A 288,358-nucleotide genomic window follows, 5' to 3' on the forward strand; every position below is an offset into this window, starting at 1 on the left:
TTGTGTCTCCTGCATTGGCAGGAGTTGACCAACTTTGCCACCTGAGAAACCCTGGTCTGGATAGGGGGAAATCACCTATTGCGAGCTGAGCAGTCGAGGCTTTGCAGGAAACTGAAGCGGCCAGTGTTCTTCCTAACTCGAGATAGACCAGTGCTGGAGCTTCTAGTACAGATTGCAAGGTCTATGAAGCCAGATTCCGAATTCAGTCAGAGAAGCCACACAGAGCAGGAGACTGAAAGCTCCATGCTTGGGTTTTGCATCAGTCCAGATGCCTTCTTGCCAGGACAGGCAAAGATAGGAACGGGCAACAGAGCCCACAGGCTAGACCTGGGAGTTCACGGTGTCAGGAAGCTGGTACAGCCACAAGGTGAGTGGCAAGTCCTCTTTCACTGTAGACTGTGGATGTTGGACTATGATTCCCTAAGGCTGTCCAGCCCAAAGATGAATAAAAACGGCATGCACCCATGCATAGATAAATGTGTGTACACGTGTGCACATGCACACGCACTCACACCGCTTCTGAAAGTGACAGTGAGGGGCAGCCACGAGGCAAATTACATCTGGCAGGAGTGGCGGTAGTGGCAGCTGGCTTTTGAAACCCAGAGTCATGGTGTCTGTGGCTCCGTTTCTTCTTTTCACAGGGTTTTGGGAAAGAATGGATCCCTCACAAGAGAGAAAGGCATGAAAATATATACCAGAGGCCTCTTCCTGTGTGCAAAGGGACACCATCACTGTGTTCTTCTGGGTGCTTTTCTCATTAGATATATTTGCCTGACCCCTTCTCTTTTGTCTGTCTTTCTTTCCTTTATAGAAGGGTTGCAAAATTCACATGCAACAATTCATACACCCCCTAAAATAGAGTTCTCTGTTTAGCTGGGTAAATCCTCATCTCAAGCTGTCACCTCTTTTGATAAAGCTGAGGTGAGAACCCCTCTCTGGCCAGTAGTATACATTCTTTCGTTGCTTTTAATGATTTAACTTGATCTTTTCTATGTAAGTATTGTATCTTTTAGATTTTATTCTCAATCCTTGGTCTTCCCAAGGCAGAAACTACTGCCATGTATGGATATGATTTTGTAGAGGGGGAAGAGGATCTCGGGCTCAGAGACAGAGAGACCTCAGGGGCCTTCTGGACTTCATCAGATCCTCCAGGTGTCCTCCTGGTCACTGGGGCTCTACCAGTACCTGCACTGAAGCCTGAGGCTGGTGATCTGAGGCCTGTTCTCTTGGCGGAAGCCTGAGGGCCTGGTCGTCCTCCCTTGCAGACCAGTCCTCTCCTCTGCTCTCACAGGTATGGCCTCTATGTCTCAGCCAAGTTCTGCAGTTGACCTTTGGCTTAAGTTGTCCATGCCGTGGCCTCTGCACAGATATGCCTCTGTGACCATCATGGCAGCTACCATTCAGATGCCTGATAGTTACCAAAGGGGCTTCAGGAATGTTGGAATCCCCTGACACCACAGAGGAGGGGGTCTTAGGCCTCCTCGAGGTGTGTGTGCCTGCTGTGTGCATGGGGCCACCCTGTGTGTTTTTGCTTTGGCTCCATCCCTTCATTCTTTCTGGAGTTATTTCTCCACTGATCTCTAGTAGCATATTGGGCACCTACTGACCTGGGGAGTTCCTCTTTCAGTATCCTATCATTTTGCCTTTTCATTACTGGAGATCAGTGGAGAAATAACTCCAGAAAGAATGAAGGGATGGAGCCAAAGCAAAAACAATACCCAGCTGTGGATGTGACTGGTGATAGAAGCAAGGTCTGATGCTGTAAAGAGCAATATTGCATAGGAACCTGGAATGTCAGGTCCATGAATCAAGGCAAATTGGAAGTGGTCAAACAAGAGATGGCAAGAGTGAATGTCGACATTCTAGGAATCAGCGAATGGGTGAATTTAACTCAGATGACCATTATATCTACTACTGCAGGCAGGAATCCCTCAGAAGAAATGGAGTAGCCATCATGGTCAATAAGAGAGTCTGAAATGCAGGACTTGGATGCAATCTCAAAAACGACAGAATTATCTCTGTTCGTTTCCAAGGCAAACCATTCAATATCACAGTAATCCAAGTCTATGCCCCAACCAGTAATGCTGAAGAAGCTGAAGTTGAACGGTTCTATGAAGACCTACAAGACCTTTTAGAACTAACACCCAAAAAAGATGTCCTTTTCATTATAGGGGACTGGAATGCAAAAGTAGGAAGTCAAGAAACACCTGGAGTAACAGACAAATTTGGCCTTGGAATACGGAATGAAGCAGGGCAAAGACTAATAGAGTTTGGCCAAGAAAATGCACTGGGCATAACAAACACCCTCTTCCAACAACACATGAGAAGATTCTACACATGGACATCACCAGATGGTCAAACCAAAATCAGATTGATTATGTTCTTTGCAGCCAAAGATGGAGAAGCTGTATACAGTCAACAAAAACAAGACTGGGAGCTGACTGTGGCTCAGATCATGAACTCCTTATTGCCAAATTCAGACTTAAATTGAAGAAAGTAGGGAAAACCATTAGACCATTCAGGTATGACCCAAATCAAATCCCTTATGATTATACAGTGGAAGTGAGAAATAGATTTAAGGGCCTAGATCTGATAGATAGAGTGCCTGATGAACTATGGAATGAGGTTTGTGACATTGTACAGGAGACAGGGATCAAGACCATCCCCATGGAAAAGAAATGCAGAAAAGCAAAATGGCTGTCTGGGGAGGGCTTACAAATAGCTATGAAAAGAAGAGAAGCGAAAAGCAAAGGAGAAAAGGAAAAGTATACACATCTGAATGCAGAGTTCCAAAGAATGACAAGAAGAGATAGGAAAGCCTTCCTCAGTGATCAATGCAAAGAAATAGAGGAAAACAACAAAATGGGGAAGACTAGAGATCTCTTCAAGAAAATCAGAGATATCAAGGGAACATTTCATGCAAAGATGGGCTTGATAAAGGACAGAAATGGTATGGACCTAACAGAAGCAGAAGATATTAAGAAGAGGTGGCAAGAATACACAGAACTGTACAAAAAAGATCTTCATGACCCAGATAATCACAATGGTGTGATCGCTGACCTAGAGCCAGACATCCTGGAATGTGAAGTCAAGTGGGCCTTAGAAAGCATCACTACGAACAAAGCTAGTGGAGGTGATGGAATTCCAGTTGAGCTATTTCAAATCCTGAAAGATGATGCTGTGAAAGTGCTGTACTCAATATGCCAGCAAATTTGGAAAACTCAGCAGTGGCCACAGGACTGGAAAAGGTCAGTTTTCACTCCAATCCCAAAGAAAGGCAATGCCAAAGAATGTTCAATCTACCACACAATTGCACTCATCTCACACGCTAGTAAAGTAATGCTCAAAATTCTCCAAGCCAGGCTTCAGCAATACATGAACCGTGAACTTCCTGATGTTCAAGCTGGTTTTAGAAAAGGCAGAGGAACCAGAGACCAAATTGCCAACATCCGCTGGATCATGGAAAAAGCAAGAGAGTTCCAGAAAAACATCTATTTCTGCTTTATTGACTATGCTAAAGCCTTTGACTGTGTGGATCACAATCAACTGTGGAAAATTCTGAAAGAGATGGGAATACCAGACCACCTGACCTGCCTCTTGAGAAATTTGTATGCAGGTCAGGAAGCAACAGTTAGAACTGAACATGGAACAACAGACTGGTTCCAAATAGGAAAAGGAGTACATCAAGGCTGGATATTGTCACCCTGTTTATTTAACTTATATGCAGAGTACATCATGAGAAACGCTGGACTGGAAGAAACACAAGCTGGAATAAAGATTGCCGGGAGAAATACCAATAACCTCAGATATGCAGATGACACCACCCTTATGGCAGAAAGTGAAGAGGAACTAAAAAGCCTCTTGATGAAAGTGAAAGTGGAGAGTGAAAAAGTTGGCTTAAAGCTCAACATTCAGAAAACGAAGATCATGGCATCCGGTCCCACCACTTCATGGGAAATAGATGGGTAAACAGTGGAAACAGTGTCAGACTTTACTTTTGGGGGCTCCAAAATCACTACAGATGGTGACTGCAGCCATGAAATTAAAAGACGCTTACTCCTTGGAAGGAAAGTTATTGCCAACCTAGATAGCATATTGAAAAGCAGAGACATTACTTTGCCAACAAAGGTTCGTCTAGTCAAGGCTATGGTTTTTCCTGTGGTCATGTATGGATGTGAGAGTTGGACCGTGAAGAAGGCTGAGCGCCGAAGAATTGATGCTTTTGAAACGTGGTGTTGGAGAAGACTCTTGAGAGTCCCTTGGACTGCAAGGAGATCCAACCAGTCCATTCTGAAGGAGATCAGCCCTGGGATTTCTTTGGAGGGAATGATGCTGAAGCTGAAACTCCAGTACTTTGGCCACCTCATGCGAAGTGCTGACTCACTGGAAAAGACTCTGATGCTGGGAGGGATTGAGGGCAGGATGAGAAGGGGACGCCAGAGGATGAGATGGCTGGATGGCATCACTGACTCGATGGACTTGAGTCTGGGTGAACACCGGGAGTTTATGATGGACAGGGAGGCCTGGCGTGGTGCGATTCATGGGGTCGCAAAGAGTTGGACACGACTCAGCGACTGAACTGAACTGAACTGAACTGAACCCTGTGTGTCTCCTTCCAGAATTCTAACCCAGGAGTGGGGCACAAGATCCCTCTGCTTTCGCTTTCCTCTCAACTAGCAGCAGCCGCTTCTTTGGCATCTCATTTGAGAAGAGGCCAGAACGTCTTGGCCTAAGTGTGTGTGTTTCCCCGCCCTCCATCTTTTTTTCTCCTTCCCTCTCTCTTGGAGTGAATGGGATGGGCCTTCCATCTCCTCGTAGTGTGTGGTTGGAACTTCTCTTGTGTTAACTGTAGAAGGGACTCCACCTTCTGAACCAGCCAGACTTAACACAGCCATGCAACAACCAAGGGTAATGTACATCAATTAACATCTCAAAAATGTCTCCCTGTATTCAAGCATTTAATCATCAGAATACCCTGGGCACCTACACATGACAGGCATGGCGGACATCAGAGACACAAAGAGGAGAAAGACTCAGTTCCTGCCCTCAGGAGACCTGCATGCTAGTTGAGGAGACGTGCGTGCTAAGCCAGTTCAGTCGAGTCCGACTCTTCTGTGACCCCATGTACCATAGCCAGCCAGGCTCCTCTGTCCATGAGATTCTACAGGCAAGAATACTGGAGTGGGTTGCCATTTCCTTCTCTAGTTAAGGAGGCATACATGAAAATAAATCATTACAATTCAATACAGGTGGTTCCAGAATGCAGGATAAGAAGGGGCAACAGGAGACCCGGGAAGATGTGAGTAACTTTGGTGGCCTGAGTGGTTCTGGGAAAGCTGCTCAGAGGGGAAGATAGGTTAGAGGAACTAACCATCCAGAGAAAGAGAAAGGCCATCCTCACAAGAGCAGTGAATGGAGACTGGACCAGAAGTGATGAGCTTGGAGAACAGAGAGTGGTTGAGGGGGCAGGGGACAGAAGGAGGTGATGAGGTAGGGGGTCTGGCACACAGCTTATGAGTCTGAGGCTGAAGAATTTGGACTTAATTATGTAAGCAGCGGGGTCTACTGGAGAGACTTGTCCATACGTGGTGTGGAACCAGATCTCAGCTCCCTTGAAAGTACCCGGGGGAAGGAGCATCATGTCACACCTACACTGAGCCTGACCCCCGCTGCAGTTGCTTCTCTCATTCCTCCTGGGGCTGCCAGTGATCTTGCCGCTGGTCACTGTCTGGAGCCCATGGACAGCTATGCTACTTGTCATGCGGATGCTGCCTCTGCATCATCAGCAGAGAGAGAAGTGTGGGGGCCATGGACTGTGTATTCCCCCAGCACTGTCACACACACTGTGAAGACACAGCAAGCTCAGGAGGGGCTGGGGGAATAGACAAGGTTGACATTACAGCAAGAATCTACCTGGAGCTGTACACGTGTCCAAGTCCCATGATCTGTAGTTCTTAAAGCCAGAAATCTCTGGAAACTGATTTAAAATGTGTGTTCTCACCCATAAAGACTCCACTCTGTGATATCACTATTGGGTTGTATTTGCTGGAACTACTTCTGGCTTCAGGACAGACCATGATCTCAGAGTTTAATGTCAGTGCTAGGAGCTCACATCAATGGGAATGACTGTAGCCTAACTTGGCTATATGACTATGAATGAAGCAGTAACATGGTAACAACAAAACAGTTTTTTGGAAACAACAACCCTGATAACCTACTGCCAAGAAAAGTTAAAGAACAAGAGCCTTTCTCTAGGTGCCTGAGAAATGAGGGCCTTTGTGCCATAATATTTTAACTTAAAGCAGACTCTGTTTTCCCCACCAGATAGCCTTCTGCTGGCAGAGGTTGAGGTGTTTATTTCAACCAGCTGTCTCTTACAATCATAGTGAATCTTGGCAACAGAAGGTCACACTGGGGATTAGTCAAAGATAAGGCTAAAGTTGGGCATAAAGTATATGCCCTGAATGGCAAGTTTAGGAATATAAACTTTGCAATAAAGAAGAGTTTTTAAAGATTTTAAACAGAGCATACAAATACAGTCAATCTTCACTATTTTCAGTAGTAATGTTCTATAGAGTCATGGTAACACTTAAATAGTGAAGACTGATCCATTCCTCCTGGGAAAATACAGGGTTAATAAAAATTAATTTAAAAATTAATGTGTAAGAATCCAAATGCTTAATATGATATATAAGTGTGGCAGGGTAATGGATATGTTTTCATTTTTACATAAAATATGTATTAAAGATAAGCTTGATAATAAAAATATGAATTGACTAAAAAATAAAGGAAAAATGTTCATATATTATAAATGAAATCACCAGTCAGTAGGTATAAGGAGAAAAAAATCAAGAGTTAGTAAATGTAGTTTGCCTCTGAGCTTTAAAATACTCTTAGTATTCCACTGGCGTACGCTATCACCGTGCCTTTGCATTCTTAGAGCGGGAGCGTGGATGGCTGGGTAGTGTACCATATCCTGTTGTGATAAACAAAGGGAACAACACGGAAATTGACTTTCTATCCTCTGCTGCATTTTTCCTATCTGGATTAATTCTAGATATCTTTTTCATCAAAGTGACACTAGTGGTAAAGAACCCACCTGCCAATCGCCAGAGACATAAGAGACGCGGATTCAATCCCTGAGTGGGGAAGATTCCCTGAAGGAGGGCATGGCAACCTGCTCCAGTGTTCTTGCCTGGAGAATTTCATGGACAGGGAAGTCTGACAGGCTCCAGTCCATAGGTTCTCGAAGAGTTGGACATGACTGAAACAACTTAGCATGCACACATGATGGCAAAATTACTCTATGATTTTACTTAAAAAAAAAAAAAAAACTCCATTACTTGCAGTATAATCTATTTTTTTAAAAGGTTCTTTTACTGAGAATACCCACATGGCTTTAAAAAGAAAAAAAAACTGTACAGTAACAATAAATTGATGTCAATTGTTCAGTTCATTGTTTCAACTCAGGTTACTCAAGTCAGTTGAGAACTCTATGGATTTTTTTTTTTCTCTTTTAAGAGGAAAATGAATGAGCAAATGAATGTGGGGAGCTTGCCAACCCTGCTTTCTTCAAAGGAAATACTTCACCACAAGGAAAGTGAAGACGGCAGACCACAGTTGCTCCAGCTGTGGCAAGATAAAAATGAATATTAATGATTGATGTCAAATCAGCCAGCACTTTTTCCTTTGCCTGCAGCTGATGCTGTAAGGGATATTGAGTCTCAAGAGATTATTGGAATTTAGGTGGCAGTAATTCATCCAATCACCATTTTAAAAAAGAAAAAAAGCCCTTGTTCTGTTCAGCTTCATAAGACTTCATGTTTTTCGCATTTTAATTGTGTTTGTTCACTCCAGTGATGAAACAGATTTTTTCCCCAGATTGCTTTCCATCTGGTTGTTTTTGTAATCATAAACAAACCACGTTAGAAGTAATTTTTTTAAAGCCCAAACTCCCATTTGCTAGTCTGTGTTATGTCGGTAAGCATTTATTTTCTGTCTGTCTTGGTGCACATTTATTATTTAGGGTGTGTCTGTGTGTGTGTTTAAATATATAAATGTATCATATATATATCTGATATACTGATATACACACATATTGATATTTATGTGTGTATATATACATAATGCTGATATATGCAGATACATACATACACAAACCTCTAGCTGTTTTCTTTTATTTGCTTTTTAAAGATGTTCTGTCATGTTCTTTTAGGCTGTGATAGTTTAGGACTTGGACTGTGACCTCAGGTGTATGGCTGGAGGCTGACATCACCAACCCGGGGAGATAGGATTTGTTTTGACTACTGTATCAGGAAGGAAGGAGCTATGTAGATGTGTCCTGGAGAACTCAGGGCGCTCGTCTGAGGCCCTGAAAATGCCTGATCCATGGTTAGTTGGTCCCGGGGAAGCCAGGAAGGACGGCGTCCTCCGCACCGTCTCTGTCCTTTGGGCTAAGGCAGAGAGAACCTCGGGGTGGCCTCCCTGCTGGGTCTGCCCTGAGTCATATCAGAGCGATTCCCTACAATCAGTCCTGTCTTCATTTAGAGAGATGCTGTGGGGCTGGGCAGGGGAGCTGGGGTGGAGGATTAGCCTGCAGCTCTCTCTCTGCTCTTTATAAATCTGCATACTCAGCCTGAAAGCTCTGCTTTGGGGAAGGATCCTAGAGGCTGGGGACGGTCTTGTGTCTGTCTGTGAGCAGTGGAGGTCAGTGCTCCACGCTGCCGGCTGGGGGACCCGTAAAGATGTGCACCCGCTTCTGCTCTCAGTGGTTGCCAGGCGCTGCCTGGTCCCCTGCAGCTGCAAGCGGGGGCCCTGGAGAACCCCAAACACCGCTGCTGCCTGGAGCATTTTGCACTTTAGTGCCCCTAGATAAGGACCTGATGAGGTGGACAGCTGTGGCAGCAGGACTCTGAACAGGCCGGAAGGCCAGTCTGGGTTCTGTTTGTGTCCATATGTAGCCACATATGAGTATGTTATGAGGGGTGCGAGAGGACAAGGAAGTGTGCCAAAGGGGTGCAGGAGGAGGAAAGAAAGAAGACATCTCATTCCCTCTTACATAACACACTCTGTGAGACATATATGCTACCCTATGCCTCTTTTGAAATTTAGATGCTATTTTAGTGATCACTAGAAAAAAGAAGAGGGAAAGAAAAGCTCACTCCTAAATGAATACTTGAGCAGTCCTTAATTTGCAAAGACTCTGCAGTGACTATAGGAGGAGTCTCTTCTGCTGGCCTCAGAAGTGGACTCCATCACATACCGTCTCTTCAAATCTTCTGCTTCCTCACATTTCCAGGCTCCTTTTCTGTGGCAGCTAGCCTACACATACTTGCAAGAATGCATGCAAGAATCTATCAGGCAAAGGAAAACAAGCACTCATTTGAACCGTGCTATCTATCAAGTGCCCCTTGGCTCCTGCCTTTTTATATGACTTCTCAAAAGAAAAGGGTACACGCACCATCTCTACTCCTTCACATCAGGTTTGTTCTCAGAGCATTGGAATCTGTCTTCTGAGCTTATTGTTGTTGGAAAGCGCTCATTGTTCACCAAAGCCAATCTAACTTTCAATCCATCAGACTCTATTTATTCTTTATCTCTCTGGACCTCTTTACCACACTGACATCAGAGTGTCATTCTTATCTGGGTGGGGATTTTGTTGTTTTCTCTCTGCTGTATCCAGAGGGTCTGGAATGGTGCCTGGCGTGGAGACTGTGTGCAATAAGTATTGGCTGAAGGAATAAACTGGTGAGTTCTTTCCCAGGACTCACTGAAGGGTCCACATCTGGGCTTCAGTGGCCCTCTTGGCTCTTCTCTCTGACCATCTTTTTTGCCTCCTTCATGGACACCCTTTCTGCATGGACACCCTTTTATGAACATCCTGCGTGTTGCTCTTCCCCAGGGTTTTTTGCTGGTCTGCATCTCTTCTCATTCTATTACTCATTACTCTGAGTAATCTGGTCGACTTTATGTTTTAGTTACTCGGGTATACTGAGGAGTCCCAAATAATATCTTCAGCCATGACCTTTCTTTTGAATTTCAGGTTCAAATATCCAAACATCTGTTGGTCACCTTTCCTTTGCATCCTATGTGATCAGTTGCTTCAGTGGTGCCCGACTCATTGAGACCCGATGGACTGTAACCAGGCTTCTCTGACCATGGGATTCTCTAGACAAGAATACTGGAGTAGGTTGCCATGTCCTCCTCCAGGGGATCTTTCTACTCAGGGATTGAACTTGTGTCTCTTATGTCTCTGGCATTGGCTGGTGGGTTCTCTACCACTAATTCTATCTGGGAAGCCCATCCTATGAAGTGCCTCAAAAATCAACATTTCCAAAACCAAATCCTCAGTCTCATCTACCGATCTGCTTCTCCTCTTGAGAAGGTAGCACCCCAGCCAGCTTATCACTGAAGCTCAGCACGAACTTTATTATGAGTCCCTGTTTGAAGTTAGACATGTCTTGTTTGTATTTGCTGCTGCTACTGCTGCTAAGTCGCTTCAGTAGTGTCCAACTCTGTGTGACCCCATAGACGGCAGCCCACTAGGCAAGAACACTGGAGTGGGTTGCCATTTCCTTCTCCAATGCATGAAAGTGAAAAGTGAAAGTGAAGTCCCTCAGTCATGTCTGACTCTTAGCGACCCCATGGACTGCAGCCAACCAGGCTCCTTGGTCCATGGGATTTTCCAGGCAAGAGTACTGGAGTGGGGTGCCATTGCCTTCTCCTTGTTTGTATCTAGCCAACTGGAAAGACGCGTCTGCCTCGGAAACCTATTTACGTAAGGGATTACAAATTCTCTTCGGAAAGGGCACATCCTAAGAGAGGGAGAGATGGACAGAACAGGGTGGCTTGAAACTGCTGAGTCTGGGAAATCGGATGGTCATCTGCAACCTTATCCCACCAGGATAAAGAAAGGAGAAACAGCAGGGGTGCTGGGTTGGAGGCTGAAACTTTCCAGGAAAGGCTTGAAAAAGTCGATTGTTAAAACTTCATGCTTCCTTCTGAAGGATCTTTCTGGATCTTCTTCTTAGCTTTGATTCTTCCTTTAGGTGGTTGTTGATGCTCTTGAGCTCTGGGGCTGGTGGAATATGAGAAGCCAGATCCTTCCTTATTTTCCCTCCACTTAAAGCAGGGCTGCTAACTCAAATGCATGGTCCCATACAGCTCAGGAGCTTCAGATAACAGAGTAGCCGCTGGTACTGATAAAGTGGGCTTGCTCCGTCTATGCTCTGTCTGTGGCTCTTGCTTGGAGCCTGCGGTGGAAGCCAATGAAAGACGGGATTCAGGGTTTCAGAGGTGTCAATCCTGCTGATGCAGAGGCACAACTACGGCACGCCACGCTGAATCTTAGCCCTGGGCCTCTTTTCCTAAGCCCTCTGCCTACCTCCTTTTCTTCCCTCTCCTTGATGACTCTACTCGTTCTGAAAGACACATTTTTTTTTTTAAATTTACATAATTGTATTAGTTTTGCCAAATATCAAAATGAATCCATCACAGGTATACATGTGCTCCCCATCCTGAACCCTCCTCCCTCCTCCCTCCCCATACCATCCCTCTGGGTCGTCCCAGTGCACTAGCCCCAAGCATCCAGTATCGTGCGTTGAACCTGGACTGGCATCTCGTTTCATACATGATATTTTACATGTTTCAATGCCATTCTCCCAAATCTTCCCACCCTCTCCCTCTCCCACAGAGTCCATAAGACTGTTCCATACATCAGTGTCTCTTTTGAAAGACACATTTTGGATGTTCTTCTGGGCATGCTTTCCTGACCCCTGCCTGTGACACCAATGTTGGGTTTATCGTATCTTCTTTTACTGATGTATTAATATGTCTCTCTCCCTCATGGGACTGTGTGTCTTAAGAGCAGCAACATTATCTTGTTCATCTTAGATTCCACTGCCTGCTCATAGCAGGTGATCAGTTAATATTACATGAATAAATGGGTGGATGGATGAGTATGCGAATGATGGATGCTTTTCTGAGGTTCCCCACAGTACCTGATACAATGTGTTATTCATATTTTTGGATCAATAAATATTACCATCTGATTGACTGGAAACCGGGTTTCAAGATAGTCTCATTAAACTAAGCTACAGAACCAAAATAAAAACCAGACCGCTGGTCTTGCTGCCAGTACTTTTGTGTGTCAGGAATATCCCCAGATTTGGATTAAGTTTGGGCCAGTTTAGAGGTAGACCCAGACGAAGATGGAAGAGGCAGATTGGTAGAGTGAGTGGCTGCCAGTGCTCCAGCAGAACAAACAGCTCATCAGCCAAGAACTCTCTCAGATGTCCATTTATGCATTTCTCAATTAAAGATTAAATTCATTACTATCATGTAAAAAATTGTTTAGTCTGGGTTTATTTTAAACTTTGTAAAATGGGTATTATTATGGTTGAAATCTTCCAAGACTTTTAACTTTTTGAAAATTGCATTGCTAAAATTCATTCATATGACTTCATGTGCCATAATTTGTTATTCCATTTCATGGCTATATTACAGTTTATTTATCTATTTCTTGATGATGGACATTGGAGGATTTTTCCCCAATTTTTGCTGTTAAAAGCTACATTGCTTAGACCTGATTGTGTGCCTCTCTACATACACAGGTACAAAAGTTCATCTTGGATATGCCTAGAAAAAGAGTTGCTAGGTTGTAGGGAAATATGATGGTCAACTTATAAGGTGCTGCCAAACTGTTTTCGAAGGTGCTTGTATAAAGTTACTTTCCCATCGGCAACAGATTAAGAATTGCTTGGTCCCTTTTTCCAGCATTTAGTGTTTTCAGAGTTTTTTTTTTTTTTTTTTTTTTTTTCTTGCTATCATCTCTTTGCTGTATGTATGCATTTCTATGATCACGAATGAGGTTTGAGACTTTTATGATTTGGGACCAAATAGTTTTTCTCTTGTACAAAATGCCTTTTCATGTGTTTTGCCCACTTCACTTTTTCATTACTATCATATTTATCCAGAATTTAATTCTAGTGTACTTGAAGGTATATTGACTTGAGAGTAGAAAACCTGGGTCATGGTTAACATCTGACGATTACTTGCCAAGTTTTCTTGAGCAAGTCATTTTCTCTCTCTGAATCTCTATGTTCATCAGAAAAGTGGAAAAAATAATACTTGTTCTGCCTATTTCACCATCTTGGGGTGATAACTGAATTAGATTAGGTATGTCAAAAGCCTCATAAACTATAAGTTGTTATACAAGTGTTGAGTGTTGTAGTTGTATTGCACATCATTCATTAAATCCATGGGATTTGGGAGGAATGCATGCATGCAGTGAAGTAAGAACTTTACTTGATAGAAACATTTGCAGATTCAGTTATGTCTTATCTCAAGCTAATCCGTCCAAATAGTTCTTTTACCTATATTAACCTTAGATACCATTTTTATTGAAACTTTAAAAAATATTTTAGTTATAAACAAGTCTCTTTGTACATAGAATTCCATCTTCTTTTTGTCATGTTGGCAGTCTCAATTAAATACCTGACGTCTTTTAATTCTTTTTTTAAGTAAATAAGACACTGGTCCATAGTGAAGCTAAAGATGGAACAGGAAATACTTTTGCTAACACAGAAACTCATATATGTGTGGGTATATGCCTGCATGTATGTATGTGTGTGTGTGTAGAGTGGTCATTACTTTATTGAGAACTTTTCTTTCCTTCTAATTCACCATTGTCTTTTTCCATTGCTTTTATATTTACTTAATTGAATTTTAAGAATATGGTTTAAATTATAACTTAAAGTAGGCTAAATAATGGCCCCTAATAATAGCACACACTAATCCCTGGAACCTGTAAATGTAACCTTAAACAGAAAAAGGATCTTTGCAGATATAAGTAAATTAAGGGGTTTGACATGGGGAAATTATGCTGGATTATCCAGGAAGATCCCAAATGCAAACATAAGTGTCCTTATAGAAGACAGACAGAGGTAGATGTGACAAGCAGAAGAGAAGATCATGTGACCATGGAGGCAGAGATTGACGTGGTGTGGCCACAAGCCAAGGAATGCTGGCAGCCACCAGCAGCTGAGAGCAGCAAGGAATGAAGTCTCCCCGGAACCTCCAGAGGAAATGGCTCTGCTGACACCTGATTTTGGCCCAGTGAAACTTGTTTTGGATTTCTGACTTCTAGAACTTTGAGAGAATAAATTTCTGCTGTTTGCAGCCACCAAGTGTGTGGCCAGTTGCTTCCATAGCATTAGGAAACCAACACTAACCCTTCATATGTGTCAGGCAGAAGGGCACTCAGTTATAAGGACTAGTTACAAATCAGTGATTCCTAACTTCTTCTCCAAGATTTAATAACAATGTGTTCATTGAGCCTTGTAAGGTGCCTGAATGGCAGTAGGTGCCGCAAGGAACATAAAAGGAATAAGAGACATTCTTATTTAGAATGTCATCCAGTTGAAAAACCTAGATGAATTGTCATCTAGTTGAAGAAACATCTAGTCGAAGAATCAAAATGAATAGATGCAAAAACATTTAGCATACAATTCAAGACAGTGCCTAAATCAAGCACTCTTGCCTGGAAAATCCCATGGATGGAGGAGCCTGGTAGGCTGCAGTCCATGGGGTTGCTAAGAGTAGGACACGACTGAGCGACTTCACTTTCACTTTTCACTTTCATGCATTGGAGAAGGAAATGGCAGCCCGCTCCAGTGTTCTTTCCTGGAGAATCCCAGGGACGGGGGAGCCTGGTGGGCTGCGACCCCATCACTCTGTGATGGGGTCGCACAGAGTCAGACACGACTGAAGCGACTTAGCAGCAGCAGCAACCTAAATCAAGGGATAAATTCCTCTGGTCATGTGAACAAAATGAGCAAAGCTAAAGGCCAGGATAAACAAAGTAAATAATAGGCAGGGAGTCTGTCAAACCCTTGGGATGGAAAGCTCATAATAGGAATAAATTTAGCTGCTAGGAGGACTCCCTCGCAAAGGGAAAATTAGCAGCAGGATGTCATCTTAATATTAGAGGAAGCAAGGAGCCATTAGTTATTTGGGGCAGAAGAATCGAATGATGGAAACCATGTCTAAGGAAGGCTCATTTGTTTCTGATGGAGCAGGTGGTACACTCTGGTTTGCTTGTCAGTCTCTTTTCTCCTAATAGGCAGTATGACATTATATTTTAGAATAATTTTTTTCTGAAAAATACCTGGGACAGCTATGATGCTCCTTAGGATAAATATAAACACTCTGGGATGTCAGAAACAAGAAATATAAATCCTTCTCTCAGTATTCCCAATCAGATGTAATTGATATTTCTCCATATCTCACCAACTAAAAAACCAAGAACATTCTTCTTTAATATCCACATTGCAATAGAACCCTCTTCATGGGCTGCAGGAAGCCCATTTTTCTTCTGAATTTACTTCTCAAGTGGTTTCTGAACATCCTGGAAGAAGGTGTGCAAACTGTTGAATCTTGGCTCTCTGGAGTTCCTCAAAACTTCCAGGGTGTGTTTGACTTCCGCAGGCTGCTCTGGTTCCACTGTGCCTGTTGCTCTGAGCAAGGACTCCAGTTGCTCTCTCCATCCTCATGGCCAAGCAAAGTCTGGGCTGTGGTGGGGATAAACAGACATTTAGAATAAAGAGTAACAGGCACTGCTGCTACATGGGTACTGCTAAGGGCCAAGTACCCAGAGGAACCTCAGAGCATGGGGTATTAAGGGAAACTTCTATCAGACTTCAACATGGAGGGGCCAAACCAACCCCAACCAAAGAGCATGCCTAGATGTCTTCCCACCTGGGAGTCCAGCCTCAGGAAGAGAAGTTCCTTCCCTCCTCCATCCTGGGCCAGCTCATTCCCACATCATGATGACTGTCAGTGGGAATAGCCATTTTCTTCATTAAGGCTTAATGCACACACCACTAGGCTTTCTCCATGGACCAGACAAGACACTTGACTAGTCAGTTACATATCAGAACATCAGTGATGGAGCCTGGAGAGCCCTGGTCTGTGCCATCCACTCCTGTCATGGTCCTCCTCAGCTTTCAGCTTAAGGTGAAAGGAAGATCAGGCTGCCTCTCCCTCCCTCTGGGGCTCAGGCTCACAACCTCTTATGGGTACATATTTGGGCTTGACGACACAAAAGGAACTTCAAGAAACAACAAGAATTTTTGAGGACAAACCAATCTCAACCCCAAATTTCCTAGTGCTTTACTTTAACTCAGCGAAGTCTCAGGAAATGTGCACTTATTTTTTTATTACTATGCAGAACATTCAACATCTCAAGTTGCAATATCCTTAGTTTAACAATGTGCTAAGTCACTTCAGTCATGCCCAACTCTTTGCGACCCCATGGACCATAGCCCACCAGGCTCCTCTGTCCATGAGATTCTCTAAGCAAGAATACTGGAGTGGGTTGCCATTTCTTACTCCAGGGGATCTTCCTGATTCAGGGATCGAATCCATGCCTCTTACATCTCCTACATTGGCAGGCAAGTTCTTTATCACTAGCACCACCTGGAAAGCTTAACAATAATTCCACATTTCCCCCATAACAATTTGTGGTAATTTTGTTTTTATGTGTCAGCTTGATTGGGCTAAGAATGCCCAAATAGCTATCAAACATGATTTCTGGGTGTGTCCTTTGAGGGTGTCTGTTAGCATCTGGATCAGTAGACTGAGCAAAGATCACCCTCATCAATGTGGGTGGGCATCAAGCAATCTGATGAGGACCTGAACAGAACAAAAAGTCTGAGGAAGGGTGAATTTTCTGTCTCGTTGCTTGAGCTGAAATATTCATCTTCTCCTGCCCTCGGATCTGGGACGTCAGTGCTCCTGGTTTTTAGCCTTTAGACTCAGACCAGGAAATTCACCATTGGTGTCTGGATTCTCAAGCTTTTGGATTCAGACTGAATTATACCACTGGTTTTCCAGTTGCAGATGGCAGAGAGGTTGTGTGACTTCTTGTCTTCCATAAAACTGTGAGCCAATTCTGATAATACATCTGCTATCTAGATCTATCCTATTTGTTCCATTTCTCTGGAGAACCCTGACTAATACACTCCACATTTATAAATAAAGAAATAAATTGCCTATTCTACTCATTATTTTCCGTGACAGAAATGTGTTACAGAAAAATTGCTAGCAGCTTTAATTGGTATTCCTCCAGTTTTCAAGAGTAAATTAAAAACTTATCACCACCGTATTCCATTCCATATTTATTGAACTATAAATGTGATTCAACAGCTATTCATTTATTCATTCATTCAACACATACTTTTTAAATGCCTACTATGTGCCCAGTGCTGTTCTAGACACTGGAATACAGCAGTGAACAAAGAAAAATCCCTGCCTTCAGGGTATCTGGTATTTCATTCTGATGCGGGAAAGTGGTGAATAAACAAATAAAACTGGAATATATTAGCTGATATTATTTGCTGAAAAGGAATAAAAACTTAGGATAAAGGGATATACAGTGACTGGGTGAGGCCATTTTCAGAAGGGTTAAAAGGAGAGATTTTTCTGACCAGGATATATTTGACTGATATACTTGATATATCAAATATTTGACGTATTTAATATATACCCATCATTCTGTATTCTTTTATTGCCTTTAGTCAGAGCGCCTCAGAGTTTTCGCAAAGTGAATGGATGACATCTGTACTGACTACATTTCCCAGCTTTCCTTGCAACCCTGTGTGCCACAGACTAATGGAGGGGGGCTTCCCAGGTGGCTCAGTGAGTAAAGAATCTGCCTGTAATGCAGGAGAAACAGGTACAGTTCCTGAGTCGGGAAGATCCTCTGGAGAAGGAAATGGTAACCCACCCCAGTATTCTTGCCTGGGGAATCCCATGGACAGAGGAGCCTGGGGTGGGCTTCAGTCCATGGGGTCGCAGAGTTGGACAGGACTGAAGTGACTGAGCAGGCACGTATGCATGCACATACAGTTGCTGCTGCTGCTAAGTCACTTCAGTTGTGTCCAACTCTGTGCGACCCCATAGACGGCAGCCCACCAGGCTCCCCCGTCCCTGGGATTCTCCAGGCAAGAACACTGGAGTGGGTTGCCATTTCCTTCTCCAATGCATGAAAGTGAAAAGTGAAAGGGAAGTCGCTCAGTCATGTCCGACTCTTTGCAACCCCATGAACTGCAGCCTACCAGGCTCCTCCGTCCATTGGATTTTCCAGGCAAGAGTACTGGAGTGGGGTGCCATTGCCTTCTCCAACACATGCAGTAGGTACTTACTAAGAATGTTGGAGGAACAGCAAAGAGGTTTGTGAGGTTGTGGTAGAGTAGGAGGAGACAAAATCAGACTTGTATCAGAGGACAGCTCATCTTATGCCTTGGAACCCTCATTAGCGGTTGGGGTTTTATTCTTATGAGCTGTGGACATACTGTTGGAGCAAAGGAATGACATTATGTGATTTCTGTTTTAAAAAGACCATCCTGGCTGTTGTGCTGAGAATAGAGCAGAAAGGCAAGTGTGGGAGCCCAAAGAGACTGCTTTAGAGGTTATGACAGTAATCCAGGCAAGATAGTACAGCAGCTGGGACTAGGGTGCTAGTGGTGGGTGCACTTACAGAGCATTTCTAAAATAGAGATGCTCGGTGTGCCGATGGATTGTAAATGAAAGAAGTAAGGGCGATGAGCATAGAGGGAAAAGGGATTGACATGAGAATTAGAAAATCACATGAGGAGGTCTAGGGGTGGAGCAGGCAGTGACTTATATTTTTTTTGATCAGGAGCTTCATATGACCACTTTTTTTTTGGATAATTGTAATTAATTTTATCTCAGTCTCCACCAATCAAGTGTCCCTTGTGGCTCAGCTGGTAAAGAATCTGCCTTCAATGTGGGACATCTAGGTTTGATCCCTGGGTTGGGAAGATCCCCTGGAGAAGGGAAAGGCTACCCACTCCAGTATTCTGGTCTGGAGAATTCCATGGACTGTATAGTCCAGGGGTGGCAAAGAGTAGGACACGACTGAGCGACTTTCACTTCACTTCACTTCCACCAATCAGACTTTACATAGGGAGTTCTGCGGATGCGCTTTCTCTGTCTGTCTGTCTGTCTGTCTCTCTCTCTCTCTCTCTGTCTCCTCGTTTGACCTCTGCCATGTCTTTCTGTCCTTAGCCTAAGCATTGCTTAACCCAGTCATCTCTCTGGGGAGATGTTCAGTGCCAGCAGAAGATAGTGATCTCTGAGTGACATAACTTAATTATCTTCTCTCTCAAAAGCACTTAGGGAAAGAGAAAATGAGAGCAGGGATATTGAATCAATGTTGAAGATATGCACTGTTATTGGAGAAACGATGGGAGGTTGAAATACCGATGAAGGTCAGGAGGGAAGAGAAATCCCAAGCCTGAGACTGTGAGAACAAGTGAGAGTTGAGCAGTGGGAGACAAAGATCAGGCATCAGTGGTCTCCATGACCACGAGGTGAACCAGAGGTGAGGGGGGAAGTGATAAGGATGAGCAAACGGGAGGATTGACCTCGTTTCTCCTTCACTTGTAACTGATGCAGTCTTTAGGTGCCCCGTAAATTGATGGGATTAAGTAAACTTGAGGAAGAGGCCCCAAGACAATTGTCATACTTTTTAAGATCTGATTATAAATTAGATTTGAGCTCAGTTGTTCTTATAAGAAAACAAGGCAAAAGTTACCCTAACCCTCTGTCCGAGGTGTACAAATGACTTAAGATGGGAAGTCCTTCTTCACTTCCAGGGGGGAATTACCCATGGCAGTGTCAAGCCATCTAGGGACACCCAAAGACAAACTCCAGGGACGGCTTTTTTTTTTTTTTCCCCATTTGCTAAGTGGATGTTTCCAGAATGGACAGTCATTGCAACTGGAATAGGACAGCCTTGAAGCCACTTCGGAAACTGCAAAATATCCAGCAACTATACCAGGCATTATGAATCCAACATGGAGGGAAATATGTTTTAAACCAGTGAATGACGGGTTGAGAGTAAGAGGTACCTTCTCAATCTCTCACTATGGTTTATAGCTAACAGTCAAATTTAGCATGAAAAGCAATATGACTAGAATCTCAGCATTGCTTATATATGCTTTTATTTGACCAGGCTTTTAAAAAATTAATCAATTAATGGCTGCGCTGGGTCTTTGTTGCTGCATGTGGACTTTCTCTAGTTGTGGAGAGCAAGGGCTATGCTCCGTTGCGGTGCCTGGGTTTCTCATTGCAGTGGCTTCTCTTATTGCACAGCATAGGCTCTAGGACGCTCAAGCTTCAGTAGCTGTGGCATGGGGGCTTAGTTGTTCCACGGCATATAGAAATTTCCCAGACCAGGGGTTGAACCTGTGTCCCCTGCATTGACAGGTGGATTCTTATCCACTGTGCCACCAGGCAAGTCCCTGACCAGGCTTTTTAACATGCCTTTATTCCTTGAGATATTTGGTATTGGGATAATTTGAGTAATGATTATTGTGAATAATCATGACTGCTCCCACATCTCTAAAGACTTAGTTATTCCTTAAAGACCCTCAGAAACCTTAAAACTTTTAAGTTTTTTGCATACCTACAGAATATGTCATCACCTTTGAAAGTAAATTTATTAGGTTTCTGAAAAAGGGCAAAGTAAAAACAAACTTATAGCTACTTTTATGTACATAAAATCATGAAAACAAATAAAATAAAATATTCATATTAAGATCTTTAGTTCATTTTTTACTTAAGAACTGTTGATGATGAGGCCCTTGCTAAACTTTAGACTCGGGTAGATGAAAATCATTGTTATTAAAAATACAATTAGGCTACAGATTAGTGACGGCCAAGAGGTGATGTCATTTAACTTGAACAATATTAATCTGTGGGGAGAGGCATGTAAATATTTTCAGAGGATGAAAACTTACAGATGACTTATGAAAAAACAAAAAGATGCTACCTCAAATATTTTAGGGTGGTTACTATCATAAAAAGAAAAATACCAAGTATTGGAGAAACGAACTCATGCTCTGTTGGTGCTAATATAAAATGGTGCAACAACCATGGAAATGGTGTGACAGTTTCTCAAAAAAGATTAAAGGGCTTCCCTGGTGGCTCAGTGGTAAAGAATCCACCTGCCAACGCAGGAGGCAAGGGTTCGATCCCTAGTCTGGGAAGATCCCACATGACTTGGAGCAACTAAGCTTGTGCTGTGGAGCCCAGGACCCACAATTGCTGAGCCTGCATGAGCCCTAGAGCCCATTCTCTGCAACAAAAGAAGCCACTGCAATGACAAGCCTGCGCTCTGCAACTAGAGAGCAGCCCCCACTCACCACAGCTAGAGGAAAAAGACCCAGCACAGCCAAAAAATAAAGAAATAGTATTACCACAGGATCCAGAAATTCCATCTTGGAGTATAGACCCAAAATAATGGAAAATAGGGACTCAGAAACTATTCGTGCATCCATGTTCTCAGCAGCATTGGTCATAATAGCCAAGTGGCAGGTCGAAGCAAGCCAAGTGTCCACTGACAGGTAAGTAGATAAATAAAGTGTGAGATACACAGACAACGGACTTAAAAAGGAAGGAAATTCTGACACACGCTAAAACATGGATGAACCTGGAGGACATTATGCTGAGTGCAATAAGCCCATCACAGAAGGACAAATGCTACAAGATTCCACTTATATGAGGTAACGAGTGTAGTCCAATTCACAGAGACGGAAAGCAGAGCGTGCTTGCCAGAGCCTGGAGAGGGGATGGGGAAGAAGAGTTTGTAATTTAATGCTCACAGAGTTTGCAAGATGAGAGGAGTTCTAGAGATGGATGGTTGCACACCAGTGTGCTTGGGCTTGTTGCCACTGAACTCTGCACTTCAGAATGGTTCAGGTGGTACATTTTACGTCATGGGTATTTTACCACAATTAAAAATAATTTTTTTTAAGTTAAAAAAAACACTGAAAACAAGAAGAAAGTTTAAAACTGTGTTGTAAAATCAGCAATCATGTATTTTTTCTTCAGTTTGAGGCATCTCCTTCTGTGTTTTGCTCAGAGAGTAATTCCCTGATGTGATGCTTACACATTCCCCACTGTCCAAACCTTGTTCGCCCTGCCTGCTGCTACATTCCAAGAGTTCCTGTCCTAATTAACATTTCAGTCTAATAAGATTTTCTGGCTCTTAAAGTGTGATCTATCAATTGTTGACATATCTTGGGGTATGGCCAGGCATAACCCAGCTGACTACAGCTGCCCATGGGACGGGCAGGCTGGGAGGGGCTGGGCAAACAAGCACCAGGGAACAGGTGCCAAGAAAAAAATGCAGTAGGCAGGGTAGGTAGCAGGGCAGGAATGAGTACAGGGATGGTCCATGGGCACAAGGTTGCAGTAAGTCCCAGTGGAATTCTGGCAGGTGGTGACCTTCTGGGATATAGCAAGAACTTAGATCGGCTGAAGATATTGCGGAAGGTTGTCAGAAGCTCACAGTTAGGATTGTTCCAAGAATGGAGATTGACAAAAGCATGGCAGAGCCTCGAGCCTCAAATGACTAGAGAATTCTAGCAGGTTGAAAAGGCAAGATTCTCAACATTCAGATTCCTAGGTACCAGATATTGAATAGCAGATGGTTCAGGAAGGGTGACTGAGCCTAACGCCTAGAATGTGGAGCTAAATTTTAGGTATCCCAGGCCCCTTATAAAAAGTCAGGATTGGCCAGACACTGAGCAGGGCATAATTTAAGGACCTGAGCACCATGGGACAGCCAACTAGTCGACCATAACTCGTGATTAAAATAAAGTTGAATTACTGCTGGACTGGAAGAAACACAAACTGGAATCAAGATTGCCGGGAGAAATATCAATAACCTCAGACATGCAGATGACACCACCCTTATGGCAGAAAGTGAAGAGGAACTCAAAAGCCTCTTGATGAAAGTGAAAGTGGAGAGTGAAAAAGTTGGCTTAAAGCTCAACATTCAGAAAACAAAGATCATGGCATCCGGTCCCACCACTTCATGGGAAATAGATGGGGAAACAGTGGAAACAGTGTCAGACTTTATTTTTCTGGGCTCCCAAATCACTGCAGATGGTGACTGCAGCCATGAAATTCAAAGACACTTACTCCTTGGAAGGAAAGTTATGACCAATCTAGATAGCATATTGAAAAGCAGAGACATTACTTTGCCAACAAAGGTTCGTCTAGTCAAGGCTATGGTTTTTCCTGTGGTCATGTATGGATGTGAGAGTTGGACTGTGAAGAAGGCTGAGCGCCGAAGAATTGATGCTTTTGAACTGTGGTGTTGGAGAAGACTCTTGAGAGTCCCTTGGACTGCAAGGAAATCCAACCAGTCCATTCTGAAGATCAGCCCTGGGATTTCTTTGGAAGGAATGATACTAAAGCTGAGACTCCAGTACTTTGGCCACCTCATGTGACGAGTTGACTCATTGGAAAAGACTCTGATGCTGGGAGGGGTTGGGGGCAGGAGGAGAAGGGGACGACAGAGGATAAGATGGCTGGATGGCATCACTGACTCGATGGACGTGAGTCTGAGTGAACTCCGGGAGTTGGTGATGGACAGGGAGGCCTGGCGTGCTGTGATTCATGGCGTCGTGAAGAGTCGGACACGACTGAGCGACTGACCTGATCTGACCCATTCTAAAGACATGGAGCTTTGAGAGTTGTTAGCACTCTAGGCATCTTCTAATATAAGGAAACTATTGGTGAAGAATCTAGCTTTCTGAAGATCACAAAGCATGGCAGAATTTGTAAATCCAGGACGCAAAGAACACTTTGAGATAGAAGCAGACTAAGCTTTGTTTCTTGGCTGGAAGGAAAAGTCTTGGCAAAACATCCATTCTCTAATATTCCGCTGGTGTAATTGGCGAATGCCGTGTACTCTTCTCTGACCTCATATAGACAAGGAGGGTAACTTCTGAACCTAACAAGCAGACCCACAGCCAGAAACAATTCTGTATATTTAATATATATATTATATAATTTTATAAACACACACAGGGGATGACAGAGAATGAGATGGTTGGATGGCATCACTGACTTGATGGACATGAGTTTGAGTGAACTCCGGGAGTTTGTGATGGACAGGGAGGCCTGGTATGCTGCAGTCCATGGGGTTGCAAAGAATCGGACTTGACTGAGCGACTGAACTGAACTGAACTGAACTGAACGGATAAACACCCACAATCCATTTCGAGTTCAGATGGGAATGTACACGAAACCTTGGGCCTCACAGCAGAGAGAAAGCAGCTATAAACCAGGGAAGAAATCCTCCTGTTGTCCTTCCAGGGCTTGATTAAGTGCCTGCATGGGCGGTGTAGTCAGAGTCTCTGAACAGGGCGGCACTGGCATTCTGTTGAGGAGGAAACTAAGTCTGGGAGCTTAACTTATTTTCTCAAGATGTCTTGTTCAGGCAACAGCAGCCCTGAGGTATTATAGAATCTAACAGCAAGGAGGGTGAAGGAGAGTTAGAAGGTGAAGGAGAGCTCCAGATGGATAGGTGCTCAAACAGAACTTGTCATTGTGTCATGAGAAGCCCTCCTCGTCAACGTCTGCTCTAGGAAATCTCTGGTCTGGAAATATAGTTAGGGGGTCCCCCAGCTTAACCAGTTTAGACCTTGAAGCACAGTGACTGCCTTTATTCTTAAAAAAAAAAAAAAAAATCAGATAGGGAATTCCCTGGTGGTCCAGCGGTTAGGACTTGGCAATTTCACTGCTAAGGGCGTGAGTTCAATCTCTGGTCGGGGAACTAATATCTCACAAGCAGCACAATGTGGCAAAAAAAAAAAAAAAAATCAAGTAAAATTACAGTTTGCAGAGTGACAGTCTTGTGATTTCTTGCTGGGAAGTAGGAGGAAGGATCGACCCTCCAGGGAACCCCCTCTCTTCAGCATCACAGTTACCCACCCTATCCTCCAGCATCCTGACCTCAGTGGCTTGGCAGGTCGTCAGGCCAGACCTCACTTCATTCTTCCTTTCTCAGACTGGGGACAATGCCGAGTGCCAGGGCCAGCCATGGAAGAAAAAAAGGGGGTATTCTTAATAAACCCTGAACTCAGAAATGCTCCAACTCATAGTATGCTGTGCTTGACCAAAAATATACTGGTATTCATTTTTTGTTGCTGCTTTAATATCACAAACTTAGTGGCTTAAAATACACACATCTATTCTCTTTGAGTTCTGGAGGTCTGAAGTCTGAAATGCATCTCATTGGGATAAAATCAAGGTGCTGCAAGGATTGTTCTCCTTTCTGGAGCATCTAGGGGAGAATCTGTTTTCTTGCTCTTTCCAGCTTCTAGAGGATGTCTATATCCCTCGGCTTACACACATTTCTACCTTCTAAGCCAACCGTGGCTGGTGGAGTCTTTCTTGCTAGTTGTTTATTTTATCCATTAGAGCATGTTAATCAAAGTTGTTTTAAATTTTCAGTCTGGGAATTCCAACATCTCAGCCACGTCTGGGTCTGACAATTGTTCTGTCTCTTCAATTCTGTCTTTTGTCTTTCAGTATGCCTTGTCATTTTTTCTTAATAGCTGGACATGATGTATGAGGTAAAAGGAGCTTCTGTGAACAGTATGTAATGGTGAGGTGTTGGGAGTGGTCCCATGATTAGGTCTCAATCTTTTAGTGAGCCTGTGCCTCTGGGTTGGGATCTCCTAAGTGTTTCTCAGGTTTTCCCTCCTGTTTAGGTGGAATAGGATGGCTAAGTGGGCTGGAGTTGGATATTTCCTTTCCCTCGGTCAGTTAGTCAGAGAATACCTAGCCGGTTAGGCTCAGTTAAAGAGTTTCTGCAGAGGGCATGCCTTGCTAAGAACAAAATGTTCTGGCATATTTTAAAATTGTTCCTTTTCCCCTTCCCTTCTCATACTGGAAGTCTGAGACCAGTTTTTCCCTCCAATATTTACTGTGGGGACCTGGTTAAGCCCCTGGAGAGAGCTTATCTCACAATATTGTGCGGACCCCCTCTGAGAGCGTCCCCCCGGAGTATTTAACTCTCAGCATTGTCTGCATTGAGCCTCTAGCAACTCAACAGTAATAATTCATGATAACCCTGGCATTGGTTCCTGTGGTAACTTCCCCTCTTGAGTTTCTGTTCAGTTCAGTTCAGTCACTCAGACGTGTCCGACTCTTTGCGACCCCATGAATTGCAGCACGCCAGGCCTCCCTGTCCATCACAAACTCCTGGAGTTCACTCAGACTCACGTCCATCGAGTCAGTGATGCCATCCAGCCATCTCATCCTCTGTCATCCCCTTCTCCTCCTGCCCCCAATCCCTCCCAGCATCAGAGTCTTTTCCAATGAGTCAACTCTTCACATGAGGTGGCCAAAGTACTGGAGTTTCAGCTTTAGCATCATCCCTTCCAAAGAACACCCAGGGCTGCTGTCCTTCAGAATGGACTGGTTGGATCTCCTTGCAGTCCAAGGGACTCTCAAGAGTCTTCTCCAACACCACAGTTCAAAAGCATCAATTCTTCGGCGCTCAGCTTCCTTCACAGTCCAACTCTCACATCCATACATGACCACAGGAAAAACCATAGCCTTGACTAGACGGACCTTTGTTGGCAAAGTAATGTCTCTGCTTTTTAATATGCTATCTAGGTTGAGTTTCTGTTAGAGAGGCAGAAATGCCATGTATTTGCCTATCTGTCTGTCTTTCTAGTCTTGTGGGCAGTGGCTTGCCCTCGGTCTTCCTTGCTGTTATGCATCCTAGAAGAGCTGTTGATTTTTCAATCTGTTTACCTTTTTACCTGTTGTTAATATGGAGAAACAACCTCCAAGCTCCTTATGGCAGTACCAGAAACCAGAGTTGTGGCGTCTTTCTGTTTGGCATCCCACTTAGACTCCCCCACCTCCACTTTTAAGGACCCTTGTCATTACACTGGTCTCAGCCAGACAGTCTAGCATATTCTTCCCATTACAAGATCAGCTGATTCACAATCCTAGTTTCATCTGCAATTTTTTGGGAAGTTCTTTTAATTTATATATTTATTTTTAACTGAAGGATGATTGCTCTACAGTATTGCATTGGTTTCAACCAAACATCAGCATGAATTGGCCATAGGTTTACCCACGTTGCCTCCCGCGTGAACATCCCTCACTCTTCCTCCCCATCCCACCCGCCTAGGTTGTTATGGAGCCTTGATTTGAGTTCCCTGAGTCATAGAGCAAATTCCCATTGGCTATCTATTTTACATATGGTAATGTATGTTTCCCTGTTACTCTCTCCATACCTCCCAACCTCTCCTTCTTCCTTCCCCAGCTGTGTCCCTAAGTCTGTTCTCAATATCTGTGTCTCCACTGCTGCTCTGCAGGTAGTTTCATCAGTACCATCTTTCTAGATTCTGTATATATGCATTAGTATACAAGCATTGTTTTTTTTCTCTTTCTGACTAACTTCACTCTGCGTAATAGGCTCCAGGTTCACCTACCTCACTGTGGCTGACTCAAATGCGTTCCTTCTTATGCTGAGTAGTATTCCATTGTGTGTATGTGCCACAGCTGCTTTACCCATTCATCTGTCAAAGGATGCTAGGTTGTTTCCATGTTCAAACTATCGTGAATAGAGCTGCAATGGACATTGGGTTACAAGTGTCTTTTTCAATTTTGGTTTCCTCAGGGTACATGCCTAGTAGTGGGATTGCTGGGTCACATGGTGGTTTTATTCCTAATGTTTTAAAGAATCTCCATACTATTCTCCATAGTGGTTGTATCAATTTGTCCATCTGCAATTTTAATCTCCCCTCGCCACATAATATAACATAGTCTCAAGTGCCAGGGACAGGACCAGGACATGCACATTTTTGAGGGACCATTATTCTGACCAATGCAAGATCCTTCCTCAGAATTTTTTGGGGGGAGGAAGGAGGCAGAAGATACTGGGAATCATGACGAGAGGAACAAGGGTGCTTTGTCCTCAAAGCACCGGGACAGTGATCTCCATTTCCTAAACCCCAAGATGGCTCTTCCATATACCTTAGAGACCTGCTATTCTCCCTGTCTCTGAGTTTATTTTAGGAGAATTTTTAAAATTTCATCTGTTTGGGGAGGAATGGCTTTCTCATTCGGTACAGATACTACGTGTTTCAAAAAGTGAAGCTGAGGATCTCCTCCCTAGGGCCAGGGCTCCCAAGTCTCAATCCATGAACGAGAGTAATGACAGTAATGAGTCCTGAGTATCAGTTTAAGGGGTGAGGAATAGTGTGGGGAGGGGAGACGGAGTGAAGGAGGAAAGGGAAAATGAAGACAAAAGTTAAAAAGACTGGGATAGAAAAGATCAGGGTGCCTCACATGTTCTAAGGATGAAAGTTATTTCAGTCATGTCTAGACACAGGCACTGGCTTGCCATGTGAGTGCATTTCACAGCACGGCAGTCTGAGCCTAGGGGCTCCCAGGCAGCTCCAGATGTTTGCAGGGAGAGGTTCCCCCAGTCCCTATTGTGAAAGTGCAGAAGCTTCAAAAGGATATTAGGAGACCCAGGAACAAAAAGGATGGGAGTGTGGAGAAAGGAGATCAGAACAGAAGAGGTAGAGATGGTAGTTCAAAGGGGAAAAGAGAAAGTTGAAATGCAGTTAAGAACGTTCATCTTGTTGGATTAGGAACCAAAAGAGTAGACTCAGGTAAGAAATCAACCGGAAAGATAAGCGTGGATTCAAGCGGTTCCTGGGTGAAAGAGAAAACCCTCAAACCAAAACCAAAACCCAGCCCCCACTGTGCTCAGTGTCCTGTCTTCTTGCAGCTGCTAAGCCCAACCTCCAGCAGCCCTCTCTGCATGGCAGGCGCACATGGCCGACGCTGGTACTCGCGGCTGAATGTCTGGGCTTGCTGGTGTCTCGGCGCTGTGACCTCCAGCTGTCCCTGTAGCTGGCAATCCTAGCAAGAGAAAGTGAAAATGACAGGGGACCTGGTCTGAGTGATGGGCAAGGAGGTGGAATGAAAGCGCTGCTGCAGTCAGCACGCAGCCCCCAAGGGCGGTTTCTGTTTAATGCTTGCTAAGGACCCGATGCCCTTGTCTCATCACAGACTCAGGGGAGTTGAGCACTATTGAGCCCTATTAAATGCCCTATTAAATTTGTTTTTGTTTGTTCAGTTGCTAAATCGCGTCTGACTTTTTGTGACCCCATGAACTGCAGCATGCCTGCTTCCCTGTCCTTCAGTATCTCCGGGAATTTGCTTAAACTCGGGTCCATTGAGTCAGTGATACCAACCAACCATCTCATCCTCTGTCGCCCTCTTCTCTTCTCCTCCTCTTCCTATTGAGCACTGTCAAATGCAGACCAGGTACCATGAGGGCTTCCCTGATACCTCAGCTGATAAAGAATCCACCTGTAATGCGGGAGACCCTGGTTTTATTCCTGGGTTGAGAAGATCCCCCAGAAGAGGGCATGGCAACCCATCCCAGTATTCTTGCCTGGAGAATCCCCATGGACAGAGGAGCCTGGCAGGCTGCAGTCCTTGGGGTCATAAAGAGTTGGACCTGACCGAGCGACTAAGCACACACACATGCAGGTACCATGAATCCTATTACACAGAGAGGAAACTGGGTCTCAGAGAGGTATAAGAAATCATGCAAGATCAGTTAAGTGGGAAAGCTTGACTCCAGCCACTCTCTGAACTCTGCACAGGGCTCTTTTCAACACAACTGCCCTTCAAGAACAAACCTTTGAAAGAGGCTGCCCCTGCCTATCACATCTGGAAACCATGTGAGCCATTGCAGCCTCAGGCCCATGTGTCCTCTGCCCCACCAGGTCCCTACTCTGAAGTTTAGATCAGTGGATCTTTGGGGGTGGGTGGGACGGTTACTTTTTGAGGGGAGTGGAAGCCTTACAGCATGCCTTCTTCTCCCATCAGGGTTCTTGGACAGGTGCGGTGAACGGATGAAGGCAGCCTTCTCTTCCCAAGTTTAGAGTGGAGTTTCAGGTCTCCTAAAAATCAAATGCTTAAAAATAAAGAAAATACAATTGTCAGTTCATTCTTACACAAAAATTTACAAACACCTGGTTAAGGATAATATCCACATCTGTTGTATGCTCCCCTGATGTAGAGACAAAGTCAGTCTGCCAGTCACCGTTGTCCTTCCTGGTTATCTTTTCCACTTCTTTTTCTCTTTATGTCTTCAAGCACAAAGTCCTGTCAGCAAGTTCAGGCAGCGCTCGGACAATTCTAACTGGGAGGGGCAGGGCACCTGACATGAAAACTCTGGAAAAGACAGCCACTTACACGGAAGGTCTGAGGAGCTGAAGTGGGGACTCTGGAGTCCTGCTCACCTACCCCTTTAGGGAAAGAATGTCTGGAGACATGGGGACTGCAAAGAGGCATGCAGACCTCCAGAGGGGTCCAGCTGACATGAGGACTGCTGCAAACTCTCTCACCTGTCATCTCTCTCCCTGGGGCAGGCTGGCCCCTAGGTAAGGGAGGTGTCATACCCACTTGAGGAAACATTGTTGTCAGTTGCTCAGTCGTGTCCAACCCTTTGCGATCCCATGGACTGCACCACGCCAGACTTGCCTGTCCTTCACCATCTCCCAGAGCTTTCTCAAACTCATGTCAGTTGAGTTGGTGATGCCATTCAACCATCTCATCCTCTGTCGCCCCGCTTTCCTCCTGCCCTCAATCTTTCCCAGCATCAGTCTTTTCCAATGAGTCAGCTCTTCACATCAGGTGACCAAAGTATTGGAGCTTCAGTTTCAACATCCGTCTTTCCATTGAATATTCAGGGTTTATTTCCTTTAGGTTTGACTGATTTGACCTCCTTGCTGTCCAAGGGACTCTCAAGAGTCTTATCCAGCATCACAGTTTGAAAGCATCAGTTCTTCAATGCTCAGACTTCTTTATGGCTCAACTCTCACATCTGTACATGACTACTGGAAAAATCATAGCTTTGACTAGATGGACCTTTGTTGGCAAAGTGATGTCTCTGCTTTTTAATATGCTGCCTGCTACTGCTGCTGCTAAATCACTTCAGTCGTGTCCGACTCTATGCAACCCCATAGACGGAAGCCCACCAAGCTCCCCCGTCCCTGGGATTCTCTAGGCAAGAACACTGGAGTGGGCTGCCATTTCCTTCTCCAATGCATGAAAGTGAAAAGTGAAAGGGAAGTTGCTCAGTCGTGTCTGACCCTTAGCGACCCCATGGACTGCAGCCCACCAGGCTCCTCCATCCATGGGATTTTCCAGGCAAGAGTACTGGAGTGGGGTGCCATTGCCTTCTCTGAATACACTGTCTAGGTTTGTCAGACTTTATTTTCTTGGTCTCCAAAATCACTGCAGATGGTGACTGTAGCCATGAAATTAAAAGTCACTTGCTCCTTGGAAGAAAAGTTATGACAAACCTAGACAGTGTATTCATAACTTTTCTTCCAAGAAGCAAGTGACTTTTAATTTCATGGCTAGTCACCATCTGCAGTGATTTTGGAGACCAAGAAAATAAAGTCTGTCACTTTAGATTAAGTAAAATTAAGCAGAAGCCTTTCCTTCAGGAATTGATGAGCTTAATAAACTAACAGTTTTTATGAGTCTCCCAAAGAAGAGTATGGTAGGAAGTCAGGAGTGCGATCCAGATTGGTGGGATCCTGAAGCTCTTTCTGGCAGCTGTTTTAAGGAATCACTAGATGTGGGGGAGATATTATTAATCTTGTTACACAGAAGAGGGAAGTGGGTCTTGGAGCAGTCCAGGGAACTATGGTCCACACAACACAAAATCATGAATGTGAGTTAGGTGTAGCTATGGTTTTGGATGGAACCCACACAAATAAGCTTTATGCTTCCTTAGTTCACGGTCAACCCATATTTTCTGAATATTTTTATCACCTTGAGGAGGGTGCAGGGAACACTCTTCGGGAACTCTGAGTCTAAATGTCAAGTGTTCAGGGTCTTGGGCGGCTCGCCTGTTTCTGCAAGGAAGGCACCCAGGCAGATGTTGTTGTCCAGCTTGAGTGTTCTTTTGTTGTGGTTGTTTAGCCACTCAGTTGTGTCCAACTCTCTGTGATTCCATGGACTGTAGCCCACCAAGCTCCTCTGTCCAGGGGATTCTCCAGGCAAGAATACTCAAGTGGGTTGCCATTTCCTTCTCCAGGGGAGCTTCCCGACTCAGGGATCAAGCCCAGGTCTCTGTGTGTCCGGCTTGGCAGGTGGACTCTTTACCACTGTGCCGCCTGGGAAGTCCCTGGAGCCCCCCTTTAGCACTGCTTTCCTAATCCACTGAGCAAAGCAGTGGCCCCCAGGCTGGAACTTCTCTGACAATTAAAGGTACACCCTAATGCTGGCTTCAGGGGGTTGTTGTTTTTGTGGCTGTTAGATTAATCCTGGACACAGTGCAAAAGGCTGAGGCCTCTCAGAAGGTGGGTGGGAAGGGGCAGCTTCTAGAGAGTGAACCAATGCCCTGGGGTGCAGTACACTCGGCAGACACAATTCGGAGGACAGTTCCTTTCATTTGGGGATTCTTTTAAATGCTGCTCACTCTGATTCATGTCACATGAGTCTGTGTGTGATAACTGTCGAGGAGGAACTTGGGCTGTGACTTTAAGCAAACACTGCTGGAGTGTTTCTAATCACGTTCATGGTGCAGCAGTCTTCTGCATGTTAACTCATCGTGCTTGATAAGGCTGACACTGAATGCTCATGTTAGCACATATGTATATATTTCTAGCTGTCACTTGGTTCAATACCAATATGATTATCAGTAATATCTGAGTTAAATGTGAGATGATCAGACTAAAACTAGAGCACAAAGGATTTAGGTGAATTCTGAAGATTTACCAAGGGAAACAGTGGCTAAACACTAAAACAGGTTATTGAGGGAAGTTATGGAATCTGTTTCCCTGGAGATTCTTAAAACAATGTCTATTCTATAGAAGGTTCCACAATCCTGACAGAAGGAAGAGAGCTTAATTTACTGGTGAGATCTTCTAACTAAAATCGTAGCTACTCTGCTCAAGGTAAATACTGAGGGGTCATATAACCTCAGATACGCAGATGACATCACCCTTATGGCAGAAAGTGAAGAGGAACTAAAAAGCCTCTTGATGAAGGTGAAGAGGAGAGTGAAAAAGCTGGCTTAAAACTCAACATTCAAAAAATGAAGATCCAGTCCCATCACTTCATGACAAATAGCTGGAGAAACAGGAAACAGTGACAGACTTTATTTTGGGGGGGCTCCAAAATCACCGCAGATGGCGACTGCAGCCATGAAATTAAAAGACGCTTACTCCTTGGAAGAAAAACTATGACAAACCTAGACGGTGTATTAAAAAGAAGAGACAAAGGTCCATCTAGTCAAAGCTATGGTTTTACCAGTAGTCATGTATGGATGTAAGAGTTGGACCATAAGAAGACTAAGCATTGAAGAATTGATCTTTTTGAGCCATGGTGTTGGAGAAGACTCTTGAGTGTCCCTTGGACTGCAAGGAGATCAAACCAGTCAATCCTAAAGGAAATCAGTCCTGAATATTCATTGGAAGGACTGATGCTGAAGCTGAAGCTCCAATACTTTGGCCACCTGATGTGAAAAGCTGACTCATTGGGAAAAACCCTGATGCTGGGACAGATTGAAGGCAGGAGGAGAACGAGGGGTGACAGAAGATGAGATGGTTGCATGGCATCACTGACTCAATAGACATGAGTTTGAGCAAGCTCTGGGAGATGGTGAAGGACAGGGAGGTCTGGCGTGCTGCAGTCCATGGGGTGGTAAAGAACTGGACATGACTGAGGGACTGAACAACAACATACCCTGGGTGGCATTTTGATTCCTTAACTCTTTGCCTGCTGGAGAGCTAGAAATGCTATTTCAGGTCAAACTAGACAAAGGTGAACTTATTACCAACAGGCTGCTTTCTTAATTACTGTATAAAGTATGGTGATTATACTCTATAAAGTAAGGTAATTATTATTGTTGTCACTACTATAATAACAATTATTAGTACATATTAATTATTATTATTACCTACCATTTTTGAGCACTCACTATACATTAGGTACTGTTCTAGCTGTTCATACACATTGCCTCATTTTCCTCCTGTAACAACATTTCAAGAACAGTGTTATATCCATTTCATAGATATTTAAGCAGAGTCTTGAGGCTAATAACCTGTTGATGATACAGCAGGATTCAGACCCAGGTCTGTCTGAGCCCAAGGCCTGCGCTTCTGTGTATTACGAGGTGTGCTCCTACATCTAAAGGCACACCGGATCACACATGGTGCTCACTCGTGCAGTCCCACTGGGCGGCCACACTCTTCCGCTGGCGCTCAGCAGAGGTGGGTTCTCTTTTGGACTGGCTTTCATCTCCACGGACACCCCAGAGGTTCATAAAGAATGACGTATTTCCCATTAATTGCTGAAATATTAAATGGGATGAGAGAGACCTTCAATATTAAATGGGATGAGAGAGACCTTCATAACAATCACCTATTTCCTGTGTAGGTTCTCATTAGGATAAGTAAAGTTCTGTTGTTTAAAATGTTTGCAAATATATTCTTTTAAAAATTCTCAAATGAGAACTTGTCTTGGGGTGAGGGAACAGCTGAAGATTATTCAAAATCAAACCTGGTGAGTTGCAAGAATAATCAATCCAGCTATCATAAAACAAGGTATGAATGATGAAATAATGATGTCAGTTTTCTTATGTAATGTTGTGACACACACTGACAGTAAACAGCCTGGATCTCCATCAGAGCCAGCTCTGGCCCCAACACTGACATTCATGTCAGAGTCCACACGGTGACCTAGAAACATCTCACCTACTTATTGACCAGTGTCCCACAGAGGACCAAAATGATGACTTATAGGAAATGCGTTAATCTAGCAGCTGGTGAACTTGGGAGCAAGACAGATGGTGGAGGTGATGATGTTGCGTGAATTGTTTCCTCTCTCAGCGAGATTGCCAAAAACATGTTCCTCTGCAATTTTTTCTACCGAGGAGGGAGTGGGAGGAAAGACTCTTTTATTGGTATCTGTAACAGATACATTTTCCTTAGACAAGATATAGGTCAGCGATAGTCATGACTTTTTGTGCATGTATAATAGGGAACAAAACATTTAGCCCCATGATGAAAAAACAGCACAATATTCTTCTGCTAAGAATTCTGAAATTTTTATATTTAGAGTTTTGACTTCTTTTTCTGATTCAGGTCACTTGTTGGTTGAATGCCACCTACACTTAACACAATTAAAATCAGCTTATTTCCCTCCCTGTTCTCCTTAAGAGCCTTCATCCGATCAGAAGCTCCCCAGTATTGTCAGTGGCTCCATTCTCCTGCCAGCTTTCTATGTTCCTAACTTGGTCAAATTTTTCCCTTTCTATCATTTTGTCCAGGCAATCACCAGTTATAAGCATCCTTGCTCTACAGGGCTTTTTGAAGCCATGCGCTGTCTCCATTCCCATGGGCACAGGCTAGGTTGGACCGAAGCATTGCATCTAGACATGGGGAATAGTTTTTAATCTCCCACTTTTAGTTCCTTTCTTATACACACCATCCTGTCCAGAAACAAGCAGTTTCATCATTTGCCTGACCAAATTACATTACAGTTCTGCCGCAAGTGTTCTATCACCTCAGGACTCAACGTACTGTCTTAAAAGGCCCTTACTGTGCTCTTCAGACCCCTTACTGTCCTTCCCTTCAACCCCGTCCACCTCGGATGGACCCATAGACCGTTCAGCCTGGCACTTCCCACCAAGGGATGCCACTTGGTCCCTTTCAAACAGTGTTCAAGACTAGAGAATACGTGGTTTCCATGTTTTCATCCCCACAACTTTCTTCATTATCTTCTTATCACTTGGCACTGATACACAATACAATGAAAAGCTGAATTAAAATTTTATGTGCCATTGTGTTTGTATTTCTACCTTCTACATAAATTGTTCCAGCTTCTTGTGTAAAGGGACTGGGCGTTGGGCAGTCCCTACACACAAGTCAGGTTTCCACTGGTCCCATCTTAGTAAAGGAACATTTTGGAAAATTCCATCCTTTCCTTACAAACTTTGAAATCAAATTGTCCTTGCATGTGCTATGTAACAAAATTTCTTTGACTGGAGTGAATTGACCCGTTGAAAAATATATCTCCTTTGTAAAGAATTTTTTCTGTAAGGAAATCATTGAGTCTAAAGATAATTCTTTCTTTATTCAAAACTGATTTATTTAATGTTGTGTAGCAAAGAGAGATTTGAGATTTTTAGAAAGCAATTTCTGTCCACAGACAGACAAGTTGTTAAACAATCAACCCAGAGTTAAGGTGCGTACTAAGCTATTCAACTAGGATATTTTCATTTTTTTCAGTACCAGAATTTGTTAGGTAGATTCATATGTATCAGTTTATTTTACCCTCACAATGATTCTTTGATATAGATTTTGTTATTTTTCGCATTATTGACAATGAAACCAAAGCCCAGTGCACTTAAGTTCCAAATTCAAGTTCATCAAACCACAAGCGGTAGAACAGAATGGTTACTCGGCTTCTTACCATCTAAATCCTGCACTCTTTCCTAATCCTGAGCCGTTCTGTGCCAGGGGCTTCTGGTTAGCACTGGGCCTCTTACTAATGAGAAAGAGGCACAGGACCAGCAGTGTGGCTGACAACGGTGGTGAGGCAGGCAGAGCCCTGAGGAATGAGCCGTGTTGATTAGACACTGCCTTCCCATATGCATTTGGAACTCTTTCTGGGCATTCTTTCAGTTCCATTGTTCTGTCTGTGTACTTATGAATTAGTACTGTAGTCTTAGTTATTGAAGCTTTGTATTTCACTATTTTATAGGGCTTACCATTCCCCGCAACCCAGATTTTTCCTCTTACTTGAGAATCAGCTTATCTAGTTCAAAACATCATTATGAAGTTTGGGGGATCTGATGTCAGATTTCTAGATTGTCAGGGAGCGTTGATATTTTGTATCTTCAAAACACAAAGAAGAGCAGGTCCCCCCATCTGTTCCAGTGTCCCTTTGGGTCTCTTTTTGTTTCTCAGTATTACTGTCTTTTATGTTTTCACTAGATCATAAAAGTAAACCTATTACTTAAAAAAAAAATAGTTCTGTCTTGGTTTATTCTGTGTTTCAGTGTTGGTCTCTTTTCTTGTTTCTTTTCTTCTCTCTTTCACACAGCACACATGGACACATATACTAACTTCTTCATCCACAGGGTCATCAATGGCATTTGAAAGACATTGAACTAAAAGTTCCAGAATCTTCTATGACAGGGACACAGCAAGATGTTCTTTCTCTCTAGAACATGGCAATAAACTGTCACAGCTTCATGATGGAAGAACTTTTATCTCATTTGTTCATTGCAGTTTTCCACGTGTTTAGAACAGTGTTCATTAACTCTCAATTGCTGTTTGTTGACTGAATGAAAAATCCAGTATATGCCTCTCCAAACTGCACTGGAACAAAGCCCTTGGTTCATATTTTCTGCCAGGTGAAGCTGACTGTTGGGTATTTTGCTGTAGAAAATCTGTTGAGAAAAGCAGCAGTGTGTGGAGGATAATTACCTTCCTGTGTATGCTCTACTGACCTATTTCTCCATTAGAGTATTAATAATAAATGCCCAAGGCTCTACTGAAAATAAATAACCTTATTCCTTTTTGCTTATTAGACAAAGCCTTGAAATTCACATTTGCACAATGAGGGCTCTAAAATGCATCCTGGCAGATGGATACTTCTTGAGCTGTCATAAGGAGACGAAGAAAATTCAGTCAAATGTGTGGGTTAAGGCGGCAATGAACACTTGTCATTCTGAACCGTGTTAGAAACCAAGGCCCTTGGTCTCTTCCGCGTTACAGCGTTTCCTGGCAGTGTGGGCTGTGAAGTGTGTGCAGGAAGCACGGTTGCGCTGTGGTTTCACACCGGAGCTCAGGTTGCCGCTCATGAATATGTATGATGAGGCTGTCACTTGAGTGTTCTTGAGCAGAACTGAACCCCTGCACATACCCATTTCCTGCCTACCGTTTGAAGAGGTTCCTTGAGGAGGTTTGAAAAAGTGAGTTGCATCTCCAATTGTGGAGCGTTTTACCTTATTTCTCTTCGAGATGGCAAATTGCACCCTGATTTATTTTTACTCACTGTGAGTCATTTGCTAGTCTTATTTTATAAGTAATATTTTCTACATCTTACCCAGAGGCAGATGGGAAAGTTCAAGGAAACACCCTCTTGGAAAGAGGAAAAGTACTCTGGTCTGGGTTTGCATGTTGGTGCCTTTCCTGGAGTCCCTGATATAAGCAGAGGAATAAACAGATGGTGAATGGGTCTAGCAGAGCCACATTTAGAGTGGGTTTTCTTTGTTTTAGAGGCTGTTATTCTGCTCTTACTGTGGACTCTGTGTACTCCTGAGAATGCAAAAAAAATAATAAAACTGGAAGCTCTTTCCTGATATTCATAACACAGGTCACCAGATCCAAAGGTACTTGGCCAGTTGGGAACTCTCTCTCACACACACACATACACATATGCTAAGGGTTATTGTGTGTTGTCTTTGTGAGAGGAAATGGGGGAGGAGAGGGGGACTCTAGTGCTTCTGAAGCCGAGAGGCAGTGCTCCAGAAACCCACGTGGTGAACAGCATGTGCTGGGAAATGCCAGCCTGTGTCGCTCTCAACTTGGCGTATAGACTCGACTCCTGTTTGACAAAATTTATGGAGCAGACAGCGAATAGTAGGGGTGTTTTCCCTAGACAAGCAGTAAGGGTGAGAGATGGGCATATGTGGGTTGCTATGCAGTTGTTTCACTGTTGATATGGGAGCCTTGCCAAGCAGGACTTGGATCCTGGAAATGTTTGCATGATTCCATGGAGGTCCTGGCTTTCCAGCTGAACCCATGTACGTGTCTTTTCCTTTAATGACAGTCATGAGGGAGAAAATGTACCTGCTTTCTGGATGTGTTGCTTCTATTTCTCCACAGTCTGGAGGCTCCTTCTTGAAGTCGTGACTGGCATTATCTTGGTTGTCATAATGAGCTTCTAATGAACTGTCTGTCTAGATTGTTCGTTCCTCATGTTAGATGTTCTTTTCCTATGGAAAAAAAACTTATCCTTTAGAAATTGCTCAACATGGTTTTGGCATTGAAGTTTCGTGATTTAAGAGCTGATGATTTTATCTCATTGTTAGATGGTGAAATAACAGGGTCAAACTGAGGTTAACAGGATTTAGAATTTCAATTTGGCTGGAGTCTTTCCTTCTGAAAAATGGTGAAAGAATGGAAGGATGGAAGGAAAGAGAGGAGGAAGGGAGAGAGAGAAGAAGGAAAATCTATTTAAGGAAAAGTCTGATTAATAAATAGGTGAAATCATTGACTAAATCTAAGTTTATCTGAGCTAAACATTTTTCAGTTCAGTTCAGTTGACTTTGATCTCTTTAACCCTCTTATGTATTCATTTATTTTTATTTTTGGCTGTGCTGGGTCTTCGTTGCTGTGAAGGCTTTTCTCTGGTTGTGATGAGCGGGGAGCTACTCTCCAGTTGGGGTGATGGGCTTCTCATTGGAGAGGCTGCCCTTGTTCTGGAGCATGGACTGTAGGGTGCACAGACTTCAGTGGTGGCTTCCAGGCTCTAGTGCACAGGCTGAGTAGCTGAGGTGCACAGGCTTAGTTACTCTGCCACATGTGGGATCCTCCCAGATCAGGGATCAAACCCACTGTCTCCTGCATTGGCAGTGGATTCTTTACCACTGAGCCACCAAGGGAAGCCCCGAGCTAAACCCTTTTATGTATATTTGTTAAATTAAAGAGGGTAAAATAATTACATTTTCATTTTAAACACTTACTCTAATATCTCACTTTTTTCTTCCAGTTTTATTGAGATATAATTGACACACAGCACTGTATGAGTTTTAGGTATACAATGTGATGATTTGATCTACATACATCATGAAATGATAATTCAAATTTAGTGAACATCAGTTATCTCATACAGATTCAATAAAAGAAAAAAAATCCTTATGATGAGAACTCAGGATTTACTCTCTTCAGGACTTTTGTATATATCTTTCAGCAGTGTTAATTATATTTACCATGTGGCACATTGCATCTCTAGTACTTACTTATCTTATAGCTGGAGGTTGTACCCTTTGACCACCTTCATCCAATTTCCCATCCCCTTCCTCCTTTCCCCCCAGCTCTGGTAATCACCAATCTGGTCTCTTTTTCTTTGAGTTTGTTTGTTTGGTTTTGAAGTATAACTGACTCACAACATCATCTTACTTTCTAATATACAACATAGATTCGATATTCTGTACATTCCAAAATGATCACCACTGAGCTAAACATTTTTACATTCTCTTCCCATCTTCGTTGGGTCAACAAATACCTTTCAAGAGTGTACTCTGTACCAGGCATAGAACAATACAATGTTTCTGGCTACCATTTAACCATAGACTCTTTTGATTCTATCACAACAAGGAAGTCCTTTTTCCACTGTGTACCTCATATTCTGTCTCCCCTGCCATTAGAAAAATTAGATTACCTGTGACTTTTGTTTCATGTCCAATTTAGGGTTATGTTTCCCCATGTCCAGTTATCTTTATCCTTTTCAGCTCTCCTGGATCATGCAACTTAATCCAAGGCCTTAGGAACAGGCTATATTTTACCAAGTTATGTGAGTGCACTTTTCAGTGAAGTTTTTGCAGCCCTCCATCTCAGGCCTGAATTGCTTCCTCAGCACCTCTCTTGTGAACTCCAACTGCTTGGGTACTTAGCTGTCTTGGCTATGAATACCTTGAGGGCAGGGCCTGTGTCTTATTCATTTCTGAAGTGATGGCAACATAGCACTTGGCAAGTATTTGTAGAAAAAAATGAATATTGCCCAAAGCATCTTTGTTTATATATTCTAACCTTTTGGTCTTTTCTTTTTATGGGTTGGATTCTAAGAATGAGTTTGTTGGTCTAACTCTATATATAATTTTAGTTTTAATAGATGTTGCTAGATTGCTTTCCAAGAAAAGCTAAGGCAATTTACTCCCATATTGCCCTCAGTAATAGGTTTTATTGTTTTTTAATGTTTGACAGTTCAATAGCTATAAAGTAATATCCCATTGTTTAATTTTTCTTTTCCTGCTAGTAAAAGTTTGAGTATCTTTATGTGTTTTTTGGTCATTTATTGCTGTTTTGTGAATTAACTTTTTATATACTTTGTCCATCTCGACACATAAAAGTTTATATTTATTTCAAGATATATAAAACAACAATATAAAGCCCTTTCCCCCTGAAATTCCAATTCTAGGTCTGTGTCCTTGGAAACACCTCGTGCGTGTGTGCTTAGCCACCCCGAGAGTGGGTGGCTCACATCCGACTCTCTGTGGCCACACGGACCATAGTTCTCCAGGCTTCTCTGTCCATGGGGTTCCCCAGGCAAGAGTACTGGAGTATCCATTCCCTTCTCCAGGGGAGCTCCCTGAACCAGGAATCAAACCCGCATCTCCTGCAAGATATGTACACAAAAATATACGCAATGCATCTTATTGGAGTATTGTTTGTCGTAATTAAAAATCAAGTTTAATGAAAAGGAGTAGTTTTATGTCTTATGGTGTTTCCTTATTAAAATAAAGAGAATGAGGAATTAAAAGATATGAGGTATTACTCAACTATAAAAAGGAATGAAATTGTGTCATTTACAGAGACATGGAATGGACCTAGAGACTCATACAGAGTGAAGTAAGTCAGAAAGAGAAAAACAAATATTGTATATTAACACATATATATGGAATCTGGAAAACTGGCACAAATCATCTTACTTGCAAAGCGAAAATAGAGACACAGGTGTAAAGAACAAATATATGGACACCAAGGGGGAAGGCAGGCTGGTGGGATGAATTGGAAGGTTGAGATTGACATATATACACTAACCGTGTACAAAATAGACAACTAGTGAGAACCTACTGTAGAGCACAGGGAACTCTACTCTGTGCTCTGTGGTGACGTAAATGGGAAGAAAATCCAAAAAAGAGGTGATATATGTATACACGTGGCTGATTCGCTTTGCTGTACAGCAGAAACTAACTGTACAGTAACTGTACAGAAACTAACTTTACAACACCGTAAAGCAACTATACTACAATGATATATATATATTTTAAAGTGAACTCTCTCAACATCCTTCTTCTCCTTTCCCATTCCCTGTCCTTGTACATGGGGACAGAGCACCAGTGTTCAGTCACAGGAGATACTGTGGGATGATAGATAACAGTGATGAAGTGGAGCAGAAGGGGATAAAGGAATTAAACATGTGGAGATGTGAAGAAAAGAAATTAATATGACATGCGGTGTTGACTGCTACCTCAAGTTGGATAGAAGAGGGTTAAAAGAGAGAATATTGAAAAGTAGTAAAAATTATGTGTAATTTTCAGTTGTTTAAGCAGTATATAAATAAATCAAAAATTCCAGGATGTTCAAATATATATATATTTCATGAGTTGAGATTACCCTAAAATAAAAACTAAAATCATGTTAAAATTTTCTGAACCTTTCAGAAGATATAGTATCCCAAAGGGGCTTCATTCTAGAAGGAAAATCATAGTAGCTTGCCAATTCCAGTTCTGGTCAGGCATTCTTAGAATATCTTGGAGTGGATTTTAGGCTCGTGGGGATTCTACTCTATCAACCAACGAGCCAAAACAAGGCTCTTGAAAATTTTCTCTACTGAAATGCTCAGTCTGCAAATCTGGATAGTGATGCAAATATATAAGTTTCATTGCTGGTACTTTGAGTGCTGATAAATTTGGGCTTTAATACAAAGAAAATGATCGCTCTTTCTCTTCTCTAGAAAATAAAACTAAGAAAACAACTCCCTTAACAGAGTACCTGTGTTCTACGACTAAACATAAGGCAACTGATCAAGTATACATTACACACAGGCTCTGAGTTCATCCCTCACAGAGAGCTGTACCTGAGGAGTAAGGACACACAGCGAGTGAAAGGCTGTGGTGCTTACAGACAAAGCACCCCGAATACCCCCCAGTTAGCTCAGTGGTGACAGTGGGCAAAGGACCGAGAGCAACAACGTGGGGCAGGGTTATCAGGGAAGGCTTCCCAGGCATTACATCAATGCACAAGGAGAGAGAAGGAATTCACACCAGGGAGGGAAATTATTTATGGCATTGCAAGGGGGAAAAGAGGATTTTTTTTCAAGGTCCTGGTGTCTCTGTTACTTGGTCCTAGTGTTTGGACATATGGAGGTACCATTGCCATTAAAGTATTAAAATGTGCCAGAAGACTTGGAATGTCTTAAGAGCATGCTGTGAAGGGCTGCTGACACAATTCCAGTTATGCCTTGGTACAAATGTCATGTCAGATTGATGTTTGGAAAAGGACTGAGATTTGAAAAACTGCCTAATGAGCTCTTGTGTTCTTTTCATCTTTTATTTTGTGCAAACCAGACTCAACATGCCATTGGTAACTTCCTCAAAACTCAACAAGATAAAGGTCTGTAAAAGGGACTTGCTGGCTATCTTGATCCCTAATGGAAAGTTCTTAAAACCTGGATTTGATGAGCCCAGGCCATGCCATGTAACATTTAGTTACATGTTTAGTCTAAATATTTTCTATTTTGTGCTCCCTTTAGCAGGCACTATATCCCTTCTCCCATCTATAAATTGTCTTAGCTTAAAGGGATGGTTTTTGCTGTGTTATGTTATCTCACAGCCTGGGGCAAATTAACAGATAAAGTGAAAGTGAAAATCGCTCAGTCGTGTCTGACTCTTTGTGACCCCCACAGACTATACAGTCCATGGAATTCTCCAGGCCAGGATACTGGAGTGGGTAGCCTTTCCCTTCTTCAGGGAATCTTCCCAACCCAGGATCAAACCCAGGTCTCCCGCATTGCAGGCAGATTCTTTACCAGCTGAGCCACAAGGGAAGCCCTAGAATACTGGAGTGGGTAACCTATCTCTTCTCCAGCGGATCTTCCCAACCCAGGAATCCAACGGATAACAGATAAAACAAGAAGCCAAAATCTAGTAAGAGGAGGCCAGTGCGGACGGGTGTGCATGCCCTGGGTATGAAGAGAAGAACGAAGCACCTTCATGTTCTTTGAGAGCCCCTTTGACCCATGCACTTTTAAAAGCAGCAGAAGAAATGAGCTGAGAGTGGAAAAGAGTGTGTGGGGGTGAGGTTGTTACTTAGCAACAGGGAAGCTTCTGGCCAATGTTCTGAACTGAACAAAGGAAAGCAGCTGGGATGGCGTGGAATAAATGAATGTGGAAAAAATGAAAGGGAGGAAAGCAGATGTGGCAGCGAGGGAGGGCTTAGAGGAGAATGAAACATAACACAGCAAAGGAAAAGCATGAAAATGGATGTGGTAGGTACTTAAACACCAGAAGACTATGAATAAAAATCATTTGGGAATAAAGAGATCTGAAAGAAAGGTGAAAATAACCAAAGGGTAAAGAAACATCTGCAGTGGAAGCAGCCGGCAACTGGAAGGATAAAATCCCCCAGTGCAGGGAACTCTTGGCTCAAAATCTGACTCTTCCCTGGTGTTACAGGTCACACCAGGGTGGATTGGCTGCATGGTTCCTGGAACAGAGTTCAAACCACCTGAGCCTGATTCTATTCGAAAGATGAGCTGGGAGGTAGGGTGGCTCTAGGAATATTTTTTGTTACATTTTATAATAGGTATGAATCCTTATGTGTTAGTTCAGATGGTAAAGAATCTGCCTGCAATGTGGGAGACCTGGGTGCAATCCCTGGGTTGGGAAGATCCCCTGCAGATGGGAATGGTGACCCATTCCCTTGTGTTCTTGTCTGGAGACTCCCATGGACACAAGAGCCTGGAGAGCTACAGTCCACTGGGTGGCAAAGAGTTGGACATGACTGAGCGACTAACAATTTCACTTTCATGAATCCTTCAGTTCAGTTCAGTTCAGTCACTCAGTCGTGTCCGACTCTTTGCGACCCCATGAATCGCAGCACGCCAGGCCTCCCTGTCCATCACCAACTCCCAGAGTTCACTCAGACTCACATCCATTGAGTCAGTGATGCCATCCAGCCATCTCATCCTCTGTAGAATGACCCAAAAATAACTTTTTGGCTTTTGGACCACTACATCAGGACCAACCAACCAAGAGAATTGGATATATACTTTAAACCAGGCTAGAAAACTTCTAATTCTGTCTTTGATTCCTCTAATAGTGCATTAGTTTCTACTGTACAGCAAAGTGAATCAGCCATACATATACTTTGTTGGTGTTGTTCAGTTGCTAAGTCATGTCCAACTCTTTGCATCCCCATGAAATGCAGCATGCCGGTCTTCCCTGTCCTTCACTATCTCCTGGAGTTTGCTCAAACTCATGTCCATTGGGTTGGTGATGCCATCCAACCATCTCATCCTCTGTCACTGTATACTTTTATCTCCTCTTTTTTAGATTTCCTTTCCATTTAGGTCACCACAGAGCACTGAGTAGAGTTCCCGGTGCTACAGAGTAGGTTCTCATTAGTTATCTATTTTATTATATAGTATCAGTTAAGTTCAGTTCAGTCGCTCAGTCGTGTCCAACTCTTTGCGACCCTATGAATTGCAGCAGGCCAGGCCTCCCTGGACGGAGGAGCCTGGTAGGCTGCAGTCCATGGGGTCGCTGAGGGTCGGACATGACTGAGCAACTTCACTTTCACTTTTCACTTTCATGCATTGGAGAAAGAAATGGCAACCCACTCCAGTGTTCTTGCCTGGAGAATCCCAGGGACTGGGGAGCCTGGTGGGCTGCAGTCTATGGGGTCGCACAGAGTCGGACACGACTGAAGTGACTTAGCAGCAGCAGCAGCAGGCCTCCCTGTCCATCACCAACTCCCAGAGTTCACCCAAACTCTTGTCCATCAAGTCGGTGATGCCATCCAGCCATCTCATCCTCTGTCATCCCCTTCTCCTCCTGCCCCCAATCCCTCCCAGCATCAGAGTCTTTTCCAATGAGTCAACTCTTCACATGAGGTGGCCAAAGTACTGGAGTTTCAGCTTTAGCATCATTCCTTCCAAAGAACACCCAGGACTGATCTCCTTTAGAATGTATATATGTCAACCCCAATCTCCCAATTCATCCCATTTCCTCCTTTCCCCTTGGTATCTATACATTTGTTCTCTATGTCTGTGTCTCTATTTCTGCTTTGTAAATAAGATTATCTATACCCTTTTTTTTTTTAGATTCTTCATATATGTGTTAATATATGGTATTTGTTTAAATGGCATTTTCTCAGTCCCTGTGCAGGGTTATCATATCCTGTTTTACAGGGCTGCATGGATTTACTTATATTATCAACAACTACATTGGTTGATATGTTATTTCTCTTTGTCTATATATACAATAGGACTAAGTATTAGTTATTCCTCTTTAAAAAAACTTTTCTTATCTATAATATATAATTGTCCTAAGTAGCATCAGTCATGTCCAACTCTTTGCAATCCCATGTACTGTAGCCCACCAGGCTTCTCTGGCCATGGGATTCTCCAGGCAAGAAAACTGGAGTGGATTGCCATGCCCTCCTCCAAGAACTTATTACAAGTGATTTCTAATTAAGCATGTTGAATGATAATACGCTCTTTGGTCTACGTGTTTCCCAAATCTCACTTAAATGACAGTAAGAGGACACAACATGAAGAACGAATGAAAATTAGACAAGGTTTGGTATACCAGTTATCTGTCATTGTATAAAAACCACCTCAAAATTTAGTGGCTTAATATAATAGTATTTATTAGTGCACAGTTCTTGAGGCAGCAGTTTGTTCAGGATTCAGCTGCAATAACTTATCTCTGCTCCACGTGGCACTGACTTAGATTACTTGCAATTGCAGTTAGTGGACAGTTAGGTGGAGTTAACGATTGGGGTGCCTCAGATCTCCACAAGCCTCTCCAGCAGGCTGGCTTAGGCTTCTTCACATGTTATTGAGGTTCCAAAGGAGGTGAGAGGAAGCGAGGCCTTGTTATTAGTCACAAATGATCACTTCTGCAGCTTTCTATTGTCACACAAGTTGCGAGGTGTTTTGGACTGAACTGCATTCCCCCCAAATTCATATGTTGACACCCTAACCTCAAATGTGACTTAATGTAATTTAAAAGCAGATAGGGCCTTTAAATTAAAGTTAAATGAGGTCATAAGGGTGGGGAGATCATCCAGTAGGACCAGTGCTCTTATAAGAAGAGGAAGAGACTAGGGATGTGCATATACAGAGAAAATGTCACAGTGAAAGTGTGGCCAGAAACCAACTCTGCTAACGCCTTGATCTTGGACTTCCAGCCTCCAGAACTATGAAAAAATGAATTTTTTTTGGTTAAGCCACCAGTCTATGGTATTTTGTTATGGTAACCTTAAGAGACTAATACACAAGGCCAGTTCAGATTCAAGGGGTTGAAAATAGACCACCTCTTGATGAAAGGAGCCATAAACAATTTTGGATCATTCATCCACCACACTTGGAAAATGTCAGCTCGCTTTAGAAAGTAGAGGTGTATCAAGAGGTATACTTAAAGTAAAGCACAAAATACTCCCACTTTCTCCACACACACTTATTTCACTTTGTAATGGATATTGCATTGATTTTTTTTTAATTTAGGTAAATAACAGATAGTCATTTAGTAGGCATATATCTAAGTAGGATCTAGAAAATGATATTAAGACATAGAATTTTCATTAGAAATGAACCACTCATCTATTCTCAACGTTCTCCTCCTGCTTAGGAAAAGGAAGAAATGATTAGAAAATAAGTCCTATACCAGAGGCTTGAGAACTGTATAGATATAAAAAGTGGTTTGCTTTTCTTATTCATGTGCTGGGGTAAGAAGGAAATACTTTTTGGTTGAGAGGGCTCCTGATTAATAGGGATGCTAAGATAGAAGAAGGCAAATAGTGGTAATTAACTGCTAAAGCCAAGGTAGGTGTGCTGACCATAATAACAGTAGTAGGATTGACATAGGATTCAGAATGATGCATTTCTCAAAAATCTCTGCAAGAGTTCTATGTACATTAGAGTTACAGTGATCATAACGGATGGCAGACAGCTAGGTTTGTAATTCATCTGTATAATGGGAAATTCTGCAGTATTGAGACTTCCCTGGTGGCTCAGACGGTAAGGCGTCTACCTACAATGTGGGAGACCCGGGTTTGATCCCTGGGTTGGGAAGATCCCCTGGAGAAGGAAATGGCAACCCACTCCAGTGTTTTTGCCTGGAAAATCCCATGGACAGAGGAGCCTACAGTCCATGGGGCCGCAAAGAGTTGGGCACGACTGAGCGACTTCACTTTCTTTCACTTTCACTCCAGTATTAGCGGTTGTGGCTCTGATGTGTCTTTGAACTCAGTAGTTCTGGTGTCTGGAGAAGGCAACGGCACCCCACTCCAGTACTCTTGCCTGGAAAATCCCATGGATGGAGGAGCCTGGTGGGCTGCAGTCCCTGGGGTCACTAAGAGTCAGACACAACTGAGCGACTTCACTTTCACTTTTCACTTTCATGCATTGGAGAAGGAAATGGCAACCCACTCCAGTGTTCTTGCCTGGAGAATCCCAGGGACGGGGGAGACTGGTGGGCTGCCGTCTCTGGGGTCACACAGAGTCGGACACGACTGAAGTGACTTAGCAGTAGCAGTAGCAGCAGCAGTTCTGGTGTCAGCCTTCTGACACTTGTGTTTCCAGACTTTCCAGTGATTTTTGTGAGCACCTAATTCCCTGTCTTAAAACTCTTTCTACTTAAAGTATCTAGAGTGGTCCCGTGCCCTGAACACTACTAACATGCATCCCAATAGGACCCTGAGTCCCTGCCATGTTTACTTCCCCAGTTTCTGGGTATATTATTAAGACAGATGACCTCAGAAAGTGGCAGAATTCCTACAACTTGACATGTTGAGTAAAAAATTACTGTAATATTTTTTAAAGTGCATCCCTGGGGAAATCACAGAGATGAGGCCATGGTATTTCCTATCCATCTGCACTTTTGGCCAGTGCAAAAGATGGATGAGTCTTGAAAATCACAGAGGATTAGTGTAGGCTAAGTCAAGTGGGAATTCCAAATACAGTAATCTTCCAAATCCAGTTGCTTTATTGCAGCAAATCTACACACACTATGACTGCAGCTTTTATCTGGATGCTCCGTTCTCTCTGTTCCAACAGAGAACATTATAAGTAGTTTGATTTCACCTCAGATGACAGAAACAGATTTTCAACTCCAAGTTATTTTAACTCTCTATTCTCTGTGCCATGAGTTAGTCTATAAGAACTAAGTTGTCTCACCATCCTCAGCCAAATCAGCAATAATATGCTGATGAGCTCCAGAGAGCAGGAAGTGGCTGGTATTTTAGACTGAAACTGCATGCCAGAAAGTAGGAAATAAACCCTATTCTAAAGCAGTGACGGCTCAGTATCTGTGCTGTGTGGCCTGTGAAGTTTATCCTCTCTAATGTCAAGGACAATTTGTTTCCTACCTCTAGAAAAAAGTACTATGATTTCTGGTGCTCTTTGTATTTTAGAAGCAACAGATGTGGTGTTTTGTGTGCCCTTCAGCTCCTTCCTGAGTGACTTGAGAGGCTGACAGCTTCAAGCAGGGTCCAGAGGAAGACTCTCCAGTTTGTCCAGGCTGTGGCTTTTCCATATGGCCTATTAGGACCCAGTGAGATCAGTGATGGTCAAAAATCACATGAAGTCTGTGGTGTGGAAAGGTTGCAACAGTACAAGATTCACAGTAGAAATGTCAAGGATTTAGAACAAAGCTATGCCTTCTTCAGCGAGGTCCATTCTTCTTTTGGAGGAGGAGAACTTGGCTGGCCACTGGGTCCTGATAGAAACCAGGTGACTACGAAATATAAGCTGCTCATCATGCACTGGGTGTTATCTGATCTACCCAGCTATAAAGTCAAGCATATCCAAGTGGAAACAGTATATAGATGAGTGCATCTGAGCAGGTCCTGAAAGCTCAAGTTTCATAGGCTGGTGGCTTCTTACTATGCCTACCCACGCCACATGCCCCTTCTCCACCAACCAGACTTGCAACACCAGGAACACTTCTCCAGTATCAGCTAACTGAAAAAAAAATGAAAACGAAAATGGAACTTACAGATGGCTTTGCATAATAAGCTGGCCCCAGCTTCAAATGGATTGCTGAGAGCCACTCAGTCCCACTTACTGGAAGGTGGAAAATTCTCACAGTAGGTAGAACTTTAAGTGGTATAACATCTTTGTTTTATCCTGGAGAGATCAGCTGATGTACAGTAACAAATACATTGGTCAGATTGCTATAGACATGAAAAGAATAAGACAAGAGAATAGGTGACAAAGAAGCTTGGGAAGAAGCATGTGGATGGGTCTTATAAAATGGGCCTATATTGTGAAGACATTAAGGTTCCATGGAAATGTCCACCACATTGTTTGTCAACCGATAGCTGTTCTTTCTTGAGAACAAGACTTCTTCAGTTTTGTACAGGTACCCATGCTCCTCCTGTGACTTTATACTTCAAGGAATACTGGTCTTCCCCAACAGGTGAATCAATTAATCTAGCCCACTATGATTATTCTATTTTCTATATGAGTGGTTGGCTTAAAAAGGACCATGTGACCCAATTTTGGCCAATGAGACTTTGAAGGAAGTCTGCTGTGGGGTTAGTTCTGTGTGAGTTTATCTATTAAAAGGAAACATAAGAGGCGATCTCTTCTTCCACCTCACTTTGAATTGGGAGCTAGTCTTACAAATAAGACAGGGGGAGCATTTCTGCTTGTAGTGGTCGTAGCAGCAACATCTGGTTTCTAAGGCCAGCTGCATCTGTAGTAGCATCCGATGTCAAGTGCCAACACTGTCAACTGTGCAAGCTGTGATTTCTGATACTAAGTGGCGGCAGCAGCTGTGTCCTCACAGGAATAGTTTTGTGATGTGATTTTGGTCATACCCCGGACCGCATGGCTTCTGAACTTGACTGCTCCCCTGGACAATCTCTGAACTAACCAATATCCTTTAAATAATCCCTTTTCTGCCCACACCAGGCAAAGTCCATTTCTATTGTTTGTTATGAGGCTCCCTGGCTGATATCAGTTCAGTTCAGTTCAGTTGCTCAGTCGTGTCCGACTCTTTGCGACCCCATGGACTGCAGCACGCCAGGCCTCCCTGTCCATCACCAACTCCCAGAGTTTACTCATACTCATGTCCATCGAGTTGGTGATGCCATCCAACCATCTCATCCTCTGTCATCCCCTTCTCCTCCCACCTTCACTCTTTCCCAGCATCAGGGTCTTTTGCAATGAGTCAGTCCTTTGCATCAGGTGGCCAAAGTATTGGAGTTTCAGCTTCAGCATCAGTCCTTCCAATGAATATTCAGAGTTGATTTCCTTTAGGATGGACTGGTTGAATCTCCTTGCAGTCCAAGGGACTCTCAAGAGTCTTCTCCAACACCACAGTTCAAAAGCATCAATTCTTCGGTGCTCAGCTTTCTTTATAGTCCAACTCTCATATCCATACATGACCACTGGAAAAACCATAGCTTTGACTAGACGGACCTTTGTTGGCAAAGTAATGTCTCTGCTTTTTAATATGCTATCTAGGTTGGTCATAACTTTTCTTCCAAGGAGGAAGTATCTTTTAATTTCATGGCTGCAGTCACCATCTGCAGTGATTTTGGAGCCCCAAAATATAAAGTCTCTCACTGTTTCCATTGATGCTGGCTAATATAGGTCTTCTGTATAAAATCGTCTGTGAGCTTTGGTCCAAAAGAAAAAAAAAATGTATTTTTGCTACACTTAATACTGTTCTTGTAATTAAGTGTTTCTTTGTAAGTTTAACTTTTTGATATTATTAAAAGTTAGCAAAGACAAATGTTCCTTCACCTACCAGCAGCATCCTTTTGGAAAGGATGGGAATTTTAAAAAAATGTATTAATAATGGACCCAACGGAAACTAAATATACAGTTGGGAAATGTAAAAATAAAGGCAGTGCCTTCCATGCAGGCTGAATACTGAAGAATTAGCAATAATTAATTACAAAACTGGTTCAGTCGTAAGCAACCTGAGACACTGTATCCCCAAAGGTGTTGGGGGAAGAAGTCTCCTTCAAAAGCAGAGACATTACTTTGCCAACAAAGGTCAGTCTAGTCAAGGCTATGGTTTTTCCTGTGGTCATGTATGGATGTGAGAGTTGGACTGTGAAGAAGGCTGAGCGCTGAAGAATTGATGCTTTTGAACTGTGGTGTTGGAGAAGACTCTTGAGAGTCCCTTGGACTGCAAGGAGATCCAACCAGTCCATTCTGAAGGAGATCAGACCTGGGATTTCTTTGGAAGGAATGATGCTAAAGCTGAAACTCTAGTACTTTGGCCACCTCATGTGAAGAGTTGACTCATTGGAAAAGACTCTGATGTTGGGAGGGATTGGGGGCAGGAGGAGAAGGGGACGACAGAGGATGAGATGGCTGGATGGCATCACTGACTCGATGGACGTGAGTCTGAGTGAACTCCGGGAGTTGGTGATGGACAGGGAGGCCTGGTGTGCTGCGATGCATGGGGTCACAAAGAGTCGAACATGACTGAGCGACTGAACTGAACTGAACTGAACTGAAGAAGTCTCCAGGGTACTAGACAAGCCTAAACCCCATATAAGACAAAATGCCAGGATTGATTCAGACATACAAGATGCTTTTAAGTGAACTGGGCAAATCAAAAGAGAGGGACTAGGATGTAAAACTATACCTGAGATACGAACCACAAATAATTGACTCTACTGAAGGTGGGAAGATAAAAGATGTATTCTTAAAAGCAAAATAATGGTGTGCAAGGCAAGAAGAATGTATCACTATTGCAATTAGTCTTGCTTTATTACTACATGCTTGAATGAATGAGTTTTACTTATGGAGCATCGAAATCAAAACAAAGAATTCTTTTGGTAGTCATATGGTACAGTCATCTTACCCTACAAACAGTAAGGCTGAGTTGGTTTAGTACTGAAGCAGCTCTATTCACAGGCACTGATCACTGTCTATTTTAGTCCCATAGCCATTAATTTCTTGGTTTCCTATCCCACAGGAAATCTAATGCAGCCAAACACTCCTTAAAATTATTCTGCTACATTCTATAATGAAAAGAACCCCCTACCTCCTCTCATTCCTAATGGAATCACAGTTCTGAGACCATTTTCCTCACAGAACAGCGGAAATAACCTATTAACAGTTGAAAGTTTGAAGATTTCAAAATAAGCTAATGTCCATATGAACTATAATTTTTCTCATCAAACGAAAACCATAAAAATTATTGTATGTGAGGTTACATGCTGCATATTATGCTATATGCAGTGTTCGAAGGTGAAAACCCAGAATTTAACGTGAAATATTTTGAACCTTAAATCTGGACAATCAATTCATAATTTAAAAGAAAAAGCTATGTAAGTTATAGAGCTAATTTGGCTTCCACTTAAAGCAGAGGATGAGACAAAGACTTGGCTGCAGGGCATGTGTTAAGGAGGTGATTCCAGGGAATAAGAGTAAAGGAGCAAGGAGAATGGGACCAGAGGAGTAGAAAAGTCAACACAAGGGGGTGTTATCCAAATCTCTGTTGTATGCACAGGGACTCAGTTTGGCTGCAACTTTTGCAAAGTGTGAATTTTTTCAAGAATTTTCCATCTGAGGGAAGAGAGGATGAAGCCTGGCTCCCACATTGGTTGATGGCTGATGTCTCCCTGGGCAGCACTAACAAAGCTCCCCTCAGGGTTATGGTGATACATAAGCCCAGGGTATGGGAGAGGCTCAAGGCAGAAAGCAGAATAATTCTGTACCTGCTTGAGTTGGGACCTTGTCAACAGGAGTTAAACCTGAGCTCTCAGCAGATGAAACAGAGATGGACCAAAGAAATGAGAATAAGGTTCCAAGGTATTTGTTGCATAAAACAAACATATGTGAAGGCCAGTTATGGTACATTGTTTGCCAGAATTTGACCGTTGGGCCATTGGCTTGAAGGTGAAGGTGAAGTCGCTCAGTTGTGTCCGACTCTTTGCGACCCCATGGACTGTAGCCTACCAGGCTTCTCCATCCATGGGATTCTCCAGGCAAGAATACTGGAGTGGGCTACCATTTCCTTCTCCAGGGGATCTTCCCGACCCAGGTATCGAACCCAGGTCTCCCACATTGGAGGCAGACGCTTTAACCTCTGAGCCACCAGGGCCATTGGCTTAGAAATTCACAAACTGAATTCACAGAATCATCTAACGAAGAGATCATAGAGATAAAATATACAATTGTTTTAAGAAAGAGGGCTGATTTCTGCTTTTTATTTATACATTAATTCAATTAATTTAATGAATATTTACCACATGCTAGGTGCTGGAGATACATCAAAGAATAAGATAAACAAAGTATCTGCCTTGTTGAGCTTGCATTCTGGTTGGGAGGCAGTCAAAAAACAGTGAGTAAGGTGATTTCAGGGTTCTTAGTCACAGGGGCTTGTGGAAATGAACCAGAGTCACACAGAGTCAGACACGACTGAAGCAACTTAGCAGAAGCAGCAGCAGCAGCAGCAGCAGCAGCAAGCTAATAGCGAGAGAAGCATGGCTGCTATTTTAGGTAGGTACGTGGAAGGCTTCTCTACGTAAATGATGTCTGAGAAAAGACCTGAATGAGAAGGAAAGAGCCAAATGAAAGTCAGGGAAGAACATGCTGGGCAATTGCTGAGTCATAAAGTCCTGCCTGCCTCTTTGAGACCTCATGGACTGGAGCATGCCGGGCTCCTCTGTCCTCTACTATCTCCCAGGGTTTGCTTAAATTCATGTCCATTGAGTTGGTGATGCTATCTAACCATCTCATCCTCTGCCACCCTCTTGTCCTTTTGCCTTCAATCTTTCCCAGCATCAGAGTCTTTTCCAAAGAGTCAGCTCTTTGCATCAGGTGGCCAAAATATTAGAGCTTCAGCTTCAGCATCAGTCCCTCCAATATGCTAGGCAAGGGGAATAGTTGATGTAGGAGCCCTGAGAGAGGCATAAGTGTTTGTGTTTCATGAAGTTGAGAGTGAGACAAAAATAGCAAGTGATGAAGTGAAACAGGTCGGCTGGAGGCAGGTCAGGCAGAGTCCCGTGAACTCTGGCAAGGAGGTCAGGCTTCACTCTTAATGAGATGGGAAGCCACTGAAAAAATGGTAATTAGAGAAGGGATGTGATCTAATTTGGTTTTTAAAAGTCCACTCTATGTGCTGCATGGAGTGTTTCCAGGCAATTATGTTCCCTGGAACATAACACACCCGAGAATTTGTGTTTTCCATAAACAAGTTAATCTCTCAGTCACATTTGCTTAAAACACAATAGGTGTCCACATAAAGACTTGCGGGCAAAATATTCTAAGCAGCATTATTCATAATAGCCAAAAAGTAGAAACAACTCCAATGTCCACGAACCAGTGAGTGGAAAAACAAAATGTGCTTATACAAGGGAAAACTATTTAGCATAAAAAGAGATCTTCATACACATTCCAACATGAACATCAAAATCATCATGCTAAGTGAAAGACTCCAGACACAGAAGGCCACATACTGCATGATTCTACTTATATGAAATGTCCAGAAAAGGCAGATCTATACATAAACAGATTAGTGATTGCCTGGGGCCGGGAGTGGAAACAGAGATTAACTGTAAAGGAGTGGGAGGGTCATATTGGAATGATGGAAATGTTCTAAAACAGTGGGGCAGTCATGGTTGTGCGAAAATGATAAATTTGCTGGAAATCATTGAATTGCATACTTGAAACAGGTGAATTTGAAGGCATGTAAATTATACCTCAATCAAGTTGTTTCTAAAAACATGTGGATATTTCTAAATTTAGGACATAGGTCTTCAAATTGTATGGACCCTTGGTCTTCAAAGACCTTGGCCTGATCTGAGGTTTTCCCTGCCCACCCTTGCTCCAGGCAACACCAAGCTGGCCAGCTTTCTAGTCACCAGTGCCCTGCTTCAGAACCGGTTGAGTTAAAACTTCTCCCTCTTTCAATTTTCTTCCCTTTCAAGAGGTCATACCCCTTCCAAGCTCTATCTGTGCATATTTCAAGTCTCCGGTTGGTTGATTCCTATGTAAGGAATCTCTTTATCATCTTTAGCCCACCTAGTTTTCTCTCTCACTTTTCTAGCTTTTGTCAAGTGTTTCTATTTGTTTTAAACTATTAACACTTATTTGCTTTTAAATATTTATTTGGTTGTCCGGGTTTTAGTTGTGGCATTCAGGATCTAGTCCCCTAAGGATGGAAATGGGGCCCTCTACTCTGGGAGCACAGAGTCGTAGCCACTGGACCGCCAGGGAAGTCTCTTGTCAACTGTTTTGCTTTGTTTTTTAAATTTCCTTTACTACTACAACTTTCTCTCCTCTCTCTCTCTCCCTCTATTATTTTCTTTTTCTCCCTTTTCTACTTCTGTTTTCTTCTCTGTCACCTCCCACTCTTTCTCTGTTTTTGTTCCACTTGTGACCCTGAAAATTGCCCTCCACCTCACTATTGTACAATCAAACCTGCTTTTACCTCTACTATATTCATGGGAAATAAAAAGTTATGAAATCATATTTTAATACATTTGTTTATCTGTGTATCAGTTCAGTTCAGTCGCTCAGTCGTGTCTGACTCTTTGTGACCCCATGAATTGCAGCACGCCAGGCCTCCTTGTCCATCACCAACTCCTGGAGTTCACTCAAACTCATGTCCATCGAGTCAGTGATGCCATCCAGCCATCTCATCCTCTGTCATCCCCTTCTCCTCCCGCCCCCAATTCTTCCTAGCATCAGGGTCTTTTCCAATGAGTCAACTCTTCACATGAGGTGGCCAAAGTACTGGAGTTTCTGCTTTAGCATCATTCCTTCCAAAGAAATCCCAGGGCTGATCTTCAGAATGGGCTGGTTGGATCTCCTTGCAGTCCAGGGGACTCTCAAGAGTCTTCTCCAACACCACAGTTCAAAAGCATCAATTCTTCAGTGCTCAGCTTTCTTCACAGTCCAACTCTCACATCCATACATGACCACAGGAAAAACCATAGCCTTGACTAGATGGATCTTTGTATAACTGTATTTTAAAATTATTTTTTATTATGAACAAGCATATAACAAGCATAACAAGCATAATTGCAAAAAAAGTATTATATTGACATTGATGAAAATACTTTTGTGTGCTGATCCAGTAAAAGACACAGTACTTAACATATTATTTCTATGGGAAAATGATGTCTGAAGTCCAAGCAAAATTTACGGTTTATTTTTGGTTTATTAATTGGAGACTGTTATTATTTAATTAGTTTTAAGTACTTATAAGTCTTAAGTGATAGTCACTCAGTCATGTCTGACTCTTTGTGACCCCACGGACTGTAGCCTGCCAGGCTTCTCTGTCTATGGAATTCTCCAGGCAAGAATACTGGAGGGGGTTGTCATTCCCTTCTCTAGGAGAACTTCCTGACTCATGGGTTGAACCCAGGTCTCCTGCATTTCAGGCAGATTCTTTACCATCTGAGTCACCAGGGAAGTGCTATACATAATTGTTCTATTGGCTGACTTCGTATCTTGTTTTATTGCAATTTTTCCCTGATACATTCTTAAAAGCAAAAGGTAACTAAGCAAAATTAAATTTCCCTGTGGAACAGATGACAGATTTATCATCATCCTTGGATCTTCCTTTTATATGAAATATATTATAATGGTGGAAATGATTAGCATATTAATAGTCTAATATTAGGGGCTACCCAGGTGGCTCTAGTGATAAAGAACTCATCTGCCAATGCAGATATAGGAGACACCAGTTCAATCCCTGGGTTGGGAAGATTCCCTGGAGGAGGGCATGGCGACCCACTTCAGTATTCTTGCCTGGAGAATCCCATGGACTGAGAAGCCTGGTGGGCTATGTCCACAGGGTCTCAAAGAGTCAGACATGACTGAAGTGACTTAGCAAGAAAACAAGTCTAATATTAGTATCATCTGACTTCATTTCTTGTTTACAAATATATTAAAAAAATGAGTTTCTAAATTCCTTTAAAATTCAGCTGTAGGGAAAGAATTAGGACCATAGCTCATAATTACTTATTATGCGAGATTATGAAATCAGAGGTTACTGGTATGTCTTGCCTTAAGGGATGGATAAATACAGACATGCCATGGCAGACTGCATACAAGGCTGAAAGAAACTCTTCAGTTCTACTGGGAGAAGAGTAGGAGGAAACAACGCTGACCTTTCATTTCCTGTAGGTTGCTTGTAATTTATGAGATTCTTTTTTTAAAACAGCTTCAAATATCTTTAAACCTTACATATACTAGTTAAACTTCAATAATGAAAGCTGAGATCATAAACATCAAAAACTCCATTTAGATGTAGGGTGGATTTTTCTAATGTAACCTAGAGGGAGAGCCTCTCAGAAGAAGGAGTTTCATGTTTTGATTTTTAACTGCTAATTTAAAAATTGGCTGCTAGAGAAAAGGGTGTGAGTTTGTTTTAGTTTTGGTCTCCATTTCCTGTGTAAGTACTTTGGGATGGATGTTAAGTTGAGATATGAAGCCACTGGAAAAAAACAGGTAAAGAGAAAATACTATCATGAAAAATTAAACACTAATTTTCCACATAGTTTTTTGGAAAGGAAAATCAGTTTGGCAAGGTGAAAAAGGTCTTTGGCAAAATAGACGGCTTGAGACCTCCCTGATACATAGGCTCCCTGATAAAAGAGTCCAGTCTATGGACAGATCCCCGATAAAGACCAGCAGGCCACGATCCAACAAATGCCTCTTTACCCCACAGGCTGAAGTCTGCAAGAAACAGATGAATGTTTAGGGCTTTTACAGAGTTAAATAAGCTTTTCAGTCCTGCTCTTTTAATTAATGATGTACTTTACAAGACCAGGTAGCTGTAACAGACAGTTACACCCACTTGTTAATCACTTATTTCAGTAAGAAAACACATTGGCGTTTATGAATGGACATTGGTCTGTCACTATATGTTGATGAAAATGTTAGGATCTTGGTGAAACCATGCTGCAAATACACAGCCAGAGGCAGCACTGATTTTCCAACACCACTGCTGAAGCTGGGAAAGGAGACAGAGGATTGGTTGCAGGCGACCCTGAGGGATGTTACTCTCTGTTCTTGCTTGGGCGAAATGACTCCTTGCAATGTAGTCAATAAAAGGTTAAAAAGTTAAGTTTTCATATAAAAATATTTATAGTTCATATTCTTCTACCTAAACATTTAAAGGTGGAAAAAAAAAAAAAAAACCCTCCAGCTTGGCATGAAAAAGATTAAATTTTCTCCCAAACATTGGTTTGGAAATTTTCCCAAAAGAAAGCTGTCTGATCAAACTGCTGCAATCTTAAGCAGTAAAAAGAATGTACTATATTTAAATGTAGCGATCGGATTTTTCTGATCAGTGTACTGCTGCTGCTGCTGCTAAGTCGCTTCAGTCGTGTCCAACTCTGTGCGACCCCATAGACGGCAGCCCACCAGGCTCCTCTGTCCCTGGGATTCTCCAGGCAAGAACACTGGAGTGGGTTGCCATTTCCTTCTCCAATGCATGAAAGTGAAAAGTGAAAGTGAAGTCGCTCAGTCATGTCCAACTCAGCGACCCCATGGACTGCAGCCTAGCAGGCTCCTCCATCCATGGGATTTTCCAGGCAAGAGTACTGGAGTGGGGTGCCATTGCCTTCTCCGTGATCAGAGTACAAGAATCCTCAAAAATCATCTTGTCTGGAATCTTCAGAAAAATACAGAAGCTTTATGATTTAGTATGGATCACTGTAGGAGGCCTCTGGGAATCCCACAACTTTTTTTCATTGTCACCATAGCATTCCAACTGCCTTAACCTTCATGCTTGTAAAAACAGGTACTTTTTCAAATTTGGGCCATATCTCCCATGTGGCAGTGTTCTGGGTTCTTTGTCCTCAATGCGGTTATGACCACTCCGGAAATTTAAGAAAGACATACACCTCTAGATCCAAGCTCTAGAAACATTTCCATATTGGAGCTGAGAACTCTAAAAATAACATGTTAGCACTAAATCCTTGATATTCAAGAGCAAAAATATAGAGCAAGCTGAAAGTGTGTGTGTATGTGTGTATTTTAGGAATAGGAGAACTTTAGAACACAAAATTATGTGAAGCTTCACTCACTCAAAGCACAAGGAAATGTGAGTAACTGGGCAGTGAAGGGGACATGTTCCTTGTACAGTTGGGCTGCCAAATCATTTCTGTTCCCTCAATATCTAGTGAAGACACCCCTCTCTTTGAAACTTCTTTACTGAATGAAACCATGGGCTCCTGGAGGTGAAGACCACATTTCACAACCGTAAAGCATGTGTTTCTGGATCCCAGCACCTAGTATAACCATAGTACATAAAGTACTAAAAATAAGATTGATGAATGAAAGGAATCAGTGAATGAGTAAACATGTATTTATAAACTGCTGTGACTGTGAAATGTAAGGCTTTGCTCAATAAAATTAGCTTACGATATTTTTCAGTTGAAAATCTTGGTTCAAACAGCTGCTTGGTTTCTGAAAGCCACCCACTTTTTATTTTTCCTTGTTTGTTTTTGTTTTCCTGAGATTAATAATTTTGAAATGAATATTAATGTCTGTGAAAGCATTATTAAAGCTCTGATGATATTTAAGTGCATCACAGGTTTAATCATAGTGAAATAATAAATAGATCCGGATTTCAAAATTATCTATATTAGATTAAAGTGTCCTAATCCCACATCTCAGATACTTTAAAAATTCTGTCCCCTATTATAGCATTGCCTTTGCAGGAAAATTTCATGGGGTTCATGTACTACTAAAAGGAAAAATGCAAAAATCTTATAATTCAGTGGGGAAAAAAAAAACAAAAAACAGAATAGCATCAGATATTTTGAAATCTTTAAAGTTTTCCTGAAAATATTCACATTAGGTTTCTTTACTATTAATAATGGACATAACTGGATTATTTCATTCTATATCCCTGGTAACTAGTGTTCAGACTTATTCAGTTCCTTGCTTTCCACTGCTTCTCCTTACGATTCTAGAGTTGAACCAAAGCATACCTGAACATAATATACTCTACATAAAAGCACAGCACAGTTCCTTGTTATAAAAAAATGTGGTTCTGTTTGTTGTAATTGTTTACTCTCATTTGGCCTGTATTATCTAATCCACATTTTAAAAATTTCAGACTGCATTCAGTGTTTCAAGGTCAAAAACTGTACTTTTTAAAGTTGAATTACTGGTGAGTATGTTTTCTACATTGAATTACTTGGCAACCAAGGGAAGGTTCTTTATAGACTGGACTCAAAAGCTCTTGTTTACTGTTAATCCTGAATTTGGTTCTCAAAGCAAATGTCATATACACAATAGCTCTGTTGTGGATTCAGAACCAAATTCCATTTCAACAATGGGAAACTCCTCATCAGCCCTGTTCTACAGACATGTGGTTTCAGTCAGGCACTCCAGAGCCTCCTCAGAATGTAGAATCTCTTTAATAATTTGGTTGGATCGTAAGTTCTTACAGATACCCAGCTGTTTAGAACTGAAGTATTTTCCTGTTTTCCTGCTACCTAGCTCTGAGCATGCATGTCAATTCCACAGTTCCACCTAGTATCTGATGCACAAACTAACATGCTGGTAGATGTTGATGGTCCAATTTTGAGGAATTTTTTTTTTAAACTTTTTTCTATTTCCCAAATATGCTACAAAGAGTGTGTGTTAGTTTTGGAATCAAGAAGAAAATAAACTCTGTTTAGAAGAAAGTAAAATCAGTGTCAAGGTTAGATACCAAGATATTTTGTATAGAAGATCCTTTGGGGGGCTGCCAGTGAAATTTCTGATCTAATATTCTGGCAGGCTATGAAAACCACTTCAGAAAGAATTTTTACTTCTTACTAGAATTATAGAAACAGCCTATTTTTCTAAAAGATTGAAAAGATTATCCATGTCTCTCCCTACTCAGTTCCACTGTAGTTCAGAAGATGTTTTGCTTTCAAAATGCGTGGGGAAGGTAAACTCGTGCCTTGCAGACCACATCAGACCCAAATACTGTTCTGTTTGGTAACACATGATTTAAAAATAGAAATTGATGCATGAAAATCATGAACATTTAGTTTGTCACAGACCCATCACACCTTTAGGTAACCTGCCTAGCACCTGAGCTTATCTCAAGTTGATACCTAAAGGCTGCTGCTGCTGCTGTTAAGTCGCTTCAGTCGTGTCCAACTCTGTGCGATTCCATAGACGGCATCCCACCAGGCTCTCCCGTCCCCGGGATTCTCCAGGCACAAACACTGGAGTGGGTTGCCATTTCCTTCTCCAATGCATGAAAGTGAAAAGTGAAAGTGAAGTCGCTCAGTTGTGTTCGACTCTTAGTAAAAAATGGACTGAGAGATGATGTGACTAAGACATGTTAGGCAAAGCAACAATTGTGCTGATAGCACCAAGCTTCTCTTCATTTTGTATATGGAAGAAACTAATTTTGGAAATAAGGAATTACAATTAATTTAGTATCCACAAACACATGCTTCTTACATAACCTTATGTAACTTTCTCCTTATCTTTCTCCCTATTTAGTTCATTCTTCAGCTACTTCCTGCTAATATTCCTAGAGCCTAACTGTGCTCATGTATTTGTTTTTGGCTGCACCACGCAGCATGCGTGTAGGATCTCAGTTCCCTGATCAGGGATTGAACCCACACCCTCTGCAGTGAAAGGGCGGAGTCATAACCACCAAAGTCTTAACCACTGGATAGCCAGGAAAGTCCCTGTACTTACATATTTATTGTTTATTCTTTCTCTCTTTTTTCTTTACTGGGTGCAAAGACCCCTTTTAGGTGCTAAGGAAACAACAGTGGATATGAAGTGTACAGTCTCATATGTCCTGAAGGGGCTCAGACATGAACATTAAAAGTAACAGGATTGTGACAGTTGGCAGGAACTGAGTGCCATGGAAACACAGGGGATGAAGGCTGTGACTGCCTGGGAAAGTGTTCCAAAGGCGACAACTTCACTGACTCTGAGAAGGAGAGATTCAGCTGATGATCAAGTCAGACAGAGGTATTCCGGGTCAGAGGAGGGCAACCAAAGCCTGGCTTCAAGGGAAGTCTTGGGAGATTCAAAGAACTGCAATTTGTTTGGTTTGACTTAATCACCAGTGTGTAAGGAATGGAGAGAAATGAAATTTGCATTATTCATTCATTTAATGATTCATTCGATAAATTGTTTAATCACTTGCTCTGTGCCAAACATTGAGGATACAATAGTGATTTATATAGTCACATCATTTGTTGCACAAATATAACAGTCTAATGAGAAATGGGGAAGTAAGGAGGCAATAAAATAGAGTAAGTGCTATGATAAATTGTCTTCACTGTCGTCTTATTTTAGGAATTTGCCACAACTACCCCAACCTTCAGCAACCACCACCCTGATCAGCAGCCATCAGTATTGAGGCAAGACCCTCCACCAGCAAAAATATTGCAACTTGCTGAAGTCTCAAATGATGGTCATATTTTTTGAACATAAAGTAATTTTATTTATTGATTTATTGGCTGCACCATGTGGCATGTGGGATCTTAGTTCCCCGACCAGGGATCAAACCTGCACCCTCTGCATCAGAACCACAGAGTTTTAACCATTGGACCATCATGGAAGTCTCAATAAAGTAAATTTGAATTAAAATCTGTACATTGCTTTTATAGCCATAGTGCTACTGTATACTTAATAGACTATGGTATAGTAAAAACATAACTTTTATATGCGCTGCTGCTGCTGCTGCTAAGTCACTTCAGTCGTGTCGGACTCTGCACTGGGAAACAAAAAATTCATGTGACTTGTTTTATTGCGATATTCGCTTTATTGTCATGGCTTGAAACTGAACCCACAATATTTCCAAGTAAGCATATATTTGAAAATACATGCTGAGAGCTGGAGAGAGGTCAGTGCTAGACATATGGGTTTGGAGACCATATATGTGGTCATTAAAAACATAGATGTACATGAGTGCAGAGATCTCCATGTTGCTTCCCAAAGCAATTCCTGACTTCTCCAAATGGCATTCACACACAACAATGGTGGTTCAGCACTACGGACAGTGGCAGGATCACTGGCACTTCCCTGCCCCCTACTCAGCCCATCCCCAATCTTTTAGTTCTGTAAGGTCAGAATTTCATTATCTTTCCCATCCTAGCTTTCTTGATTGACTTCCTACCACTGCCCTGACCCATATCTATGCTTCAGGCAATTGTGTTCAGTTCAGTTTAGTCGCTCAGTCGTGTCCAACTCTGCGACCCCATGAATCGCAGCACGCCAGGCCTCCCTGTCCATCACCTACTCCCAGAGTTCACTCAGACCCACGTCCATTGAGTCAGTGATGCCATCCAGCCATCTCATCCTCTGTCGTCCCCTTCTCCTCCTGCCCCCAATCCCTCCCAGCATCAGAGTCTTTTCCAATGAGTCAACTCTTTGCATGAGGTGGCCAAAGTACTGGAGTTTCAGCTTTAGCATCATCCTTCCAAAGAAATCCCAGGGCTGATCTCCTTCAGAATGGACTGGTTGGATCTCCTTGCAGTCCAAGGGACTCTCAAGAGTCTTCTCCAGCACCACATGTCAAAAGCATCAATTCTTTGGCGCTCAGCCTTCTTCACAGTCCAACTCTCACATCCATACATGACCACTGGAAAACCATAGCCTTGACTAGATGATGGCAAGAATACACAGAAGAACTGTACAAAAAAGATCTTCACAATCCAGATAATCACGAGGGTGTGATCACTGACCTAGAGCCAGACATCCTGGAATGTGAAGTCAAGTGGGCCTTAGAAAGCATTACTACGAACAAAGCTAGTGGAGGTGATGGAATTCCAGCTGAGCTATTCCAAATCCTGAAAGATGATGCTGTGAAAGTGCTGCACTCAATATGCCAGCAAATTTGGAAAACTCAGCAGTGGCCACAGGACTGGAAAAGGTCAGTTTTCATTCTAATCCCAAAGAAAGGCAATGCCAAAGAATGCTCAAACTACTGCACAATTGCACTCATCTCACATGCTAGTAAAGTAATGCTCAAAATTCTCCAAGCCAGGCTTCAGCAATATGTGAACCGTGAACTTCCTGATGTTTAAGCTGGTTTTAGAAAAGGCAGAGGAACCAGAGATCAAATTGCCAACATCTGCTGGATCATGGAAAAAGCAAGAGAGTTCCAGAAAAACATCTATTTCTGCTCTATTGACTATGCCAAAGCCTTTGACTGTGTGGATCACAATCAACTGTGGAAAATTCTGAAAGAGATGGGAATACCAGAGCACCTGACCTGTCTCTTGAGAAATCTGTATGCAGGTCAGGAAGCAACAGTTAGAACTGGACATGGAACAACAGACTGGTTCCAAATAGGAAAAGGAGTACGTCAAGGCTGTATATTGTCACCCTGTTTATTTAACTTATATGCAGAGTACATCATGAGAAACACTGGACTGGAAGAAACACAAGCTGGAGTCAAGATTGCCGGGAGAAATATCAATAACCTCAGATATGCAGATGACACCACCCTTATGGCAGAAAGTGAAGAGGAACTAAAAAGCCTCTTGCTGAAAGTGAAAGAGGAGAGTGAAAAAGTTGGCTTAAAGCTCAACATTCAGAAAACGAAGATCATGGCATCCGGTCCCACCACTTCATGGGAAATAGATGGGGAAACAGTGGAAACAGTGTCAGACTTTATTTTTCTGGGCTCCAAAATCATTGCAGATGGTGACTGCAGCCATGAAATTAAAATATGCTTACTCCTTGGAAGGAAAGTTATGACCAACCTAGATAGCATATTCAAAAGCAGAGACATTACTTTGCCAACAAAGGTTTGTCTAGTCAAGGCTATGGTTTTTCCTGTGGTCATGTATGGATGTGAGAGTTGGACTGTGAAGAAGGCTGAGCACCGAAGAATTGATGCTTTTGAACTGTGGTGTTGGAGAAGACTCTTGAGAGTCCCTTGGACTTCGAGGAGATCCAACTAGTCCATTCTGAAGGAGATCAGCCCTGGGATTTCTTTGGAAGGAATGATGCTAAAGCTGAAACTCCAGTACTTTGGCCACCTCATGTGAAGAGTTGACTCATTGGAAAAGACTCTGATGCTGGGAGGGATTGGGGGCAGGAGGGGAAGGGGATGACAGAGGATGAGATGGCTGGATGGCATTGAGTCCATCCTGACTCTATGGACGTGAGTCTGGGTGAACTCTGGGAGTAGGTGATGGACAGGGAGGCCTGGCATGCTGTGATTCATGGGGTCACAAAGAGTTGGACACGACTGAGTGACTGATCTGATCTGATCTAATGTGACTAGATGAACCTTTGTGGGTAAAGTAATGTCTCTGCTTTTGAATATGCTATCTAGGTTGGACATAACTTTCCTTCCAAGGAGTAAGCGTCTTTTAATTTCATGGCTGCAGTCACCATCTGCAGTGATTTTGGAGCCCCAAAAAATAAAGTCTAACACTGTTTCCACTGTTTCCCCATCTATTTCCCATTCCAGCTTTTGTTTTTATCAGATGACAACCTGAGGCCCGAAGCGACTAAATAGTTTGCTCAAAACCACATTCCTAGTTAGTGATATCATACATCTGTTCTGAATACATCACCTTTTCTCCCATCTTATTTGCTTCTATATCTTTTTCCTCTGAGTTCTGGAAGATTTTTTGAGTTTGTCTTCAAATTCATTAATTTTTGGCATTTTCGTATTTTGCTCTTTGCTACTTTTGCATTCTCTTTTCTTTTAATGATCCTATTCTTATTTCTAAAGCAATCTCTCCTAATTTCAAATAGTTACCATTTAAAAGTGTAATATTTTTTAAAATGACAGCCTTATTGAGATAAAATTCACACACCACACAATTCACTCTTTTAAAGTGTACAATCTTATTGGTTGTCAAGTGGTATCTCATAATGGTTTCATCTTCCTAATAACTAATATTGTTGAGCATCTTTTCAGATACTTACTGGCCATTTGTCTATCTTACCTGGAGAAATGTCTATTCAGATGATTTAAAAATTGTCTTTTTATTGTTGAGTTGTAAGAGTTCTAGATACAAGTTCCTTACCAGTTTTATGATTTTCAAATAATTTCTCACATTCCCTGGGTTGCCCCTCCAGGTTTCTTTTGAAGCACAGAGTTTTTTAATTTTGATGAAGTCCAGTTTGTCTGTTCTTGTCTTTTTTGTTTGTGCTTTTGGCACGAGATCTAAGAACCATTGTTTAACCAGATCACAAATATTCCTGCCCATGTCTTAAGAATTTTATACTATTAGCTTTTACAATTAGGTCTTTATTTTGTGTTAAATTTTGCATATAGTGTGTATATGATGTAATGTAGTTTTTGCATCTTGTTGATAACCCAGCATCTTTTCAGTTCCTGGCATTTAGAGTTTTCTAAAGTTCTTTTTTTTTTTCTTTCTATTTGTATTATTAACTATTCATGGATCAGTTCAGTTCAGTCGCTCGTTGTGTCCAGCTCTTTGCGACTCCGTGGACTACAGCACGTCAATCTTCCCTGTCCATCACCAACTCCCGAAGCTCACTCAAACTCATCTCCATTGAGCCGGTGAGGCCATCCAACCATCTCATCCCCTGTCGTCCCCTTCTCCTCCTGCCTTCAATCTTTCCTAGCATCAGGGTCTTTTCCAATGAGTCAGTCCTTTGCATCAGGTGGCCAAAGTATTGGAGTTTCAGCTTCAGCATCAGTCCTTCCAATTCAGGACTGATCTCCTTTAGAATGGACTGGTTGGATCTCCTTGCAGTCCAAGGGACTCTCAAGAGTCTTCTCCAACACCACAGTTCAAAAGCATCAATTCTTTGGTGCTCAGCTTTCTTTGTAGTCCAATTCTCACATCCATACATGCTGCTGCTGCTGCTGCTAAATTCCTTCAGTCGTGTCTGACTCTGTGGGACCCCATAGAAGGTAGCCCATCAGGCTCCCCTGTCCCTGGGATTCTCCAGTCAAGAACACTGGAGTGGGTTGCCATTGCCTTCTCCCATCCATACATGACTACTGGAAAAACCATAGCTTTGACTAGATGGACCTTTGTTGGCAAAGTACTGTCTCTGCTTTTTAATATGCTGTCTAGGCTGGTCTTAGCTTTTCTTCCAAGAAGCAAACATCTTTTAATTTCATGGCTGCAGTCACCATCTGCAGTGATTTTGGAGCCCCCCAAAATAAAGTCTTTCATTGTTTCCAGTTTCCCCATCTATTTGCCATGAAGTGATAGAACGGCATGCCATGATCTTAGTTTTCTGAATGTTGAGTTTTAAGCCAACTTTTTCACTCTCCTCTTTCACTTTCATCAAGAGGCTCTTTAGTTCTTCACTTTCTGCTATAAGGGTGGTGTCATGTGAATATCTGAGGTTATTGATATTCACGAATGTGATCATTGAAATTTACTCCTCTGGTTAATCTCCTTTTGTAGATTTAAACTGGTGCTTTTAATCTAGAAGATGGTTCTTCTGCTTGTTCATTTTTATGATTGTGTTCATCTCCATGGATGCAGTTCACAACTTTCAGAATTGTTTGAGGCTCCAGTTCAGTTATTAGGTGCAGACAGTGGGAGAACGCAAAATTAAGATTCATCACAGTTCTGCTTTAATAAGTTGGATTCCAGGTGTCTGTCTGAGTAGAGGAAGAGTTACAGCCAGAGGGGGCACATTCAGAGACTTTACTATTGTGTCACAGAATTCTTGTTTTCTTGTGGCTCAACTCAGCATATGAAGGGTAAGTAGGATGTCCTGGGATGTTGCTCTGTGTGGACTCTAGCATTTAATGTTCTTCCTATAGATATTGGTGTGTGCATGCTAAGTCACTTCAGTTGTGTCCAACTCTTTGTGACCCTATGGACTGTAGCCCACCAGGCTTCTTTGTCCATGGTATTCTCCAGGCAAGAATCCTGGAGTGGGTTGCCATGCTCTTCTCAGGGGATCTTCCCAAACCAGGGATTGAATCCGCATCTCTAATGTCTACTGCAATGGCAGGTGGGTTCTTTACCACTAGCACCACCTGGGAAGCCATATAGATAAATATTACTAGGATTGATAGTTGTCCCTCCCTGACTGCCCTATATCTCACATTGGTCTCTAGTTGCAGAACCCTTTAATAGAGAGCCCCTAAGTTTATACAAGTGCCAATTCATTTTTCCTGCATTTAAAAACACATAAATTTAGATCAGTGTCTTGCACAGAAAACTTCTTTCAGCCTCCGATTTGACTCTGTTCATTACTGATTATTCTTGGCATCTATCTACTGACCCCAATGAGTTCAGTTTCCTATTCCCCTTACCCTGAATGATTATTTTGTGGTTTTTGCTGGTGTTTCCTATGCTTGTCCTTCCCTAACCACTAGCCCCCGACTTTGGTGACTGATCTATTTTTTTGTGTTTTACAGCAATCAACTACGTTAGAGATCAGATTGTGCTTCTGTTCAGTAGATTGATTTTAAGTCATGCAGTGTCTTTAGCACTGACAATAGCCTGCTGCTTGTCCTAATGAGAACATTTCCACGGTCAAGTTGAAATGCCTAGATGCCGCTAATGCCGCTCAACAGCCTTGAATGAGTTTTCAGATCAGTGGGGATATCACTGGAAAAAATGACCAAAAAAAGTAAAAGAGCAAGAGGTCTGTGGTATTAGTCAGATTTCTGCTGCAATAGTGCCGCATAATAACCAGCCACAAACTTTAGAGGCTTAGAACAACAGAGGCTTGTTTTTCTTGCTCCAGGATTGGTCAGCTCCACATTTCTTCATTCTTGAATCTGGCTTTACGGGAGATCACAGAAGTAAAGAAGTGCTAAAGCCAAAGACAGGTGTGTTTAAAGCCTCTGCTTGCGTCACATCTGCTAACTTCAGTTGCCCAAAGCAAGTCACGTGGTCAAAGCTAATATGAAGTCAGTGGGGAAACAAAAGCTGCCTACTCTGGTGGGAGGTACTGCAAAGCCACTTGACAAATGGTGTGTAATTCCACTTCGGGGAGGGAATGAAGCATTGAATACAATCCAGTTGTATGCTCAGTTGCTCAGTCTTTGCAACTCCGGGAATTGTAGCCCGCCAGTCTCCTCTGTCCATGTGATTTTCCAGGCAAGAATACTGAAGCAGGGTGCCATTTCCTACTCCAGGGGATCTTCCTGACCCAGGGACCAAACCTGTGTCTCCTGCACTGGCAGGCAGATTCTTTACCACTGAGGCCCAATCCAGTTACCATAACCATAATTCTATTTGCTATACCCCTTCCCATTTCACAACTTTGTATTAGTAAAGAAACTTAAAGGTTTTGTAATATGATCCTTTCATTGTGTATATGAGTTATCTGGGGCCGAGAGAGACTATGGGAATTGCCTATAAGTCAGTTCAAAGTTCTGTTCCATGAGACTAAATGCTGTACTGCAAACTTTCCTCCAGATCCCAGCTCTCCGTGGAATTATATGAGTTTAGTTCATGAGATAAACCCAGGATTAAGGACCTAAATGAGTCAATCTCCAGAGGTAAAAACCTAGATTGGCTATAGATTTGAAGAATTTTGGTAGTATACTGAAGAGAGACCTTCAGTTCTAGATTCTGACTTAAAAATAAAAAAAAAATTGTTTTTTCATAGAGTTTTTCCAAAGAAAATATTTAGAGACTCGGAGTTGTTATTTAAAAATAGGTAATGTTTCCAGAAGGAAATGTTTAGTTTCTTTCCCAGTTGCTTTCCATTGTCTCCATGTTTTATCTGACAAAGAATCAAATGTAAGGAAGGGCCGGGGGCGGGGAGGTAGACCCAGTGGAAAACTGCCAGAGATGGAGGGAAGCTGTAAAACAGGGCCTGTGCAAGCTGACTTTTGCTTTTTAAGTTTCCCTAACGTCCTCCCTAAGGTAAATCACCAGTGGCTAATGGGCTTGGCTTACTCCTCAAAAGCAGATCCGAGCTGGTAAGCTAACTGCAGTGCACTGGAGTCGGGTTTGTTTTGAGAGAAGGGAACAGCTGTTCCTCCGGAGTCCTCAGCCTGTCTATTACCTCAGTGTTCCTAGATGCTACTGCTTACAGCCCTTTCTGTCTTGTTTACTGCTCCAATTCTGTAGGTCAGTGTGACTACAGATTACTTTTTTTTTTTTTAAGAGATACTTAATAGTTAAGATAGTATTTGTTATTAATGTCCTGCCCAAGTTTGCCGGTTTCTTTAACATTTCATGGTTATACTTCTAGTTTGTTTACTTCTTGCGAATCGACTCTGCTGGCAGGAAACTTGACCCCTGTAGATGATATTATCTTGGAGGAATGTAGGGCTAGGCTAGAGGGTAGTTTTTCTGCGAATCAGTGATCTGACCACACATAAGAAACAAAGCCAGATAAGAAGCCACCATTCAAAATGAAAAACAGAGTAATAATTTAGCAATACAACATTAAAAGAGAAACACAGGAAAAGATACAAAATATGTTTCAAATAATTATTTTCTATCCTATTATTATTCTGTTCCCTTTATTTTACCCTCGAACAGATGGTCCCCAAGTTTTCAATTACAATCTCATCTTTAACATGAAAAAATTTCACAGAGCCCCCATAACAGTAATTACAGTTTTAGTAGAATTTGATTGATAATACATTAGGACAAAGCACATAGTTATGAATTCACTGATGCTTTTAATTAAAATCATGCTTTATAGAACAAAACAGTATTTACATCCATTTGAAGAATAGGTATACATATCAACACAAGGCACCTTATTCAGGGTACAGATAAGCATACTTCATGGAAGTATGCATGTCTTCCTGTAATAATTATAAAGATCAGCAGATGTCCAGGACCCATCGTCTGGCGTCTAAACCTTGTCCTCCATTTTTATGCCTGTCAGTTTTGGAAGCTGTCCTATTTAATGACATCATTGGTCTCCTGTCTACACAGGCACTGCATATTCTTGCTGGTTGGATTAATCAGGACATAACAACATGAACTGAGCCTTGTCTTTCTAAAAGATGACTGGAGTTTAGAGTATTTTTTTGTTTTTGTTTTTTTAACCTATTTGTATGTTTCCTTGAGGAAATCAGTGTCTTTGAAATATTGATACATCTTTTACCTTTTGCAAAATTAAGGATAGGGTCTAGGAATATACTTGGTCTGCCCAAGTCAACAGATACTGTGAGGTTTAAACTAGATTATATAGCACCTCACTGCATACACAACAAATGGTAGCCAGTCAGTATCTTAGTACAATCTTCCCATTTAGAACCTAATTCTTAGCTGTTGCAGAACTAGGAATGTGTAATTCACCCAGAGTTACACTGGCCTGGGTGACTGCCTTACTTCCGAGACCCACAGTGGCCTGTGGACAGGAAGTAGAAGGTCCGCACAGTGAAGTGCGCTGGGAGTGATGACTTAGTTTTAAGATTTACCTTGGCCATTCCCAACGAATCGTTTAATCTTTCTGGGCCTCAGTTCCTTGTGTGTGTGTATGCTAAGTCGTTTCAGCTGTGTCCAACTCTTTGCAACCCTATGGACTGTAGCCCACCAGGCTCCTCTGTCCATGGGATTCTTCAGGCAAGAATACTGGAGTGGGTTGGTGTGCCCTCCTCATGAATAGAAGAATGGACCAAAACCTTAGAGGTATTCACTTTTTACAATGGGGCTCTTTTATTTCCCTAAATGAAATCTAATCGCAAAACTCCAATGTATAAACCAGATACAAAACAACATACAATTTTCACGTGCAATTTAAAACTTTTACTGTTTGCCATTGAGGCCCTAGGAGTACACCTTGGAAACCACTGATTTAGTTCATATTTAAGATCCAGCTCTAAACAAAGATATCCATTTTTTCATTTAAAGTGAGAGAAAATGTTCCTTTCCCCAAAATTGCTAGTGGTCATCTCCATGGGACATCTAGCTCTGATGGTCTGTCCGTTCAGGAAATCAAACCTTAGATCAGAACATTGAGCATAAAATAAAGCAAGTTCTTCTTCTTCTTCTTTTTTTTTTTTTGACTGTGCTGTGTGGCTTGTGGGATCTTAGTTTCCTGACCTGGGCCCTCAACAGTAAAAGCGCTGCATCCTAACCACTGGACAGCCAGGAAATTTCCCACATGCTCTCTATTCTTGAGGAACAGTTTTATCAAGCAGTGGTGACCTAGTTTAACACCCTTCTTCATGCTAATAATTTTTTTTCTCTAAAGAACTGGGCAGGGAAATCTAGAATCTCAGCACCAGTCTCCATAGGTCAGTATTGGCAGAAACACTCATTAGAACCTTACCCTTTAACTTATCTTTTTCTGTCTCCGTATAGATCTCCATACTCCTGACATGACTGCCCTCCTAATATTCAGAATACACATCTAGACTTTAGGAAGTTGTCAAACTTTTCAGTATGTTTGAACACACCTGAGCCAGGTGGTCAGCTAGGCTCTGTCTTGTCCATTTCCTATGTTGGAGGGTTTGCCACTGGAGATAGACTCATTTCTCTTTCCTTGACGGAGTAGTTCTTAGATATTTTTTAATACATTGATCTGAAATACAAATCTCTTGCGCTCATCTCACACACTAGTAAAGTAATGCTCAAAATTCTCCAAGCCAGGCTTCAGCAATATGTGAACCGTGAACTTCCTGATGTTCAAGCTGGTTTTAGAAAAGGCAGAGGAACCAGAGATCAAATTGCCAACATCTGCTGGATCATGGAAAAAGCAAGAGAGTTCCAGAAAAACATCTATTTCTGCTTTCTTGACTATGCCAAAGCCTTTGACTGTGTGGATCACAATCAACTGTGGAAAATTCTGAAAGAGATGGGAATACCAGACCACCTGACATGCCTCTTGAGAAATTTGTATACAGGTCAGGAAGCAACAGTTAGAACTGGACATGGAACAACAGACTGGTTCCAAATAGGAAAAGGAGTATGTCAAGGCTGTATATTGTCACCCTGTTTATTTAACCTATATGCAGAGTACATCATGAGAAACACTGGACTGGAAGAAACACAAGCTGGAATCAAGATTGCCGGGAGAAATATCAATAACCTCAGATATGCAGATGACACCACCCTTATGGCTGAAAGTGAAGAGGAACTAAAAAGCCTCTTGATGAAAGTGAAAGAGGAGAGTGAAAAAGTTGGCTTAAAGCTCAACATTCAGAAAACAAAGATCATGGCATCTAGTCCCATCACTTCATGGGAAATAGGTGGGGAAACAGTGGAAACAGTGTCAGACTTTATTTTTCTGGGCTCCAAAATCACTACAGATGGTGACTGCAGCCATGAAATTAAAAGACGCTTACTCCTTGGAAGGAAAGTTATGACCAACCTAGATAGCATATTGAAAAGCAGAGACATTACTTTGCCAACAAAGGTTCGTCTAGTCAAGGCTATGGTTTTTCCTGTGGTCATGTATGGATGTGAGAGTTGGACTGTGAAGAAGGCTGAGCGCCGAAGAATTGATGCTTTTGAACTGTGGTGTTGGAGAAGACTCTTGAGAGTCCCTTGGACTGCGAGGAGATCCAACCAGTCCATTCTGAAGGAGATCAGCCCTGGGATTTCTTTGGAAGGAATGATGCTGAAGCTGAAACTCCAGTACTTTGGCCACCTCATGTGAAGAGTTGACTCATTGGAAAAGACTCTGATGCTGGGAGGGATTAGGGGAAAGAGGAGAAGGGGATGACAGAGGATGAGATTGCTGGATGGCATCACTGACTCGATGGACGTGAGTCTGAGTGAACTCCGGGAGTTGGTGATGGACAGGGAGGCCTGGTGTGCTACAATTCATGGGGTTGCAAAGATTTGGACACGACTGAGCAACTGATCTGATCTGATCTGATAGGTTCAAATATCATCAAATGTGTAACTCTGATGAATGAGTCATATTACAGCATGCTCTAGACTGCAAGCTCCCCATAAGATTCTGAACTACTGCAGGATTTGTTTTTGTTTGCTCAGCACCTAACAGGACCTGAGCTACAAAGGAAACTTGATACATCTTGAATGACTGACTAAATAAATTAAATGAATTTGTAGCAACTCATTAAGCAAGAAAAGACTGAATGTCATTATTATTTTGAAAAGCATCAATTACAAAGTTTATAGTTCAGTTTATCACTGAACAAATCTAGTTTGTGCCTTCAGACCCTGATAATGCTCCTGCATTGTCACAGCTTCAGAAAACGTGCATTTCTAAACCACATGGATGCACCCCAGCCAGTGTCTTTCCCAGTTTCCAGCCACTGAAAGAGCTGCTAGGAGCTAGAGCATGAAGCCAGTCGAGCCGGCAGCTGAGGAAGAAACCACGGAAACTATGGGTTCTAACCCTAGCCTTTGCTTGCTATGTGACTTGGGGCAAGTTCCTTACTGTCTCTGTATCTATGAAATGGGTATTAGCTGATGTGAGGATTTAATGAGCTGATGATCCTAAAGCCCTTGGAACAGAGCCAGGCATGTCGTAAACATTCAATAGGTGCTTTCATATATTCATCCTGATTTAGTGGAAAGAGCATAAGCTTTAAGTTAGGCAAGCCAGGCTTTTAATTCATACTCTGGCCCTCTTTCTTGTTTAATCATTTAATTTCGCTGAACTTGTTTCATCTTGTGTAAAATGTGGATAATAACAGTGGTGGTGGGGAAATGCTATTAAAACTGCCTTCAGATTCCTAAGACTCTAAGCTTAGGAAAACACCTTGATGAGCCTGCTTAGGATATGAAAGAGGAAGCCCCAGAGAACTAAATCACTTTGTCTGATAAAGTAAGACTTTTGAGCATTCCAGAGCTTCAGATGAAAACAGCAACCCCAAGAAGAACAAAAGTCCAGCAGAATAGCCCCAAATCTGGGCTGTTTAGGGGGCAAGAGTCTTACTATTCAGTGTTGAATTATTACTTGGCACCATAGTGAACCATTCCCTACCTTTTCACCAGAATATAGATATTTGTTATATAAGTAATCATATGTGGGTGATAATAGGGAAGTGAAGAAATTAGGGTGATGTGTTTGTAGTAGAAGGAGAAGCGGGTAACAGAAGATAAGATGGTTGGATGGCATCACCAACTCAATGGACATGAATTTGAGCAAACTCTGGGAGATAGTGAAAGACAGGGAAGCTTGGCATACTGCAGTCCGTGGAGTTGCAAAAAGTTGGACGTAACGTAGTGCAGTCATGCACAACAATAACGTTTGTAGTCCTGGATAAGGCAGTACAGTAGAAGGGAACAAACACAAGAGGTATATAGAGGAGAGATGAAGATACCTTGGCCCACATAGGAAAACAGGATGCAAGGTAAAGAAACCTGGATAAGTGGGGAAGCCAGCAGACATCTCACCAGGGTGAGATGGCGATCAAGCACGTTTATTTTACATTGATCTTCGTTGTTGTTTAGTCACTAAATCAGGTCCAACTCTTTTGCAACCCCCTGGATTGTAGCCTGACAGGCTCTTTTGTCCATAGGATTTTTCAGGCAAAAATACTGGAGTGGGTTGCCATTTCCTTCTCCAGGGGCTCTTTTCAACCTAGGTGTTGAATCCGTGTCTCTTGCATTCCAGACAGATTCTTTACTGCTGAGCCACCAGGGAAGCCCACAGTGATTTTAAAGGATTTAAAAAATGAAAAATAAACAGAAAACCCCTAGAGTCAGTTAAAGAAGCTAAGTATCCTGGCATTTGTGCTACACACTCACTAGGATTCTCATGACAATTAGTGTTAATGGATGTAAACTCTTAGCGCAAAGTAATTATTCCATAAATAAAAACTATCATCCATTTACCCTGTTAACGCATATATTATTCAGTAATTATTATCTTACCCAAAGAAGCTGGGCAAAGAGCAGCTGGTATGTGAGGGCAGTGGAGCATACAGGCTCTTTCCTCTTACCTAGCATACCTCTTCCTACTCTGCACGTTTCTATCCCTGGCCTCTGTCTTTCTGCACAAAAAAATAACACTCTCTGAGACTTCAGGAGGGTCAGCAAAGCACAGGCAGGCTTGTGTGATTGAAAAGATTTTTCCTACATCATGCTCATGTAAGAGAAAGCTTATAGATGGAAAGTTTAAAAATTATTTCAGTAATCAGCTCAGTTAAGAGTGACAAGCAGGGTTCTAAAAACATGGAGCTATTTTATCTATGATCCATTTTCCAGTAAGTGACTACCAAGATAGCTGGAGCACAAGAATAGGTAATGGCTTTGTTTTCCTAAGATGTAGTCATTGCAATTATTTTTAGATGAAAGATTTGGAGCCAGAAGCACAACTCATAATTATGTTGCTATGATTCTACAACCAGTTGTTTTGTGGAATTAATTCAACCATAACAACTTTAAAAGTCACCACATTTTCCCAAAAAAATGTGCAGATAAAAATGGAAAATAAAATATTCCATGACACGAAGTGCTGCCATTAGCTCACATCGTTCTACTTTCGAAGCTTGCATGCCCTCTTCCCTAGGCCCTTTTCTAGTTCCCAGTTCTCACCCTCCTTGACCCATTATTGAAGCTCACTGACAGCCACTCCTGCAGGAAGCCCTCCTAAAGAACCCAGCCTGATGAACACCCCTTCTTCTGAACCCCTGCATTGATTGTGGATGGTCTACAACTTTCCTTAGAACTCTTCATTCTCTCCCTTGAATTTTTTTTAAAGATATTTTTGACCTGGGCCATTTTTTTTTCCTAAAATCTTTGTTGAATTTGTTACAAAATTGCTTCCGTTTTCCATTTTTGGTTTTTTGGCCATGAGGCACCTGGGATCTTAGCTCCCTGACCAGGGATCAAACCAGTGCCCCCTGCATTGGAAGGCAAAGTCTTAACCACTGGACCATCAGGAAAGTCCCTCTCCCTTGAATTTTAGTTTATTTTCAAATTTATATCATTATTTCCAAAGCTAGGTTTGTATCCTGTAAAAATTTTACATTATGAAAACAATATGTCAGAGATCAATATTATCAAAAATTTGGATGAGAGGAAAGAAAACTGTTCATAATCTCATCATCTTAACACTAGTCCTGTACTCATCATTTTATGGTGTTTTTCCTAAACTTTTTTTCTATGCTTCCTCTTTCACTAATTTAATTCCAGTGGCAATGTAATTTCACATTTTGAAGTTTTGCAACTAATGTTACATCACCACCATTTTGTTAATTGCTATAAGCCTTCATAAATATTCCTTTAAAGCCTGCATAATATTGACTATTGTTAAAATTTTAGATTGTTAATTATAGTCCACTATTATACTGGGCTTCCCTGGTGGCTCAGTGGTAAAGAATCTGCCTGCCAATGCAGGAGATGCAGGCTCAATCTCTGGATCAGAAAGATCCCCTGGAGGAGGAAATGGCAACCCACTCCAGTATTCTTGCCTGGGAAATCCAGTGGTCAGAGAAGCCTGGCTTGCAACCATGGGGTTGCAAAAGGGTTAGATGCCACTTAGTGACTAAACAATTATGATACAGCAGTTGACATATTTATGCATGTAGTTTTTTCAGTGTGTGCATTTTTTTTGTGTGTGCATGCATAGTTTGATAATTTTTTCTTGGGATAGTATTCCAAAAGGAAGATCACTGAACCAAAGAGTATGATTATTTTTATGGTTTTAGAAACATATTGCCAAATTGGTTTCCGAAAGAGCGACCAATTTATATCAGCAGAAGCAAATGAGAATACCAGTTTCTCCAAATTCTTACAGGAATTATTTTTTAATTACTTAGTCTTCATATAAACAAAAAAGGATGAAATTGGTTCACTGTTTTAATTATTTACTATGACTTCAAATATACAGAAAAGTTTGGAGAAAAATATTAATTCATGGCTCTGGTTTAACAAATCTTAATACATTTCCATATTTTTTACTAGTTCTATGAAAATATATACATGGATAAAGTCTTTGTGTACCCCTTTCCCAATTCTATGCCAACACTCTGCAGAGACAGCCAGAATTGGAAGTTTATCATCCCTTTGCATTTCCATTTCCATATCTTTTAATTGTTAAATCTTTGATTAGTAATGAAGTTAAACTCTTTCCTATGACATAGCTAATATGAAAGTACTCAGGTTCTAGAGTCAGGTAGATCTGGCCTTAAATTCCTACTCTGTTTCTCGCTACCTATGTGTCCTTGGACCTCTCCTTGCCTTGGTTTACTGATAGAAAATGGAGATAAAATCATTCCTACAATTCTCTAGTCATTAAGTCGTGTCAGACTCTTTTCGACCCCATATACTGTATGTAGCCCGCTAGGCTCCTCTGTCCATGGGATTCTCCAGGCAACAATACTGGAGTCAGTTGCCATGCCCTTCTCCAGGGGATCTTCCTGACCCAGGGATCGAACATGGGTCTCCTGTATCTCCTGCATTGGCAGATGGGTTCTCTACCACTGTGCCACCTGGGAAGCCCCAATTGTCTATGTTGCTATGAAAATTAAATGCTATGGTTCAGGTAAAATTCTTGGCACCATGCTCAGCACTAAATACTACCTTTCATTATTACTCTAGTTTCTCTTTTGGATTGCTTGCTCCTTGTCCCTCATAAAAAGATTAGCTTACCTACAACTGTGAAACACTTTATCAAACATGATCCTATTTACTTCTCATGACAGCTTTATGAGATAGCATTGCAGTGATCCCTGCTGATAAATGAGGACACTGAGCCCGAAAGGTCCACATCCAGCAGGGAGCAGAGCTGTGTGTGTCTGAGCTCGCATCTCTGGTACCAGCGACTTGCACTGAGCATTTCTAGGCTGCAGCCCCATCACTTCTGAAAGTTAACAAGCTGTTTCATGATACAATATGACTGGCCTATGAGGTGGTTTTAGCACAGTTCTTTAACTCAATCATTATAGATAGATTCCAGTTTCTTTCCCCATTTATAATTATTTTCTTTTCCTTTAGTTTCTAAATATCCTATAGGAAATATTTCTTTTTATAAAACTAGATATGTTTTTAAGTGTAACAAAAATTGTTACCAGTTAGATAATATAATCATATTGTATTTACATGGTTAGAGATTTAACATATCTATGTTTGGTATTTTTTCTGATTTTTAAAATTTATTTTAAAAATAAGACAAAGAGAAGATCTTAAGCAATTTCTGCACCCAATTTTCGGTCCATGAATGCATGAGCCCTAAGTATTCTAACTAAAGTAACCCGTAATGATCCAGAGTAAACATTCAGTTAGCTGGAGTAAGATTAAATTAAAATTTCATGATTTATAAAAATTTAATTTAAAAAGAAAAACAATGTCTTAATAAAATGTATTTATAAACTATATTTCATGAAACCTTGGTTTTCATTGTCTTTTTTCAAGGCTAGGAAAAAAGTGCCATGGGTATAGATTACAATCTACTCTGGCGTGCATTAATAGGACACATTCATAAATATCAGTTCTGTTTATATAAATCTTAAACTACAAGAACATTTTTTACAGTGACATTTTATGGTAGTCATAGTTTTCTCAGGTCTCATATTTCACTCATTTTTTTCTTTGAACATTCTGATCTCTCACATCAAGTGACATTCTTCTTATATTTAAGAAAACCAGAAGATGGGTTAGGCGTTAATGAGGCAGTCACAGGCAACATGACAAAGCCCCCAGGGCATAGTAGATGGAGGGACCCTTAATGGCAGCTTGAGCAGCAAAAAACATCTCAAGGCTCAGGAATGGTGTGTTACGGACACAAGATCATACAAAGACTATTTACTGAACTAAATACCGAAGTATTTTTGAAACGACCAATATAGATTCCACCAACCTAAATCCAGTGTTTGTTTTGGTTTTATTCCAATGTGAGAATAATCTGGTCCTTTTTTTCTCCCAGAAACCACAGGATTCAGGTAAGTGGCGGTACGGGTTACTGGGAATCCATAAAAACCATCACTTTATACATGACCGTCTGCCCCTCACCTGGCAATCTGCCAATTCTCCCAGCGACTCCCTGGAGCAATACTCTGGGTCTGGCCTTCTGCCAGTTTGTGAAAAGGGATCGAGGCACGAGCTTCACTGTGGCTCTCTTTGCAGGTCTCCCTCAGCGGACCTTCTCCGGGAGCCGGCAGCCACCTCAGGAGAAAGCCATCTGGAAACTCTCGCCAAGTTTACCTCTTTAAGCAGGAGAACGCCCATACGAACCAAACATTCTAAGGAAATTCATCAGAACCCCTGGATGAAAGGGTAACAGGAAAGCGACAGCGTCTGGTACCGGCTTCTCCTGTATCAGGCAGGTACTTACAGGATGATAACCACCTCTGCTCTGAACACACGGAGATGTTACAGACAATGCTAACTAAGACTCATTTCCTCTAAGAAATGTTAAGCCATCTGTCCAAAGAGATGGTATGAGGATGAAAGTTCCTTAAAAAAAAAAAAAAAATGATGTGGTAAAGCCCAAACTCAAACCCAGAGCAAAAGTGGTGTTGATCTTCTATGCTTCGATTTTCTAGAAGCAGCTTCAGGCAGCAGGCTCCGCGGGCGGGTGAATTCAGGGGCCGTTTTAGGGCAAGCCGGGTGGGATTAGATGTTCCAGTGTGCACTGTGCTCCTAAGCCCGCTGTGATCTGAAACTGAGCTCTTGGGCCTGGGCCAGAAGCAGACTGACGTTCCAGGGTGAGCAAAGAAGGCAGCAGCCTTCAGGCAACCGCCGTGCAGAATTCTCTGGATAATGCCTTTGGCTCTGTTCTCTCTAACACTGGTCAGATGCTCCCAGTCCATCTGCGACCTCCTTAGTGTCTCTATAGGTGCGTCCTGCTGAAATTGTATATCTTTTTAAGATTCTGAAAATAAATCCTATCACTATCTTCTGGTGTTAGTTGAGAATAGTTATCTTTCAGTGGTTTTCACAGTATAAATAACTTGCCCAATATTACTAAGGCTCTATAACTTCATTAGGAGGTTATCTGTAATGAAAAAAAAAAAAAAGTACCTAATTAGGTAAAGACATGGAATATCCCAATTAGGAAAATGCCATATAAATTTATGTATATCATATATATCTTTTATAATTTATTTTGTCATCATCCATAATATATGTATGAGGAAGGAGTGTGAATTTAATTTGAGATGCTCTGTTCATTGTTAATTCATCTCAGATTCTCTATAAGCACTTATGATAATGAATGTATTTGATGTTCAGGTGGCTCTTCTGTGCTTTCATTTGCAGTTTTGCAGTTCAGTAATTGGCAATTCAGGGTGCAGAAAACATTTTTTAAAAGATCTCAATAAGTGTACTAAAAGTACAAATTGGTTATTCTAGGTTTTTAAAAACTTTTAAGTATTATTGAGTTGTAAGAAAAGTCTATAAGAAGTTATTCCTTCTGAATTCAGCTTTAGGTAGTATGTTAAAATAGATTCCCCCTAAATAACACTATAAAACATTATATATGTTTAGAAATACCTTGTCTATGGCTCAAAGTGGAGTAAAAAGTAGACCAATTTAAATGAATTAATTTTAACTTATTAGTTTAGATATGTCCAAATATCAGGTGATCCCCATTTTTTTCAAGACACATTCAGAAATGTGTCCCAAGTTTGGGACAGTGTGATATGTTAAAATTTTCAGATATAAGTGAAAAGATTAAATATCAACACATTATTGCTTAACCATAACACAAAACATGTTGCTTTGTCCACTTTCACATTCAACATATATTTATGATTACTAAAATGTGGTCATTATTGTACTACATTTTACTGTTTTAAAATTATCTATTAAAAAAAAAAAATACTGGCTCCAGAGTTTACAGATGGAATTTACATCAAGCTAGATGACTTCTCCAATCAGTATGCTGTTCATCAAAATAAAGTAAGAGTGAACCATAATATTAGATACTTGTAAGGACTGGAGCACAAAGTGACTCCATCTTTTCTGAGAGATAATTTGGGCTTAAAAACCCCCAAAGAGCCCTCACCTTATAAATATCTATGTATGTTTATAAAACAGAAAATTAAAAAGCTATAAGGCATTATAGTGAAGTAAGTCAAACTTTTACACCTAGCCCTACTTTTTCCTGCTCTACTTAGATATTCAACAAATATTAATATTTACTAAATGAGTAAGTAATGAACATTTATGTACTATCTTCTTTTGGTTTTTAATATGTATTATTTTTATAATCAGAAGAAATAACAAAGAAATTAGTTCCCCCATAAATCCAGAAACTATAGCTAGACTTTTCTTTTGTTTTCTGACTATAATACTTGTTAAAATTCCATTGACATTTTAGCCAATGTGTCCATTCTTTAAATTAACCCAGATCACTCTAGGGGTTGTTTTAGTGATATTAGCTTTATTTACAGTTCCTGAGATCCCTACATCCTCCTATTGTGTAAGAAAAATAGGAAAACTCTTTGGAATGAAAACTTACCAAAGTTAATAGAGCTATTGAATTGAATACTACCTACCACCTAGAAGTAACAAAATTACCGTGAAAACTGTCTTAATGTTTTAAAATTATTTGAGTGGTGAAGTTGTAACCTATTAACTACTCTTAATTAGTTAATTAAATTCTGTGGGCCTCAGTGAACTCAATAAGCTGCCCAAGTCTGTAGTCTGCTTCTGGAAGCACTTTGGATAGTGGTAAACTTGTTTCGGAGAAGGCAATGGCACCCCACTCCAGTACTTTTGCCTAGAAAATCTCATGGACGGAGGAGCCTGGTAGGCTGCAGTCCATGGGGTTGCTAGAGTCGGACACGACTGAGCGACTTCACTTTTACTTTTCACTCTCATGCATTGGAGAAGGAAATGGCAACCCACTCCAGTGTTCTTGCCTGGAGAATCCCAGGGACGGGGGAGCCTGGTGGGCTGCCGTCTATGGGGTCACACAGAGTCAGACACGACTGAAGCGACTTAGCAGCAGCAGCAGCAAACTTGTTTAATTGGGAGAGCCGCCACCGGCACCAGCCAAGGCAGGACTATTGAGGACTTTGTCCAGTGAGTTTCAAGTGTGCCCAAGTGGCATTCTGAGTGCACTCAAACCTGTTGTTCCTCTCAATCTTGTCTTCCTCTGCATTTATCTGTATCATTGGAGTCAATTCACATTGCTCTGTGCTGCCTTTCTGATTACTCATTCTTGGTTGACAGCACTCAGAAACATTTTTATCAGGCTCCAAGAACCCCCATTTTACTACTTAAACAGATACATAGACGAAAACCCACTCCTTTATATCTTTATCTTCACAGGTTGTTTCAGTTGGGCTCTCTGGGAAGCAGATGCTAAAACGGAGTTAGGATGCAAGGCGTTTATTAGAGATAACACCTGCAAAAGATGAAGAGGCAGGAAATAGGATTGGAAAGGAAAGACTCAGACCGCAGTGCATATCTGATGGGGTCTCAGTCAATCCAGTGGGGAGCTAGAGAATAAAGGCTGGTAATTGGAAGGGTTCTGCATTGGAAACACTAGTACGCCCCAGTACCTCTGCCATGCTTCGTCACTGGCTGGGGCTCTCCAGGAAAAGAGGCCTCCACTCAAGAGCTGAGGCAGACTCCTCATGTGTTAACAGCTTGTGGACTGACCACCCTTGTGGGTGAACATCAAGGTCTTTCTTGAAGGGAAATCAGAGGGAAGCAACTCTAGTTAGTACTGCTTCATCAATTGAATTTCTGTATTGTCTCACCTCTGTAATTTTAAACTCTACATGCTACCTGTTCACTGTAACACCCTATCTTTCCACTGTTCATCCCCTTATTCTCATTATATCTGCTCTTCGCTTTTGTGTGAAACTTTCACTCCCCTACTCCCTCCACCTTCTCTAAACATTTCACCCTCTCTTGACATCACTGCTTTCTCCAGGTAGGCTAGACCATGTTCCTCATCACTTCATCCATTCTCCAGCCAATATCCTTAAATTCTCTGCCCCTTTTCCTTAGTGCCCACAATGCAAAACCATGTTTATCCATCTGCCTTCTTTATTCCTACACTTAAGCTGATCGGCACAGCTAAAGAAAATCATACAATAGTACAGATTAATGTCACATAGTTTCCAGTCTTGGCTGAACCCTAAACACTGTACAGAAATCCTATAATTAGATTCTTCCTTCTCATATGGCACCTGAAGGAAAAATCTTATAATTTTTGTTTTGCAACATGTTAATAAACATGATGGGGAAAGTTCCTTAGGGTAGATCTGAATTCTACCTTTACTGCTTGTGTGAATTTGTTTAACTTCTCCAGGTCTTTTTCCCTCCATCTTTAAAATGGAGCTATTATTAGCTGCTGATGACATTGTTTTCAGGATTACATAAAATATTGAACCAGTTTAGTGAAAATTCTCAAATCATTGACAGTACAGACCCTAAGGTTTTCCCCCCACTAACTGACCAACTGTAATCTACTGAAAACCCCTCTTTCCACTAAGTACATCCCAATCTAATTTCATAACATTTGGACATTTTAAGTTATTAAACCAGTCCTCTTTCTCCATTGGGGTAGCTTAGGAAACTGTGTGTGCCTTTAGTGAAGGCATGATCAGCTTTCTTGAACTCCACAATTTCCTCCTTCCACTTAACACTTGGTGTCTGAAAAGGAAGACACAGAAGAATTTGTTTCTTCATAAACTGTCAAGGTTGCTATCCTGCTTTCACTGTAAATGACCTTGAATCTTTTCTATAGGCTCAGCATGACCAGGTTCAGTTCAGTTCAGTCGCTCAGTCGTGTCTGACTCGACTCTTTGTGACCTCATGAATTGCAGCACACCAGGCCTCCCTGTCTATCACCAACTCCCGGAGTTCACTCAGACTCATGTCCATCAAGTCAGTGATGCCATCCAGCCATCTCATTCTCTGTTGTCCCCTTTTCCTCCTGCCCCCAATCCCTCCCAGCATCACAGTCTTTTCCAATGAGTCAACTCTTCGCATGAGGTGGCCAAAGTACTGGAGTTTCAGCTTTAGCATCATTCCTTCCAAAGAAACCCCAGGGCTGATCCCCTTCAGAATGGACTGGTTGGATCTCCTTGCAGTCCAAGGGACTCTCAAGAGTCTTCTCCAACATGACCAGGTAGTGACTGTAATAATTTCCACTGACAAAGAGATCAGTTATAAGCAGTTCAAGTAAACATTGATGGTCCCTGGAAGACTAAACTTTATATTTTGGCTTAATTTAATTCTTTCCAGTCTCACCTCCCACCCAAAGGACCACTCCATTATTCAAGTGATCCATATCTTACCTACTTTCTCATCAGCCATTGCAACCCAACCCTGGAGCCAAAGGTATAGTTAAGACTCATTTTCTGTTGTTGTTCAGTTGCTCAGTCGTGTCTGACTCTTTGTGACCCCATGGACTGCAGTATGCCAGGCTTCCCTGTCCTTCATCATCTCTTGGAGCTTGCTCAAACTGGTGTCCATTGAGATGGTGATGCCATCCAATAATCTTATCCTCGGTCATCCCCTTCTCCTCCTGTTTTCAATCTTTCCCAGCATCGAGGTCTTTTCTAATGAGTCAGTTCTTCACATCAGGTGGTAAAAGCATTGGAGCTTCAGCTTCAGCTTCAGCATCAGTTCTTCCAAAGAATATTCAGGATTGATCTCCTTTAGGATTGACTGGTTTGATCTCTTTGCAGTCTGAGGGACTCTCAAGAGTCTTCTCCATTTTTCTGTATCTCTAAGGAATCAAGGGCTTGAGATGACGTGTCCTCACCCTCTTGGCCTGGTTATACCACCCAGCCACCTCTCCCTAATCTTTCTTTTGCTATTTTGGTAGTTTTGGGCAGAGACAGGAAACCCAGTAGCTGAGCAAACATCCACATGGGAAGTTCAGGGAATCAGAGCCTAGAATGAAGTCTTCTATGAACTTAGACCCAAAGAATTTGGTAAATGTTTTGCAAAAGTGCATCATTTCACTATAACCTGAAATAATTAGTAACCCCAAAGGGTCAGGAAAAGCTATCAATCAGTACTTTATAGTATTCTGATATATCATTCTGATACAAAGTAAGGCAATGGCACCCCACTCCAGTACTCTTGCCTGGAAAATCCCATGGATAGACGAGCCTGGTAGGCTGCAGTCCATGGGGTCACTATGAGTCAGACATGACTGAGCGACTTCACTTTGACTTTTCACTTTCATGCATTGGAGGAGGAAATGGCAACCCACTCCAGTGTTCTTGCCTGGAGAATCCCAGGGACGGGGGAGCCTGGTGGGCTGCCGTCTATGGGGTCGCACAGAGTCGGACACGACTGAAGCGACTTAGCAGCAACCTCACTGTACGCATCAATGCTGTTGTTTTCTTGGTGAGGTATATCAGGACTCCATTTCTAGATTGTATGTTGGTGTAACTAATATACGGTGCATACATGCATTTTTCTAAGCACACTACAAGTATTAACTCATTTAATATGCACAAATGTCCTATTCAGTTCAGTTCAGTCGCTCAGTCGTGTCCAACTCTTTGTGACCCCATGAATCGCAGCACGCCAGGCCTCCCTGTCCATCACCAACTCCTGGAGTTTACCCAAACTCACGTCCATCGAGTTGGTGATGCCATCTAGCCATCTCATCCTCTGTCATCCCCTTCTCCTCCTGCCCCCAATCCCTCCCAGCATCAGGGTCCTTTCCAATGAGTCAACTGTTTGCATGAGGTGGTCAAAGTACTGGAGTTTCAACTTCAACATCAGTCCTTCCAATGAATATTCAGGACTGGTCTCCTTTAGGATGGACTGCTTGGATCTCCTTGCAGTCCAAGGGACTCTCAAGAATCTTCTCTAACACCACAGTTTAAAAGCATCAATTCTTCAGAGCTCAGCTTTCTTCACAGTCCAACTCACATCCATACATGACCACAGGAAAAACCATAGCCTTGACTAGATGGACCTTTGTTGCAAAGTAATGTCTCTGCTTTTCAATATGCTATCTAGGTTGGTCATAACTTTCCTTCCAAGGAGTAAGCGTCTTTTAATTTCATGGCTGCAGTCACCATCTGCAATGATTTTGGAGCCCAGAAAAATAAAGTCTGACACTGTTTCCACTGTTTCCCCATCTATTTCCCATGAAGTGGTGGGACCGGATGCCATGATCTTCGTTTTCTGAATGTTGAGCTTTAAGCCAACTTTTTCACTCTCCACTTTCACTTTCATCAAGAGGCTTTTTAGTTCCTCTTCACTTTCTGCCATAAGGGTGGTGTCATCTACATATCTGAGGTTATTGATATTTCTCCCGGCAATCTTGATTCCATCTTCTGCTTCTTCCAGCCCAGCATTTCTCATGATGTACTCTGCATATAAGTTAAATAAGCAGGGCGACAATATACAGCCTTGACGTACTCCTTTTCATATTTGGAACCAGTCTGTTGTTCCATGTCCAGTTCTAACTGTTGCTTCCTGACCTGCATACAGATTTCTCAAGAGGCAGATCAAGTGGTCTGGTATTCCCATCTCTTTCAGAATTTTCCACAGTTTATTGTGATCCACACAGTCCAAGGCATAGTTAATAAAGCAGAAATAGATGTTTTTCTGGAACTTTCTTGCTTTTTTTATGATCCAGCAGATGTTGGCAATTTGATCTCTGGTTCCTCTGCCTTTTCTAAAACCAACTTGAACATCTGAATGTTCACGGTTCACGTACTGCTGAAGCCTGGCTTGGAGAATTTTGAGCATTAGTTTACTAGCATGTGAGATGAGTGCAATTGTGCAGTAGTTTGAGCATTCTTTGGCATTGCCTTTCTTTGGGATTGGAATGAAAACTGACCTTTTCCAGTCCTGTGGCCACTGCTGAGTTTTCCAAATTTGCTGGCATATTGAGTGCAGCACTTTCACAGCATCATCTTTCAGGATTTGGAATAGCTCAACTGGAATTCCATCACCTCCACTATCTTTGTTCACAGTGATGCTTTCTAAGGCCCACTTGACCTCACATTCCAGGATTTCTGGCTCTAGGTGAGTGATCACACCATTGTGATAATCAGGGTCGTGAAGATCTTTTTTGTACAGTTCTTCTGTGTATTCTTGCCACCTCTTCTTAATACCTTATGCTTCTGTTAGGTCCATACCATTTCTGTCCTTTATTGAGCCCATCTTTGCATGAAATGTTCCCTTGGTATCTCTGATTTTCTTGAAGAGATCTGTAGTCTTTCCCATTCTGTTGTTTTCCTCTATTTCTTTGCATTGATCGCTGAGGAAGGCTTTCTTATCTCTCCTTGCTGTTCTTTGGAACTCTGCATTCAGATGTGTATATCTTTCCTTTTCTCCTTTGCTTTTTGCTTCTCTTCTTTTCACAGCTATGTCCTATTAGGTAGTTACTATTGTCATCCACAAATTAAAGATAAGGAAACTGATCCACAGACAGGTTAATTAACCTATATCTCTTCTACTCACTTTTGTATTGTTGTTGAGTACTAAGTCATTCTGACTCTTTGTGACCTCATGGACTACAGATGCCAGACTCCTCTGTTCTCCACTATCTCCTGGAGTTTGCTCAAACTCATGTCCATTGAGTTGGTGATGATATCTAATCATTTCATCCTCTGTCATCCCCTTCTCTTCCTGCCTTCAATGTTTCCCAGCATCAGGGTCTTTTCCAATGAGTCAGCTCTTCGCATCAGGTGGCCAAAGTATTGAAGTTTCAGCTTGAACATTAGTCCTTTGTATAGTCGAATGTATCTGCTAAGAATCCGATTGCAATTTTCAAACCCATCATCAAGTGAAAAAGTTTCTGAGTTTTCTTTTTTTCATTATTTTAAATTATTATTTGAGATTACAACAACACATAATAAATCTAGTAACTTGTCATTTTTGTGATCTGGAAGAAGTTATATATCATAGTCCTTGTCACACCTTTGATACACCAGAAGTATCTGTACCTTGGAATTTTTCAGACTTCATCCACAAAGTTCCTATCAAGTGGCAACTGTTCTTTAGGAACTCTTTCAGTTGTTATTGGTTGGTTTAATTTTTCTACATTTTGTTGGTTTTGAAATTTTATTTTTTTGTAAACATTACACTCTCTTGAGGTTGCTTATATTATGTACCATATGTTTTCCTAATTTTAAAATATCACATATCCATTGTTACATCACTTCTTTGTTCACTGGTTGTTTGCTCAATATGATACGTTTATATAAGAAAAATACATGTAAGATAGTTTAAACTTAATGAGTTTAGAGATTTATACCCAAAGAATTTAAGATTTATGAATGCAACATATATTTTTATTTTCAAATAATGTCTTTTTAATGCAATATTTCAAATGAGGAATTTAATACAGATCTGACAGTAAATTTTTAGTCCTATTTTCCTCTTTTTAAAGTCCTTTTTCAAAACATTAAATATGCAAATTTCACCTAAGCAACTGTATTTATACACATATATACACACACAAGCATATACAGTCACTATTTTCATTACTTGTATTATCTCTACTAAGAAAAATTACTAAAATATTGAAGTTCAATAATAAATGTCTTGGGCTTCCCAGGTGACTCAGTGGTAAAGAATCCACCTTCCAGTGCAGGAGACTCTGGAGACGTGGATTCACTCCTTGAGTTGGGAAGATCCCCTGGAGGAGGAAATGGCAACCCACTGAAGTATTCTTGCTGGGATTATCCCCTGGACAGAGGAGCCTAGGGCTACAGTCCATTGGGTTGCAAAGAGCAGGACACAACTGAGCAAGCAAGCAAATAATGTCAGAATGTGTATTAATAGGATTCTCCTTATGGTCTTTACTTACTATCCCAATGAAACAAAAACATGCTGGTTTATAACATTGGCCTTAATAATGGTTAGGTAGTCCTCAGTCTCTCAATCTTTTGCTATGATTAATTTTAATCATTCTGAGAACCATGGATACTGGGTGTATCATAGATGTGGCTGGAAATCTCAATTCAGTATATGGTTGACCCTTGAAAAATCAGGTTTGAACTGTGTGGTATGGCTTATATGTAGATTTTTTTTTTCAATAGTAAATATTGCAGTATTACAGAATCCTTGGTTGGTTGAATCCTTAGATGCCACAATGTGGATACTGAGGAGTTGGGGATGAGGATTCAGGGCGACTGTATTTTATACTTGGAAATACCTACTGTGCAGAGGGTAACCCCTGTGTTGCTTAAGGATCAACTATGTTCATAATGCGTATGATTTTTTAAAAATGATGGTTACAGTTTACTTCATATGCATAGTATTTTTAGTATTTCAATTATTTTAATTGCATTAGCTCTCTATCCTCTCAAGTTTAATTAGTAGGAACACAAAAAATTTATCCTTGGTGGTGCCAACTGCCAAAATAGCAACATGTTTTTCAATTTCTATTTAGTACAGAGCATATTTTACATAGTCTCAACTTCACACTTTTTTTGGTGTATGTAGTGGCATGCCTTTCAATTTGATAAAAACATAGAAGAACTGAGTAAAATATTTTTTAGAAACACTGCTTAGAATTGAGTGAAAGTTGGCAGAGTTTTAGAATAACAGTAAGTATATATTAACTCACAAAGGACTGAGATATATTTGTAATAGTTCATACATGTCTTAGATCTGTATAAAAAAGTTTGGTATGTAATAAATTCTATACCTAATATGAGAATATAGTAATTATAAATCATGAAAAAAGAATACTTTCATATAATTCTATAGCTTCTGATAATTCATGTTAGAATTTACTTTTTTAGGTTTCTTTTTGAACCTATACTATTCAATTATCATATTACATGGGTTAATGCACATTTAAATCACAGAGAGGAAACAACTGCATTCTTTTTTTCATATTTCTATCACTTTCTAGCCTTAGAAACAGTTGACCCTTGATCAGTTGTTCAGGATTTGGAGAAATAAGTGGAACTCTACCTGTGGGAGACTAAATGTAAAACTGCAATCAGATAAATTACAAAATACCTAGATGTAGATTAACCTCTAAAAGTTTTAGAAAAAGCAGAGAATTCCAGAAAAGCATCTACTTTGCTTTATTGACTATTTCAAAGCCTTTGTGTGCTGCTGCTGCTAAGTCACTTCAGTTGTGTCCGACTCTGTGAGACCCCATAGACAGCAGCCCACCAGGCTCCCCCGTCCCTGGGATTCTCCAGGCAAGAACACTGGAGTGGGTTGCCATTTCCTTCTCCAATGCATGAAAGTAAAAAGTGAAAGTGAAGTCGTTCAGTCGTGTCCGACTCTTAGCGACCCTATGGACTGCAGCCTACCAGGCTCCTCCATCCATGGGATTTTCCAGGCAAGAGTATTGGAGTGGGTTGCCATTGCTTTCTCCTAAAGCCTTTGTGTAGGTCACAACAAACTGTGGAAAATTCTTAAAGAGATGGGAATACCAGACCACCTTATCTGGCTCCTGAGAAATCTGTATGCAGGTCAAGAAGCAACATTTAGAGCTGGACATGGAACAACAGACTGGTTCCAAATTGGAAAAGAAGTACATCGAGGCTGTATATTGTCACATTGCTTATTTAACTTATATGCAGAGTACATCATGTGAAATGCCAGGCTGGATGAAGCCCAAGCTGGAATCAAGATTGCAGGGAGAAACATCAATAACCTCAGATATGCAGATAACACCACCCTTATGGCAGAAAGTGAAGAGGAACTAAAGAACCTCTTGATTAAAGTGAAAGAGGAGAGTGAAAAAGTTGGCTTAAAACTTAACATTCAAAAAACGAAGATTATGGTCTCTGATCCCACCACTTCATAGATGGGGAAATAATGGAAACAGTGAGACTTTATTTTCTTGGGCTCCAAAATCACTGCAGATGGTGACTGCAGCCATGAAATTACAAGATGTTTGTTCCTTCGAAGAAAAGCTATGACCAACCTAGACAGCATGTTAAAAAGCAGAGACATTACTGACAAGGATCTGTCTAGTCAAAGCTATGGTTTTTCCAGTAGTCATATATGGATGTGAGAGTCGGACTGTAAGAAATCTGAGCACTGAAGAACTGGTGGTTTTGAACTGTGGTATTGGAGAAGACTCTTGAGAGTCCCTTGGGCTGCAAGGAGATCAAACCAGGCAATCCTAAAGGAAATCAGTCCTGAGTCTTCATTGGAAGGACTGATACTGAAGCTGAAGCTCCAATACTTTGGCCACCTCATGAGAAGAGCTGACTCATTGGAAAAGACCCTGATGCTGGGAAAGATTGAAGGCAGGAGGAGAAGGGGGTGACAGAGGATGGGACGGTTGGATGGCATCACCGACTCAATGGACACCAGTTTGAGCAAGCTCTGGAAGATGGTGAAAGACAGGGAAGCCTGGCATGCTGCATTCCATGGAGTCACAAAGAGTTGGATACGACTGAGAGACTGAACTAACTGAACCGAATACAAACATGAGGGCTTTGTTAGCAAACATCCAAAACAGGAAAAAGCATCACTGTGGTCAAAGCTTGTTAAGAGTTAGCAACCTGCTTCCTGGTTTACCGGATTCATCAGCCAGGTCCAGAGCTCAATTCCTTCTACAGTGCTTAACCAGTATTTATTAAATGCACTATTTTAAGGGTTATAAATATTGCCAGTGAAAAGGAAGATTTAAAGAGGATGCTGCACCTTTTTGTCCTTCCTCAGGATACCTGCTCTTGCACTCTGGGTTCAGGTGAAGGGTGGAATCTGACCAGGCAGAGAAGAACGTGAAGGTGTAGTTGCCCTCCCATTACATACTTTGGTGTCATTTTGACTCCTGATTGCTTATCTGAAACACTGAGCTACTAGATTAAAATTGACAGCCCCTCCCTGAACCCCCTGGTACTTATTTACCTCGGGTCTTTTTTCCTGGTTTTTTTTTTTTTTTTTCTGCACTCGTGTCCATGTTGTAGATATTTTGGTACCCTCTCCCCGCCTCGGTTGTAAATTGAGGAAAATGACCTCTTTACTATCCTCCACAATGATCAATAAACGATGCTTATAGAATGCATGACGACAACTTTAATTTCAACCCCAACCCTCTTTTATCACAAGCAGTCTTGATGTGAAGGCAGGTCTTCCATGCCTTTTTCTGAAAGGTGCCCCGGAGGGCCTGAGGGCTTAACCAACGGAGCGGGGAACCTCAAGACAAGTCCCTGACCCAAGTTCCGCCCTTTCCTCACCGCACTGAGCGCTGGGATGGGAAAAGAGGGATACAGCAGGTATGTCGGACTGACTATTCGCAAACTGCGGAGCAAAGGGGCTTGATGGTACCCACCTGGAACGGCCCGCAGGCCCCGCCCCGCGCCGCGCACGCCTTTTGTAAGCGCACTAAGCCCCGCCCCCTCCAGGCCCCGCCCCTGCCCGGCTCCGGCTCCGGCTCCGGCTCGGGCTCCGCCAGCGGAGGGGGTGGAGAGAAGCCGCAGCTGCAACTTCGTCTGGAGCCTCGCAGCCTGGGCTCGGCCGGGGACCGAGCCGCCGTCACCGCGGAGCCGCCGCTTCCCTGGCCCGGGCCTCAGCACAGCTGGGCTGACCATGGCAGCCGCCGCCGCCGCCGCGACGAATCCGGCCCCTGCGCCCCCTTCCCGTCGCTGAGCGGCCGTTGCTCAGCCCACCCGCTCGCCCCGCCTCGCGGGTGCCGCCGCAGCTCAGGCTCCGCACAAGTTTCCGCCTCCGAAGAAGCAGAAGGCAAAGGCAGCGGAGGACGGGCGTGGGGAATCGGGCGCCCCCGGCCCACTCAGCACTCCCGCCCGCGATGTGGGGGCGCTTCCTGGCCTCTGAGGCCGGCGGCCCGGACAGCCCCGGCGAAGCCCGCAGCTTCCCCGCGGGTAAGTAACTGGACAGGCCGCCGGTCGGGGTGGGGGTCGCGGCCGACCGCGGCGCCCTGGGGACCCCGCCGCCGCCGCTCCCCTCCCTCCTCCGGCCTGGCTTCCCCCCTAGCCGCGCGCCCGCCCTCCCGCCAGCCCGGTTTCCTCCCGGCTGCCGACACCCAGCCGGGCGGGCTGACATCTGGCTGCCCGCCTCCCCGGCCAGATCCGTCCGGCATCGCGGCGCGCCGGCCCGGCGTGGCTCCGTGTCCCGGCCGCTCCTCGTCGGGCCTCAGCCCCAGCGCCCAACTTACAGCTCACTTGGGCCTCCTCGGATTGGGCTTTGTTGTGCGTCCCCCTCCCTTTTTTCTCGGGTGGGGTGTGGGGACGTGGGTAACGGGGCTCCCGGAGATCCGGGCTGGAAGGTCGCTGCGACCGTGCTGCAGCGGCGGCGTTGCGGCGCGCTCCAGGGGCGCCGGGATCTGCTGCAGCCGCTCCCGCAGACCTTACTGGAGGGCGCGTTTGAGGGTGGGAGGAGGCTGCTGGGGATGTCTGGATTGCTGGTGCCCGCCCAGGGGTCCATCTCCTCACTGAAACCTGGTCACCGCCCAGCAGTTCTCTCTGGAGGACACGTCCTGCCAAAGCCAATCGATCTTTGAGCAAGAGGGGATGTTAATTCGTTTGCCTGTTCCTGGCCTTTTCGGGGAAAATTTGGGTTTTGCCGCGTTGGGTGTGTGAAGGGAACTGTTTTGTAATGCAGAGCCATTTCATGCCTGCATCACTTGAAAGTTGTGTAGGAGCCACCAAATTAGAATAAATCGTCTCCTGATTAGGAATGTAGAAAATAAGACTTGGTTATCTGATATTGACAAGTTACATGACGTTGGCTGTTTTTTTTTCAGGCGCTTTAATTTAATCTTAATTGTATTTTGAGCCACCCACCTCCCCTCCCTGCGCCCCAGAAGCTGCAAGTTATATGGATCATTTATCCAGAAAAAGCCGCCATATGTACATACACAAAAATTTTCCTGCAACTCCAGGTGCTTCTAGGACTCCTCTGTTAGGTAACCTCTTGTTACACAAAATGTTTGAGCTCTACTTGTGTAACTGACATTTTAGTATACATTTTCAAGGCGATTTGCAAACAAAACAATATTTGGAAGTGGTTTTTTGTTGGTAGTATTTTTGCTATTTAAAAAATATCAGACACAAACTCAGATTTCTATTAAAATTTCAAATAATACAGTTCTGTGATACTTTAAAAATTAGTGATTTTTTTTTTTAGACAGATAATTTTCTCAGGTTTATTTTCTCAGGGTGTAATTGACATTTAGAAATTGTAATATACTTAATATGTGCAACTTGGTTTTGATATATACATGTGTATATACACATTGTGAAATGATCTCCACAGCCAACTAGTTGACCTATCCATCACCTTATAGTTACAGGTTTTTTGTGTGTCATGTGTTTGGTGAGAAAACTTTAAGATTTACCCTCTTAACATTTCAAGCATATAATAATACACTTTTAACTGTAGTGGCATAATGTACCATTAGATCTAGACATAAATAAACTTTCAAATTCAGAGTTAGATTTGAAATTGTTCTCTTAAATTTGGTCCTGCAATGCTTTTAGAAATAAGATAATTTAATGTAGGCATGAGTTTAGTAAAAAAAAAAAAAAAGTAGGAAATTATTTTCTCTATAATTTATACCATTTGTCGTAAGAGGAGGAGACAGGAGTTAAGAGGTTTCTGATACTCATTGGTTATTTACAAATTCTGCAATCACAGTAACTTCAGTCAGTGAGAAGGCACTTCATTATCCCCAGAGGCTGGAGGGAGTGGTTTCAATTTATCTGTATATGTCAGAAGCCATCTGTAATGTCTTTGCAAATTAACCTCTTAAAATTTATTTTTATTTGTTATAATAACATGTTTGAAGGCATAATATCATCCAAGCATTGTATCCATTTATTCCATTGTTTTTTAGGGAGAAGAAAACATCGTAGTGCTTAGAAATTGTTAATTAACTGAATAAAGGACTTGGAGGTTATATTGCAGCCTCTAAACTTTTGCTGTGTCAAAGAATATTGTGGAAGAAGATACTTTATAAATATCCAAATTTAGTAAATTCAGACAGTATGTCTTTATAACACATTTATTTTATCTAATCTTTGACAGTAATAAATCTTTGGTAAGTCAGGGCATGTCTTTCCAATACAATTTTTCTTCAGCTGTGTGCTAAGAATAGCTTACTTTTACAGAATAGTAATGTAATTATTTATGTTTATTCTCTTCTTAAGTAAAGCAAACCTTTAAAATTATTTTTGTAGCTTAATTTGTACCTCATTTGTAAAACTTAAGTGTGGTTTCTTTAGCAAATGAGCAGGTGGTGAAGGTCAAAATAATGACCTCTGGGTTGGTTCATGTAGGCATTTTTTCCCTTAGAATTTAAAGAAAATTTGTATATTTGAAACACTGCCCAATATTACCTTTTGACTACCTTGAGTGATTTTAGAGCTTTTCTGAAAGCAGAAGGAACCAGTCTTCTGATTGAATTTATTATCAGTCATTTTGGTTTTGAGGGCCAGTGTTAAGACAGGGATACATAAATAATTTCTAGTATTTAAATGAGTTTGTCTCAATATGTGGGTTAATCCTAGATGTCCAAAAACTAGTTTGTTTATACAGTTATGTAACTAGACCAATCTGCCTGCTAGTGCAAGAGACACAGGTTCGATCCCTGGGTCCAGAAGATCCCCTGGAGAAAGAAATGGCAATCCACTCTAGTATTATTGCCTAGGAAATCCCATGGGCGGGAGCCTGATGGCTACAGTCCGTGGAGTTGCAAAGTTGGACGCAACAACTAAACAACAGACAACTAGACTAAAGAGAAAACCAAAGATAATACAGAACCAGTTTTAAAAAATGGGAGAAAACTTTTCTTTTTAAGGTAATGGCAATTAAAACAAGTAGGAATAACTAGTGGGTATGTTAAGTACTGAACTTTGGACCTTTGCTGTAGGATTTAATTTTGCTTTGGCTTTATCCACAGTTTTTCAGCTTTACAAAGATAACTGTTATAAATGAAAATAAAATGAGTATTTTCTTAACATTCCCATGCAAAGATCAAGCAAAAGTGCCCCTCCCCACCGTTTTGATTGGCAAGTGTGGTTAGAAAGCTAATTTTATTTTATTTTCCTTTGCCTGCTTTTATTTTAATTTTTTCAAACTTTCAACTTTTTTTTGGTATTGGAATATAGCCGATTAACAATGTTGTGATAGTTTCAGGTAAACAGCAAAGGGATTCAGCCATACATATACATGTATCCATTCTTCCCTAAACCTCCTCCCATCCAGACTGGCACATAACACTGAATAGAGTTCCATTAGCTAGCTATACAATAGATCCTTTAGGGTTATCCATTTTGAATACATAGAAAACTTAATTTTAAGTAGAACATGTGTTATGTTTTTTATGATTTGGTTGAGTGTATTTGAGAATACTCCATTATTCAAAATGTATAATAGTTTTAAAGGTGGATGAAAGCTGGATTATTTCCCTTAGGTTTAAACATCTAGTATGATATGGTGATATTTTGAGTACTTGCACTTAATTATATTGAATTTGTTGCTTTTTATAAATCATACTTTCAAAGTATTAATATATTTAATCCTTAAAACATTTGGAGGTAGGATATGACAGTTTTAAAGTCTGCTAAAATTAAAATGTTATAGAAAATACTCACCCGATCTGAAGAAGTGTCATTTGAGTGCCTAGAGCCTTAGTGCCTTACTGCCTCTCCCTAGTTGATGCCTGGCTATAAGGTGTTTAGTGATGTCATAATGATGGTGGTAGTAACTGGTATGATTATGTCAAATACTAAGTATTTCTGTGGTTTTGAATTAAATGAACCCAAAAGTACAATGATACCAGTGAAACATAACTCTTCTGCCTAAACTCAGTTGAGCATGTTCTTTTATAATAGGCTTTCAGGGATGAGTGGTTAATCTCAGCTTTAGTAATGACTTTTGTGAAATGAACCTGATTATTACTGATAGCTTCTTGGCTTGATGAAGGTGGTAAACTAATCTGAGGCCAGGAAATAAATGGTGAGTTGACAGCCTCTGTTGTGAATGTTTCTGTATGTTGAGAACAGAAGGTATTTTACAGTCTCAAGTTTCCTGACTGGATCAGATGTGTCTGTGTGTACTTGAGAAGATGAAATGAAGGCTCTCAGATTTTACTGCATTTTATCTTAATTAGTTCCCTCAAATTGTGTATTAAAAGTGAATAATGCAATCATTTAGATACCTTCTAAAGGTATAATGATATGCTAATTATTATTATTACTTTAAGGATATATATATTTACACTGGCAAAATAATATTCTACAGGGTGGGATTTATTGTATACGGTCATTTTAAGAATGGGGATGATCAACATAAAAGAACATCAAATTGCTCTTCATACTAATATTTTACTTGCATTTTCTATTTTTCTTTAAAAAAATTCATTGTTACCTAGCATAGTGCTTGGCACGTACATAACTACTTGGTAAACTTGAGTCATTCTTTCAGTATGTATTGTGTGGTAGGCATTGTACTGGCCTCTGGGAGTGCAACATTGAACAGGAACGTTCCCAGCTCCAAGGGAACTTACATGCTAGTAGGGAGGAAACGGTTTGTAAGTAAACCAACAACACGATGATTCAGCTAATGTTAAGTACTATGAAGAAAAGGGAGCTGAGTGAGATGATATAGGATGGGTGGATCTGGGTAGACAAGGCCTCTCTGAGGAGGTAACATTGCTCTGAGACCTGAGTGATGAGGAGCCAGACATTAGGGCAGGAGTGTTCAGGCAGAGGGTAAATAAACAGCTCCAGGCTAGAAATGAATTTGGGGAATTTGAAGAATATCAGTGAGTCTGGAGCATAGTGACCAGGGATATGAGGTGAGGGAGTCCTGTAAGAATTTGAAAGAATTTTAGGTTCTATTCTATGTGAGGGGAAGGCAGTTTTGGATGGTTAGGGAGATGACTGTTCGTTCTTTCACTTAGCACACTGAGTGCTACTGCAAGGCAGACCTTGTTTTTTGTTCTACATACTGGGGAGATGAAGCAGACGTTAGGCGTTGATAGATCACTCCTGGCTGTTTCGTGGGAGGAGGAAATTGTGGTGGGATGCAGAAAAGATTGGTAGCAGAGAAACTGGTTGATAGGTCACTGCAGTTATTGGGTGAAAGATGATGGTTTGGATTAGAGTGGTAAGAGTGGACTGGAGAGAACAGAGTGAGTCTGGAATATACTTGAGAAATCGAGCTAACAGGATTTACGGATGGCTTGGAGGTGGCAAATGAAGAAAAGAGGAATCAAAGATGAAGTCTTAGTGGTGGCTTCAGTAATTGTAATGGATGGTAGTGTCATTTCGTAAGGTGGGGAAGGTGAGGGAGTAAGTAGAATTAAGAGTTCTGTTTTAGTCCCGGATGGAGTTTGAGTTGTGTTTTAGAGGTTCAGGTGAGATGTTGGGCATAGAAGTCTGGATCTCAGTGGGGAGGTGGGAGAGCTGGAGGTAGAGAGTTTGAACATGGTGTTTAAACACGATCACATAGAGTATCCAGAAGACAGCAGAGGTTAACGTTTTCTAGTCAGATAGAGGAAGAAGATCAGCCACAGAGAGACCGTGAAGGAGCAGCCACCAGTGAGTAGGAGTGAAACTGGGAGAGTGTAATGTTCCAGAGGAGAGAAGACTGAAGGAAGGAGTCAAGAGTCAAAAGCTAACCTTCTGGAAGAGTCAGAGTCACATGCTTCCAAGAGGCCAAGTAAGATGTGACAGGGAGAATAGATCAGTGCCACTGCCTAGTTTCAGTGAGAGCTTTAAAATGTTTAGACTAGTAGGGATTAAAGATCCTCTAATCCAATCAGCCCATTTTATTGGATTTATAGGATTGGTATATAAGTGCTTAGTAAGTGTTTGGGTGGCTTTCTTTGCCCTTACCACTTAGTCAGGCTAGGGTGACCAAGTGTTTGGGTTTGCCTGGGACATTCAGTTTTGAAACTAGGGGTAGTGTCTCCTGGAACTCCTCACGCTGAACAGTTGGCTGAATCTTGACTATAGGATTCTGCCCAGGGCATCTGAACTGGGTAAAGCTTTAAATTACTTTAAAGAGATTTTAAATTACTTTAAAGAGAGTAGATTTAAGATCAGGAAGTTTTATGCCCTCTTTATATAGTAGATGTCTTCATTGCTTTATTGATGCTGTTTCAGTACTAAAGTTCAGAATTCTGAAGTGAACTCTAGTTTTTGACTAACCTTCTGAAAGAATGGGATGAAACAACCACCTCAGAGACTACATGGACTACGTATCATGTAAAGTGTAAAGTTTTCTATGAGGTGGTTTTACTGTCGTGTAGAGGCAGAGATCGTGTGTTTATAGATCACAGTCAATGAACATTGCTTTATCATGACATTACTGAAGCTTTTTTGAAGCTTTTTCATTAATTCTGCACATCCTATCTCCTTTTAAGAATAATGTACTGAGAAGTTTGACTGGAAATGAAGTTTTTAAATTTGGGGGTGTAATTTTATAAATTTTGTCAAAACTTTATTTTGGAGTGTTTTAAAACTGAAGTTCTGTTTTAGTTTTGGCTCTTAAGTATTGGAAAATTAAAGACTGAGAAATAATGAGCTTACTCTGCTTTCATTGGAGACCAGTGGCTATGTGAATTTTCATTAGGTCTAGCAACTTTATTTAGCAGTGTTTATTTTTATTGGGACGTTTATTTCTTCCTGGGTGCTGATGATCCTTCTTAAGTTTGGACTTAATTTGCTACCATGTAGAATATTTTCTCTATTAATTGATATTATGAAATAGTTGCATTCAAAGACAGAGGTAAACCTCTCTGGAATACCACTTGTTATATTCCCTCCTGTTTATAGTGGTTTTATTAAAAAAACCTCTTACTAGTTTTTAATCATACCTATTTTTTCCAGGTTATAGATAGAAACAAAGGCTTTTTGAGAGACTAAATTAGTTATGTGGCCTTCATTCCAAATAGCTCCAAAAATACTGTTTTGAATACAGCATTTCATGTAACCAGAATATAAGATAGGATATCTGTGGCCTCTCCACATATGAAATCAACAAGCACATAAAATTTTTTTCATAGAAAGAGATAGTCTTACCTATATTGTTTGCTACCTTAACCCTCCTGAGTTCCTTGTCTTACATGATGAGAATATTACTGGTTTGGATTCACACTTTTTACGTGAAAGGTGAACCATTTATTTTCATCTGATCTTGGCCTTATTGAGTTAATTTTAACCTCAGCTGGAACCAACCTAGTTTAAAGCTCTTCCTTGTTATACTCAAATTGCAAATAAGAAAATTTAGAACCACATTTGAAGACTATATAGTGTTATAACTTTGGTGGTAGGTAATGTTTTTAAAAATTAGTTTTATTAATAATTTTAGTACTAATACTAATAATAGTAGTTTTAATAATAATAGTTAATGAGTAACTTCCAGATATCATTTTTATATTTAGAATGCAAAGAATACTAGCTGCTAATTATTTAAACTTCAATTTATTGAAATCCTTAAATGCAGGAAAGCCAATTAACTTAAATTGAGGTGGATTTTTTCCCCCCAGTTTGATTGAGATGTAATTGATATATAACATTGTATTAGTTTAAGGTATACAATATAGTGAATGAAATATCTATATATTTCAAAATTATTACCATAATAAGCTTAGTTAACATCCATCACCACACATATTAATAGTTTTTTTCCCTTGTGATGAGAACTTTTAAGATTTACTCTCTTAGTAACTTTCAAATATATGGTATAGTACTGTTAACTATAGTCACAATGCTGTACATTATATCCCCAAACTTATTTATCTTATACCTGGAAGTTTCTACTTTTTTACGGCTTTCATCCTTTTCTCCCACCCTCCCACTCCCTGCTCCTGGAAGCCTCCAGTCTGTTGCCTGTCTTTATGAGTTTTGTTTTGATTCTGTGTGTAAATGAGATTATACAGCATTTGTCTCTGGGTATTTATTTGACTTAGTGTGATGTTCTCAAGGTCCATTCACCTTGCAACAAATGGCAGGATTTTCTTCTTTTGTGGCCGAATAATATTCCATTCTGTACAAACACAGTTTCTTTAGTCATTCCTCTGTTGATGGGCCCTTTAGTAGTTTCTGTGTTTTGGCTATTATAAATAATACAGCAGTGAACACGGTGGGGGTGGGGTGGGGGATGTAGATATTAATATCTCTTTGGGACAGTGATTGTGTTTTCTTTGGATGTATACCCAGAAGTGTGGATTGCTGGATCATATGATAGTTGTATTTTTAGTTTCAGTATGGGTAGCCTCCATACTGTCCTGTGGTGGCTGTACCAGTTTACATGCCCACCAATGGTGTACAAGGTTTCTCTGTTCTCTACATTTTTGCAAACACTTGTTATTATGTTTTTGATAGTAGCCATTCTAATAGGAATGAAGATCTCATAGTGGTTCTGAATTGCATTTCCCTGCACTTAGTGATCTGAATCACCTTTTCACATGGCTGTTGCCCTTGTATAGCTTCTTTAGAGAAATATTTATTTAGTTCCTTTCCCCATTTTAAATCAGATTATTATTATTATTATTGTTTTTCCTATTGAGTTGTGTGAGTTAGTTCTCTCTTTTGGATATTAACCCCTTGTCAGATGGATGACTTGCAAATATTTTCTCCCATTCAACAGATTGCCTTTTCATTTTGTTGATAATTTCCTTTGCTGTGCAGAAGCGTTTTAGTTTGATGTAGTATACTTTTTATTTTTGCTTTTTGTTGCCTTTGTTTTTGATGTCACATCCAAAAAAAACATTGCCAATTCTGATGTCAAGGAGCTTACCCCATGTGTTTTCTTCTAGGACTTTTATGGTTTCAAGTCTTACATTTTTTAACCCAATGAGTTGATTTTTATATGTGGTGTTAGATAAAGTCTAGTTTCATTCTTTTGCATGTGGTTGTCCCGTTTTCTCAATACCATTTATTGAGGAGAATATTCCTGGGCCTTTTATTCTGTTCCATTGATCTATGTGTCTGTTTTTATGTTTAGCCCTTTGAAAAATATCTTTGCATATTAACTCAGTTATCACAATAGCTCTAAAAGATAGACACTATAATTTTTTCTCCTCTTTTTACATATGAAGAAATGGAGGCACAGATTGGCTAACTGACTTACTCAAGATTTCACTGCTTCTGAGAGTGGTACGTAACTCGAACCCAGGCAGTCTAGTTTCATAGTCCACATTTTTTCCCACTATGCTATGCTATTAATTCTATAATTAAAGAAAAATTAAGGTAATTGGAGTCACTTACCCTAGAGATAAACAGTACTGAATTGAAGTAGAAGAGTGGGATGAATAACAGATACCTCTATGGTATTAGCTTTTTGTCACTTTACCTAGGTATTCTCCAGTGGGGTGGATTTTCTGTTTCTCTTTTCCTGATTACTATTAATGTGGATATTTTTCTGTGTTTTAATCTTCTATTTAATTTTTTGGTGACTTTTTTAGTGCCTTTTATGATTTTTGAAGATTGTTTTCCCCCATTTTTTAGAAATTTAGGCCAACAGCCCCTCAAATCACTTTTAATTATTAGTTTTTTTCTCTCTTTTTTTTTTTAGCTGCCTTGGAAAATATTTACTGATCTTTAAATAGATGCTTAAATGTACACTGTCTCAAGGGATAGCTTAAAATTTCCTGGATTTTAAAATAGACTACCAACCCACCCCCCAACCCTGTTTTAATCCTTCTAAAAGAAAGAATATTTTTAAGATCTAATTATAAACCTTCCAAAATTTTATTTTATACTAGGAACATTTATTGGTTACCCAGTGGTTATAACACTGCATTTATTGAGACCCTGTCTTAAATGTGCAGCTCTGTGCTAGAGACTAAAAAAAGTTGCCTTTCACTGTTCCTATTTGGTAAGGAGGAAGAAAGTCATATAAATATGAGTTAATATAGATTAGTAAATGTTGTTATGGTATTTTAAATGATATATTGGGAGAGTACAAAGTAGTAGTTATTTTAATACTCCCTGAAAGAATCAGAGAAAACATTTAGAGCAAGTTAATTCTGAATCGAGACTCTTAAAGAAGAGAGAGAGGAGAAGTAGCTTGGAGTCAGAAAGGACCTGATCTCTTTGGAGGCAGTGGTTAGGTATGTGCGGCTATAGAGTGTTGGGAGCTGGAGCTGGGGAGGTAGGAGTTGTAAAGTGTTAGAAAATGAGGTTGCCAGTTGATGAAGAACTTTGCCAAAGTTAAGGAGTTTGAGTTTTATTTAATATGCAGTAAGGAACCCACAGACTTTTGTAAGCAAAAGAATGATGTAAGTGTATTTTCTGATAGTAGGGTAGAGGCTGGCTTGGGCAGCCGCCGCAGCAGGAGGTCTGTCTAGCAGTTGAGCCAGAAGCCATAATCTGTGACAGTGGGAAGGAGAGGAGAGACGTAATTCAGTGAATATGTCTAAAATGGACTGAAGAGGTTCAGAAACTGATTAGACATATGAGATAAGGAAAAGAAGGTTTTTGGTTGTGTTCCCTGGGTTTCTTTCTTTTTAACTTGGTTTCTACTGATAATAGAATGGGGCAGTTGAAGGCTACTGTTCTGAACTTTGTGCAGAAGTGCTTTGTACTTGTTAACATTTCAGAGATGTTATATCATGAGATTTGTTTATCTTATGTCAAATAAGGGTAAATATGCTTTGATATTTTCCATTTTGTTCTGTTTTATTAAAAAGAGTTGGTCTCAATGCACTGAATGGTGATAACCTGCATTTAAGAAAAACACTGTACTTTGTATTCATGGTTTGTATTATATATTCAGCTTTTTATTTAAAACTATAAATCTGCTTTGTCAATTTTTGTTTTTCGGCTTAGTGTTGTCATTTTTAAAATTCAGTAAGGTTAGTTCTTCTAAATGCAGTTACAGTTATGTTAGCATATTATGGAAGACTTGATATTGTATGAATTTTTGCTTCCAATTTAGAAAAGAAGCTTCAGAAAGAATATATAATAGATAACTTATTCATTTGATGTTCATCTTCCTGTTTTTTCCAGTGTGAGAAATATTAATAGTTATTAAATAAGTTAATATTTAATATTCTATTTAGTATTTAAATACTGGACATTTAATATTTAATGTATTTAGTATTCTATTTAAAATAATCAAAATTGGTGTTAAAAAATGTAACATATTGTCTTCCAAAGAGAAGTCCCAATGCACGGTGTCTTGGGAATTTTTGCTGTTCTTATAGAAATGCTCTTTTCTCTAGGGAGAGCAGATTCTACATAGTCATTCAGTTACTGTAATATGATAGGACCTAGGTAAGATTTTATTTCAGAGATCACTGAGCCTTATTTTAAGTTATTTTTAAAGTGCCCATATCTAGAAATTGAGTAACTCCCATTTTAGTAGTGTAGTCTTATAACAATTGGGTGAAAAAATTTTCCTTATATCACTTGGTAAGCGTATTCATGTCATGTCTAGTTCTGACTGCTTTGTGATTCTGGATTATGTTGACTAGAGATACAGCATGTCATTCTTCTCAAGTTGAATTCAATCAATCTGAATTAAAGCTTAGAATGTTATTTTAATCATGACATTTTGTTAATTATCTCCAGTGTTCTAGGCATATAAAATACCGTGTCCTTTAAAAAAACTGTAGTTATATTTAAAGGAGAAGACAAATGTGAATGCAGCCTGGAGGAGATCAATTTCTATAGATAATTTGGTCATTTCATGATTCTTCTGCCATTTTGGGAAATCTGAATGAATCTCTTGTTCCTTTAAAAGGAAAAGTTTAGCAAAAATAAGAGCATTGTGATACTATCATAAGTAAATTAAAATGTCTTACTGATTTAAAGGAATAAGATGCTATTCTGAGTAGGACATGTTTTCCCCACTGACTGATCAAATAATTTGTCTGACGTGATTGGACTTATGCTTTCTTTTTCTAAAGTTCTTTTGATGAGAATACCTTCCTATGAAAAGTGCACCAGTCTTTTGTCAAAATGTTTGAGTTACTTTGTTTCCCTGGTAGACTCTCCTACAGCTTTAAAAAGCTTCCTAATTTGTTTCTGCTACTGGACTAAATTAATTGTGGTATTATTGATACAGACTTGTAGCTATCAACCAAAACAAAGAACCAGTCTGTTCTAAATTCTTTATTTTGAATTTGAAGAAATTTTTTTCTTTTTAAATGTAGAAATCTAATTCAGTTTATGAACATTAATATGTAATTTTGAATTTTTGAACAATTTTTAAAAAGTTATGGTACTTTGATTTACATGTTAGAATGTACCCATTTTGTTCCAAAATAGGCCATATAAGTTGAGTACCCTTTCCAGGAAAACATATCTCCAAAGGCTTTCATTAATAGTTACTTAGCACAGGTATAGAATCGCTGAGGTACTTAATAACTAAATTATTTGGTTTGTTATTGGTGGGGTTAAGCATTAAAAAAAAACCTATTTTTCTGATTATTAAAGTAATAATACAAAGCATAAGAGTCAAATTACTGATAATCCTACCATCTAGGAAAAACTGCAAGTAGTATTTTGATGTACTTCTTTCCAGTTGCTCTGTGCATTTTTTGTTTGTTTGACTCTTTGCTGTATATATGCTGGCTGCAGCACTGAGTCAAGTCTGGAACACTCGTCCCTGCCCTTAGTGAATATTACTACAGTCTAGAAGGAGGACAGATACTTGCACAGGTAACTTTTAATTTGATATAGTGAATGCTAAGCTAGAAACAGGCAAAAAAACGAGTTCAGAGAATTCCTAGATGATATGAAATCTGAGGTTATTTTTTAATTTCCCATTTATTGTATTTTATATCTTACTTAGATTGATAATATAAGCATTTTAGACTTTTATATCTTCATTATTTTAATGGCCTAGATTCTGTTCCTTTCTCCCTTTTGGGGTTTATTTGTAATAGTTCCTTATTAGAAATAATGCTTAAAGAACATTCCAAAGACCCATTCTCCCAAATGTTGGATTCTTTTTTTCTTTAGCTTCGTTGAGATATAATTGATAAATTGTAATGTATTAAGGTGAAAAAGTGATGATTTGGTTTGTGTGTACATTGTGAAAGGATTCTGATTAGAGTTGATTAACATATCCATCACCTCACTGTTTACTTTTTTTTTTTTCAGTTGAGAACATTTAAGTTTTATTCTCTTAGCAAATTTCGCTTACACAGTGTTGTTAACTGTAGTCATTGTATTCTACATTAGATTCTAAGACTTAGTCATCTTATAACTGCAAGACACCCTGCCATTCTCTCCCAGTTTCCCCATTTCTTGGACCCTGACAACTACCATTCAACTCTCTTTGAGTTCAACTCTTGTTTTTTAATCCCACATGTATTATACCGTGCACTAGTCGTCTTTCTTTGTCTGGCTCCTTTCACTTAGCATAATGCCCTCCAGGTTCATCCGTGTTGTTGCATATGGCAGGATTTCCTTACATTTTATGGCTGTATAATATTCTGTTGTGTGTATGTGTCTTTGGAAAAATGTTATTCAGATCATCGTTTATTTGGATGGTTTTTAGCTGTTGAGTTATATAAGTTCTTTGTATGTTTTGTGTTATTAACCTCTTATTGGATATATGGTTTGCAGATATTTTCTCCCATTCCATAGCTTGTCTTTTCTTTTTCCTTCTTCCTCTCTCTTTTTTAAATTTTCTTAACTGTTCAAAAGCTTTTTAATTTGTGCCATGCTGTGCTCAGTTGCTTCAGTCATGTCCAACTGTTCGCAACGTTATGGACACAGCCTGCCAGGCTCCTCTGCCAGAATTCCTCTTGCCATGAAATTCTCCAGGCAAGAATACTGGAATGGGTTGCCATGCTCTCCTCCAGGGGATCTTCCCTACCCAGGGATTGAACGTCTCCTACATTGGCAGACAAGTTCTTTACCACTAGTACCACCTGGAATGCCCTTAGTTTGATGTAGTTCCATTCATTTATTTTTGCTGTTAGTGTCAAAATCCAAAAAATCATTGCAAGACCAATGTTAGGGAGCATATCTGTATAGTTATTCTAGGAGTCTTGTGGCTTTACGTCTTATGTACAAGTCTTTAATTCATTTTGAGTTCATTTTTGTGTATGGCGTAAGATGGTGGAATAGTTCATTCTTTTGCTTGTGGCTGTCCAGTTTTCCTAACACCATTTATTGAATAGACGGTCCGTCCTTTCCCCTTGTATATTCTTGGATCCCTTATAGTAAATTAATTCACTGTGTATGCATGGGTTTATTTCTGGGCTCTCTATTCCATTCCATTGATCTGTGAATCTTTTTAAATGACAATACTGTTTTGATTACTATAGGTTTATAGTATAGTTTGAAATCAGAAGTTTGATGCCTCCAGTTTTGTTCTTTTTCAGGATTGAGTTGGCTATTCAAAGTCTTTTGTGGTTTTAGTTTTTTTTTTCTATTTCTGTAAAAAAATGCCTTTGAAATTTTTATAAGGATTGCATTGAATTTGGATTGCTTTGGGTAGTATGAACAATTTAGCAATATTCTTTTGATTCATGAGCATGAAATATCTTTCCACTTTTGTCTTCTTCACTTTATTTCATCTCAGTGTATTCTAATTTTTGATGTACAAATCTTTTACCTCCTTGGTTTAATTTACTTCCAAGTGTTCTTTTTGATGCAGTTTTAAGTGGGATTGTTTTCTTAACTACTAATGTCTCTTTTCAGTAGTTTGTTAGTATATAGAAACACAACTGATTTTTGTGTATTAATTTCCGTATGCTGTAAGTTTATTGAATTTGCTGATTTGGTTTTTTGGTGGTTTTTTGTATGAAGTATGTCATGTGCAAATAGAGACAGTTTTACTTCTTCCTTTCTGATTTGGATGCCCTTTATTTCTTTTTCTTATATAATTGTATAAATGCTCTGGCTAGAACTTCCAGTACTTTATTAATAAAAGTGATGAGAGTAGCTATCCTTGTCTTGTTCCTGATCTTGCTCCTCAGCTGTTCACTGTTGAATATGATGTTAACTGTGGGTAGTTATGTATGGCCTTTATTGTGCTGAAGTATGTTCCCACTATATCTAATTTGTTAAGAGTTTTATATTGAAAGGATGTTGAATATTGTCAAATACTTTTCCTACATCTGTTGAATTGATATAGATTTCTGTGCTTGATGTTGTTAATGTGGTATATCACTTTTATTGATTTGCACACGTTGAACCATACCTGCATCTTTGAAATAAATCTCATTTGACCATGGTGTTTGGTCCTTTTGATGTACTGCTGAATTAGGTTTGCCATTATTTTGTTGAAGATATTTGTATCTATGTTATTGGGGATGATGGCCTGTGATTTTCTTGTAGTGTGCTTATCTGTCTTCAGTATAGGGTAACAATGATTTCTTAAAGAGCTTGGAATTGTTCTCTCCCTTTCCATTTTTTTGAAGAGTGTGAGAATAATTGGTATTAATTTTTTAAATGGTAGGATTCCTCATTGAAACCATTTGGTCCTGAATGTATCTTTGTTGAAAGATTTTCGATTATTGATTTCTAGTAATCAGTCTGTTCGGATTTTCTTTATCTTCATGATTTAGTCTTGGTGGGTTGTATGTTTCTAGGAGTTTATTCATTTTTCTAAGTTGTCCAGTTTGTTGGCTTATGATTGTTCACAGCAGTTTCTTATAATCTTTGTATTTCTATGTGAGCAGTTGTAATGTCTCCTTTTTCATTTCTGATTGTATTTGAGGCTTTTGTTTTTTCCATAGTCGTTCAGTTGTCAGCTTATCTTTTTAAAATAGCGTTTAGTTTCATTGATCTTTTCAGTTGTCTTTTTTAGTCTTTATTTCCTTTATTTCTACTCTGATTCTTATCAGTTCCTTGCTTCTTTTTTTTTTTTTTGCTGCATTGCGCGGCTTGTGGGATCTCAATTCCCTGACCAGAGATTGAACTTGGGCCATGGCAGTGAAAGCCTAGAATCCTAAATTAGTTCCTTCCTTCTACTAACTTTGGTGTTTGTTCTTCTTCTGGCTCCTTAAGGTATAAAGTTAGATTGTTCATTTGAGCTTTCTTAATGTTGGCATTTATCACTATAAATTTACCTCTTAGAACTGCTTTTGCATTCCATAAGCTTTGGTATGTTGTGTTTCCATCATTTGTCTCAAGAAATTTTTTTATTTCCATTTCACTCATAGTAATTTAGGAGCATGTTGTTTAATCACCACGTATTTGTGAGCTTTCTGTTTTCTTCTTTAAATTATTTCATACCATTATCATTGGAAAAGATGGCTTGGTATGTTCTAAATCTTAAATGTAGTGAGACTTGTTTTGTGGCATAAGGCATGATCTGTCCTGGAGAGTGTTTTATGTGCACTCAAGAAAAAAAAATTATATTCTCTATCTCTATATAACTTAAGGAGTAGATTTATTGTAAGGAATTTATTCATGTGATTATGGAGGCTGGCAAGACCCAAGATCTGCAGGCTGAGTCAGCAAGGTGGAGACCCAGGGAAGTCAATGGTTTAGTTCCAAATTGAATTTGAAGGCCTGAGAGCTGGGAGAGCTGAATGTAGAGTTTCATTCTGAAGGCTGAAAGGCCTGAAGTCCAGGAAGAGCTGATGTTTCATTTCCAGTCCAAAGGACAGGGTAAAGCCAGTGTTCTGTTTTGAAGACCTTCAGATGGGAAGAATTCTCTCTTTATTGGGGGTGTGTCAGCCTTTTGTTCGGAGAAGGCAATGGTACCCCACTCCAGTACTCTTGCTTGGAAAATCCCATGGACGGAGGAGCCTGGTAGGCTGCAGTCCATGGGGTCGCTGAGGGTCGGACATGACTGAGCAACTTCACTTTCACTTTTCACTTTCATGCATTGGAGACGGAAATGGCAACCCACTCCAGTGTTCTTGCCTGGAGAATCCCAGGGACGGGGGAGCCTGGTGGGCTGCCGTCTATGGGGTCACACAGAGTCAGACACGACTGAAGTGACTCAGCAGCGGCAGCAACCTTTTGTTCTATTCATACCTTTAGCTGGTTTGATGGAGGCCCTTCCACATATGGAGGGCAATTTGCTTTACTCAGTCTACAATTTAAATATAAGACCAAAAATAGTCTCATAGAAACATCCCAATATGAGGACACCTCATTGTCCAGTTATGTTGACACATACAATTAATCATCATACACATTAATATGTTGTTAGAGAGTTTTCAACCATGCAGGGGAATTCCATGGTGGTCCAGTGGTTAGAACTCCAGGCTTTCACTGCCAAGGGCCTGGGTTCAATCCCTGGTCAGGGAACTAAGATCTCATAAGTCAAGCAGCATGCCTCCCCACCCCGCCTCCCAAGAAAAAATATACAAATAAGCTTGTCACTGAGTCCAAGCTCATATAACTGGCCAATAAATTAAGAGATGAGTTGTTGAGGCAAGGAGTAGTGACTTTATTTGGAAAGCCAGCAAACAGATGATGGTAGGCTCATGCCCCATAGAATCCTCTGGCCTGACTTAGAATTCAGGCTTCTTTTATAGTCAGTGGGGAGGGAGTCAAGTCAGACATTTCGTGGTTCTCATCAGCTTTTGGGGCTTTCCCCAGTGACTGAGTGGTAAAGAACCCACTCTGGAGATATGGGTTCGATCCCAGGTTGGGAAGATCCCCTGGAGAAGGAAATGGCAACCCACTCCAATATTCTTGCTTGGAAAAGCCTCATGGACACAGGAGACCTGGTGGGTTCAGCCCATGGGGTCTCAAAGAGCTGGACACGACTGAGCAACTGAACAACATCATCATCAGCCTTTGGAGGGGATGTGTTAGCCTCCCTGTAGTTGTTCAGGGTGGGCCTGGCCTAGATGTTTCCTGTGAGCTGAACAGAGGTTTTTTTTTTTGTTTTTTGTTTTGTTTTTTTACCTTAATGCTCATTATCTGGGAGGTTTCCCGGAGATGGGTCGTTATAAGGTGCGTATAGCTTATAGGCAACCTCCCTTTAGTGATTAACTTGTAATAGAATATAAAAGGTTCTTTGTTATTACAAACTGAGACTGTTTATTCTGGAAAAAGAAATCCAAAAAGTTACTGGTATTGGTAGTCCACAGAAAATTTCGATAATGCTGCCATGAATTTTCAGATTTAGAGCAGCAGTACTCGCTGGTATGTGCTCTAGGATGAACTAGAATTTCTTCTGAATAAAGGAATGAATTAACATGCTGGCTAGAGTTACTCATTTTGAATCAGCTGAATTTTAGAGAATATTTACAAATTAGAATAATTTTTTTTTTTACTCTAGATCAGGGATCTGCAAACTATGACCTTTCGGTCAAATCTAGCTTTTCATCATTTTGTAAAGTTTTATTGTAACACAGCCACATCTGGTCTTTTGTCTGCTACTGCCTTTATGACAGTGGTGAAAGTTTTGATAGAGATCAGATCAGATGGCTTGCAAAGGTGAAAATACTAATCTCTGACCTTTTACAGATGTTTTGTTGAGCCGTTCTTCCTGGTAATAGTTAATGATTTAAGCTAGGAACATCTTCCTAGCTTCTGATGATAATACTGTATCATTTTTGGTGGGTTTTTTCTCTGTTTTTTTTTTTTTTTTTTTATCCCCATTACTGGTGTGTCTGTGTGTGTACATGGGGCGGGGGAATTTATATCCTTTCTATATACAATTGGTTTCCTTGGGTCAAGATTTGTTAACAACAAATGGAGTGGAGTTGTTGTGGGTTAAATATGTAACACTACTTTATACTGCTCAAAATAGTTACATTGTCTAAAAACAGGTGTATTTCCTTTATTTCAGGGGTCTTACCGCAGCTTTTATAAAATTGTTGACCAGGAATCTGTTGAATTTACATATCTTGCTCTGTAACTGGTTCCTTTCAGAATCAAATGCTGATGTAGCCTGTGAATGAGTAAAAGTAATCAGCATTTTCTTCTTAAGATGATAGTGTATAATCATCATCATTATCATCCCTAGTGACAGAGTAAATGTTTCTCTATTTGTTTCTTTAGTAAAACATTGTAGTTAATATCAGCATTTAGATGTGGAGCTCCCTGAAAGCTCCTTTTTCCGTATGTGTAAATGTACAGTCTCTTCTGCAGCCATGGAAGCATACTATATAAGCAGCAAGTGCTTTTCTCCCATCCATACTTAACGTTTTGGATGTCACTACATGTTAAAAAAAATAGGTCAATAAAATTATTTTTAGCACTTAAGTAGTATCAACTAACTTACAGACAGTGTTTTGTTTCTAGGCATTTATTTTTTTATTTAAAGAAGTACTGTCCTTGTGCTTGTATATTATTATACTTCTCTGTTATTTTTTTTTATAAAAATTCCTAGTAGGAGGTCTTATGTTGAAATTTAGGTACATGTTGAAATTGAGATACCTGTTTTCAGATGTTCTAATTTTGAAATGCTCTATCAATTTATGTACCCATAAAAGTATGTGGACGTTTCCTGCACTTTGACATTGGTATTTCAAATATTTGCCAGTGGTATTTAATGTTATAGATGATTTAAAAGTCTAAAAATAGAAGCATTGTTGTCTTTTTCATTTCATTATTACTAAGGTTGGACATCTTTTCATATCTTTATTCGCCATTTCCATGTACTTCCAGCCTATTTATGCTCTTATCTGCTTGCTAAGTCACTTCAGTCGTGTCTGACTTTTTGCGACCCTATGGACTGTAGCCCTCCAGGTTCCTCTGTCCATGGATGGAATTCTCCAGGCAAGAATACTGGAATAGGTAGCTGTGTTCTACTCCAGGGGATCTTCCCCACCCAGGGATCGAACCTGCGTCTCTTATGTTTCCTGCATTGACAGGAGGGTTCTATACCACTAGCGCCACCTGGGAAGCCCATGTTCTTTATTCCTAAAAAAATATTTCTCCAACTAATAGGTTTGCACTTGGGAGAGAAAATAGTGGGCTGTTTTTCCTTTTTGATAATGGTTTAGATAGGACTTGGAGTTCATTTAAATGGAATATTATTAATACCTGAGGAACTGTTTAAAGGAGGGATGTTTGGTGCAGATAATAGACAGATCACAGTAGAGCACTTTTGGTGACAGAACGCCTTCACTTGGTGCTTTAATATGTGAGTGCCTAATCAGATGAATTAAGATAAACCCAGTTTTGAGACTGATGTAGAATCTACAGTTTTCACTTGTTCTGGACCTCAAAGCTGGTGGAAGTGTTTCTTTGGCTACCATTTTTTAAACTTGAGTTAATTCAAACTTAATTTATAAATTGCATAGAAATAGAAAATAAAATAATTTGATACAGTATTTTATTAAAACTAAAGCTTTAATGTTGGGGTTAATATGGTAGAAAATAGATTCTGGTTTTATTATTAATCTCTTTATATGTTTTGATATTAATATAGAGAGTGTCTATTATAAATATGGTAAAATAATGGTGATTAATTGTCTGGATATGTTTGTCATTTTGTGATTCTTGAGTTTATTAAACTGCTAGAAAGTTCTCCTTGCCTGCCAATTTCGATAGCATGTAACATGATAATTCTGTAAAGGTGTCTTATTTCACATCATGATGATAAGTGCCTTGTCATTTCTCCATTACTTGGAAGCAACTGCAATTGCAAACATAAAACCCAATGGGAGCATTATAATTATGTGATAATAAGTCTGCTTTAAGGTAGCTATTCAGGTCATCTGTAATGTGCTTATTACTTTTCAAGGGTATAATTGAAATGAAGTCTTAAAATTCTTGTACAGAACTTGTTAACACCCACAAATAAGTCTGCAGTCTTCAGGTTTAGAGTCACTGTGTTGAACATTAATAAAGATATGTACTGCTATAGCTTTTGTATAAATTTCAAGATTTAAAATTGCTTTCAAATTACTATAAGCATTTTTCAGTGCTTATCCTTTATTTCTGTTCCTAATTGTTAACAGGCTAGTAGTAAATAGTTCACAGATTGACCCTGGTCCATGGTATATTTTGAGGCATTGTAGATAAGAAGGAATGAACAAGAAGGTAAAATGATGGATAAATCAGGTAAAGGCAAATGTCAGTTAAGTAAAAATGGGCAACATAAGTGAAAATGAAGTTTAAGAGAACATTGAAAGTGATAAATTAGCTGAACAGTGAAGATGTATTGTAACTCAAAAGGGAAAATTAAGAGCCAGGAAATGCTCTGGTGTTAAACTTTTATTGAAAGATAACTAAAGAAATAGAATCAATTAAAATAATGCAAAATAATTTTAAATTTTAAGTGGTTAGGCTATCGTAGTAGAAAATAGATTGTTTTGACTTTCCAGCTTCCCTAGTAGCTCAGCTGGTAAAGAATCTGCCTGCAATTCAGGAGACCCTGGTTTGATTCCTGTGTAGGGAAGATCCTGTGGAGAAGGGATAGGCTAACCACTCCAGTATTCTTGGGCTTCCCTGATGGCTCAGCTGGTAAAGATTCTGCCTGCAATGCGGGAGACCTGGGTTTGATCCCTGGTTTGGGAAGATCCCTGGGAGAAGGGAATGGCTACCCATTCCAGTATTCTTGCCTGAAGAATTCCATGGACTGTATAGTCCACGGGTTCACAAAGAGTCGGACACGACTGAGTGACTTTCCACAAGTGCATTCTACATGTATTGTCATGCAATATGCTTTGATTAGATTTTTCCTGAGTCCTAGTTCTCAGATAATATCTGTATATGGGATCACAGATGCCTACCTATCAAATATTACAGAGCAGAGTACTAACATTTCCATACAGATTGATGATAGAGTTGACATTTTATATCAGACAGTAGTTCTGTGTTTAAAAGTTCAGTATCTGTAAGCAGAAATCAGATATCTTCAGTCAAAGAAAGCTAAGTCAGCATCGAATTTGTGTATGTCTGATAAGTAAGTTTATTTGGTGACTCATAGATATTACTGATCTATTTGAGTTATTTTTGGCAGAAAATAAGCTTTTTATCTTACTTGTATTTTTTTTTAACAAGGCCAAAAGATGTCTTCTACCTACTCATAGACATCATAAATTTATTAACTTTTTGCATATTTTCCTTTGTAGGCCCAGATTATTCTTCATCAGCATGGTTACCTGGTAATGAATCATTGTGGCAGGCCACAACTGTCCCATCTAACCAGCGAAATAGCCATATCAGGAGACATAGTATAGCTTCTGACAGTGGTGATACTGGCATTGGAACTTCCTGTTCTGACAGCGTGGAAGGTGAGTTAAATTCTTACTGGTTAGACATGAAGCTTTGTAGAATGGTTGTAATTGAGAAAGCAAGGGACATGTCTTATTGTTCCAAACTAAAAAATTATAAAATAATGTTTGAGTATTTAGTAATATTCAGTGTTGTTGTATATCAAATGAAATTGTTCTGATCAGATTAGTTTTTCCTTCCTTCATTTTTAAATTAAACTTTTTATTTTGAAATAATTGTAAATTCACACGTGATTTAAAGAAATAGTACAGAGATGCTAATGCAACCTTCAGCTCATTGCTCCCCCACCCCTTGGTCTCTTGTAAAACTGCACTGCAGTATCACATTGATAAGGTCAAAATACAGAACATTTCTCTCACCACAGTATACCTGATTCTGTTCATACCCACTTTCCCTCCCACCTCTTCGTAACTGTTGGAAACCACTGATCTATTCTCCATTTCTGTAATTTTGTTTGTCATTTCAAGCATACCCTATAAACTGTACCATACAGTATGTAACTCTTTGGAATTGGCTTTTCTCTCTGTAGATTTATCCTGGTTGTTGTGTGCATTAATAGTTCCTTTCTTTGTATAGCAATGGTGGTATTGGAGAGACCACATTTTGCCTAACCATTAAACCGCTGAAAGACGTCTGGGTTGTTTACAGTTTGGGGCTTTTAGAAATAAAGCTGCTATTATAAACATTCATGCATAAGGTTTGGTGTGAACATACGTCTTCGCTTCTCTGTGGTCAGTGGCCAGGAGTGCAGTTGCTGGTCGTATGGGAGCTGCACGTTTAGTGTTTAAAGAATCCGTCACACTGTTTTCCAGAGTGACTACTGTGTTTCCATCAACAATGTAAATAGATCAGTATGAATAATCAAACTTTCTCTTCAGCCTTGCTAGCCCTTGGTGATTTTTATTTATTTGTTTTTTTCTTTGGTTTTTAAATTTTAGGTTTTTCTGGTAGGAATGTAGTGATATCTCATTTTGGTTTTAATTCTCATTTTTTTTTAAAGGTTAAAAATGTTGAACATTTTTTCACAGATGTTTATTTGCCATCTATCTGTTCTGTTTGTTGAAATGTTCTTATCTTTTGCTGTTTTCTAGTTGGATTTCCTCCATTTTTATTGTTGAGCTTTGAGTATTCTTTGTATATTTCAGACACTAATCCTTTGTTGGCTATTTGATTTGTAAACATTTTCTTCCAGTCTGGCTTGTCTTTCATCCTCTAACTGTGTCTTTTGCAGAGCAACAGTTTTTAAGCTTGTAAATCCAGTGTATCAGTTTTTGCCTGTATGGATCATGCTTTTGGGATCAAGGCTAAGAACTCTTTGTCTAGTCCCAGATCTTGAATATTTTACTTTTTTCCTCTTTTTTTTCCCCCTAAAAGTTTAATCATTTTATATTCTGTAAGTCTGTGGTCCATTTTGAGTTAATATTTTTATAATGTGTATATGTTTGGGTGTTTCTGAGAACGCTCTTAGGCTCAGTTATTTGCTGGAACTCAGAAAAGATATTATACTAGTGGTTATAGTTTTTTTTACAGCCAAAGGATACTGATTTAAATTAGTAACAGAGAGGTAAAGGGCAGGGTCCAGAAAACACCAGGTCCAAACTCCCAGTTGTCCTCTCCCAGTGGAGTTGTGTGGACAGTAATTAGTTCTCTCAGCAGTGTTGTGCGAGGGCACACAGTGGCAAGGCCCAATCCTTGGTGTTTGGGATTTTTACTGTGGGTAGGTTATATTGATATGGTTGAATGCCTGTATGCATGACCTTAGTTTCCAGCCTTTGAGAAGTCAAGCTGACCTTACGTGGTTCAAGACTCCTACCATAAATCACATTATTAGCATAGACTATATGCTTGGAGTTACCCAAGGTCCCCAGGTAAACAAAGACACTCTTATTAGGCAGGGTGTTTCAAGAATTTAGAGGTTACATCTTAGGAGCCAGACAAGGGCCAAACCTTTCTTGGAATGTGCAGTGTGTGGAAAACCCAGACATGCTGATCCTTAACTGCACAGTGTGAGATTTAGATTGAGGTTTATTTTCTTTGCAATATAAATCTTGAAACCAGAATAATATCCACTTAATTTTTTTTGAAAATTGTTTTAGCTATTCTGGTTGTTTTGTTTTTCTGTGTAAGTTTTAAGTAATTTTGACTATACAAAAAGTCTTGCTGGGAATTTAATAGGAATTATGTTGTCCATCTATCAGTTTGGGGAGAGTTGCCATCTTTACTCTGTTGAGTCTGCTAATCCATTAAAATGGTATGTTTTCCCATTTATTTAGATCTTATTTCATTCACCAGTGTTGTATAGTTTTCAACATACATGTCCAGTACATGTTTTGTTAGATTTATAGCTAAGTATTTCATTCTTGGGAGAGTGAATGTAAATGGCATTTTATAGTCCAAGTTTGGTACCAGTGTGTTAGTTGTATATTACAAGATTGCTGAACTCACTCTTTCATTCTCAGAGGGGTTTTGGGGGTTTATTTCTTGGATTTTTCTCTGTAGATAGTTATGTCATCTGTAAGTAGGAGTATTTTTCCTTTTGATATCAGGATAATACTAGCTTTCTAAAATGAATTGGGAAGTGTTTCTTTCTATTTTCTGGAAGAGATGGAATAGAGTGGTTTTAATTCTTCTTTAAATGTTTAGTAGAATTCTTGTGACACCATCTGGGCCTAGGAATTTCTTTTTTTTTTTTAATATTAATACCTTAAAATCATGAATTAAGTTTCCTTAATAGTCGTCGTTCTTCACTCAGTCATATCTAACTCTGTGACCCCGTGGACTGCAGCACACCAGGCTTCCCTGTCCTTCACTATCTCCCGGAGTTTGCTCCAACTGATGTCCGTTGTGTCAGTGATGCCATCCAACCATCTCATCCTCTGTCACCCCCTTCTCCTCTTGCCCTCAGTCTTTCCCAGCATCAGGGTCTTTCCAGTGAGTCAGCTCTTCTCATGAGGTGGCCAAAGATTTGGAGTTTCAGCTTCAGCATCAGTCCTTCCAATCAATATTCAGTGTTGATTTCCTTTAGGATTGACTGGTTTGATCTCCTTGCAGTTCAAGGGACTCTCAAGAGTCTTCTCCAGCACCAATAGTGCTAATAGTCATAGAACTACTCAAATTATCTTTCATGTTGGGTGAGTTGCAATAGTTTGTCTTTTTGAGGAAGTAGATCATGTTGGATGATGGTGTTGATTTTTTTCTATATCCTTGATGATTTTCTGTTGAGTTGTTCAGTTGTTGAAAAAAGAAGTATTAAAAGTCTCAACTGTAATTATGGATTTGTACATTTAATTTTTTAGTTTTATAACCTTTTGTTTGATATCTTGCAGCTCTGTTGTTCAGTGCATATGCAGTTAGGATTGCTATATATTCTTGGTGGGTTGTCTCTCTTATTATTGCATGATGTCTTTCTCTGTCTCTGGTAATTTTTTTGTGCTGAAGTCTACTTGGACTGCGAGGAGATCCAACCAGTCCATCCTAAAGGAGATCAGTCCTGGGTGTTCATTGGAAGGACTGATGTTGAAGCTGAAACTCCAATACTTTGGCCACCTGATGCGAAGAGCTGACTCTTTTGAAAAGACCCTGATGCTGGGAAAGATTGAGGGCAGGAGGAGAAGGGGACAACAGAGGATAAGATGGTTGGATGGCATCACCGACTCAATGAACGTGAGTCTGGGTGGACTCCGGGAGTTGGTGATGGACAGGGAGGCCTGGTGTGCTGCGGTTCACAGGGTCGCAAAGAGGCAGACACGACTGAGTGACTGAACTGAACTACTTTATCTAGTTTAATATCTTCTACTTCCTTTTGATTAATGTTTAAATGGTATATATTTTCTGTTCTTTTACTTCTAACTTGTCTAAACATTATATTCAAAGTTAAATCATTATTAACAACGTACAGTTGGGTCATGGTTTTTAATCCACTTTGCCAGTCTTTGTCTTTTAGTTGGTATATTTAGACTATATATAATGTAATTATTGATGTATTAATACTCAGATTTTCTGTTTGTTCTCTTTGTTTTTGTTTTCACTTTCTTGGCTTTCTCTGGGTTACTTGAACAGTTATAGAATTCTACCTGGATTTAACTATAGTATTTCTAAAAGGGTATCTCTTTGTATAGCTCTTCTAGCAGTTGCTCTAGGTATTATATGTTATATATAATGTGGATATATAATATAAAAGCTTATGTATATATAGCTTACCATTTTAACATTTGGACTATAGAAGCATTTTCTCCCTTTATATCCTTTTATGTACCCCATTTATAATAAAATTATTTCAGCTCTTTCCTTTACATATAACCATAACCGCATCAGACAGTGTTATAATTTTTATATCATCTGTTAAACATAATCTAGGAAACTCAGGAGGAGATAGAGAACCTGCTGTGTTTACTCATATTTTTGCTTCCTGTGTTCTTCCTTTGTGTTGTTCCAAGGTTCCATTTTATTGGTTACATTTGGTTTAGAGGATTTCCTTTAGTCAGTTGTTTAGGATACATTTGCCGGCAACAAATTATCTTAGTTTTTCTCCCACTGAGACTGTCTTGGTTTCACCTTGATTCCTGAAGGATGGTTTCAGTAGGTATACAATACTGCCTAGTTTGACAGTTCTTTTATTACTTGAAAAGTATTATCACTTCTTTCTGACCTCCATGGTTGATTAACAATGTTGTGATAGTTTCAGTTATACAGCAAAGTGTTTTCAGTTCAGTTCAGTTGCTCAGTCGTGTCTGACTCTTTGTGACCCCATGGACTGCAGCACACCAGGCCTCTCTGCCCATCACCAACTCCCGGGGTTTACCCAGACTCATGTCCATTGAGTCAGTGATGCCATCCAACCATCTCATCTTGCCATGCCCTTCCTCCTGCCGTCAATCTTTCCCAGCATCAGGGTCTTTTCCAATGAGTCAGCTCTTCGCATCAGGTAGCCAAAGTATTGGAGTTTCAGCTTCAACATCAGTCCTTCCGATGAACACTCAGGACTGATTTCCTTTCGGATGGACTAGTTGGATCTCCTTGCAGTCCAAGGGACTCTTAAGAGTCTTCTCCAACACCACAATTCAAAAGCATCAATTCTTTGGCGCTCAGCTTTCTTTATAGTTCACTTTCACATCCATACATGACTACTGGAGAAACCATAGCTTTATACATATACGTGTTATCTATTCTTTTTCAAATTCTTTTTCCTTTTAGGTTGTTACATAATACTGAGCAGAGTTCCCTGTGTTGTGCAGTAAGTCCCTGTTGGTTATTCATTTTAAATACAGTAGTGTGTACATATCAATCCCAAACTCCCTATTTCTTCCCCTGACCCATCCCCCTTGGTAACCAAGTTCATTCTCTAAGTCTGTGAATCTGTTTCTGTTTTGTGTATAAGTTCATTTGTATCATTTCTTTTTAGATCACTGCATATAAATGATATTATACGATGTTAGTAAACTAGTTTTCAAAAGATGAAATGATTTATTCTCATCAGTATGGTGATTAAGAGCTATAGCTTTGGTTAGACCTGTTATCAGTTAATTATCTGTGCAACCTGGAATAAATTCTCATTTCTCTGAGCCTGAGATTTTTCATCTTCAAATTGGAGATAATATTTTTTAAAAGTCTTATGGAAATTTAATAATATGACTTTTAAATTGCTTAGCACGGTTTCTTTGTATTACCATCAGTACTTTAATAAATAAAGTGATTATTCTCCTTCCCCGGACTCTTACTTTTTCTCATGTCTCTTCAAATTTTCCCTCCCTGGGAAGGTTCCCTGAAACAGTGATACTTCTGTTGCCACTGTCACAGCTTTGTACCTACTACCCTGCTTTACTTTGGGTTTGTTATTTGTTGTTTATTGCTTGTTATTTGGGTTTGTTATTTATTGTTTGTATCATAGAATAGGGACTGGTATAGGGACTAGTATGTACTGGGTGCTCGATTTTGTTCAATGAAACGATGCATATATATATGTGTGTGTGTGTGTATATATGTATATGTATATAGAGAGACTTTCAGTTACAGATTCTTGTTTTAGCCTGCTTTGTACTTGGTATTTCTGAGATTGGTGCCTCTTTGATATTTCCCCAGAGAGATGGACTCCCTGTGCTGCATTCCCAAGACTTATTTTTTCAATAGTTACCACACTAAATTTTCTGTCTTCTGAAATTTTGTTGTAATCTCTTATTGCTGATGGTCCTATATTATTCATTGCCATGAGTTTCCACTTTATTACTTTTCTGTTATTTCAGTGGGTTTTAGAGGGGGAGAATGTAACTTTGTGAACTTAGGCAATGATCTTGAACAAGAGAATTTGTCATATAGATATAAATGAGAAAAAATAAAGAGAAAAATAATTAAAAAAAGATTGTAAAACTTTTCCTTAATGTCAACTAGTGTGTGTATTTTTTCTATTCCCCCCACCATGATTTTAAAAAAGGTGAAAAATGCACATTTTTAAAAAGCACATTTAAAATGAAGTAAATTTATTTTATATGACCATAATTTTAAAAGCAAATTTGTATTTCAAGTATTAAATTTATGGGCTTTGAAAATTTTGAATTCATTTAGCATTAAATAGAGGAAAAGTAAAATTTCCCTTTATCTTCTGTCTTCTGATCCTTGCTTTGTTGTCAGAGGTCACAAGTGTTATTAGGGTATTGCATGTTCTTCTAGATATTTTGTTCTGTGTTTATTCACATACACACAAACTTTAGAATAAAACTGGATCATCCCATATATACTTTGTAATTGGCTTTTGTATTTTTTAAGTCTGTATTGGAGTTCTAAAAAAAGAGTTTGTTTTCTTTTTTCATTGTGATATGAGTCATATAAGCTAAGGCATATTACCCGAGGCTCCTAGAATTGCTCTGTTCTCCACGGAAATCCAGCCATTGAGATAAGCCGAGGACTGGGTTAGACCCAGGAATTCAAGGGTTAGGCAGGCTTACATGGGGGCTTTCTTCACGATGCTTTGAAAATAACACACAGAATGAATCAAAGTCCTCCTACCAGTTTACAACAGAATCAAGCAACAAATCAGAGAAGAAAACAAACTTATAATTTTTATTAGATATTGAGATTTCTCTAGCACGTATATCAACCTTAGTACTTTTTAAAAACACATGGTTATTTGGAAATTTAGTACATGATATAAAAACAGCATTTCAAAGTAGTAAGGGAGGATTAAGCCTGAAAAAAAGTGTTATTAGAGCCTGACCTCAAACTGTAAGAAAATTAAATTTAAAATGGAGTAAATTTATTTTATATTTTTACATTAGAAATATTCTTAAACAAGCCATACAACACAGATTTTAATAGAAATTTAAATTTTGAACACTGCTAAAAGCTACTAAATATAAAAGGAAACATACTAGGAAAAAAATATTTGTAATCAAATTAACAGGAAAATAGTATCCTTATTTAATGCACCCAAATAGGTGTTTATCTATAAAATTTTAAATATTTAATAATTTAAAAATTTCACAGATAAAAGAAATACATAATTCATGTAAAAATTACAAATGGCCAATAAACATCAAAAAGATGATCAAACTCAGTCATAGTGAAGTGAAAGACTGTACAATTAGATACCACTTTCACCAGTGAAATTGCCCCTTTAAAAAAAAAATAGACTGTAATATCCAGTGTCTGAGCAAAGATGGGAAAAACAGTACTCTAAAAAATAGTATATGTAGTCAGCCTTTATAGAGGGCAATTTGGCAATGATAACTAACAGCTGTGTGGCTGTTAACCATGTTCTAGGCACTTACAGGTTAACTCATTTAATCCTCACAGCAGTTCTCTGATGGGAAAACGAGACAGAGGTTAAATTACTTACCTGTAAATAATATATGTACAGTGTATATATCCTTGATTCAGCACACACACAGGTAAATAAAGATAACATATATAAGAATATTCACTGTAAAACTGTTTCGAAGAAAGTTAGAAACAAATCCAAGTGTCTTATCAATAGGGAAGTGGTTAAATATTTCACTGTGTATTCAGTTAAAATAATTAGGTAGCTATATATATGCTGCTGCTACTGCTAAGTTGCTTCAGTTGTGTCCGACTCTGTGAAACCCCATGATGGCAGCCCATCAGGCTCCACCGTCCCTGGGATTCTCCAGGCAAGAACATTGGAGCGGGTTGCCATTTCCTTCTCCAATGCATGAAAGTGAAAAGTGAAAGTGAAGTCGCTCAGTCTTGTCCAATTCTTAGCGACCCCATGGACTGCAGCCTACCAGGCTCCTCCGTCCATGGGATTTTCCAGGCAAGAGTGCTGGAGTGGGGTGCCATCTCCTTCTCCGAGCTATATATATACCAACCTAGAAAGATATTGAAGTGAATTTGCAACTTAAGATAATAAACTAAGCACATTCCTCTACTTTTGTTTCTTTCTGGAAAACCACTAAGTCAGGAAAAAAATTAAAAAACCAAACCAAATTTTACATTCTAAAACAGCAACAAGAAATTCAGGAATAAACCATTGATTTATACTATTAAAAATGCTTAGAAATGCTCAAGAACCAGTAGTATCAGACTTGCTATGTTTTCCCACCATATAGTAAAGGTTTTTCTCCTTTCTATATTCTGTTCTTTGGATGCAAGTTAGAAGGGAAGGATTAAACTCTGCCTCCTAGAGGAGGAAGTTTCTGAGTTTAATATTTGAAATTATTCTTTAAGATATGTTTGTCCTTTCTTATTTATCTATTTGGTAATTTGTAAATATCAACACGAGCACTTTGTTAAAGTGCTGCACTCAATATGCCAGCGAATTTGAAAAACTCAGCAGTGGCCACAGCACTGGAAAAGATCAGTTTTCATTCCAATCCCAAAGAAAGGCAATGCCAAACAATGTTCAAATTACCATACAACTGCACTCATTTTACATGCTAGCAAGATTATGCTCAAAATCCTTCAAGCTAGGCTTCAGCAGTACATGAACCAAGAACTTCCAGATGTACAAGCTGGATTTAGAAACGGCAGAGGAACCAGAGAAAAATTGCCAACATACACTGGATCATAGAAAAAGCAAGGGAATTCCAAGAAAATCTATTGTTGCTTCATTGACTATGCTAAAACCTTTGACTGTGTGGATCACAACAAACTGTGGAATATTCCTGTATAGAGAAAGCCATGGGAGTTTCAGAAAAACATCTGTTTCATCGATTGCACTAAAGCCTTTGACTATGTGGATGATGACAAGGAAAGCTCTTAGAGAGATGAGAATACCAGATCATCTTACTTATCTCCTGAGAAACCTGTACGCAGGTCAAGAAGCAACGGTTAGAACCCTGTATGGAACATCTGATTGGTTCAAGATTGAGGAAGGAGTACAACAGGGCTGTCTGCTGTCACCCCTTTTGTTTCACCTGTACGCTGAGCACATCATGAGAAATGCCAGGCTGGGTGAGTTACAAGCTGGAATCAAGATAGGCAGGAGAAACATCATCAGCCTCAGATATGTGGATGACACCACTCTAATGGCAGAAAGCGAAGAGGAATTAAAGGACCTCTTGATGAGGGTGAAGGGGAGAGTGGAAGAGCCGACTTAAGACTAAATATTAAAAAAACTAAGATCATGGCATCAGCCCCATTACTGCATGGCAAATAGAAGAGGAAAAGGTGGAAGTAGTGACAGATTTCGTCTTCTTGGGCTCTAAAATCACTGTGGACAGTGACTACAGCCATGAAATCAGAAGGTGATTGCTTCTTGGCAGGAAAGCGATGACAAACCTAGACAGTGTTGAAAAGAAGAGACATTACTCTGCCGACAAAGGTCTGTATATCAAGGCAGTGGTCTTCCCAGTGGTCAGGTATGGTTGTGAGAGCTGGACCATAAAGAAGCCCAAAGAATTTATGTCTTCGAACTGTGATGCTGGACAGCAAGGAGATCAAACCAGTCAATCTTAAGGAAGATCAGCCCTGAATATTCATTGGAAAGACTGATACTGAAGCTGAAACTCCAGTATTCTGGTCATCTGATGTGAACAGACGACTCAACTGCCCTAGAAAAGCCTGAGGGCAGAAGGAGAAGAGGGCATCAGAGGATGAGATGGCTGGACAGCATCACCGATGCAATGAACATGAACTTGCACAAACTCTGGGAGATGGTGAGGGACAGGGAGGCCTGGTATGCTGCAGGCCATGGGGTTGCAAAGAGTTGGACACGACTGGGCGATGGAACAACAACTTTCTTAAAGAGATGGGAACCACACCACATTACCTGCCTCCTGAGAAACGTGTATGCAAATCAAGAGGCGACAGTTGGAACTGGACATGGAACAATGGATTGGTTCAAAATTGGAAAAGGAGTATACGTCAAGGCTGTGTATGGTCACCCTGATTATTTAACTTACATGCAGAGTACATCATGCAAAATGCCAGGCTGGATGAAGCACAGGCTGGAGTCAAGATTGCCTGGAGAAATATCAATAACCTTAGATATGCAGATGATACGACTTAAATGGCAGAAAGTGAAGAGGAACTAAAGAGCCTCTTGATGAAGGTGAAAGAGGAGAGTGGAAAAAGCTGGCTTAAAACTCAACATTTGAAAAACAAAGATTATGGCATTTGGTCCCATTACTTGGTCCCATGGCAAATAGATAGGGAAAAAGTGGAAGCAGTGTCAGATTTCATTTTCTTGGGCTACAAAATCAATGAATATGGTGACTGCAGCCACAAAATTAAAAGACACTTGCTCCTTGAAAGAAAAGCTATGACAAACCTAGACAGTGTATTAAAAAGCAGAGACATCACTTTGCCAACAAAGGTTCCTGTAGTCAAAACTATGGTTTTTCCAGTAGTCATGTATGGATGTGATAATTGGACCATAAAGAAGGCTGAGCACTGAATAACTAATGCTTTTGAGCTGTGGTGCTGGAGAAGACTCTTGGGAGTCCCTTAGACTGCAGGGAGGTCAAACCAGTCAATCCTAAAGGAAATCAACCCTGAATATTCATTGAAGGACTGGTGCTGAAGCTGAAGCTCCAATACTTTGGCCACCTGATGCAAAGAACTGACTCATAAGAACAGACCCTGATGCTGGGAAAGATTAAGGACAAAAGGAGAAGGGGTTGACAGAGGATGAGATAGTTGGATGGCATAACTGACTCAATGGACATGAGTTTGAGCAAACTCAGAGATAGCGAAGGACAGGGAAACCTGGTATGTGGCAGTCCATGGGGTCACAAAGAACCAGACATGGCTTAGCTACTGAACAAAAACAACAGCAGCAATCATTTATTTTAGTATGGACTGGCTTATTATCCAGTGTGTGTGTATTAGTCTCTCAGTCATGTCTGACTCATTGCGATCCCGTGGACTGTAGCCCGCCAGGCTCCTCTGTCCGTGGAATTCTCCAGGCAAGAATACTGGAGTAGATTGCCATTTCCTTCTCCAGGGCATCTTCCTGACCCTGGGATCAAACACGGGACTCTTGAATTGTGGGCAGATTCTTTATCATCTGAGCCACTAGGGAAGCCCAAGGAACCAAAACCAAAAAATATAGATGACCATACAGCATCCTTATTGCCAAATTCAGACTTAAATTGAAGAAAGTAGGGAAAACCACTAGACCATTCAGGTATGAACTAAATCAAATCCCTTATGATTATACAGTGGAAGTGAGAAATAGATTTAAGGGCCTAGATCTGATAGAAATGTCAATAACCTCAGATATGTAGATGACACCACCACCCTTATGGCAGAAAGTGAAGAGGAACTCAAAAGCCTCTTGATGAAAGTGAAAGTGGAGAGTGAAAAAGTTGGCTTAAAGCTCAACATTCAGAAAACGAAGATCATGGCATCTGGTCCCATCACTTCATGGGAAATAGATGGGGAAACAGTGTCAGACTTTATTTTTCTGGGCTCCAAAATCGCTACAGATGGTGACTGCAGCCATGAAATTAAAAGACGCTTACTTCTTGGATGGAAAGTTATGACCAACCTAGATAGCATATTGAAAAGCAGAGACATTACTTTGCCAACAAAGGTTCGTCTAGTCAAGGCTATGGTTTTTACGGTGTTCATGTATGGATGTGAGAGTTGGACTGTGAAGAAGGCTGAGCGCCAAAGAATTGATGCTTTTGAAGTGTGGTGTTGGAGAAGACTCTTGAGAGTCCCTTGGACTGCAAGGAGATCCAACCAGTCCATTCTGAAGGAGATCAGCCCTGGGATTTCTTTGGAAGGAATGATACTAAAGCTGAAACTCCAGTACTTTGGCCACCTCATGCGAAGAGTTGACTCATTGGAAAAGACTCTGATGCTGGGAGGGATTGGGGGCAGAAGGAGAAGGGGACGACAGAGGGTGAGATGGCTGGATGGCATCACTGACTGGATGGACGTGAGTCTGAGTGAACTCCAGGAGTTGGTGATGGACAGGGAGGCCTGGCGTGCTGCGATTCATGGGGTCGCAAAGAGTCGGACACGACTGAGGGACTGATCTGATCTGATCTGATACAGCGTCCTATAGTACCTATAGTAATTTGTTGCTCAAATTATTCCAGCTTTTGCCATTGGGAACTCTTTCAGGTTGACTCCTGTGATACTTTGTGTTCTCCCCCCATCCTTTTGTTTTTGAGCACTTCTTTTGAATACTGTAGGGTGTTGTATGGTCATCTTATGTTTTCCCTACCATAGACCTAGAATCAGCCATTGCTCCAAAGAGCCCTAGTTTTTTTGTTTTTGTTTTTGTTTTTGTTGGAGAAGAGTATTTAGAAACCAAGATCTGTGTGCTGGGAGTGCTTGTTACTTCTGGGGTGTCATTGCTTCTGTGCCATCATGAAGGACAGAAGTAGCTTCTCTGGGGTATATATACTCACCTGTATATATGTGCATATCTAAAATTATTTGTGTCTATTCATAAGTATCTGTATTAAGCTAAGTTAGTTCCTACTGATGTCTCTCACTCTAGTCCAGTACAGCAGAGCTCATTTTAGCTTTTTCCCCTCCTTGTCTGTAATTTCCCTCTCCAGCAGTGAGGCACCTCCTACCATCTACCATCCATTTACATATTTGTTTATCTCCCAGTGTACAAGTAAAGCACGTTTGGAAGTATTAACCCATATTTCACTGTATTCGTTTCCCAGGGCTACCATAACAAATTACCATAAACTGGGGGCTGCTTACAACAGCAGAAATATATTTTCTCACAGTTCTGGAGACAGTAGATTCAAAATCAAGGTATCAGCTGGGCTATGTTTTTCCGAAGGCTCTAGTGACAAGTCTTCCTTAATTGCCTCTCTAGATTCTGCTGGTCACTGGGAATCTTTGACCTTCTGTGGTTTGTGGCACCATAGCTTTCTTCTCTGCTTCCTGTACATGGCCTGCTTCTCTAGGTCTCCTCTGTGTCTTCATGTAGCTCTCTTTCCCTTTGTAAGGACACTGGTCATTGGATTTAGGGCTCACCCACATACAGTATAACCTCATCTTAACTTACTACATCTGTAAAGACCTGATTTCAAAATAAGATAACATTCACAGGTACTGGGGGCGTTAAGATTTCAGTGTATCTGTGTGGAACACAGAATTCATTCCACAGCACTATTACATGTATTAATATCTGGTTAAATAGAAAGGCATAACATTTTTGGAGAGTAATTTGAACTAAGTGGAGTTGAAAATAAAACAGGAAACTACTGTGATGTTTTAAAAAAGTGTATTATTAGTTATTTGGTCTCATCAATAAACTTTAAAAACGTTTTTGAGTATAGAATTGTGTGGAAAGGATACAGATCCGGAGATTTAAACGTTATAGAATGGATGTTCTGGGGTGGTTTTTTTTTTTTTTTTAGTGCTATTGCAAAGCTGTTTAAGCAAATCAGACAGTCTGTTAACTCTGTTTCCGTGTTGTGACTTCTGAAAAGTTTACTTGGATTCAGAGATAAATTTCACTTTTTTAAGCTTTGGCTTAGACATTCAAGATCAATGCTTTTTTTTTGGTCAGTTACTTCCCAGGTGCTGCAGTGGTAAAGAATCCACCTGCCGTGCAGGAGCTATAAGAGACACAGGTTCGATCCCTGGGTCAGGAAGATCCTGTGGAGTAGGAAATGGGAACCATTTTAGTATTCTTGCCTGGGAAATTCCATGGACAGAGGAGCCTGGTGGGCTACAGTCCATGGGGTTGCAAAGAGTCGGATGCGACTGAACATGCACTCATGCACCTTAATTTCCATAGAATATTATGATATTAATCTGGGTCCAGCTGCGAAATTTTCTTCCTGAGTTCTTCCAGGGAAAGCTTTAAAAAAAAAAAAAAATCCCTTCTTTTGCCCATATTAGGCCACACAGTGTCAGGGCTGTGATGCTATATTTTCTTAATGAGTGGCTGAAAAACTGAAAATACCTCATTGAGAATATGATAGTACTTTTTAAATAATTTCCAGAAACTCTTTGATTCTGCTCTGTATTATTATATATAATTACTTATCTTTTCTATTTCTGTTTAGAAAAATGCCTTTTCTCTTTATTCTTTGAATTAATTTAAAACTTATTTGTGTCAATAGCAAATATCACTGCTTTTCTCACTGAATAATTCATCAGGTGTTAAATACAAATCCCTATAATGTTTTAGGGATAAAGAACATGATTTTCACTTTCTTCTTGAATTGGGCTGATGTGTGAAGATGTTGTTTTCTTTTGGCCTTTCATTATTTCTTGCCATTACCTCCAAGTTGAACTCAAACTCCTTTTCCTGCTTGTTATTTAAATTAATACATAGAATCAGTGATTTTACTGGTATGTTACAGAGCACTGTACAAGATATTCAAATGGACAAAGAATCCATTGAGTTTAAGGCATTATCATAGAAGGTAGTGTTATTTAGAACCTATTATATATGGATGAAGCAATGTCAAAGTTTGAAGACAGAGGGCAAATAGGGCAAGAGTTCTAGGAAAGGATAGTAACGTGTAAGGGTGGTGCATGAAAATAAGGTGGAGTTATAGGATTCTTGGAAATTGGCAATAACAGAGACTTGGTGCTTCTGTGGAAAATGAGTCAGAATTATGGTTTGAGTGATAATACTGATAACAGATGACTTTGATTGCAATTGTTTGACTGTCAGGAGAGGTGCAGGGTACTCCTGTTAAAAAAATCAATTGTTTAAAAATTTTATCTAAAAATAGGGAATAGTTTTAGCAGGCTTGTTAAAGATTATTTATTTAGAATGAAAGCTTGTGTGTTTGCTGATGTAACACCTGATTCCAGTTAGTGTAGTTTTCTTGCCTGAATTTATGTCTTTCTGAAGTTCTCATGATTTCTGCTTTGTGAGAGCTGTTCATTGATTTTTTACCATCTCTGTTCTTTGGAAACTTTCCTGAGTTTTCTAATTTGTGATCTTTGTTTTTCCTTGTTGGATTTGCTTCATGTCATCATATCTGTTTAGTATAAAGGGCTCAGGGAAAAAAAGATCGTGGAGGATTATTGAGTGTTGAAAATAGCCTTGCATTAGAATGTAGCTAATAGGTTGATATTTCTAACATAATGTCAGCTTTAAAACCGACTGCATGAACCAAAGTTCTCACCTCATGGTATCATCGCGCAGTGCACAATCATGTATCTGTTTGCGGGGGCCAGGGCTCGGGGCGGGGGCTCGTTCTGTTGACACACAGCACAGCAGGCTGGCGGGGTGCACCGCTGGTTCATTTGTCCTTAGTTTGTGGGTCAGTGTGAGAGGCTGCATCTGGGGTTCATCTTTCTTGAATATTGATTTTAAGTAAAGAAATTTAAGTGGCTCATTAATCTGCTAATTGGTTGCCTATAAAAACACAGTCTGTGATTAAAAAATAAATAAATAAATAAAACATGCTGTGGATTAGATTATTCCATATCAGTGTCATGTGGATACTTTATATATGCTTTGCATATTAATACTTTGGTCTTTAATTATATCATTTTGTCATTCACTAACCGTAGGCTTACAAAGTGTTTGTTTTTTCTGATTTATAAAGTTAAATCTATCCTTATTAAATTCCAAACCTCATCAAATAACCTAAAAAATGTTTATCACCTTTGTACTAAACCCTCCAGCTGAGAATTGTGGTAGTGTACAATTATATTAATTTAAATAATATACATGAAATTTGGACCTGTTACCAAACACAACTGGAGTTTGTTTTAGAGTGTATCTGCAGAATATTTTAGTGAAGTTTTACTATTAACATTTGTCTTAGAAGAGGGTACATATTCCTTCTGGATTTCTGAGGCTTTGGCATGAAGTGCTGCATTATTTGGTTTGCTGTGACAATTTTTGGGTGAAATGTGTAAATGCATTTGAAATCTTAAAACCGATTATTTGCTGAGCAATATTCCACTATATGTATACATACCACATCTCCTTTGTCCATTCATCAATTGAAGGACATCTAGGTTGCTCCCCTGTCCTGGCTATTGTAAACAGTGCTTCTGTGAACATTGGGATGCATGTGTCTTTTTTGATTATGATTTTCTCAGAGTATATGCCCAGTAGTGGAGTTGCTAGGTCGTACGTTAGATTTATTCCTGGTTTTTTAAGGACTCTCCATATTGTAGTCCCTAATAGCTGTATCAGTTTATATTCCCACCAACAGTGTACGAGGGTTCCCTTAGCTCTAGTGAGATGGACGAACCTAGAGCCTGTTATACATAGTGAAGTAAGTCAGAAAGAGAAAAACAAATGTAGTGTATTAACGCGTATGTATGGAATCTAGAAAAATGATATCGATGAACCTATTTGCAGGGAAGGAAATGAGACGCAGAGGTGGAGAATGGACTTGTGGGCAGTGGGGGAGGGAGGGAGTGGGATGAATGGAGAGCAGCGTCAACAGACATACACTGTCGGGGCAAGATGGACAGCTGGTGAGGAGCTGCCGTGTGGCACGAGGGCCCAGTCTAGCTCTCGCTCATGACCTGGAGGGATGGGAGGGGAAGGGGAGGAAGGCTGCGGAGGGAGGGTATGTATGTATAATTATGGCTGATTTGCGTTGTCCTGTGGTAAAAACCAACACAATGTTGTAAAAATTTCTTAAAAATCAAAAAAAGATTATTGTTAAAACCTCAATATACATAGCAAATAACTGCATGATTTATATACTACATTGGACTGACTAGTAACAAAAACTCCCAATTTAATTCTTACCACAATTTACATACTATGCTTGATACAATATGTGTACTTACAGCCATTGTAAATTATTGTCATTTCCTTTCTGAAGATATCTAAGGTAGTTTATGGAAAACAGTAGTATAGCACTGTGTGATCCAGTGTGGTAGCCACTAGTAACATGGGGTTACTGAGTGCTTGAACTATGTCTACCCAAATTGAGATGTAAGATTCACACTGGATTTGAATAAAGAAAAGACTGTAAAATATCTTATTAATACTTTTTAATATTGATTGCATAATGATATATTTTAGATATAGTGGATTAAATAAGTTACTGAAGTTAGTTTTACCTTTTCCTTTTAATTTTTGATGTGATTGCTATAAAACTTAGAATTATAAATGTAGCTTGTATTATATTTTTATTGGACATTTGGTAGTGACAGTGTAATTTGTAAAGGGTTTACTTTCAGATTTCATGAGCATATATGTATGTTTATATATTTCCCAGTAGAAATGGCATTGGCTTCTCAAAATAACTCTTGTCCCTCTACTTAATACTCAATATAATAGAAATTTGTATCGATTAGCATTATTTCTATGATAAACTATATTCTGCTGTCAGTCTGGGAGTCCTAAGAGCATACTCCTGCTGTCATTTTGACAGTGCTAAAGGCCTCACTGCAGTGGAATTGCCCTGGTTCTTTTGGCGAACAGAAAGTTAATGTGGCTATGGTGAGATACAAATGTCTGGGTTAGGGGAGATTTTAGATAGGAGAATCCTTGAAATTCTAAAGAGTTCTCTTGCCCACTTAGAGGATAGAGTAAAGGAATAATGTCAGTAATTGTTGCTAGAATTCTCCAGTCGGGTGTGAAGTGCAGGCCCTCAGGCTTCATTAGGAGGAAGAGGGAATCTTACCCTGGAGTCTCAGAGCACACTTGGCTGCTAGACCAGCGGATACCCACGTGAAGCTGAGAAAGTAAAGAGTGTGATTGCACCAGTTTTTCATGTGTAAAGTTTGGTTGGAATTTGAGTGTTTAGGAGGGAAAAGCCTATCTTGCTACAAGCTTCTAAAATATGTTCTTTGCCAATAACATTATGCATGTGTTAGATAATTCAAATATGTAACCTGTAATAGTAAATTTTGAGTTCTTGTTTATCTTAGCAATTATTTATTTTTAAAAGATGATCATGGTTAAGTGGTATACCTCTGTATACTAAATGTAAATTTAATTTTTGAGGTAGACATAAAAGAACATGAATAAGTTTTACTTCAATTCCATGACATACTAAGTAAGCAGTACAGCTGTGAAGTAAGTCATCAGGCTTTAAACAAACTGAAAGGTACTGTCTAGTCAGACCTTTAGTGTTGTTTGCATGTAACTGATGTTCCAAGTGATGCTGGTCATTGATGTTCGTCATTTCTGAATCCTCAAGGTATTCTGTGCATCATCTGAAAAAATAACATACTCTTTTTTACTATTCCTCTTTATTTTAATGTTGTGTTTTTTGATTATTTAAAAACTTAAAATTCATACATGAATGTAGAATATATATTTATCATACAGACTCTAAATGCTTTAGGAATTAGAAATATCCAATTTTATAAGTGACCTTATATGAAAAAGTAACCTTTCTATGCTCTCTTCTGTGCAGCTTTTGGAATCTGTTCATTTATTCACTTCATAAACATTTATTGAATACTTACTCTGTTTCAAGAACTGCAGAGATCAACATGGAGAGGATTACATCAGAACGCAGCAGAGAAGGGACTCTCATACAGAAAAATACTTTAAAATTACCACTGAGTGATTTACTTTTAGCATGGTATTTTGAGATTTTAAATAATGCTAAATAAGAGTGTGACATTTTTGTATTTAACAAGTTGGAACACTAATTCGACATTAGCGGCGCCACTTTTTAGCTGTGGTAATTTGTTCATGGGGTGTCAGATTCCAGGGTGGGAGGAAATAGATCTGTGACGCGAGGAGATGAGCCTGCAGGACTACCAAATTGTAACGTAAGCCACACTGCAGATCACCTGTTTGTTCCGTGATTTTCTTTGCTGAGACCTGGAGGCCGTGTAAATAGCTGCTGTTGGCTCAGAGAGGAGAGTTGTCTTTGAAGTATACAGCACTTGTTGTATAGGGCATAACCTCGATGTGGTTCCAGACTTGAGTGATTAAGGGAGAAGCAAGAGGAGGAGAGGAGCCTGTCTAAAAAGGATTTACGTTTTCTTAGACTTGGCTCTGTAAGCTTCCATAGGAGCCGGCCTCTCGTGAATCACAAGGTGCCTGAGAGGCAGGCTCACATGCAGTTCTTTTATCTTTTAAAACTTGAGTTCGGAAATGTAGCTTTAAATAGTCTATTTGGGGCTAATTTTCAAGCATATTTATATATTTTACTAATGAAAAGGTAAGGTAGAATTAAATATTTTTTCTTTGATAATTCCCAACTGCTATATGTATTAGAGATAATTTTCTTACCTAATTAACCTCATTTATTTCAAATAGGAGGGACTGACAAAAGTGGACTTTAGTTTAATCATATCTTCATTAGTTAGTTGTTTTTACTAAGAAATAATAGGACTGTCGAATAGTATACATTCTGAGGTCATCTTGTGAATGTATGTCAAAAAGGAAGACGACGGGGAGGGAGGAGGGAGGAGGGTTCAGGATGGGGAACACATATACCTGTGGCGGATTCATTTCGATATTTGGCAAAACCAATACAATATTGTAAAGTTTAAAAATAAAATAAAATTTTAAAAAAAATTAAAAAAACAAAAAAACAAAAAGGAAGACGAATAAGAAAGGTTAACATTTGTTGCGTTGTGGTTATTTTATGAAGAAACTAAGGCCTTGTAAGGTAATGATTTGTTCAGTCATTTATTTATTCATGTAACCAATATTTATTGAGTGTATATTATGTGTCAGGTATTATGCTAAAGGTTAGAATTAAATAGACATTTTCTCTCTTCATTGTATGCATAAAGTCTAGTGGAGAAGACAAGACAGGAAATAATTATAAAAGATGAGATGGTTGGATGGCATCATTGACTTAATGGATATGAGTTTGAACCAGCTCTGGGAGATAGTGGAGGACAGGGGAGCCTGGCGTGCTACAGTCCCTGGAGTCTCAAAGAGTCAGACATGACTCAGTGACGAAACAATTGAAATGTAACTTACATACCATACAATTCACCCATTTAAAGTGGACAGCTTAGTGGCTTTTAGTATAGTCACAGAGTTGTATAAACATCATTGTATGAATTTTAGGACATTTTTACCACCCTAAAGAGAAACCCGACTCCCCTTAGCCACCACCCTCAACACCCCTATGCTCTCAACACTAGACAACCACTAATTTTGGAAGACATCATACAAATTTTCCAGGGCTCTGTTTTCTTTGCTTGTGTATTTTATTACAGTGAGTAAGTTTCATTACCTTACTTTGCTAAATGGTTTCTTTCTTTTTTTTTTTTTAATATATCTTTATTTATTTTAACTGGAGGCTAATTACTTTACAATATTGTATTGGTTTTGCCATACATCAACATGAATCCACTATGGGTGTACACGTATTCCCCATCCTGACCCCTCCTCCCACCTCCCTCCCCATACCATCCCTCTGGGTCATCCCAGTGCACTAGCTCCGAGCATCCTGTATCATGCATTGAACCTGGACTGGTGCTTCGTTTCATATATGATATTATACATATTTCAGTGCCATTCTCCCAAATCATCCCACCCTCACCCTCTCCCACAGAGTCCAAAAGACTGTTCTATACATCTGTGTCTCTTTTGCTGTCTTGCATACCTGGTTATCATTACCATCTTTCTAAATTCCATATATATGCGTTAGTATATTGTATTGGTGTTTTTCTTTCTGGCTTACTTCACTCTGTATAATAGGCTCCAGTTTCATCCACCTCATTAGAACTGATTCAAATGTATTCTTTTTAATGGCTGAGTAATACTTCATTGTGTATATATACCACAGCTTTCTTATCCATTCGTCTGCTGATGGACATCTAGGTTGTTCTGGTTTCCTTGGTGTGTATTCCCAGCAGTGGGATTGCTGGGTCGTATGGCAGTTCTATTTCCAGTTTTTTAAGGAATCTCCACACTGTTCTCCATAGTGGCTGTACTAGTTTGCATTCCCACCAACAGTGTAAGAGGGTTCCCTTTTCTCCATACCCTCTCCAGCATTTATTGCTTGTAGACTTTTGGATTGCAGCCATTCTGACTGGCGTGAAATGGTACTTCATTGTGGTTTTGATTTGCATTTCTCTGATAATGAGTGATGTTGAGCATCTTTTCATGTGTTTGTTAGCCATCTGTATGTCTTCTCTGGAGAAATGTCTGTTTAGTTCTTTGGCCCATTTTTTGATTGGGTCATTTATTTTTCTGGAATTGATCTGCAGGAGTTGCTTGTATATTTTTGAGATTAATTCTTTGTCAGTTGCTTCATTTGCTATTATTTTCTCTGATTCTGAAGTCTGTCTTTTCACCTTGCTTATAGTTTCCTTTGTTGTGCAGAAGCTTTTAATTTTAATTAGGTCCCATTTGTTTATTTTTGCTTTTATTTCCAATATTCTGGGAGGTGGGTCATAGAGGATCCTGCTGTGATGTATGTCGGAGAGTGTTTTGCCTATATTCTCCTCTAGGAGTTTTATAGTTTCTGGTCTTATGTTTAGATCTTTAATCCATTTTGAGTTTATAGAACACAAACAAAATAATGTGTTCTCGTTCTAGAACACAAACTAGAAAGTGTTCTAGTTTCATTCTTTTACAAGTGGTTGACCAGTTTTCCCAGCACCACTTGTTAAAGAGATTGTCTTTTCTCCATTGTATATTCTTGCCTCCTTTGTCAAAGATAAGGTGTCCATAGGTGTGTGGATTTATCTCTGGGCTTTCTATTTTGTTCCATTGATCTATATTTCTGTCTTTGTGCCAGTACCATACTGTCTTGATGACTGTGGCTCTGTAGTAGAGCCTGAAGTCAGGCAGGTTGATTCCTCCAGTTCCATTCTTTCTCAAGATTGCTTTGGCTATTCGAGGTTTTTTTGTATTTCCATACAAATCGTGAAATTATTTGTTCTAGCTCTGTGAAAAATACCGTTGGTAGCTTGATAGGGATTGCATTGAATCTATAGATTGCTTTGGGTAGTATACTCATTTTCACTATATTGATTCTTCCGATCCATGAACACGATATATTTCTCCATCTATTAGTGTCCTCTTTGATTTCTTTCACCAGTGTTTTATAGTTTTATATATATAGGTCTTTAGTTTCTTTAGGTAGATATATTCCTAAGTATTTTATTCTTTTCGTTGCAATGGTGAATGGAATTGTTCCTTAGTTTCTCTTTCTATTTTCTCATTATTAGTGTATAGGAATGCAAGGGATTTCTGTGTGTTGATTTTATATCCTGCAACCTTACTATATTGCTTGATAAGCTCTAGTCATTTTCTGGTGGAGTCTTTAGGGTTTTCTATGTAGAGGATCATGTCATCTGCAAACAGTGAGAGTTTTACTTCTTCTTTTCCAGTTTGGATTCCTTTTATTTCTTTTTCTGCTCTGATTGCTGTGGCCAAAACTTCCAAAACTATGTTGAATAGTAATAGTGAAAGTGGGCACCCTTGTCTTGTTCCTGACTTTAGAGGAAATGCTTTCAATTTTTCACCATTGAGGATAATGTTTGATGTGGGTTTTTTATGTTGAGGTATGTTCCTTCTATTCCTGCTTTCTGGAGAGTTTTTATCATAAACGGATGTTGAATTTTGTCAAAGGCTTTCTCTGCATCTATTGAGATAATCATATGGTTTTTATTTTTCAATTTGTTAATGTGGTGTATTACACTGATTGATTTGCGGATATTGAAGAATCCTTGCATCCCTGGGATAAAGCCCACTTGGTCATGATGTATGATCTTTTTAATGTGGTGTTGGCTTCTGATTGCTAGAATTTTGTTAAGGATTTTTGCATCTATGTTCATCTGTGATATTGGCCTGTAGTTTTCTTTTTTTGTGGCATCTTTGTCAGGTTTTGGTATTAGGGTGATGGTGGCCTCATAGAATGAGTTTGGAAGTTTACCTTCCTCTGCAATTTTCTGGAAGAGTTTGAGCAGGATAGGTGTTAGCTCTTCTCTAAATTTTTGGTAGAATTCAGCTGTGAAGCCGTCTGGACCTGGGCTTTTGTTTGCTGGGAGATTTCTGATTACAGTTTCCATTTCCGTGCTTGTGATGAGTCTGTTAAGATTTTCTTTTTCTTCCTGGTTCAGTTTTGGAAAGTTGTACTTTTCTAAGAATTTGTCCATTTCTTCCAGGTTGTCCATTTTATTGGCATATAATTGCTGATAGTAGTCTCATGATCCTTTGTATTTCTGTGTTGTCTGTTGTGATCTTTCCATTTCATTTCTAATTTTATTGATTTGATTTTTCTCCCTTTGTTTCTTGGTGAGTCTGACTAATGGTTTGTCAATTTTATTTATCCTCTCAAAGAACCAGCTTTTGGCTTTGTTGATTTTTGCTATGGTCTCTTTTGTTTCTTTCACATTTATTTCTGCCCTAATTTTTAAGATTTCTTTCATTCTACTAACCCTGGGGTTCTTTATTTCTTCCTTTTCTTGTTGTTTTAGGTGTAGAGTTAGGTTATTTATTTGACTTTTTTCTTGTTTCTTGAGGTATGCCTGTATTGCTATGAACCTTCCTCTTAGCATTGCTTTTACAGTGTCCCACAGGTTTTGGGTCGTTGTGTTTTCATTTTCATTCATTTTTGTGCATATTTTGATTTCTTTTTTGATTTCTTCTGTGATTTATTGGTTATTCAGCAGCGTGTTGTTCAGCCTCCATATGTTGGCATTTTTAATAGTTTTTCTCCTGTAATTCAGATCTAATCTTACTGCATTGTGGTCAGAAAAGATGCTTGGAATGATTTCAATTTTTTTGAATTTACCAAGGCTAGATTCATGGCCCAGGATGTGATCTATCCTGGAGAAGATTCTGTGTGCACTTGAGAAAAAGGTGAAATTCATTGTTTTGGGGTGAAATGTCTTATAGATATCAATTAGGTCTAACTGGTCTATTGTATCATTTAAAGTTTGTGTTTCCTTGTTAATTTTCTGTTTAGTTGATCTATCCATAGGTGTGAGTGGGGTATTAAAGTCTCCCACTATTACTGTGTTATTGTTAATTTCCCCTTTCATACTTGTTGGCATTTGTCTTACATATTGCGGTGCTCCTATGTTGGGTACATATATAATTGTTATATCTTCTTCTTGGATTGATCCTTTGATCATTATGTAGTGTCCTTCTTTGTCTCTTTTCACAGCCTTTGTTTTAAAGACTATTTTATCTGATATGAGTATTGCTACTCCTGCTTTCTTTTGGTCTCTATTTATGTGGAATATCTTTTTCCAGCCCTTCACTTTCAGTCTGTATGTGTCCCTTGTTTTGAGATGGGTCTCTTGTAGACAACATATATAGGGGTCTTGTTTTTGTATCCATTCAGCCAGTCTTTGTCTTTTGATTGGGGCATTCAACCCATTTACATTTAAGGTAGTTATTGATAAGTATGATCCCGTTGCCATTTACTTTATTGTTTGGGGTTCAAGTTTATACACCCTTTTTGTGATTTCTGTCTAGAGAAGATCGTTTAGCATTTGTTGGAGAGCTGGTTTGGTGGTGCTGAATTCTCTCAGCTTTTGCTTGTCTGTAAAGTTTTTGATTTCTCCTTCATATTTGAATGAGATCCTTGCTGAGTACAATAATCTGGGCTGTAGGTTATTTTCTTTCATCACTTTAATTATGTCCTGCCATTCCCTCCTGGCCTGAAGAGTTTCTATTGAAAGATCAGCTGTTATCCTTATGGGAATCCCCTTGTGTGTTATTTGTTGTTTTTCCCTTGCTGCTTTTAATATTTGTTCTTTGTGTTTGATCTTTGTTAATTTGATTAATATGTGTCTTGGGGTGTTTCGCCTTTGGTTTATCCTGTTTGGGACTCTCTGAGTTTCTTGGACTTGGGTGATTATTTCGTTCCCCATTTTAGGTAAGTTTTCAACTATTATCTCCTTCAACTATTTTCTCATGGTCTTTTTTTTTTGTCTTCTTCTTCTGGGACTCCTGTGATTCTAATGTTGGGGTGTTTAACATTGTCCCAGAGGTCTCTGAGATAGTCCTCATTTCTTTTAATTCTTTTTTCTTTTTTCCTCTCTGATTCATTTATTTCTACCATTCTATCTTCTACCTCACTAATCCTATCTTCTGCCTCCTTATTCTACTATTTGTTCCCTCCAGAGTGTTTTTTATATCATTTATTGCATTATTCATTATATATTGACTCTTTTTTATTTCTTCTAGGTCCTTGTTAAGCCTTTCTTGCATATTCTCAATCCTTGTCTCCAGGCCATTTATCTGTGATTCCATTTTGTTTTCAAGATTTTGGATCATTTTCACTATCATTATTCAGAATTCTTTATCAGGTAGATTGCCTGTCTCTTCCTCTTTTGTTTGGTTTGATGGGCATTTATCCTGTTCCTTTACCTGCTGGGCATTCCTCTGTCTCTTCATCTTGTTTATATTTCTGTGTTTGGGGTGGCCTTTCTGTATTCTGGCAGTTTGTGGAGTTCTCTTTATTGTGGAGTTTCCTCACTGTGGGTGGGGTTGTATGGGTGGCTTATCAAGGTTTCCTGGTTAGGGAAGCTTGTGTCCCTGTTCTGGTGGGTGGAGCTGAATTTCTTCTCTCTGGAGTGCATTGAAGTGTCCAATAATGAGTTATGAGATGTCAGTGGCTTTGGAGTGAGTTTGGGCAGCCTGTATATTGAAGCTCAGGGCTATGTCCCTGTGTTGCTGGAGAATGTGCATGGTATGTCTTGCTCTGGAACTTGTTGGCCCTTGGGTGGTGCTTGGTTTCAGTGTAGGTATGGAGGCGTTTGATGAGCTCCTGTTGATTAATGTTCCCTGAAGTCAGGAGTTCTCTGGTGTTCTCAGGATTCGGACTTAAGCCTCCTGCTTCTGGTTTTCAGTCTTATTTTTACAGTAGCCTCAAGACTTCTCCATCTATACAGCACCATTGATAAAACATCTAGGTTAAAGATGAAAAGTTTCTCCACAGTGAGGGACACCCAGAGAGGTTCACAGAGTTACATGGAGAAGAGAAGAGAGAGGAGGGAGATAGAGGTGACCAGAATGAGATGAGGTGGAATCAAGAGAGGAGAGAGCAACTAGCCAGTAATCACTTCCTTATGTGTGGTCCACAGTCTGGACCACTCAGAGATGTTCATGGAGTTATACAGAGAAGAGAAGAGGGAGGAAAGAGACAGAGGTGGCCAGGAGGATAAAGGCGGGGAGTCAAAAGGAGACAGATCCAGCCAGTAATCAGTTCCCTAAGTGTTCTCCACTGTCCGGAACACACAAAGAGATTCACAGAGTTGGGAAGAGAGGAGAAGGGGGAGGGAGGCGATATAGGTGACCTGGTGGAGAAAAAGGAGAGTCCAAAGGGGGAGAGAGCAGCCAAGCCAGTAATCTCACTCCCAAGTAAAAATGGGTACTGAAGATTGGGTTCTTAAAGGTACAAAATTGATAACAAATACCAAAAAGCAATGATTAAAAATCTGGAGTAGAGGTTGGATTTTCAAAAAAACATTAAAGAAAAAAAAAAAGTCACAAAAATTGTAAAATATATATATATATATATATGAAGTTTGCTTTAAAAAATAGGGTCTCTTTTTTTTTTGCAAAGTAATAGTAGGTTATAAAAATGAAAATTAAAGGAGTAATAGAGGACTTAAAAATAAAAAAATTAAAGAATTATAGTAAAAATAGTAAAAATATATCTGGGACTTTCTCTGGTGGTGGTGTGGGTAGTTCATTTTCGGATAGTTCCTTGATCCGCCTTATATTTCTCAAGATCTATACGCCCCTTCCTGTGTAGTTGGTACTAACTACAGGGTTTTAATCTATTGCACCTGTCTCTGTTTTAGCTGCTTCTGTTTGCTGGTCTCTTCAGTGTCTAATTTCCGCCCTGACACAAGGGGGCAGTGGTGGACAGTTTTTTAGGCTCACTTGTTCAGTCGTGCTGTGGGGAGGGAGGGACGCTGCAAACAAATAACACTGGCGTGTGTTCACACTGTCTCGGCCACACTGGGTTTGCCCCTGCTCACAGGCGTGTGTACTTTCCCTGTCTACACTGCTTAGGCTCTAGGTTGCTCTGCCGGGAAGTGTCCGATGCTGGCCCTGGGCTGCATGCACCTTCCAGGTCTAAGCCGCTCAGGTTCAGGCACTCGGGTAGTCCTCAGAGGCGCAGACTCAGTTGGGCCTGCGTTTTTGAGCAGCTCAGGTGACCAGGTGTTTGGCCAGCATGGTCGCTGCGACTTATCGCTGCTCGGTTTTCTGGGTGTACAGCCGGCGTACCTTCTCAGGCGGATGTTGACCATCCAGAATCTCAAGAAGTCTTAGTTAGCAATAAGCCTGCTTGCAGTTTGGTAGCTGATGCCTCTCTAGAGCCGCGATTGCCCCCTTCCGGCTCTGGCTGCCCTCCCCTGCCTGTCACTGGAGGGTTGTGGGCCGGTCTGCAGCCGGCTAGCTTTGCTCAGTCCTTTGCTCTGTGAGCGGGCCTGGCGGTGTCTTAGGTTAGGGCTTTTTGCGTGGTAGCTATCCCCCAGTGTGGTTTGCTCTCCCAAGTTAGTTCCCTCAGATTGCCCTCAGGGCATTCAGGCCCGGTCCTTACTCTAAGCAATGCAGCCCACGCCTCCCTGCCCAGCCCCCGCTTGCTAGCAGCGGGTGCAGGTGTCTGCGCTGCTGCTCCGCTGGGGCAGTTACCGTTGGGCACTTAATCTGTGGGTTTTAATTATTTATTTATTTTTCCTCCTGGTTATGTTGCCCTCTGTGGTTCCAAGGCTCGCCACAGGCTCGGCAGTGAGAGTGTTTCCTGGTGTTTGAAAACTTCTCTCTTTTTTAAGACTCCCTTCCCAGGATGGAGCTCCGTCCTTACCTCTTTTGTCTCTCTTTTTATCTTTTATATTTTTTCTTACCTCCTTTTGAAGACAGTGGGCTGCTTTTCTGGGTGCCTGATGTCCTCTGCCGGCATTCAGAAGTTGTTTTGTGGAATTTTCTCAGTGTTCAAATGTTCTTTTGATGAATTTGTGGGGGAGAAAGTGGTCTCCCTGTCTTATTCCTCAACCATCTTAGGACCGCCTTTCCTAAATGGTTTCTTTAAAACACCTCAGCTTAATGTAAAATATCTTCTCGTTCTTACCCCTTTTTTTCTTTTTTACAGAATATTTTAATTGTTACTAAGGTAAAAAGATGGAGAAGGAAATGGCAACCCACTCCAGTGTTCTTGCCTGGAGAATCCCATGAACGGAGAAGCCTGGTAGGCTGCAGTCCATGGGGTCGCACAGAGTCGGACACGACTGAAGCGACTTGGCAGCAGCAAGGTAAAAAGAAGGTGAAATGGTAAACCTACATGTACACAATGCCAAAGTTATACAGGTATAAATTCTAACACATGGCAGTATTATTTCAGATATTCTGTGCTCATCCCCATACCTTAGGTAATATTTTAAGCAAATTGAGAGTTCCTTCTTAAACTTTAATTAAAGTAGTAGTAATATTTATTTTGCATTTACTATGTGTAAGGCATTATAAGAGGTTTACGTGATTGTTTAAGTTAATAAAAAAATTACGTTAGGTACAATTCTATATCCATTCTGTAGGTGACATAAATGATATTTAGACTGTTCTCTAACTTGTTTCCCTATTTAATTAAGGTTCATTTCATTGGTGAACAACCTTATGTTGCTGTAACTTCATAGCTTTGGCACTTTCAGGGCTCTTGATGATGGATACTCCCATAACATGGTCTCCAGAAAATTACAGTAAATTAGATAGTCAGTTGACCTTAACCTTAATGAGAATATGTGCTGTATATTTTTGCAATGTGAGGTTTTATAGTTCTGATGTGGTGGTTGTTCAATCACTAAGTCATGTCTGACTCTTTGTGACACCATGGATTGTAGCATGCCAGGCTCCCCTGTCCTCCACTATCTCCCAGAGTTTGTTCAAATTCATGTCCATTGAGTCAGTGATGCCATCCAACCATCTCATTCTCTGCTGTCCTCTTCTCCTTTTGCCTTCAGTCTTTCCCAGCCTCAGGATCTTTTCCAGTGAGTTTGCTCTTTGCATCAGGTGACCAAAGTATTGGAGCTTCAGCTTCAGCATCGGTCCTTCCAATGAATTTTCAGGACTACTTTCCTATAAGATTGAGTGGTTTAATCTCCTTGCAATCCAAGGGATTCTGGAGTCTTCTCCAGCACCACAATTCAAAAGGAACAATTCTTTGGTGCTCAATCTTCTTTATGGTCCAACTCTCAAATCCGTACATGACTACTGGAAAAACCATAGATTTGACTGTACGGACCTTTGTTGGCAAAGTAATGTCTCTGCTTTTTAATATTCTGTCTAGGTTTGTCATAGCTTCTGTACACGATTAAAAATTTTTTCACTATAGAATCCTTCTAAGGTAAAATACCTTGGACATGGAACAACAGACTGGTTCCAAATTGGGAAAGGAGTATGTCAAGGCTGTATATTGTCACCCTGCTTATTTAACTTCTGTGCAGAGTACATCATGAGAAACGCTGGGCTGGATAAAGTACAGGCTGGAATCAAGATTGCTAGGAGAAACATCAATAACCTCAGATATGCAGATGACACCACCCTTATGGCAGAAAGTGAAGAGGAACTAAAGAGCCTCTTGATGAAAGTGAAAGAGAAGAGTGAAAAGTTGGCTTAAAGCTCAACATTCAGAAAACGAAGATCATGGCATCTGGTACCATCACTTCATGGCAAATAGATGGGGAAACAATAGAAACAGTGACTTTATTTTTGGGGGCTCCAAAAATCACTGCAGATGGTGACTACAGCCATGAAATTAAAAGATGTTTGCTCCTTGGAAGAAAAGTTATGACCAACCTAGACAGCATATTAAAAAGCAGATACATTACTTTGCCAACAAAGGTCCATCTAGTCAAAGCTTTGGTTTTTCCAGTAGTCATGTATGGATGTGAGAGTTGGACTATAAAGAAAGCTGAGCCCTGAAGAATTGATGCTTTTGAACTATGGTGTTGGAGAAGACTCTTGAGAAGTCCCTTGAACAGCAAAGAGATCCAACCAGTCCAACCTAAAGGAGATAAGTCCTGAATATTCATTGGAAGGACTGATGCTGAAGCTGAAACTCCAATACTTTGGCCACCTGATGCGAAGAACTGACTCATGGGGAAAGACCCTGATGCTGGGAATAATTGAAGGCTGGAGGAGAAGGGGATGACAGAGAATGAGATGGTTGGATGGCATCACTGACTCAATGGACATGAGTTTGAGTAAGCTCTGGGAGTTGGTGATGGACAGGGAAGCCTGGTGTGCTGCAGTCCATGAGGTTGCAAAGAGTCGGATGTGACTGAGTGACTGAACTGAACTGAATTGAAGGTAAAATACAATTACCTTCTCTTTACTGAGAGAAAGTAAAAAATAAAACTTAGAAGATGTTAATAACATATCTGGGGTTGCACAGCTGTTCAAGTGATGGAGCTGAGGTTCTTCAAATCTAACTCTAAAGGTATACCCTTACCCACACCATTAGATATCTGTTCTTAAAGTGAGACACTAGAGGAGGAAAACGGAGAGGTGTAGTATAGTGTGTAGGATAGGATAGGTAACACTAGACTGAGAAACAGGAGACTGGGATTCTGTTTTGAGATCTGTACTTGGTCAAGTAATCTAACCTTTATGGATTTAGTTCTTCATTTGCATATGGAATTAGGTCAGAAGTTACACACAGAATACTTTTTTGCTTGTGAAATCAAATAATTTCAAGGCAGTATTCAAAACAATTATGATTTATGTTCATTTACAAACCAAATAACTGTTTTCCTTAGCCCTGCATCTCTACTTAATTTTCTTGTTAATCTACATTTTTGCTGAAAAGAAAATATTTGAATTTAAAACTTTAAATGTGACGTATAAGAGCATTTCAGCTGTAGTAAATTTGCAGAAATTAAAATTGTTTGTTGGAGGTATATTTTGTATCTTTTTGGACCTCATTTTTACTTTCATTGTTATCCGTCCATCCATCCATCCATTCATACACTCAGGTTTTTCTATCATTTTGCATCTTAGCATGGTAGAATATGACTTCCTGAGCCTGACCCAGCTGACTGACCTGAATGTAGTCCACTTTTGAGACCTGTGTTGAACCCAGGTATTTCTGACCTGGAAAGACTCTCAGTCAGACAGCCATGGGTTTAGAGTAGAGGTTAATGACTTCATATCTCCCCAGACATGTAGGTGGTTAGAGGACCAGATGCTAATTTTTTTGTCAGCTCTATCATAAAGTAACAGTTTTTTTTTCCTGAGAAAATTTGAATTTTCAAAATCAGTCTTCATAATTTGAGATCATTACAATTTGATTTATAAACATTTTTAGAGAGAAAGAACACTTGCAGCTCTTTGCAAGTAAACTGCTGATGAGACAATCTAAATTGAAACTCGTAAGAGATATCTAGAAAATGGTACAGTTGAAAGAAATTTTAAAAGCCTTTCAAGAACATAAAAATACTACAGTTTTGGTGTAAATACAAAAAGGAGCTTCTTTTTTTTTTTTAAACTGACCAACTTTTAAAATGAGTTTTGCCTTGAATTGTTGACCTCTTTAAACAGTACCTAGATTGTCCTTTAAGTTGCCAATAATCTGACTGCAGATCAGAAATGCTCCCCCCACTTTAAAAACCAGCTTTTCATCTTATTTTACATAAACTTACAAAATGAAGTTTCTTAGTTTGTTGTGAATGATTGGTAAGAGTGTACAAAAAGGGCTTGAGAACTAACTTGTGAACAGTATAGACTTCTATAATTATTTTAAACAAGTAATTTTAGAACTTGTCACTCAATTTCTGCCTCAGTAGGATTTGAAGTGACTTCACAAAATACAATTGAGAAATATAAAATAGTTAAGAAAAAATGGTGATTGGTGATAATGATTAGACAATAACTAAATGAGAACCAAGATTTGCACATAATTGTGTATTATTACTGTCAAGTACAATTGCTGAAATAGTAGGTCATATGTTTGGCAGTAGGGAAACAGAAGCTTCTCATTATAACAAGTAAAAGCAAGCAGTTCAGGAAAGTATGCTTTTCATGATCTTGATACCTGATACACAGTTCTCCTCATGTTCTTGATGGTTATTTCTGTATGATTCTTTAATGCAATCATTCTCAGTTTCTATGCAGATACCATAGTGCCAAAATAGGATTTAATATTTTAGGTATATCTTTTGTAAACATTTAGCTGGATTTAAAAATTATGTGAACAGTTCTTTGAGTGGATTTTTACTTACTGTGATTGTTAAATTTTGATTTTTAACCATATTGTATACTTTCTGTTCTGCTTTTCTCAAGCTTTTTCTTTCTTACCTTTTTTTGATTCACTTTTTCTCTCATGACATTTTCCTTCTAGTGTATCACAAGTTATACACACATATCTTTAAAAAATCTTTACTGAGCTATAATTCATATACTGTATAATTCACCCATTTAAAGTATACAGTTTAATGCTTCTTAATATATTCTCAGAATTGTTCAACTGTTATACAATCAAATTTTAGAACATTTTTTAGCTCCTCCTCCCCTAAGAAATCTGTAATCTCTCTCTCTCCATCTTTCCTTCCATCCCCTTAAGCGGTCACTTATCTGTATAAGTTTCTTTGTTCTGAACATTTCAGATAGAGTCATCTAATATGTTGTCCTTTGTTACTGATTTTCACTTAGTGTAATGTTTTCTAGATTCATTCATGTTGGAACACATATCAATCAATACTTCTTTTCATTACTGTATAATATTCCACTGTAACACTTTTTATTTATCCATTTATCAGTTGATGGATGTTGAGTTATTTTGACTTTTTGACTACTAATAATACCTCTATGGATATGTTTTCATTTCTCTTTGGTGTATACCTTGGAGTGGAACTGTTGGATCATATGGTAACTCTTATTTTTGATTTTTTAGGAACTGCCAAACTGTTTCTTAAACAGCAGTACTATTTTACACTCCTGTCAGCTTTGTATGAGAGTTCCAATTTCTCCACCTCCTTGCCAACACTTATTATCTGTCATTTGGATGATAGCCATCCTAATGGATGTGAAATGGTGTCTCATTGTGGTTTTGAATTGCATTTCCCTAAAAATGTTGAGCATCTTTTTGTGTGCTTTAATAAGACCATCTGTTGATCTTGGGAGAAATGACTTTTCAAATTTCACATCCATTTTTACATTGGGTAATTTGTATATTTATTATATAATCTAATTGTGTTTCTCATATAATCTGAAGTCCCTAACAGATGTATAATTGCAAAGATTTTCTCCCATTTTATGGGCTGTCCTTTCACTTTCCTGATGGTATCATTTGTAGCAAAATTTTTAAAAATTTTATTCAGTTCCAATTTATCTTTATTTTCTTTTGTTGCTTGGGCTTTTGGTGTTGTATCTGACAGATACTCCCTGACTTAAAGGTCATGAAGATTTACGCCTATGGTTTCTTCTAAGGATTATATAGTTTCAGCTGTTACATTTAGGCCTGCGATTCATTTTGAGCAATACTTGTTGAAAGTATAAGAGAGGAATCCAGCTTTATATTTTTTTGCTTGTGGCTGTACAGTTTTGAGCTCTCCCTATTCTTTTAGTTGTTTAGAAATTATAATATGCATCTCTAACTTGACTATAATGTTAGAATGCTGTTCCATCCTTGTTTTGTTCATCATAGTTGATATTTTGGTTTTCTTTGCCCTCTTTTTGTTAACCCACAAGTTGGATATTGTTATATAACCATTGGTGTTCTTAGGTTTAATCACACGTTTATTTTTTTTTTTTTTAATCTTGTTTTTACAACTCAGGACTCATTTTTCTTTTTTAGTGAAAGAACCTTAAATGTTAGTATGATTTTAGTGACTCTCTTGGTGATAAGCTCTGTTTTTGTTTAGCTGGATTATATATTTTGCCTTTGATCTTGGAAGATAGCTTAGTGCTCCAAACAATTCTTGGGTGCCAGTTATTTACTGTTAACTTTCAGGAGCTATTTCACTGTGCTCTGGATTCCATTATTGCTATAAAGAAGCTGGCTATCATTCTGAGACTTGTTGTATGAATAAGCTGCCTTTTCTCTCCAGTGCATTTCATACTGTGTGGTGCTTTGTAGTTTCCTTATGATAAGCTGTAGTTCTGTCCTGCAGCTGTGTGTGTGTAATGGTGAAATTGTAAACCCTGAGGAGGGCTATTTTCATATTTTATTGTGAATAATATATTTGTATAGTCTTTTCTGCCTAGTACAGTGCCTTGTACATTATACATTGCTAGAAGATTGTTTGGTTGAATATTATTGAATTTCCTTATATAGCTCTTTTCCTACCAGAGTATAGTTAAGAATATTTTAAAAATATTTACCTAACAATGTAAGGAATGCTTAGAAATGTTCATTTGTTTAAAAAAATGGGGAGAGTTAAATGTGGCTTAAATTTTTTTTTTTCTCATGATACATTATCACGGCATTAGCAGGAACGGGAAAAAGTCATGGTATTCTATAAAACTTAATTATTGCCTTTGGGTTAGGCTTAATATTTTTATTTAAAATGTAAAATACTATATTTTATATTGAATGAAAATACAAGCTGTTATTTTTAAAATCAGAATATTTTAATATATTTATACAGTTTCCTGATTATTTTTTAATTGTAAACATTTATGATTTCTTCTTATACTATAGATCTGGAAGGTGTGGTTTTTTAAAAAATTTAATTCCTTTTTACTATAAGAAAGAATAGAGAGACTGTCCCTACATGTAAGAAGATAGAATCAATCTGGCATGAATTGCCAGGTAAGAATAAGATGACAGTGATTTTGTTCAGAATCCAGAACTTTTGTTGTCTTAAATGTAATTCACTTGCATTATCAGGTTACAGCAGTGTCCTCTTCTTCTCTTTTTCCCCCTATAAGCTGAAATCTGTCTGCAATCATTAGCTTTTCTGTGTTCTCTGTGAATACTATGGACCCTGCCCTCTGGCTTTTAAAAGGACTACCTTCTGTGGTTTCAGATTTCACTGTTCTAACTTAGATACTGCTGGATGCCATCATAATAACTTGCCTTTGAGATTTGTGGCTACAATTAGGTGGTATAATGAAGCACATTAGGAAATGCGTTGCATCTGCCTCTAATTGTGTTTCATTAGGCAAAATAAATTAATTTTCAATTCATCTCTGAGAATGGTCGTTTTTTTTCAGGTATCTATCCTATCAAATGTTTAATTCTTTTTTCATTAATTTATGTTGTGTGTGTGCATGTGTATGTATGTGCATATGTATGTGGATAGAATAAACTTTAATTCTGAGTTTTCACAGAACAAATTCTGAATGTCACAGTAAATCAATTTCTACAATGAACCTCAAATACTGTTGATAGTTGGACTTGAGATATTTAATCTTGAAATTGAAGGTTTCAGAACTGAAATCAGTCACAGGTGTACTGAATAGAACATTGTACTGAATAGAATAGCAGAATCACTTATTAAAAAGTGATGTTTCCTGGACCTTCTCTACTCTTGAATTGAATGAGAATCTCTTGGAGTAGGGCTCCAGATACCAGGTAACTGTGTTTTGTGCTGAAATTTGAGAACTTTAGATGTAAGTGAGTTTTGGAGTAAATTCTATTCTTAATGTAATGTTCTATGAACAGGATATATTACAGTAGCTTTTAGATTTGTAGGAGTAAATACTAGTGTGATGTAGAATTGGTTTGTATCACCAATTGTTGATTTTCTATGCAGTTTGAAAATATCAAGCTGGCAAAGGTAGACAGGAAGTTAGCACATGTTCAGACAGAAGTAGCATCCAGGACTGGTGAAGTTTCAGCTGGTCTCAGAAGTTTCAGCTGTGGCATGGAATGTGAGACAGTCACTTCATATATAATTCAGACTTTAGAAGCGGCGTTCTTTGATATTTCAGACTCTCAGAGGTGACACAATAAAACATCTTTGCAGAAGTTTGGCTAAATGGTAAATTTATGCTCTTTGGAAAGAAAATAAGACATTGTGTAAAGTAGAATGTAAAAGTATCCTTTCTTTCTCTCCTCTTTCTACCTGTGTTTATTAAGTTTTGAGTATATTCCTCCAGATCATTTATGTGCCCATGAATATGTGTGTACTTATATACACAGCTTCCCTCGTAGCTCAGTCAGTAAAGGATCTGCCTGCAGTGCAGAAGACCTGGCTTTGATTTCTGGGTCATGAAGATCCCTTGGAGAAGAAAATGTTAACCCACTCCAGTATTCTTGCCTGAGAAATCCCATGGACGGAGGAGCCTGGTGGGCTACAGTCCATGGCGTTGCAAGAGTTGGACACGACTGAGCGACTAAACCACCACCACATATTCCTCCAGATCATTTATCTGCCCGTGGATATGTGTGTTTGTTTGCATGTTTTAAATATTGATGTATACATATTACCCCTCTTCTTCCAAAGGCTGTAACAGTTTTATGTCCTATCATCGTAGGATATTAGCAATCATTAATAGTTTTATGTGTATAGTAGGGAATGCACTTTTACTGTTTAGTGAGTTTAGCATCTTTTTTTAAAAAATAAGTATTCTTTTTAAAAACATTTATTTTATTGAAATATTTTCCTGGCTTCATACTTGGATCAGTTAGTGTTCTTAATCAGCAGAAGAAACTGACTGGATGATTGAGAACAGGAGGAATTTATTTAAGGGTGTTCTGTTAACTCAAAATTTCTGAGGAGCATTGGAGAACCAGGCTTAGGGTTAAGCTTCCAGGTAATACGCCTCAGGCGCCTCTGAGAACGGACACTCTCCTGCCCCATTGGAGGAACCAACCGATGCCGCCCAGTTATTGCCCCTTCTGTGCCAGCACTTGGTTTGGCCACCTCTACTGTTGTCATTGGGAGGCTAATGTGTCTGCTGTTGCCAGAAATGGTAGCTCCACACAGAGCCCATTTTCTCATGTGACTCACTTCCAAACTGAAATCTGTGCAGGTGCTTCTGAATGTCTGTATCGTCGTTGCAGGGTATGTTGGGAATTTAAGGTCTAAAATTTATTTTGGGAGGTTGGCTTTATAATATGGGAATTTTCTTGAGTATGAAAGGGTTTTGCAGAAGCTGATGGGAACCTGTAATATGGTAAGTTACAGTGATATTTTGTGATACTTATTCTTTCATCTGTAATATTTTTCCCCTTCCATCTCCAGGTGACTAAATTCTGTGCAGAGACCTCTTGGAATTATATTTTTAAAACAGTTTGCCCGGCTCTTTCTCATCTGAATCTTCTTATGATTTCCTCAGCATTTCTTTTCCTGTTACTTTATTTAAAACAATATCAAAACTCATAAGTAATATTTAAATATATGAGTCAAACATTATGGAAAGACATAGAGAACAAACTGTAAAAGTTACATTTCACCATCTACCCCTGCACTTCAAATTGCTATCACCTTTCAATCCACTCCAGCACTCTTGCCTGGAAAATCCCATGGATGGAGGAGCCTAATAGGCTACAGTCCATGGGGTCGCAAAGAGTCGGACACGACTGAGTGACTTCACTTTCACTTTCTGTATATCATGTGATAAAATGATAATCTTTGATTTTAGTTAGGCATATTTGATGGCGGTTTGGCATTTGATAGTAAGTCCATTGAGTGTAGAGGCCCTTTGGGCTTTATTTATTCTTTGGGCTTCCATATTGCCTACTACAGCTGTTCCTATGTTTGGGATAGTATTATGTGAAGGTCTGATCTATGGCAATAGCTATGCAGTTATTTTGGAAGTAAAAATGTACAACCTGGGAATTTAGTAAATGTTCAGAGAAAGATAGGAATCAAAGTAGACGTCAGGTGGTCTAGCTTAGGAAAATAGATCATTGAGGATGCCATTAAGGGAGACTGAGAATGTAGAAACTACTCTCCATCTGCAAATATATTGCTAGAACCCTTTCTGTTTATTTTCCATTACTGAAGGAGCACCTTTACCCATATTTCTGATTTGCTTTCGAGTGTGGAGAGGTACTACAGTGTTCAGGTTGGGCCTAGATTTCCACAGTTGAGGAAAGACACTAAGAGATACCATTTTTTAAGTAAAGTTAGAAGTTGTGTCTGAGGCTTCAATGATTTATCATGAATAAAACCTTTCAATGGGGAGATGGATTTTTCTTTGAAGGCATAGTACTTTGGTTAAATAGCATGAATATATACCTGTTTTCTAGTCATTTTCATCTGTAAGTAGATTGCAAATGAGCATATATTTTATGTATCCATTTTTAGAAAATGTATGAAAGTAGGTTTGATTTGTTTCAGATGACCAATAATAATAGTAACAGTAATAAGTAGTAAGTCTCTCATGTTGATGAAGTGCTTTTGAAAAACTTGTGCTGGGAAACCATATTCAGATTTTTGTTTTGGCATTTTACATTTTACCTCTTTTTTTTTTTGGTCTGTTAATTACAACTAATTTGGCATTCTTTTTTCTTTCCAGATCATTCAACTTCAAGTGGCACATTATCTTTTAAGCCTAGTCGGTCATTGGTTACTCTTCCTACTGCCCATGTCATGCCGTCTAACTCCAGTGCTTCAGTTTCCAAACATAGGGAATCATTGACATCAGATGGCTCAAAATGGAGTATAAGCCTCATGCAAGCATTGGGAAATCATAGTAGGGGGGAGCAGGACTCTTCACTGGACATGAAGGACTGCCGGCCCCTCCGGAAATGGTCATCTTTATCCAAACTCACCGTCCCAGAGAACTGTAGCCAGGGTGGCATGGTGCACACAGAAGAATCAAGGAGAGGTTTGGAAAAGACAGGGAGAGACAAGGCATTAACAGCACAACTAAGGACCATTGGACCTAGCTGTTTACATGACAGTATGGAGATGCTTAAGCTAGAGGATAAGGAAATAAATAAAAAACGACCATCAACTCTGGACAGCAAATATAAATTTGAGAGCTGTAGCAAAGAGGACTTTAGAGCTTCTTCCTCCACTCTTAGGAGACAGGCCTTAGACATGACATACAGTGCCTTACCTGAAAGCAAGCCTATTATGACAAGCTCAGAGGCTTTTGAATCTCCGAAATATTTAATGTTTGGTCAGCAAGCAGTAGGTGGAGTTCCCATTCAGCCTTCTGTGAGGACGCAGATGTGGCTCACTGAGCAGTTGCGGACAAACCCCTTGGAAGGTAGAACTACAGAGGACTCTTACAGTTTAGCTCCTTGGCAGCAGCAGCAAATTGAAGAGTTTCGGCAAGAAAGGGATACACCAATGCAGGTAAGGCTCAGAACCTAGTGTTTGCCTCCCTCCAGTGGATGCTCTGAGTACTAGCACACTTGAAGTAAGCATTTGACAGTGTGTCTGTAAGCACAGATTGCTTTACTTTTCCTTTCCCGTGGACAGTAATAAGCATAAATGTTATAAAACTCTAGAAGTATTGTGTTGATAAAACTTTAAAAATATTTGAGACTTATTAACATGGAAAACTTGAAACTTTGTACTTGACTTGTTGTTTTTCTTCTCATTTGTTTTGCTTTTGTTCAGTTGCTCAGTCATGTCCGACTCTTTGTGACTATGGGGCTGTAGCATGCCAGGCTCCCTATTCTTCACTATCTCCCAGAGTTTGCTCAAATTCATGTCCATTGAGTCAGTGATGCTATCTAACCATCACATCCTCTGCCACCCGCTTCTTCTCTTGCCTTCAGTCTTTCCCAGCATCAGGATAAACACAGCAAAAAATATTCAATCTAAAGAAAATTGAAACAGAAACAAAGGAGGCTGGCATGATATAATAGAAAGAACATTAACTTGAATGAAGGCTTGGATTTTGTTTCTGGTTTTATCAGATTCAGAATCTGGATGATTCTCTTATCTGTCACTTAATATCTCTGGGCCTGAGTTTTTCTTTCTTTCCTCCCCCCTGCCCCCCAAATTGAGATATCATCGACATACAACATATTAGTTTCAGGTATGTAGCATAATGATTCGATATATGTGTGTTATAAAACGATCACCACAGTAAGTCCAGTTAACATCCATCACCATACTTAGCTACAGAATTTTTTCCCTTGTAATAAATAAGATCTACTCTTAGTAACTTTCAAATATGCAATACAGTATTATTAGCTGCAGTCACTATACTATATGTTATATCCCTGTGATTTATTTATAACTGAGGGTTTGTACCTTTTGATCGCCTTCATCCATTTTACTCCCCCTCCAGCCTGTGCCACTGGCAACCATCCATCTGTTCTCTTTATATGAGTGTAATTTTTTTGTTTGCTTTTTTAAAAAACATAATTTGTCTTTCTCTGGGTGACTAATTTCACTTGGCATAATGCTGTCAGGATCCATTCATGTTGCCACAAATGGCAAGATTTCCTTCGTTTTATGTGAATGTTCTAGCGTGTGTGTGTGTGTGTGTGTGTGTGTGTGGAGAGAGAGAGACCGAGCACGTTTTCTTTTTTCATTCATCTATTGATGGATACTTAGGTTGCTTTCATGTCTTGGCCATTCTTGTAAAACTGAACATAAGGTTGCATATATATCTTTTCAAGTTTGTCTTTTCTTTTTCTTCAGATAAATACCGTGGAATTACTAGATCGTAGACAGGGTAGCTCTCTGATTTTTTTGAGGAACCTCCGTACTCTTTTCCATAGTGGGTGTGCCAGTTTACTTTCCCACCAACATGTATAAGGTTTCTTTTTTCTCCGCATTCTTACCAACACTTGTTATTTCTTGTCTTTCCGATAATAGCCATTCTAATGAGTATGAGGTGATAGCTCATCGTGATTTTGATTTGACTTTCCCTGATGACTAGTGGTGTTGAGTACCTTCTCATATATTTGTTCGCTGTGTATATGTTTCTTCAGAGCTTCTGCCATCTATAAAATGAGGAGGTGGAAATAAAGTCATTGATAAAGCTTTGGCAGTGGTTGGTATGTATTCAGGTTTATAAAACAGATGCGCTTTTAAAAAAAATTGGGTTTTAAGATTTATTAATCATTTTAAGCAAAGTACTGTATGATAATATTACATAAAAAGAAAAGTGTGTACTTCCTAATGTCACATGTAAATGTGTAAATTTCTTGATGTGAAAATGTCTTTTGTTCCAAGGTAATTGTCTGCAGCGCATTTTAACTGGGAAACCTATTGTCTATAGAATTTTTCATAAATCCTGTCATCCATTTTTTTCTTATTACCAGAGTTTTCTGAAACAAAGTGATTTCATCGAAAATTGCAGAATTTCCCTGGAGTAAAAACTTAAAATTACTAATAAAAAATAATGAAGATTAAAGGAATATATTCTATGAAAGAATAAGGAAATCACTTATCTAGTAACGTCACGAATCTGAGCACAGCCCCAAAACATACACATAACCTAATGTGCTCCATTCACAGGAGAGCCCTTAACACCTCCTCTGCGCTTTCTTTACTCTTATTTTGAACATAGTTCTTATCATCTTGATTATATATATTTAAACTGCATAACCAAACAGATGTATCATGATGTTTGAATAACAAATCATAAAAGAGCAGTTTAACCAGATTTATTGTGATTTATCTGTTCAAGCAGTTGAAAGATAGGAAACCTAATTTATCAAATGCTGTCATATTTTAGTTCTCAAGTGCTTGTGGTTATAGGAAAACAGGGATTGGATAGTTGTTTCTCCAGCTGGTGTCTTTACACAGAACTGGAATAACCTGGGATGGTTGGGGGAGGGGACTGAATGTTTTGCTCCAACCTGAAGTAGGTGCCATAGAGAGGTAACTGAGAAGCTTGAGTGAATTTCAGAGAATAAGTACTAATTTCATTCCTTCCATTCTGTTGGGAGGATCCTCTTCAGTAATCAAAGTTTTCCCCAACCTTGAAGCAATGCAGAGAATGGGTAGGTAGCTTGGAGGTGCTTTGTGGAGCAAACTTATTTTTAAATATTCTTGGTGCATGGTAGAGGAAGAAGGTGAAAAGGGACAAAATTTGCATGTGCTTGGAGAGTCCTACTTTTAGATTAACCTTTAGGATGGTCTCTTTATAGTGCTTAAAGTTTAAGCTCAAAGTTTCATAGTAGAAAGGTGAAACCAGGTAAAGAAAACCTAGATACTTTAACTGAAATGTTTGACAACTTCTCTTCTAATTCTCCTGGACTGTTATAGAAGAAAACAATCTTCAATACCTTCTCCTTGGAGCTTGCAAATATCTTTCTTTTAAAGTTCTCATCTTTCTTGTTTCTTAGGTCTCTTTAAAACATTGACTTCTTTTTAGTCTAATTTTTGTATAAAGGGAAGAGCCTTAATAATAATTATTCCATTGATAAATTGTGAGAATGTGATTTTCAATGACAACTGATTGTCACTGTGAAGAAAAAACAAAACATTTTACAGCTAAGAAAAGGAATTTGGCTGAGAGTCACAATCTAACATCACCATAAATTTATCTAGAACTTTTGTAGCTGTCAGAATGTTTTACCTCATTTGATGCTCAGAGCCTCCTTCCTCCTTTTACTCCCTCAAAAGATTAGTATTGCGACATGAAAGTGTTTCTCTTCTTAGAACTCAGTCCTGAACATCTACTGAGCCAGCCTCACAGTCTTATTTGCATGGTGTTCCTTGTTTCTCATAGTTCCTTACTAAATTAGCTAGAATACAGGTGGTGTAGAACTCTGAAGCATTTCCCCTTGTGAATGAAGAGAGGCATCGGGTGTCCTTAGGTGTCCTTAGGATATAGGTCTCCATGTACATGTCCACCATAGTCTTTGGTTCTTTCCTCTGCTCTACATTAGCAGCTCTCTTCCCACCTTTGCCTAAAGCTGTTTAACCCTACAAAAACTGTGACGTAAGAGGAAAACAAACAGCAGACTCTTGTCTTCTCTGGAAAGACTGTGTCCCTTTTTAAGCCCTTTTTGCATTTCTTTTTGGGGGATGGGGAGAGGGGTGGGAAGGAAATGGAGGATGCATATTTCTACATACAACACGATCCATTGAATCCCTGTAAGCTCACAGTGGATCTTCCAGACAGAAGTGAAGGAGTGGTCTCTTATTGACAAAGTAGCTCTGCTCTTCTCTTATATTCTGTAGGATGTTTCTGAGTACTGTGTTGCAGACATTAAAAAGAAGAAGATAAAATTTTGTGCTTGTTTTAAACAAGGAAGGGCTTGATCATCCAGGATATTGACACCTAATGATTTCAACGTATTTTACTGGAAGATTTCTCCTGTGTAAATGAAAAATATAAATATTTAGTAGAATGACTTAAATGACTTGGTTTTTGTCTTAACATGACATAAGAATGGTTTATTTTTAATGTGAGAGCATTTTGTGTATTCTATTACATTTTCTGAAAAGAAAGTTTTCTTGTTTTTATTTTTTTTGCACCCTCTTTTTTTTTTTTTTTTTTTTACTGTTTAAGATAATTTTACATAACTATATTGAAAGATGTGAAAACTTCGACACTCTCAACAAATAGACTATGACATTATGACATTCACTAGGTAACTAAAATGCATAATTGATTTTTGTTATACATGTTTTAATGAATAAAATTATTAATGTGTTTGACTTTTTCCAAGCCATCATCTTTTCTATATAGTATTGGCACATAATCTTTAGACATTTTAAAGTGTGCTATTACTTAGAAGAGCAAATTGTTTTGAAATTTTACTGTTTTCGCAGTATGCCAGAAGACTCAAAAATAATCAAAGGGTAAATAATTTCTAGCTAGCAGGAAATTCATTGTTTTATGTCTGTCTGCCCTCTTGTGTCTCTACTAGGAAAATCTTGATCTTATTTGGGGGAAGTTACTGAAAACAGCTTACAAAATCAAAACTCCTTATAGATAGATTGTTTTATGGTCATATCAATCATGAGCAATTTCATTGAGTTCAAGAAGGTTCATTTTAATGTAGGTGATTTGAATTAAATAAACATTTTGAACCAAATAATATAAAAGGCAACATTAAACATTTAAAAAATAGTTCCATTTTGGTTCCCTGTAAAGTAAGGTTAGAATTTGAGCATTTGGTATATAAGTTTTTAAAATACATAATTCATTGTATCTTACTCTTTACAGATTATGATAAACAGAATAAATAAGTTCCATTTTAAGAATGAGTATTTATTTTACAATATAATCTGAGTTACAGTATTCTGTAATCCTTAAGTATAAGGTTTTAATTTCTATTAAAGGCAGAATGAACAACAAAACAATTCTTATTTCTGTTTGACTTTGGAAAAGCTCCATAACCTCACAGTTTATGATTTAAAGTTGATGTTTGTAATGAACAACATAATGAAAAGGCTAGAACCTATTATTTCAAAATTTCCACTTGTTTTTAGGATCATTGCAGCTAATTAATTATAGAACTTGGTTATTTTTTGCCTGGGTAATTATTGACACCAGTGAAGTGAATGCATTAATTACTTCTTGTTTATAAGCTCTTCTGGTTGATATTAGGGATATCCGATCCATAGTGAGACTTAAGAAATCCCTCTCTCAGTATGAAACCTCTGTTCTCAGATATCAGTGAACCAACATTATCCCCCTTTCTATCTCTAGTACCTCTCAGGGATTAAAAAAAAACAGTAATATTTCTTTCATTATTTTGTTAGTAGCATTTGTGTTACAAGCCATAGTCAAGATTGACTTTTCCAATTTTTTTTTTACCATATTTTGGCAAATTTTATAGTAAATTACGTCTATTCCTTTAATAATTACTATATTGGTAGTATGTCTTTAACTGTAGTAAAAATTGTTGAATTATGTAATATAGGTGTAAACTGTTTTAGACTTAATTTTAAACCAAGTCAATGTACCAGATTTTTGTGAATGTATTTTCCAAACCAGCTTTTGCTTCTGTTTTATGAGTTGTTTGAAGAAATTTTTAAATGACCAGTTTTTGCTTCTATTGTTCTATGAGTAGTTGGAAGATATTTTTAAATGAAGAGAAACTTGAAATGTATTCAGCAAGAAAATCATTGTAGATTAGTGTTGCTGGTTAGTGTAGTAGAGTGGCCTACCACATAGGTGTTTACAACCTGGTTGATAGATTAAGAAAAATAGCTACACCTTATCATGAACAGTAGTGGGATAAAAATTTTACTTTAAAATTTAAGAATTTGTTGATTTTGGAGAGAGAGTTAAAATTTTCATTTTCTGATGCTCGAAGTAATATTTTTTCTGTTATTCTTTTGCTTGCCTACAATGAGCGTGAGATTAAAATAGAAGACAACCTGTAGAATCATTCTAATCTTAAAATTTTATGATTCCAGTGGCAAGTTATGTGCTCTAACTCAAGTAATTAGCTATAGTGCTTTAAAGGGAGAGGTTCTATTCTACTAGTGTATTAGTAATTATGGCTAATCACACTGTCAGATGTTAAATTAGCCAACAGTTCTTGTCTATTGATCATAAAGTCCTGGTGAGAACAGATTATGGTTTACCTGCACATATTAAAATTCGGTAATTCTTTGAGAAGATTAGTTGTTTTATTATCTAAGGGTATGGTCTTGCTTGTTTTTACTCAATTCTCATAAACTTAAAATATTAGGGTATTGTAGAAAAAGTATAATTTCTGTTTTAGAGTGTAGGGTCTGATAGAGTTACTATGGAGACTTCTGTATGATGATAAACAAGATAACAGATATGAGGAGTATTTCAAACGATATTTCATTTGAATGATTATGTTGATATACTTGGTGAGGACCTGAAAAATACTCAATAAATCATCCAAGAGGCTTTTACAGTACAATATAAATTATATTTATCCCAAAGTGTGAAGCTGATGCTCTCTATATGAAGTGAACTTATTAGCAGTGCAGTTTCAAAACTAAACTCCTAGTTCATCCTTAGGAAAGATTTGGGATAGAAACTTAAGGTCTGTTTAGAAAATTAGCAGTTACATTATGCACACTTACATTATAGTCACTTTAAAGTTAATTTTTGAAAATAAAGCCCTTCTTATGTTTACAACATCCAGCAGATGAATACGTTTGCTAACAATTTGCTCTGTTCCAAATCTTGACCTTTTCACAAAGAAATTCTTCTATTTAGGAAGTGGTCTCTTATATAGTATTGTTTCCCCTTCTTCATGGGATGACAGATTTTAAGCAGATGGTGGTAAGTGGCAGCACTGGGATTGCAGCAGAACTTCAGAGAAGCATCACGATGATGCAGATCAGCAAGAGACATATTAAGATGAGACAGAAATTGATAAATAGGTTCTGGAGATTTTGACGTGCTTGTTGAGGCATTTCAATGGTTGAAGCTCTTCTTATAGCAGAGCGAGTGAGGTACTGGACTTTATCCATGGTACCAGGAAGGCAGGGAGCCCGGAGTTTCAAATGCTCAAGAGAAAGATAAAAAGCTGCCAGCCAAGTGCGTCTTCTTTTTGGTAGCCTGGAATGTAAAAGTAGTAAATGGTTTAGGATCATAGGTGTGACCTATCCTCTGAACAGGTAAAACACTGTTCTGTGTTAATCCCTCTTCCTCAACCTAATTTGTATTTACAACATCAAATACCTCTATAGTCTTTGTGTATTGCTCAGGCTCTGTCTTTTTTGGTGATGGTACCATCATATCTTATATTTGGGGTATAGTAACTTCAGTCTTTGGAGAAGGCAGTGGCACCCCACTCCAGTACTCTTGCCTGGAAAATCCCATGGACTGAGGAGCCTGGTAGGCTGCAGTCCATGGGGTCGCTAAGAGTCAGACACGACTGAGCGACTTCACTTTCACTTTTCACTTTCATGCATTGGAGAAGGCAATGGCAACCCACCCCAGTGTTCTTGCCTGGAGAATCCCAGGGACGGGTGGGCTGCCGTCTCTGGGATCGCACAGAGTCGGACATGACTGAAGCGATTTAGCAGCAGCAGCAGCAGCAGCAGCAACTTCAGTCTTGGCCTCCTCCTCTCAAAATGACTGGAAGTATAGTTTGGTTAGGATGCAGCTTGTCTTGGGCTACCTTGGGCCAAAGTTCTTATGTGTTATTTCATTAAGACTGTTTTCTCTCTGAGCACAGTTGTTCTGAGCATCAGTGTATAAATAGCTCCAGAGCAAACTTTATAAAAAGAAATGCATGCAATAAATTATTCTACAGATGTTGACTTCACTCCAAAATAAAATAGTTCAATGAGAAGTGTTTTACCAGAACTATAGATTGAAATGTTTCTCATTTGTTTTGACGATTTTATAGCTTTGTAAAATATACTACTTTAAGTAGCATTTTAACAGGATGATATTAAGTACTAAAGATTGTCAGACTCAGAAGGCATAGTAATAAAATTATCATTGTCTCACTGTCTACTACACATAGTTGCCATTTGCAAAGGGCCTATACTTACGAACAGTGTTTGCATTTGCTTTCTTTCAGAGCTCCCACAAGCTGTTCTGCCTAATTAATTAATTATTTGCTGCCTGATCAATTATCTGTGCTGATTAATAAACAAAATAAAACTTAAAACAGTACATCATTGTAGAAAATTAGGTATATTCAGTAGATTAAAAATTAGCTGTAAGTTAAGTGCCCAGAGGTAATAGTTTGGCAATATTTGTTGTCAGTCAGGATACTTATGTGTATTTTGAAATAAGAAAAATTAGAAATGGAATTTTAAAAATAGTCATAATTAACTGCCAGAGATAATAACTGTTAACATTCCTTGATACATCTCTGCTGATCAAGATATTACTGCCTTAGCCCAGCTGCCTGGTTTCATTTTCTCCCTAGTGGTTGTACATCTCATGAAGACCCATCTCAGTCTTCAGCTGTATTTTGCAAGAGAGACTAGTGCTGAAGAAGAGGGAAGAACTGAAAGAATGAGAAAGGATCTTTAGGCCTGATCTTTAGATTAGGTTAGAACTCATTTACTGTTGCAAAGACACCACGTGATACACAGTGGTTGGTTGGATTCTGTACAGTTTCAGCACTTCAGCTTGGCTCCATTGGCTGAAGACCCTGTGGTCTCCTTCATAGACTAGCCTGTAGTGAGGAGATCCAAATAAAGAAATAAAGGGTTTTTCTTTTGTTCTTTAAGAAAAAAGTTCTTTAACTTGTTTCAGCTTATATTTGCTTATTATAGATGTAGTGGGTTTCTACTGTTGGGTAATTGTGGAGAAGATTATTACTTTTTTATATAAACTTGACTGGTCTCTTTATATAACAGAGCACAACCTAGAAGACTGTAAAGAATGAGCGTTGGTAGTTCCTATCTGAACTTAATTTTTATGAAGCTTTAGGACTTAAATGGTGTACAAGCCCTGAATTTTAAAGTTATTGTGAGATACAACATGGAAAAGGAAGAGCAAGCCAGTTCATCATGAAGTCACTCCCCTCCCCTGACACCGGGGAGCGACACTTTAGTCACATGAAACGTGTCACCTTTCCATAAATACTTCATTCCCTTTTATGATTGTCTTTTGCACATGTTTTTCTGGCTCTGCCTGGAATGTCTCCCCTCCCCCAGCCTCTACCTTTGATTCTTTGCCAGGCAAACTTCAGTTAATCCTTAAGGTCCAGTTTAAATATCACTTCCTAATGAAACCTTCCATTACTCATTAAGGCAGGATTGGTTATCACCTCCGTTGGGTTTTAGTAGGGCTCTAGTGCTGCCTGTATCAAGATGTGGCTAGCGGGCTGTGCTGTAATGTTGATTTGCATGCCTGTTCCTCCTTCTAGACTTCCTGTTCATGAGTATAAAAATTCACGGGCTTACTTTGTATTCTAGTGCTTAAGTGCAAAATGAGTAACATTTGAATAAATCAGTGAAGCTGAACGGTGATTTATTTTGATTTACTTTAATATTTTTAGAAAATTTTTAATGATCAAAGATAGTGCTTTGATTAACAGATGAATCATTTAGGTCATAGAATTTGATAAACATAATGTCCAGTATTCTTCTCAAGTCTCTTTACAGATGAGGAAAATGAGGCTTAGAATATTTACTTTAGAAATTAAAACTTAAATAAACTATTGTTAGTGACTAACAGAATTAACGTGAACTGAACTTTGTACAAGTGGGTATTTGGTGTTTATGAAATACAAAGAGGTTTGTCCTGAAGAAATGAGCTATCCGATGATGATGAATAATGGATAGACTTAAAAGATGATCTCATAATACTTCAGCCAAGTATTGTCAGAAAAGTTCCTGGAGACAAATTGGGTATAAAGGAGACCACCAAAAATACTGTTTTGTTTCTTGTCAAACTTAGAAATATGTTATAATTCTAAATAGTCACTTTATAACCTTGTGCTAAAACCAAAACAAATCTTGTTTACGTGCTGAAATGTTAAGCTTTGTGCGTGCAGTATTTTGGGCCCAGTTCTATTTGACGGTGGTACGGTCTGAAATGTGTTGAGTCCTAATTCTGCTGAACTTCCAAAATGTATATGATAGTAATTAAGCCAGAATTTGTCCCTACCAGATGGGGCTTCCGGTTGTAAGTTGAGAATTGAAAAGCTGTGTGTGGGAACAGCACAGCCCTATTTTTAAAGCTGTCTGTGACCTTCACTCCATCATAATTTATGGCATGGTTGTCAGGTGTTTTATTCTTTTTCCTCCTCTCTGCACACAGTTATCCTGTGAGTTTAGAACTCTTGTAGTCTTTTTTTTTTTCCCTTCCTTTTCTTAGAGCCAAGCTGTGAATGCAGCAGTATTTGGTGGAAGAAAGAGAGAACAAACTACAACTCTAATCTTTCAGCATTTACCATGTGTCATGTTAGGCCACATTTTGGGTCAGCTTCGGCAGCAGTTCTCACTTTGTAGTGAGTTCTATTTCTTAAGGTAACATCAGATGCATTCTTGTGCAAAAGGAACCTTAATAGACCTTTGAAAACTTTTTGGTGTCTGCATTAGGTTTTGCTTACAATTGATACTTTGATGTTATAAATGCTGAACAGTAATTCCCACCTGTAATTTAAGCACTTCAGTGCTTTGCAGAATTTACTGAACTTCAGTTTTTTTCAGTACTCCCTCTGCTGAAACCATGAATTCTTTAAATTCTTTGTGGCATTCAGAATTTTGCTTCCCTTTAATTTTTGTCTGCTTGTTTATGCATTTAGTGAAATAAACATGGGGATATTTTGTGAGTAACTTCAAGTAATACACATCTAAGACTATCGTCTGATAGATAATTTTTTGAAAAATTTTTCCCATTAAATTGATTCGGAAGATTAGAATTCTCTATAGGTTTGAGTTACAGGATTTGTCTGTATTAGGATTATTGGAGGGTTTTATTTTTCCCCTACTCTGCAGTCATTTTTGCACATAATCCAGAAGCGATTGTATATGCATCTTTGTTGTTGTTGTTGAATTAAATCAGACCAGTTCATCTTTAGATTTGTCATCAATTAGTTGGCATCCACAAGTTCACTTTGGTTGGATCTCTTTTCTTTTGAGATTGCCTAGTGCTTTGGCTCAGATGGTAAAGCATCTGCCTACGATGCAGGAGACCCGGGTTCGATTCCTGGGTGGGGAAGATCGCCTGGAGAAGGAAATGGGCAACCCACTCCAGTACTCTCGCCTGGAAAATCCCACGGACGGAGGAGCCTGGTGGGCTACAGTCCATGGGGTCGCAAAGAGTCGGACACGACTGAGTGACTTCCCTAGTGCTAATAAAAGGCAATGGCACCCCACTCCAGTACGCTTGCCTGGAAAATCCCATGGACGGAGGAGCCTGGTAGGCTGCAGTCCATGAGGTCACTAAGAGTTGGACACGACTGAGCGACTTCCTTTGACTTTTCACTTTCCTGCATTGGAGAAGGAAATGGCAACCCACTCCAGTGTTCTTGCCTGGAGAATCCCAGGGACGGGGGAGCCTGGTGGGCTGCTGTCTATGGGGTCGCACAGAGTCGGACACGACTGAAGCGACTTAGCAGCAGCAGCAGCAGTGCTAATAAACTTGGAAGTTGTATTAGAAGTTATTTTGTAACAGCAGCTTCCCAGAACTTTGTTGGTCCACAGTGGCTATTTGAAAGAGTCTTCAAACTGCTTCTGCCTGGTTATGAAAAGAATTGTGTAAACATAAAAATCAACATATCCTCAACCCCTAGATTGATCTCATAATGAAATGTTTCCCTTGTTCAAAGCCCTGCCTTTAGGGAACTTCATTAAACAGCAGCGTAGAGATTTTTCTCTTTGAAATTAGCAGATTGCTGTTGCCAATCTGTAGGCTTGTCTTTAGTATCTGTTCGTTATGTTAAAATTAATTTATTTGCAATTAAAATACTCTTTAACCTTCAGATTCTTCTTTGGGGGGAAAAGCATGTGGGGAGGAAGTTTTAAGGAAAATGAATGCCAGTTAAATGTACCCCCACTAATGAGTAAGTTGGTCCCCTCTCTCCACCCTTTTTGGGAAAAACCTGTAGGTGAAATGCATTTACAAAGCACTAGAGGTCCTCAGTTGACTACAAGTATACTGGGATGGAGCTGTACACCCAGGCCTCATTTTGTTGTGTTTATTTGGTGCTGCATGCTTCAGAATTATGTAGGATAAGAATATTGATGGACTATTTCTGAAAATGTTCAAAAAGATACATACTATCTCATTTAGTTGATTGTAATTTATAAGCATCACTTACTTGACTTCTAACCTTTAGATTTTCTTCTTTGCTGGTATGATCAGTACTGTGTTAATTCTTACTTTTAGATGAAAGTGATTTTTCATAGCATAAATAAAGCAAGATTCCTCTGTTCAAGCACTGCAGAACAAATAGGCTTGAATATTTTAAATGGTATGATGTGGGGAGGTCAGAAATGAAACCGAGGAAAGCTAAGAATTTAGTATGAAACTGGAATAAAATATGCAAGTGTGGTTTCTGTTTATGCAAATATTCTCCTATCTCTAATTAATTAGTGAGATTAAGAAACAATATCAATATGTAACCAAACGCAATTTTGGGGAAAGTTTTGAGGAGAAATTAACCTGCGTTTTCGATATCAAAGCTAAATAGATTAAAGACATGAGTATTTTAGCAATGAAACAAAAAGAAACTTTGATTATTCTTGTTACTGTTCTTTAAGGTCTGTGCCAGTTATTTTGAATTTTGTCTTCCAAGATGTTTCGCTTAATAATTGAGGGACATCTATAAGTATTATATCCCTAGCTTTTAAAATGATCAGAAGAATATTATAAAGGTGATTAAGGACATCATGCCTCAGGCATAAATTTAACTTTAAATGAAATGGAGTGGTTTTAAATTAAAATAGAAGTTGTATCCCCTAACTTTGCCTTTTGGAGTGCCATATAGTATTTGAGGACTTGGAGTTCATTTTGTTTTGCCAGTGTCTTGATTTATTTTTAAGCCGTTGATCAGTGGATGAGATGTGTGTGTGGTGTAGAGTCTTAAAATCTTGGCTCTTGCCAAGGCGCCACCATTTCCTAGCTCTCTGACCTTGGGCAATTCACCTTTTTGCATCTGTTTCCTAAACTGTAAAATAGAGATGGAGTGTCAAACTTTTGGGAATTAAGAGGATCAAATGAAATATTTGTGGATGGTACATTTAGAAAATTGTTAAAGAAGAAGGAAGCTTTAATTAACTGTTTCTAGGATTGTAAGAAGTATACAGTCTAACTTAGATACTCTAATTTTTACTTAAAACTTTAATACATTACATAGTTAATATTTTACCTAGTATATTAAAATTGGGGGAACTATTTTGTTCATTCAAATATTCTTCTAATTAGTGAGATTAAGAAATAATATGTAACCAAATGCAATTTTTCTGGAACATTATTTTCCTTTATGTCCACTGGAATACTGTTAAAATAATTTTGATGTTTGAGTTTTAGGAAATCATAGTGACACGACTCTGCTTACTTAAGCAAAGTACTCTAGCTCTTACCTGTGTTTTTAAAACTCACTCAGTTTTTCACAATTTAAACATATTTCACATTTCTCCTACTTTATTTCATCAGACTTATTTTTTAGCACTTAGTTTTAAACTGCATGAAACAAAGACAGTATTTAAATTTCACCTTATGAAAGAGATGAACTAGTTAGGACATAGTGTTTGACACCATGTGTAAAATTTGGGTCACAGTCACTAACTATGTAATTTCTGTTAATCTGGACACATGAAGGATAACTTTAGTAGAATTTCTGCTCTTTCTAGAAATTATCAACTTTGTGGAGCAATTATGTAATGTGAAATTTTGGTACTATAAAAGAACTCATAAACATCTCATTTGAAGTGTGAGAATGTTATTTGATGGATATTTGAGTAAAAATGTACAAATCTGCTCAAGTAACACACCTACACTGAGTGACTCTTGAGTAATATCAAAGGAAAAATGTTTTATGAATATGAGGACACTTAGAGGCACTTGACAAAAACGAAAGGCATGCTTGTAGATGCCTTAAGGAAAGCTGCTTATGGAATTATGCAAAGTTCTTATCTCTTAAAAGCAGTAGAGTTAACATTTGTCTTAAGAACTTAGAATTCTAGAATTAAATTTTATTTTGACATATATAAAAATAAAACTAATGAAATAAAATCAATGCAGTATCCTTTATGCCCTGACTAGAAGTTAAGAATGAAAACACATTTTGTATATTAAATTAAGAATCTAGAGTGGAAAAGAATATAAGCAGAAGTTATAAAATTTATGATGGCATCTCCATTCCTGTGCATTTTTTTCATACTGCTCCCCACCTTCTAAATGCCAGAGAGGAAACACTGGAGGACAGTAACTTAATAAAAATATATTCATTAATAGGCAGAATAAACATTCATTTCAAATTCACTCAAATGAGATTCTTAGGAATACATGTACTACCAAAATAACAAGCGTATGGCAATTATTTTTAAAATAAATTAATGTTCTGTAACTTTAGAATTTTACATATTTTTGACGAGTGTTTTGAAATATCCAAAGTCTTAGTTTGTGATTTAATATTGAATTTAATATAAATAAATCGATTTATTGAAAGCTTTTTTTTAATAGAAGTAGACTAGACTTTGTAAAAGTAGTTTGTGATATATTTCTTAAACTCTACTTTGTTAATATTCACTGTAAAGAATCAGAATAATATTGGAGTAGTCATGCCACTAATGTGCCTCTTGTACAGTCACACAACTGTTCATAAAATTCTGGATGTAAGTAGACCAGTCCCACCCTACTTCTCAACAGAGTAACACATAGCAAAATGAAATCGTTATTTTTGCATAGAGAAATCAAATCACCACTAGCACCAAACATGGTAACATAATTGAAAGATTTTAATTGGCAGAAATTTAACAGCAAAGCTTCATACTGAAGCTTCATAATGTTAGCTTGTAACAAGATAATAATTTTTGAACAGCAAAATAAAAATGAAAGTTAAATCAAAATGACAAACCAATAACCAAGATCAAAGATGAATGCTACCTTTATGATTTCTAAGTTGTCTTATTCTTACTATCACTGCTTAGATAAACATTTATTTAGAAATTAAGCTTTATGTCAGTCAGACATTTTATTATTTAAATTTGAACTGAAACTTAGAAAATATGATTAACTCTTTTTTAAAAGTTCAGTAAGTTTCAGTTCTAGAAAGTGCCATAATCGATGTAATCTGTTTCTTACCTTGGCTGTTGTGACGATCACAATATAGAATACTGTGGGTTACATGAAGTGTTATCCGACGTTTAGCTGGAAAGTTTTCTGACTGTTACCAGAGTTATGGGAACAATTGAAGTAGGTGGAGGAGAAAAAGTGTTCCAGGGAGGTCTTATGATGTCACACAGGAATTCTGAAGTTATGATTGGTTAACCATAGTCTTATCACAGCCAAACATTTTAGAATGTCATTTATCTTAACCTTAGGTATGGAAAGGTCATTAACACTTTGTGCCTCATTTTTTTGTTTTTAACTTTAAAAAGCATGTGGGAGATAAGTGAAAAAGTTCAGAGTGGTAGAAAGCTCTTTTTTAAAGGTTCATGCATCTTCAGCTCAGAAGTAATTGTAATCTGAGGGTGATAATGTTAAAGAACTAAAATTGTTAAAATAATAGGAATTTTAATAGAGTGAGAATAATAATACTGCCTTAAGCCAAACAGCTTTCATTGAGTTGTTGTTGCTATACTGAAGCTTCATATTGTTAGCTTGTAACAAGATAATAATTAAATTGCCACAGAATCAAATTTCCTATTTTTTCCCAACTTATTCTTTTCTCATACCTATTTGTATATGGGGGAGAGAGTATGTGTGAGAAAGCCAGAATGAGAAATCTGATTTTGGTTTTAAAAAATTAGCTTTATCTTATAGTTAAAGTAAGAACCAAGAAATGTAGTTAGTTCACTTTTGTTTTCTCAATTAGTGCTCTAAAAATAGCAATGTATTTACGAACATTAATTCTCATTTTTTAAACTGATAGATATCACCCCAAGAAAAGTTGTTGTTTTCAAATTTAAGTATTTAGGTTTTTTAACCAGCTGCAGTAAATTGCCATAAAATCTTACTAAAATTCCAGTAAGCTGATAGTATCAGGAGTAACTTTCTAGCCAAAAAGATGTAATCCCACAAAACTGATCAATGGCATCCTAGTTAATGCTACTTTATTGACGATAGATGTGCATGTGTCTGGAAATTTAAGTAGTATTTCTAAAATGGTGTGCCTCACTTAATGCAGTAGTTGTTTTCCTGAAATTTACTATGTAAATGAAATTTTAGTAAATGAAATGATCTTTTGAACTTCTGAGAACAGAAAAGAATTCCTTTGACAAACCAGGCATCGTTTTCCTGTCCCCCACCCCCCAATTTTTTTGTTTATATATTAGATTAACTTAAAATCACCACTCCTCCAAATTCTGATTCTTAAATCTCGACTGTAATTCTGGAGAAGCTACTTGTTATTTTTAATTTTTAAAATGCTTACAGCAAAGTGAACTCAGCCTGCTTCACTTTCTTATGGGTAACTAAAATCTTTTGCAGCAGCTGCTTATGTGTCCTTAAATGGAGATGATTTTGGCTTCTTCCAAAGAAAGATAAATCCTTTGCTAAAACAAATCTCTTGTTATTTAAAGAATCGGCTAAAACTATCAGAGAAATAATGTTCAGCAAAGGCCCTCTGTGAACATTGCTAAGGGAAAATTTTACAGCTTAAAAGGAAAACCCGAAATTAAGTAAATTGCATGAACGTTTGACATTTTGCTCAGTACTATTCAAGCATTTTTTCTTTCAGTCCTTACATAATAAGGATCTCTGGTTATTATCAATTGCCAGTGATTACTGACATTCAAAACCTAGGGACTTGAAATACAACCCTAACATGATTTATAGTAATTTGTCAAATATGACAAAGCTGCTAAGTGACAGATGGTTCAGATTTGGACCTCTTTAGTTATAATTCTCTGGTAGGTTGGCATGTTAGAGGGGGAAGCTATAGTGTAACATGGATATGCATTCCAGAGAGTAGCATTTATTAACTAAGAAACTATAAGATGGAAATAGATGAATTATTAAAAACAAACTAATTTTAGCAAGTCTGCTTTAAGTTTGCCTACACATTCATTTGAAAATGAACCTTAGAGGATAGATCATTGTGTGAGTGCCTCTAGTTCTAAGAAAATAGTATTAGTAATACTTAACTTGTATAAAGTAAGAAACTACCACAGACTGAATAAAATATGGCCTAGGTATTTTACATGTTGGCAGATTTGCTCAAAAAGCCTATATAGGTTGACACACACACACGCGCACACACACACACACACACACACACGTACACCCAGAAGGATATTAACAAAGTGTGTGTGTGTTTAGAGTTGGAAAGAGGAGATAAAAATCTACTTTTTAGATGTGTGCAAGAGTGGGGAGCTTCTGTGTCTACCGTTTTTCTTTGGTTTAGCTGCTATTGCTGCAGCTGATCATCATTGTTAGTCTAAACGGAGCTCTATAAAGTGTTACATCTTCCTTTTGGGCTGATTGCCTAAACAGAAAGTTGTATACTAGGAGCGTTGGTGAACTACAGAATAATCAGTAGGTATTTCCTCAGAAATTCCACTGTGATGGTCTAGAAAGTGTTTTTAGAGGTGCTTTGTCAGAATCTTCATTTGGGGTCAGACTGTAGTCTGAATCCATTTTTGGTATATATGACCTTATACAAACTTATTTAAGCTGCCTTATCTGTGGGATGGGTTTGTCGTGAGGATTTTCCTAAGATGAAATACGTATATAATGACTTAGAGATCTTGCAACACAGTGTCCATTTAGTGTTAGTACTTATTTTCCTTTTAAAGATGATTCTTACAGCCCAAGGGTAGAGTTCAGTGCCCTTTGAACTTGGATAGGAAACATGTTAAAGATCTTTATTTTTACTAAATTCTGAATGAGATTTAGCCTTTCCTCAGTTGTATGTTTACTGTCACTATAGTAGTCTTAGATAATTTCATATAGAACAGTTGGAGGGATATAGCTTGAAATACTATTCATATTCATACCACTTGAAATTATGCAATTAAGCTGTTGTAAATATTGTTATTTAATGCATTAATAAAGAAGAACAGAAAAGAAAAAAGGAAATAAAGCAGAAATATTACAACATAAATTTGTTTTTTTTTAAATACTTATTTTGGTGAAATTTCTTTTCTAATGTATGTTTCTCATTTTTTCAAGTTTTATTTTAAAACAGTTCTGAATTTACAGAATTAGTGCAAATACATGGACAGAGGAGCCTGGTGGGCTTGCAGTCCATGGGGTCGCAAAGAGTCGGGCACAACTGAGAACTAACACTTACTTACTTACTGTAGTGTAGTGTAAACCCCACACCTGGCCTCCGCTGTTGTTGACGTATCCGACACAAGTCTGGTACATTTATCACAACAGGTGTACCAGTGTTGATACTTTATTTTAAGGAAACCCATTTTTTCAGTTTTCCCTGGTGTTCCTTTTCTTTTCCAGGATTTCCCCAGGACCCAGATTACGTTGAGTAGTCATGTCTCCTTTGGTCCCCTTGGTTGTGACAGTTTCTTACAGAGCGTCCACAGGTGGGACTTGTCTGATGTTTTTCTCGTGGTGAGGCCGGTTGATGTGTTTTCGAGAGGAAGATCAGAGAGGTAGAGTACCGTTCTCAGCACATACCAAGTGTACATGCCTATCGGCATGACTTACCAGTGCTGTTAACCTGGACCACCTGGCTGGAGTGACGCATTCGTCAAGCTTCTCCATGGCAAAGTTACTCTTTCCCTCTCCTTCCTTCTTTTACTTTCCAGAAGAAAGTTACTGTACACAGCCCACAGTTATGCTTCCCTACCTTAGGAGTGGAGTGTCTATAAAAATTACTTGATATTCTGTGTATTTTATGATATAAAAACACAAAAACGGATCAGTCAGCTTCAGCCATCTGCCAGAAAAAGTCCATGGCACAGAAAATTAAGAAGTCCTGTGCTGGAGGCAGTTTCTGTCTTTGTATGGGGCAGCCCTTTTTGGAAAGAAGACTGACAGGCTAAAACCAAGATCTCCCAGTCTGCTTTTTTAAGCCCTGCTTTTCCAGCTTGTCTCTTATCACATTCCTTTGTATCCTGTGCCCTGGCCCTGTACAGCTGCCTGCAGCTATTTGAACAAGCTATTGTTCTATTTTAAGCCTCCTCACTTTTTGTAGGAATGCCCTCCTCACTAACCTGTGTCCCCGTTAAAGCACTGTTTCAATTTACGTCTTCTGTGCAGCCCTCTCTTTCTTATGATAAACACTTTTGCATGTACCCCTATAATTATCTATCTCATTTTATTGTGTTTAGAAATGTATCTGCCTAAAGTAAATTGCAAGCTCTGCTGATCCAATAACTCATGTTTATAACCTCTTTATTCCTTATAGTATTATTACCTAGTATAGCACCTTGCTCATAGCAGTTCTTATAGATACTGATTGAATGGATGATTGGATGAGTGAATTAATAATGGAGGAACCAGGAAAGATTGCATGGTGGTACTGAATGATTCTGCAGAAGTCTTTTAGGCAGTTAAAAAAAACAAAACATAAATTTTAAAGCTCATTGTGGGGGAAGAAAATAATTGGGAGAGATTGGGGATAAGAGTACAGTAATTGAGAAAATAACTTTCTTGTCATTTAAAAATGATGTAAATATATTTATAGAGTAAGAGTGAGGGAACATTGAAGTATAAGCCTATACTTGCTAAATTTGAATCTATATATAAATTTTTTAAAAAATTTTATTTACTGTGCTCATTTGATTCATAATAATTCATGGTGATTTATATGCTCTTAACATTGCAAAGCCTGCTTTTATGTAATTACTAGTTTTATTAGTTTTAATTTTATTTTAATAGTTAAAAAAATAAGCACCTCTACATTTACCACCTAAACAAAAGCCAAATTTTTAAAAATATTTTTTTAACGTGGACCATTTTAAAAATCTTTATTGAATTTGTTACAGTATTGCTTCTGTTTTATGTTTTGCTTTTTTGGCCACGAGGCATGTGGGATCTTAGTTTACCCAACCAGGGATCAAACCCACACCCTTTGATTTGGAAGGCAAAGTCTTAACCACTGTGCCACCAAGAGAGTCCCCCCAAATTGGGCTATTAACGTATACCTAAATAGTTATATGATCTTGCCCATATTCCCCCTGTTTTCTCCTCCCAGGTAAATGATTAGTCTGATTCCTAGGTTAATTTCTTTACATTTGTTTTTATAGTTTTGTGGCATTTTTAATTTGGTATTCTTTAAAAGTTTGTGTTTTTTTTGAGATTTTACTTTGTTTAAAGGAAATTATGATGTATAAAGCGAGTCCCAGGTGGCTTAGTGGTAAAGAATCGGCCTGCAATGCAGGAGCCGTAGGAGACGCAGGTTCGATGCCTGGGTTGGGAAGATCCCCTGGAGTAGGAAATGGTAACCCACTCCAGTATTCTTACCTGGAAAGTTCCATGGATGGAGGAGCCTGGCAGGCTACAGTCCATGGAGTCTCAAAGAGTCAGACATAACTGAGCACACACACACATGATGTATAAAATCTTTTACACTGAGTGTTTAAACTCCAAGTTGTGGTGTGTGGAAGCAAAAGACCTTTCTAGGTAGACCTGTTTTTTTTTTTTTTTCCTTCTGGAAACTTTTTGACAAGAAAATTTAAGTTGTGACAGAATTAAAGCATTTTAATACTTAAATATGTAATACAGTAAAATGCAAGTTTTGAATAAATTTTTGTGATACTTGAAAGAAAAGGAGCTTTTCTGGGTTAGACTCCCAGGATTTTACTTAAGTCGTAAGGATTTTGTTCTGTTGAAAGTTTGAGAAATTACTGCTTTAAATTTTAAAGCTACCTAAAGAAGAATTTGTTGAAAAGACATCTAAGAGCAAAAATGATAAGAATAGTAGTCTATGACTTAGGGAATGGGAAAGTGCCTAAAATCATAGAGAAGGGAGGATAGGAGTTATTCATCAAGTTGGTTAAAAAAAAGACCAATACTAAAGTAACTTATAAAACTTAAGAAGATAGATTTTAACTTATAAAACTTAAAGGAAGGTAGATTTTGCTTTAGAAATTGACATGTCAGATGCTTGAAGGCTAAACCATTTTTTTTTTTTAATAAATGCTGAACTCTGGACAGACTCTTGCCTTATTAAATATTAATAACCCAATTAGGAAAGGGGAAGAATTTGACATCAAGAGAAGCAAGTTAGTTTAAAGGAAGTGCTTGTCATGTAGGTTTGCAGAATTTGGGAGAAATTTATGAAGCACACTCGAAGTGATGGAAAGAAATGCTGTAGCATGCTCTGTGGCTTTTTAAGGAATTTGTCTATCAGTAAACAAGTAATGTACAGATAAACATTTAACATTTGGAAGTTAACCACTAGTGCAAGATAACACTAGGAGGACAAGAAAATTCAGGATTGAGAGTCAAATTAGCACCAATATGATTTCTAAGAGAGCTGCATATTTTATACAAAAGAAGTTGACAGAACTGAAGCCAAAAGAAGAAATGGAAAATCTCATTCACACACATACACATAACAGCCAGTTTAACAACAGAAGGCGACCCTCGAGTCTCCAGATACTTGCTTCAGAACTCTGTAGACCATGAGGTTATTCCTTTGTTAGGAAGATTCCAATCCAATTCAAAGATTTGTAGATCCCGGCGTATCCCACCCCTGTTACATTCATTATCTTTTGCTCTACACCCCAGTGCTTGAGCTCCTTGATTCCTGGTCTCTTTGTTGGCATCATTATTTGTCATCCAAAATGGAAATTTGGGACTGATCCTTGTTTCTGTCTTCTCACAGATTCTGGTCCACTAGGAAATCAAATGCAGATTGCCGATTCGAAATCTCTGTTCCCATGGCCTCATCAGCTCTCCTCTGAGCTTTTATATAACCTACTCTCTTGACCCTCTCCTGTTCTTTACTCTGATATCCAAGTTGCCTTCTCATGGGTAAATTTGGTTCTCACATGCTGAGAACTTTTCTTTATTATCACCATGTCCCTCAAAATTAAAAACCCAAATTTTACAGCCATTGCATACAGAGGTTTTTCCTAATTTGGTGTTGTCATCTCCTCCTAACTGACTGTATTTGACAACTCTGCCATTTGTGAGTTTTATTTCTTCTATCTGGAATCTATTCCTTTCTTTCTTGACTTTATTATTCAAAAATGTGTAGGGAGAAGCCTGTTTGTTTGTTCTTAATTTTTAATTGCGTAAGTATTAAGTATCTCTTACAATTCAGGAAACTCAGATAAATCAGAAGTTGGAGGGGTACTTAATATGTTTTTTAGGTATTTATTTTTTCTTTGCATGCATTTCATGAATGGGGGCTGATTTATTTTTTCTTTACTCCTCATACTACTTATCCCATAGAAGTTAAGGTTAATGGATATTTAAAATATTTTTTGCCATTACAAATGAGCTTGTAAAGGGCTAAGTCAAAGGAAGTTATGGAATACAAATGCAAGTGACCCTTGAATTTTTAGCATAGATGCATTCTTGAAAAGGTTATGTAAAATGGATTTTAATATGTAGAAATCGTGTTTATCTTATAAAGCAAGAGATGTCCCAGCAGAAAAGATTAATAAGCACAACTTTCTAATGTGCAGATGTTAAGTTTTTATCAGCAGTTTAATGCATTGAGAATTGTACCTGTTGTACACTGTTTTGATATATCGCAGTGAATCTGTACTTCCTCCTTAACCCATCTCCAGATTAAAAACTTATATAGCACAGCAAAAGGATGTGAACATGTCATCTGCTGTTTCATTTGCCCTTGAGTTGGTCAGAGGAAGTGAGTAGGTTCCAGGGCCAGCTGTTAGCATTAAGATCAAGAGCATACTTTTGGCAAATTTGGTTGTTCAGGCTTCCCTGTTAAAGTATTCATTTTTATAGGTTTATTGCTTAGTTGGGGCCATAGATATCTGAAGAGTTGATTGTTGACTCCAGCATTACTATGTCAGTTTTAAAAATCTAACTTGAAAACATAACATATCTAAAAATTCAGTGTTTGGATTATTATGAACCTGGGTGCTGAATGTGTGAGAATCAAAAAGTGCTCTTGAGACTTTACACGTACAGAATAGAAGTACAACATAGTCACTGAAGACTTTTTTCCCCAAATGTATGTCTAAAATACAAACTAAAATTAGTTATATAGATTACTCAAAGATTACCTGGGTCTGAGAGAAATGAGGCTGAGCCTCAAGGTTTGGAAAGCATCATTTTTATTCAAATGTAAGTCTGTTGATTAATCTTTGAACTATGATCTTTAGAGTGTGTATACATATCTTTTTTATTATATATATCATTGCTATAAAAATGTTAATAGAGGTTTTAAGTAATGATAATTTCAGGGATGGTAACCTTTTGAAGTTTGTAAATTTTTAGATTGCTTAATATTTAGCAAATATTACCAGATTCTGTGTTGTGTACCAAGAGTTTTAAAAGAATAAGGCTGGGCTTATCAGGATACAGACTAAACTGGGATAGGAAGCACTGTCATAAGTACTGTCATAATACTCTTAATTGCAATACCTGTCTGTGCTGTTCAAAACAACTTTGGATTTTTTTGAAAACTGAGAAACATCCTTGAGGGATCATCGTTAGTCATTCTCTTTTTGTTGATTGTGTGCTATGGTCTAGGGAATGAACTCGACTCTGGGCATTTACCACAAAAATTTAAAAAAATCTCTAACATTGCTGGTGCTGATACTTTTTAGAAAAATACGTGAAGGCATGTTTAAATTGAGCAGCAGTCAACTTGCCTGTCTAAACTCTCAACAGTTTCTCTGAGATTACCCATTGTTGACTCTTGGAATATATATTTAAAAAAAACAACAGTGTTTTAACATATGAAAGAAGAAAGTGCTTAATGGCCCTTAACTGCACTGTCAGAAAAGAAAAAAAGTAGTATATGTATGCCAAGCAAAGTCAGTTAATCCCAGTTGATGTAAAGTAGAAGCCAACTCCCTGTCTTCTCACAAGATAACCATCATTCATAAATTCCTTTTGTATCCTTCTAGAAAAATTCTAGATAACATTTTTAAATAATGTAGGCAGTACTTTGGCCCCAAAACACATTTATTATTTTATACTTTTCTTTTACCTCTCAGTGGTACAATATGATAAAAAAATTGATAAGACATATTTTGGTAATTTGCTTTTAAAAATAAGTGGAATATGTCAGTGCTCATACTACCGCTTTGTTTTAGTAGACTCTGGCTCTGTAATCTAAGTTTGTTATCCTTAAGTAATTATGCAAAAGGTTTGGAAAATAACTGCATTCTCTTTTTTTACAGGTGAAATACATTGTTACATTTGAATACTTAAGCACTTCCACTCTCAATCTTCTGATTGATTTGCTTAGGGAAAATGGTTCGCTCCTCAATCTTGGATATATCATTTACCCCTTCACTTTTGTGTTACAACTGTAATGAGATCATGTTTCATGCGTAGATCATTCCTTTGTTGGCATTTTTAAAAAACATGCTGATGCTAACAAAGATTATACATCAACCAGATTGATTTTTCAGAAGAAAAATGTCTTTTCCTCCAAAAGAAGAGTTAAATTAATCGTAACTTAAGCTGTGTAGCATGGTGGAAATCAGTAACACTTTTACAGTTCTATTTTCATATACATGTACTTCTAAGATATAAAATGTAGCTATGTATTCCTCTCATCAGTTTCTTTTTATCATTTTTTAGAGTCTTTTACCCTTGAAGTAACTTGATATATTTGTATTGTTATTTCAGTAAAGCATATCAGGATGGCAAAAATAGCATCATAGAATTAATAATATAGACAAAGAAATAGTGAGATCATTAAAACCTCAGTTCCTTCTGTAATTTTAACTTCAAGAGTCATGATGCAGACTTTTGTTTATAATTAGTCACTCTGATAAAAAGTTTATGGATAGAATTTTTTGTATGATTTGTTTTTATTTTTTAGAGAAATATGTAGTAATGCATTCCATAAATAATAACATGGGCTTAAAGATAGAATTTTTTTTTATTTTATGCACATTCTTTTAGTAATAATACAATATGTAAGATACAGATTTTGTTGTAATGATAATTCTGTAATCCATGTTTTTCATTCTCTTTGAATAAAAACTCTAAATTCTACATAATTTGTAATTTATTTTCATCTATATTGTTGAGCTTTGTGAATTTACCTTTAGGTGAGGTATCCTGATATTTTTAACAAAAAGCACTCGTAGAGTATCTCTTCAGATAGATTATTCCAGGAAAGAGAGGAAGATTTGCTGTGTTATTTGACATGTTGTGAGTGATGAATGAGCTAAATAACAAAGGCAAATGAAAGAGAGATAACAAACTTGAAGATTTGCAGAGGTTGTAGTCCAGTTAAGTGTGGCAGCACTAGATTATCTAAGTTTAACAGTATTTGTCCAGGCTGAGGCCAAAGAATTTGGAGCTATTTTCAGATGCAAATAGTGCGCTTATTTTAGAAGCATGTTTGACCATTACGTGACATGTTTTGGCAACTTTTCATAGCATCTGGGTCTCATCTAAATAGATATATTTGGGATTGTTGTAGATGCATGTTTTCCCTATTCAATTATTAGACTGAAATTTGCTGTTTACAATGAGGTGGCCATACATACGTTAGAATTCTGGGTGGTTGGGGTCTAGATGCAGAAGAGTTATGCTAGTATACTGGCTAGGCTGGGTTTCCCAGGTGGCACAGTGGTAAGGAACCTGCCTGCCAGTGCAGAGGATATCAGAGAGACAGGTTCAATCCCTGGGTTGGGAAGATGCCCTGGAGTAGGAAATGGCAACCCACTTCAGTTTTCTTGCCTGGAAAATTCCAATGGCAGAGGAGCCGGGTGGACCCCAGCTGGTGGGGTTACAAAGAGTTGGACATGACTGAGCAAGAACACTCTGGCTAGACTGTGTGGCTAGGCTACTGTTTTCTTTTCTAAACCACCACTGCAACAGTGTATCTTAATGCATTTTTAGGTAAAACATCTAAATGAGGAGTTCCCCTCCCTCCCTGAGTTTGGTAACTACCAATTATGTATTAAAAATGTTTACTTATAAAAGATGTCCTTGTTTTGCTGAACACATTTTGAAATGTTCCTGACTTTAATGACTTCCTTTCTGTTCCATACTTGGAGTTCACTCACAGCTACATGCCTTTGTAATTATCTTCTAGATTTCATGTTCATGTCTAGTTAAAGTTTTATTATTATTCACAAGCTATAAATTATATGTTCATATGTTTAAATTACTTTCTCTTTGATTACTTACATTAGTTATGGGCAAGTAAAAATATGACTGATGACTTGAAATTCTGCCACAAAATGGTATTCCCCTCCTGACCAGCTACAACTTTATTGAATGGAAATTCTTAATTGTCTTCTAAATACTTGGGATTAAAATGTATTACTACTGGTCATAGGGAAGACATTATTTGAATATAAAATACTTTCTTCTTTTTCATATCTGGGAGCAGAATTGCCCCCTGTTTAATTGGACAGCTTCATTGTTCTTCTTCAGTATCGACAGCTCTTAAGAACCATCTTGTAGGTTGTACAGGAGGACAAATAATTTTCTCTCTACCATTCTTAGTTCTTAGCTGAGACCCTCGTAATAAAAGATGGATTATAAGAGAAACAAATAGAAGTTTATTAACATGTGTACCTTGTACCCATGGAAGATACTCAGGGGAAAATGAGGAGCTCAGAGTGGTAGCTTTAGAATTCAGGATTAGATACCGCTCAATTCAAGAAAAGCAGAGGAAGGATACAGGTCTCTCAGGGGAGATACATGATTTTTAAGAGAGATGAATAGGCCTTAGAAGAATAGATAGGAGCGACGATAACCTGTGAGGAACTTTGGGTACACTGTCTGCTTCTAGTCTTCTTTTCTGTGCTAAGAGCCAGTCCTCTCTGATGAAACTCCCGGGGAGGAGATTTATGACAGTTGAGTTCCTTTGGGAGGATCTGTCTTTAGGCGGAGAGTGGAGTTCAGAGAAAGCCTCTCCCTGCATTGGCTGGATTTCAACTGCCTACCGCTCAAAATAATTAACATGTCATTAATTATGGTGGCATGTTGATGAGCTCCTACAGTTGTGTTTTGGAGTGGCATGTTCTGCTGCCCTTCATTGCCAACTCTGTTTTTGCATCCTTGGTGTACAGTATTGACTTCACCTGATCTTTCTCTCTCAATTATTTGTCAATGTAAAATGGTACCATAGTGATGAACAGGTAGGAAATTATAGCCGAGGCAGTGCATTGTCTCATCCACAGTGCATCTTTGAGTACTTACACATTTTCCCCAGGCAGGCAAGACCTTGATTTTACTGCAGTCTTTCTTTGAGGTAGAAAAATAAAGTTTAAGCCCACGGCGTTTAGGTATACATTTTGTTTTTGTTAATTAGTATTGCATTTTGTGGATATGGCACAGTTTATCCATTTATCAGTTAATGGTTTGTTTCCAGTTTGGAGTGATGAAGTGTTCGCCTGTAGGTCTTTGTAGACATACATTTTTCACTTCTTTTGATTAGACACCAAATTCAGTTCCCCATTTAATTAGCTTTGTACCCCTTGTGAAAGTTAGTTGACCAAATGAAATAAGTCGGAGGAAGACAAATACCATATAATGTCACTTACATGTAGAATCTAAAAATGCCAAACTTATAGAAATAAAAACTAGAGTAGTGGTTACCAGAGGTTAGGGCGGTGGGGAGATGGGAAGATGTAGGTCAAAGGATACAAACTTCCAATTTGCTATAAATTATATTAAAAATAAAATTTCATCAGTTTCTTTTCTGTATATCTTAAGTAATGTAGTTGTTTATATAGTGTGCAAAATCATAAAGGTACAGTAGCTGCCTTGCTATGATTTTAATAACTCTTACTAGGTGTTTCAAATTGTGTTCTATAAGTTCATTTAGAATAGCATACACTAAGGCCTCATTATAAAAGCCTTAAAAGGTAACATGTTTCCATAATTGTCATTTTCAGTGTAGGGCAGATATAAACAGATTTTTTAAATTGCATGTAACTCTACCTGCAGCATTTGGTTGTTAGGATTCATTCTGTTTTTTGAACTATTTTAATGAGTCAGGATTAAGGCTTCCCTGGTGGCTTAGATGGTAAAGAATCTGCCTGCAATGTAGGAGACCTGGGTTTGATCCCTGGGTTGGGAAGATCCCCTGGTGGAGGGCATGGCAACCCACTCCCGTATTCTTGTCTGGAGAATTCCCACGGCAGAGGAGCCTGGCGGGCTATAGTCCATGGGGTGGCAGAGTCCGACACGACTGAGTGACTAATTACACACCGCCTGCAGCATTTGGTTGTCATGATTCATTCTCATTTTTAGACTATTTTATGAATCAGGATTGAAGTTTAGTAAGAAGATTGCCATGCAACTGGTTTGGTAATTGTTTAATTGTCTTAATTACAGAGAAAGGTTTCCTTTCCTTTCTTCCTATTTGCTCAATTTTCTAAAGGGTTTAGATCAAGGAGGGTACAAATTGGAAGAATAAAGTCTCATATTTTGTTTTATATATATTCATAAATGTGTCTGGCAAGTATTGGATTGGCCAAAAAGTTCATTCAAGTTTTTCCATACACCATTACAGAAAAACCTGAATGAAATTTTTGGCCAACTCAATACTTCAGCAGTCCATCTTGTCAATAGATGAAGTGCTATAAACCAAGTATATTGTTGATTGCTTTTCTACTGCAGACCTACTTTTTTCTTTTCTTTACTTCTTTCTTGATGCCAAGAAGTTTTATAAAATAAGAAGAGACTTCTTAGGAAGTTGTCAACCATGGGAAAAATTTTTAGCAGCTAACTTGTGGAAGAATAGAATAATTCATGTCATCTTGTAAATGTCATCATGTATTGTCTAGGCACTTGTCTTACTGAAATAAGTACAAGATGTGTAAAGTAAAGCATAGCTTAAAATATCGTGGTATAGGTCTTTCCTGACTTGTAATCCTCAATGGAGGAAACTTTTTTAGATCCTTGGAAGAGGATACCGTAGATGCTCAAGCTGTCTTAGAAGTTTTCTGTTAGGCATGAAAATGATATACAAAAACCAGTATTTAAAATATCTGTAACATGTTACCAGGAGATTAATATTTAATTCAATATATAAATTAAATATATATTCACTTTTATTCTACAAATGTAATAATTATAGCACAAACAGCTTACCATATCATTCTGATAATTTCCACAACTTATGTTGAGTTTTAGAATTATTAATATGGTCTTAGTTGTTACCACTTTTAATGAATTCCTGTTTGAACTACAGTTTGACTAAATTGCATGAAATGACTACCCATTAAATTGATAGTCACTGGAAAAGGTCAGTTTTCATTCCAATCCCAAAGAAAGGCAATGCTAAAGAATGCTCAAACTACTACACAATTGCACTCATCTCACATGCTAGTAACCTGGTGGCTCAGAGGTTAAAGCGTCTGTTTGGAATATGGGAGACCCGAGTTTGATCCCTGGGTCGAGAAGATCCCCTGGAGAAGGAAAATGGCAACCCACTCCAGTACTCTTGCCTGGAGAATCCCATGGAGGGAGGAGCCTGGTAGGCTACAGTCCATGGGGTCGCAAAGAGTTGGACACGAGTGAGCAACTTCACTTTCACACGCTAGTAAAATAATTCTACAAGCAGGCTTCAGCAATATGTGAACCGTGAACTTCCAGATGTTCAAGCTGGTTTTAGAAAAGGCAGAGGAACCAGAGATCAAATTGCCAACATCTGCTGGATCATTGAAAAAGCAAGAGAGTTCCAGAAAAACATCTATTTCTGCTTTATTGACTATGCCAAAGCCTTTGACTGTGTGGATCACAATAAACTGTGGAAAATTCTGAAAGAGATGGGAATACCAGACCACCTGATCTGCCTCTTGAGAAATCTGTATGCAGGTCAGGAAGCAACAGTTAGAACTGGACATGGAACAACAGACTGGTTCCAGATAGGAAAAGGAGTACGTCAAGGCTGTATATTGTCACCCTCTTTATTTAACTTATATGCAGAGTACATCATGAAAAACGCTGGGCTGGAAGAAGCACAAGCTGGAATCAAGATTGCCGGGAGAAATATCAATCACCTCAGATATGCAGATGACACCACCCTTATGGCAGAAAATGAAGAGGAACTAAAAAGCCTCTTGATTAAAGTGAAAGAGGAGAGTGAAAAAGTTGGCTTAAAGCTCAACATTCAGAAAACGAAGATCATGGCATCTGGTCCCATCACTTCATGGGAAATAGATGGGGAAACAGTGTCAGACTTTATTTTTTTTTGGCTCCAAAATCATTGCAGATGGTGATTGCAGCCATGAAATTAAAAGACACTCCTTGGAAGGAAAGTTATGACCAATCTAGATAGCATATTGAAAAGCAGAGACATTACTTTGCCCACAAAGGTCCGTCTAGTCAGGGCTATGGTATTTCCAGTGGTCATGTTGGATGTGAGAGTTGGACTGTGAAGAAGGCTCAGCGCCAAAGAATTGATGCTTTTGAACTGTGGTGTTGGAGAAGACTCTTGCGAGTCCCTTGGAAGGACTGATGCTAAAGCTGAAACTCCAGTACTTTGGCCACCTCATGCGAAGAGTTGACTCATTGGAAAAGACTGATCTCTCACCTGATGCTGGGAGGGCTTGGGGGCAGGAGGAGAAGGGGACGACAGAGGATGAGATGGCTGGATTGCATCACCGACTCGATGGACGTGAGTCTGAGTGAACTCCGGGAGTTGGTGATGGACAGGGAGGCCTGGCGTGCTGCGATTCATGGGGTCACAAAGAGTCGGACACCACTGAGTGACTGGACTGAACTGAACTGAAGTAACATGGAGTTGTAATAAGCAGAGACTTTCGCTTAATATCAGCAATATTGTTTATAGTGCTTAATTGTCTCAAGTTTTTAAGAGCAGTTACTGTCAAACATTTTTTCCAGCTCCTATGATATGAAATTTGAAATACCTTCTTGGTCAGCTGGGCCATAATAGAAAGAGTGAGACAGTGTGGTACTTTTTTGCTAGGCTGCCTGTATTTGAATCCTGGCTCTGGTGGCTACATATAAGCTGGTAGATAGTGTTGAAATGGGAGAATTTTGAGAGACTGATTAGCAGAAACCAACCAGTCAGGAAGGATGCCATGAGTGGTGTCCTGAAGGCCCCCGTTTATGCCAGGAAGTAACTCTTTGTTGGGTGATGGAAAGCTCTGAGGAGTGGCCTAAGTAGTGGATAGGACATTCAGGGGTTTGAAAGTGTTAGTCACTGAGTTATGTCTGACTCTGCAACCCCGTGGACTGTGGCTTCAGGCAAGAATACTGGAGTGGGTTTCTATCTTCTCCAGGGGCTCTTCCTGACCCAGGGATTGAACCTGGGTCTCCTGCGTTGCAGGGAGAATCTTTACCATCTAGCCACTAGGGAAGCCCTTCCAAGGTGTTTGGGCAGCATCTATTTTCAACCACAGTGAAAATGCTTCAGTACTGCAACAACTAATATATCCATACTGGCGCATGTTTGCCCAGTGTCAACCTGAGCTGTATATTAGGCAGAAGAAAGAATGAAATTAAAAAACTAAATCTCTGACTAACCTGTCTCTATAACCCTGTGTGTCATCTCGACTCCAAATATCTGCCCATTTGACAAAGTGAAGTACCCTGTTACCACCTGGTTTCTACCATTCTTAGTCTGTTCATCTGCTGCTGCCTGAAACATCCTGTCCTTGTATACTTGACAGGCATTTTAAAGGTTTAATCTAGGACTAGTTGATGTCACCCAGTTACTGGTTTATTCAGAAGCAAGTCTTGTCAGTAGATCTTTGGAAAGCAAAGGATAAAGATATTGCTGCAAGTTTGAATTCCTTGAAAGTTGCTTTTTGGTGTTCATGTAGCATCTCTTAGCTTGCCAAGGAATTTGTGTTCCTCTTTGATTTACCAATTGTATTAGTTTCTTAGAGCTGCCATAACAGACAAACAAGGTAGCTTACACAACAGAAATTTATGTCTCACAGTTCTGGAGGTTAAAAGTTCAGAATCAAGGTGTCAGCAGAATGCATTCCTTCTGAGGGCTGTGAATAAAAGTCTGTTTCAGGCTGTTTCTAGTGATTTTCTGGCAATCATGTTATGTTCATCTCTTTACACAGTCTTCCCTCTGTGCATGTCTGTGTTCACATTTCCCCTTTTGTGTTAGTCTAATGACTTCATCTTGACTTTATCTGTAGAGTCTGTATTTCTAAATGAGGCTCCATTCTGAGGTATTAGGGGTTAGAACTTCAGCATCATTTTGAGGAGTCAGTTCAGCCAGTACCACCAGTATTAAAATTTTAATTTTGTTTCAGTGATAGAAGTTTGAAGATATGTTAAATTGGTTTTGTTGTTGTTTGTGTTGTTTAAATATCTTAAATATTTTTAAAAGTCTAAACATTTTTTTTTTCTAAATGATACACTAGAGAGGGGCAGTCATCTAGATTATCTGATTAATAGTTATTTTCTATGGATATATTTACTACTTTGGGAAAATACTTTAGCTTTTGAAATTTTGATGTAATTAAAGGATGATGTGATGAATGACAATTTCAAGATGTGGAAACGCTTCTGGTAATACATATACAGTCTAGTGTAGCCTTACTGTGCTCCTTCCTTACGCAATGGTTAATTTTCTTATTTGCAGAAAGCTTCCACAAGATAATGAGACCAACATCTTACATTTAGTATTATAATGTGTTCTGTTGTCTACCAATTCTTGATTAGATTTGCACATTTACTTTAGAACTTCCTTGAAATTCTTCATGTTATGTTGTATTCACAGGTGTAATTTAAATTTTTTTATGAAAATCATTGGGAAAATACTAGATGACATATAAATATTCCCTTTAGCCACTTCTGACATACTAATAGCGTAAACATGTTTGTGCAGGTTTTGTCTGGATCATCTCGTCAAAGTTATTCACCTCCCGGCTATCAAGATTTCAGTAAGTGGGAATCAGTGCTGAAAATAAAAGAAGGACTACTAAGGCAGAAAGAGATTGTAATTGATCGGTGAGTCATTTTTTTTTTAATTATTACTGAGTATTTCAGGCATGCAGAAGTGTAGATTAATAAAGCAAGTATCTTTGTACCTACCACTTAGAGTTTAAGAAATAGAACCTTACAAGGACATTGAAGTCTCATGTCTGTCTATTCCCAGTCCCAGACATTTCTAAAATTTTGCCTGAGTACCAAAGCTCTGAAAAAAAAAATTATTTTAAACTGAATAGACTCCTGATTATTCTGAGCAGTAAATCTTAATATTAATTATTTATGATCTATATTGATTCTACATCATTTATGTATACTTTGGGGATAATTAAACCTGTTGCCTATCATGGTAATTGGAAGATAGCTTGAGAAGGCATTTTTTCTTAATCAATGCTAGTTACTAATTATTTTCATGTGCTATTATGAGGTAAAGTACTAGGTATTTTAATCTTAAAATTAGATCCTTATTCAAACCTTTAAATATATTTAATAGTTGAAATTTCAAAAGATTTTGCTTAGAAACTTAATGTTAAGCATGATCTGCTGGAATATAAACTAGTGCACAGACCTTCTGACTTCCTTACTCTCCACTATGTTCTCAACCATCTTGAACAGAGCCTGGCATGTAGTACCTGTGCTTAGTGCTTGATAACGTCCATATTAGTATTTATTTATTTATTAGTATTCATTTAAATGAATGAAGATTGCAAGAGATTGTTACAATTGATTTTATGAAAAACTATCTTAAAATATTAGATGTTTCCAGTATAAGTGAATTTTATGTAAAAGTATAGACACAGTTTGGAGAAGGCAATGGCACCCCACTCCAGTACTCTTGCCTGGAAAATCCCATGGACGGAGGAGCCTGGTGGGCTGCAGTCCATGGGATCACGAAGAGTCAGACACGACTGAGCAACTTCACTTTCACTTTTCACTTTCATGCATTGGAGAAGGAAATGGCAACCCACTCCAGTGTTCTTGCCTGGAGAATCCCAAGGACAGGGGAGCCTGGTGGGCTGCCATCTATGGGGTCGCACAGAGTTGGATATGACTGAAGCGACTTAGCAGCAGCAGCAGCATAGACAGTTGGATATATATTTTTAATACTTAATTTATTGTATATACTCGAAATTAATGCTGTTTTTAAACAGACCAAAATTCAGACTTTCATTAATATGAATTGATTTGTCCTCAATGAGAATCACTCAGCTTTTATTATTATTTAGACACCATTATACCATTCTATTGAGTATAAGTTAATAGATGTCTTAGTTCATTTGGGCTGCTATAACAAAATACCGTAGACTGGGTAGCTTATTATTGTTCAGTTATGCAGTCGTGTCGGACTCTTTGTGACCCCATGGACTGTAGCACACTAGTCTTTCCCATCCTTCACCATCTCCCAGAGTTTGCTCAAACTCATGTCCATTGAGTCGGTAATGCCATCCAACCATCTCGTCCTCTGTCATCCCCTTCTCCTCCTGCCTTCAGTCTTTCCCAGCATCACTGTACAGGAAGCACTGATGAAAACCATCCCCAAGAAAAAGAAATGCAAAGAGGCAAAATGGTAGTCTAAGGAGGCCTTACAAATAGCTGAGAGAAGAATCGTGAAAGGCAAAGGAGAAAAGGAAAGATATACCCATCTGAATGCAGAGTTCCAGAGAATAGCAAGGAGAGATCAGAATGCCTTTTTAAATGAACAATGCAAAGAAATAGAGGAAAATAATAGAATGCTTATAGACAATAAACATTTATTTCTCCCACTTCTAGAGGCTGGGAAGTCCAAGGCACTGGCCAATTCAGTGAGAATCTGGTGAGAGCCAACTTCCTGGTTCATAGGTGGCCATCTTCTTGCTGTAGCCTCATGTGGTGAAAGGGGCAAGAGAGCTCTCCAGAGCTGCTTTTGTAGTGATGCTAATTGCATTTGTGAGAACTCAGTCTTCATGACCTAATCACTTCCCAAAGACCCTCCACCTCCACCTTCTGTACCACATGTTGGGCGTTAGGATTTAATGTATGAATCTCAGGGAAGGCTCCCAACGTTCAGTCTATGAAAGTAAGAAATACAGATAGTTATTAATATAGTCTATTAAATATATTTATCAATTTTGTATATATAGAAGGATACTAAGGAAATAATCCAAAATCATTCAGAGTTGCTCAGTTGGCCAATTCTTGTTTTAATTAAAAAATTTTTTATTGAAGTATAATTGATTACAATGTATAGGTATACAGCTAAATGATTCATATATATCTGTATGTGTATATATATATTCATACATATTTATATATAAATCTTTTCAGATTGTTTTATCATGTAGGTTTATTACAAAATATTGAGTATAGTTCTTTCTGCTATGCTGTAGGCCCTTATATATGTATGTGGTGGCTCAGATGGTAAAGAATCTGCCTACAGTGCAGGAGATGTGGGTTCAACCCCTGGATTGGGAAGATCCCCTGGAGAAGGAAATGGCAACCCACTCCAGTATTTCTTGCCTGGAGAATTCCATGGACAGAGAAACCTGGTGGGCTACAGTCCATGGGGTCACAAAGAGTCATACACAACTCAGCAACTAACACCATACACTGTGTTACTCTAGTTTTTAATTTATCCATCCCCACCATCTTTCCCCTTTGGTAGCCATAAGTTTGTTTTCTATGTCTGTGAGTTTCTGTTTTGTAAATAAGTTCCATTTGTATCATATTTTAGATTCCACATATAAATGATATATTTTTTTTACTGTAAAATACTTATCTTGGACTGACTTAGTATGATAATCTCTATATTCATTCATGTTGCTACAAATGGCATTATTTCATTCTTTTTTATGGCTGCATAATATTGTGTTGTTTATGGGTACCACATCTTTATCCATTCATCTGTTGGTGGACATTTAGGTTGTTCCCATGTCTTGGCCATTGTAAATAGTGTTGCAGTGAACATTGGGGTGCATATCTTTTCAAGTTATAGTTTTCTCCAGATATATGGCCAGGAATGGGATGGCAGGATCATATGGTAGCTCCACTTTGCATTTTTTAAGGAACCTCCATACTGTTCTCCATAGTAGCTGTACCATTTTTCATTCCCACCAACAGTATAGGAAGGTTCCCTTTTCTCCACACCTTCTCCAGCATTTATTATTTGTAGACTTTTTGTTGATGGCCATTCTCACTGGTGTGAGGTCATACCTAATTGTAGTTTTGATTTGCATTTCTCTAATAATTAGCAATGTTGAGCATCTTTTCATGTATCTTTTGGCCATCTGTGTGTCTTCTTTGGAGAATTGTCTGTTTATATCTTCTGCATTGTCATGAGTAGGAGTTGGCTGGTCTAGGCTAGCCTCACCTGGATGGCTTGTATGCTCCCATACAAGCATCTGCAGGGTTCCGTTATCCTGCAGTATTCTAGCTAGGGTTTGTTTGTAGGGTGGCTGGGTGAAGTTCAAAGAGAAAATGAAGCACACTCAGTCTCTTGGAGATTAGGCTCAGAAATGGCACAGAATCACTTCCTCTATGTTCTGATTGATCACAAGGCCAGGAGACTTCACCTGTGGACAGAAGGAACAAAAGGTGTGTAAGTAATATAGGGAAGGGAATAATTATGGATGTTTTTGTGAATCATACACCGCACCCAATGTCTTAAATAATCTTCGATATTTTACAAGTCTGTTATAAAATTTGTGATGATTAATGCATTTGATATTGTATAAGACAGAGGAAGAAAAAGTAGCTCCTCTTTCTGTAGCAATAGAATCAGAATTTAAAAGCAAAAAATGTTCAAGTATAAAAATCTTTATATAACAAATATAGTACTAAAAATGAGAACAAAATAATAGTATATTTTTTCTAGGAACCAGATTAGAGTAATGGCCTTTAAAATTGTGATAACACATACAGAGGCTATTTGAGAGAGTGAGATGACAAGATTTAGTTTCTTAATGGATGAAGCTAAGAGTAAAGATGCCAAACTTTTCTATTTTGGAATATGGTGTGGTTGATGATACCTTACACTGGATATTATTCCTGAAAATACCAAGTTGTTCATGATTGCATGAGAAAAAAAATTTTTTACCATGCCTATAGCTTTTATAGATTTTGGTTAATTAGATCAAAGAAGATCAAATGTTAAGGAAAATTAGCTGCTATAGAAACTGTTCTTATGGTTACCAGTGGGAAATGATCAGAGCGATAGATTGAAAGTTTGGAATTGACATAGATGTATTTTTAAAATAGGTAACCGACAAGGACCTACTGTATATGGCACAGGGAAATCTGTTCAATATTCTGTAATAACCTAAATGGGAAAAGAATTTGGAAAAGAATGTACATTTATATATGTAACTAAATCACTTTGCTGTACACCTGGAACTAATAGAGCATTGTTAATCAACTATACTCCAATATAAAATAAAATTGTTTTAAAAAGTAAGAAAAAGAAACTGTTCTTAAGTGTCCCCATCTTATGAGAAAAAGCACATAGTTTAATTGCAAAAGCAACTCAAAGGAGGAAAGCTGATTTCCTAATTCTTTATACTCGATACTAATCATTTAGGTCATTCTGAATAAGATAGTTGACCTTTTGCAAATTGATTGTCTCGTCTGCCTGGGTACAAGGAGTTTCACTACTTAAGCAAAAAGTGAGGTTTTCGAAGATCACTGTTTTAGGCAACTCCCCTCTCCCACCTAGCTGTACAGCATGAGGATTAAATGAATGAATGTGTGTAAAAAGTCTTAATCCTGTCTGATGCACAGTGGCCATTTAACAAAGAGTAGCCTCATTATATGTGTTTTGTGTATATAATAGTTATATTTATGTAATTGTCTTTCCTCAGTGGATTCTGAGCTCCTTCACAGAAGAGAGTTTCAAGTATATTTTATTATTCATAATAGAAACTCACTAAATATTTGTTCAGAGGAAATAGCCTCATTTTAATGAAAAAGAAGCTAAGGTTTTTGGTTAATCTATGCTGTTGCTGATACTTATGGTTCTTATAATGGTTTACACTTAGAAGTTGCTTGGCTCCTGCCACTGAATTGAACAGATAAAATAGAAGGTGCACTGGAGCCTGATTCAGAGAGGAAACCTGCTACGCTCAGTGGAGATAGCTGAGTTAATGTTATTAGTAAATGATACTATCAGCACAGAGGAGAATCTCATTCTGTCATTACTTGCAATTTCCAACATAGTACCTACAAATCTTCTTAAAATTGTCCAATATTAAGAAATCTGACTAGCCACTGTTTCGGGGTTCTTCGGAAGGAGACTAAATCTTTCAGTTCAGTTCAGTTGTTCAGTCATGTCTGACTGTTCGCAAACCCCATAGACAACAGCACGCCAGGCCTCCCTGTCCATCACCAACTCTGAAGTCTACTCAAACTCATCTCCATTGAGTCGGTGATGTCATCCAACCATCTCATCCTCTGTCGTCCCCTTCTCCTCCTGCCTTCAATCTTTCCCAGCATCAGGATCTTTTCAAATGAGTCAGCTCTTCACATCAGGTGGCCAAAGTATTGGAGTTTCAGCTTCAGCATCAGTCTGTCCAGTGAACATTCAGGACTGATCTCCTTTAGGATGGACTGGTTGGATCTCCTTGCAGTCCAAGGGACTCTCAAGAGTCTTCTCCAACACCATGGTTCAAAAGCATCAATTCTTCAGCACTCAGCTTCCTTTATAGTCCAACTCTCACATCCATACATGACCACTGGAAAAACCATAGTTTTGACAAGATGGACCTTTGTTGGCAAAGTAATGTCTCTGCTTTTTAATATGCTGTCTAGGTTGGTCATAACTTTTCATCCAAGGAGTAAGCATCTTTTTATTTCATGGTTACAGTCACCATCTGCAGTGATTTTTGGAGCCCCCAAAAATAAAGTCAGCCACTGTTTCCTTATCTATTTGCCATGAAGTGATGGGACCAGATGCCATGATTTTTGTTTTCTGAATGTTGAGTTTTAAGCCAACTTTTTCACTCTCCTCTTTCACTTTCATCAAGAGGCTTTTTAGTTCCTCTTCACTTTCTACCATAAGTGTGGTGTCATCTATATATCTGAGGTTATTGATATGTCTCCTGGCAGTCTTGATTCCAGCATGTGCTGCATCCAGCCCAGCGTTTCTCATGATATACTCTGCATATAAGTTAAATAAGCAGGGTGACAATATATAGGTCTTTTGTATTCATGAGCCCTAGAACACACCTGCATTTATACTAATGAGGTGATTCTTGAGCCCTGAATTTCTGCTTCAGGACCTGGGCTGTTCACCAGAGAGACCAACGCTGTGGTCAGAGGGTTGGGTCTTGGAGCTAGTTCAGCCTCCAGGACTGGAGATTGAATTCAGTCACACAGCTGGTGATTTAATCGGTCATGCCCATGCAGTGAAATTCTATAATAAAAATTTGGGGAACTCACCAGATTTGTGGCCAGTTGGCTAAAAGTGTGGGTGACCTGGGATCCCACTTGCGTGGCATCTGAAGTGAGGCTTTCTTGCTGGGGACTCTGCCCGAAGAGTTGTGAAATCCAGTGCTAAGTTACAGTGTTTGGTGTCTGAATGGAGTTTCACACAGTATAGCAGTTGGCCTTGAAATGAAATAGATTTAGAAATTGATTTTACGATGCTATATACCTAGGTTCTTTTAAACTGCCAGTGAGTCTGTTCTGGTTCGGGAGCACTGGTTTGGGACCCTGTGACGAGACCTAAAAGGCGTGAGAGCAGGTGCTGTCCACGTGCCATAGAGGTGGCTCTGAGGTTCCACAATGCCACCCCAGGTGCCCTGCACCAGGGCCTGGAGCGGAACCTACGTGTCCCATGCCCCGGCCACTCCCAGCCCACTCTGGCTAGAGTCTGATGGCAGTGGCAGCGCTAAGGGACCCACCTCAGGAACAGTATAAGCTTTGAAGACGTTGCTGGGTACCTCTCCTGGGAGGAAGGGAGGCTCCTTGTTGAGGCTCAGAGATGCCTGTACCTCATTGTGATGCTGCAGAACTTTGCACTCGTATCTTCACTAGCTAGGGCTTCAGGGACAGTGCTGAAAAGCAGTGGGTAGAAGGATATCTATGCCTTCTTCCTGATGTCAATGACCCAGATAACCATGATGGTGTGATCACTTACCTAGAACCAGACACCTTGGAGTGCGAAGTCAAGTGGGCCTTACGAAGCATCACTGTGAACAAAGCTAATGGAGGTGATGGAATTCCAGCTCAGCTATTTCAAATCCTAAAAGATGATGCTGGTAAAGTGCTGCACTCAATATGCCAGCAAATTTGGAAAAGTCAGCAGTGGCCACAGAACTGGAAAAGGTCAGTTTTCATTCCAATCTCAAAGAAAGGCAGTGCCAAAGAATGTTCAAACTACCTCACAATTGCACTCCTTTCACACGCTAGCAAAGTAAGGCTCAAAATTCTTCAAGCTAGACTTCAACAGAACATAAACTGAGAACTTCCAGATGTTCAAGCTGGATTTCGAAAAGGCAGAGGAATCAGATCAAATTGCCAACATCCATTGAATCATAGGAAAAGCAAGAGAATTCCAGAAAGACATCTATTTCTGCTTCATTGACTACACCAAAGTCTTTGTATGGATCACAACAAACTGTGGAAAATTCTTAAAAAGATGGGAATACCAGACCACCTGACCTGCCTCCTGAGAAACCTGTATGCAGGTCAAAAAGCTACAGTTAGAACTGAACATGGGACAACAGACTTGTTACAAATCGAGAAAGGAGTATGTCAGGCTGTGTATTGTCACCCTGCTTATTTAACTTCTATGCAGAGTACATCACACAAAATGCTGGGCTGGATGAAGCACAAGCTGGAATCAAGATTGCTGGGAGAAATATCAAAATAACCTCATATAGGCACATGACACCACCCCTATGGCATAAAGTGAAGAGGAACTAAAGAGCCTCTTGATGAAGGTGAAAGAGGAGAGTGAAAAAGCTGTCTTAAATATCAACATTCAAAAAACCAAGATCATGGCATCCAGTCCCATCACTTCATGGCAAATAGATGGGGAAATAACAGAAACAGAGACTTTATTTTCTTGGGCTCCAAAAATCACTGTAGATGCTGACTGCAGCCATGATATTAAAAGACACTTGCTCCATGGAAGAAAAGCTATGACCAACCTAGACAGTATATTAAAAAGCAGAGACATGACTTTGCTGACAAAGGTCCGTCTAGTCAAAGCTATGGTTTTTCCAGTAGTCATGTATGGATGTGAGCCTTGGACCATAAAGAAGGTTGAGCACTGAAGAATTGATGCTTTTGAACTGTGATGTAGAAGACTCTTGAGAATCCCTTGGACTGCAAGGAGATCCAACCAGTCCATCCTAAAGGACATCAGTCCTGAATATTCATTGGAAGGAGTGATGCTGAAGCTGAAGCTCCCATACTTTGGCCACTTGATTCGAAGAGCCTACTCCTTAGAAAAGGCTCTGATGGGAAAGATTGAAGGCCAGAGAAGGGGACGACAGAGGATGAGGTGGTTGGATTGCATCACTGACTCAACAGACATGAGTTTGAGCAGGCTCCGGGAGATGATGAAGGACAGGGAGGCCTGGCGTGCTGCAGTCTATGGGGTCATAAAGAGTTGGACATGACTGAGCAACTGAACAATAAATATATCTAGGTATAAACAGCCAAAATAACTTAGAAACACACTTTATTAAAACTGTATTAAATACTCAAGTAAACTGATAAAAATAATGAAATCTTAATTCAACACTTGTGATAGAGAATAAATATGATATAAATATAATAAATAAATACCCCATCTTGCATTATGGGATCTATCTCAAAATGAAAGCTGTACTATAAATTGCTATGAGCAATATCTCATCTGTTAATTGATCATGTATGTGAAATTAGAGTTAACTTTTAATAACCTGATATGTACACATATGCCTTGTTTTAGGAATCTGATCATAAATCCCAGGTTATAAAGCAGGTGAGTTAGAAGGACATTTAGTATGAATTTTTTTTTTTTAAAAAATCCACACTATACCAAAGAATTCACCACTGATTTTAAAAGTTTACCTAGCAAAATTATATGATTTTACTTCCACATGTAATTAAGTGTGAAACATACACGTTGCTAAAGGCTCAAATGATAGCATTTTTTAGTAATAAAATATTTTAAAATTAAGATATTACATTTTTTAGACATGTTATCACATACTTAATAGTTTATAGTATAATATAAACAAACTAATAAAATTTTACTGGTCTTTGTCTTTCCACCCTATACCTTTGGTCACCTCTTCTTTTATTTCAATCTGTCTTCCCTGTCTATCTCTTACAACCTCATTATGAGTCTTGTTATTAAGTTTTTGATGATTAATGATAATACATATAAAACTCTTAGCATGTTGCCTGACACATTAACAGTTTTCAGATGTTTTAGGAAACATTCTCAAAAGTTACACAATTTGATTAAAGTAAGTTATGATCCACTGAGGAAATATTTGAACTTCAGCGTGTCCGGGTCCAGCATGAGGTGACATTAAAATGAAATTTCAGCGCCATCAAGAGATGTAAATCTGCCACCATGTGAGTTCTCCATCCTTAGTGATGTTTCTGCATAGATCATGCAACCTGGATATTGTAGATAAGGTGCAGGCAGAGTACAGCAAGTGAACTACATGATATTTATAAAAATACCTGTCACTCCTTACAATGAGTTTTTTCAGATGTTTCAATTGGTATTGTATGTCAAAAAGAATTTGGATGAATGGAAAGAATGATATTAAGATAACGACATTCCAGACTGAGAATGAAACAGTTTGTATACTAGGCAGCAAGAAGAAAGAAAGCAAAGCATGACTTTGTTAGAACCTAGAAAGAGTATTCTACAAAAGATTATGTTCTTTTAAGTAACCAGAAGTACTCAGTATAAACTTTTTTCTGTATTTAACATATCTCATGGTACTGTGGTTTAAAAAGATTTCTTCTTATGAATTTTAAGATCATACTTCTAACTCTTAATGCCAAATTAGAATACGAAAATTCTGCTTTTAATTGTATCAACTTATAAAAGTATGTTTTTTGTAATGTGACCCCAACTTATGTTTTGCAGGCAGAAGCAACAAATTACCCACCTGCATGAAAGAATAAGGGATAATGAATTACGAGCACAGCATGCCATGTTAGGACACTATGTAAACTGTGAGGGTTCTTCCGGGGCTGGTTTACAGGTAAGATTACAAAGGGTTTTGTAGTTATCGTTTTACTAGTCTTGTCAGACATATGCTTAAGCTGTATGATTAGGACATTTGGGGACTAGTAATCTGTTCCTATGGTTCATATTTATATGTGTAGTAAAAGACGTTCCAGTGCTGTTTTCCAGCTGTCCAGTTCACATGCTTTTCCCACACTAACAGGAATTACTATTATCAGTTTCTAGTGTAGCCTCCCAGAGTTGATATTTATTACAACTCACAGATAAATTTATTTTATCCTACACAAAAGATATCAAAATATATAAAATATTCAACATACTACTTTTTTTTTCATATTATATAAAATACAATGACTATTTCCATATCATTACCTAGGCAGCATCCCTTTCCTTTGCTTTTATAGCTGCTTGATTTCCCATTTTATGGAAACAGCATAATTTATCCATCCTATCTTTGCTTATCAAAATTTGGGTTGTTTCTAATTTGGGACTACTATGCACAATCTTATAAAAGTGAAAATCTATACTCATTAAACAGTAACTCCCCATTTCACTCCCTGACCCATGGCAACTACCATTCTACTTTCTGTCTCTGTCATTTTTAATTACTGCAGGTATCTCATGTTAAATGGAATTATGTAGTATTTGTCTTTTTGTGGCTGGCATATTTCACTTAGCGTAATATCCTCAAGGTTCATCCACATTGTAGCACGTGTCAGAATTTCCTTCCCTGTTAAGGCCAAATAATATCCCATTGGATGCATACCATGTTTCGCTTTTCTACTCATCTTCCAGTGGACATTTGGCTGGATTCCGTATTCTATCTGTAGTGAATAATACCGCTGTGAACGTTTTTGCATCATTTATTTGAACATGAATACTACTGGCAAATACTTTATGGTAGTACGTACTTCTATTTGGTCATTTCCGTTTATATCTTTATTCTTAGAATTAAATCAATTTAAGTGTAATTTTTTCCTCCATTATATTTTTAAACTTGCAGTTTTATTAAAGGCATTGTTATATTAAAATCAGGACATGATAAATGAAGACCAAATAACAGACTTATTTGCGGCAGAGGCACTTAACATAGAGATTCCAGCTTGTTTGTCATACTTCAGTTACTAATACATCAAATAGCTTGTTATTATGTGATGTCATCTAAAAGTCTCTATCATACTGAGATTAATAGTGTTCAGTTATTTGAAAGTGGTATTTCTGTACTACTTAAGTAGTATAATTTGCTTTGATAAGGGTATTTTAATAGAACCATGCAGTTTCCCCTTATAACTTCGTTATTCTGAATAAAGGTTTTACTTGAATTATACAATTAATATTACCAAAAAACATAAAACTCAATATCTGTCTGCAAGCTAAAGAAAATGTTTTTTGACACATAGCATCAGACCAGTAGAGGGCTCTCTAAGTCAGTCTGCAAGGACAGATAGAAATAGAAGGAAAATGGGGTTGCTAAAAATATTATAAGAATTTTAAATTATGTGGGGGAATTAAAATATTGTTGAGAAATTCATTTTAAAAGATAAGTGTGAGACTCCTCTGGCGGTCCAGTGGTTAAGACTTCACCTTCCAATGCAGGTTCAATTCCTGGTCAGAGATCTAAGATCCCACATGACTGGTGGCCAAAAAAACCCCCAAAAACATAGAACAGAAGCAATGTTGTAACAAATTAAGTAAACACTTTAACAATGGTGTACATCAAAACAATCTTTTTAAAAAAAGGTAAGTGCAATTAATAAAAGAGAATGCAAGGAACCCCCTCCAATACTAAATGGATACAATAAATATATAAATTTTTTTCAGTAGATTGATACAGAGTGAATAAAATGGCAAAGGTTTAGAAGTAACAACTAATACAATAAATTCTCCTTAGTGAAGGAAGTTCTTATTTTTCTTTATATTTTATTGAACAAATTTGACATGTAATATGGAATGAGTTTGGGCTTCCCTTGTGGCTCAGAGGGCAAAGAATTCACTTGCAACCCAGATCTGGGTTTCACCCCTGGGTCTGGAACATCCTTTGAAGAAGGGATTGGACACCCACTCCAGTATTCTTGCCTGGAGAATTCCCATGGATAGAGGAGCCTGGCAGGCTACGGTCCATGGGGTCACAGAAGAGTCAGACACGACTAAGTTACTAAGCACACATGCACAGTGTGTTTAAGGTGTATGGCATGTTGCTTTGATACATTTATATGTAATATGATTGCTATTTTAGTGGTATTTATCACATTACATAATTATAGTACAATATTATTATCTGTATTCATTATACTGTGCATTAACTACTTGTGGCATATTTACTGCTTGTTGAAATTTTACCCTTAAACACCACACTTTTATCCTCTGTGGGTGCTCCACCCCTTCTCATGATCTCTGGTAAGAAGGTTCTCTCTGTTTATTACAGGTTTAATTTATTTAGATTCCACGTATAAGTGGTATCATACAGTACTTGCTTTTCTTTATCTGATTTATCTCATTTAGCATAATGTGCCCAAGATCTGTATATGTGTGAAGATATCCTCCTTTCTCATGGCTGAATAAACTCCATTGTATATTACATCTTTTACCCATTCATACGTTGATGAATGTTGGGATTGTGGCCTTATCTTGGCTGTTGTAAATCAGCTCAGATCAGTCGCTCAGTTGTGTCCGACTCTTTGCGACCCCATGCATCGCAGCACGCCAGGCCTCCCTGTCCATCACCAACTCCCAGAGTTCACTGATACTCACGTCCATCGAGTCAGTGATGCCATCCAGCCATCTCATCCTCTGTCGTCCCCTTCTCCTCCTGCCCCCAATCCCTCCCAGCATCAGAGTCTTTTCCAGTGAGTCAACTCTTTGCATGAGGTGACCAAAGTACTGGAGTTTCAGCTTTAGCATCATTCCTTCCAAAGAAATCCCAGGGCTGATCTCCTTCAGAATGGACTGGTTAGATCTCCTATGATAACTATGGGAGTGCATGTATCTTGTAGAAATCATGTTTTCTTCTGGGTGTATATCCAGAGATGAAATTGCTGGATCCTGTGGTAGATTTGTTTTTTTATATTTTTGAGGAACCATCATGTTGTTTTCTGTAATGGCCACGCTAATTTATACTCCCACCAACCATGTTTAAGGTCCCCTTTCCACCACATCCTTTCCAGCACCACTTATCTCTTGTCTTCTTTATGATAACCATTCTAACAGGTGGGAGGTAAGATATTATTTTGATTTTGATTTGAATTTCTCTGATGATTAGCATTCCCTGATGTGATGTTGAGCATTTTTTCACGTGTCTGTTGGCCATTTTTATTTTCTCTTTGAAAATATGTCTGTTTAGTTCTTCTGCCTATTTTTAAATCAGGTTGTCTTTTGTTAAGTTGAATGAGTCTTTTATATATTTTGGATTTTAACCCCCTTATCTGATACGGGGTTTGTAGAATGTTCTCCCAGTCAGTAGGTTGTCTTTTCATTGTTAATTGTTTCTTTTACTGCACTTCTTTTTTGGTTTGATTAGTCTCATTTGTTGATTTTTGCTTTTGCTGTTTGTCCTTTTGGCATTATGTAAGAAAAAAGTCATTGCCAAGACAAATATCGATGACTTCGAGGAGTTTTATGGTATCAGGTCTTATGTTAATTTTTTGAGTCATGTGATGCAGGGGCCTACTTTCGTTGTTCTGCGTGTGTTTCTACAGTTTTCCCAGCACCATACCCACTGGGTGCTCTTGGCCCCTGTTGAATACTAGCTGACATCGTATTTTAGAGTCTAATTCTGGGCTCTCCGTTCGGTTTCAGTGGTCAGTGTGTCAGTGCCAGTACCAGTTTTATTACGGTGATTTGTAGGGTAATTTGGAATCTGGAGTGTGATGCTTCTGGTTTTGTTCTTTTTCTCAGTATTGCTTTGGCTGTCCAGAGTCTTTTCTGGATACTCACAAACTTCAGGATTGTTTATTCTATTTCTGTGAAGAGTAGCAAAGGAATGTTTTCCTTGGATTTATAAACATTACTTTTTATGCACAGCATTTTGTATTTGCACATTTTTGGGGTCCATAACTTGTTCATCCTAACTCCTTAGTATATTTAAAAAAGGAAATTATGCTTTTAATATTCTGTGTATTCTAGGTTTAAAAAGTATATTTTTGAAATAAAATACCTTTTAAATTAATTTACAGATAAAAAATACAACTCTTGAGAAGTAAATGCTGTTTGCCTATTAAAAACTTTGAATAACCTTACAATCAAAATGACCTGAGAACTAGACATTGCCAAATCTCATAGGTGGAAAATGAGAACCAGGTCTTTATCCTAAAATTCAAACTTCCCCAGTTGTTTCAATAGTAGAATTACTAGAACCAAAGAGTGGTTTGTACTTACAATATCTTATACCAAAATTTCAACCTGTAGTTAACAGGCTTGCATGGAAAAAACCCAAATGTGAAAGACCCTTCTTCCTTTTGTTAAAAATTGAAGAAGAAAGGCCAGCACTTGTTATTTGTTGTCTTTCTGATGATAGCCATTCTGCTAGGTATGAGGTCTGTCTCACTGTGGCTTTGATTTGCATTTCCCCAACAATGAGTGATGTTGAACATCTTTTCATGTGCCTGTATGTCTTCTTTGAAAAAATTTTTTCAGGTCCTCTGTCCATTTTTTAATTGGGTTTTTTCTTTTTTTTTCCCCTTGATGTTGAGTTGTATGAGTTCTTTATGTATTTTGGATATTAACCTCTTATCAGATGTATCATTTGCCTTTATCTTCTCTCATTCAGATCTTGTCTGACTCTCCCTCAAAGCCTTGCTCATGAAGAGAATAATACATTTGTTGATTTAGCAATTATTTTTTAACTCATGTTGTGCTCAGTCACTGCTCTATGAAATAGGGATATAAGAACAATTAAGATGAACAAAAATTCCTGATTTCATGACCCTTACTTTCTGGTTAGGGGAAACACTCTATTAATATTTATTGATATGTATTTATTGGTATGTATTAACTTTATTAAGGATGTCTCATTTACCTGTTAGCTAAAAATGATCACCTGTGAGAAGAGAGTTCTTTAGTCTTCATTTCCCCAGAACTTTTACTTCTTTATAATGTACTTTTTACACTCTAATTATGCCTTTTAACCAAATAATAACTACTTTTTATTTAGCTTCTGCCTTGTGCTAAAACTTCGTGTAACTTGGCCATGGTAGGTAATTTGAATTGATCATGGCACATAACTGAGAAGCAGGAGAGCTGGGATTTGCTGAGGTCTGTCATTAAAGGCTTGTGTATGCTCTTTGTTCTGTCCCTCATTTCCAATGTCTTTCCATTGGTTCAGGACAAGTAAACTTGTAAAGCCTTGCCTGTGTGTTTCTCTTTCTGAATAGCCACAATATGAGAACACCTCCCTCCAGACTCCATTTTCAGACCAGTCAGCATCCCATTCCCAGCACGAGGAACTTGAGCAAAAGCTTGCATCTACTGAGAAAGAAGTTTTACAGCTCAATCAGTTTCTCAAACAAAGAATAAGCCAATTTAGTGAAGAGAAGAAGAAACTGGAGGAAAAGGTAGGTATTTTTAATAAAGTTAAATAAGGCCCAGGGCATTCCTTCAGCATATGATTTTTTTTTTGTTATCTACTGTATGCCAGGTATCTTACCAAGTTTATTATTCTAAAGTGAATAGTTGTACAGTAACTTTTGAGAAACCCTGTGCTATCTACAAAAATCCAGGCCTTTTTTTTTCTTTTGAGAAACAAAAACACCATTGTATATTATATTATGTCTTTCTAAATAATAGTAAAGCTCTTTTTAGTTGCCTATGCTGAGATTTGACACCAATAACTTTTCTCCTTTTCCTTTTTGGATCCTGTATCTTTGTCATGTGTGGTATGAAGGACTGCTAAATGAAATAAAAGTGGTCTTTCTTTCAGAAGCACATGACTTCAAGTTATTTAAGCTGAAGCCCTTGAATAGAATAAGTAGTGAAAGCCAAATGCCTATATATACACAATGTATCTGTACATTTATTTGACCTTTCTGCCTTTATTATTTTCACATACTTCATCTCATTCCATTATATTGGCTTTAGATTTCTCTTGTTACACTCAACTTACTCTTCTATTAACTAACCTCCCATTCAGGTGATCTTAAGGCAGTCACCATAATTTTCTTTAGACAAGATTGGCACTATTGATAAGGAACTCATTGATATTTTTGAGTCAGTATAGATATACATGTGTGTATATACACACACACACATGAGCTAAAATTTTTTGTCTTCCCCCCAAAATTTGACATTTTACATGGTAGATAGAAATTGTTGAAAAGCTAGAAGTAAAATTCAAGATAATTTAACTCTTTGTTTGCTGCCTTGGTTCTAATAATAATTTATAGAAAAATTAGAGGAAAATACTTTTTCCCTAATTTATTTTGTTCTGATAATTGTATTTAAAATAAAGAAAAATAAATCTGTAAATTTCTTCTAAAATGGGACTCTCCTATTGCTTTCTAGGAATGATGTCAGTATTGTGTAATACCTTCTTGAAAGAAAAATCTTATCTTTTTATAACTGAAATAAGAAAGATTTATTAGCATTGTGTCATTTGATGGCTTCCCTGGTAGCTCAGACAGTAAAGAATCTGCCTGCAATGCAGGAGACCCAGGTTCAGTCCCTGGGTTGGGAAGATCCTCTGGAGAAGGGAATTTACACATTCTAGTATTCTTGCCTGGAAAATTCCATGGACACAGGAGCCTGACGGGCTGCAATCCATAGACTCACAAAGAGTCAGACATGACTCAGTGACTAACACTTTCCCTTTTCTTTTCTTTTCATTTTTTGTTGCTGTTGTTCAGTCACTAAGTTATGTCCGACTCTTTGTAACTGCATGGACTGCAGCTTGCCAGACTTCCCTGTCCTTCACCATCTCCTGAAGTTTGCTCAAACTCATGTCCACTGAGTTAGTGATGCCATCCAACCCTCTCATCTGTTGTCCCCTTCTCCCCCTGCCTTCAATCTGTCCCAGCATCAGGGTCTCTTCCAGTGAGTTGGCTCTTGGCCTCAGATGGCCAAAATATTGGAGCTTCAGCATCAGTCTATCCAATTATTTGAATATTCATGGTTGGTTTCCTTTAAGATTGACTAGTTTGATCTCCTTGCAGTCCAAGGGACTCTCGAGAGTCTTCTTCACCCCAACAGTTTGAAAGCATCAATTCATTTACCCATAGGTAATCACTGGAGTTCAAAATTCAGTGACCTCTATTAATCTGAAACAGAAAACTTGAAAGTTAAATAAACAGAAACCAGAAAATAGAGAACTCATCAGTCAGCACGGTAAAGAAAACAAGAAAACTAGATCCAATAATTATGTGTGGTCAGCTGCTTGTGGTCACAGACAACAGAGATAATGTGTGATCAAGCATTGGCCAAGATCTGTGATCCAGAGCAGCAAGCCTGACATGATAGCAAAGAAGAGAGTTGACCAACCAGAGAAAAAGAAGTTACCTAGGATGCCTTTGCATGGTAGAAGACAACATGACTAAATTATTCTAGTGGCTCCTGTCTGAGGTCACAATAATGTCACATTTAAGACAGTTAAACAATCAAGTGTGAATTAGGGAGCATGCAGTAAAAGTAGACTGTTTACTTATGTAACTTACAGGGTCATTTGCTAAGGCAAAAACAGGATTGTGTGGTCTTTTCAGGTCACAACCAGTGCCAACATCTGTAAGTTCTGATAGAGAACAAGTTAAATTGTCACACCAGTACCTTGATTTTAGTCCTAAGAAAGCCCCAGCACATAGTAGGATTTGTCTATTTTACCAGTGTTGCTCCTTACCCAAAGAACTAAGTGGCTCCTAATTTTATTAATGGAATAAATAGATGAAATAGGATGTGATGTTTTTCTAATTGAAATTGTTTTAATAAAAGTTGTTATACATTGGACCTGAAAGAAATTAGATAAAGCACAAAAGAAACTAGATTGTGGCCAAGCATTAGCTTTTATAAAATTTGGAAGAGTAATCCATTATACTACTAATTACTACTTATTTCCATAGTGAATATGAGAAAAGGCTATAAAGTTATTTTAGAACCCTGTAAGCTTGTGAAATAATATTAAATGTCTGAAAGACAGGCAATTTAAAGCAAACATAGTCTAGAGTTTACTTTTTAGGCAACTATTTGTATATGCTTTGTTTTTAATTGACCTTGAGTATGAAAGAGTTGTAGCAGTAGTATCTCTACAGAATCTAAAGATTTGTATATTTCAGGTGGAAAGGCAAAAACAAATAGCGCATAAAAATCTGAGGTTCAACCTGTACAAATTGGGATTTACTAGTATTATGAATTGTATATGTTCTCTAGTAGGTGTTCAGTTAACGTATTTCATCAGTGCTAGGGTGGCATTAATGATAAGGTACGTTTTTATTTTATATAATTTTTGGAAGGAAAATACGCTGCAAGTTCAGTTTGACACAGTGCTTTAGCAACAGTCTTGCTTGAGCTATGGGTTACTCTCACTAGTCCCATTATTTGTTCTTAAGTATTTGATCATTTTGGTAAGTGTCCTGGCTTTGATTGCATTGCTTTATTTAGTACACGATAAGCAATTCCTTTGTAAGTAACAAAACAGCTTTAATTACTTATAGATATCTCCTTTTCTTAATTCACATAAAACATTGCACATAACTTTGCAAGAAATAAATTAAAATCATCATTCCAGAGATGAATACTTGCTTAACTGATTTCAGAATTATGCCCTGAAACTGTTTCTGTTTTTCTGGGTACCAAGACAGAAACAATGCCAAAATAAATTGGTTTTTCAATGCCAAACTATAATGTAACATTTCAAAAGTATTTTAAATGTCATTTAAACTTAGCACTATTTCAACTTGTACATAATACTGTTGAAATGACATATGAATAGTCTTGACTAAATTTGCACATATACACACAGTAAAAACTGTATCATTCATGCAGCCTGGCTGACTGCAGTTTATAGGACATCATCATTTGTAAAGCAAATAAAAATTCCCAAACTCTTAATTTCAGTGATATGAGAATTTGCAAAAATGTGAATCTTAGAATTTATGAAATAAGGTAACTCATACGTAAGTTGGAAGTGATGTTAGCTATATCTGAAACTGATGGAGAATTCAGTGATGCCTAAGATTAGGATGTTTATATAATAACAATAATAGTATTATTTTTTGACACGAAACCACTAAAGATTCTTAATCTTTTTCTTTAGCTTAAAACCAGAGATAGATACATAAGTAGCTTGAAGAAGAAATGCCAGAAGGAGTCTGAACAGAATAAAGAAAAGCAGAGAAGAATTGAGACCTTGGAAAAGTATCTGGCTGATCTTCCAACTCTTGATGATGTGCAGAGTCAGAGTCTACAGGTAATGTGAAATAAAATGCTGATCTTTAAATGGCAGAAAACATATTCTTTTTTGAATTGACTCTTTTGACATCTGAAATTTATAGTTTTTCATTCATTTTGTATTAAAATTTTGGGTTGTATATTTGGCTAATTGTAAGTTAAATCTGTGTGCTTAATTGCTGTTTTTAGGATTAACTTTAATTAGAAACTTTGTTCATTTAAGCATGAATAGCTCTTTCTTGTTCTTAATTAATACGTGGTTTCCTGCCAATGAACCTGTGTCTTAACTCTCTCACTGTTCTACTCTATAGTTTCTAAGCCACTGACACCCCACTCCATGCACACACCACATGCTCCTCAGTTCTGACTTTTCCCAGTATTCTCTGGGAGCCACTGAGGCTTAACAAGACCCTTTTGGACTATCTTTCTAGATACTTGTCTTGTTTTCATCATTCTTCTTAATCTTTCCATAAATTCTTCCTTATACTTTAATCTATGACCTCCATTCACTCCTCTGACTCCTGACTGTTTTCCTTTCTTAGCAATATCTCATCCAAAGTCCTTTTACCAACTCTGGAGAGGCCTTTCCTCTTGAGGCCTTATTTGTAAATGCTACAGATTCGGAGTAGTCCAAATCTGTAATGTGTTAAATGTGTTGTGGACATTTGCTAATATCTAAACCTACTCTTAAGTCTTTTCTCAAAGTCTTTCTGATCATGGGATTTTCAGTCTCCATGCTATTGGTACTTGAGGGCAAGTAGTATTTTGTTGTTTGACTCTATCCTGGGCGTTAAAGGACGCTTAACAACATTTCTGGCCTCTATCTACCGGATGCCAGTGGCACTGCTCCTTCCCTTCCCTCTAAACCAAAAATGTCTACAGACTTTTCCAAGTGTCTGCTGCAGGGAGTGGAGGGGTGAGAATCGTTGATCTAATCCATGGTGTATCATTCTGTAGACTTTAGACCTATAGCACATTCTCTGTTTACATTAATTTATAAGTTGTAAAACTAAGAGAGGGTGATATCATGAAGGAACTAAAGAAGGATCCACAAGGGTTTGAGCAGGAACACACAGGACCGTAGATTGTAAAATGTGTGTTCATACCACATTATACCCATTAGGATGGCTAATACTCAAAAAACAGAAAGTAACAAGCATTGGTGGTGATGTGGAGAAATTCTAATTCCTCGTGCACTGTTGGTGGGAATGTAGTATGGTGGCAGCCGCTATTGTAAACCATATGGCAGTCCTCAAAAATATTAAAAACAGAATTATTATATGCTCCATTAATTCCGCTTCTGGATGTATACTAAAAATAATGGAAAGCAGAGTCTCAAACAGATGTTCATTCACAATGTGTGTTCATAACAGCGTTATTTCCAATACCCAGAATGTAGAGGCAGCTCAAGTGTCCATCAGTGGACGAATGGATGTTCAAACTGTGATGTATACATACATTATAGCCTTAAAAAGAAACAACTTTCTTACACATACTACAACATGGGTGAACCTATGGAGATTTGCTAAGTAAAATAAGCCAATCACAAAGATAAATAGATTAAAGATAAATGAATCAGAGAAAAATAGGTATGAGGTACCTAAAGTAATCAAATTCATAGAGATACAAAGACAGAAAGTCAAAGGGTGATTACCAGGGGTTGAGGGGAGATGTAGATGGAGAGTTGTTAATGGATAGAAAGTTTATTTTGCAAGATGAAAAGAATTCTGGTGATTAGTTTACGACAATGTGAATGTACTGAACTCTACTGAATTGTACACTTAAAAATGGTTATTAAGATGGTAGATTTTATGTTACATATATTTTGCCACAATTAAAAATAGAATTATACCCCCAAGCTGAGATTATTCACCTTTCTCTCTACGGCTTCCAGAAATTTCTGACTGTATTCTCCTCTTCATAATCCCATTCTCTAGGCTCCCTTTATGCAAAGAAAGAGATAAAGTGTTAAGTGCTTTACATGAGATGAAGATAGTGTGATTTTAACAATCAGTCCACTAACTCTTGAGAGCCTGGTATCGATTTCTAGTAGGAACACATTTAATATTCTTTGTGTTATGAACTTTAAAAAATTTCTCTTTAGCTTCAAGTTCTAGAAGAAAAAAACAAGAGTTTGCAAGAGACTTTGATAGATGTGGAAAAAAAGCTTGAAGAGTTCAAAAAACAGTATCAAGAAAAAGAGGCACAGCTAATATGCCAGAAAAAGAAAGAAAAGGAGTTGGTAACTACAGTTCAGAGGTAAGAAACCCTCAGTAATCCTTTTATATTATTCTTTATTTTTCAAAGAGCATTTTCACTTAAAATGCATTAATTTATAATTGGTGCTCTACTATTTTTCTTAAAGATGTACTGTTGATAACCAAAAGTATTATGTCATCGAAACAGATTGTCTCAGTTGCAGTTTATTTGATCCAGTGTACTGACGTCTTGGTTTTAGACGATTTTAGATGAGAATATTAAAAAAGACACCAGTTGAAAACAGGAAGCATTAACACAAACCCTTTATCTCATGGCTTTGTCAAAGAAAAAGTAAAAATTCTAAATAACAAAAAGCAGGGCAGCCGGACTGCACCTCTTAATGGGACCGTCCGAGTAACTGGTCCCATTTCACCTGACCGAGTAACTGGTCCCATTTCACCTGACCGCAGAGTAACAGCTGTGGCTCTTTGCCAGGCACCTTCCAAGTTTTCTCACATTCTCTTGCCTCACAGGACTCTTCTGATTTAATATAGTTAGAACTGCAGTGCATATTGTTTGCTTGCATATTTTGTTAATGTAAATGAAAATTGATATTAGATTTCTGAAAAACCTAGAGAACGAGGCAGTATATTCATCTACATATACTCTGTTTTTTAGAACTTAAAAAACCTTAATAGATGATCAACTGTTAGTAGTAAAACTATCTTAAAGAGGAAAACAACAAAGCAACAAAAAACTGAATTTGAGAAAGACACTCTTAATGCTTCTATCAATTATGTATAACTCAACCAAACTTTTTTAGTCAAAATCCTTCAGATAATTCTATGTTAATATTGCTTTACTACTATTTTCTAAGTCTTAAATATGTCTCATCTACATTTTCCCCTTGGATTTCAGTGCAGAAAACCTCTGATTTCTAGGACAATTCAGTCGTCAGTGTCTCTAATCTCAGCTTCAAAAGAATCCATACACCTTTGACTCTACCTTTATTTTTCTCCTGTTTTCTGCTTTCTTGATCTTAAATTTCTTTTTATTACTCCACTCCTTATATCCTATTCTCTAGTCTCAAAACAGCTTCCTGACCTCTGTTAATTCAACCACATATCTTTCTTTAATCTTACGACAAAAGGCCAAGTGATAATGCATTTGTTCTGTTTTATAGTGTTACAGTCTTAAACTCAAGCTGTGTTTTTATGAGTAGAACTAGGAACACCTGAAAATAATTTGAATGTTTGTTTTGTTCCATTGTGTGTTTTTACATATTTGATATGATTTTATACCTTCTCTTTTGATTTTCTCTTTCATTATGCTTTTGGAGAACATTGAGCTTGGTATTCTTGATTTGGAAAGATTTAGTTTAGTGCATTTCAGAATTCATTTTCCATATCTTCAGTATCTTGATCCTGAGATGACATCATCCCAGGAAATTTCTCTTGATTTCTAACAAACGTAAAGGACCAGAGAAGGTGTTCTAAAATTGTTCAGTACTTGTATGCCTATAGTGTCACCTGACTTTGGGGGTAGGAATGTTATTTCAGTTTCCTCAACTATATGATGTAGTTAGTATTCCTTAAGTTTCAGAAGAATTTAAGATGTATTATGTGACTATAAATTATATCATTACATTGATCTGTTTTTATATTCTATTTCCAAGTTTCCTGCTTTGTGAATATGTAAGAGCTTTTGGGATTTAAAAATGAGGCAAACGTTTTTCACTTGGAAATGAAAATCTTAAGTAAAATATGTGGAAGGGATTCACAGTTACGCAGTAGTTGGTACCTTTGCTGTTCAAGAGATGTATCACTTTTCTAAATGAGCATGCTTCATAACATAAACAAAATGAGAATGTGTATGTGAAGGAATACTTTTTGCTATTTTTACATGACAGAGTACATTTTTCCTTCCACATCACTGACTCTTTTGTTTTCTTCTTAATGATAAGCCTTAACAGTTTTGATGTAATTTATTTTTCTTGAAATGTTTGTAATAAATACATAGAAATAGTACCTTAACACTGAATTGGGACAAAAACATTCTGAGATAGAAATAACATATTTTTTCACTCTTAGACTGAAAAAGCAGATACTTTTATGACAAGTAACAGTATATTACAAAGCCGTACAGTATATTTATAATATGTAAAAACTTCTCTGGTGCCATTATTTATGAACACATCCGAATACCTCATTGTACTATTTCTGACTGTCAATTCTTTGTCCACAGGCTAGATATGGCATTTCTTTATGAGGCATATGGAAGGGGAGACAAAACATGACAGCCATACTAGTTGAAAGAGGAAAATAGTGAAAATATAAAAATCCACATTAAAGGAATTCTGTTTCTTTTAGTAGGCTGCAACTCTTAACTATGACTACATGCTAAAGTAAAACTATTTCTAGGTGTCTTGCTGTTTTGTTTTGTTTTGGGTCGTTGTTTCTTTTAACCTAAATACTACTCTTCCTTTCTCAAAGCTAACACCTACCCCCCTGCCCTTATCTTTTTTTCTTAATATACCAGAGGGGCTTCCTTTTATTGTTTCCTCATAAATGCAATTCTGTGCCAAGCATAGCATGAGGAATTGCTATGTCACATAATAAATGTATAAGATTATTGCTTTTCAAAGAGGAGGCCCCACTCAACATCCAGTACAGATTCTGGTCACCACCACACCGATCATACCTGTTGGGCCAACACACACTGAGGAAAGACATGGTAGGAATCCATACTAAAAACAGCCCTTGCATCAAAAAAATTATATTCAAACAGACTTCACAGAGATACTCCCACAAAACAGCCCTTCAAGACCTTTAGGTAACTGTTTCTCCTAAACTCGTACAGTTAGAGAAGTATAAGTAAAATGCAGAAGCAAAGGAACCACTCCCAATTAAAAGATCAAGAGAATTCCCTAAAGGAATAAACAATGAAACTGACCTTTCCAGTCTACTACATCCCAGGTTCAGAATGAAGTTAATAAGAATGCTGAAGGAAATTTTAAAAAGCTGTTGATAGAAATGCAGATTATTATAAAAAGGGACTGGATTGTTGCTTTCACTCATGAAGGAGAAATGTAATTCTGCTGATTTAAGTAACAGATATCTTTACAAACAAACTGCTGCTGAACTCAAAATGAAGGGCAAAAGACATACATCCATATTCTTAGGCTCCCTACCACAGTCATCTTAATCAAGGAGCTCGCCTTTTGGGAAGGAGGGAAAGAACACAGTTTAGATCGCGGAGCTCAGATTAGGTCATGCGGGACTTTGCTAGGGCCTAAGGATTTCACATACTAAGCAAATCTGGTCTTGAATCTGGTCTCACATTTGCTGTTTCTGAAAAGATGATCAACCTCCATTATATTTTTTACTTGTAAGAAATATAAGTACTCAAACTTATTCATCTACTCTCTGTAGGTTTTTATTATTGCTTGCCTAAAATATATTATAGACCCTAAGAAGAGACTTCATTTATGTTGAAGTCATCTACCAAAATCAGCACATAGAGCTTATTTTCTTCATACAATTATGTCTCTCTAAAACAGTTTGCAGCAAAAAGTAGAAAGATGCCTTGAAGATGGAATTCGCCTTCCCATGTTAGATGCAAAACAGCTTCAGAATGAAAATGATAACCTGAGACAACAAAATGAAAATGCCAATAAGGTCAGTACATATCTTTGATAGTGAACTTTGACAGTGAAATCTGTAGATATGTGTGTGCATATATATACCTTATTTACTTTATTTGATTTATATTTTTACTAATATTTAGCAACTTTTACAGAGAAGGCAATGCCACCCCACTCCAGTGCTCTTGCCTGGAAAATCCCATGGACGAAGGAGCCTGGTGGGCTACACAGTCCATGGGGTCGCTAAGAGTCGGACACAACTGAGCAACTTGACTTTCACTTTTCACTTTCATGCATTGGAGAAGGAAATGGCAGCCCACTCCAGTGCTCTCGCCTGGATAATCCCAGGGACGGGGGAGCCTGGTGGGCTGCCGTCTATGGGGTCGCACAGAGTCGGACACGACTGAAGCGACTTAGCAGCAGCAGCAGCAGCAGTAGCAGCTTTTATAGAATTTTTAGTTTGAATGTCTTTATTAGGAAAGAAAATAGCAATTTAAGTAACTGTAAATTAAATCCAAACTAAAGAAGTTATGTTATTTCTTAGCAAAAACAAAAGGATATCTTTTTCTTTCCTAAATTATTCAAAATCTGTTTCAAACTTCCTATTTTTTTAAATATTTATTTATTTGGTTGTGCCAGGTCTTATTTGTGGCTCACAGGATCCTTAGGTGTGGCATCAAACTCTTGGTTGGGGTGCTATCTAATTCCCTGACCAGGGATCAAAACCGGCTCCCTTGCATTGGGAGCACAGAGTTTTAGCCACTGGACCATCAGGGAAGTTCCTCAAATTTGTTTTTATAAAATGTAAAGATTAAAGGTTTATCAAGAACTAGAGTAAGGCATTCGCAGTTTTGTTTACGTGTGATCTAAATCATATGGCTATTTAAAGGATACTTTGTATAAATACTTCTGTAAAAAAAATCACATTTTGATTTTTAAAAAAAAAATTCATGATTCTGTGTGCTTTTGTTTTCTTGAAATTTAGTAGTTCTAAAAAAGAAATGAAAAAAAAATTTGATTCAGACTGATATATTTCCTGTGTTCTAGATAATAGATAGCCAACAAGATGAGATTGACAGAATGATTTTGGAAATTCAGGTAAGGAATATTTTGTACATTTTTAATCAAGCTGTATGCTCAATTACATATCTAAAAATATAAAAGCATATATGTTTTGTGTAAAAATATTAATAACACTGGAGATGACATTATAAATTCTTTAATATTAATCTTTTCAGTTTTTTAGAATGAAAATGATTCTTGGTAAATCATTTCTTCAAAAAATTGTTCTCTGTTCCTTACCTTGCCTCTTTTCAACTGGCTGTAGTCTGTCTCTACTACTGAGAACACATTTGAGTAAGACCATCAGTGATGTGCTATTTAAAGACAACGGACTGTTTTTAGTTCATTGTGACTGGGCAAGAACCCACCCCTCCTACTAATTCTATATGTTGTTTTCTGTGTTATCAAAGTATAACACTGCATATTTGTGTCTGTTCCTCCTACTTATTTTCTTCATAGTGTGGAGACTACTGTAGATCACCTACTGTCTAGAGCTTAGGGTGTCTGACCCATATTACAAACCAAAATTTGTAGATTAAGTGGATTTTCATTCTTTTATTGATTTGCCCAATATTTACTGAGCCCCTGCATATATGCCAGGTACTGTTCTTAGCACCAGAGGTTCATCAGCAAGTCCCTGGCCATTTTAGTGGGGTGAGTTGGAGAAATGGAAGTATAATGCCAAGTAGAGAAGTGAAGTGGAAGTCTCTCAGTCGTGTCCGACTCTTTGTGACCCCGTGGACTATCCAGTCCATGGAGTTCTCCAGGCCAGAATACTGGAGTGGGTAGCTGTTCCCTTCTCCAGGGGATCTTCCAACCCAGGGTTCAAACCCACGTCTCCCGTGTTGCAGGCAGATTCTTTACCAACTGAGCCACCAGGGAAGCTCCAAGAAGAAATATGTGCTATTATTAAAAAAAAAAATTAAAAAATAAATTATTAAAAAAAAAAACAGAGGGCAATGACAGATCATGTTGCATTAGATACAGTGTCCATGAAGTTTTCCCCTAGTAAGTCACATTTGGACATAGATTTGCAGGGAGTTAACCAGGGGAAGAACATTCCAGGCAGAGAGAGCAGCCAGTGCCCTGAGTGTGCTCCCTGACGAACAGGAAGGCAGCTGGTGTGGAGAGCCCTGCTTGTGAGACCCAGCGAGAGCTGACCAGTGGGAGAAAGTAGCCCGGGGCCAGATCACACAAGGGGATATTACGTCTTCGTGTTTTATTCTTCAGGTGATAGGAAACCATTGGACAAGTTATGCTGAATACATTTTTATTTTTATATCTCCTGATAGGAGTATTCTCAAAGCTGGAGATAAAAAAGAATTACATAAGTGGTTTGAACATCAGAATTTATGGACAGTCTGCTTTGTCTTTTGACCATGTTAAGTGATCTATCAGTGTGATCAAATACTAGTCCAGTTCAGCAAGTATGTGGACTTACTGGATTGATTCACAGAGGTTATACTTTTTAATGTGTATTCCTTCAGTTGTTCTATAAGCCATTCAAATCGAGAAACCAGTTGTTCTATAAGCCATTCAAATCGAGAAACGGTTGGTTTCCTCAGCCATTATCTAACTTATCACGGACAACAGTGAAAGGAATTTCTATTTTATTTGGTAACATTTTCCAAGAAGTAAATCTAATAAAAATGATCTCAATGCAAATTAAGGTCAGCTTTGTCCTTTGGCATTGAAAACCTTTTATAGTCATTTAAAAATATTTATGTTTGGTTACTCTGGATCTTGGTTGCTGTGTGCAGGCTTTCTCTAGTTGCAGCAAGCAGGGCCTGCTCTTGGTTGTGATGCTTGGGCTTTTCACTGCAGTGGCTTCTCTTATTGCAGAGCATGGGCTCTAAGCTCCTGGGCTTCTGTAGTTGTGGCTCGAGGATTCTAGAGGGAGGGCTTAGTAGTGGTGGTATGTGGGGTTAGTTGCTCCGCAGCATGTGGGATCTTCCCTGACCAGGGATTGCATCTGTGTTCCCTGCGTTGGCAGGCAGATTCTTACCCACTGTACCACCAGGGAAGTCCTTGTAGTTCTTTTATAATGGGAAGTTTGTCTCTTTTGCCACGTTTATGTACATCAGTATGGATTCATGGCTATGTTTTATACCTTGGGTTATGATTTAATACTATTGTACTTTGTTGCTCAAATTGTTCCAGTTTGGGGCATTGGCAGCTCTTTCGTTTGACTCATGTGTCCTTTTGGATTACTTCCTCTCCCTACCGCTTCTGTGTGTGTGTGTGTGTATGTGTGTGTGTGTGTGTGTGTGTGTGTGTGTTAGCACAATAAGTCTTTCTATCTAGGAAAAAAAATTGTTTTTAATAGAGGTTAAGTTTTAAACTCAGGTGATCTTTCTATTTTTACTCTCTTGCTAACCCTAAAACGCCATAATAACTAGCAAAATTCTGCTATTATGATCATGCCCTATTCTCGGCTTTCTTTATTCTGGTACTTTCACAGGCATTGGTGAATATTATCTTGGAAGTGAATATTGTCAAGATAGAAAATCCTAGAAGATTTTGAAGTTCTTGAAGCAGTGAAAAATGCCTATGCTTACTACAGGAAAATTTAGCAGAAAAAGGAGTTCTTAGGCCCAATTCTTAGGCCCATGGATATATTTTTTAAGAATACTGCAGAAAAATCCCTTCAAAGGAATATTTAAATATCTAAAAAACATCTTTGAAACATACATTTATTTTACTTTTGATCAACTTTAATAGTTTTTGGTGATATAAAACTCATTTCCAGGGATTGGACCCTAATATATAATCTGTCTGTAGAGTTTGATTTATTAGGAGCCAGTGAAGTCATTGTTTGGAGTGAGGTTACTCACTAATGGTAATTATTCATAGAAATATAATAGTCATTAGCATCCTCTGAAAGTCAGTTCTAACACGGTTGTCTATGTAGTTGAAACATTCTCTAAGTCAGATAAGATGCTTCTGTGTTACTAGTTTTTCTTAGCTCTCCAGTACATAATATTAATAGTCTCTTTCCATTTTTTAACTATTCCCTTTAAGGTAAAAATGACATTCTTGTTATTTAAAAGTCCAAGTAATACAAAAGTGTCATCCTCCCTATCCTGTTCTACTCTTCACTCCAGAGATAACTAGTTACAAAATTGTATCTTTGTAGACATTTTCCTATGCATTCACTTAAATGTGATTCTTTATATGTTTGTATTTAAATAGCGAGATAATATAATAAATATTGTTTTTGTGCTGTACATTTTTTTTCATCTAATAATATATACTGATCATTTCATGTCAGTAAATTCAAAACTACTTCATTCTTTTTAAATAAAACATTTTATAATGAGCACATACCATAATTTAGGGCTTCCCTGGTGATTCAGGCGGTGAAGCATCTGCCTGCAATGTGGGAGGACCTGAGTTCAATCCCTGGGTTGGGAAGATCCCCTGGAGAAGGAAACGGCAACCCACTCCAGTGTTCTTGGCTGGAGAATCCCATGAACAGAGGAGCCTGGTGGGCTACAGTCCGTGGGGTCACAAAGAGTTGGACACGACTGAGTGACTTTACTATACTATATTATACTATAAGATGTGTTCAGTTCAGTTCAGTCCCTCAGTCATGGGTGACTCTTTATGACCCCATGGACTGCAGCATGCCAGGCCTCCCTGTCCATCCCCAACTCCTGGAGCTTGCTCAAACTCCATCGAGTTTGTCCATCAAGTCGGTAATGCCATTCAACCATCTCATCCTCTGTTGTCCCCTTCTCCTCCTGCCTTCAATCTTTGCCAGCATCAGGGTCTTTTCCAGTGAGTCAGTTCTTCACATCAGGTGGCCAAGGTACTGGAGTTTCAGCTTCAGCATCAGTCCTTCCAATGAATATTCAGGACAGATTTCCTTTATGATTGATTGGTTGGATGTCCTTGCAGTCCAAGGGACTCTCAAGAGTCTTCTCCAACACCACATTTCAAAAGCATCAATTCTTCGGTGCTGTGTATCAGAAGTCAGATAAATACTGATTTAGGTCAGTGACAAGTTTATTGATTCACAGCTTTGAAGTTTGGGGAGAACTCAGTCTTCTACCGATTATAATGTATTTGTTGTTGAATATAGAAAAGGTTTTACTTCATGTAAAAGTGTATACTAATTTTGAAATTGAATTCAGTGCTATAAAAACGCAGATGTATCTGTTTTGTTCAGCTGTCAAGGTAATATTGTTAACTGGTGTGAATACCTTGATTACTAGTTGATCCTTTAGAAATACTGCCTTTCCTTTTATCCACAAAACCAGTGTAGTTAAACTGGCTTCTCCTCTTAAAAGGTTCTTCTTCTGTCAGTGTACAATAGAAAAGACATTTTGCAGTAGAATGTTTACCATCATTTCCATAAACCTGGCTACAGTCCTTGAGTGTGAATGAGTTCTTCTTTGGGAATTATTACCTTCCTTCCTATTTACTTCTCAAAAGTACATTTCACCCATGTAACTTTGTTTCCAGTGAAATCTTACCATTTTATGTTACCATTATAATCTTTTGGCAGAGGACATACAAAGTAAAAAGGCTTACTTGTTTTTTTCTAACACATTAAAATGTGTTCTCATTAAAAGGATTTATGCACTTACATGATTTTTCACTAGTTTCCTTGGGGACTAGTTCTGAGTAGCTCTTCATGTCATCATGCTAAAAGCAGAACTCTCAGGCAGATGGCTTGTAATGTTATATCAGGTAGCAAGATGATAGTTAAGAAAGGAATTTGAGCTGGACACTGTCTTTAATTATTATTAAATAGGAACCTTAAGAAATGTGATTTTTATGGGGCTTGCATATCATTTATTGCTTAGTTTTAAAATACTTTGAAAATTCTTTTATCAATATGGAAGAATGAGGGAAAGTGATTTAATATTTGTCCACACTTAGGCCAAAGTGAGAAATGGAACCTCTGTTGCCAAATGAAGAGGTGTCAGTGATGGTTCTGGGTGATGATATTATACGTTATAGGAATGGTTCTTTCTGGTTTATGTTTACTATCCCTAGACTTCAACAGTAATCGTACAAAGTAAGAAAGAGCATATTTTTATACATGAAGTTGCTTAGATTTTGAAAGGTGTGCCCAAAGTTTCAGCTGAGATTCTAAGTCATGTCTGTCTGACCTCAGAGTTTGTGCCTTGGGCATTAATCCTGGCTACTTCAAAGTGAAAAAAAAAAATGTTAGTCTGATTTGTTCCTTATATTAAGATAAGCCTTAGGGGAGAGAATTGTTTTAAGGGGTTTTCCTGGAATGAAACGGAGAAGGCAATGGCACCCCACTCCGGTACTCTTGGCCTGGAAAATCCCATGGACGGAGGAGCCTGGTAGGCTGCAGCCCATGGGGTTGCGAAGAGTCGGACACGACTGAGCGACTTCCCTTTCACTTTTTGCTTTAACGCATTGGAGAAGGAAATGGCAACCCACTCCAATGTTCTTGCCTGGAGAATCCCAGGGACAGGGGAGCCTGGTGGGCTGCCGTCTATGGGGTCACACAGAGTTGGACACGACTGAAGTGACTTAGCAGCAGCACCAGCAGCTGGAATGAAAAAGAGTTAAGCTGGAGCACGTTGGGAAACTAATCTCCTGTGGAAAGCACCTTATACTTTGTTGCCTCGAAGTGCAATTTGGCAATTTTGTCCCCAAAGTGAAATCTTTTAGTACATTACACTCTACTATATGGTGGCATTATTAGCTCCTTGAGAGGAATAAAATGCCTTTTTTTCCCCCTGATACATTTATTTCAAAAGCTTTATCATGACTTTATCTCTTACTATTTTCTGTCATCCTAGCTCTCTTTGCTATTTCTCACACAGAAGAGACACCTGTCTGCCTCAGAACCTTTACACAACTGAAACATACTCTCTAGTTACCTAAGGGACACAGTCTCTCACCTCCTTCAGGACTGTGCTCAGATGTCATCCTCTCCATGAGCCCTTATTCTTTCGGATTTGACATTCCACCCTGCCTCCATCACCACACTCTGTTCTCCAAAGCACTGGGCAAATTCTAATATGTGATACTACATAACTTACATATTTATTATGTTTATATTCTTTGGCCTTTTTCCTCCTAGTACAAGTTCCACAAGGACCAAGTGTTTTTGATTGTTTTGTTCACTGATGTGGATATATTTTTGCTAAATGAATGATTATATGAAGAAATGTATTTGTGATGCTCTTTTATGTGTGGGATGGGGTGAGGTGAGGTTGGTTACTTGTGTGTGTTTATATAACAAAACTGCTAATATAAGATTCTTTTAAAATATTGTGTCCTAAATTAGGTTTGTGAAGTATGTAGAATACGTTGAGTAAGGCACATTTGGTTTTTCTTCATTTGGGCTCTCTGTATTTAAGGGGGAAAAAAATGGTTAGCATTTCTGGATATTTAAATCAAAATATTAATAACAAATGAGTTTAAAACCACATTCAACTCCAAGAATGATTGTGATACATACCTGTTTAGGTTAGTAACTTAGACTTAAATCATTATTAAACAAGAAATTTAAAGAGAAATTGTAGACATTTAAAAATTAATTTATTTTTAACTTTAGTAATTCTATTCTAAGCTTAGCTGAAATGCCCCTGCCCTTGCTTTTTTCTTAAACATGTGCTTTTTCATGTAGTTTGGAATAGAGAAGTAATCTTTTAGCTGAAATGTTAACTGTTAGCCAGCTATAGCGCTCACACCTAATATTATCCTATAAGTAGTACAGCATTTGGTCTTATTAGAATAAATGTATCTGTGAACTCTTTCCTCTGTTCAAGGACCACCTAGCTAGTGCCTTTGAACCCAACCAACATGTTAAGCTTGATATTAATATTGTTCCCAAATTCAGTTTTCCTTCTGGTGACAAACAGCACTAGTGCCAGACATTTCTCATTCATTCTGGTGAAGAAAATTGCCTCTTTCTTCACTGGTTTAAATTTAGGTTTATGTGGTGACACATTAATCAGATTTACTAGCTGATTATCAGTCACATTCAACATGCTAAAAATAAAAAACTGTAGTCTTTCAAAGAATTATTTTACACTGTTATGAAAATACCTGTTTTGGGTTCAGTTTTCATTGTTAAAATGAGATTTAGAGTAGTTTATTTGTGATGCCTTTATTTACAGTATTAATAAAATAAAGTCATAAATCTTAAGAAAATTTTGGATAAATTCTGGATTCCAGCCAAATAATTTTGTCATGCCAGTAAGTATCAGTTTTTGGCTAGGTAGATAAATCCCAACATATCATGCAATCAAATGGATTTTGATTCAGTCAAGTGTAGTTACAAAGGAATTTCAGTACCCAAAAATATATATTCTCAAATAGCCCATGTGACTTTATGCTGTGGAGCTCATTTTTGTGGAATATAAAGCAAGTTTTTCCTTGAAATAAAATGTACTTGTTATAGAGCTTGATTCATTTGTATCCAACTTTTGAGTTATTAAATATAATATTTTTACAGAGTTTAGCAGACAAATGAAATAAAAAAGCAAAAAGGTTAGGTACTGTTACTAAGAAAACCATTTTATATTTAGAGTCTTATCTCACCAGTGGTGACTACCATCCTCTCTTATTCCACCCAGAGATAATGTGAGGGGGAAAAAGTAGGTTGTGTGCTAATTAGGTGGTCAACATTCTGAAGTATTTTTAGTGTTGAGACTAAATACAGACCTGAAGGGAAAAAAAAAAACGAAATCTCTTCTCTAGACATATTTATTGATCTTGTGGTTTAAAAGGAGAAAAGTTGATAGAAAAAAGTCACTGATAAGTACAAGGTTTATAACAAGTTCTTCTGTGGTATGTTGCTGAAAATCAGATTTATAAGCTGAAATAACCCAAGAGCTCTTAAAATATCCTGTATTCTGCTTTGATATACTCAAGATTTTCTCACAATAGTGTCATGTCTGTTTAATTTATAATTTTATAATGGAGTTAAGAGAGAGATTAGTTTATCTAAGCCCTATAGTAGACCTTTGGCTTGAATTCAACATTATATTTACTGCTTGGAATACTGTATACCAAGAGGAATGTTTACCTGTGTTTCAAATAATAGAAAACAGGGATAGTCTTATGATCTTATCATCTTGTAGCTTATTAATCATAAGAAAAGGATTTTTTTTTTTTCAAGTATGCTGTGCCATGCATAGTTGCTTCAGTCATTTCTGACTCTTTGACACCCCAGGGACTATAGCCTGCCAAGCTCCTCAGTCCTTGGGATTTTTTAGGAAAGAATACTGGAATGGGTTGTCATTTCCTCCTCCAGCGGATCTTTCCAACCCAGGGATCGAACCCATATCTCCTGCATTGCAGGCGGATTTTTTCCTGCTCAATTTTTCAAGTATAGATTTGCTAATACACTCCCAGTATATAAATGAGAATCAGTAAAATAAAAACTGTTTGTAATATAGCGTTAAACTGCACCTTTAATTTAATATGTTTTACCAAGAATTAAAACTTACTTGGTAAAGATGATACTTTTCCTTCCTAGTCTTGGAAAAGATGATACTTTTCCTTCCTTCTATCCACTCTAGAAGTAGTATGACTTAATTGAGAAGTGGAGGCCTCATTTTCCAAGGGATTGGGGAAGTCAGGACATCTAAAGTGTTCAGAGCCAGTATTCCTGGTTGCCTACCTAATTGTATTATGCTTTAAGCATTAACATGCTTTGCTTTCGAATTCTCTTTATTGTAGTCTATGCAAGGGAAACTTTCTAAAGAAAAATTGACTACTCAAAAGATGATGGAAGAGCTGGAGAAGAAAGAAAGAAACCTTCAGAGATTAAGAACATTGCTTGATGTGAGTAGAAGAAATTCAGATTGCTTTCAAGGATGATTCAGTACCTATTTAAGTTACAGGAAATGCCTGTTTTGTACATACTTGTAAATCATTTTTTAATTGAAGACTTGATTTTGTTGTGCCAGATAATTAAATTCATTAGGTTTCTTAATAAGATTATAATAAAAAGACAAACTTTTAGTTTTGTATTGTCTTAGAAACAATTTCATACACTTAACTACAGCAAAGTCAGCTGTTACATAGAGATTAGATCCCAAGTCATAAAATGATGCATAAATTGAATATAAATGAAGTTATGCTTGAAAATCCTTAAGGAAGGTAAAATGTAGACACATCATCTATGGAACAGATCACTTTCTTCATTTAATTATGAGATGAAATGTTAATATTTGGCTTGTATTTAACGACATGTTATGTAAAAAGTACTTACTTTAGTTTTTGAGCTGTCATCGTGACATTTTCCTCTAAATAGTTAGAAATACATCTCCAAAAATTAGGGACAGTACCATTTCAGCACTGTCCCACCATATAAGAATAAGAATTTTCCTTGATGTTTGGTAATATCTATCTTAGAAAAATTCCTGCCTTTCTTCCCCAAATGTTAAAACCAGTATCAATCAAGACCATGTGTTGTGTTTTATTTTGCTTTTTAAACCTAAAGTTCTTTTCTTCTCCTTAACAGAATCAAGCCTTTTGTCATAGACTCAGATTTGTTATACCTGGATTTGTCTGATTGCTTCCTCATGGTGTCATTTATCTTGTTCTCTACCCCCTGTATTTCTTGTAAGCTAGAAGTTAAAGCTAAGGATATTAGACTCATTGCAAACATTTTTTGGCATGAATACTTTGTAGGTATTTTTCACATCGTCAAATTATATGTGTTTGCTTATCCCACTGTAAGTGTCACAAATACCAATCTCACTGGACTAAGGTGGTGACAGACTGATTCTTCCCGCTGTAACACTAGCCTCTGCAATCAGCAGATCTGTGGGCTTGATACTCAGGCAAGTGTGTGAATATCCAGTGTGCCAGCACCCTTTCCCTTGATGGTTTTAACATCCACCAATGATCATCTGAATCATTAGACAATTAAAAGAGTAATTTTTATATCATTCCTTTTACAATTATTAGCTGGCATTCTTCTATAAAAAAATTTATTTTCCTCATTAACCCAGGCTATTTGGCTTTTCTGAAATTTCCAATACCACCTGGAAAGTTAGTCAAACTTACCTTTAATTAGTAATTTTCAGGATGAGGAATAAATGGTGGTAATTTGGGGAGTAAGTGAGTGTCACTTTTTCTAAGCATATTAAATCATGAGCTCATACTGATACTTCTAATTCAGATTTAACAATTGAGAGTTGCTTGGACTTTTTTCTTCATCTTTGATTTTATACTTTTCTTTTCCTCTTATACTGAAAAATTTGGTTCCTATCAACACCGTAACATATATACTTTTTTCTCAGTGTACAAAAAATAGTTTCAGATTAGGTAAATCACTGTTGCTGCTAACAATAAAACTACAGGATGAGGTTTCAATTTTCTTTGCATTTCTTTCTATTCTGGGGATAAATCTCATAGCAAATTACATAACAACCAAGGTACTTTTAATATGAGACCTTGGGGGACTCCCTAGAAACTTAGTCTGTTGGAATTTATGTTTCGTCTCTCAGATTCACCCTCGGACATCAGATGGCACAGAGAAACCCTTTCCAGTATTGAATTCTTTTTCTCTCCTTTTTTATTTTTCTTACTGCATGCATATATGCAGTTAAGTCTGGTTACTGTGCATGTAATATGACTTCACTGTTTTGTTTATAGACTTGGGTGGGAGAATGTCAACCTTTATGGCTTTTGAGTACCTTTCCTCTGTTCTGACAGCCTGATTTTTGTTTTCTTTATCCAATGCAGAACCAAAGACAAACAGAAGAGACCTGCTCTTTATTGGATCAGGGCCAGGAAGCAGAACAGTCCAGGCAGCAGACCGTTCTTTGCAAAAGGCCACTCTTTGATTTGAGTGTGATTGATCAGCTGTTCAAGGAAATGTCCTATTGTTTGCTTGACTTGAAGGCATTGTGTAGTATTCTTAATCAGCGTGCTCAGGGCAAGGAGCCTAATCTTTCTTTATTACTGGGAATCAGATGTAAGTGGCTAATGACTTGTCCTAACTGTATTGCCTAACAATTAGAAACATATCTTCTTGAATTAGAAACGTCTGTCTTTTCCCTATTTATTTTTATCTCCCTTCCTATTTGGATTTATAAATTTCTGAATCAGTCTGTGGCTCTGAATACCTGTTACTGCTTCATAGCTAGAACTTGCCTCATTGGATTTATAAAAATGAGGAGGGTCATGGTTGATATGGACTGCCACTCGGAAGAATGCCTATAAATCCACATATATGGATGAGTTAGGAGATGTTGCCTGTGCAGAATTCCATACGTGACCAGAATGGTAGTTCAGTGTGATTTTCTGATTACTTTCCTAAAAGTGATGATTCTCTTTGCTTTCATGTGGCAATTGTATTAAATTAATGACCCATCCATCAGTCCGCTGGTAAAATATCTGAGAGAAAATACTTAAACGCTTTCCTGTGTATGTTCTGCGGCAGCTGTTTAATGTAGGTGCCGATGCTGCCACATGAGCCAGTTTTCGTGCCTGGAGCTCTGTTGTCCTTGCGATGTGTACCTGCTGGCTTTGTCCCTTTCCATGTGACACCCACCCGTTCTGCCTCATTCTTCCCTCCTGCACCCTGATGGTGAGAGCTGCCTCAGTACTATCCTAGGGTCTGGTCCCTTCTCTGCTGCTTTTTCTGGAACACTCAACTTACATAAGGGCCCAAAATCATTATAATATTAATATGTTGGTCTCTTTTTAATATAGAGGAAATAGACTTCAGTAAGGAGAAATGATGGAATAAGACCATAATGTTTCTATACCAACATGCTGTATTGAGTTAATTGCTTAATAATATGATTACTATGTGACCGAGTGGAGACTAGTTTTATTTCCAGTTTCATCAAAGAGATTCTACAGTCTTGTATCATAATAGTTATTTTGGCGAACCAAATAATACTCCTGATCGTGTAACTGTCTCAGAGATGTCAGCAGAAGTTTCTTTTCCATGAATGTAAGAACACATATATGAGTGTGAGTATATAGAAGCACTTTGAAAGAAATTTGAAATATAGTTGATTTACGGGGTTGTATGTTAGTTTCTGGTGTACAACAAAGAGATTCAGTTATACATATAAAATATATATTTCATTATAGGTTATTATAAGAAACCAAATATAGTTCCTGTGTTATGGAGTAGGACCTTGTTGTGTTTACATATAGTAGTTTGTATCTGTTAATCCCATGAAAGAAAGTGAAAGTGTTAGTCGCTCAGTTGTGTCTGACTCTCTGTGATCCCACAGACTGTAGCCTGCCAGGCTCCTCTGGCTCCTCTGTCCGTGGAATTCTCCAGGCAAGAATACTGGAGTGGGTAGCCATTCCCTTCTCCAGGGGATCTTCCCAACCCGGGGATCAAACCTGAGTCTCCCGCATGGCAGGCAGATTCTTTACCATCTGAGCCACCAGGGAAGCCCATGCTCCTCCTTTATCCTTCTCCCCTTTTCCTCTCTGGTAATGATGTTTGTCTTCTATGTCTGTGAGTCTGTTTCTGTTTTTTAAATAAATTCATTTGTGTTGTATTTTAGATTCCACTTATGGATGATACCATATGGTATTTGTCTTAATCGTCCTTACTTCGTATAGTATGATAATTGCTAGGTCCATCCGTGTCGCTACAAATGATGTCATTTTATTCTTTTCATGGCAGTTCTGTATTTAGTTTTTTGAGGACCCTCCATAAGGTTTTACATCATGGTTGCACAATTTATACTCCCACCAGCAATGTAGGAGAGTTCCCCTTCCTCCACCCCCATTTATTGTTGGTGGGCTTTTTAGTGATGACCATTCTGACTGGTGTGGGATAGTACCTCACTATAGTTTTGATTTGCATTTCTTTGATAATTAGCAACATTTAAGCATATTTTCATGTTCCTATTGGCCATCTGTATGTCTTCTCTGGAGAATTACTTGTTTAGGTCTTCTGCCCATTTTTTTATTCAGTTGGTTTTTAAAACACTTTATAATGTTATATTCAGTCACTCAGTAAGCATTAATCAAATGCCTTCTATAGTCCAAGCACTGAAGTGCTGATAATGCACATAAATTGAACACAGTTCCTGCTCACACATTAACCACAATATTAGAGCATTGAAATAAGTGCTATAATTGAAACGTGATCAGAGGACAGTGGGAGCACAGAGGGGGAAAAAACAGTGAAATCTACCTGGGAGGGGCTGTGAAGCCTCCATGGGGGTGTTTAGCTTGAATCTCAAAGGAGGAGAAGTTTGACGGGTGATCATGGGGTGTTGGAAGTTAGCAGTCATCTCTTGGAGCAAGAAATAAAAGCTTACACACAAAAGACTCATTTTCTCCACCATTTCAGGGCTGGCCATCCTTTGGGTTATTTTGTAACCTTCTACCTTTGTGCTTTTTATATAGCGTTTATTAACTTTTGCAGTGATAGGGTAAGAGAGCAACCCTAACATGAGTAAAAGGGAGATTCAGCAATCTTGGCACCATGTATACTCCCTCCAGTCTGTTAGGGTTTAACCCCAGAGTCCTTACCTTATAGTCTGGCCTTGTGAAAATTTGACCAACCAGCTAATTTCTCAAAAACAATGGAGGTTTTTCTGATCCTTGTCTCATCACCCCATCAACTGTCTGCTGACACTGTTCACCTCACCCTTGATAAAGCTCTGCTTCCATGGTTTCCATGACATCATTCTCTAGGTTCTGCTTCTACCTTTATGACTGCTCAGCCTCAATCTGTGAAATTCTCTACCACTTAAATACTGGCAGGCCTCCTGGAAACTTTTGTTGTTGTTTACTTTTTCCAAGTAATCTTGTACATACCCACTTGTTTTCTGCTTTCCCTGTACCTTTGACCCATAAAGATATTTATCTCTCACCCTGCCTAGACATTCATCCCCTTTCAGCTCCTGACTTTATTCACCTGTACGTTAGAACCAGCGGTTTCATAGGTATCGCAGACTCAATATGTCTGAAACAGAACCTACTTTTCTTCCCTCCCTAAACCTGTTCCTCCTCTGAGTGAGTAGAACCACTATCCAGCTATCAACCCAACCCAGATTTTATTCTCCACCCTCTCGTTCGCCCATCTGTGTCCTTTGCCTAATCCCTGGGCCCCTTCCCAAGCTGCCTGGTAATCAGACTTCATCTTGTCTGTGAGCCCCTTCCTACTTGTAACATTTATTCCTGCTGCCACATCTCCATTGCACTCTTGCCTTAATTCAAGCTTTAATAGTCCTTCATCTGGACTGGTTTCTTTGTCAACCGTTGTGCCCCACCCCACCATCCCTAATCCATCTTTTTTTTTAATTTTCTTTTTAATTTTTTTTATTGAATGATAATTGCTTTACAGAATTTTATTGTTTTCTGTCAAACCTCAACATGAATCAACCATAGGTACACATATAACCCCTCCCTTTTGAACCTCCCTCTCATCTCCTGCCCCATCCCATCCCTCTAGATTGATACAGAGCCTCTGTTTGAGTTTCCTGAGTCATATAGCAAATTTCCATTGGCTATCTATTTTACATACAGTAATATAAGTTTCCATGTTACTCTTTCCATACATCTCACTCTTTCCTCCCCCTTCCCATGTCCATAAGTCTATTTTCTATGTCTGTTTCTCCATTGCTGCCCTGTAAATAAATTCTTCAATACCATTTTTCTATATTCTGTATATATGCATTAGAATATGATATTTATCTTTCTCTTTCTGACTCACTTCACTCTGTATAATAGGTTCTAGGTTCATCCACCTCACCAAAACTGACTCAAATATGTTCCTTTTTATGGCTGAGTAATATTCTATTGTGTATATGGACCACAACTTCTTTATCCATTCATCTGTCAGTGGACATCTAGGTTACTTCCATATTCTAGCTATTGTAAATAGTGCTGCAATGAACACTGGGGTCAGTTCAGTTCAGTTCAGTTGCTCAGTCGTGTCCGACTCTTTGCAACCCCATGAATAGCAGCACGCCAGGCCTCCCTGTCCATCACCAACTCCCGGAGTTCATTCAGACTCACGTCCATCAAGTCAGTGATGCCATCCAGCCATTTCATCCTCTGTCGTCCCCTTCTCCTCTTGCCCCCAATCCCTCCCAGCATCAGAGTCTTCTCTAATGAGTCAACTCTTCGCATGAGGTGGCCAAAGTACCGGAGTTTCAGCTTTAGTATCATTCCTTCCAAAGAAGTCCCAGGGCTGATCTCCTTCAGAATGGACTGGTTGGATCTCCTTGCAGTCCAAGGGACTCTCAAGAGTCTTCTCCAACACCACAGTTCAAAAACATCAATTCTTTGGCGCTCAGCTTTCTTCACAATCCAACTCTCACATCCATACATGACCACAGGAAAAACCATAGCCTTGACTAGACAGACCTTTGTTGGCAAAGTAATGTCTCTACTTTTCAATATGCTATCTACGTTGGTCATAACTTTTCTTCCAAGGAGTAAGCGTCTTTTAATTTCATGGCTGCAATCACCATCTGCAGTGATTTTGGAGCCCCAAAAAATAAAGTCTGACACTGTTTCCACTGTTTCCCCATCTATTTCCCATGAACAGTGGGATACATGTGTCTTTTTCAACCCTGACTTCCTCAGGGTATATACCTAGGAGTGGGATTGCTGGGTCATATGGTGGTTTTATTCCTGGTTTTTTAAGGAATCTCCATATTGTCTTCCAAAGTGGCTGTATTTACATTCCCACCAACAGTGCAGGAGCATTCCCTTTTCTCCACACCTTCTCCAGCATTTATTGTGTGTAGACTTTTTGATGATGGCCATTCTGACCAGAGTGAGGTGATATCTCATTGTGGTTTTGATTTGCATTTCTCTAATAATTAGCAATGTTGAGCATCTTTTCATGTGTTTGTTAGCCATCTGTATGTCTTCTTTGGAGAAATGTCGGTTTATGTCTTTTGCCCACTTTTTAATTGGGTTGTTTGATTTTCTGGCATTGAGTTGTATGAGCTGCTTGTATAGTTTGGAAATTAACCCTTTGTCGGTTGTTTCATTTGCTATTATTATCTCCCATTCTGAGGGTTGTCTTTTCACCTTGCTTATAGTTTCCTTTGCTGTGCAAAAGCTTTTAAGTTTAATCGGGTCCCACTTGTTTACTATTGTTTTTATTTCCATTACTCTAGGAGGTGGGTCACAGAGGATCTTGCTTGATTTGTCACTGAGTGTTCTACCTATGTTTTCCTCTAAGAGTTTTATAGTTTCTGGTTTTACATTTATGTCTTTAATCCATTTTGAGTTTATCTTTGTGTCTGGTGTTAGGAAGTGTTCTAATTTCATTCTTTGACATGTAGGTGTCCAGTTTTCCCAGCACCATTTATTGAAGAGGCTATCTTGGCTCCATTGTATATTCTTGCCTCCTTTGTCAAAAATAAGGTACCCATAGGTGCATGGGTTTATTTCTGGGCTTTCTTTCTTTTTCCATTGGTCTATATTTCTGTTTTTGTGCCAGTACCATACTGTCTTTATGACTGTTGCTTTGTAGTATAATCTGAAGTCAGGAAGCTTGCTTCCTCCAGTTCCATTCTCGAGACTGCTTTGTCTATTTGAGTCTTTTGTGTTTCTGTATGAACTATGAAATTTTTTGTTCTAGTTCTGTGAAAAATGCCATTGGTAATTTGATAGGGATCACATTGAATCGGTAGATTGCATTTGGTAGTATAGTCATTTTCACAATATTGATTCTTCCTACCCAGGAACATGGAATATCTCTCTATCTGTATAGGTCATCTTTGATTTCTTTCATTAGTGTCTTATAATTCTCTGTGTACAGTTCTTTTGTCCCCTTAGGTAAGTTTATTCCTAAATATTTAATTCTCTTTGTTGCAATGGTGAATGGGATTGATTCCTTCATTTCTCTTTCTGATTTTTCGTTGTTAGTATATAGAAATGCAAGTGATTTCTGTGTATTGATTTTGTATTCTGCAACTTTGCTAAATTCACTGATTAGCTCAAGTAATTTTCTGATACTATCTTTAGGGTTTACTATGTACAGTATCGTGTCATCTGCAAACAGTGAGAGCTTTACTTCTTCTTTTCTGATATGGATTCCTTGTATTTCTTTTTCTTCTCTGATTGCTCTAGCTAGGACTTTCAGAACTATGTTGAACAACAGTGGAGAAAGTGGGCACCCTTGTCTTGTTCCTGTCTTAGGGGGAATGCTTTCAGTTTTTCACTATTGAGAGTAATGTTTGCTGTAGGCTTATCATATATGGCCTTTACTATGTTGAGGTAGTTTCCTTACATGCCCATTTTTTGAAGAGTTTTAATCATAAATGGGTGCTGAACTTTGTCAAAGGCTTTTTCTGCATCTATTGAGATGATCATATGGTTTTTATCTTTCAATTTGTTAATGTGGTGTATCACATTGATTGATTTGCATATACTGAAGAATCCTTGCATTCCTGGAATAAACCCAACTTGATCATGGTGTATGAGCTTTTGATGTGTTGCTGAATTCTCTTTGCTAAAATTTTGTTGAGGATTTTTACATATATGTTCATCAGTGATACTGGACTGTAGTTTTCTTTTTTTTGTGTTGTCTTTGTCTGGTTTTGGTATTAGGGTGATGGTGGCCTCGTAGAAAGAGTTTGGAAGTGTTCCTTCCTCTGCAATTTTATGAAAGAGTTTTAGAAGGATAGTCATTACCTCTTCTCTAAATGTTTGATAGAATTCTCCTGTGAAGCTGTCTGATCCTGGGCTTTTGTTTTTTTGGGAGATTTTTGTTCACAGCTTCAATTTCAGTGGTTGTAATTGGGTTGTTCATAATTTCTGTTTCTTCCTGGTTCAGTCTTCTCTTTTTTTCTTGATGAGTCTGGCTGAAGGCTTGTCAATTTTGTTTATTTTCTCAAAGAACTAGCTTTTAGTTTTATTAATCTTTACTATTGTTTCTTTCATTTCCTCTTCATTTATTTCTGGTTGGATCTTTATGATTTCTTCTACTAATTTTGGGGGGTTTTTGTTTTTTTTTTTTTTCCAGTTTTAGGTATAAAGTTAGGTTGTCTGTTTGATGTGTTTCTTGAGGTAGGATTGTATTGCTATAAACTTCTCTCTTAGAACTGCTTTTGCTGCATCCCATAGGTTTTGAGTTGTCATGTTTTCATTGTCATTTGTTTCTAGAAATGTTTTTATTTCCCTTTTGATTTCTTCAGTAACCTGTTGGTTTAGAAACACACTGTTTAATCTCCATGTATTTGTGTTTCGTACAGTGTTTTTTTCTTGTAATTGATATCTAGTCTCATAGCATTGTGGTCAGAGAAGATGCTTGATACAATTTCAGTTTTCTTTAATTTACTAAGGTTTGATTTGTGACCCAAGATGTAGTCTATCCTGCTGAATGTTCCATGTGCACTTGAGAAGAAGGTGTATTCTTCTGCATTTGGATGGAATGTCCTGAAGATATTGAGATCCATCTCATCTAATGTATCATTTTAGACTTGTGCTTCCTTATTAATTTTCTGTTTTGATGATCTGTCCATTGGTGTGAGTGGGATGTTAAAGTCTCCTGCTATTACTGTGTTACTGTCAGTTTCTCCTTTTATGTCTGTTAGTGTTTGTCTTATGTATTGAGGTGCTCCTATGTTGGGTGCATAGATATTTGCAATTGTTATGTCTTCCTCTTGGCTTGATCCCTTGATCGTTATGTAGTGTCTTTCCTTATCTCTTGTAACCGTCTTTATTGTAAAATCTATTGTGTCTGATACGAGGATTGCTACTTCAGCTTTCTTTTGCTCCCCATTTGTATGGAATATATTTTTCTATCCTCTCACTTTCAGTCTATATGTCTTTAGGTCCGAAGTAGGTTTGTTGTAGACGGCATATATATGGGTCTTGTTTTTTTATCTATTCAGCCAGTCTGTGTCTTTTGGTTGGAGCATTTAATCCATTTACATTTAAAGTAATTATTGATATACATGTTCCTATTGCCATTTTCTTAATTGTTTGGGGTTGATTTTATAGATCTTTTTTCTTTTCTTGTATTTCTTGACTATATAAGTCCTTTTAACATTTGTTGTAAAGCTGGTTTGGTGGTACTGAATTCTCTTAACTTTTGCTTGTCTGAAAAGCATTTTATTTGTCCATCAATTTTGAATGAGATCCTAGCTGGGTACTATAATCTTGGTTGTTAGTCTTTGCCTTTTAGTACTTTAAATATGCCTGCCATTCCCTTCTGGCTTGCAGAGTTTCTGCTGAAAGATCAGCTGTTAAGCATATGGCTTTTCCCTTGTATTTTACTTGTTGCTTCTCCCTTGCTGCTTCTAATATTCTTTCTTTGTGTTTAGTCTGTGTTAGTTTGATTAGTATGCGTCTTGGCGTGTTTCTCCTTGGGTTTATCCTGTATGGGACTCTTTGTGCCTCTTGAACTTGTATGACTATTTCCTTTTCCGTGTTGGGGAAACTTTCAAGTATAATCTCTTCAAAAGTTTTCTCATACCCTTTCTTATTCCCTTCTTCTTCTCAATACCTATAATTTGAATGTTGGTGCTTTTGATATTGTCCCAGAGGTCTCTGAGACTGTCCTCGGTTCTTTTCATTCTTTTTATTTTCTTCTGCTCTTTAGATGTTATTTCCACCATTTTATCTTCCAGCTCACTGATTCGTTCTTCTGCTTCAGATATTCTGCTACTGATTCCTTCTAGAGTATTTTTAATTTCAGTAATTGTGTTGTTTTTCTCTGGATGTTTATTCTTTAATTCTCCTAGGTCTTTGTTAATTGATTCTTGTTGCATTTTCTCCATCTTGTTTTCAAGGTTTTTGATCATCTTTACTATCATTCTGAATTCTTTTTCAGGTAGTTTGCCTATTTCCTCTTCATTTCTTTGGACTTCTGTGTTTCTAGTTTGTTTCTTCATTTGTGTAGTATTTCTCTGCCTTTTCACTTTTTTTTTTAACTTAGTGTATTTGAGGTCTCCTTTTCCCAGGCTTCAAAGTTGAATTCTTTCTTTTGGTTTCTGCCCTCCTAAGGTTGGTCCAGTGGTTAGTGTAAGCTTCGTATAGGGTGAGATTTGTATGCATTTTTGTTTGTTTGTTTTTCCTCTGCTGGGCAAGGCTGAGTGAGGTGGTAATCCTGTCTGCTGATGATTGGGTTTGTGTTTTTGTTTTGTTTGTTGTTTAGATGAGGCGTCCTGCACAGGGTGCTATTGGTGGTTGGGTGATGCCAGGTCTTGTATTCAAGTGGTTTCCTTTGTGTGTGTTCTCACTGTTTGATACTCCCAGGGTTAGTCCTCTGGAAGTCTGGGGTCTTGGAGTCAGTGCTCCCATTCCAAAGGCTCAGGGCTTAATCTCCTTAGAAGCATCTTTCTCCTCTTTGGGCTTGGTCACCTTTCCATTCGTAGATCCCAGCTTGCTTGACAAGGTTGGGCCAGGAGACAGAAGTCCTCGCCAAGCAGGCCGGACTTGGGAGAGTGCCTAGGGCGGCAAGTCGCAACCGCGAGCTCCCCTTGGTGTGGCTCTGGTCAGAATCTGCTGTTCCCCCGCACTGCTGCTGCCACCGCTGCCTTCCCTCTCTCTCTCCCTACACCCAAACCTCCTAGGAGCTCGCCTGCTCCCTCACTCACGCTCTCCTTCCAAAGAACCCTCAGGTCCTGGAGCGCCCCCGAACCATCTTTTATGTTGCTGCCAGAGCCATCATTTAACCCGTAGTTCACATTTCCTGTGGGGAAATCAGAGGAAATACTAGGGGACTTCCCTGGTGGCTCAGACAGTTAAACGTCTGTCTACAATGTGGGAGACCCAGGTTCGATCCCTGGGTCCAGAAGATCCCCTGGAGAAGGAAATGGCAATCTACTCCAGTACTATTGCCTGGAAAATCCCATGGACAGAGGAGCCTGGTAGGCTACAGTCCATGGGGTCTCAAAGAGTCGGACACGACTGAGCGACTTCACTTTCACTTGGGGCTTCCCTGGTGGCTCAGAGGTTAAAGCATCTGCCTGCAATGCAGGAGACCTGGGTTCGATCCCTGGGTTGGGAAGATCCCCTGGAGAAGGAAATGGCAACCCACTCCAGTACTCTTGCCTGGAAAATCCCATGGACAGAGGAGCCTGGTGGGCTACAGTCCACAGGGTCGCAAAGAGTCGGACACGACTGAGTGACTTCACTTCAGATTTCCTCAGACACCCCTTAGAACAGACATAAAGGTAGTTCCCACCTGCCTCTCTAGTCTCGTTTCTTGACATTCCTCTGTCTCAACCATTTATGCTCAACCATTTTAGAGCTGGTACTGATTTTCTTGATGTTTCTCAATTTATATCAGACTGTTCTGTTTTCTGTTTCTGTATACCTGTGTTCATTCTGCTTCCTTGGCCTCTTCAGAGAACCTGTCCCCTCTCCAGTTAGGCCACCTTGTTCTCTTCCTTATGTTGCTGTAGCCTTTGTGTCGTGGGCGGTTACCTAGGACACCTGACTGAATTTGCTTGTTTATGGAATGTATGTAAATCATTAAGAATAAGCCACCAGGTGCATTATTTTGCTGACCTCAGCACTCAGTACAATGTCTAGATCATGGATCATGAACAATAAAACAGTTAAATTAGTATTTGTTAAAATAATATGTTACCTGATTCTGAATTCAGCCCTTACCCTCAGTGATTTAGCCATTGGGCAGTTGGCTCTCAGCTTGATTCAATCATTTGGAATTCAAATGTTTGGAATTCCAGCATACACACACACACACAAACACACACACACTCACACTCTCAATTCTTCTTACTTTGCAGTCTGTAAAAATATAAGATAGTGCCCCTTACCACCTAAAAGATTTTCAGATTTTTGTCTCTAGTTGGGTTTGAAGAGAGCTATTAGCATGTTCCTTTTTACTCTGGGAATATTGTCATCCATTAAACCTGTTGAATTTGTGCGTATCACTGTATGAATTTATGCATTTTCACTAGCAAAATTTTAAAAGGACCAAATAGATAAGATCCATTTACTGTAGTGCAAAATTTAAACCTGAGCTTGACCTGTATTGAGTGTATAGCATTATATTTCCAATGATAATTAGGCTGAAAATCCTAAAATGCCTTTGTTACCAAAAAATGTGACATTTTCTCCATGTTCTATATCCACAGCAATGAACTGTTCAGCTGAAGAAACTGAGAATGACCATAGCCCAGAAGCACTCACTAAAAAACTGTCAGATGTATGCCAGTTACGGAGGGACATAGATGAACTACGGACCGCAATATCGGACCGCTATGCTCAGGACATGGGAGACAACTGCGTTACCCAGTGACCAGTGTTGGGCCCACAGCAACAACAACCCGTTGCAAAGTGCTGCTGTGTTCAGTTCTTCATGTTTCTCTCCAGGAGCCATGATAGAAAGTTGCAAGTGACATGTGTCTTGCTGCGTAGGTTTTTTTCTGTGGATTTGTTCTGTCGCAGAAGAATTGGGATGTGAGAAAGTTTCGAAGGGGCTTATCTAATCAGGCAAAAAAAATTAAATTGCCATTTGAAAAATATGATAAAATGTATAAGAAAAAAAAAAAATCTGTATTCTCAAACTACTGACTGTAGGACCAAGCTGTGAAGAGTGCCCTTCAGATAAAGGGATAGAATTTCTTTTAATCACATAATTGTGTGTGTGTGTGTGTGTGTGTGTGCATGCATGTGTACTTATTTACAAAATTGTAAGGATTTCTAAGATCAAAGCAGAGCTTCTGAGAAAGGCACACACTATATTCTTGTGCTTCTTTTTTTTCTTTATGGAGAAGCTTGTGTTGTACTTGGGGTTTTCAAGGTTGGCTCAGCAAGAGTTCCCACCAGGCAAGTGTTGTAACAGCAGTACAGCAGCAAAACCTTTTGTGTTTTGAACGATCACTGTGCTGAGATGGTGAGGTTGTGGGGTTGGGTTGATTTTCGTACTGTAGACAGGTCAGTGATTTTTCCAGAGTGATTGTGAATCCTGTAAGAGGTGTGAAATACTGATGTGATGGTTAATCCCATTAGCATTATAATTTATGTATTACAAGGTGATTTAACATAATCGGAATTAATTTTAACATGTCCCTTACTATTTACAATTTTTATTTATAGATTATATATATATATATATATCAGTGTAAACAAAGCCATATACAATTAATGCAAACCTAAGGCCTCAGATCATTATTGTAAAATGAACAAAATGACTCTGGAACAATAACTCGTTTATCCAAATCTCCAGTGTTTACATTTTCAACAGTTTTGTATCTGTTTTGAAGTTGAAACCACTTTAAGAAAAAATCAACCTGTATTCTTTATATCTGAATTATCACTAGCATAGAACAAAATCTAAACCTAAGTGATACTGAAATTCCTTTTATTAGGTAAAGTACATTAAAAACAGGGTTCTTCATAGAATATAAACTTGCCCCAGTTAGTTGTTCTTCTAGGGTATAAGATATCACGATGAAATACAACTGATTTTTTTAGTAGACATGCAATCATTTAAACTTCCAAATGAGTATTTCCCTATTTTAGTTGTATCTCGGAAGGAGTTTATATTTTATTACCTTCAGAGCATTTAGTACATTCTTTTGAATGTACTTAGTTGTGGCAATCAATGTCCTTTACACATTGGTTTTGATTTATCTCTTGATACAGCCCCAAGTCTCATTTAGGTCAAGACAATAGTAGGTAGAAGGAACAAAGGATGAAAATCAAGCTGGAGAATATTGTTTGGGGCAAGAGCAGATCACATGTCTGTTTTCTTGCCAGACTTATATTTAATGGTATAAAGGCTGCTCCTAGAAAAATATGCTCCTGAATAATTTCAGCAGTGAAAACATATTTGGGATAGACCTTCAAAGAAACTACCCAGGAAGACATTCAGCTCAGAATTTGACTTATAGACAGTTCTCAACAGTTATTCAATAGTTACATTTCAGCAATCAGTTATAATACATTGTAAGGACATCAGCCTTCCCTTCTGTTCAGTGCCTGAGTCCTCCCTGCCATTTAATGTCTTAGGATCTGAACACTAAGAAATCAGTGCATTGTAGGGATTCTGCTTCCCACGGTCCTTAAGTTAAAAAGGAGGGACTTGGTCAGTAGCAAAAATTTGGCTTTCTAAGATGTTGATCTGTTTTTGAATGTTGGTGGTTTAAGACAATCAAGGAGTAGTAAATATATACCAAAAATCTGATACAAAGAATTCTGCCTTGTAAAAATTAATATCTGTAAAAATGGTCATTTATAGTAAAGTAGATAATTAACATCTAATAGATAATCCACAAGTGTAGCACACATTTTTACATTCTCTTTGAATAGAGTCCCCTCCCCCCACCCTCAACCTCCACAATTTTGAAAATAAAGGTACTCTGAAATGATAGTGATAATGGGCAAATAGTCACTGATTTGGATCACTAGGTTCTTACTAAAATGTATATGTTTGGGAGTTTTATGGTCATTAGTGTTGTTTAAACAAACTGTTGGTCATTTGTTTTGACTGTAGATACTTTGTTTTCCGCTTTTGTTGTGATAAAATAATTTATATTTTTAAAAAGTAAGTTTTCGAAAACTCAAAAAATTTGACTTAATTTACATATCTTGGGGTAAAAAATTTTAACCTAACAGAAAATTAACTAACTACTGCTGATATATTTCAGTTTCCCCTCCATGAAAAGGAGAATTAAGATGTAATAATTTAAGTATAACCTTGAATTACAGACTGTTTATCTCTTGGAATCTGGGTTTTGTAAAGGGTCCTAGATAATAAGCAGACAGCCTTGGAGGGAATTTTGGGGGAAATAAAGCTATTAGCAGTCTAATTTGTTAGTATTTAATTTTGATTTTTCAGAAAATTCCCTTCTCCAAGACAACCTTTTATGTTAGAATAGTAAGAATAATGATATCTCTTTAAAAACAAAGATTTTATGGTTAGACTAGGTAAGGTGGACAAGTAGAAACTCTGTAGTGTCGTGTCCTAGTTTGAAGTAGGATATTCTTAGGAGTTATTACAGTGATTATCTGTCTGAGGTGAAAATTAACCTAAGTTTTAAAGTAAATCTATTTGAAATTTGCTTAAGTATTGACTTAGGTAAGCCTTGTCTGAGTTTATTTCTTTCTTTTTTTTTTTCAATAAGTGTGGCCCCTTTTTGTGTTTGAAATAGGAGTCAGTATTCAATGTTAACCATATTGTTATTAGTGACATTTGTTTTGATCATGACAATTTATTAAGCTGAATTAGACTTCTTTCAGTAGCTCGTTAGAGACAATCTCAAGGGCTGGAAAGTGTTGCTAAAATGGATATTGTACATTTCCACAATAATGTACAATAATGAATGACTAATGAAATTATAAATTTTGTCATAGTTCAAGACTTATTAATAGGATTCTCTTAGATGGCATTTTTAAAGGAACTACTTTATTAGGAGAATGTTCTTTCAATATCAGTAATAGTTCATTGAATAATACAGTAGCTGAGAACTTGGACTCTATTTTTACATCACATAGTTCAGCTCAGGCACATCTTTGGATTTTGGCGTTCTCTTATGCAGCTTTGTATCATTGTAGATACGTAATTACAGAAATAAGCAATTCTCATAACCATGCTTACTCAGACAATGTCATTTGAAACTGCCAGTAGCTAGAGGTCTCAGAGCCAAAGTTAATTCATTTTGTTTCCATTTTTGACAGTTTTTTTTCCAGTGTTCACAAAACATAAAATTTCTAGCTTCACCCCAAAATGTCATGCTAGAAATTGCTGTATAATAATAACTTGCATTTAATCATGAAGAGGGAAAGGTTTTGGATATTTGGATTTTTATCTTATTTAAAAGAAGCATTGAGTATATTAAGAATGTAGTTTCAAATCAATGTCATTAACAACACTGTTGCAACTGCATACATGAAGAACCTTTTGTGCCTTTTTGCCTGCAGTAAGCATTCATTTCTATTTACATGAGCTGTAAGAATGTTGATGATTATTGCACCTTGTTCTTCTGTAAATAGACTTGATTAAGGATTTTCGTTTAAAGCAAGGAGGAGTTTTTGTTACTAGGTAGATACCTTAATAAACATAAAGGGAGTTATCAAATAATACGTCTTTGGAGTCCAACCTTTTCCCTGTTTAGTGAGCAGGAAACTCCTTTGGAATGTAGTCATTTGTGTGTATGTGTGTATATATGTATATGTATAGTTATTTAAATACATAAACATAAAATTCAGCATCACATTGGTGTGATGTCAAGATGTAGTAAGGTGCTAGGTGGCTACATTAAAAGCACAGCAGAGTATACCATCAGTCACTATGACTGGTGGCTTTTATAAACTAGGTTCAGTTTTTGAACCGCCCAGAATACCTCATGTGTAAATACAATAGTCATGACTTAATTGAAATACAGTTATTGTAAAAAGAATGTGAAGCCACTGGTTGGCTTATGCCTTCTGATTATTATCCTTGCCTCTTTTTTTGTAAAGGGGTTGTTTTTTGTTTTTGTTTTTAAATAGGGTTTACAGCTAGAATTTTGAATGCCAAAGTTCTATTTATTAAATTTTAAAAAGTTTTCAATGTTAATGGCTAAGTATTTTTCCACTGGACTATTGTTTGTTGATGTTGGAATTTGTATTAACAGAGAAATAAATTTTTTATAAAAGATTTATGTCTACCAAGTGCCTAATGTTGATATAAAAATGTATTTGAAATTTTACACTCTGAATTCTCAATGACAAGAATATGCTGGCTTGACTCTTTCAAAGTTTTCTTTATGCAAGAAAAAAATCTTACTAGAACAGGGGCACTTCTGCCTCCTATGTCTGTCTGAGGGTTTCTTTTCAGTCATTGCAAAGCGTTTTGTCAGGCCTTTTCCTTAAAGGGCACTGAGATTTTCTGATGGCATAAATGCAAGGCATGGCTATGCATTTCAGCTCATAGAACTGTATCTCTACTTTGAATTTCTAAAATTCTTATTTGAATGAAGAGTCTTCTCTCTACTTTTCCAACAGACAAAATCAGATTTCAGTTTTTTATATTGCTGAAAGATTGGCAAGGTAAATCTTTTTTATTTCCTCCCTTCTAATCAGAGATTAAAACCTTACTGAAACATATACAAATAAGACCTTGTTAAAAGATTGCTCCGCAGAGGCCTCAACATCTCAGATTGATGGCCTGGGTCCTTGTTCTAAGTCATATGTGCCTTAATGTTGCCTGCTGGTTAACATTTGGATTAGCAGCGTCTGTTTCTAGTCCAGTTAACTTGGCATTGCTGTCAAGAGTTTTTAATGAGGCATCTAATTCAGTTAACAGGAAAAAGAAGCATGCATTACAAACCCCATAGGTTGTAAGCAAATGACTTGGAAATAAAAACAGAATAGTTAAAGTCCTTGAGTATCTCCAAGGTTATTAATGAACAGTCTTCTGCTTTATAAGAAAACATATGATCATTTTGATCTGCTTTTAAAAATAAAGTTTCGATGGAGTCAGCAAAGACTTTTGATGGGGTTCATCCCAGTGATTTTGCCAGTACTTTGAGCTTCCTTTTTAGGCCAGTTTCCCAACCAACCAGTCTTTCTGTGTAGAAATACAAAGGACTCAGTTTGAAAGGAGTAAATATCCTCTTAGTGTTGGTGCAAAATGATGGCATGTGGATCCAGTAGAGCAAATTGTTTACAAATAAATAGCACTCTAACATCATGTCAGTTAAGATGGTCTCCTTGATTTAGTGGAGATTCCCATCTGAGGACTGAAATTGTGACAAAGATTTCTTCAATGTTCAAGTAAAACTGCTCTCCCTGATAAATTCAGTGTGATCACAAAAAGAAAAAACAGCTTTCCATTTCAGCCACCTGTTTTTACTTAAACACAGTCTCACTTCACAATCTCCGTAGATTCCTTTATAATAGAAGTTTTAATGAAACATACACCTACCCTACTCTGTGACCTGGAAATTCCAGTCTAGGTGTTTACTTGAGATAAATACAAACATTCATCTAAAAAGAGACTTGGAAATGAATGTTCACAGTGATTTTATCCATAATAATCAAAAGCTGGAAATAGCCCAGGATCTGTCAGTAAGAGTTCTCTATCTAGAGTTGAAAACCAGCATTCTTTCATAACCTCAGGTTTTGATTGATTATTGAATATATGTTAATACTTTGGGGAAGATGGAGTAACATTTCATAGACAACAATGCGATGGTGTATCAGACTTCCTCTGTATACCAGAGGTGCTTTTGTTTCTCTTCCCTCTGGGGTGAGCGTTGTCCTTTGTCGTGCTCCCACCTGTGTTCCATGAGTCTCCACACTTGATGTGAAGCTCTTGGTTTCACCCTTCTTGAAACTCATCTTTTATGCCATTGTTTTTGAACAGCATAAAGAGCTCATCAGACTTTGAACTCTTTGAGAGCATGCATGTTGTCTTATTAGACTTTGCATTTAATAAGCCTGTAGGACATACTAATCTCCAGAGACGTGCAAATACCTGTTGTTAGCCCCAGGAAGGAAGAATGATTTCAAAGGGGAAAGAAATGGTTTTTATAGCATAGGTCATCCTTGGAGGCTGTGGGGCTTTTAATGGGACATGTAAAGTGATAATAAACCCTACTTAGGCAAGTTCCATTTTCCTCCGTCCCTTGGGCCTCTTGCTAATCTCTCCTGTGACTGTCCTCTCTCTGCCCTTCTGTGGGTTCAGGCCACAGGATTGGACACAGTTGTTTCCTAGCCCCAGTGTTCCTGGAGCATAACAATCTCATTGGGCGTTAAGCCAGCTGTGGAGGTTTTGTAAGGACAAATTCAAGGTCTTAAAGGAGCAGCAAAATGTCAGCTTAAACAGTGAATGCAGTTCCATCTATGTATATATCTATGCACAAGTCTGGCGAATAGTCATTGAAGCATATAGTAACAGCTAGCATCCCTTCTACTTAAAGTAGTTTATGTCTGTGACTTGGTATCCTTCAAGACTTTCAAAAATTTCTCAGTCATATTCCTCTGCATATTGTTTTTTGTCCTGCTTCCTCTTTTCCCTATAACTGTGCCTCCAGTTATGTGTATCTTCTCTTTTATCCACTATGTGTCTTATGTTCTTTACTACTCTTGTTCCCTTCATTCTTAATGTTCTCTTGTGATATATCTTCTAATTGACTATGTCTCCTTTTGGCTATATTTAATTATCTATGAAATCCAACCGTAGAGTTGGCCAATATCAGGTTTTGTATTTTTCAGTTCTAAAACTTCCATTTGGTTCTTCCTTAGAATTTTTAGTTTTCTTTCAACATTATCGATTTTTTCACTGATTTCTTAAGCAAATTAAGCATAAATATTTTAAAGCCCATTATCTGTATCCTCAGTTTGTTTCTATTATCTGTTGTTTCTCTTCATTTTTAAAATAAAGTCTTTTGTTCTCACCTGTGTTGTTTTTTTTTTTTTTTCAGAGCTGAATATTTTATATGAAAATACTTAAGGCTCTAGATAATGTTATCTTTCTCCAGACAGGACTTAAATTTGCTTCTGGTAGGGCTAGGGGCACTAATCAACCTAATTAACTCAGGGCTTCAGTTGATTTAGAGCAAGGGTTTGAGCCCTTGGGAGAGCCCCCCCCCCACCCCACCCCCGCACCGTATCTGGCTCACGTAGCAAAACCCCAACTCAAAGTAAAGGGCACTTGCCAGCACTTCCCTTCCTAAAACAGCTGTGGAGTCCAATTTTCACTTTCAATTCCAACCATTAGGTGAGCAATAACCTACAGGCCAAATTAGCCTACCACTTGGATTTTGGAAATAAAGTTTCATTGGAACACAGTCGTGTCCATTTGTTTACCTATTGCCTAAGCTACTTCTGAGCTAAAATTGCAGAATTGAATGGTTGTAGGAGCCTATATGACTCTCAAAGCCAAAATTATTTATTTGTAGAGTTTTGCTGACCCATATCCTGGATCCCTAAGTATAAGGAGAGCTCTGTCCAGTTTCTGTTTGTGTTACCTCTTCCAGAAATGGCAAATATTCCTAAAGGAAAAATAGCCCCAAATCCCAGGGTAAACTTTTTTGTTTCTTCCTTGTACTGGATCTTGAACCTGTAATATTTTTTTTACTGCACCATTACCTCTCTGATGCCTTCAACTAGAATTTTCCCCAGAATTTTCTAATTATTCTTTGTGGGGAGGGTTGATCTGAATTTTAGTTTGCATTTATTGGAAGCAGAAATCTTTATAAGACATTTTAACCACCAGTGTTTAAAAAAATATATTTGTTTGGCTACACCAGCCTTAGTTGTGGTACACAGGATCTTCAGTCTTTCTAGTTGCAGCAGGCGGGGTCTAGTTCCCTGACCAAGGATCGAGCCCAGGTCCCCTACACTGAGAGTACAGAGTCTCAGCCTCTGGACCACGAGTTTTTAGACAAATCCAGCCTGACAGCAGGTACTCCACCATCCCTTCTTGTTGGTTAACATGTTTGCAGGGGTTTTGTCCTTCGTCCTTCTGATCTGTCCTAGTTGTTTGCTGTATGATGTAGGGTGCAGTTATTCTAGACTTGGGTCTTCCACTTGTAAGAAGTGCTATCACTACACAAAAGTTCCTTCCTTCCTAAACTATTTCAGTAGTATATTTACTTCACTAAGTTCCTGCCCCTTAAAATATATCCTGCATATCTGCTTCTGAATCGTCAAAATGGCAGTCTTAATCAGGCTCTCAAAAACCTTCAGTGATTCTCATTGTCTAAGGAAATCCTTGACATTTAAGCTTTTTTTTTTTTTCTTCATCCTATTTTTTAAGTTTTCTATTTCCCTAGTCTGGTCAAAATATATTGGCCACATACACTGATCAATGTGGACATTCAGTTCTGCTAAAAAAAAAAAACCAAATAATTCAGTCAATGCTTCTTTCTCATATAAAATGAATTTCCTCCCATTTATACTCTTCAAAGTTTATTTCAGATGGCATTATGTCTAACCATATTTTCCTTATCCTTCTATGCCTCATAGTGGTTTATACCTGGTTCACATTCAATAAACATAGTTTTCATTGGAAATAAGAGTTGTGTTCTAAGATATTTGCTTTGAGTAATTCTTCAATATTTCTGTTATAGAAACATAACTATTCTTCATTGGAGCACTGTCTTTTATTATTCCATAAGTATTTGAATATTAATAAAGTAAATAAACTTGCTAAAATTAATGAAGTTATTCCTAGCATTGGAGTGGCTAAATAGTAATAGATAATAACTATTATATAAAGGTTATTATCAGATAGAGTGTTGACAGATTTCTTATAACTTAAACTATTGATAGCAGTTGAATAATTTTAATTCAGAGATTTCCTATTTTTATTCGAGTAGTAAGGTAAACCATGTGACTAGTATCTAAGAATTCTAATATGTTAAAAACTTAGAGCCCTTATTAATTCTACTAATCTCAAATCTCTGGATAGTTTTATGTAAGTATTTTTAAGAGTAGACTCAGATTAGTTAATTTAAGAATCCAGTGGAAGATGTATGGAAAGTGTGCTTGAAAGGATATGTGTTTTAAAACTTTTTTACCTAGATTAGAATCTCTAATTTCTTAATGTATGTAAGGTGGGGTAAAAATCTTCTTCGTAACCTTTGTGTAGTATTTAAATCTGTGATGAAAAACAAATTCTATTTGTGTCTTTGAAAATTTTGACCTCAATAGTTCTGTCTTGTTGGCAAGTGGTAAGTAGTATACAGAGCAATAACTAAAAAGATATATACAAAATATATACAAAAGCAACAACCACTCTAATAGTAGAAAGTGAAGAGGAACTAGAGAACCTCTTGATGAGGATGAAAGAGAAGAGTGAAAAAGCTGGCTTAACACTCAACATTCAAAAAACGAAGATCATGGCATCCAGTCCCATCACTTCATGGCAAACAGAAGGGGAAAAAGTGGAAGCAGTGACAGATTTTATTTTCTTAGTCTTCAAAATCAATGAATATGATGGTTGCAGTCACAAAATTAAAAGATGCTTGCTTCTTGGAATAAAAGCTGTGATAAACCTATACAGCATATTAGAAAGCAGAGACATCACTTTGCCAACAATGGTCCATATAGTCAAAGCTATGGTTTTTCCAGTAGTCATGTATGGATGTGAGAGTTGGACCATAAAGAAGTCTAAGCACCAAAGAACTGATGCTTTCAAATTGTGATACTTGAGAAGACTCTTGAGAGTTTATTGGGCTGCAAGAGATCAAACCAGTCAATCCTAAAGGAAACCAGTCCTGAATATTCACTGAAAGGACTGATGTTGAAGCTGAAGCTCTAATACTTTGGCCACCTGATGCAAAGAGCCAAGTTATCAGAAAAGGCCCTGATGCTGGGAAAGATTGAAGGCAAAAGGAGAGGGGAACAGCAGAGGATGGGATGGTTAGATAGGATCACCGACTCAGTGGATATGTATTTGAGCAAAGTCTGGGAGATAGTGGAGGACAGAGGATTCTGGTGTGCTGCAGTTGCAAAGAGTTGGACATGACTTAGCTGAACAACAACAACTTAACTGAACAACAACAACCAAAAGGTCAGAGCTAGAAAATGTTCCTAGAGTACATATTATAATGGAGAATGAAGAGTAGTGGAATCAAATGCCAACTATGTTGAGGACACCAAGGATTGGTGAGCTTGGAGGAATGGGAAGAGTTTTTAATCTGGGTTTTGAGTTCAGAATGCAAGTGATACTAACTTTTATTTGCAAAAAGTGTGGCAAAATGTGTAAGGATTTATGAATCAATGCTAATATTTGCCCATCAATGAATCTGGGGCAGAAGCGGAAAAAAAGAGTGAATCTGGAGAAGAAAGAAGGGAATAGCATCGCTCTAGCTCAACATTCAGAAAACGAAGATCATGGCATCTGGTCCCATCACTTCATGGGAAATAGATGGGGAAACAGTGGAAACAGTGTCAGACTTTATTTTTCTGGGCTCCAAAATCACTGCAGATGGTGACTGCAGCCATGAAATTAAAAGACGCTTACTCCTTGGAAGGAAAGCTATGACCAACCTAGATAGCATATTCAAAAGCAGAGACATTACTTTGCCAACAAAGTTTCATCTAGTCAAGGCTATGGTTTTTCCTGTGGTCATGTATGGATGTGAGAGTTGGACTGTGAAGAAGGCTGAGCACCAAAGAATTGATGCTTTTGAAGTGTGGTGTTGGAGAAGACTCTTGAGAGTCCCTTGGACTGCAAGGAGATCCAACCAGTCCATTCTGAAGGAGATCAGTCCTGGGTGTTCTATGGAAGGACTGATGCTAAAGCTGAAATTCCAGTACTTTGGCCACCTCATGTGAAGAGTTGACTCATTGGAAAAGACTCAGATGCTGGGAGGGATTGGGGGCAGGAGGAGAAGGGGATGACAGAGGATGAGATGGCTGGATGGCATCACTGACTCGATGGACGTGAGTCTCAGTGAACTCCAGGAGTTGGTGATGGACAAGGAGGCCTGGCATGCTGCTATTCATGGGGTCACAAAGAGTTGGACACGACTGAGCGACTGAACTGAACTGAACTGATGATACTCAGGAAGGCCCCATTACTGATAGGAGGAATGCTTGCTTCTGTTTCATGTGAATGAGCAATGTATGGGGGATTGCTTATTCCAAAACATCTGTCAGTATTTCACAACTAGTGATTCACACTTTTGAACAGCTAGTATGATTCACATTTTACTCAGCTTGAATTTCTCTTTTAATAGATTTTGTTTTTAGAGAAACTTTGGGTTTACAGAAAAGCTGCACAGAAAATATACCCATTCTCATTCCAGCTCTGCACACAATTTCTCCTACTATTAACATCTTGCATTAGTGTGATACATTCTTTGCAAGTGATGAGCCAATACTGATCTATTATTTTTACTAAAGTCTGTAGTTTATAGTGGGGCTTCTCTGTTGGCTCAGTAGTAAAGAATACGCCTGCAATACGGGAGACTTGGGTTCGGTCCCTGAGTCAGGAAGATCCCCTGGAGCAGGAAATGACAATCTACTCCAGTATTCTTGCTTGGGAAATTCCATGGACAGAGGGGCCTGGCGGGCTACAGTCCATGGGGTCAAAAAAGAATTGGGCACAACTTGGCGACTACACAACGTAGTTTACAATAGGCTTCATCTCTGAACAGCTCTCTGGGTTTTGGCAAATACATAGTGTCAGGCACCCACCACTGCAGGACTAAACACAACAGTCTGACCACCCTAAAAATCTGTGCTCCATTTATTTATTCCTCCCTGTGGCTAAACCCTTCTCAACCACTGCTCTTTTCACTGTCTCCACGATATCGCCTTTTCCAAAGTGTCATATAGTTGTGATTATATTGTATATAACCTCTTCTGATTGGCTTCTGAAACTTTACAGTGTGCATGTAGGATTTATCCATATGCCTTGATAGCTTATTTCTATGGCTTAAGAGCTTATTCTTATCACTGAATATTCCATTGTATGGAGATACCACGGTTTATCCATTCACTTATTGAAGGACACTTGGTTGTTTCCAGGTTTTTGGCAATTGTGAATATAAAGGTTCTATAAGCTTTTGTGTGCAGGTTTTCATGTGGACATATTTTCAACTTTTTTTGAATAAATATCTAGAAGTGCAATTGCCCGGTTATATGGTCTGCTGCTGCTGCTGCTGCTGCTAAGTCGCTTCAGTCATGTCTGACTCTGTGTGACCCCATAGACGGCAGACCACCAGGCTCCCCCGTCCCTGGGATTCTCCAGGCAAGAACACGGGAGTGGGTTGCCATTTCCTTCTCCAATGCATGAAAGTGAAAAGTGAAAGTGAAGTTGCTCAGTCGTGTCCGACTCTTAGCGACCCCATGGACTGCAGCCTACCAGGCTCCTCCATCCATGGGATTTTCGGGGCAAGAGTACCGGAGTGGGGTGCCATTGCCCCCTCTGGGTTATATGGTATATTTAGCCTATAAAACACTGCCAAGCTGTCTTCCAGAATGACTTATCATTTTGCTTTCTCATCAACAATGAATGAGACTTCCAACTGCATTTGGTGTTATCACTGTTTTGGACTTTAAATTCTAATAGGTGTGGAGTGGCATGTCATTATTGTTTTAATTTGCATTTCCCTGATACTATACAATGTTGAGCATATTTTCATACTCTTATTTACCATTTCTGTCTTCTTTGGTGAAATGTCTGTTTGAATCTCTTGCCCATTTTTAAAATTGAGTTGTTTGGTTTCTTATTGTAGAATTTTAAGAGTTCTCTGTACATTTTGGACAGAAGTCGTTTATCAGATGTGTATGGGCTATGGTTTATATTTCCAGTCTATGGCTTATATTTGATTCTTTTGAAAGTGTCTTTCTCAAGATGGAAGTTTTAATTTTTAACAAAGTTCAACTTTTAAATTTTTTCTCTGATGGATTGTTTTTGATGGGGTCCTAAAAAAGTCATCACCCAACCTCAAGGTTGCATGGATTTTTCTCCTATGTTCTCTTCTAGGAGTTTTGTAGCTTTCATTTTACATTTAGATCTTGACCCATTTTAAGTTAATTTTTGTGAGAGCTCTAAGGTCTGTATCTAGATCCACATTTTGCACGTGCATATCCTGTTGTTCAGCACCATTTTCTGAGAGGACTATCCTTTCTCCATTTATTGCCTTTGCTCTTTGTCAAAGATCAGTTGACTGTAAACTCAGGGGTTGCAATTCACTTTTAAAATAAAGCTCCAAATAAATAAATAAAATGAATTTCCTTTTGGGAAAGGTAAGATTATGAATATTTTAATGTGAAAGAGTTATTCAAAATCTTCTCCTGACAGCAGGTTATTAAATGCACTGTTTTTCCACATTTTTTATGACTTCTGCCTGGAAAGTTTTCTAGACCATCTCTGCTCCAGACCTAAGGAAAAACTGGGATACAAGCCATAGCAAATATGAATTCATTTGGCTTGCTTGACCAGGTTAGAGAGTACTGACTGTTGAGTACTCATAATGGGTTGGCAGAAATTGACAACTAAAATATAGCAAAGGCATACTCTAATGTCTTCTCAATTTTGTCCAGGGCCTGAGTATGTGGGGATTAGGAAAGTGAAAATGTTAGTTGCTCAGTCGTGTCTGACTCTTTCTGGCCCCCATGGACTATAGCCTGCCAGGCTCCTCTAGTCCATGGACTGGAATTACATAGAATTCTCCAGGCAAGAATACTGGAGTGGGTTGCCATTCCCTTTTCCAGGGGCTCTTTGGGACCCAGGGATCAAACCCAGATCTACTGCATTGCAGGTAGATCTGCATTACCATCTTGAGTCACCAGGGAAGCCCCTGGAGATGAGGGGTTACCTGAAATTAGAACTTTAGTCTTGTAGAACTTTAATCCTCATCCTCTAGGTAAGGAACTGGGCAGCTTACATCCCTGTCCAGTGATTTACTTTCAATGTAAATTGTTAGGTTGTTTGAATGTAGTAGCCATTGCATTGTCATTATGCTGTTAGTTATTTTTAGAATAATGTTGCTGTCAATCTTAGCTTTGATGTATGTAATAATTCACAAAGCAAACCAAATGAATTCACATTTCCTATGGCTATATCCACGTTTTTCCTTAGGTCAGGAGAAGAGCTGTTCTAGAAAGCTTTCCAGACAGAAGTCTTAAAAAATGAGGATTACTGTGGAAAAAGAGTGCATTTAATAACCTTGAACTATCAGTCCATATATGCAGTGATTAATACTTTCATATGAGAGCCCTATTCCAGGAGTACGTAACAGGAATATATAATTCACTTAAATTTAACCTAATAAAGCAGAGACATTACTTTGCCAACAAAGGTCCGTCTAGTCAAGGCTATGGTTTTTCCTGTGGTCATGTATGGATGTGAGAGTTGGACTGTGAAGATAGCTGAGTGCCGAAGAATTGATGCTTTTGAACTGTGGTATTGGAGAAGACTCTTGAGAGTCCCTTGGACTGCAAGGAGATCCAACCAGTCCATTCTGAAGGAGATCAGTCCTGGGTGTTCTTTGGAAGGAATGATGCTAAAGCTGAAACTCCAGTACTTTAGCCACCTTATTCGAAGAGTTGACTCATTGGAAAAGACTCTGATGTTGGGAGGGCTTGAGGGCAGGAGGAGAAGGGGATGACAGAGGATGAGATGGTTGGATGGCATTACCGACTCGATGGACGTGAGATTGAGTGAACTCCAGGAGTTGGTGATGGACAGGGAGGCCTGGCGTGCTTCGATTCATGGGGTCGCAAAGAGTCGGACAAGACTGAGCGACTGAACTGAACTGAACTGAATAGCTAGATTTAATTTTCAGTAAAAATTGAAGACTTCAGTCTGAAAGTAGTGGCATGTTTTGTTCCATAAATCTATAAAGGGTAATTTTTTTAAGTAATATGACTCATGAATATGAAGTGAACATGTGTCAAAGATTTTATTTAACTCATTAATTAAATGCGGGAACTGGAAAAGCTGTTACAGCTAATTCAAAAGATAATCCAAAGAACAAACACATTTATAAATCAGGAATACTGAAATGAATTTGCAAGTGGTTTCAAAATGCTATTCCTTCGTGGGGAAAAGAAGTCAACCAAACCTCCACTAGTGAGAATTTATTTCATATGGATAAACAAGAATTGTCAGTAAGCAATTATTTTACCTCATTATCAGTTTTCTACAACTTATAAGAGTTGTAAAATAGCTTCAAGGCAATGATAGGCTTAAATCAGATAGCCTAGAAGACTGTACTCTGAACAATGCATAATTTTCTATTGAAGACATTCAGTAACCAGTTTTGCTTACTGCAAATTTCCTCACAAATTTTTCTGTGCTTCAATTCTTTAGCTCATAGGGCATTTGTATGACTTCAAAGATTGTTGAGGCTTCTGGGTATAGATGATGTTTATAAAGTCTTCTTGAATCCAATCCAGACGTGCGATGTTTCTCACCAGGCTACCTTAGGCAAAGCACTGAAAGAGACAGGGACAGATTGTGAACCACAGCCGTAAATGTATTCTGTTTAAATATGCGTATTTATATAAATAAATAAGCATAAATAAATCCTTACTCCGCTTGGCTTTTACTCTCTATTTTTTGGAAGCACACCTTTATTTTTCTCTCATTACTGAATAGATAGTTTTGTAGCTTATGACCCATGTGTTTCAGCTTGTTTATCTGCTGCTGCTGCTGCTGCTGCTATGTCACTTCAGTCGTGTCTGATTCTGTGAGACCCCAGAGATGGCAGCCCACCAGGCTCCGCCGTCTCTGGGATTCTCCAGGCAAGAACACTGGAGTGGGTTGCCATTTCCTTCTCCAATGCATGAAAATGAAAATGAAAAGTGAAAGTGAAGTCACTCAGTCGTGTCCAACTCCTAGCGACCCCGTGGACTGCAGCCCACCAGGCTCCTCCATCCATGGGATTTGCCAGGCAAGAGTACTGGTTATATATCTGATACACAGGCAATAGTGGATTGCCTTATCTCTACACTTTGAGGAGATAATACTTTCTACCATTAATATATTAACTAGTATTTGTTATTTCCTCTGGATTCATTCTTTATACAGATTTAGATGTTTAGGAAGGCTCTTTCTAAAGAGTGCCACAGAAAGAGGTCAGCAATAATTTTGTGTGAATTTTCTCCTTTCAGTTTCCCAGAGTCCCAGAGACCATTGTCAACAAGAAGGAGATTGAGGTTGGGAATGGGAGATAGATGTAAGTCATGATACTCTACAGGGAACTTGCTGAAAGGAACACGTAAAGGCAGATTGGAAGAAGAGCTGTTTGTAATTATATTCCTTCCTATATTAAGAATGTTGTCAACAGCTGGTTTGGAAATCATACAAGATATATTAGTGGATTTCAACCTCATGAGGAGTAATCTTTATCCTTGAATGACCCTATCTAGTGAAAAAGTTTATTTTTAAAATAAATTAAAAAATCTCCTGTCAGCTGTGTGCTAATCCAAGTCATAAGAAATCCTCTTTTATATTTAGAGGGCAGAGTAAAAAAGTTCAGTTTCTTGTATAATATTGATATCTTTCCAGGTCTAATAGACAAGGAAATGTCTAGTTTTGAGGTTGGAAACTGAAATCGAATTTGTTATGATTTCTAAATTTAAATCATATATTTGTAGGAATAGATTATTAAACATTGTTTTCTTTCAATTAAAAAAGAGAAGTCCTCTTTTTATCTTGATACTTCTTCATATTAAGAACATTCAGTTCAGTTCAGTCGCTCAGTCCTGTCCCACTCTTTGTGACCCCATGAATCACAGCACACCAGGCCTCCCTGTCTATCACCAACTCCTGGAGTTCACTCAGACTCACATCCATTGAGTCAGTGATGCCATCCAGCCATCTCATCCTCTGTCATCCCCTTCTTCTCCTGCCTCCAATCCCTCCCAGCATCAGTCTTTTCCAATGAGTCAACTCTTTGCATGAGGTGGCCAAAGTACTGGAGTTTCAGCTTTAGCATCATTCCTTCCAAAGAAATCCCAGGGCTGATCTCCTTTAGAATGCACTGGTTGGATCTCCTTGCAGTCTAAGGGACTCTCAAGAGTCTTCTCCAACACCACAGTTCAAAAGCATCAATTTTTCGGCACTCAGCCTTCTTCACAGTCCAACTCTCACATCCATACATGACCACAGGAAAAACCATAGCCTTGACTAGATGGACCTTTGTTGGCAAAGTAATGTCTCTGCTTTTGAATATGCTATCTAGGTTGGTCATAACTTTCCTTCCAAGAAGTAAGCGTCTTAATTTCATGGCTGCAGTCACCATCTGCAGTGAAGCAAATACAGTCAAAGCAGGTAAAGCTCCTGTACTAGGCTGACTAGTGTTCGTCACTCAGTTGTGTCTGACTCTTTGTGACCCTTCGGACTATAACCCATGAGGCTCCTCTGTCCATTGTATTATCCAAGCAAGAAAACTGGAGTGTGTAGCCATTCCCTTCTCCACAGGATCTTCCCAACCCAGGGATGGAACTTGGGTCTCATGCATTGCAGGCAGATTCTTTTACCATCTGAGCCACCAGGGAAGCCCCACTAGGTTGACTAGCTGACTAGGTTGACTTGTGTTCCCCCAAATTGATGTCCACCTGGAATTTCACATCTTGTTTCAGAAGTCCACCCTCCAGAGGTATGGTCTTGCAGATGTAATTAGTTAAAATTAGATCATATTAGATTAGGAAGGGCCCTACTCCAATAATTAGTGTCCCTATAAGGAGAAATATCTGAAATGCCAAGAGGGAAGAATACTGTGTAAAACAGGGATAGAGACTGGAGTGGGGCATCTCCAGGCCAAGGAGGACCAAGGCTGCTGATGACCACCAGAGGCAAGGAAGAGGCAAGGAAGGACTCTTCCCTAAAATTTTGAGAGCACAGTCCTGTTCACACCTTGGCTTTGAACTTCTAGCCTCCAGTGTTACCAAACCAGTTTCCTTGGCCCAACAGGTAGCAAGCCAAACACCAAGACGTCAATGTTTGCAGCAGAGAGTTTATTCATGAGGCAGCCAACTGAGGAGATAGGAGAGCAATCTCAGACCCGCCTCCCTGAAGATGGGGGACTTGGGACATTGATGGGTGAGGAGTATAGGATGGTCAGAGGTGGAGAGGAAAGTGACTGCAGGGGGGGAAAGGTGACATAACCATCTTCCTGCACAGGCGCAACTGAACTACATGCTTCCTCATGCTGCTGCTACTGCTGCTGCTAAGTTGCTTCAGTCGTGTCTGACTCTCTGAGACCCCATAGATGGCAGCCCACCAGGCTCCCCCATCCCTGGGATTCTCTAGGCAAGAACACTGGAGTGGGTTGCCATTTCCTTCTCCAATGCATGAAAGTGAAAAGTGAAAGTGAAGTTGCTCAGTCGTGTCCGACTCCTAGTGACCCCATGGACTGCAGCCCACCAGGCTCCTCCATCCATGGGATTTTCCAGGCAAGAGTACTGGAGTGGGGTGCCATTGCCTTCTCATGGGACACATGCAAATCTGGGGGAAGTTAGTGTAAAATGTGGGGAAATTTGGGGCTTTGACATCAAAAGGTCACCTACTGGCAAGCAAGTCTCTGCTGTGCAGATGCAGGTCAGCCCTGTCTGTTCTATCTAGTTCAAGCCAGTTTTGTTGTGTTACAGGCAGACGGTTTTTAAAAAATAAACTGTTCCCTTATCTACTGTTCTGTAAAGACAAACCATATGGGCCTTGTTTCTGTAGTGTAGTGGTTATCACGTTCGCCTCACATGCCAGAGGTCCCTGGTTCAAAACTGGGTGGAAACAGACTTTCAGAAGCCTCAGGGTCTCTGTTAGTCACTAATTTCTATTAACACTATGGGGCATGGTTTCAGGGTTTTGTTTTGTTTTGTTCTGCTTTTTAACTATGTGGAGTACTGTTTCATAAGAATTGTGAGCGAACACATTTTGCTGTTTTCAGCTATCCGTGGTAGTCTCAGAAACTAATCCAGCACCCTTAAGCAAATTGGAGGTGAGGAATGACTTGGCTTCTTTGTCCCCAGCAAACCTCCTTCTCACTCTTGCTTACATTTGTGTTGATGGGCTTTTCATTCCAGTGCTCTAAATGGCATCTGGGAAAGCATGTTTCAGAGGATGAAAGACTCTGAGGTCCTGTCAGACGCTGCAGCACCTAGTCTGGGAAGGCTTTCAGGGCAAGTGGGAACTTCCCAATATATTTGAAAGAACTAAGGGCACGTCTCTCCAGAGAAAAGGCTTTCAAACAAACAAGAACTGCAGCTCCTCTCCTACCTCCAAACAAGTCCCTCAGCTCAGAAAGTCCCTGATACTGGGACGCATCTGGATGTTTGCTCATTTGTCACGTTCCCCTGTCATCACTTCCTGTGCCACCCATGGGTCTCCTGAGTACTTCTCCCAGGGAACAGGTCCTTCAAACTTGCAGCTGTGATCTACAGTGCAGAGGACATATAACTAAAGCTTGCTGCTAGAACTTAATTCAGAATCTTCTCAACAAACATCCAGGCTCCTAATCTTTCTGTAGAACTTGGCTGAGGCAATATTGCCTCCTCATCTTGCCTGGTAAAAATAAGAACAAATAAACTCATTTCACCAGCGTAGGGTACAAATATGGCTATCTTTTCCCTATTAATGGTTAAATTTTAGCAGAGTGTAGCTCATACGCCTTCTGAGGAGTATTTAGCTATACTTCCTTCCTTTTGAGTTCTCCTCTCTCTGTGGACTGGTCTAGAAATGTGGGGGTAATTCAATTCACAGCGGGTGAGTTCTGCCTTTGTAACAAGGAGACACTGGCAGTGTGGCCAGTGGGGGCTTGCAGCCACTGCTCTCTCGCGCGCTCACCAGTGGCCATCGTCCTGTACTGCAGGTGAAGCCCCCTTGGGGTCTGTGCTGTCATTTTCTACCAGCCAACTTTGGTCTAAGCCACTCTGGTCTACTCTATGAACTAGAAAATACCTGGGAATTTTAGGAAAGGGGTTTGGAGTTGGGCTTTCCCTTCCAGAAGTATAAAAATTAAAATGACATTTCTCAGAGCTCTGAGAAGAGAGGAGACCTTTTCTAAGTCACATAAAGTAAAAAACCAGGTCCAGTTACACGTTTCCTAGGGTAATGGGCACTTAATCAATTTTCTGTAATAAAAAAGATAATTTTGTTTCTCCTTTTTTAGCCAAAAGGAAGCAAACAGTTTTTAAAAATTTCACCTCACTTCTTTTCCTAACACAGTGACCATACTAAGTCAAACATCCTCAACAAATCATTTATTTTATTTAAAAATACTTTAAAATAATGAAAATAGTACGCACTTATTGCAGAATATTTGAAAAAGATCAGGTATTTCAAAGTGAAAAAAGCTACGTGGCACTTGTCAGTCTGACATCCTAACTTCTACCAGGACAGCATCTCTCACTTTTCTGTTTGAACTGAGCCCAAGTAGGGTAAGCATCCAACATCTTACAATGTCCAAACTTGGAAAGAAACCCTGCTCTTGTCTGAAAGAAGGGAATCAAGCTGCCTGTGTCTGTGAGTGCTCCCCTGATGGCAAGAGAGAGAACAGAGAAGCAGAAACTAAGGAAGCACAAGTCTAATGAAATCATCAACCCAACAGAAAACTCATGACTCTTGTATATAATAATAATTGTAAGACTCCAGGTGGTAGGAATCTTTGATTACAGCAGGCATTCTCATGAATTTCAACCTCCAGGTGATTCTCCCTGAGAAGGATGCAGTGAACTTGCAGAATTATGGTCCCTTTACCCTATCCATTTCTTCCTTCTGAGGAAAAAGGACTTGGTGATAAGAGATTAGGTAAATCTGCTTTAGGATTTTTGCTGATGATGCTCATGGAAACCTGTGATTTGCTCCAAGTTTTTGATTTTTCTTTAATCCAATTGAGGGACAGGTCTGTCATCTGTGACTTTTCATCACACTGCTGCTGGTCACCAGTTAATCTGTTCTAATTACACTAAGCTGATAGCTGGAATGTGGATGATTCATAATTGAGTCTCAAATGCCTGCATGTCTGGGAGTCCAGCTAATGAAAATGTATAGGCCTCAGATACCACTCGGAGAAGGTAATGGCACCCCATTCCAGTACTCTTGCCTGGAAAATCCATGGACAGAGGAGCCTGGTAGGCTGCAGTCCATGGGGTCGTAAGAGTCGGACACGACTGAGCGACTTCACTTTCACTTTTTACTTTCATGCATTGGAGAAGGAAATGGCAACCCACTCCAGTGTTCTTGCCTGTAGAATCCCAGGGACAGAGGAGCCTAATGGGCTGTTGTCTATGGGGTCGCACAGAGTCGGACACAACTGAAGCAACTTAGCAGCAGCAGCAGCAGATACCACTGGTGCAAACATATGTGCAAACTACCTCCCTTGGATACCCACAACAGGCCAAAATTAAATTGATAATTAATTTAAGCTAAGCTAATATCAGTTTATAATTAAAAGACAAGAATAGCATTACAAACAGCAAGCAGCTGAAGAAAAATTGATATATGATTTTAAAAAGTGTGCTTAAGTGTAGGAATTCCAACTATGTGTGTATCTTGTTCTGTTTACAACATTTTCCTTATTAAATATGAGTTCCAGGAAAGCAGGGAGTTTCCAGTTGTTTGTTTTGTTCAGATGTACTCCCAGTGTCTAGACCAATGCCTGGCAACAGTAGGTGTTGAGTGAATGAATACACTTCACATAATTACAATAACAATGCATGACAACCAAATCTCCCAGTAGGAACCTCCACCAACAAGCAGCATTTGTTAGAATATAAAAATTCAAGTCTATGGGATTATACTTTATTTCCCCCATAGAGTTATTCCTCAGCCCACGATGGCCCTCTCTACTCATGTCTGTCTGTGAGCCCTACTTTGAAAATCACAAATCTAGACTCTCTAAGCTCTGCTACAGTTGTTCCCCAGTGTCCATAGGATTGATTCCAAGACCTCTGCAGATACCAAAATCCTTGGATGCTCAAGTCACTTATATACTTTGAAAATCACAAATCTAGACTCTCTAAGCCCTGCTACAGTTGTTCCCCAGTGTCCATAGGATTGATTCCAAGACCTCTGCAGATACCAAAATCCTTGGATGCTCAAGTCACTTATATAAAAGTGTGCTGTGTACAGTTGGCCTCTGATGAGTGGGTTCTGCATCCTCATGGTTGGTTGAATCCAAAGATGCTGAACCCAGGGATATGAAGGGCAAACTGTCCTCCCCAGGTGATGCAAATGTGTGTTTAAGTTTGAGAAGCACTGCCTTAAGAACTGCAGTGCAGGTGGTGACTCTAGTCAACAACATCGTGTTGTATCCTTGAAAGTTGCTAAGAGAGTAGATCTTAAGTGTTTTTACCACACACACACACACACACACACGCATGCACACACACATATACAATCCATATGATATGATGGATGTGGTAAATAACTTTACTGAAGTCATCATTTTGCAAGTTATACGCACATTAACTTGTCACATACATCTTCAGTTGAATTTAGTCGCTCAGTCATGTCTGACTCTTTTTGACCCCATGGACTGCAGCACACCAGGTCTCCCTGTCCTTCACCATCTCCCAGAGATTGCTTAAACTCATGTCCATTGAGTCGGTGATGCCATCCAACCATCTCATTCTCTGTCGTCCCCTTCTCCTGCCTGCAATCTTTCTCAGCATCAGCGTCTTTTCCAGTGAGACAGTTCTTTGCATCAGGTGGTCAAAGTATTAGAGCTTCAGCTTCAGCATCAGTCCTTCCAATGACTATTCAGGACTAATTTCCTTGAGGATTGATTGTTTGGATCTCCTTGAACTCCAAGGGATGCTCAAGAGGCTTCTCCAACACCTCAGTTCAAAAGCATCAATACATCTTGAACCTTAAGGACTTCCCTATAGCTGAAATGGTCAAGAATCTGCCTGAGATGCAGGAGACCAGGGTTTGATCCCTGGGTTGGGAAGTCCCTCTAGAGAAGAGAACGGCAATCCACTCCAGTATTCTTGCCTGGAGAATTCCATGGACCGAAAAGCCTGGTGGGCTACAGTTCATGGGGTCACAAAGAGTCAGACTCTACTGAAAGACAACACAATTATTGTCTGTCAATAATATCTCAATATAATGGAGGGGAAGCTACTGCAGTCACTGGCATAACAACAGTCAGCTCTGAAATCTTGGCCCTGCACCAGCCAATTCCAAACAGAGGCAATAGAGACACCTAGGTGATTGCAGTGGGTCTTGAGTTAGTCCATCAATCAACAAATGCTAATCACTCTAGGCGCCATGCTCTTAGTTCCCTGTGTGTCTCCCCCGACTACTACACAAAAGTCTCACTGTTAGTAACATGGAGTGTCAAACCATGAGTCAGCTAAGTAAAGACATCATTCAACCCCTTTATTTTGCCTGTGAGGAAACTAAAATTGTGAATGGCCTTGGGTCTATCAGTTCAGGTCAGTTCAGTCGCTCAGTCGTGTCCAACTCTTTGCGACCCCATGAATAGCAGCACGCCAGGCCTCCCTGTCCATCACCAACTCCCGGAGTTCACTCAGACTCACGTCCATCGAGTCAGTGATGCCATCCAGCCATCTCATCCTCTGTCATCCCCTTCTCCTCCTGCCCCCAATCCCTCCCAGCATCAGAGTCTTTTCCAATGAGTCAACTCTTCACATGAGGTGGCCAAAGTACTGGAGTTTCAGCTTTAGCATCATTCCTTCCAAAGAAATCCCAGGGCTGATCTCCTTCAGAATGGACTGGTTGGATCTCCTTGCAGTCCAAGGGACTCTCAAGAGTCTTCTCCAACACCACACTTCAAAAGCATCAATTCTTCGGCACTCAGCCTTCTTCACAGTCCAACTCTCACATCCATACATGACCACAGGAAAAACCATAGCCTTGACTAGACGGACCTTTGTTGGCAAAGTAATGTCTCTGCTTTTGAATATGCTATCTAGGTTGGTCATAACTTTCCTTCCAAGAAGTAAGCGTCTTTTAATTTCATGACTGCAGTCACCATCTGCAGTGATTTTGGAGCCCAGAAAAATAAAGTCTGACACTGTTTCCACTGTTTCCCCATCTATTTCCCATGAAATGATGGGACCAGATGCCATGATCTTCGTTTTCTGAATGTTGAGCTTTAAGCCAACTTTTTCACTCTCCACTTTCACTTTCATCAAGAGGCTTTTGAGTTCCTCCTCACTTTCTGCCATAAGGGTGATGTATCTGCGTATCTGAGGTTATTGATATTTCTCCTGGCAATCTTGATTCCAGTTTGTGTTTCTTCCAGTCCAGCATTTCTCATGATGTACTCTGCATATAAGTTAAATAAGCAGGGTGACAATACACAGCCTTGTTATACTCCTTTTCCTATTTGGAACCAGTCTGTTGTTCCATGTCCAGTTCTAACTGTTGCTTCCTGACCTGCATACACATTTCTCAAGAGGCAGGTCAGGTGGTCTGGTATTCCCATCTCTTTCAGAATTTTCCGCAGTTTATTGTGATCCACACAGTCAAAGGCTTTGGCATAGTCAATAGAGCAGAAATAGATGTTTTTCTGGAACTCTCTCGCTTTTGCCATGATCCAGCGGATGTTGGCAATTTGATCTCTGGTTCCTCTGCCTTTTCTAAAACCAGCTTGAACATCAGGAAGTTCACGGTTCATGTATTGCTGAAGCCTGGCTTGGACAATTTTGAGCATTACTTTACTAGCATGTGAGATGAGTGCAATTGTGTGGTAGTTTGAGCATTCTTTGGCATTGCCTTTCTTTGGGATTAGAATGAAAACTGACGTTTTCCAGTCCTGTGGCCACTGTTGAGTATTCCAAATTTGCTGGCATATTGAGTGCAGCACTTTCACAGCATCATCTTTCAGGATTTGGAATAGCTCAACTGGAATTCCATCACCACCACTAGCTTTGTTCATAGTGATGCTTTCTAAGGCCCACTTGACTTCACATTCCAGGATGTCTGGATTCAGAATGTCCAGGATTCTCGGGTCTATAGAACAGACTAAAATCCAGGTTTTTGTTTACATCACATTTTATCCTTCTTCTGTGTAAAACTCAGGAGAGATATGGTTATATTTGACCCCTACCCATATGACCAGACACCTGAATTAGGGAGAGCTTGTCTCCAGAAGGCTTGAGGGAAGTAACATGAGTTACTTGGGGATGACCTCCTTATATTCACCTCCTATCATGGAGGAGAGAGCATTTAATGAGAGGGTTGAGAATGATGTATGGTTGAGCCCCTTTGCTGTCCACCTGAAACTCTCACAGCATTGTTAATCAGCTATACTCCAATAGGAAATACAAAGTTTAAAAAATAAAAATAAAGAGAGGGTTAAAGTGCAGGTCAGATTTTGACAGCAAGAAATGGGTAGAAGGCAGGGTAGTTCAGGCCTCAAGGTCTTCCCAGAGATGAGCCCACAGAGGTTGTGTGTGGAGACAGAGAATGGGCCACTCAGCAGGACTTGAGGAGACTAGACTTTAGAGTTCAGGTCACGTCGTGGAGAATGTCAACTCTAAGCTCAGGACAGGAAAGCACTGAGTTTGGAAATAATCTTTAAAGCCCTCCCAGATTGTTTTTCCCAACACCAAACTCTGTCTCTTATCTTTGGCTCAGAGCTCGTCAAGGGAAGTCACTTTTTGCTTCTTAAGTGTTGTTGGTTTCTTCCTTCCAATTGCTCTTCCGCACGTCTATGAGCTGTTTTTAAACTCCGCTTGGCTGTGTTGCCTACTGCTCAAAATATTTTGAGAACTTAAAATAGAGGACAAAGGTAAGGCTGCTAAGCCTGCCATTTGGTGCCCCCTGCAACCTGACCCCCACTTTCCTCTCTGATTTTATTCCCCGTGACCTGCTCTAGAGCTCCCTGCCCTCGCCAAGCTGGAGAATCCACTGCTTTACAGTAAATTAAACATGTTTCCACTTATGGTCACAGCCTCCGCTGAAACAGCCTGTCTCTTCTAAGTCCACAAGTCTCATCTTCCTTTTGCATCTAGCTCCTCCAAGATTCCCTTGATTCACCCCACTATAGCCACCAGCTACCATCTCTTCTTAAAAACCTTTGCAATTTTCCCTATTATTCAAATAGCAACTGATTTATTTTTTCATTAAGCTGAAATTTGCTGGATGCCTGCTGTGTGTCAGGTCCTAAAAGATAAGTGCCGGAATCTCAGCCCTGGAAGAGCTGACGATCTAGTGGGGTAAAGAGTCACTCTTACGAGTATGAGAGATGTAGTGATAGCAGTAAAATTGAGTAATGTGAAAGCAGCCAAGATAAAGTAATGAGAGGGATGAAACATGCAAGGAAGGGAGACAGGGGAGAAGGAAGGGAAAGTGAAGGGGAGAGAGAGGGGGATGCGAAGGCTTTTTGGTAACGGTGATTTCCCAGTTTAGGTTTGAAGGATGGGTCATAGTCACAAAGGGGTGATGGGATGGGGAAGGATGACTCCATGTGAAGTCTTGCAGGTGACAGTGGCAAATTTGAAGAATCACTTAAGTTAACTTAGCAGATACTTGCTGATGATGCTCGTGGAAATGTGTGATTTGCTCCGTGCTTTTAGGAACGATTTTTCTTTAATCCAATTGAGGGGCAGGTGCTGTGAGTTTTTTGGCATATTGCTGCAGGTCCCCAGTTAATCAGCTCTAGTTAGACTGAGCTGATAGTCAGAAAACTGCTTCAAAAATCAGCCAATATTAAAATTCTTCCATGAAACAAGTTCTTTTAAAACAGAACCTGTGGGTGGACCTTGCGACTTTAGGGTTCGAGCTGTCCAGTGACCACGCGGTGTTACGAGGTGGTCATACATGCGTCTTAAAGCCACAATGTTGCATCCATCCCCCAGGCTAAGCTCTCCAACCCCAGTAACCTCCGAGTCTTCTTCAATGTGGACATCGGAGGGGAGCAAGTTGGTTGAATTGTCTTAGAATTGTTTGCAGATATGATACCCAAAACTGCAGAATTTTTGTGCATTGTATACAGGAGAAAAAAGCACTGGACCCACCACTGGAAAACCTCCCTGTTTCAAAGGATGTCCTTTGCATTGAAATACTAAAAACTTGATGATTCAGGGTGGAGACTTCTCAAATCAGAATAGGACAGGTGGAGAAAGCATTTATGGTGAAAAACTTGAAGGTGAAAATTTCTGTTATAAGCGTGACGAGGAGGGATTGCTGAGCATGGCCAAGCAGGCAGCAACACCAACGGCTTCCAGTTCATCACCACGGTTCTGACTCCACACTTGGATGGGAAGCACATAGTGTTTGGCCAAGGGATTAAAGAATGGGTGTGGCAAAGATTCTGGAAAATGTGGAGGTGAAAGGTGAAAAACCTGCCAAATTTTGTGTTATTGCAGAATGTGGAGAACTGAAAGAAGGTGATGATTGGGAAATATTCCCAAGGGATGGATCTGGTGACAGTCACCCAGATTTCCCCGAGGTTGCGGATGTGGATTTAAAAGATGTAGATAAAATTGTGTTAATATCAGAAGACTTAAAAAACATTGGAAATACATTTTTCAAATCCCAGAACTGGAAGATGGCCATTAAAAAATACACAAAATTTTTAAGGTATGTGGAAGGCTCTAGGGCTGCTGCTGAGGACGCAAATGGAGCAAAGCTGTAGCCTGTCGCTTTGAGCTGCATGCTGAATGTCAGCGCTTACAAACTGAAGATGTCCGATCGGCAGGGTGCAGTCGATAGCTGTTTGGAGGCCCTTGAAATAGACCCATCAAATACCAAAGCACTGTACCGTAGAGCTGAAGGATGGCAAGGATTAAAAGAATATGTTCAAGCATTGGCTGATTTTAAGAAAGCTCAGGAGATAGCACCAGAAGATACAGCTATCTAGGCAGAATTGCTGCAAGTCAAGCAAAAGATGAAGGCACAGAAAGATAAAGAGAAGGCAGCTCATGCAAAAATGTTTGCTTAACGAGGAATTCAGTTTTGCTTAAGTGTGCGTTGATTGCATAAGCGAGGAAGACAGAACAAAGGGTTTGTCTGGTTCTGTTTGATACCCGCTGTGTTCTTGCTGGAGAATCCCAGGGATGGGGAAGCCTGGCGGACTGCCGTCTATGGGGTCGCACAGAGTCAGACACGACTGAAGCGACTTAGCAGCAGCAGTGCTACCTCTGATACTTTGGTTCCCCGTGTTTACAGTCCAGGAATATGGATAGGGACTTAATACACCAGTGTTACAACCTACCGTGGCGCTGATTCCCTTTTCAGTGGCTCTCTGCGTTATTCAAAGGATAATGGTGTCTCCAGCCTGTTTCTAAACTCCTTAAGACACATTGTGTTTGAATAAACAGACAAAAGCTTGGGAAAAAAACCAAGCAGAACCTGTGTCTTTTCTTCATTAAATTATGGATGATTGTGATATCGAATTGCTAAGGACTTTTTACTCCTCTTCAATCTATGACTCTATTACTATTGTAATACAATTCTATCCTTTTGGCAAGCATTTACTGAGTATGGTGTTAGACTCCTCTTAGGTACCACTTCCCACCCTCTCTTCTGCGTGAGCTCTTTCCAACTTCCTCCGGGCACCACCTACCCACAGCTTTTCTATTGACCACGAGGTGGGGACTCTGGGAGGTCTCGTACATGCACAGCTCAGAAACATAAGGGAGACCAGTGGGAGATGGGATCCAGAGATGAAGTCTTCTTTCTTCCTCTTTCAGAAGATTATTTTGAGAGACAGTTTCTACACTTAGCAAAGGATGGTCTTCAACAATCAGGCCAACATTTGCCCTCTGAACCCCTTCCCCTCACTTTTGCTCTTCTGGGATTTCTTTCACCAGTAAAGTAGTTACATTTAAAGTCTTCGTCTCCAGAATTCTCTGGCAGTCCAATGAAAGTAGACTCTGCACTTTCATTGCCGAGGGCACAGGTTTGATTCCTAGTCAGGGAACTAAGATTCCCACAAGCCATGTGGCCAAATAAATAAACAATAGTAGTTACTAAAAAATAAACAAACAAACAAAAAGTTCTTTATCTCAGTCTCTGCTTTCTTGGGACTCCAGGTTAGAGAAGCTTTTATTTACTATGTGCCAGGAACTATTCTAGACTCTTGGGCTGTAAGGAAGAGAGACTGAAGTTTAATCAGCCAAAAACTGTGTTTATGATCCTCATGAGGAATATGAAACACAAATTGTATCGTTTGTGTATATGCAGATATTTTATTTTTAAGAATTTTTTTCCCCCAGTGGCTTCTGCTAAGGGAAGAATTAAAAGAAAGGGGGTTATTAGAATATAAAATTTAAAAAGCTATATGATATATAATCATACATACATAGGGAGTATGGGCCTATGTAACTATGAAAGTGAAAGTCACTCAGTCGTGTCCAACTCTTCACAGCCCATGGACTGTGCAGTCCATAGAATTCTCCAGGCCAGAATACTGGAGTGGGTAGCATTTCCCTTCTCCAGGGAATCTTCCCAACCCAGGGATTAAACCCACGTCTCCCGAATTACAGGCAGACTCTTTACCAGCTGAGCCACAAAGAAAAAAAAAAGTGAAGTCGCTCAGTCGTGTCCCACTCTTTTTGACCTCATGGACTATAGCCTGTCAGGCTCCTCCATCCATGGGATTTTCCAGACAAGAATACTGGACTGGGTTGCCATTTCCTTCTCCAGGGGATATTCCTGACCCAGGGATCGAATCCAGGTCTCCAGCACTGCAGGCAGATGCTTTACCATCTGAGCCACCAGGGAAGCCCAACGTAACTATGGAGAAACGGAAAACAAAAAACATAGAATAATGTTTTATTCTATGTGGCCTCATAGAATAATCCTAGGTCCTGGGACCATAAGTTTTTCCTAAATGTGTTTTATGTCTCATCTTTTATTTCAGTTGTAGATATTTCTTTTCTGCATTCCCACCCCCAAACTCAACTCCTTTTCCCTTAATAATCAATTATTTTTTTTCTTTAGAATGCTTACGATTAAAGAGATGGTTTGTATTTCCATGAGGCTATAACTTTCTTCACAGAGGAATGATCAGCATGTCTAATCATTAGGTTATATTTTAGGAAGACTGAGCACCCATTCAAAGTTAAGCTTCAAAACTGAATGTCATTCTCACCTATTTTTAATGCTGGGTGGCTTAGATCACACAATTCCCATATTAATGGCATTATACATTTTCTTTCAAACACAGTTGAAATTGACCATTAATGAAGAAACTGTTTTCATTTCTGAAGGCTTTGAAAATATGTCAAAGGGAAGATAGTTAACGTTCATTTTATTAGTCATTTTAAAGTATCCCACAATGAAGAGTATGTGCCATTATTTCTGTTATTCCTGAAGGATCTTCCGAGCTTGCATACCTATTTTGATCTCCTGAATGTTTTAAAACACAACATTCCAGCTCCCCTGCCCCTACCATCTATCTCCACCGTGAAATTTCTCTCCTTGAACAAAAGCATTTTCTACATCCTCCTGCTAAATCTCTGCTTGGACACAGCTGGTCATGTGGGGCTCCATGCAATTTCATCCACCTCGGGTCCATTTGTCACTATGAAAAAGAACACCATAGAAATGCCACTTAACTATGCTGTTCTTAGGGGAAGCATCCCCTGGTGACTGTTTCAGATCATTGCCAATACCATCCAATCATGCAGAGAAGTCACAAACAGGAGATATGCGTGCAGCCAGGCTTCCTAAATTTGTTCTCAGGCAAACATGGCATTGATGTACCAAAAATGTGACTGGCTCATCTTTGGATAAAATAACCAGTGTTACTGTCTTCTCCCTAGCCTTAAGTTGGCTGGGTTTTGATGCCAGTCTTAAATTCTGGCTCTTGTAAAAAAAAATAATAATAATAAATCATCTTGCAAACAGAAGTGCTTCCATTTCTCAGAAAGTAGCAGGAAGCCCTACTTATAAAGGGAAGGATTCAAAAACTAAATTGTGGTTGCCACCTTAAAGTAGGGGTTAGCATTTAATGCAATAATTTTTGGCAAGAGTTTGACTGGTTTCTGTCCTGCCCAGAGCTGTTATTTGCTGTGCCCGCTTTATTCTTAGCCTCTTTTTCAAAGCGGAGCCCCTGCTGCTTTTTGTGTCCCTTGGAGGCAGGGGTCCTACTCTTTCAGCTTCTTGAACTGAATTGAAATTTATGGTTTGGTACCAGGAAATGTATTTCTTGCCTTTTTTTTTTTCATTCTGGGATGTATAAAAATAAAAGTTAAAGTTTTAGTGAATATTTAATAGCCACATGAACATTTCCTGCAGAAGGACTAATGTTATAGGTGGTGGTGGCTTAGTTGCTAGGTCGTGTCTGACACTTGTGACCTCATGGACTGTAGCCCATCTGGCTCCTCTGTCCATGGGGCTCTCCAGGCAAGAATATTGGAGTTGGTTGTCATTTTCTTCCCTGGGAGATCTTCCCGATTGCAGGCAGCCTCCTGCATTGCAGGTGGATTCTGTACCGACTGAGCCACCAGGGAAGTAGAGAATTATCTAAAACTCATTGTTACATAAATGGCATATTTTTGCATAACTGCAACTTCAGGGCAAACTTGCCCGAAGGGCCACATTTCTAGGGGTTGAGGTGATTAGGGAATAGCTGTCTAATTTTCGGCTAATAAAATTTGGAGACACTTGAGGAAATGTCTGCTTACAGACTGGAAATTGCTTTGAAATTACTTCTTTTGTCCTAAATACTGTAAGTTCTGACCCCATGTACACTTTGTATCACAAGTCAGGCTTTGGGTCCTTATTGTCACCTAGCCCTCTCCTGGGACAGGAGCTTTAGTGGGGTGCAGGTCACTTGTCAGAACCAGAGAACCCCTTTGCCACCCTCTCCTGCCTTTGTGCTCCTGAATCCTCTTTCCCGCTAGGTCAAGCACGTGAAACCTGTCATTTCAGCTGATCCAAACCCTACGCTTTCATCCGGACTCATACTAGCAGTCTTGTTTCCATGTAGGAAGGGGTCTGTACCCTTTTCTCATCTGGGTGAATGCTAGGATTAGAAATGTTGCCTCTCTCCATCTTCTTACCCTGCCCTTCCCCAAGACAGAAGTAGGGGCAATTTGGCTCAGACTTACATCTATGGAGTTTGAGCCAAGTCACATGGTGGGAGAGTAACTGGCCCCTGAAGCCAAGTTCAGGCTCCATCCATTCATCTTTTTTCACTCCTCTGTTCAGATACAGGGGGTTTTCTCCTCTCTCCTTCTGGATCCAGTCAGAGGGCATGCCCCTCTGCTTTCTGTCCTCAAGCAGTAATCACTCCTGCATGGGGCCAAGGTTCATAGCAGATGGTCCTTCTCTTTACACTGGTTGAGATGACAGCATTCAAAATCTTCCCTTCCAATGTACTTGATTGCCGGAGAGAGCACAGCCATGGTTTCTATGGGGAACAGCTGAGCTGAACTCGTCATAAGAACAGCCTGACCTACAGAAATCTTTGGCATTGGTGATTGACTGTGGTGTCCCTAGAATGGAAGTGGATGGACATTCCACTAAAGTCATACTCCATTTTGTATAAATAGAAAAGCCTGAGATCTGATCAATGGAGGTCTGACTTGAATCACCATAATGGAGTCACATTCTTTCAACCAGCCTTGATCCTTTTGACAAATACAGAGCCTCTTCAATGAAGGATCCCTTAAAAGAGGGATCCTTAAATGTTGAGTTACCTAAGGGGAAACCCTGCTACATAGGCAAAGTTTCTGCAACAACACTCCTCACAGCCTTCTGATTAGGGACCTGTGGCTATTTCCCACGGTAACTGTGCACCAGAGCAGGGAGATGGGTCAGGTGTCATGATTCTGGCTCCGAGCTGACACTGTTTCCTAGAGACACAAAATACTACTGTGGTCTACCAGTCAGAATGTCAAGGTCCACCCTTGACATGACGTCAAGGGATCAAAGAACTTTTGACTCATGTTAATCTGTGTGTCTGGTGAGTTCCTGAACCCACCTTCCGACTAATTCTCCAACTCTAGATTTACTTTGCTATTCAGCAACTGGCAGAAGCCCCAAGTTGGTTCTGTGACCTGTGAAATGAGAACTGTTAATAGTAGGAGAGAGCAAATGGATGCCATTAAAACTTCCCCAATTAGTAAACCAACAGTAATACTGCAGTCTTACAGGTACTGCGGAGATTAGTGTCACCATCAAAGGCTTGGGAGGTTTGGGTGGTGATTTCTACCAAATCTGTATTTGCTATTTGGCTGATAATGGATCACAGAGAATGATGGTTGATTATTGTAAACTTAATCAGATGATAACTCAAATCATAGTAGCTGTTCTTGATATGGCGTCGCTGCTGGAGCAAACCAACGTATCCCCTGCTGGCTTGGCAAGCCCCTGATAAACAGGTGTTAGAGGTTGAGGTTTAAGGATTTAGAATATTACATAAGCTTAGTTGATAAAACAACGGCAGGGTTTGAGAGGATTGACTCCAATTCTGAAAGTTCTACTGTGGGTAAAATGAATCAAACAACATCACATGCTACAGAGAAATCATCTGTGGAAGGAAGTGTCGATCAGTGCAGCAAACTTTACTGTCTTATTTTAGGAAATTGCCATGGCCACCTCAAACTTCAGCAACCGCCACCTTGATCAGTCAGCAGCCATCAACATCAAGGCCAAAACCTTTTACCAGCAAAAAGATTATGACTTGCTGAAGGCTCCAATGGTGGTTGGCTTTTTTTGCTTTGTTTTGTTTTAAATTTATTTTTTTAGTTGAAGGATGATTGCTTTACAGAATTTTGTGTTTTCTACCATACATCAACAAGAATCAGCCATAGGTCCTCCCATGCCCCGTCCCTCCCAAACCTCCCTTCTTTCTCCCTCCCCAGGTGGTTAGCTTTTGTAGCAATAAACAAACCATTTTAAAGGGCTTCCCTGGTGGCTCAGCAATAAAGAATCTGCCTGCCAATGCAAGAGATGCAGGAGACACAGGTTTGATCCCTGGGTTGGGAAGATCCCCTGGAGTAGGAAATGGCAACCCACTTCAATATTGTTGCCTGGAAAATTCCATAGACAGAGGAGCCTGGTGGGCTAAAGTCCATGGGGTTGCAAAGAATCGGACATGACGGAGCTTACAGCACATACCCAGAGGGTTAAAGTTAGGCTTAATGGAGGTCAGAATTTCCTCCTTTTCTCCCAATTTTGGCCTTGTTCCTTACCTATAGGGAGAGCTCCCAGCCAACCCCACAAAGAATTGTGGCTGTTTAATAACCGAATTCTAGAAGAACAGAGGGCCAGCTGAAGGAAAGACTGATATGCTTCTGGCCTCAGAAGGGTGAGCCCAGGGTGCCTCACCCCACCCTGGTGAGCTTGGTAAATATATGCCTGATTATTCTCTGTCTCCCCAGACAGATCTGTTTTTATTCTCATGAGCAAGAATGAGTAAAGGGACAGAGAGAAGATCCAGAAATGTTCATTCCAACCCTCTTCCTTCATCTCTATGGAAATGCCAAAGGGGTGGCAGGTGTTTCCCTAAAAGAGTCCAACTGGGATAAGACACTGCTCTTGTTTTGATAGGGCTTCCTGGTGGCTCAGATGGTAAAGATCTGCTTGCAATGTGGGAGACCTGAGTTTGATCCCTGGAGCTGGGAAGAGTCCCTGGAGGAGGGCACGGCAACCCACTCCAGTATTCTTCACTAGAGAATCCCTATGAACAGTGGAGCCGGGCCAGCTACAGTCCATGGGATTGCAAAGAGTCAGACATCACTGAGCAACTAACATTTTCACTTGTTTTGACAAGAGCATTCTTTTTTATGTATTTATTTATTTAAATTTTACTGAAGTATAGTTAATTTACAATGTCATGTTAATTTCTTCTATACAACAAAGTGACTTAGTTATATTTATTAATATATGCATATATATTCTTTTTCATATTCTTTATCTATATGTATATATGTACATTCTTTTTCATATTCATTTCCATTATGATTTGTCACAGGAGAGTGAATATGATTCTCTGGGTTTTACAGTAGGGCCTTGCTGTTTATCCATCCTATATATAATAGTTTGCCTCTGCTAATCCCATACTTCCAATCCTTCCATTCCCCTTAGCAACCACCAGTCTGTCCTGACAAGAGCATTCTTGTTTGATGTTGCTGTGGGTGGGTATGAGATATACTAGAAACAAACTTGTGAACTTTGCAATTTGAGTTATAGCTTTAAATTACTTTGCAAATAGCCAACGGATTAATCCTTTTTTTTTTTTTTTGCTTGTTATAAAACAGGGTAGGATATTTTTCTTCCTTGGGTCCCTTGAGTCCAGAGACTTAGAAACGGGAAATTCGGCTTATACAGAAACAACTTCAGCTCTCAAGGTCAGATCGCATACTGATGAGCTAGAATGTCTTTACTTATTGAATCTGCTTACCCTGCCTCACATCAAACAGCGTCGTCCATATGCCTTTCCACAAAGAAAGCTGTGGGGTATTGGCATAAAACCGCTGAATCATCATCATGGTACAGCTGGATGCAGCGTCTTTAGGAGACAGCCCTTCTCTCAACCAGTATTTCCTGAGTGATCTCTTCTTCAGTTCTACATGATGAGGGCATAAGTCCTGGGGATGTGATGGTAGACTTTGCATTGTCCTTATCTTTCAGGAACTTCAAGGTATCAAGCAAATATAATATTTAGTATTTTAAATAGAATCACATACATTTACACAAATCCTGGTTGATCTGAAAAATTGCAGTAGGACTGTGCTTAAAGACTTTATTTTGTGGTCTACAAATCTGGTCACAGTATAGGTCAAATTGCAACCCCCCTCTATGCAGCTCTGTCCCTGTAGCCCGAGAAGAAACTTCTTAGTATGATTTATTTTAATATTTATTTATTTTAGTTGGCTGTGCCAGGTCTTAGCTGCAGCACATTGGATCTTTGATCTTTGTTGTGGCATGCTGGATTTTTTTTTTTTTCCAGTTTTGGCATGCAGAATCTAGTTGTGGCACATGAACTCTTAGCTTCGGTATATGGGATCTTGTTCCCTGACCAAGGATGGAAGCTAGGTCCCCTGCATTGGGAGCATGGAGTCTTAGCCAATGGACCACCACATATGATATTATATGGCATTTTACCAGAGTTACTCAAGATTTTAAAAATGTCTATTTGTCACGCAAAAAGGGACTATATTGGCTTAGGTAGCTAGGAAGTCCAAAGGGCATCTGGCTTCAAACAAATTTCAAATAATGCCCTCAGGGTCCTGCTTCCCTCTGCCTATATATGCTGCTCTTAACCCTAGCCAGCTTCCATCCATTGCATTTTAAGGAGGACTCTGTTCCAGTTTGGCTCATATGCTCATACCTGAACCAATCACTGTGGCCAGTGGCTTGCAGTATCACGATTGGTCAGACTCAAGCCACCACTGAGACCAGAGAGAGCTGGGGATTTGTAATTTCACCCTTTGGTGCAACTGCATGGAATAAAAAAGAGTTAATTCACAGAGAAAGGAATGACGCTGAAAAATGAAGAGGTTAAAAACAAAAACAAAAGCAAAAACACATCTAGAGCAATCAAAGAGAACAGAACAGGCCCTTTAGCTCTGTCCATGCTCTGAACCAGCAGGGTCACTATGCTGTTCAGGCGTAGAGAGCTGGTAAATGTTTGAAACAATTGGAGGTCTGGTGAAAAGCCCTACTTTGTTCTGTTTGTCCGGATTTCCTGGTGTATTTACTCCAGCAAAGCCAATGTCAAGCTACTAACCTCACATCCCTGTGCATGGAGTTGGAGGGATATGCAGTAAGGCTCAACCATGTGCTGTTTCTACCACACAGATACAATCTATGTTAATTACCTCCAGTCCACAGATAAGAACAAATGGAAGTAGGAAGTGTAGTAGTGTAAGTAGGAAGTGATGGAGTTTGAGTATTTATTACATTTGGTCTTGATATAACGTATTTAATTGCAAGTTTATATCATAGGTTTAAACATTTGTTTGAAGTATAGTTGATTTATAATATTTTGTTAGTTTCAGGTATACAGTAAATGACTCAGTAATACATACCTATACATACATATATAGAATTGTGCTCATGCTCAGTCATTAGGTATTCCTGGGCTTCCCTCGTGGCTCAGCTGGTAAAGAATCCGCCTGCATTGCGGGAGACCTGGGTTCAATCCATGGGTTGGGAAGATCCCCTGGAGAAGGGAATGGCTACCCACTCCAGTATTCTGGCCTGGAGAATTCCATGCACTCTACAGTCCATGGGGTCACAAAGAGTCAGACTCGACAGTGACTTTCACTTCACTTCACTTCAATACATACATATATAGAATTGCACTCATGCTCAGCTGTTAACTCATGTCTGACTCTTTGTGACCCTTTGGACTGTAGCCCCTCCAGCTCTGGGATTTTTGGTCCAGGGATTTTTTTCAGGCAAGAATACCGGAGTGGGTTGCCATTTCCTCCTTCAGGGGATCCCAACTCAGGAATCGAACCTGTGTCTCCTGCATTGCAGGTGGATTCTTAACCCCTGAGCTATCGGGGAAGCCATATAGTTGATAGTGATAATGGTTTTAATAACTTTGCTCATTTTGCCTTACCCTTCTGATTTCAAATCTACACTCACTAGTCACACCCTACCTTGAAAATTTTACATATTTACTTGTCTGGATTCAAAAGACGTCTATTAAGAACTTGCTTCTCCAAGTTCTGTTCTTTGATAAAGTGCTTTTCCCTTCTTTTCTATTTAAAAATACAAAGTAAAAAGCTGTGTATTGAGCTCATAACAACTTACTTTCTTTGATTACTGGTAAGCTTAGTTACACTGAAGTGGAAGAGAAATTTGTTCATCATTTAGTTATTTTAGATAAACCTTTAAAAATCCATGCAAAACCTATTCCCACTGAAAGTAGATCAACCACAAACTACAACACGTTAAGTGAATAAAATACAGTCTCAGAGGAACAAAATCAGTTAAAACCAAGAACTCAATATATGTCAACTAAAAAAAAAATCAAAGCAACTTGTTGCAGAACTCCTCTTGGAAATTCAAGGAAAGATCACACAAAAGTTCAAAGACTTGCTAACAGGCAACTCCTATTCTTTTTCCAAGGAGGAGGCCAGAAAGAGGTCAGGAAGATTTCATTTCTTGTTTTGAAACATCTCTGAGATAACTTACCCTGCTCGTTGCTGTGGCCCAAATGGACAGGCTGGAAGCACTTGGAGAACCACTGACAGAACTCGGAGAAGAGCCTGTATTGCCAAGAGAGTTGTTTATGACTAACATGTGTTGGGATGAAGGGTGGGCAGGGAAGCTGATGCCAGGTGAAAAAGAACTCTGTCCTAGAACAGAATTCTCACCTCCAATGTTCCAGTTGCAGCAACACGAATTGCAAGTTATGCCAAATCATTTTCCCAGAAAGTGGGGGGCTTCTGCCTGTCCATAACCGGTAATTTCTTCAAGGAGAAAATGTGCAAATTATCCTTTCACTTTGGGAGTCAATGCTATTATCTGAAACCTTTATTCTCTAAGCAGCACAATCTCTTTAATTGATTTTTACCATGCTCACTTTTGATCGTGATGGTGTGTGTGCGTGTATGTGCTCAGTCATATCTGACTCTTTTGCAACCACATGGACTGTAGCCCGCCAGGCTCGTCTGTCCATGGGATTTTTCAGACAAGAATGCTGGAATGGGTTGCCATGCCCTCCTCCAAGGGATCTTCCTGACCCAGAGGTTGAACCCGCATCTCTTGCACTGGCAGGCAGGTTCTTTACCATGGCAGACCGATGTTTAATCCAGTTTTCCTACCACTTGCACAGGTTTGAATTTCCCTAATGTTCTGTTTATAGCTGCTCAGTGTGTTCTTGGAAAATAATGTTGCAATTATAAAGATAGCTTAGTGACTTCATCCAAGGCAGGAGGGAAGGAATAGGTGGCTCATGAGTTACAAAGCCCTTTTTAAATGCAGACACCTTTTTAGAAATGGATAACAATGGCAACACCATGAAACCAGCTGCCTCCTTATCACAAGGGAACAATTACCTTGTTCAAATGAATTTGTTTCCAGAGGATATGTTATAAATACTCCTCATCTCTGTAAACTCCCTCAATATATATATTTTTAAAAAATCCCGATGGTTCATTAGGTCTTTATACTGGGCTGTAAAAAGTTAAAATTCTGTAAAAAGGGAAAAAATAACTGATTCTGAGACCAAAATTTCAGCTTTGTATATCCCAGTGCATTCTTATTCAGAGGAGTGTGTTCTGGATAGGGTTTACTTTTTATTTGTCCGCTCTGGGTGAGGTATTGTTGAATAAAATTGCACTGAAGTCTATGAGATGACAGTTCTAGAAAGACTGTGCAGATGCCTCTTGCCAAGTTTAGGTAGGGGATTTACTTTCTGATGAGCTCAGAACTGGCCTTCATGGTCTCTGGGTATCAAAAGAGTATAACCTGGACAAAGCAAAGCAAGAAGTGGGGCCATAGGAGGAAAGCAGGCAGGGCTGTTGTCTGATAGAGGAGCTTCCTACTCTGTGAATTCAAGAGCAAGGAAGAAGATCTAAGCCAAACAGGGAAAGTAGGGAGATGTCAAGCTGGGGAAGGGGCACTGGTGCTGGGAGGTGACCCAAGATGGATGCTTAAATTCAACTCTGCAATCATATTTTCTGTTCTCACAGGTCAGAGAGACCAAAGGTAGCCAAGTAGATGGGTTTCCTTCTGTCTTCTCCTTAACTTTTCTAAGTCTCAATATCCTCAGCTGTGAAATGTGCCCTCAACTGATGAATGGATAAATGCAAGGTGGTACATCCATAGAATGGAATATTATTCAGCCATAGAAATGAATGAAGTACCGACACACGCCACAGCATGGACGAACCTTGAAAACAGTTCGCAAAAAAGAGAGAGGCCAGACCCACAAGGCCACACAATGTTTGATTCTGTTTGTAGGCAAATCTATGATTCTATTTGTAGTGACAGAAAGTAAATCAGTGGCTACCAAGGACTGGGCAGGGAGGGATGTGGAATGATTGCTGATGGGTGTAGAGTCTCTTCTTGTGGTGATAAAATCCTGAAATTAAATAGTGGTGATGGTTGTGTGACGTTGTGGATATATGAAAAACAACCAAATTGTACAATTTAAAATGGTGCATTAAAAAAAAGAAAATTATGTTATTGTGAGCACTGGATGGGCTAACTTATAGAAATGAAAAAATGGTAGGTAGTTTTTAAAAATATTATTTTTTGGTTTCACTTTTCTCCTAGCTGTAAATATCCCTCTCCAGAATGTATGTCATTTGACTCAGGTTTCACATAGCATTGCCTTTGAAATGACCTTCAAAAGAGGAACAAAAGTATTATGATGACTGTTGATGAAAATAATAGCTATCACTTGACTACTTAGAGGCAACAACCCCAATATTGGGTATTTTCCAAAAAATTTTTGATAAATCAGCAGAACAATCCTACTAGCTATCCTGACGTTACATTTGAGAAAACAGAGGCTCTTTTGCCCAAGATCAAACAACCAGTTGATCTGGGAATAAAGCAAAGAGCTTTAAAACTCCAAAATCCACTTCTGTCTGCCATACTACATTAGACAAAGGTATAAATTACTGTAGGGAAATAGTGAAGAATATCAAAGAATGTCATGAAGTAGTTTAATCAAATAACATGTTCATATCATTTGAAAATAAAGCTGTCTATATAGCAACAGAATTTTTTTCATTGAACAGGAAAGATTTTATTTTACAAATAGACTGCTGTGGATGTGATGGCTTTGCTCTTGAAATTCTCTAAATTTCCTTCCATATACAACACAAAAATGTGAACAAACTTATAGAAGAAAAACCAAACTAGTCATTTAAATGTCAGTGCTGTGAATGTCATCTGAATCAAAGCATTTGAAATCCCCTTATCATGAGTCTTCACAGCATCTTTCATAATCAGAAAGAGCTTTGAGCCAATACTATGGTGTTAGAAAAATTTGCCATTGAGAGCATACTGAAATATCATCAATAAAGATACCAGACTGTGAAATCATTGAGAAATGGTGCCCTCCAGCAAGTTGGCGTCTATGAACAAATCTCTACAGAGATTTTATTTTTACTCCAGGCTTTATTTGATCTACTGGCAACCGCAGGACTCTGAGCTAGGGCTGAAGGCATTATAAGAATAGTTTCTTTCATAGAAAGATTCTTCTCATCATTGCACCGAATTTTCACAGGCAGTTCATCGGAAGTATGGTACTTAAGGTCACTAAGCTTTCAGAGGAAGCCCCAAAATGAAGCAAAGGTGTTTGAATGGAAAGCAAAGTTTTCTCTTTCCACTCTAACAAACTGGGCTTCGTATATGACCCAGTGTTCCAAGGAGAACTTTTTTCTTTTTCTTTTTTCAAGTCTGGCATAAAGCAAACATTCCACATTCCCACTTCCTGCTTTAAAGCAGAGTTTCCTGCTTTAAGGAGAAGCTCACATTTGTTGGTACAGTCTGTAGTCTGCAGGGCTTCCCAGGTAGGGCTAGTGGTAAAGAACCCACCTGCCAATGCAGGAGACAGACACAGGTTCGATCCTTGGGTTGGGAAGATTCCCGTGGAAGAGGGCACAGCAACCTACCCCAGTACTCTTGCCTGGAGACTCCCACAGACAGAGGAGCCTGGCAGCTTACAGTCCATAGGGTCAGTGACAGTCAGACACCACTGAAGCGACTTAGCACACAAGCAGGATGGACACTATGCTATTTATCTTCCATACACTATCTCATTCATCCAATACCACTGTGCCTTTCCTACAGACAGGAAATTGAAGCCTAAGGCTTGGAACGTACACAGCTAGTAGGTGGAGGGGTCAAGACCAGAATGTATTTCTTTCTGTCCCTCAAATCTAGTTTGCTTTTATAATGTTATGCTGCCTCTCAGAGAAATACATGGGCTAAGCAAGGAAGGATATTATGAGTATAAGGATGACCTAGTTCCTGTTATAGAATGCACTCTGAAATGGAATTTTAAAGATAAGTGCTGAATAATTACTCTATTCTAAAATCAAAGATATTCCTATTTGTACAGTTTAATAATCTTGCTTCCTACGGGGAAAAACAAAACCTTGTCATCCTTTATGTTTCCAGGGAAAAACTGCTAGTTCCTTTTCCATCTTGTTATCATTCTTCCCCAAGGGAGGAGGGTGACCACCAGGAGGCTACCAAGAGCATCATATCCAAGAGCCTGATGTGTGAGACGCAGACCCATCCTCATCTCAGATCCTTGCCTGCTGACCCCTCTGCCTGGAATATGCTTTGTCCAGACGTTCTATATCCAACTCTCCACCCATCACTCAGGTCTTTGCTCATATCGTACCTTCTCAATAAGGTCCTCCAGGACCAGCCTATTCAAAATTGCAAACTGCTCATACCCCCTGCCCCCCACCCCCATCATCCTATCTTCCACTGTTTTGTTATCATAGCACTTACTACTTTCTAACATAAATAACTTGTTACATTTATTGCTTATTATATTTCTCACCAACTGGAATATAAGTTGTTTGTGTGTTTAGTTCATGAATGTATTCAAGTGCCCGGGATATCTTTGTTTAAGGACTCAACAAAGGAATGCATGTGAAACCACATATTTCTGTACTTCTATTTCCTTCCATTTCTACTTGCAAGCCAATCAGTACTGCGCAATCTACTTGCGTTCTGATTTGTTTTTTTTTTTTTTTTGGAAAGCCATGCTAAAAATAGCAAGGAGCAGGTGGCACACACAAACCTTCAGCTTTGTTCAAGCACTTTTCCTGTACTCCTGACTCAGTAGGTTAGTTATTGCAGATGAATGTGCTGCATGGTCCACAGATGCCCCCAGCTTTCCAGCTGACATCTATACCCACTCCAGTGTTCTGGCCTGGAGAGTTCCACGGACTACAGTCCATGGGGTCTCAACGAGCCGGACACGACTGAGCGACTTTCACTTCACTTCGCTTCATTTGTCGTTTGTTCCCAGACATAGAGTGCACTGTGGGTGCTTACCACTGTGTACACCTACACTGAAGAAAACAAGAGTTGGCCTAATAACTCTGTGCTCTTGGATATCTTGGTTTCTTTTCCTTTTATTCACACATGAATGAGATCAACATTGCCAAAGTTCCTCTTTCCCGTCTGCCAGATGAGGAAATACCACTTGAGAGAGGTCAAATGATTCACCTAAGGGTACCACAGCTGTTGGTGCACCTATTTCAGATTTTGTTGGCCTGACTCCAAGTACAGTGCATCCATTCATACCACAGAGATTTCCCAGTGCTCACCTCAAATCCACTCCTCCTGTTATCCACATACTGTATTCGAAATGTCTAGCCAGCCTGTAACTAGCTGGGGGGAACATACTTCTCAGCCCTGCCTTGTAGTTGCTTATGGCCAATGCAGTGGTGGGAGGTGTCACTTCCCCAGGTGGTTTTTCGTGCTCTTTGCCCTTTCCAGGATACTGGATGGTGACATTCAAGACAAGTCTTGAATACTGTGATAGTCATCCACCTGGGTCCCTGAATATGTGCTTGGTCCCCGAATATGAGAGAAGAAAGAACACACTAAAAAACCTTGTTTTTTCCTTTTTCTTCTTCTCCTTTTTTTTTTTTTTTTTTTTGGCAATGCTGGAACAGATCTTAGTTCCCCAACCAGGGATCCAAACTTGAGCTCCCTATAGTGGAAACGCAGAGTCCTAATCACTAGACCATCAGGGAAGTCCCAAAACCTTGTTCTTTAAGTCACTGAATGTTTTGGGTGTATTTATTGTTTCAGCTTAAGTTTCTCTAATTTGCACAATCCAGATCACCATTTTGCTTGAAGATTCTATTGAAGAGAACTGAAGAGTGTATTTACCACTTTTCAAGGCAGTAAAGGTTAACTCCTTTTTTTATGAGTCAAAATATCTTTTTCCTATTTCTTATGATTTTTCCCTTTGGAGTAAGCAGAATTTCAGTAGATTTCTTCAAAACAAGGCTGCTAATATTTGATCACAGCTTAGGGGCAATTGACTATGCCAAAGCCTTTGACTGTGTGAATCGCAATAAACTGTGGAAAATTCTGAAAGAGATGGGAATACCAGAGCACCTGACCTGCCTCTTGAGAAATCTGTATGCAGGTCAGGAAGCAACAGTTAGAACTGGACATGAAACAACAGACTGGTTCCAAATAGGAAAAGGAGTTCATCAAGGCTGTATATTGTCACCCTCTTTATTTAACTTCTATGCAGAGTACATCATGAGAAATGCTGGGCTGGATGAAGCACAAGCTGGAATCAAGATTGCCAGGAGAAATATCAATAACCTCAGATATGCAGGTGACACCACCCTTATGGCAGAAAGTGAAGAGGAACTCAAAAGCCTCTTGATGAAAGTGAAAGTGGAGAGTGAAAAAGTTGGCTTAAAGCTCAACATTCAGAAAACGAAGATCATGGCATCTGGTCCCATCACTTCATGGGAAATAGATGGGGAAACAGTGGAAACAGTGTCAGACTTTATCTTTTGGGGCTCCAAAATCATTGCAGATGGTGATTGCAGCCATGAAATTAAAAGACGCTTACTCCTTGGAAGAAAAGTTATGACCAACCTAGATAGCATATTGAAAAGCAGAGATATTACTTTGTCAACAAAGGTCCTTCTAGTCAAGGATATGGTTTTTCCAGTGGTCATGTATGGATGCAAGAATTGGACTGTGAAGAAAGCTGAGCGCCGAAGAATTGATGCTTTTGCTTTTGAACCGTGGTGTTGGAGAAGACTCTTGAGAGTCCCTTGGACTGCAAGGAAATCCAACCAGTCCATTCTGAAGGAGATCAGCCCTGGGTATTCTTTGGAAGGAATGATGCTAAAGCTGAAACTCCAGTACTTTGGCCACCTCATGCGAAGAGTTGACTCATTGGAAAAGACTCTGATGCTGGGAGGGATTGGGGGCAGGAGGAGAAGGGGACGACAGAGGATGAGATGGCTGGATGGCATCACGGACTCAATGGACATGAGTCTGAGTGAACTCCGGGAGTTGGTGATGGACAGGGAGGCCTGGCGTGCTGCGACTCATGGGGTCACAAAGAGTTGGACACGACTGAGCGACTGAACTAAGGGCAACCAAGTGGTCTTTACTGCAGAGCTTGCGTATAAGCGTTTGTGTGTTGTAAACACAAAAGAATCACTAAAACTAAAAGCTATCTCTCTCCCAAAATGTGCTATGTTGGATGCCAATTAGGATCACTTTTTTATTCTGCTGCTTCTTTTAAGGCCAGGGAGATCAAAGCCAGGGAAGAAATTCTCAGAGAATTTTGGTTCAGTCCTCTCCCTGATTTGATCTCGCTACCCAAATGGCTCAGAGAAATCTGATGAAACGGAGGTATTTGGTTGTCGCAAGATGTAAGCTGACTTTATATTACCAATGGTCTCTTGAAGCGAGAGAGAATGAGAGTAAGGAAGCCCGAGCACATGACCCTGGGGGTCCACATATAGGAGGGAAGCTTCGTGTAGATCTGTGAGGAGAGAAGGTGGTGTGTGACTGAAAAGGCAGTAAACAGTTGGAAAGCTTAGAGAATCACACTTTCCAAGAAGCCAGTCGACGCCTTCACCTGCTCTGTGTCTCCCTAACGCCTCTGCGGGAGCCCAGCTTTGTCAGCAGGACCCCATTTACCTGCCAGGCGACCTTCCTCCTACTTGCAAACACAACTCCTCACCAGGACGTCCCCAAGCACCCACAGCTTGGTGCCATACCCACCGAGACATGGCAACCCAGTATTCGGCCAACAGTTCATTCTCTCTCCATTTTAAACCCTCCTATCAGACATCTTTGGTGTGATCTGATACAAACGTGTCCCCTGACTGGTCCAGTCAGCTCAGAGCTGTTCTCGCCTGCTTGATTCCTATCCTGAAGGGATTGATAAGTACAACGAGGAGTTGAGATGCTTAAACACAAGATATTAAAGCAGAGAGTAGTCAAAAGCTTTGTGACTCCTCATGGATAAAGATGGCAGGGGGACAGGTAAGACAGTGAAAAGAGTGAGCTGGACTCACCCGTCTGCCAGCCTCACCCCAGATTGCCAGTCTGACGTCTTAAGCTGAAAGTACTGGACAAGGCTTATGACTCTATTGGCTGAGGAGAACGGCTGTACTCTTGCTTAATTTCATCCACCTTCCAGCCCCATAAACTCTCCTTGTTCATTCTGCTGCGGCATCTCTCCTTTTGACTGACACGTTACTTCCTTGTCTGGAAGCACCCACGGACACAGAAACAGCTGTGAGAGTAGCTCAGGCTTCTGAGCTACTGTCTGGCATGAAATGAGAATGCAATTTCCTGGGCACAGCGTGGTCCGTGCCCTATAATGTCTCTCTTGCTTTCATTAGTGACCACAAAAGGGCCCTTTGTGACTGGAAAGTGCAGGGGGTATGCACACACACACACAAATGTGAAAGAAACGTTAGAACATGTTTCCCAACAAAAACATGGGGCTGATACAACCAGTCCTTTTATTCAAAAGGTCAGTAATTGAAAGCAAAAGATTGTCTCTGGCCTCCTCAGGGTCTGAAGTCATCCTCAAAGATGGTATTGACGTCCTTCTGTGAGTAGGCATGACCCCCTCCTTCCACCTGCCTTGCCTCAGCAGCAGCAGCAGCATCAGGGTCCTGGCAAGAGGTCAGAAGCAGTGAGAAAAGGATGCAGAATTTGTTTGAGCCCCTTTCAGGAAATCACAGTTTGTCCTCAAGTGTATCGTCCCTTTCCATGCAAATTTCAGCTACAAATGCCTCCCCAGAAGTGGGATATTAACCTCCTGGAGGCTGCTGGTCACTTTTCCTGGCAGGACTTTGCTCCTTTTAGTTAATCAGGTACCAGATTGAATTAACATCTGCCTCCTCCTTCATACTTTTTTCAACAACCAGCCCTCTCCCGCTCTAACTCAATTTCTATTTTCAGGCCTAGGTAGAAAATTCCCTTTAACTCATATTAAAACCTCTTCCTGCTGTCAATGATGTCCCTCAGTAGTAGTAATATATGCCTCCAATAAATACTTTGAAAACTTCCTACTGACTTCTCCCATTTGCCTTTCAATGTCCAACTTTCCCTTTCCCGAAAAAATAAAAATAAAAAAGGAATGCATGCAGCTATGATGAAATGGAGTGAATGCCTCAGACACTTTGGAGTTCAAGCTAGAAGTAATGGTGAGAATTTTACCATTAGAAGTGGTACGTAATGGTTATTTATATCCTATCTTTTTTTTTTCCCTCTCCCCATTTCTCTAGAGACATCTATAAAGACTCTGACTTTGATCAGAAAAAAAGTGGGCATGAGGATACAGAGGGGAAAGAAAAGAATTAAGATAGCAAGAAAAAAAAAAAAAAAAAAAAGAAGAGGCCAAGGGACTTCTAAGGAGAGAGATGAAGACTATTTAGCTTTGAGTTTGTATGAGTTGCTGTGATACAAACTTCCATCATTTTCCCTAAACCTTTAGCAAAGTCACTTCACACCCAAAGACTCGAGGTGAGTAGCTCGTGTAGCAGCTCTGTGAATGCGGCAGGCATCCCTGGTTTCACTTGCTGTGGACTAGGTTCCTCGCATGCAGGGCACTAACTCCACAAACAAAACAATCTAGCCATAACAGGAGACCAGATAAAGAAGTGACCATATTATCCTAACAGCTTCAGAAATTCACATCACTCTTGACAAGGGCATTTGACTCTCCATCAACTGTGGAGTCAAGATATTTGACTGTGTAGATCAAACACAAGAAGAGTTTAGTATCACAGGTAGAATATCTTAGAAGAGTACATGCCCATTCCCAGAGTGTGTGTGTATGTGTATGTAATGTAGAGTTTTTACACATAGACTAGTTTCTTTATATCCTACCCCCAAGATAATGAAACCATGTAGACTAGTTTCTTTATAGCCTACCCCCAAGATAATGAAACAACTAAGTGGAAATTTCAGCTGGTTATTTCTGCAAACATTGTATCAGAGGAATAGAAACTGTTTAGCTGCTCTCTTGAGAACAGGACATGGGAATGAATAGACTGGGAAGAGTGATAACAGGCTGCATCATTCACCTCCAAACCCTGGAAGCCAGGAGCAGAATGCCACCCTGGAAAAGATTTTTCTCTCCCTGGAAAATCACCATAACATCATCATCCTAGGTACACTTTTAAGACCTGCCATGCTCACAAGTGCACAATCTACTTGTCTGTCATATACAATGAAAGCCTCAGCACACAGCTCACTTCACGGAGAGGGACATGCACCTCGATGTATCAAGGAAAATGGTGAGGATTGGGGATTGAGGAGATTATACTTTTTTTATAAGCCTAGGTGTTTCCTTTCCTCCTCAGTTTTAATAAATATACACATACACACATCACAACAAACATACTTTTAGTAGACAATCCTTTCTACAGTTTGTTTAAATCTTAACACTTTGTCAAGATTTGATACACATTTGCACATGCTCTGAAATATCCCAAGTAAAAGCATTTATTTTGTGACTCTCAGAGGCTAAGACTGGACAGAAATCTCACATTTTCGGACTGGTTCTTAAGTGAAAAAGGAGCAGCTGGCCTTTCACATGGCCTGATCTGGGGGAGCTCAGAGGACCAGTGTCCACCACACAAGCTTGTGATCCACTGAGGCATTTCTACCAAACAAGATGAATTTCCCTGAGTCGAGGCATCATTCCTCGTCAAAGTCTCCTGGGAGGAGAGGAACCCCCTTAGGAAGGGGCCACTGGGCCCCTCTCCAATGGAAGGTTTGCTCGTGGCTCTCCATCTTCTCAGACGGAGGCCAAGTTCTTTCCCGGGTGTCCCTGGTCTTTCTCTGCCCGGCCCCCGCAGCAGCTGGTCCAGTTCTCAGGAACTGGAGACAACCCTCTGAAGGGCACCCTTTCAAGCCCTTGTCAACTCCTGGCACCTGTCCCTCCCTCCCTGCCAGCAGGGCCACTTCCTCTGCCACCAGGAGATTAACTGCAGCTCAGCAGAGCCCAGCGGCACGGACGTGTGCGTCTTTACTCATCCTGCCTGTGTTTGTTCCCTCTTCTTTTACGAGGTAGCATAGCAACCCAGTAAATCATACCTTCCACACACCCCGCCCACGATTTTCTCTTGATCCCACTGTTCACAGTCACCTTTCCCTACATGGCCTGGACCCTATGGGTCCCAGGATGAGCCCCGCTCTCCCTGTCCCTGTGCGTGCACGCATGTTTTCTTTGCCTAAAATTCCCTTGTCTGTTTGCAGAACTCAAACTCAACCCTAAAGACGCTGCTCAGACATTATCTCTGGCCTTCCTGGGTGTAGTTGACTACATCTGCTTCTGTGTTTTCATTAGCCCTGTGAGCAAACTCCTACAGCATTTATAAGTATCAAAGTTTTTTTTGGTATTTTTTGTCTCCTTCTCTAGATGTAAGCACCTAGAACAAGGGTCATAATGATTTTTATACCCCCAGAACCTTTAATAGTACCTGAAAGTGAAAGCCGCTCAGTCGTGTCCGACTCTTTGTGACCCTATGAACAGCTGTCCACCAGGCTCCTCTGTCCCTGGGATTCTCCAGGCAAGAATACTGGAGTGGGTTTCCATTCCCTTCTCCAGAGGATCTTCCTGAGCCAGGGATTGAACCTGGGTCTCCCGCACTGCAGGCAGATTCTTTACTATCTGAGCCATCAGAGAAAGTGCCTGGTGCCTTATAGGTACTGGCTGAATCTGTAAAATACAAGAGTCACTAACACTCTAGTGAAAAATTCTATTACAGCCTTTATGGGAGACAACCCAGCTATAATGAAGCTCTTTACTTCAACAATAAAGTTAGAAAATATCCAAGCCAGGTACTTCCTCTAAACTCCACGTTTGTAGGTCCAATCATGCTTACTCATACTGCTCTTGATGTCTTTTAGGGTATTCAAACAATTTGCCCCAGACTGAACAAATTTTATCCCTCAGTCGCATCTTTCTGGTTTCCCCATTTTAGTTAGTGGCAACTGCATTCTTTCAGTGGCTAAAGGCAAGTATTCTGGAGTTGTCCCTGACTTATTCCTTGCTTCTACATTCACATCAGTGCATTAGCTAGTCCTGATCTGCTCTTCCTTCAAAACATCATTCATTTCACTCCTACCTTGGTAGAAGCCACAATACTTGCTCACCTTCATTGCAACAGCCTCCTAACTGGTTTTCCTTGCCCACATCCCATCCCTATGTCATGGTCTATTTTCAACAGGGCGACTAGAGTGGTCCTTTAAAATTTTATCATGTTCCTTCTCTGCTTGAAACTCTCCAATGACCCTCTTGTTCCCTGCATCCTCTCCCAGTACCTGAACAGGTAGGTGATAAACATTTGCCAGTTGAATAAATTAATGTTCAAGGCTTAGTATAAAAACAGATATCAAGACACTGCAATTTATTGTTGTTTAATCACCCACGAAGGTATACACTATGCATTTGCTACATTTTGGGTATAATCATGTTTTCAATACCACCAAAATGTTCCAGAAATATCTGGGTACCAAACATAATTTCTTTCTGTCTAGCTGTAAACTGACCACAAAGTATCCATTTGGTCCTGGTCAGTCACATCGCTCTCAGGGAGTTG

The 288,358-nt window shown here is 39.2% G+C and overlaps 2 protein-coding genes, 3 long non-coding RNA genes and 1 pseudogene across 21 annotated transcripts; 3 read left to right on the plus strand and 3 right to left on the minus strand.

The window, feature by feature from the left end:
* Window positions 1-15,243: 15,243 nt before the first annotated feature.
* LOC147365757 (uncharacterized) lies at window positions 15,244-38,893 on the minus strand. The gene is made up of 3 exons (XR_015132733.1): window positions 38,748-38,893; window positions 29,732-29,842; window positions 15,244-15,569 (listed from the first exon to the last, which is right to left on the minus strand). It is a non-coding gene; the product is annotated as an uncharacterized LOC147365757 (long non-coding RNA).
* Window positions 37,817-63,453, plus strand: LOC147365758 (uncharacterized). The gene is made up of 3 exons (XR_015132732.1): window positions 37,817-37,867; window positions 62,596-62,829; window positions 63,160-63,453. It is a non-coding gene; the product is annotated as an uncharacterized LOC147365758 (long non-coding RNA).
* A 17,359-nt stretch (window positions 63,454-80,812) lies between these two features.
* Window positions 80,813-242,123, plus strand: CEP85L (centrosomal protein 85L). 11 transcript variants are annotated; one of them, XM_086317128.1, is made up of 14 exons: window positions 93,926-94,354; window positions 95,236-95,397; window positions 116,401-116,562; window positions 155,229-156,016; window positions 189,061-189,182; window positions 199,234-199,351; window positions 204,705-204,884; window positions 208,568-208,720; window positions 210,806-210,960; window positions 214,460-214,577; window positions 215,591-215,641; window positions 224,285-224,389; window positions 226,301-226,532; window positions 237,616-242,123. In XM_086317128.1, exons 2-14 carry the CDS (start codon window positions 95,310-95,312, stop codon window positions 237,777-237,779), a joined length of 2,436 nt encoding a protein of 811 aa, XP_086173254.1. In that variant the 5' UTR covers window positions 93,926-94,354; window positions 95,236-95,309; the 3' UTR covers window positions 237,780-242,123. The 11 variants fall into 11 exon arrangements, with proteins under 11 accessions (XP_086173260.1, XP_086173254.1, XP_086173261.1 ...); XM_086317135.1 differs by lacking the exon at window positions 95,236-95,397 and adding an exon at window positions 144,919-145,078; XM_086317134.1 differs by lacking the exons at window positions 93,926-94,354; window positions 95,236-95,397 and adding an exon at window positions 80,813-80,932.
* PLN (phospholamban) lies at window positions 155,809-171,377 on the minus strand. 5 transcript variants are annotated; one of them, XR_015132729.1, is made up of 5 exons: window positions 171,294-171,377; window positions 162,650-163,130; window positions 159,207-159,950; window positions 156,926-157,623; window positions 155,809-156,486 (listed from the first exon to the last, which is right to left on the minus strand). XR_015132729.1 is itself a non-coding variant. In XM_086317140.1 (2 exons), the coding sequence occupies exon 2, from the start codon at window positions 163,040-163,042 to the stop codon at window positions 162,884-162,886; it is 159 nt and encodes a 52-aa protein (XP_086173266.1). In that variant the 5' UTR covers window positions 163,043-163,130; window positions 171,294-171,377; the 3' UTR covers window positions 160,612-162,883. The 5 variants fall into 5 exon arrangements, 1 of the variants encoding a protein (XP_086173266.1); XR_015132730.1 differs by having other exon boundaries at window positions 156,102-156,486; window positions 157,462-157,623; XR_015132731.1 differs by lacking the exon at window positions 156,926-157,623.
* Window positions 242,124-253,223: 11,100 nt separating the features above from the next.
* On the minus strand, window positions 253,224-277,890 carry LOC147365761 (uncharacterized). Of its 2 annotated transcripts, none has more exons than XR_015132734.1 (4): window positions 275,955-277,890; window positions 274,138-274,246; window positions 273,208-273,440; window positions 253,224-253,369 (listed from the first exon to the last, which is right to left on the minus strand). It is a non-coding gene; the product is annotated as an uncharacterized LOC147365761 (long non-coding RNA). The 2 variants fall into 2 exon arrangements; XR_015132735.1 differs by lacking the exon at window positions 275,955-277,890 and adding an exon at window positions 274,838-275,896.
* Window positions 264,087-268,084, plus strand: LOC147365762 (peptidyl-prolyl cis-trans isomerase D pseudogene; annotated as a pseudogene). The gene is made up of 2 exons (XR_015132550.1): window positions 264,087-264,142; window positions 264,682-268,084. The product of XR_015132550.1 is annotated as a peptidyl-prolyl cis-trans isomerase D pseudogene (transcript).
* Window positions 277,891-288,358: the final 10,468 nt, after the last annotated feature.

Source organism: Bos grunniens, chromosome 9, assembly GCF_055505025.1.
Source record: "Bos grunniens cultivar Pamir isolate PY7600 chromosome 9, Bosgru_T2T1.0, whole genome shotgun sequence".
Lineage (NCBI taxonomy): Eukaryota > Metazoa > Chordata > Mammalia > Artiodactyla > Bovidae > Bos > Bos grunniens.

Coding starts and splice junctions, on each gene's coding strand:
- CEP85L (XM_086317128.1), top strand. CDS start 95,310: ATGGATCATTTATCCAGAAAAAGCCGCCATATGTACATACACAAAAAT. Junction 210,961..214,459: donor TTGGTAACTACAGTTCAGAG/GTAAGAAACCCT, acceptor TCTCTAAAACAG/TTTGCAGCAAAAAGTAGAAA. Junction 215,642..224,284: donor GAATGATTTTGGAAATTCAG/GTAAGGAATATT, acceptor TCTTTATTGTAG/TCTATGCAAGGGAAACTTTC.
- PLN (XM_086317140.1), bottom strand. CDS start 163,042: ATGGATAAAGTCCAGTACCTCACTCGCTCTGCTATAAGAAGAGCTTCA.